This window comes from Pseudophryne corroboree, chromosome 8, assembly GCF_028390025.1.
Source record: "Pseudophryne corroboree isolate aPseCor3 chromosome 8, aPseCor3.hap2, whole genome shotgun sequence".
In the NCBI taxonomy this organism is placed as follows: Eukaryota; Metazoa; Chordata; class Amphibia; order Anura; family Myobatrachidae; genus Pseudophryne; species Pseudophryne corroboree.
In genome coordinates, this window is record NC_086451.1 from 293,829,556 (window position 1) to 294,117,913 (window position 288,358).

The window sequence follows — 288,358 nt, forward strand, 5'->3', positions numbered from 1 at the left end:
TGTGGGAGCAATGGCGCACAGCGCTACCGCTGTGCGTTACCTCAGTGAAGATCTGAAGTCTTCTGCCGCCTTTGAAGTCTTCTTTCTTCACATACTCACCCGGCTTCTATCTTCCGGCTCTGCAAGGAGGACGGCGGCGCGGCTCTGGGACGAACTGCGGGGTGAGACATGCGTTGCGTTCCCTCTGGAGCTAATGGTGTCCAGTAGCCTAAGAAACAGAGCCTAACATGAAAGTAGGTCTGTTTCTCTCCCCTCAATCCCTCGCTGCAGGGAGTCTGTTGCCAGCAGGCTCCCTGAAAATTAAAAACCTAACAAATACTTTCTTTTTCAGGAAAACTCAGGAGAGCTCCCTGTAATGCACCCAGTCTCCTCTGGGCACAGTAATAAACTGAGGTCTGGAGGAGGGGCATAGAGGAAGGAGCCAGTGCACACCCATACCTAAAGTTCTTTCTTAGTGCCCATGTCTCCTGCGGAGCCCGTCTATCCCCATGGTCCTTACGGAGTACCCAGCATCCTCTAGGACGTAAGAGAAATATATATTAGCTAGTACTAAACTCATAGTTGTATACCTGATATAGCTGCCTAGGTGTCATCCTTGACTCTGAACTGTCCTTTGTTACCCACACTCAATCTATTTCCAACTCCTGTTACATACATCTAAAATACATATCCAGAATACACCCATAATTCACACAGGAGATGTTAATTTTCACTCGTCATATCCCGCATTGATTATTGCAATAGTCTCCTTACTGGTCTTCCCCCAAACCGACTCTCACCTCTACATTCTATTTTGAATGCAGCTCTGAAGATGATCTTCCTCACAAAATTATTATTTTAGGGTTAGGGTTAAGTTTAGTGGTACAGATTAGAGTTACGAATAAGAAGAGATTATTCACTGGAACACAGCTCATCGCGTTTCCACTAGAACTGCTCCTCACATGACCATTGGGATCTGGAAGCTGCCACTGGAGACACTGCAGCCATCTTCACAAGGAAGGGACCACTAGACCTCCAGGGACTGTTTGCTGACATTCTAACATGTTGACTTTACGCAGTGTCCAAATGTTGAATGTTGACATGATGTATATGATGATAATCTAGTAAACCACACCCATATATATATATATATATATATATATATATATTCTGTATATATCACTTTCCCTACAATGGTGAATTTGAAAGCAATTGTTTCAAAAAACTGTGCCTAGCATGGTTTTCCCATAACCGGTTAGGCTTTCCCATTACCAGATAATGTGTACAGGTAGCCAGGAGACTATCCACTTCACCACAAATAAGGATATTATTTTTTTTTATATCTATTTTTACCCATCAGAAGTGAGATTTAAATGACCCAATTCGGTTCTTCGGGAGGAGTACATGGTATAGAAAAACAAGGAGCTATTATAAAGTTGGATTGCCAAGTCTGTTCATATCGTGGGTAGTCTCAATAAAGTCAAGATCCACTTTAACATGAAGACAGATTCATTCATGTAGTTTGGATGTTATTTCACTTGCTTCTATACTCTATTAATTAAATTATGTAGCAGGTCCTTAATTAAAGCACCACCAGCTGAACAGATGTTATGGCCAGAGAATGCTGTGACAGCTCACAGTAATATTTTGGATTTGCTACTGTCAATTAATATTGGTACTACCAGGTGTGCAGAGACTAACAATATGGGTGGATTTCATCAGGGACCCCTGTAATGAGAAATGGACTTCACTACATCTAATATACAGGGTGCAGCACACTGTTTGGTTTCTTAGTGTGACAGGTTGGTGACAGAATTAGGAAATGGTGAAACTAGCCACTGACTGGTACATGGAGCTGATGTGGATCAGCAAGAGGAGAAGGCAGAGTGGACAGTCAACCTGTGGCCTGGGTCAAAACCAATGGGACACAAAGTAAGGTACATACTGTAGTCAGAAGGTCGAAGAGTAGTCTGGACAAGCCAGTTTGATATACAGGATCTGCCAGGTACAGGAAGCTGGCAAGGTACAATGAAGATCGAGAAAAACCTAATTCTCTGCCACTTCCTGAAACCAGAGAGAAGTTTTCATAGTAAGTGCATTTAAATTTGGCACTTGTGATGTAGGCAGTCACAGTACTGTTACTATAAAGGACTGAATATGCCGCTATAGAATAGGCTGATAGGACAGTGATTCAGAAGAAGACAGGGAGTGTGGGAGATCTTGGCATTTGCATGGTGAGGTTAACATACTGTACTCACTGGTGACATGAGTGTTGACCTTCTGATTGTATATCCAGAGATGAACCATGGGAGGATGCCTAAGGAGAAGCAGGTATATAGTACCGGATCCAATATCAACAAGACCGCAATATGTAACACAGGGAAGGGGTTGCTCTGTTTTGTTAAGTTTTAGATAGCACTGCTATATCCAGGTGGAGATGGCAGAGAGGTGGTTGGAGATGTGGAACAGAAAGGCAGGAGTGAGGTCAGGAGAGGAAAGGAACTGTAGAATTGAGGAAGGAAGGAAGGAAGGAAGGAAGGAAGGAAGGAAGGAAGGAAGGAAGGAAGGAAGGAAGGAAGGAAGGAAGGAAGGAAGGAAGGAAGGAAGGAAGGAAAATAAATGGAATCTGAACAGGTGAATGGCAGTTTCCGTAGTGTGGATAGGATGCACAGATTGTAGAGAGTCATGTAGTGAACGAGAAGAGAAAAAGTTTGTTACATGATTGTGCAACTGAAGCAATCAAGAGGCAAAGAGGAGGTGAGAGAGATGGCAGTAGCTGGAGTCAGAAGTAGTCAATGGAGGGTTATTTTGAGGATTGACATGACGAGAGCATATTTTTGGGAGGATAATGTGCCGGATTAGAGAGACAGTTAAAGAGTAGAAAGAAATGCAAGCAGGCACTGGGGGAGAACGGGAGCGGAGGCATTAAGAGGTGACCAGATCAAGAGGACAGGTAGAGGCAAAGGAGAGCAATGTGAGAATCCCATCTCTAGTAACAGGCGATAAGGAACAGAGGGTTGGGTGATAGGTGAAATAGACGTGGGAAGCGGGATGTGATGAAAGAAAAGATCATGATTGATGGTGTCAATTTTATTTTTAAAGAAGGTGGCAAAGTTGAGTGTAGTGAGGGAAGTGTGGGGAAACGGCAGTGGTGAGCAGAGGCATGAGTTGTTGGTAGTGAAGAAGTAGTGAGGTATATTTTCAGGGCTGATATGAGGAATCTAAAGGAAACTCAACGACCACGCAAGTGCACTATGCGTGTTGGGCCTGAATGTGGAAGCAAAGTGATAGTGGTACTTTGCTTCTAACCATTCAATAGGGCAGAGCATTTTTGGAAGCCCTAAAGAATGGTAAATTCATGCTGTGATTTTCACATCCACATTTTGAGTTGGGGAATAATTCTCACATATTAATTGCATTAAAATGTGTTGGTGATAATTACTGCCCATAGCATATTATTTAATTGACTAACTAGCTTTTGAGGTGTCATTCACTAGGTTCCCCCCCTCAAACCCCAAGACTTCCAAGACCACAGAGACAAGAAATACAATTTCCAAGTATTATATAGATGAGTGTCCCATACAGGTGCATTACATCAAATGTGAATCCTATAGAATACCAAAAACAGTAGCAAAATTGTCACAAAGTGACACAAACTCTGTCCAAAAGTGTGTGTGCGTGTATAGGTCCTACCACATAATTTATTTATTTTTTGGGAGGGACGACTATCGGGGTTAAAATGCAGTGGTTATTAGGCTATCAGAGTGGGCAGTAGACAATAATGACTGTGTGTCTGAAGTAGAGATGTGCACCGGAAATTTTTTTGGTTTTGTGTTTTGGTTTTGGATTCGGTTCCGCGGCCGTGTTTTGGATTCGGACGCGTTTTGGCAAAACCTCCCTGAAAATTTTTTGTCGGATTCGGGTGTGTTTTGGATTCGGGTGTTTTTTTTCAAAAACCCCTCAAAAACAGCTTAAATCATAGAATTTGGGGGTAATTTTGATCCTATAGTATTAACCTCAATAACCATAATTTCCACTCATTTCCAGTCTATTGTGAACACCTCACACCTCACAATATTATTTTTAGTCCTAAAATTTGCACCGAGGTTGCTGGATGACTAAGCTAAGCGACCCAAGAGGGCGGCACAAACACCTGGCCCATCTAGGAGTGGCAGTGCAGTGTCAGACAGGATGGCACTTAAAAAAAATTGGCCCCAAACAGCACATGATGCAAAGAAAAGAGAAAAAGAGGTGCACTGTGGTCGCTGGACGGCTAAGCTAAGCGACACAAACACCTCAAAATCACAGGAATTATTTGTTCTAATCAATGGTATTATTGGTCCAAATCACTGGAAGAAAATGACAAAATCACAGGAATTATTCATTCTAATCAATGGTATTATTGGTCCAAATCACTGGAAGAAAATGACCAAATCACTGGAATCATTTGGCAAGATCACTGTAATTAATAATTAATTATAACTCACTGATATTAATTGATAAAATCTCACTATCGCCTGCCTAGTGAAGTGGAATCTAGATGGAATTTTGTACCGGGGACACAATAACTTCATCAATTGTCTAAATCCCAATGCACTAATGGCGGAAAACGGGTGCACGTCTAACAGCGCACTGATTGTACTGAGAACTGATTATACTGATCAATCACTGATTAAACTGAGCACTGATTTTACTGAGCACTGATTATACTACGGAGAACTGACACTGAGCAGCGAGAACAGCACTGGACTATTGTACTGTAGTATACTGGTCACCACAATGCTGCACTGTACTACTATATATACTGCTCACAACAATGCAGCACAGATATGGATACTTACAGTGATGCGGAGCTGCAAGATACAGCAATGGCCTACTGTACTGTACAACTATATACTGTTGGTCACCAAAATGCTGCACTGTACTACTATATATACTGCTCACAAAAATGCAGCACAGATATGGAATGGATACTTGCAGTGACACGGAGCTGCAAGATACAGCAATGGCCTACTGTACTGTAAAACTATATACTGTTGGTCACCAAAATGCTGCACTGTACTACTATATATACTGCTCACAAAAATGCAGTACAGATATGAAATGGATACTTGCAGTGACACGGAGCTGCAAGATACAGCAATGGCCTACTGTACTGTACAACTATATACTGTTGGTCACAAAAATGCTGCACTGTACTACTATATATACTGCTCACAAAAATTCAGCACAGATATGGAATGGATACTTGCAGTGACATGGAGCTGCAAGATACAGCAATGGCCTACTGTACTGTACAACTATATACTGTTGGTCATCCAAATGCTGCACTGTACTACTATATATACTGCTCACAAAAATGCAGCACAGATGTGGAATGGATACTTGCAGTGACACGGAGCTGCAAGATACAGCAATGGCCTACTGTACTGTACAACTATATACTGTTGGTCACCAAAATGCTGCACTGTACTACTATATATACAGCTCACAAAAATGCAGCACAGATATTGAATGGATACTTGCAGTGACACAGAGCTGCAAGATACAGCAATGACCTACTGTACTGTACAACTATATACTGTTGGTCACCAAAATGCTGCACTGTACTACTATATATACTGCTCACAAAAATGCAGCACAGATATGGAATGGATACTTGCAGTGACACGGAGCTGCAAGATACAGCAATGGCCTACTGTACTGTACAACTATATACTGTTGGTCACCAAAATGCAGCACACTGAGCACAGATATTTGCAGCACACTGAGCACAGATATGGAGCTTTTCAGGCAGAGAACGTAGCCACGTCCTCTCCGTTCAATCTCCAATGCACAAGTGAAAATGGCGGCGATGCGCGGCTCTTTATATAGAATACGAATCTTGCGAGAATCCGACAGCGGGATGATGACGTTCGGCCGCGTTCGGGTTAACCGAGCAAGGCGGGAAGATCCGAGGCTGCCTCGAACTCGTGTAAAATAGGTGAAGTTCGGGGGGGTTCGGATCTTGACGAACCGAACCCGCTCATCTCTAATCTGAAGCCTTCAGTAGATGTGCAAATAAAATAATCACAGCCATAACTTTAATCAAGTTTTATTTATTTTTTTGTAAATGAGTTTACACACATTCCAAGTTTACATTGCAATGCGAAAAAGACAAATACTTATATATATAAAAAAAAACTATAAAAGGAGAACATTTGTTGCTGAATAGCACTGTTTGATAAGAAGTATTTAATAAGGTAGCAGCCAGGGCAGAAACCTTACAAGGGTGCATCGGTTAGGGGCTGAACAGTGTTTTCTGTAAGAAATCTATACAAAGGTTAAGACAGAGATGATGGTGTTTTAATATATGAGATTTAGGATGGCAAAACTGTACAGTATTTTCCATGAGAAATATACCACTTATTTCATATACAGTATAAAGATGTATTTATTAGCATGGCGCAAATAGACAAAGGGGTACATTTATGAAGTGTTGTATTTAGCAAAACCTGCCCCTTCTCCATAAGTTTGAGCTTAAAATTTAAAGCAGTATTAATATTAAGTGTAAAACATTCCAGGTGTTGCACGTAATAATAATACCACTTCAAATTTTGAGCTCTAACCCACCGGTTCATAAATATATCCTAAATGTGTTGCATCCCACCAGATATGTGCTTTGATCTGGACTATGTGCTTTCAGCTCTGCTCCTCTGAGCATGGGCAGTTGCTATCACATGTGCAGTATAGCATCCACATAATTCACCAAAAGCCCAAACCGGACTCCACTGCTCATGCTCCCATACCGGCAGAGTAGCAATGAAAGACAAGATGGGCTCTACTGCAAATGCTATAGGCTCCGCTCATGCTAAGAAGAGCAAAGAGGGGGCTGAGCAGAGCAGACAGACATACATTGCCTGGCCCCTCTCACAGCCAATCACCAAAGCAGTCAACAGTGGGAGTCATGCTGGTGAAAGTTAATGTCTATTTGCATCATGAGTTGTGGTTATACCAACACTGAGTATCTCACTATTTGGCAGTAGATCTGGTTTATTGGTCCTGACAATTATTAAAGGCAATGAGTTACCATATATGATATAAATGCTTTGTTGGTGATCAAGGAAAATGTGGCGTCTCTTGTATCCCTCATTTAAAATCACACACCTCCATCTCTGACCTCTTTGTAAATTCCTCCTTTATTGATAAACTAATCAAACACTGTATTTTGATGACAAACAGCTGATGCAAAGAATATGATTCAGAACAATATTTAGCCCCAGGCCCTTTATTGGGTCTGTCCCTGTAGCCTATAATGATCTTACCAATGTAATGGTCTGGCTGGAACAATGACCATACCCTTTTAATGAGATTCCTGTGTTTTGTGACTCTGTGTCTTCCTTATTTCATTGTTTACGATATAATTATCAAATTGTAACTGTCGGTTTAAAAGACCCAGAATGCTGCAACATTAACTTGGAACTGTGGCTGTGTACCATTGAGCATTGTACTACAATAGGAGGGACTTGATCTACAACCATCATGAACTAATCTTTTCATCATACACTTATTAATGATGAGAACAACAACTCAACTCCTGCCCTCAACTTAAGTCAAGGATGGGGCGGAGTCACGGTTTTAAACCACTTGCCTAAGGTTACTTGCCAAGAAACTCTGTTACCATATCCCAGCTCCTTTGAAAGAAAAGCATGAAATAGTCAAGCGAGAGAACCCTACTGGTCAGTAATGAAATGTGAAGAAATGCATTGCACATTTCCATGCATGCACCCCAAAAGTCTTGTTAACAAACTAGCTAAAACTTCTAAAAAGTTACACCCACTAATCCACTAAGTACTTGAATCCTAACTACAACTATGCCTAACATCTTTCTTTTTAAACATCAATAAAAAGCTTTGCTGTACATTTTAGATGGCAAAACAAATGTTAGTTGAGCCCAATGCTTCCAAATAGAACCCCCCTTGCTCATCGCACTGCAGTGCACTAAGGATTCCATCTAGCAGCTTAAGGGTTAATAAATGCTAATTTAAAAAAAAAAACACACACACCACGAGTGAGGCATAATTATCAAAGATCATACATGTGCTGTATACATTAAGCAAGAAATCATTGGCTTCAAGCTGCGCTATATTACAACATGATACAGTGAAAACAATTTGGCTCAACCCATCTGGAATTCACCAGCTTTCCAAACATTTGAATCAGTGCCCATTAGTTGTAAAAAAAAAAAAAAAAAAAAGGATGTTGTGATTAGTAATAAATATAGCAATGGGCAAAGAACAGGAGAGAAAAGTTTTAAGGTTGCAGACATTATTCAGATCCTTAATAAAGGAGCGTCAAATTCAAAATATCATTATCTAAATACATCCAGGATTAATTTGGTCACTTTATTGGAGTTCATATACAAAATATGGCACAAATATATATACATAAGAAATGTATTATACTTATAAATTGCTGTTTTTTAGAATGGCGTGTTTTGGTAGCAATATTATATTTGTAAAAACATCTTGGTAACCAACAAAACTGGGAACAATGACTCCTTATTGACTTCTTTGCAATTAAGACATTAGTTTGCTGTACTTTAAGCAAAGAAAAACTTTATTTACAGACTACTTTATTAAGAAAGGAACTGTAAGGAAAGGCTTTGAAATGTAATAATAATGTAATATTATCTTCCCTAAATATCATTAGTATTTTTCACCCCTTCTTTTACAGCTAATAAGGGTCATTTATGCGCCACAAAATTGCAGGTGTTCTTTTGTGAAGACGCTCTTTGCAGATGCCTGGTTTGTGGGGAAGCCAAGATAGGAGACCCACAATGTTCTTGTAGGCACTCTCAGGCTTCCATGTTTTCTTTTAGTGGGACTAAATTATTATTGAATTTCTATGAGTGTTGCATGCTTTGTGAGAGTGGGCACTACATATCGCTCCTCCCGTAGACGGCAATTTCCTCTAGAAGTTTAAAGGGACAAACTTGGAACCTTCCATTTGCACTTCTTCTGTAAACAGTATTTCTAGACGCATCAATGTAATAAAAATATTCAAATACACAAAAGTGATACATCACAAAGGCAGTGCTGATGTCTCCTTACTAAATAATTTTATCCAGGAATAAGACTAAATTGAGCAGTAACTTAGACTAAAAACTAAAAAGGTGAATAAATAAACAGAGTTGCCCTAAAGTAGAAGGGGCTTGGACACTGATGTGACATGTTTACTTTTTCTACCCTGCGTCTGTGCAGATTTCTTTACTGTCCATGTACTAGGCGACGGAGATCTTCCCAAAGACTATGAAGCAGCTTGGTTTGGATCTGGCGGACATATACACACGTTGTGCACATGCAGTACTGCACTTGATCAAATTTTGCGGTTCATAAATGACCCTTTGAGTTAAATGTAATAGGGTCCGAGTTGCCTGAGGTTCGGGATTTTGTCCGAGAACAGACGTATTTTTGAAGTGGCAATCATTTACAAGGCAAAACCAGGTTGGTTTTGTCTTGTAAATGATTGCCGTTTAATAAAAGTCTTGGACGAAATCTTGGTAATTCGTCAACTCGGACCCTATTACATTTACCTTAGTGTTCATTGAAAGCCTAGTTGTCATATACTGACCTCACTCCCGAATGTCTCTCTAATTTCATCCCTGATTGGTATAAAGAGCCAAATGCAGGTTGAGAATCATTTTATCAAAATTAAAAATCAAAACTGCAGAATAAAAAGGTCTCTGCTAAAAACAGTCTTTATACATAATGTTAAAACACATAGAGACACAACCTACTTCAGTGCCCAGGATTAAGAGCAACACTTAACCATTTCATGCCCGGCTTTTCTCTCAGGAAAACAGCTTGTGTTCAAGTTTACATTTACATTGTGTGTTGAGGCCTAATTAGCAGCACAAAGACTGAAGTGCTGTAGTTTACATTTGCAATAACTATTGATTTTTAAAATGTTTTAATGATATAAACTGCCTTCAGCATAGAGTAACATCAGCACAGAATAATATCCTTAGGCATCTACACAATGACCCAGTTACCAATGAAGGGAGTTATGGCAAACAACTTTAATATGTGGGCAATACACTCAGGGAACAGTAGTCTTGTTTCATTCCCTCAGCACTCTAAGGCATTGGTAGGCAACCCTCAGCTTACTAACAGGGTATGCTGGGAGCTTTAGTTCATCATGCAGGTTGTCTTGAGTCTGCCTTACTGATTCAAATATGCACTTCTTAATGAGCCTCTCCCTCCAGCTGCCATTATGTGCAGGCTTCCTACGGTTACATTCAGTCTCCTGTGTCATCTATCTGATGACACTAAATAACTAACAGTGCAATATATCCCCTAAACATTCTTGTAGAGAAGACACGCAGGACATAACATAATGTACAATAATTCTGGCACAGTGCAATAGTGAGAATGATCTGAGGCTACACGGGGGTGACCCTTGACTGACGGCTCACTGAGCTTCACAAGACATTAGTCAAATGTGGTTCATTAATATTTTATATTCAAATGATTTCTGCAGGTGATTTGCAATGAAAAGCACACATTTATTTCATCGTTGTATGCGGGACATCATTTATTTTCAAAACTAATTAGGACATACCTCCATCATACCATAATAAATAATAAAACCCACTAAGCTGATAGTAAAGCTAGCACCTATGCTACAGCTGGAACACTCTCACAGTAGATACATATGACTGAGACTATCATTCACATCATTGGAGGCATGTTAAAGTGGTTCTGTGCTTCTCAGAAAACGACAACCCTCGCATAATTAATATAAATTCAGGATGAGAAATGGCTAGGACCTTGTGCAGAAAATAAGCTTTGGTGCCAACATTCAGCATGATCAATGTGCCAGTAAAATTCAATATCTTGAACTGTTCCAGATATCAATGCATAGACTGTAGGGTGGAATCATCCAACATCCAGCCTTGCTAAAATCTGTAAAGGCAAAATCTAACTGCGCAGGTAGAAATCCTCTGATACATGAACACTATCATATTAATCAAATATCAGTTTGTATAATGCTAATGTGATGGATAAACAACATACAGGCTGTGGTTTAAGCAAGCCACCGGATAACTACAGTTGATCAGTATGTCATAGCATTCACTAATCATTCAGCCTAGAGACAAGCAACCTAATTATCCTATAACCTCTCGCATGCTGGAGAGGATCACTGAATAGCTACGTACAGTAGGAGCCGGGTGGGGAGAAGCGACAAGCAGCAGAATCACTTTTTGCATTAGCTTCTAGAACACATATGTTGATCAAATGGTGGTCGCTCAACCTTACTAAGCAACAACCTCATGATAACACAATGTGAACAAGAGCCCCAAAAACAAGCACGTAGGTATAATATACCTTTGTGACTTTATAGTATTCTCAGGATTGTTAGGAAATGCTGCAGCTGCATGATGTTGAGAATGAGATGCACTTTCATTTTATACTGATAAGAAATGAGAATATTGTGCTACAGACACCTTTCAAAAAAAAATTCTTTACTATTTCCTATACAATATGTGCAAATGTTGGTTACTGCAAGAATATGTACATATGTTAAATTTAAAGAATTAATATACATTTAATCGTAAGAATTAAATGACTTCTTCAAGTTTAATCTTTCTGGAGATATTAGTTTGGATTATTGCACTAGGGGCAGAATGCTGGCTAGCAGGAAAGCTGTGATCAAATGCCAATCACATACAGTTGAGTATCCCTTCACCAAAATTAAAAATCCCAAATTTTTGGGTCCCCTACTGAGATAATGACATATATATTATATCTATCAATATATATCAATATATATTTCTCATTATCTCAGTAGGGAGGAAGTAGTTAAAATGACGGGATCACGGTGGCCAAAATGCCAACACTGGAGTCCCGAATGGCAGCATAATGCTGGCATCAAAATCCCGAAGGAGCTTTTAGCGGAACGCTATCACGTGCTGCCACGAGATGGGGGGGGGGGGGGGGTGATGGTGTAAGGTTAGGTTTAGGCATTAGAAGAGGGGTTAGGGTGCAGGGACAAGGGGGGGGCATGGTTAGGTACCACGGAGGGGGGGTTAGGTTTAGGCAGCGGGTGAGGGAGGGTTAGGGTACTCAACGTGTACTATATACCACACTGACACTTACCAAGGAAAAAATGCAGTAGCTCTTGATGGGGCAGGGCTGGGTAAATTGAGCAATTATGCCATGTCCCCTCATGGCAGAATGCTGTGATTCTCGGATGTATGGGAGGGGGTAGAGCCAAAATTATTAAAATAATCCAATTACAGTCCATCAGGGGAAGTTTCCAGGTACTCACAAACCCACCCTGCATGTTCCACTGTTAGTATGTGTTCTTGCTATAATGGCACATGGCACCTGCCCCAGCTGGTAAAACATAGTAGTGGTGGTTGTAGCAATTTAGAGGGACACAATGGTTTTTGCCCACCCAATTTTTTACTACCAGCCTAGGCTTCATGGGGAAGAACCTACGCCTTTAAAAGAATAAAAAAAAAAAGTGCTGCGGTTTTTGGAGCAAGTCTGCCTTTTGGAAACCATCAGGAATAGACAGTGGTGCCAAAATTACCTTTAGTAAATCAATTGATTTGTAGATGAAACCACATTAATCAGATGTGGATCGAATCAAGTTAAATGTGACTGCAAAGCCACCTCTTAGTAAACTTGGCCCCACTTTTTTTTTTTTGCTTGGGGGAAGGATATCGTTAACTAGTTTTTTTGTTTAAAAGTTTTGAATAAAAACTTTTTGAAAAAAAAATGTTATTGCCATAATTTAGGACTATAATCTTGCTGAAGCAGCTAAGCAATACTCCGCTGTCTCAGCAGTGCTGGCCCAGAGCGCTAAAGGTCATATCAGCGTCGACCTGCAGATCTGCGAATGATTGGACATGCTAGTTCATGCATGTGCAATGGAATAGAAAGCCCACATTTGGGGTTTTAGCTCTGCTAATTAATCAAAAATTTGTTAAAAAAATAAAAAGGCTTTGCCACTTTTTCAGGATTTTTTTTTTTTTTTGCCCACCATAAGTCGGTATGCCCCATGATAAATACGCTATTAAGTCCTGCATTTTTAATGTACATAGTCTCATAGTAAGCAACATGAGCCTTTATATAAGCATGCATTGTATAAGGGCATATTCCTAATACAACACAAAAAAGCTCACGGACAGTAAACGATGTCTAATATGGCAATAACCATGTTCAATAATTTAAATGGTAAGTTACATTTGTTACAAATAAGTTATTCTTACGCTTAAAACAAAAACAATATTGTTTTTTTACAAAAAATATCAAAACACTTAAAAATGACAGATACCTAATGAGTATTTGTATGAACATATTGTTTGCAAATAAATTGTTCAGAAAATCGGTTTCTCACTAAATATTTTGAAATCATTTTAAACAACTGGTTTATAAAAGTAGGTTCCTGATAAATTACTGTGAAAAATAAATTATTATAAAAAATGTAACCAGGTTTCATAATACAAAACATTTTGAAGGCTGAAAACAAAGAATCACAGTGTTTTCAGGAGTGACAGTGACAAGGCAAGTGTGATTTACCAGGGACAGACACCACTGATGTGCAAAAAATTTTTGTCTTAACATTTGCCTTACCTCCCATATCGCAGGGGTGAAGGCGAGATACTGAATGTGACATTATCGGGGACAGAGATTCACAGCTGGTGTGTCAGAAGATAGAATATATTTGTGTGTCACAATGCCAGACTGGATGAGCCACAATTCAGGGTAATAAATATATATGAAACAGAACAGTACCCTTATCTTGCGCCCAAACAAAAGCTGCACTATGGGAGAGATCCCTGTTGAAGGACCTCAATTAAATTCACAAAAAAACACAATTCCCAAGCGCGCTAAATGAGACGTATTTACGGAGATTCTTCCAAGGAAACCCACATGGGTATGTAGTATTCTGGAGAATAATAATAACTGGGGACCTTTTTCAAGGTGTGAACTCAAAAAGGGAGTATCCTCACAATCACAAACTGGATTGATAGCTTTTGACTGACAGGCCAACACGTTTTGTCTACACGACTTCATCAGGGGTAGCAATACGTAAGTGAAACCTACTTGAAGCTAATAAACTTTGTATATGAGGAACCAAAGAACCTTAGGAATAAAAGTTCATCGCTTGTAAAGCTCTTAATGAGAATTTAAAATTGTAGCTCTTCTAGAGATTATTGGCAACCATGGGCCAGTGTTAAATTACGACCACCTGAGTATAGTACTCAACTCCTATAACCATAGAAATTTCGATTCAAGCTTTAATACGGAAATAAATGTGTCAAGTTAGTATAGCTGGTTTAACAGACATAAGCACTGAAACTTCCTCTATACAGTTCACAAAAAGATCCCTAGTAAGTACAGCAGCAACCTTATGTGTGGAAGTAACAGATTTCTGTTACTTCCACACATAAGGTTGCTGCTGTACTTACTAGGGATCTTTTTGTGAACTGTATAGAGGAAGTTTCAGTGCTTATGTCTGTTAAACCAGCTATACTAACTTGACACATTTATTTCCGTATTAAAGCTTGAATCGAAATTTCTATGGTTATAGGAGTTGAGTACTATACTCAGCTGGTCGTAATTTAACACTGGCCCATGGTTGCCAATAATCTCTAGAAGAGCTACAATTTTAAATTCTCATTAAGAACTTTACAAGCGATGAACTTTTATTCCTAAGGTTCTTTGGTTCCTCATATACAAAGTTTATTAGCTTCAAATAGGTTTCACTTACGTATTGCTACCCCCGATGAAGTCGTGTAGACTAAACGCGTTGGTCTGTCAGTCAAAAGCTATCAATCCAGTTTGTGAGGATACTCCCTTCTTGAGCTCACACCTTGAAAAAGGTCCCAAGTTATTACTATTCTCCAGAATACTACATACCCATGTGGGTTTCCTTGGAAGAATCTCCGTATATACGTCTCATTTAGCGCGCTTGGGAATTGTGTCTTATACTATATATATATATATATATATATATATATATAGAGAGAGAGAGAGAGAGAGAGAGAGAGAGAGACCGAGACAGAGATCCAATAGATATTATATACTGTATGAGCTGTTTTTTAATTGTAAATGACACACATTAGCTGACTGTTTCCAGACACAGATTTTTATTTATTATTAAATATAGAACAATTAGCTATTAATGGCATTATTATGGTAAGCCTATAATTGAGTTTTAAAATGTTAACATTGTAAGATTTTAGAGCACCGCATGTTCTATTTAACTTGGGCTAAACTAGAAAATAGGTTAAAAAAATGCACAAGAAACACATTTCTAAGCTTTCTGTCAGTGCATGTGTGCGTGTGCAGGAGGCTTGTTAGCATAAGTACATACTCCAATTGTGAATTCTCAATTTTAGTCCATAAGTAATTCCAATGGAGTTAAAATTGAATGTACAGTTTGCACATCAGTGGTCCGTCCCTTTAAAAAATTCATCTGAGCCATTGTGGACACATACCCTGCTTAAAAAGAATTGTTTAATATGGCAATAAGGCACTTGCAGCAGCATCCACTAAACAACAATGTAGCTTAGCACACACTACTGCTAACCAAATGGCAGGTCTGTTGAAAAGCACAAGATGCTCAGTATATATGGAGGCAGTGTTTGTCTCCTGTAAAACAGATACTATTAATATTTCATGGTAACCCAGCATTGTACATTCAATATAAAATGCCTAACTCGCAAGCAGTATATGACTGGGAACACCAAACAAGCTTACATATATTGTGTTGCCAATGTCTGCCTTTCAGCTACGCCATTCCTTGACAATCCTCATCATGCCGCTACTGTCACTATCCTGCGTTGTGTTGGCTGCCTCGAATGGTTGCCTGCAGAGGTGGCCAGTTAGGAGGTGTGTATAGCTAACAAATGCACTACTAAACATTTGTCAATGGCTAGTTCAGCTAGAAATCACTAACATGAATAGACAGGATCATAGTCTCACTTCCCATCATTTCCTTAATCAACATCTATTATGACGCTGATCCAAAAATCAGAAGTTTAAAAGAAAAATAAATGTCTACTATCTAAAATTTATAATCCACTGGGCAGTAGATGCCTTCTATAAATCAATTTTATGCTGCACCAGCCCATATCATATGCATGACATAGTAATATGTGGAAGAATTAATTTACTGGCCAATTTATTATACATCTTGCATCCGATTTCTCATCCAGTCATTCATACTGTATTACAAGGTGGCAAGATCCCCTCAACTTGTAAAACAAGCTGCTACTTACTGATGGACATCAGCCATCAATGATTACAAAACATTGATGGTTTGAATTCAAAGCTTTATGTTTTGTCAGCGATGGCAGGGGTCAGACATACAGTATCTCTACATAAGAAAATTTGTACAAACAAAAGGACTTGTTACGGACTTATCACTTGCTAAGTATTTATTTATCTGTCTTACTGAAACGGGATTTAGCGCCCATTCTGTAATTCATCTTTGTATTATCTGTTAGCAGGATTTTGTGGTCCGTTTTTACAGAGGGCAGCACAGCTCCCCAGATTGTGCCTTGGGACATTTACCTTTATATTTGTATGTCAGACATACTGTATCACTGCCATCTAGTTCCTGTAGTGATGTGGCAACCGTTCTTTCTTTCCCTGAAACATGTTACTTGACCCTGCCCGCCCATCATTTGTACCTTAGCCCACCATCCCAATGCTGCCATGTCCCCACTTGACACCCACTGATGGTTGAAACCTACAATTATTTCCATTGATGGTTTCCTACCATCAATGGAAAGTACCTATGGCACATTGATTGACATCGGAAGTGTTGATGACCATCCATACTGCTGCATTAATGCTTTCATTTTAGACAATGATTTCTTTTAAATGAACCGTTAACATCAGGGTGCCAATTCTACGGGAATGGGAATGGCCAAGCAGATGGGGGCACTTTCTTTACACCAAAGCCTTCTTTACTTTCTATGCTGCCCGGTGAAGGGGGCATCTTCAGGACATCTTGGGGGCCTTGCCGTGCCTTGTTGGCAGCCTGAGCCCCCAAGTAACCACCACCCCAATCTCCATCTCCCACAACCCCTATTAAGCATTACAGATCAACAACGTAAATGTTGTAGAATCTTATTTAAATCCTGACAGAAAACTTAGATTACCATGAAATATTATTGCATATCATTTGATTAAATTGTTTGTTAGTCTACATGTATTGAGTTAACTGATCAATCATAGGTGAAGTCCCTAAAATAATTCTATGTCTGCAGTGCTGTCAGATCAAGGAACTGCTCAGAAAATACAAAGCATGAATCACTTAATTGTCTGTAGATACATAAAATTGATTAATAATGCTCATATTTGTTTCTCATTACGCTGATATTTCTTCCATCTGCTGCTGAAGTGTGGTCATTTTTACCCCTCTCCTGGCATTGGTGCTAGACACAAATCTGGTATATAATAGAATTTGATGTAAGCAAAACCACAGAACCAATGAAAGGAGGGTTAATGAAATTGTACAGTATGAGGCAGTGAGTGTGCCAACTGGCACCCAAATCATCTAACAGAAGCCGACACTCAGGGAACTGTGTGAATAAATCTTTCCACTCATTCATGTTACTTCTCAGTTCTGTCAAATTAAGTTTATAGTAGTATATGTTGAAGTTGTCGGTAAACAGTAAAGATGGATATGTAGTATTGTTTATCCCTTTCACTGCAAATGGTAGAATGAATTATGCTTCCCAACCCCTATCTAGTTACCAGGCATACAAGAGTAAACTTTGAAAAGCTCTTGAAAATTAGAGTAACCCTTTAACTTTAAAAGGTGATGGGCTGATACTGTGTCAGTAGAAACCCTCAATGATTTGATTTAATCTAGCATTCCTAGTTCCACGCATCCAGGGGGACTTGGATATTAATATAAAACAGACATGGAAAGTAATCACTAATACACTCTAAACATTCCCTAGTACAACTACACGTGTCTTGATTGTTACAACACTGTATAACAATACAATTCACATGGTGTCATCCTCAGTCAGTAGAAGCACCATGTTTGGTACTTGGGACAACTCATGAATGGCACACTTGCATACAGTACATCATTTTGAAGCCTGCTTCATCACTATAAAACAGTTGGTTATCCCCGTCAGGTTGGGTCACATGACATTTATGACAAAAACTATAAAACAGAAAAACAAAAAGTGTGAAAGCTGTAATTGGATCCTTTAAAAAGCACCACTGTGCTGACCAGCTCTTTTCTGCTGTGTGATCCTACTCACTGGGGACACTGGTATATTTTACATGGAGTCCCCAAGAGAGTCAGAGTCATCCAGGGACAGGGGTAGATACAGATCCTGTAAAAAAATAGCAAAAGAGGGATGTGTTAATATCATAAAACTGAGCTAGCTACAATTAAATAAGACGAGAGCTGAATAGGCTTAAGGCTATATAAAAGTCCTTCGTTTTTTTGTAATTGTTTTAGAATTTGTCGACTGTTGCTGGGTCGATTAGGCTTGGGGAATTTTTGTGAGTGATCAGGATTGGCCTATCAGGGAGCTTTTAGGAATGTCTTGCTTCATAAGGCTGGGGTGAGCCTGGCATCCATCTTATGGATTGGTGTTTGTCCCTCCCTCCCCATTTTTTCATTCTTTGTTCTGTTCTTACTAGCTCCTTGTTTATTAGGTGCTGTTGGGTGAGAAAGTGCTACAAACCAGCGGCCGCGTAAGGTGTTAGAATCCGTTGTGGAGCACATACCCTGTAAAAGGTGGCTAGTATGGCCTAAAACTGCTGGAGCACTTTGGGCATCTGTCTCTGTGGATACGCTTGTACTATCTGATAGAAGGTGTTGTGGGCCTTCACAGCTTAGCATACATTTTGTCACAGGGGGCGTATCAGTCGCCTCCCAATATTACTTCAGAATCATTTGGTTGAAGCTGTGTGTTTGTAGCATCCTTCTTAGATCTCAAAAAAATAAGTAAAAGTTTAAGCTCAGGGTCATACCTTATTAAATCCAAGTTATGACCTTCAACCAAACCAGTCTGTGTCCGTGTAGTTATTTTTAGTGATAAGATAGTTAAATAAGTTGTAGATATTGTTGGTTAATTGCAATAAAATTATGGATGCCTTATAGTTGTTTTGATTGATCAATCAATCAATCAATCATGATTCAGTAATGAAATCTCCTGGTACAAATATTCCTTCATCCACAATATATATTATTGATATACGGAAGAACTATGCTTGGAATAAAAATTAGTTTGAAATCCATTGTGATTCTTATACTACTTGCAAGTTCTAGAGTTCTTTTGAAACAATATAAATATATTCAATTGTCAAAATGGAAATTTAGAAGTGGAAAATGTAAGTAAATAACCGAGACCCCATGAGCTTTAGTGAATTTGATTGCTTGACAAATGTTAGATGATTTTTATAATTCTAGTAAAGTACAACGGCATATTAAATGATAATAGTCAACTGTTATTAAAGTTATTCAGATGGTATGAATATGGGCAGTTCATTTGTTTTAGTTAGAATTTATCATCTGCACCTGAAACATTGTCTCAGAAAATCCCCTAATACCGCCTAACAAACTAATAATAAAAGTTAAACATAGACTTATTGCGTTATATTACACTTGACTATCACAAAGAGTGTTTGCCATGGTAACTACTGTATAGTAGTTACAGCCAAAGAAAGAAAGAAAGTTATCACTACCACTCTAAGGGGAAAACTGTGAGGGGAAATCTTAAAATAATAATCTTTATTACTACAAATATACATAAAACATTACTACCAAAATATTTATGTTAATATTCATTAAGAAGTCAAGTTTAATGTAGTGAAGTTACAAATTTGAGAAAAGGCATCTACAATATAATTTACCTAATCAAGGGGCCAGAACTTTATGGGCCCCATAGTAACATTTTGAAGTGGCCCCGGCCTCAATGCAATTAGATAGTACATATTACCATTAGACAGTACATATTATGCTACACTGTAGTGTACCAGTACATATTGGTAGACACTAACCATTATAGCTATGCCGATGGACCTAGTTAATAATTGGTTGAAAAATGACCGCCATGCATTATTTTTATTTAATTAATTATTATTTAGTTCTCCCTGTGTATAGACGTGGTGTTCCAGACAAACACTGACGGGATCTCTAAAGCATTATACTATGGCTTTCTACAAAGTGCTTTGGTTATTACCATGGTACTTTACATCATTTCACTGCTTTTTAATTATATGGTGGATATCAATTTAGAAAAATTACATTAGCATAATTTCATGATTCATATGTAACATGATTCCATAATAAATATATACATATTTACTCTACTGGGGCAATTTCACTTGTCATCTATCTAGAAAATATAAGATAATTTAGCCAGATAGAGTTGTGAGTAACAAGGTTTTGGGGGGTTGGGATACCAATCATGAAGGAGAAGAAACATAATACCTTGTGCTTGCGAAGACTTCCAGGACTGGTTGGGGTGGAGATTGGGGACTGCTTGGATTTGGGCGTGGATAGCTGACTGCTTGATGTTCCATTAGCTGTTAATAAAAAACAAGTAAGATTCATTAATGATTTATTGCAAATTGTAGAGAATATACAGGCATACTGTATTACTACAATCATCCTTCATCCACCGAACAGTATGGAGTCTATCTCTCAGCCTACCACCTTAGAGAATGCTATCTGCTAAGTAAGTGCCTGATGCCATATTTCTGTTCTTGTCTTCTGAGGAGTCTCATAACAACTGTATAAGACAGTGTGGTAATTATGGCCCAGCACCTTATTTAACTGTAAAACAGCACTAAGACCAGTGGTGATCCCAGGCAATCTTGGTCTCGCTGAGGATATCCATAGTACCCCACTCAACAAGTCTGCTTCTCTAACCCCCCCCTTCTGAACACAGAGCAGAGCTTATATTGTTCCTGTACTCAGAAATTATACAGCATTTACCACTGAAACATGATAACTTTCATGCCTATAATCTTTTATACACAGTAAATGTTAGGGTTACCATAAGCCTGGTAAACCTTTTATCTGTTCTCTTTTCGAATGGTAAATTCTCTGACGTACAGATGTGCTCCAGACAATTTTTGAGGGGTGCACTCTGTGCCGTCCCCTCGTAGGTCCTGCATCCCTATAGTAACAGAGGTGCGCTGCTGCACATGTGCAACCTCTAACCCAATGCGCCTTCTGCTCATGTGCGTGTCACCACGTATTCTTCTTCCTCCATCCTCTGGACAGAGAAGACATGCTCCAGATTATCTCTCCATCTACTCTGAGACAGTGCTTCAGATATACCGGTGTATAGCTCTTGAATTTATACTGTTGTTCTGCTACCCCCCTACTCTGTCATACACATGTATCAAGCTATAGCCTTCATATCAATCTGCCATTGCCTTGAGGGTATAACATGACAAAATAAGCTTGCATAGTTAAAAAGGGTGATCTAAAGAATGAAAGCCTGCACCCTGCACATCACAATGTATCATCTTTTAAGAATATGTTATTCCTAATGGAAGTTCCTTATAAACATAAGTTCTGAGTATACACTGAGGTCTAACTTATTTGCTACCATGAGAACCCCATATGAGTATGAGGAGACTTCCCACCCACTGGCATTTGTCACAATAAATATTTCAGATGTTGATGTTCTGCACTTATAAATTCGCCAATGCTTAGCTTTCACAGTAAGTCAAATCTTATGCCTAACTATATTACATACCTTGGTATTTACAGAATGAACGATCTGTGCTCAGGCCTGCTGGAGGCCAGACCTTAGCAACATCACCATACCATTGACATGTACAGAATAAGACAGGGTGAAAGATATCTAGAGGACAGAGGGAATATGCTATTTCTACCTTTCTGTTAAATCCAGCATGCCTGCATGATTATATGGACAGCTGCTGACATTTAAGCAAAAGGGAAAAGATCACCAATGTGAAAATAAGACTGAAATAAATCTAAAATAAATTATTTCCACTGTGAAATTCTTATAAGAAGCTGTGACATACAGTATTATCATACACCAAATTAATATAGTTGTAAACTTGCCTGCTGCCATGGTCTTAATTTGTGGTACATAATTTTAGCCACACAGAAAACTAAAGTTACTTAGAAAAAAGTAATCTGGGTCTTGGAAACTAGTTGTTCTCACTTTAGTTATCTCTAGCCAATCGAGTTCAGTACAGGAATACCGACTTAAATCGAAATCCAAATAAGTATATATATATATATTTCTGTATATACATACAAAACAGTTCCAGAGTGCACTGTTCTATAATTAAATTAGATTATATTTGATTTTCAATATTCGTATATATATATATATATATATATATATATATATATATATATATATATATATATATATATATATATACAGGTTGAGTATCCCATATCCAAATATTCCAAAATACGGACTTTTTTGAGTGAGAGTGAGATAGTGAAACCTTTGTTTTTTGATGGCTCAATGTACACAAACTTTGTTTAATACACAAAGTTATTAAAAATTTTGTATTAAATGACCTTCAGGCTGTGTGTATAAGGTGAATATGAAACATAAATGAATTGTGTGAATGTAGACACACCTAGTTCAGTGCACAAAGTTGCAAAAAATATTGGCTAAAATTACCTTCCAGCTGTGTGTATAATGTGTATATGTAACATAAATGCATTCTGTGCTTAGACTTGGGACCCATCGCCATGATATCTCATTATGGTATGCAATTATTCCAAAATACAGAAAAATCCGATATCCAAAATACCTCTGGTCCCAAGCATTTTGGATAAGGGATACTCAACCTGTATATATATATATATATATATATTCACAGTTCAAAAGGCCAGCATTCCTTTGTTACATAAATACTTGCGTCCCGGTGCCATCTAATCCCACAAGGGATACATTGTATATAGTTTGCAGTAGTGGCACTCAGTGACGACTTCTCCACAGAATTAAACACCATCACTCTGGATTATGTCAATGTTTCAGGATCATTTATTTAGACCCTTTCGTTAGGATACAATCCTGAGGAAAGGGTCTAAATAAATGATCCTGAAACGTTGACATAATCCAGAGTGATGGTGTTTTAATTATTTGGAGACGTCGTCACTGAGTGCCGTTACTGCGGACTATATATATATATATATACAGATGTAGCCATGCTAATCGTGGCTCTGTCTGTGCCTGGGCACGCCTGGTAAGGCCGACCGCCGGGAGTGAACGGGGCGCGTGTGCATCGTACACACGTACACGCCCCATTCAAAGTGAACGGGAGTGTCTGTGTACACACGGCAGGTGCGCATAGGCACGATGCTTGCCCCCACCTGTGATGTAGCCACGCTCAATAAGCATGGCTCCAGCTGTATGTAGTATTTTTAGACTAAATGCACCTGTTATATGTATTTTCTTTTTTCATGTTGCTACAGTACATTTAAATGCAATTAAATGTGAGGATGCCAATTCCAAAACAAGTCATGGGAATCCTGAATGTTTTTTGCACTGCTTATACTAGAAATAACTGATTGGGTCTTGACTGATCACAGAGTAAATATTAGGGAGACTAATGCACAGAATGGGATGTGGAACTGTAAAAAGGGAGTAATACAGTAACATGTGTCAGGGAGAGTTTGTACGTAAAGGACCAAACAACCATCTCCAGAAAACATCATATACAGATGTGTCCTCATACATCTAGCCTCTATAAGCCATGCAGTGTGAGATGGGCAGGGCTTGACTGGCCCACAGGGAAAACCACTGGTGGGCCCCAGAAGTTTGAGCGCCCCCAGCTCCAGGCAGTGTTTGGCTATCACGGGTGTGTGTGTGTGTGTGTGTGTGTGTGTGTGTGTGTGTGTAGGGGCAGTGATGGGAACGGGATGGGACTGAGCTCGTAGCTGGCTCACCTCTGATCTCTGCAGACAGAGAGGGGTGGTGGGGGGTGCTTTCCCCCCCCCCCAGGCATCCCCCCAGCACACTTAAAAAATTACCTGTAGCCATACCTGAACCTATCTGGTAATAGAATTTCAGAGAATTGGTCACACGTGTTTGCAAAGACATGTTTAGCTGCTGAGCCGCGCCAAGGCCTCTCTGATATCAGCAGTCCTAACACTACATAATAGCAGTGCCTACATAGGGCCATGTGATTTGTCTACAGTAAGGCCTCATAATAAAGGCTCACCTCTGTTCTCTCCCTGACAGTCCTTTTATTTCCATTTGAGCACCTTATATTTGGTGATTTTGACTATAAATATGATTAGAAAAATACAAAGATTATATTTATAAGTTATAAATATTTTCCTTGTATTATTTTGATCATATTTAGAGTAAAAACTCAGGAGTATACTGGAGTATGAATGACAGGAGAGGATCCCCTGCCTACACGTCACTGCTTCCAATTAAATTCTAGCCTCATTCCACAAGGATGTGTGGAAACAATCATGCATTTGCACCCACAGTGAAAGTGATAAGGCATTAATGAACCCCTCCTGAGTCTCAAATAGCCGTTCTGCATGTTGTTCTTTTTAGAGCAAGGATTCCAGCTACGCCATTCAAAAAACTAAGAACAAGTTGATTAAAAAGAAAAGAGATGGGGTGGGGGGAGGCAGACAGACTAGGGTAAATCCAATATTAAAGTAATCTTTTGGCCACTGCTGAAATTATGGTAAGAATCTTTTAATTACCCTTAGTAAACCAAACTGATGGGTAAAAAACTCCCAGAATTACCCACTCCGAAGACGGAGGAGCATACATTTGTACTTGCCGCCAAAACTGTTTCATTGGGGGACAGTCCCATAAGTACTGATAAAGAGATCCCTCCCACTGACCACATTTAGGACATGAGCGAGAATCTGACAAACCCATTGTAAATCTCCTCTGAGGAGCAGTGACGTGCGGTGAGGTCATAGGCTGAGGAGTGTTTGTGTGTGTGTGTGTGTGTGTGTGTGTGTGTGTGTGTGTGTGTGTGACAGGCACCCAGAGTCATCGTGACGGCCCGAGTAAGTCAGCTCCAGCATGCTCCTGCTCCTCTCCAGTCTGCGCAGCTCACCTCCAGCCAGCAGCCACAGCAGACAGGCGAGGACAGGGCCCAGCCCCAGCCACCGCCAGTCACCGCCGACCCCCGCCGCTTCTTCCGCCCGCCGCATATGGTTGATTGGACAGAGGATCCAGCACTGGATCCGCTGTCCAATCACAGCTGCCTTGCTGGCATGGGCGTGGTGTCCCTGTTATTGGGCTTTTACAGCCCAAGTGCTTGGTCCCGACCCTGTTTAATCCCGTTCCAATTGCCAACGGTAGGCACTGCTATCAGTGCCTCCCAAACCAATTTAAGGTATTTAAATGATTAGCATAACATAAAGATGATACTTATAACACAAAATATGTGTCATAAGTATCTTCTTTCTATTATGTTAATCATTAATGACAGGGGAGGCACTGCCTCCCCTGACTGCACCTCCCTGCTGAGGAGACAAATATACCCATGGTATACTTTTAGAAGCATTGCTCTATAGGAGACAGCCTGCATGGTAGTGCAAGAGTTTGTACATTTACAGAAAGATCAGGAACATGTCATGCCAGCAGGACAATACTACCATCACTTTAGAAAGAAAAAAATCAATACTCAACCTACGTAAATTAAAATGCATAGATATTGCGTGATTATCTGTCAGGTCGACTCAAGACCTTATCAAATCATTAGACCAATCAGATGGCGGTAAATGAGTTGACACATGTTGAACAAAATACACAACTTATGCAAATATAATTTAATGCAAAAAGATACAGTAAGTAGAGGGTAAATCAAATTTCAATATAATATCAGTGATCGTCTAGGGCTTATGAGTTGTCATACTGTATCTACAAGTTGTTATAAATGGTTAAGCCCATGAGCAATGCATCTGCTGTAGTAAGTGGGTAACTAGCCTCTCCACCTTGGAATGCAGAGTTACGAAGGAATGGAAGAAATAGACTATGTCAACTATTAGAAGTGTCATTTTCGTATATATTTCCATGCAGCCCGGGAAGACATCAATAAAATATTGTTCTGAACTTCCTCAGGTAGAGAAGACTGCAAAGGATGGAGAAAAGAAACTAAAGACATAGTAGGGAGGACAGACTGCTCAAGCGGAGTATTTGCATAATTCTCTGAACATGTAACCAGTCCCTGATATACTGTATCTCATAATGCTAGCAAAATGATACAGCTAAAAGTTAGAGAAACCTATGCCACCCTATGGAGTCCACTGTTGGAGTTTAAATACGCAGACATTTATTCTGCAAGATACATTTCCTAAATTCTGTATCAGGGAATGAGTAGAAATGGGAGAACCTGGAGGGGATACAATAATCTAGGAAACAGTATCATCTTAATTAAATGAACCCAATTATGGTGTTCTGCTATAGCGGATGTAATCAGTAGGCAAATGTTAATAGGACAGAGTCTGTGGAGCTTTTTCGGGATTTGGACACCAAAGTACTTTAAAGAGGTAGATGCCTAGCTAGGTCGGTGAAACACACCTGTGCCAATGGGGCTTGGTATCCGCATGGAGCTGTACCACAGTGGATTTATCCCAGTTAACTATAAATTCAGAGCTAGTGTTATAAATATACGAAAGAGAGTGATGGGTTGTAGAAGCAAAAAGGAAAAAAGTTATTTGGTACAGGTTGAGTATCCCTTATCCAAAATGCTTGGGACCAGAAGTATTTTGGATATCGGATTTTTCCGTATTTTGGAATAATTGCATATCCTAATGAGATATCATGGCGATGGGACCTAGGTCTAAACACAGAATGCATTTATGTTTCATATACACCTTATACACACAGCCTGAAGGTCATTTTAGCCAATATTTTTAATAACTTTGTGCATTAAACAAAGTGTGTGTACATTCACACAATTCATTTATGTTTCATATACACCTTATACACACAGCCTGAAGGTCATTTAATACAATATTTTTAATAACTTTGTGTATTAAACAAAGTTTGTGTACATTGAGCCATCAGAAAACAAAGGTTTCACTATCTCACTCTCACTCAAAAAAGTCTGTATTTCGGAATTTTCCGTATTTTGGAATAGTTGGATATGGGATACTCAACCTGTAATGCTGTTAGTTTAACTTCATGCAAACCAATGGTGATGCCCTTAAAATAAGAGTTAGAGAGAAAACTGTGCTGTTTGTACTGCTTTCACTGCATACGAGTAGTGGGGGGATTAACAGGGAAGGCAGAACATGGCGCAATTTATTAGCCAAAACCTTTGCTAAGATTTGAAAATCTTGATTAAGTAACGTTATTGGGTTGTAAGAAGAGACAAGATCCACAGACTTATCTGGTTTTGGAATAAGTATAGTGTGTGCATGATTAAATTGAGGATAGGGAGCGCATTCTCTGTGCAATCTATGAAAAAGTGTGATGAGGAAGCATACAGTACATACTTGCCTACCTGACCCTCTCCATGAGGGAGAAAATGCTCTGTTCCTGGACTTTCCTGGTAATGTATGATTGCCATCACCTGTGGTGAAACACCTTTCTTATCAATTAACTAGCTCACCACAGGTGATGGCAATCATACATTACCAGGAAAGTCCAGGAACAGAGCATTTTCACCCTCATGGAGAGGGTCAGGTAGGCAAGTATGATACAGTAAAAGCTTATAAAACTCTGTGCTCTAACTGGCTGGGTCAGGGTACTTATTGGGTAAGGGCATTAGAGATGTGATAACAATACTATAACCGTCCCTGTGAATAAGTGTAGCCTCCGAGTCCGCTCATTCACCTCAGCACTGTAAAACTGCCCCTTGGACTTTTTACATGTTAGATAGGGAAAGCATTTGCTCCCTCCCCCACCTACTCCACTGTGTAAGTTACCTTCTAAGAAAGTCATTTATATAGAAATGTGTTAACTCATTGTGGGAACAAAAAACAAGTGCCATTCAGAAACCTACTCATTCTAATGTATAGTAGAGGCTTTTGATCTATATATAAAGAAATTACTGATCAGAATTTCAAAAGGCTAAGGCATACCTCCCAACATGACCCTCTCCAGGAGGGACAGAATGCTCTGCTCCTGGACTTCCCTCAATTTATTATTGCCATCACCTGTGCTGAAACACCTTTCTTATCCATTAACCTGTTCAACACAGGTGCCGGGAATCATACATTAAGAGAAAAGTCCAGAAGCAGAGCATTGTGTCCATCCTGGAGAGGGTCATGTTGGGAGGTATGGCTAAGGAGACCCAAATTCCTCTCTCATTTTTTTCAGCAAATACTGTATGTAACTGAACTGCAGGGACCATTGTAGAGAAATCATTGCAGTTGCATTAAGGGCTTGCTTGCTATAACTGACTAATATTCATATTCATACTTCGGTTTGTACAGTTTTGGTTCCATAGTATTTCTACATCTTGATTATAATCACCTATGCAGCTGACTTTTCCCTTATAGAAATCAGTATAATACAGAAGCCCAAACAGCTCTGCTAGACTCAGAGCAACTTATGCCCAAATGTATTATGCCTTGGAGAGTGACAAATTGCACAGTGACTAAGTACCAACCAAACAGCACCTAGCTGTCATATTTCAAACACAGCATGTAACATGGCAGTTAGGAGCTGATTGGTTGGTACTTTATCACCGTGCAATTTATCACTCTCCAAAGCTTGATAAATCTGGGCCTTAGTTTGCTCAACCTATATGATTGTATACTGTAAGAAGTTGTTCATACACATTTTTTACAATTAATGAATAAGCCATCTGTCTTCCTCTATGTAACACCCTCTAGAATATGTTAACACCACTTTCAGTGTTTAATGCAGATGACTATCACAGATGAGCATGCCTAAGGGTGTGTACATACGGTGAGATAAATCTGTAAGATTTTGACTATATAGTCAAAATCTTATGAAAAGTTAGTGCATATCTCATGGTGCTAGGCAGCTTGCGATACAGATTCGATCCGATGCGCGCTCCCGTGGGGTCGGTATCGTAAGGCTAGATAGACTGTGCAGGCAAGTCAACCTTGACTATCTAGTGTACTATCTAGTATAAAGTATAGTCAAAATTGGCACTTAGTCAAAATTGTACATAGACAAAATCTCAAGCACAGATAGTCAAAATGTGTCCTATCTGTACTATCTGGGCTCTGGGGGAGTTCAAGGGAAATCGCATAGTCAAAATCGAACATAGCAGGGATCTCACCGTGTGTACACACCCTAAGACCCTGGAAGGTTTTGCAGGGATAAGGGGTGTTGCCAAATCATGCAACCTGCAAAAGTGGTGTGGCCAAGTGGGAAACAGCATTAAAGGAGGAGTGGAACCTCAGTCTATAAAAGAGAGGGGATCCCCCTCCTTTGAAAGAAGACATCTTGAAGCTGGGGGGAGGGAGGTAGCTCCTGAACTCCCCCAGCTGCCATGATGCCCATCTAACGCACAAGGAGAAAGAGAGAGAGAGAGAGAGAGAGAGAGAGAGAGAGAGACCAAGAGAGAGGTTTGGAGAGGGACCTGGAGAAAGGGTAGATGTTATGGGGGTCATTCCGACCTGATCGCACGCTAGGATTTTTTGTTGCACTGCGATCAGGTCACTACTGCGCATGCGTATGCACCGCGATGCGGATCGTTGCTGAGCGATGGATTTAACGAAGAATCCATTCGCACAGCTGATCACAAGGAGATTGACAGGAAGAGGGCTTTTGTGGGTGTCAACTGACCATTTTCTAGGAGTATTTGGGAAAATGCAGGCGTGTCCAAGCGTTTGCAGGGCGGGTGTCTGACGTCAATTCCGGACAAGTACAGGCTGAAGTGATCGCAGCGGCTGAGTAAGTTCTGAGCTACTCAGAACTGCACAAAACTTTTTTGTAGTGCTCGGCTGCACATGCGATCGCACACTTGCAAAGCAAACATACACTCCCCTATAGGCCGGGACTATATGTTTGCAGCGCTGCAAAAAATAGCTAGTGAGCGATCAACTCGGAATGACCGACCCCCGTTATATCCAAATGGCCTAAAGGACCTCTGACATCACAGGGAGCTGCAAGGTCGGTGGGCTGCACTATCTGGTGGTGAGCTTCGAGCCCAAAGCTTGGCGAGCAAAGCAAACCTATTAAGGTACTTTTCAGGTCCCATGTTCCAACCTTTCTCCTCCCCATCCTGTCGTGGGTCATGTGGTGTTTGTGATGTCAGAGGTCCTTTTGCCTGGTAGAATTTAGCCTCAACCCTGGAGTAAGAGCTGTACAAGGAGAGAATCTGCAGCCAGAAGCTTGCAGTGTGAGCAGCCCAGGAAGATCTCCACCATATAGCAATCAGGAGAGGGTAAGAGCTGCAGAGGTATTGCAGAGAGAGGGAAGATGTGTCCCAAATTATAGAAAATGTAGTATTAAGTAAGAATAGGAGTCCCATATATATGAAAGCCTCCAGCAGCCTTTAGGAAGGGAGGAGTTCACTGTTCAGGCAATGTGGCTGTAGAGGAGCCATTCCTGTAGGACAGTGGTCTCCAACCTTAATTGGGGTGTGAGCTACTTTCGGAAAATAAATCCTCTGGAAGAGCTACCCCCTCCCCCTAATGTGCGTGCATTCCTGTGAAAGTGGGTGTGGCCTCGGGAAGTGGATGTGGCCTCAGAAAAATGGGTGTCCTCGCAACAGTAATACCCTTCTGCATAGTGCCAGATACACAAATAATCCCCCCCCAGCAGTGCCAGATACACAAATAATGCCCCCCAGCAGTGCCAGATACACAAATAATGCCCCCCTGCAGTACCAGATGCACAAATAATGCCCCCCAGCAGTGCCAGATACACAAATAATGCCCCTCAGCAGTGCCAGATACACATATAGTGCACCCCCAGCAGATACACAAATAATGTCCCCAAAAAATCAGCACAATGCAGGTGCATACTGATGGAGCATAATGAGGTTGTGGCACAGCCACATTATGCTCCATCAGAATACAATGCATTGTGCTGACTGCAGCTGTCACACACAGAAGCCTTTAATAATATTACTGCTGGCACTAACCCTGGGCGGTCCGGATGGCGTGGTGTGCGGGCTCCGTCACACTCCATGCGGCAACGGCTGCTCAGGGGAAAACATGGAGGGGGTATCGGTGCCATCAGCTCTCCCGAGTATACGTTGCTTCCGGCTGCGCACAGCCGCTCCCGGCCGCGCACAGCCACATAGAGTCCAGCGGTGCGCTACCCGTCGCTCGCAAGCAACGGGTTGGCGACCGCTGCTGTAGGAGAGTGGGCTGCAGCAAAGAGTACACTGCTGATAGTGCCAGAGCTGCATTGGAAGAGTCTGTATATTGCTGTCCCATGCATAGGTACTGAAACAGTGAGGGGCAGCTCCAGCCCCTACAATGTGTGACTAATTACTATGGGCTGGACCCTCCTCTGAGATCAGCCCTGTGCCCTTCTCACCTCCCACTGCATATGTTTCTCACCTCTTCCCCCTTCTTCCACCTTTATCCTCCACTTTGTCAGCTCCACTTTGTCCTCCCAACATTTCCAACTGGGTTCAGCTGAAAATGTACCCTATAAAGTCTGCACCGTGTATGCACTCATGATCCATAAAAGTGCATGGTTGTGTATGCTCCCATTAAGGCAGGAATGGGGAACCTTCGGCCCTCCAGCTGTTGTTGAACTACACATCCCAGCATGCCCTGCAACAGTTTTTGCATAGCCAAATAGCAACACTGTAGCAAGGCATGCTGGTATGTGTAGTTCAACAACAGCTGGAGGGCCGAAGGTTCCCCATCCCTGCATTAAGGGGTTGCATGTGGGAGCAGCTAGTTGCAATTGGGATGCAGCTGCATGTGCAGCCCATTCAAAGGTTAGCTGATGGTGGCTGACTCTGTGAGTAGATAGATAGAGATCTCTGTCATCAGGTAGGTGGTGTGGAGGGTAAGTCCAAATACCCCTGAGGAGGGGACATTTAGTGATTTAGGGGGGACAAAATTAAATTATATCTTGCCACCCCCAATCAAACAAGGTTCCGGCTCCCCTGGTCCAATGTGAAGCTGAGGGGGTGCAAAGAGGTAGATATGTGTGTGTGACCATCTGTATAATGCTGGCCTTTATAGAGTCGAGAGAGGCATACTGGGTTTGAGGCATTCTTTATATTTCTGCAGATAGGCAGAATGTAGTTTTACACCAGTGACCAATAATACACTTGTGTAGGGTGTTTCCTCCATAAAAGCTGAGATGAAAGCTGCTGGAGAGCAGTGAGAAATATAGTATGCTGGAGAACTACAGGCAATGCAGATTCTTGCAGAGGACAAGCCATGCGATCGCACTGGGCACCCGCGTTGCACTTTGTATCTGCTCCCCCTCTTCCCTACTCCTCCGCTTGGGAGGCGAAGTTTCATGGAATGACACTGTTGCGTAGTGACATCACAACGAAACCCCCCCAGCAGAGTAGTACCGGCGAAGCGGGAGCAGGAGATCTGTGCTGGCGCAGCGAATATACATACAGCATTCCCCTTGGCAACAAGCATTCCCCATGGCAACAAGCATTCCCCTTGGCAAAGAGCATTACACTTGGCAACGAGCATGGATCTCAGAGCATGAAACCCCTGGAAACGAGCATGACATCCAGCACATGAAACCCCTGGCAACAAACAGGTAATTTAAAAGTATTTAGACGCTTTACTGTAGGGCATAATGTATCACAGGCATTGCGGTGTATGGCATAATATGGTGCAAGTGGCATTTCTGTGTAGGGCTTAATATGGTAATATTTTAGTGAGGCCACGCCCCTTTGCATAAAATTGTTTTTTTATGCTTGCACTGGGAGCCAAATTGTCTAGAAACAGCCCTGATTACAGGCATCAGCCAATGAAAAGGACAGGTGGATCTGCATGTGTAAATTGCAAGTTATGCTTTTGTACTGTACATGTGCTTTAAAGCGACGATATGTCGCCCAATCCCATGGTTTGGAGCAACATTTAGGGCACATTGTCTAGTGTGTACCCATGATAAGCGTGCACCGATGGGTCACTAGCAACATCCCCCTGTCGGCCCTGCAGCAGGGCTGACGGGGGATGTCGCTAGCAATTATATGCTGCAGAATTGGGGGCGTGCCCTCGCGGTAAGTGGTGTGGTCTTGTGGTAAGGTGGCATGGCGTCGTAGCAAGCGCCACGATCGCAAGACCCCCCCATTTTTTGTCACTATGGGGGCATGGACAGCGCTCTCAGTAAGCTGCTGGTCATGCCCCCTGTCCCTCTCTGTGCGCACAGCATCTATCCACCGCTGCTCTACTCAGAACAGCGAGTGACAGGGAAAATCTCGAATCTGCCCAACCACCCGCAGTACACTGCGACCTGCAGGTGGGACAGCGGGACAGACCGTGAAAAACAGGACAGTCCCGCCAATATCGGGACAGTTGGGAGGTATGCAAATGTGTATGCACTTGCTGCATACCAGGTCCTGATGACGGCGATGTCTGGCTGGGTATACATCACTCTAAGGGGGTCATTCTGACCCGATCGCTCACTGCAGTTTATCGCAGCACAGCGATCAGGTCGGAACTGCTCATGCCAGCCGTTGTTGCCTAGTGATCGCCTCTGAGGCAGAGGCGGTCGCTGGGCGGGAGGGGGATGGACGGAGGCGCGGTTAGGCCAATGCAGGCGTGGCCAGACCATTGGGGGTCAGGCCGCGGCGGCTACGTGACGTCACACGCAGCCGCTGCGACCCGGGGCAGCGAAGAGGTTCTCCCGGTCAGCTGCAGGAGCTGCGCTGGATGGGAGTAACTCCTGAGATGCAAAAGCATCGCCGCTGTGCGATGCTTTGGCATTTCTGCGGGGTGGGTTGGCGGCACTGACATGCGGGGCGCACTAGCCCTGTGCTGGGCGTCCCCCTGCATGTCTGAGTGCCTGATCGTAGCTGTGCTAAATTTAGCACAGCTACGATCATCTCGGAATGACCCCCTATGTGTATCCAGCTTATGACTGTGCTGGTGAAGATGATGGAGTGTAATGTAACCATATTCATAAGACTGTCTATGCCATCTGACATGCCATGTATTTGAGCTGGAGGGAGAGGAGAAACTTGATGTAACTATAAACATGTCTTTTAAAGTCTTGTGTAGGAGGAGAGAAATAAAGGCGTATATTTTAATAGGAGAAGCTCTGGCCCCCAAATCATTTCAACATGAACTACTTCTGCATAATCTATACCGGTGTGTTACTGTTATAAAGTCTGCATGTGCAGGAACCCCCTTCTCAGGTATTGCCCACACCCTAGAGCAGAGCCGGCCCCAGGCATAGGCAAACTAGGCAAATGCCTAGGGCATTTGGTATGCCTAGGGGCACCAGCAGCTTCTGCTGATTAAAATGATATGTGGCATGCCTATATTCTGTGTGTAGCATTTCGTATGTAGATACAGCCACAGTCGTACACAATATATAGACATGCTGCACATGCTGCATATAATTTTAATCAGCAGAAGCTGCTTGTGCATCCTAGCCATATAGCAATGCAAATAAGTTGCATTTTCACCAAAAAAGGTGCCCAACGTTAGCTCAGGTGCCAGCTGACTCATGCCAGGCATCTGCTGCATGGCGCATTGAGACAAAATGTATCCAAGCAGAGGCAGAGGTCACAGTGTTAGCAGCCGTGTGACTGCTGTGTACAGGTGGGTTGGTTGTGCAATAGTGTTCGGCATATGTGTAAGGGGCATTATGCGTGCCATGTGTAAAATGCATTAATAATGTGTGGCATTATGTTTATAAGGACATTAATAATGTTTGTCATGTGTAAGGGGCATTACTGTGTGGTATTATGTGTATAAAGGCATTACTAATGTGTGGCATTATGTGTATAAGGTGCTCTACTGTGTGGTGTTACGTATAGAAAGGGCACTGTGGTGTAATATGAATAAAGAGCAATATGGTGTGGTGTATTGTGAATAAGGATCAATTCAGTGTGGTGTAATGTGAATAAGGGGCACTACTGTGAGGAGTAACATTTATAAGGTAAAGTGGTACTACTGTGTGATGTAACGTGAATAAGGGACACTATCGCATGATAAAATATGAGTAAATTTGCACTACTGTGTGGCGTAATTTGAATTGGGGGTATTATTGTGTGGCCATGCCCCTTGCCAGCAAAAAGAAGTCCCTGTTTAGGCTGTGCGCTGAATGTGCGCACTGTTCCTATTTAAAATATAGGGGGTAGGAACACCAAAATAAGGACTGCTATGGGTGATGGTGCTGGGAAAGTGGTGCAGGGTCAGAGGTGGACTGGCGGTGGTGCTAGGGGGCACCAGCCAAAATCTTGCCTAGGGCATCATATTGGTTAGGGCCGGCTCTGCCCTGGAGAACTAGCCAGGGGCAATTGGAGGTGTATCACTGCTAAATGCACCTTGCATCACACTGCACACTGAAGGGGTGTTACATCTGCATACAAATAGTTTGCAATAATGTAAAAGGTAAGGTCATGCATGATGAAGAAATACATTAGTTATAATATGTTTTAATGACACTCCCAGGGTCATATTACCAATAGACTGCATAAATCCATATTACCTTCTGTTAGAGAGTTGCAGGGAATGGCCTGAGGTCCTCAGGAGGTAATACATGACTATTGTGGTGTGCCCCTCTGCAATGAATAAGTTGTGTAGAATCATTTATGTGCATGCACGGACCTACAGATGTGTCCTCTTTCATATTTTGTCCGTGCGCTACAAGTCGCGTTACACATAACATGTGAGTGTCATATGACTGGGTAGCGCAAGCGTCTTTTTTGCTTTTTTTCACGTCTTAGACACAAAGTAGTGTGCATCCTATTACATTACTTTGTGTCTAACACACATTTTCACAGAAAAAAATGCAAAAAACATGATCGACGCTACCGAGTCCCGCCACAGCATGGCGCGACTTCAAGGGCTGTTTAGCGTGACTGCAGCAAGTATGTAAGAGGACACATCTGTATGGCGGCTGTTTGGCGATAGGAAATGGAAGGACCATGGCAGATGTATACCTGGTAAATCCTGGGCATCCTTAATACTGTATTTGTGGGTATTCCCTATCCTCCACCCCAAAAACACCCATTTTGGGACATGCTGCAACTTTTCTTTAACTACTTAACTGGCATGGTCAGATCACATGTGACTGCACCGGCCCACTGTATCCCCCAGTTTTTGACGAAGCGATACAGTATGTTTGGCAGATGTGTATAATATAATATTTAAAAAATATATTTTAAACTATATTAAATAAAAAATAAAAAGTATGTGAACAGGTTTAAAGGGAAAAATCACCAGTTTTAATTAATATGCGTCTTTCTTCACCAATAGCATCCATTTCAACATGCCAAGTCCCCTTCCTATCGGAGGGCTGGACAGTTGGGAAGACTAAAAACTTATGACACTAAGGAGAGGGTGAATTTAACTAGCTGTGGCAAATTACTCTGGCTAATTGATCCCCGGGTTAAGGGGGGGGGGGGGTTTCAGTTGTACCCGATAGCCGTCATTATCTGGGATTTTGTTTCACATGTCCGGTAGCATGAGTAACAAAATCCCTGATAAGTGCCATTTTTTTCATACAAAATTGCGGAAACACATGAATCTGGGAACTTATGCCAGAGCCATGTATTTTGTCATGTAAAAGGATTTATTTTGTCCAAAAAAAATGGTCTGGAACTGAATTGCCTGATAACAGCATTGGGCAAAAAATCACGATAAACAGCCCTTTTCTTTTTGGATGAACTTTTAACGAAACAATTAAATTCCTCCTTACCATAACATGTCTATCCTGATAGTGTTTCCCATTATGGGGTATCTGCTGTAAATATATATATATATATATATATATATATATATAATGTATTTAGAAGATCACAACATAGTTTCCAACATTTCGGGGTTGTTGTCAAGGTGTGGCAAAGGGGTTAACAACTCTGAATCGTTGGAAACTATGTTGTGATCTTCTAAATACACTCAACTTTTTTGAAAGTCTCTGAGTGCTGCAGCCATTCTTTGTTAATCTGCATCTACCTCACTGAGGGTACCGCAGCTGATTGCCACACAGTGGAGTGCCAGGCTGTCTTTACAAAATAAATTATAATTAAAAAGCTCAGTTTTAAATGTATTAACTTGAACCCTCAAAACAATGGATGAGAACAAACATAGCAAATATGTTCACAGGGCTGTAATGCTGCAAATATATATATACAGTATATCTAAATATCTATCTATCTATCTATCTATCTATCTATCTATCTATCTATCTATCTATATATATATCTTAGAGATGTGCGGCGGATACTTTTCGGGCTTCGTGTTTTTGTTTTGGATCTTCGGTCGTGTTTTGGATTGGCAAAACTACACTTTCGGGTTTTGGATTTGGTTTTGGATCTGGGTGTTTTTTGAAAAAACAACAACTCATAAAAACAGCTAAAATCTTAGAATTTGGGGGTAATTTTGATCCTACAGTATTATACATTAATTTCCACTCATTTCCAGTCTATTCTGAACACCTCACAATGTTGTTTTTAGGCCAAAAGGTTGCACCGAGGTAGCTGGATGACTAAGCTAAGCCACACAAGCGACACAAGTTGGCGGCACAAACACCTGGCCCATCTAGGAGTGGCACTACAGTGGCAGGCAGGATGGCAGTTTTAAAAACTAGGCCCCAAAGGGCACATAATGCAAAGTAAAAAAAGAGGTGCAAGATGGAATTGTCCTTGGGCCTTCCCACCCACCCTTATGTTGTATAAACAGGACATGCACACTTTAACAAACCAATCATTTCAGCAACAGGGTCTGCCACACGACTGTGGTTGAAATGACTGGTTTGTTTGGGCCCCCACCAAAAAAGAAACAATTAATCTATCCTTGCCCAAACTGGCTCTACAGAGGCAAGATGCTGTCCTCATCCTTATCCTCCGAGTTCTCACCCCCTTCAGTGTTTACATACTCATCCTCATCCTCACAGAGAAATAATTCAACACCGAAGAGATGGATTTTTTGGTATTTTGCCCAGGCATGACAATGGGCTTTTTTTAATCCCATGGCCAACAACTGTCTCCACTTTTTTTTTTTTTATTCAGGAGGGAGGAGTACTTCCATCTTCACGAAAAGCTGAACCACCAGTCATGAACATAGGCCAAGGCTTTAGCCTTTCCTTGCCACTTTGTGTCGTGAGTGGCATATTGTCAATTTTACGTTTCTTATCAGATAATTTCTTTTTTTTTGGGGGGTACTTAATTTTTGGTTCTTGGATTTTATATGCCCTCTATGACATTGGGCATCGGCCTTAGCAGACGACGTTGATGAAATTGCATCATCAATGTCATGCCTGGTGGCAGCAGCAGCTTCAGCACTAATACTAGAAGTGGTTCCTAATATTCCACTATTTTTTCAGCCACATTTTTGTTCTCCATTTCACAGGACAGCACCCCTTTACTATTACAGCACACAGAACAGTGCCCCTTTATTTTCACAGCACCCCTGTAATTTTAGAGCATACAAGACAGGGCCAGTGTACTTTTATTTTAACAACAGCACCCCTGTATTTTTACAGCATACAGGACCAGTGTAATTTTATTTTAACAACAGCACCCCTGTATTTTTACAGCATACAGGAACAGTGTACTTTAATTTTATGTTTACAGCATACAAGACAGGGCCAGTGTACATTGATTGTCACTGCACCCCTGAATTATTACAGCATACAAGACAGGGCCTGTGTACATTTATTTTACTGCACCCTAGAATTATTACAGCATACAAGACAGGGCCAGTGTACATTTATTTACTGCACCCCAGAATTTTTGCAGCATACAAGACAGTGCCAGTGTACATTTATTTTACTGCACCCCAGAATTTTTGCAGCATACACAAGAGGGCCAGTGTACATTTATTTTACTGCACCCCAGAATTATTACAGCATACAAGACAGGGGTGTGTGGCATGGACGGTAGATAGTAACTAGGTCGACAGTGTCTAGGTCAACCACTATTGGTCGACAGGGTCTCTAGGTCGACATGGTCTAGGTCGACAGGTCAAAAGGTCGACATGAGTTGTTTATGTTTTTTTGGTGTCGTTTTCTTCGTAGAGTGACTGGAAACCCCAATTAGTGCACCGTGTCCACTTGCAAGGCTCGCTTCGCTTGCCATGCTTCGGGCAAGGTGCCTCGCTTCGCTCGACACAGATAAACCCACTCATCTGTAATATATATATTAGAGGTTGTCTCCATTCCATTCCACTCTTTTTATATCCCTTTCCTGTTTTATACAGTTTAATTACCTTTTCCCGCAGAACCTTTGACAATTCTTTTGCTTTCCCCATGACTCAGAATCCAGACACGTCAGTGCAGCACTGGATGAAAGATGCAAGGGTCTTTCAGGAGTCCAAAAACTCACTGACCTTTTATACACACACACTGATTACAAGCAAACAGATCACAGGTGAGGATGGTTACCTTTAGTAGCCATTCAAACCCGTTTGTGTCAACTTGTGTGCATGTTATCAGGCCAAAATCTCCAGGGTATGTAAACTTTCGATCAGGGTCATTTTTGTATTTTCTGTTGTCATTATGATTTAAAAAGAGTAAACACAGTTGTTTGACAATAAATGGCTTCACCCAACCACTAACCACGAGTGAAAGAAAAGTTTGTGAGTTATCATTCATATTCTCTGACAAATGGCCAGAAAATCACAAATTCTGCTAGGGTATGTAAACTTATGAGCACATCTGTATATACATTAGAGATGAGCGGGTTCGGTTTCTCTGAAACCGAACCCGCACGAACTTCATGTTTTTTTTACGGGTCCGAGCAGACTCGGATCCTCCCGCCTTGCTCGGTTAACCCGAGCGCGCCCGAACGTCATCATGACGCTGTCGGATTCTCGCGAGACTCGGATTCTATATAAGGAGCCGCGCGTCGCCGCCATTTTCACACGTGCATTGAGATTGATAGGGAGAGGACGTGGCTGGCGTCCTCTCCATTAGAAATTAGATTAGAAGAGAGAGAGAGATTGTGCAGAGTCAGACAGAGTTTACCACAGTGACCAGTGCAGTTGTTGTTAGTTAACTTTTATTTATTTTAATATAATATATCCGTTCTCTGCTATATCCGTTCTCTGCCTGAAAAAAAACGATACACAGCAGCAGCCAGTCACACAGTGTGACTCAGTCTGTGTGCACTCAGCTCAGCCCAGTGTGCTGCACATCAATGTATAAAAGGCAAAGCTTATAATAATTGTGGGGGAGACTGGGGAGCACTGCAGGTTGTTATAGCAGGAGCCCCCAGGAGTACATAATATTATATTAATTTAAAATTAAACAGTGCACACTTTTGCTGCAGGAGTGCCACTGCCAGTGTGACTAGTGGTGACCAGTGCCTGACCACCAGTATAGTAGTATATTGTTGTATGTATTGTATACTATCTCTTTATCAACCAGTCTATATTAGCAGCAGACACAGTACAGTGCGGTAGTTCACGGCTGTGGCTACCTCTGTGTCGGCAGTCGGAACTCGGCAGGCAGTCCGTCCATCCATAATTGTATTACAATATATACCACCTAACCGTGGTATTTTTTTTTCTTTCTTTATACCGTCGTCATAGTGTCATACTAGTTGTTACGAGTATACTACTATCTCTTTATCAACCAGTGTACAGTGCGGTAGTTCACGGCTGTGGCTACCTCTGTGTCGGCAGTCGGCAGGCAGTCCGTCCATCCATAATTGTATTATTATTATAATATATACCACCTAACCGTGGTTTTTTTTTCATTCTTTATACCGTCATAGTGTCATACTAGTTGTTACGAGTATACTACTATCTCTTTATCAACCAGTGTACAGTGCGGTAGTTCACGGCTGTGGCTACCTCTGTGTCGGCAGTCGGCAGGCAGTCCGTCCATCCATAATTGTATTATTATTATAATATATACCACCTAACCGTGGTTTTTTTTCCATTCTTTATACCGTCGTCATAGTGTCATACTAGTTGTTACGAGTATACTACTATCTCTTTATCAACCAGTGTACAGTGCGGTAGTTCACGGCTGTGGCTACCTCTGTGTCGGCAGTCGGCAGGCAGTCCGTCCATCCATAATTGTATTATTATTATAATATATACCACCTAACCGTGGTTTTTTTTTCATTCTTTATACCGTCGTCATAGTGTCATACTAGTTGTTACGAGTATACTACTATCTCTTTATCAACCAGTGTACAGTGCGGTAGTTCACGGCTGTGGCTACCTCTGTGTCGGCAGTCGGCAGGCAGTCCGTCCATCCATAATTGTATTATTATTATAATATATACCACCTAACTGTGGTATTTTTTTTTCTTTCTTTATACCGTCGTCATAGTGTCATACTAGTTGTTACGAGTATACTACTATCTCTTTATCAACCAGTGTACAGTGCGGTAGTTCACGGCTGTGGCTACCTCTGTGTCGGCAGTCGGCAGGCAGTCCGTCCATCCATAATTGTATTATTATTATAATATATACCACCTAACTGTGGTATTTTTTTTTCTTTCTTTATACCGTCGTCATAGTGTCATACTAGTTGTTACGAGTATACTACTATCTCTTTATCAACCAGTGTACAGTGCGGTAGTTCACGGCTGTGGCTACCTCTGTGTCGGCAGTCGGCAGGCAGTCCGTCCATCCATAATTGTATTATTATTATAATATATACCACCTAACTGTGGTATTTTTTTTTCTTTCTTTATACCGTCGTCATAGTGTCATACTAGTTGTTACGAGTATACTACTATCTCTTTATCAACCAGTGTACAGTGCGGTAGTTCACGGCTGTGGCTACCTCTGTGTCGGCAGTCGGCAGGCAGTCCGTCCATCCATAATTGTATTATTATTATAATATATACCACCTAACCGTGGTTTTTTTTTCATTCTTTATACCGTCGTCATAGTGTCATACTAGTTGTTACGAGTATACTACTATCTCTTTATCAACCAGTGTACAGTGCGGTAGTTCACGGCTGTGGCTACCTCTGTGTCGGCAGTCGGCAGGCAGTCCGTCCATCCATAATTGTATTATTATTATAATATATACCACCTAACCGTGGTTTTTTTATACCACCTAACCGTGGCAGTCCGTCCATAATTGTATACTAGTATCCAATCCATCCATCTCCATTGTTTACCTGAGGTGCCTTTTAGTTCTGCCTATAAAATATGGAGAACAAAAAAGTTGAGGTTCCAAAATTAGGGAAAGATCAAGATCCACTTCCACCTCGTGCTGAAGCTGCTGCCACTAGTCATGGCCGAGACGATGAAATGCCAGCAACGTCGTCTGCCAAGGCCGATGCCCAATGTCATAGTACAGAGCATGTCAAATCCAAAACACCAAATATCAGAAAAAAAAGGACTCCAAAACCTAAAATAAAATTGTCGGAGGAGAAGCGTAAACTTGCCAATATGCCATTTACCACACGGAGTGGCAAGGAACGGCTGAGGCCCTGGCCTATGTTCATGGCTAGTGGTTCAGCTTCACATGAGGATGGAAGCACTCAGCCTCTCGCTAGAAAACTGAAAAGACTCAAGCTGGCAAAAGCACCGCAAAGAACTGTGCGTTCTTTGAAATCCCAAATCCACAAGGAGAGTCCAATTGTGTCGTTTGCGATGCCTGACCTTCCCAACACTGGACGTGAAGAGCATGCGCCTTCCACTATTTGCATGCCCCCTGCAAGTGCTGGAAGGAGCACCCGCAGTCCAGTTCCTGATAGTCAGATTGAAGATGTCAGTGTTGAAGTACACCAGGATGAGGAGGATATGGGTGTTGCTGGCGCTGGGGAGGAAATTGACCAGGAGGATTCTGATGGTGAGGTGGTTTGTTTAAGTCAGGCACCCGGGGAGACACCTGTTGTCCGTGGGAGGAATATGGCCGTTGACATGCCAGGTGAAAATACCAAAAAAATCAGCTCTTCGGTGTGGAGGTATTTCACCAGAAATGCGGACAACAGGTGTCAAGCCGTGTGTTCCCTTTGTCAAGCTGTAATAAGTAGGGGTAAGGACGTTAACCACCTCGGAACATCCTCCCTTATACGTCACCTGCAGCGCATTCATAATAAGTCAGTGACAAGTTCAAAAACTTTGGGTGACAGCGGAAGCAGTCCACTGACCAGTAAATCCCTTCCTCTTGTAACCAAGCTCACGCAAACCACCCCACCAACTCCCTCAGTGTCAATTTCCTCCTTCCCCAGGAATGCCAATAGTCCTGCAGGCCATGTCACTGGCAAGTCTGACGAGTCCTCTCCTGCCTGTGATTCCTCCGATGCATCCTTGCGTGTAACGCCTACTGCTGCTGGCGCTGCTGTTGTTGCCGCTGGGAGTCGATGGTCATCCCAGAGGGGAAGTCGTAAGCCCACTTGTACTACTTCCAGTAAGCAATTGACTGTTCAACAGTCCTTTGCGAGGAAGATGAAATATCACAGCAGTCATCCTACTGCAAAGCGGATAACTGAGTCCTTGACAACTATGTTGGTGTTAGACGTGCGTCCGGTATCCGCCGTTAGTTCACAGGGAACTAGACAATTTATTGAGGCAGTGTGCCCCCGTTACCAAATACCATCTAGGTTCCACTTCTCTAGGCAGGCGATACCGAGAATGTACACGGACGTCAGAAAAAGACTCACCAGTGTCCTAAAAAATGCAGTTGTACCCAATGTCCACTTAACCACGGACATGTGGACAAGTGGAGCAGGGCAGGGTCAGGACTATATGACTGTGACAGCCCACTGGGTAGATGTATGGACTCCCGCCGCAAGAACAGCAGCGGCGGCACCAGTAGCAGCATCTCGCAAACGCCAACTCTTTCCTAGGCAGGCTACGCTTTGTATCACCGCTTTCCAGAATACGCACACAGCTGAAAACCTCTTACGGCAACTGAGGAAGATCATCGCGGAATGGCTTACCCCAATTGGACTCTCCTGTGGATTTGTGGCATCGGACAACGCCAGCAATATTGTGTGTGCATTAAATATGGGCAAATTCCAGCACGTCCCATGTTTTGCACATACCTTGAATTTGGTGGTGCAGAATTTTTTAAAAAACGACAGGGGCGTGCAAGAGATGCTGTCGGTGGCCAGAAAAATTGCGGGACACTTTCGGCGTACAGGCACCACGTACAGAAGACTGGAGCACCACCAAAAACTACTGAACCTGCCCTGCCATCATCTGAAGCAAGAAGTGGTAACGAGGTGGAATTCAACCCTCTATATGCTTCAGAGGTTGGAGGAGCAGCAAAAGGCCATTCAAGCCTATACAATTGAGCACGATATAGGAGATGGAATGCACCTGTCTCAAGTGCAGTGGAGAATGATTTCAACGTTGTGCAAGGTTCTGATGCCCTTTGAACTTGCCACACGTGAAGTCAGTTCAGACACTGCCAGCCTGAGTCAGGTCATTCCCCTCATCAGGCTTTTGCAGAAGAAGCTGGAGGCATTGAAGAAGGAGCTAACACGGAGCGATTCCGCTAGGCATGTGGGACTTGTGGATGCAGCCCTTAATTCGCTTAACAAGGATTCACGGGTGGTCAATCTGTTGAAATCAGAGCACTACATTTTGGCCACCGTGCTCGATCCTAGATTTAAAGCCTACCTTGGATCTCTCTTTCCGGCAGACACAGGTCTGCTGGGGTTGAAAGACCTGCTGGTGACAAAATTGTCAAGTCAAGCGGAACGCGACCTGTCAACATCTCCTCCTTCACATTCTCCCGCAACTGGGGGTGCGAGGAAAAGGCTCAGAATTCCGAGCCCACCCGCTGGCGGTGATGCAGGGCAGTCTGGAGCGACTGCTGATGCTGACATCTGGTCCGGACTGAAGGACCTGACAACGATTACGGACATGTCGTCTACTGTCACTGCATATGATTCTCTCAACATTGATAGAATGGTGGAGGATTATATGAGTGACCGCATCCAAGTAGGCACGTCACACAGTCCGTACTTATACTGGCAGGAAAAAGAGGCAATTTGGAGGCCCTTGCACAAACTGGCTTTATTCTACCTAAGTTGCCCTCCCACAAGTGTGTACTCCGAAAGAGTGTTTAGTGCCGCCGCTCACCTTGTCAGCAATCGGCGTACGAGGTTACATCCAGAAAATGTGGAGAAGATGATGTTCATTAAAATGAATTATAATCAATTCCTCCGCGGAGACATTGACCAGCAGCAATTGCCTCCACAAAGTACACAGGGAGCTGAGATGGTGGATTCCAGTGGGGACGAATTGATAATCTGTGAGGAGGGGGATGTACACGGTGATATATCGGAGGGTGAAGATGAGGTGGACATCTTGCCTCTGTAGAGCCAGTTTGTGCAAGGAGAGATTAATTGCTTCTTTTTTGGGGGGGGTCCAAACCAACCCGTCATATCAGTCACAGTCGTGTGGCAGACCCTGTCACTGAAATGATGGGTTGGTTAAAGTGTGCATGTCCTGTTTTGTTTATACAACATAAGGGTGGGTGGGAGGGCCCAAGGATAATTCCATCTTGCACCTCTTTTTTCTTTTCTTTTTCTTTGCATCATGTGCTGATTGGGGAGGGTTTTTTGGAAGGGACATCCTGCGTGACACTGCAGTGCCACTCCTAGATGGGCCCGGTGTTTGTGTCGGCCACTAGGGTCGCTTATCTTTCTCACACAGTCAGCTACCTCATTGCGCCTCTTTTTTTCTTTGCGTCATGTGCTGTTTGGGGAGGGTTTTTTGGAAGGGACATCCTGCGTGACACTGCAGTGCCACTCCTAGATGGGCCCGGTGTTTGTGTCGGCCACTAGGGTCGCTTATCTTACTCACACAGCGACCTCGGTGCAAATTTTAGGACTAAAAATAATATTGTGAGGTGTGATGTGTTCAGAATAGGCTGAAAATGAGTGTAAATTATGTTTTTTGAGGTTAATAATACTTTGGGATCAAAATTACCCCCAAATTCTATGATTTAAGCTGTTTTTTAGGGTTTTTTGAAAAAAACACCCGAATCCAAAACACACCCGAATCCGACAAAAAAAATTCGGTGAGGTTTTGCCAAAACGCGGTCGAACCCAAAACACGGCCGCGGAACCGAACCCAAAACCAAAACACAAAACCCGAAAAATTTCAGGCGCTCATCTCTAATATACATACAGATGTATGTATATATATGTTCCAGCATAAGTCTAGAATGCCTGGAGCAATTTACACCAAACTTGGTACACATATGCTTTACAACCTGGAAAGAAATACTGTGGGGGTAAATACTGTGGGGGTAAATACTGTGTCTAGAGGTGGGGGTAAGAAGGGGGTGACATGTAAAAATGCTTAGTTTTCGGGCATAACTCTGGAATGCCTGGAGCAATTTACACCAAACTTGGTACACATATGACTTACAATCTGCAAAAAAATACTGTGGGGGTAAGACACCCCTAGCTCCCCTAGGGATAGGGGTGGGAAGGAGATGACATGTAAAAATCCATCGTTTTCGGCATAACTTTGGAATGGCTGGAGCAACTGACACAGAGGCACACATAGGTAGGGGCAGAGGCATCCACGCTGAAGGGCAGAGGCACCCACGGGTAGGGGCAGAGGCACACACGGGTAAGGGCACAGGCACCCACGTGTAAGGGCACAGGCACCCACATGTAAGAGCAGAGGCACCCATGGGAAAGGATAGAGGCACAAATGGGTAGGTGCAGAGGCACACGCGGGTAGGGGCAGAGGGTATGGGCAGAGGTACCCACGGGTAGGGGCAGAGGCACACATGGGTAGGGGCAGAGGCACACACAGGTAGGGGCATAGGCATACGGATAGGAGTAGAAAGGGAAAGGGTGTAGAGAAGGGAAGGAAAGGGCAGTTCTGCTGGGGGGGAAAAAAATCGCAACTCACTAGTGGCTAGTTTGCGGGCATGGACCATCATCAAAGCCATGCCGATAATTCCCAGCATACCTGAGAAATAGTCTCAGGCAGGCAACCAATTATGGCAAATCCCGGCAGGCTACTGGGTGATCTGACCCTGAGGCATTGTGAAGTTTATTTAAGAAATATCACAGCAATATGTATTGCCACAATCCTTTTATATTTATCGCCGGGTTGGTATGTTATGCCGGCTGCTGGGATCCCTGCGGTCAGTATACCAACACTGGGATCCCGGCAGCAGAATGCCGGTGGGGGCGAGCGCACCAAAGCCCCTTGCAGGCTCACTACGCTTGCCACGCAGTGGGCTCGGTGGCTTGCTGTGGTCACCACACATCTGTTCCCACTCTATGGGTGTCGTAGACACCCACGAGTGGGAATAGACCCTCTGGATCGGCATTCCGACTGCTGGTATTTTTAGCATTCGAGATCCCGGCGTCGGCATGCTGATCCCGAGTGCCAGTAACATAACCGCATCCCCATATGGCCATCTCAGGAGAGCAGTAGAAGGGGCATCTAACTGAACAAAATATTTGTATTTAAGCCTTTTTAAAAAAATATTACACCATGATAAATATGTTTCACATTTTATACTTTTTTATATCTACATTTTTTGTTTCCTTTTTTTTTTTAAATAAACTGAAAGCTATAAGTCTGGACATACAGCTCACCCCACATGTGTGAAAAAGCCAAGACAGTTCATATAGTATGTATCCAGACTGGCCAGAAAGGCGCTCAGTTCAGCCTTACCACTTTCAGCCAGTATCGCCTGGGAACCGAGAATCACTCAGCTGCTTGACAACATTTTATTAATAAAATGCTGCGATCACTGAATTTTCATTAGTGTTATAAGTGGCAATATAAAATCCCTGCATCTTCACAAATAGGCTCATATGTAGTACAGCACAAAACTAAATAATGCTGCCAGGTCCCTGTAAGTGTAGATGTGGGCAAAACAAATTTGCACAAAACACCTTAAGGCCCAAAGTATTTATAATGGTTACAGTAATTAGGATGGAATGTCTATTGCAACATATACCTCATATACGTTTACATTTATATAAGGGTATTATTGACCATTATGGAAGTTTACCTAGCCATTTTCCCTAATGTTGCTAATCAAGCATATTTTATTGGGTCTATGGAAGCACTTCAAAGAAGAACAATGGGGGTCATTCCGAGTTGTTTGCTCGCTATTTTTTTGTCGCAACGGAGCGAATAGTCGCTAATGCACATGCGCAATGTCCGCAGTGCGACTGCGCCAAGTAAATTTGCTATGCAGTTAGGAATTTTACTCACGGGATTACGAGGTTTTTTCTTCGTTCTGGTGATCGTAATGTGATTGACAGGAAGTGGGTGTTTCTGGGCGGAAACTGGCCGTTTTATGGGTGTGTGTGAAAAAACGCTACCGTTTCTGGGAAAAACGCGGGAGTGTCTGAAGAAACGGGGGAGTGTCTGGGCGAACGCTGGGAGTGTTTGTGACGTCAAACCAGGAACGACAAGCACTGAACTGATCGCAGATGCCGAGTAAGTTTGGAGCTACTCAGAAACTGCTAAGAAGTGTCTATTCGCAATTCTGCTAATCTTTCGTTCGCAATTTTGATAAGCTAAGATTCACTCCCAGTAGGCGGCGGCTTAGCGTGTGCAAAGCTGCTAAAAGCAGCTTGCGAGCGAACAACTCAGAATGACCCCCAATGAGCAGGAAAACCAACTTCCCTCAAGGATATATTTGCAGCAGAGGCTCAGCTAGTAAAATGAATGGGGGCTAAGGTGGTGACCCTAAAGCAGGCATGTCCAAACTGCGGCCCTCCAGCTGTTGTGAAACTACATATCCCAGCATGCCCTGACACAGTTTTGCTGTCAGAGAATGCTAAAGCTGTGTCAGGGCATGATGTGAAGTGTAGTTTCTCAACAGCTGGAGGGCCGCAGTTTGGACATGCCTGCCCTAAAGTGTTTATATATATATATATATATACATACACATACATACACACACCTATATCACACTTCATATTAATAAAGGGATCACTGAGCCTATTGTAGCAGCTGTCATTCTGAATAGCTCTTGCATTTCTATTATCTCTATATGTTTACATCAGGTGTTGTAAACTAAAAATCAGAATTATTTATTAGGTTTGGAACATGAGGCATTGTTTCCCCTGCACAAAGGCATCTGCTGCATCCCCAGAGCAGTCAGGGAGAGAGCCCCTGGGAGGGAATGTAAACTCAGGACCTGACTGGCAGTACACTGTATCTGCATGCTATAATTGCAGCAGCCTGGTGGAAATGCTTTTGTCTCCCTTCTCCAACCCCTCCATTAAGTAAGCATGAAATTAAAGCCCAGAAAACATCCCTTGCTGATTAGATTGTCTTGTTTCTGAGATTAATTTGTAACTATTACAATACTAGGCATTTTGAATTGCTTGCTAAGGCATTGTAATGTTCTTACTGTACTTGATTAAGAATTAATCACAGAACAACTTCACTTAAATACATATTGATAAATACATTTAAAGCTATAGGCATCTGTGTGTCTAGATTATGAAGTCACAGTCATTGTGTCTGGGAGTAATGTCTACATACAGATGGGTGAAGTTAGGACAACGCTACCATTACACATCAGTATTCTCACAGCAGAGTTTTACTCCATGGGACATTAATACAGCATATAAGAATAAAATAATTAGTACTCAATTTCATATGCAGTCACATTTCATCTCAGGACAACATGCTTGGCGTAATGGTTAGCATTATTGACCCAAAGTACTGAGGTCTTCGTTTCGATTTCCACCCACTTTGAACGTTCCCACCATGTTTTGATGGGTTTCTTCAGGCTACTATGGTTTCCCGCAAAATCTAAAAACATACTGCTAGGTTAATTGAAAACTTAAAGTAACCCTATTGTGTAAATGTGTGAATGTATGTGTGTTTAGGGCAGACTAGAGGGGTCAAGTGGTTGTTATCTGCCATCAAATTGTATGTTCCTATGTTACATGTGGTATGTACTGTATACTGTATATACTGTATACTGTATATACTGTACAGTACATGTGGTAGGGAATATAGGGCCTGATTCAGAGACGGATGTAAATTCAAAGCCGCTTGTAAGCAGCTTTGAATTTCCATCCAATTTGAAGGAGGAACATTTAGGAGACGTCTCAGTAGAAGAGACGCCTCCTCCATGTAGCTGCGATCCCAGCACTGTGACTGACCATCGGTCGAGATGTTCATGCAGACGGGCAGATATTTAAGCCTCAGTTTACACAGCTGACAAACGGAAGGGTGGCCAGGAAGTCTGCGTGGTGACACGCAGACCCCTCTCCCCTCCCAGAAAATGGGGGAAGCATGCCCCCGTTTTCAGGAACGCAGGCCTCCCCCCGCTTCCTCCTCACACCCCTCAACGGGGAACTATGAGCAACATTGCAAGGCCCGTTCTGTGCATGCCGATAATCTGCCGATAATCTATGGGACTGACCTCTGAATCAGTCCCATAGATTGTAATCTCAACTAGGGTTGGGACTGATGTGAAATGCCAAATATTATCTGTAAAGTGCTGCGGAATATGTGTGCGCTATATACAGTAAATATCTGTTATATAAATACATTTTTCATGAAATAGCCCTAAACCATGATACTGCCACCACCATGTTTCACTGATTAGATGAGGTTCTTATGCTGGACTGCAGTGTTTGCTTTTCCTCAACGTAACATTTCTCATTAAAGCCGAGAAGCTGCCCGAATACCGGAGGTAAGAAATTCTATTTATAGGGCGGTATCCTATTAGGTGCGGTGATTTACCGCACGGTAATAACGGCTTTTTCTAAATCACCCATTATTGTCTGATAATACATGGGATCCATGATAACATCGCAGATCCATGTGTTACGTCCGATAACAGGTCTCCTGGGTCTGGTCATCAGAGATTCTGCTTCACGTGCCAGCTTACAAGGCTAATTGGATAGCTCTGGGGGAGTCTAAGCCTCAATAAACAGTAAATTAGGGGCCTACTGTACGTTGCATTTTCTTCCAATACACTAGTATCTGCCCAGTAGATAGATAGATAGATAGATAGATAGATAGATAGATAGATATCTCCGCCATCAGGTAGGTGGCGTGGTAGGTAAGTCCAGCTGCTTTTAGGGGGAAGACATTAAGTGACTTAGGGGCGCCAAAATGTAATGATATCTTAACCCCCAACCACAAAGGTTGTGGAACCCCTGGGTGTGGGTATACATGAACTGATGCTAGTTGACCTGTGTAGAGGACAGTGCCATACTCTGCTCTGTAATGGTCTTAAAAAACAACTTTTATATCTACAGTATGATTCTATCTATACCACGCTGTATTTAAGAAACCTTCATTAATACTGCTACCTACCTGAATCCGCAGGAGACTTGCTGCGACGTGTTGGTGCTGGGCTTTTTGCTGAACTTTTAAGAGGACCGGGCACTGTTTTTACAGGCTGTGCTGGGGTTCCTTTCATGACGCGACATTCTATAGGTGCAAAACAAAAAGCAACACAACGTTCATATAGTTTACTACAGGATACAATAGGAATAGAAATACCTAATAACAATGATGAAAAACGTTCTTGAGAAGTATACAAAAATCCTGCTACCTCAATGAAGAAATTAAAGGAGAAACAAACTGGGTAGTAAGTGTAGACAGATTTGGCCAACCAAAAATAAACCGGTTTGGCACAATGTCTGATATTTTTTATTAGGAAACATAAAATTACTTTTCTTTTGTATCTGCCCTCTGGCACTAAATGTGTCAGACAGCAAAGTCTATTTGCTCCTAGATTTACAGTCGTGGAGTTTGTTGTGAGGTCAGGCAGAATTTATATTCACACAATGCCAAGTTTTCACACCGAACCCCAGGAAAGAGATAATACAGCAAGAAAGAAATCAGCCACATGTCAGCATGCTCCCCAAAGTTGTTATATGCTTTGCTGCACATTTCCAGAGAGACGCGCGGAAAAGTAACACAGTTTCTGTAAGATACGCTTGCAGGAGAGAAAAATGTCAATTTACATTTGCTACAAAATAACTGCTGAATAAATAGGTCTGGTTGCCCAATCCACTCTCTGTCCAGCTCTCTTTGGCACACAATTTGTAAAGAGTTATGTAAAAGAAAAACATATCATCACTTAAAATGTTCTGAGTGGATACATACAACAGAATATGAAAGACATTTGTACAATATTTTCAACTAACATTAGACTGCAAGCATAGCTGTTGTCGTATTTGAAGTATGATATTATGGAACCAACAGTAACATTATTTTTAATATAATGGGGTATATTCAATTAAAGTCGGATCCGTTCCGACATTCATTTGCCAGAATGGATTCGACAAGGACTATTCAATGACCATCTCAATCCGACTTTAAAAAAAGTCGACTTGAGATGAGGGAGCTGAGAGGGGGAAGACCAGCGGGGAGACGGGGGGGGGGGGGGGCCGCAGGGAGACGGGGAAGAGCATCGCTACAATAGCATAGTAGGAAGATGTGGCAACGCCGCCAGACCTCACGGCAGCGTCCACCCGGCTCCAGCAAGCAAACCCTCGCCAAATTCTCCTGCTATGCTTCTGTAGCCGGTGCTCTCCCTTGTCTCCCCATGGCTCTCCCCCCATCTCCCCACTGGTCTCCCCTCTCTCCTCCTCTCAACTCCCTCATCTCAATACCAATTTTCTGAAAGTCAGATTGAGATGGTCGGAAACAGGGCCAAAACCTGTCGGATTTGGCCCCGTTTCCGACAGAAACACGCGGATCGGCGGCAATTCCGCCAATCCACATGCTTTCCGATAAGTCGGAATTCCCGACTTGTCGGATAATTCTGGGGTGTATTGAATAGGTCGTAACCCCTTACGACCTAAAAAAGTCGAAAACTGCCATCTTTCCGACAGACGCCAGCTTTCGACTGCAATTGAATATACCCCAATGTATGTTACCAATGTCTGTGAAGCCAAAACATGCTTTTAAAAAAGACAGTATTGTGCTATACCCCCTCTTCCTTAGTTACACTAGATTGCTGTTCTTTTTTGTCTCAATATTTTTTATCTTTGTTTCCTACTTTCATTATTGCTTACCTTCACATCCCTTTTTTTTTTTTTGCAAACATTCCAGGATTCCACCATTATATTTTCATTGATCAAAAGACTTCTATGGCCATTGAAAGTGCATAGAGCAGTCAACTAGACAATCTAGTGCAGACAACACCTGATTGGACAGGTGCTGCTACAACCCAATTAAGTGCCTGGACGTAGCTGACAATATTTAAACATCGCTATGCATTTTCCTTCATCCAATAGTATTTATCAGAAAATGTGTATTGTCATTGAAGTCTCTAATTGAAACATTTGTATATCTCTAAATTAAATACATTTGTAACCAATGAATCCAGCTATCCAAGATATTGCCTTTTCTTTGCCTAATATCAAGGTACAAGAAAAAGGTATACTGTACTGATTGAATTAAATCAGTTGATATGATAATTATAAAACCTATAAACACAGATGTGGGCAACAAGTTGTGACTAGCCATTATTCTGGAATTGTGGAGCAATTTTCTGCAGATGAATAATTTTTTTATAGAATTATAAAGTGCTTATAATTTTATATCAGTGATCGCACATAAGTGTTATAGCGTGTATTTTATGTGCTACAGGCTGTGAGGAACTTGAAAAGAAGCATGTCCTGCAGGAAGCACTGTGACTCACTGATCTGGGGCTGCAGGTCAAGCTAGAGGCAGCCGCGGGTTCCCAGCAGGAGGAAGGAGGTAACCACTGTCCCAACTGCTATCTACCCTTACCTCCATTTCTGCCTGCCCCATAAACCCCTCCTTGCCCCCCAGTACTGCACCAGCTGCTATCTACCCCAACCCCCAGTACTGCCCCAGTAGCTACCTACACTTCCCCCCTCCCTACCCCCAGTACTGCCTACCCCATAACTCCCTCTTTGCCACAGAACATCCACAGCTGCTATCTAGTCCTATCCCCAGTACTGCCCCAGTAGCTACTTACACGTATTCCCTTCCTACCCCCCAGAACTGCAAGGTTCTGCCTTCCACTAACCCACTCCTTGCCCGCAGTACTGCCCCAGCTGCTATCTACACTTACACCCAATACTGCTCCAGCTGCTATCTACACTTACACCCAGTACTGCCCCAGTAGCTGCCTACATTTACCTCCTCTCTACCTCCAGTATTGCCCAAGTACTGTCCGCCCCTAACCCCCTTTCTTGCCCCTGTACTGCCCCATCTGCTATGTTCCCTTACACCCTACCTACCCCAACCGCTACATGTCCTTATCCTCCTCTACCCCAACTTTAACCTGGTCATAGCACTGCCCCAACTGTTGCCTGCCCCAGCAGTATCCAAACTGCTGCCTGTCCTTACCCCCTCCCTATTCCCAGCACTGCCTGCCTTTTACCCCCTCTACCCCCTTCCTGCCCGAAGTGCTCCTGGCCTTAGCCCCCAGCTCTACCCCAATTGCTGACTGCTTCAATGCCCAGTTCTACCCCAATTGCTGCCTGCCCCCAACACTGTCTATAAAGCATAAGTTGTGAACAGCAGAGTAAGACCCCAATACTTTAAAGTAAGGGGTCCCTGGGACTCACATACTCTTTCCCTCAGCACGATCATTGTATATACTGTAGTGTATTGTGGTGAAAGATATTTATAGTGTTGAAATCACTCATACAGTATGTAAAATGTGCGTGCATGTGCACCTTTTCTACTACCAGAAAAACAAACTTTCCCACCAACTGTATCAAACACTTACCAAACATATCAATTCAAAAAATTAGCTCAAAATATGCCAGCTCCTGATCCAATATGTTCCCATTAAATTGAGAAAGTTATTTTCTACTTGTAGCAGAAGGTTTAGGTCTCCTGTTCACAAGGACCAAACTGGGTGAATAATATAGGTATACTCAGAAAAGTCTCTTGCATTTATATAAGCTCGTGTCCTTTTGCAACCCTTAATAACGCCTCTGAAGATATAAGATGTGTGTATATTTCCTTATAAAGCTCTGTAATTAGTGGTATGCTTTCATAAAATGCTGACTGCAGTACCAGTGTTCTACTGTAGTAGTATTATATACTATGTGTTATACTGCACTTGGAAAAAAGCTCAGCAAGATAGAAAACATGTCATGCTTCAATGGCTCTTTCCTAATCCTACTTACATCTCTATGCATGATATAATCTTTTATAACACCAATGTGATAATAACATCCTAGATGGTCACTGCCGAGAGAGCTCCACCTTATTCTTACGTGTTACATACATTTTGAACTTGAAATTGAGTATTTTTTGACAGTAAAATACATATTACTGTAGTTCTGAAATACAGGAACATCCACATTGTATAGTTTTTAAGTTTTCCAATGTTACTGACAGTATTAAATGTACGCACCACCTATTATCATATACTGTATACATCTGGAGCTTACCATTTTCATCCAGGGAAAAGTCATCTTGAGCATATCGGAATTTCTCAGGTCCACATGCGATAAATACATCATCCTCACCAAAGAAATCATGAAGACAGGTCACCTGGAAAAAGAAGGGAAGCAGATTACCAGAAAATATATTGCCTTCCCTGGCCGTAACTGTGCAAAACCTTTAACAGTGTTATACAAACACCTGAGGAGGACTTGGTCCTATTATCAAACCTGCCGACACTTCTCAGAGCTATGCGAACCATATCAGAGAGAGTGTACGGTTTCCTATTGGTCTGTGTGGTCACACTACAATAGAATGTGCTTGTACTCTCCCACAATTGGACACAACCAGTGGGGCCATGGCTGCATGTAAGTAAATATATTTGGTAAATTGTCTTAAGAACAGATCATAACACCACTCAACCCCTGATATGTATTATAGTTACACTATAGCAACAACATACAGACATTAACAAGCTTTTGTCCGGGTATAGTTCATTAGGTCGACCCTACTGTAGTTGACATTCACTTGGTCGACCGTATATGGTTGACTTGAAAAGGTCGACCTGGAAAATGGTTGACAACTTTTTGTTGTTGTCGTTTTCGCCGTCAAAGCACAGGGAACCCCAATTAGTGTACCCCCATGTCCCTTCACTGGTGCTGCACTCAGCACAGGTTACTATTCCCAATCGTAGTCCACGTGGATGGTAAAGTATGAAAAAGTAAAAAAATGGCAAAAAAAATTGTGTTAGTCGACCATTGTCATGTCACCTTTTTGTACCCCTGAAAATGTCGACCATAAGCAGTCGATCTTTCACATGTCAAACTAATGACAATGTTGATCTATTGGCTGTTAACTGTTTTTCTATCGATCTATGGACCGGATACCCTTTTGTCCTGCAATCAACCAATGCCGGCTGACAATTAGGCTACTTTTTGCTGATCTGTATAAATGTCACATATTGTTAAGTAAAGTGATATAGACAAAAGCTCTTGGGGCTGGAGACTCCATAAGCTTGGACAAAACGACCGTGTCAGTAGGAACTGGGGGTGACTGGCACCAGAGTGATACATACAAACCTGCTTCGGAGATAGATCTGATAGTGTTCTGGTGTATACAAATCTTGTTGAGGTGCAGTAATAATTACAATCATTTAATAAATAGAAATTTATACTTCACTTTATAAGTATATTCCAAAAAGAGAACAATCATGCACACTGCCTGGACACAGAGGATTATGCAAAATACACTCACATGTGATTAATAACCTTTTCACACCGCACAAATAACCCGGTATCTACCCGGCATATTGCCGGGTCGACACGGGTCAGCGTGCAGTGTGAAAGCGCCATAGCTGAAATCCCGGGTCGCCTGACCCAGCAATCCAACCCGGGAATAAAGCAGTGTTATACCCGGGTTGGATACTGGGTCAATGGCAGCGTAAACTGGCTCCCAGGTCTTCACTACAACAGGGAGAGACGGCGTCGAGATGAGCTCATCTCCCAGTGCCACCTCCGCTGCCGGCTTTGCCCCCCGCTGCTATGGCAATCCGCCCAGCATATTGCCGGGTCGGGGAAGCCAGCAGCAGTGTCCAATGCCGGGTCCCACCCGGGAAGGACCCATTTCCAATTCCCAGGTGGGATCCGGCATTGGCGGTGTGAAAGGGGTTTTAAGTCTCAACTTCCCTTGGAACAATCTTACATTCAGTGGTATCCACCAGTGGAAGCGGAATATACAGCCACAGAGGAGTTTAAAGGAATATTCCACATTAGGTGGTCACATTTGGTGATGGTGTAATCCCAAAAAAGAAACAGAAGACAACAATAGTATACAACGTGTGATGGGTGAGAGAAAAGTTGATTGCGTGGTGGGACTCACCTGCAATACAATAGGTGTCAAATTTGCTTTGGATAATCTTACAGTGATGTTCAATGGTGGAACTCCTCTGTGCCTATAAAGTCAGGTTCCACCAGCAGAAATCGGTGTTGAAACTTTCCACAGGTGAGTGCATTTCTTGCAATCCACTATACCCATTTTGCATCACACAATCTACACTATTGCTTTCACTTTTTGGAAAGCACTAAGAAAATTAAAGTGTATGTCTTCATTCATTGTGATTATGCACCAGAACACTCTTTGTATCCACAAAAAGACTGGTTGCCTTCAAATCAGGGAGCAGTCCTGTAAATTATCTTTTTCACCCATGTATCGTATTTATATAATCTTGTCCAGCAACCTGACACACTTATTCCAGCAAACTCCTCTGGTGCAAACTTTTGTACACCTGCAGACATTGCTATTGTATCTTGGCTCATAAGGCCATGTGCATCCAATTTGTGCAAAAACTGACGTATAGAATTGAGGAAGAGCAATTACGCTGTTTGTTTCCCACCACTCTGGTTGGCAAGTGAGCCTTTTTGTCTTGTATTCCCTGCTGGTTAGGATATAAATGCTTCAACAATGATCAGTTTTCTTCCTGTCCATTGCTTATCCATACCTCCCAACATTTCTGCGCTCCCAAAAAGGGGCGTGGTCTATGAAAAAGGGGCATGGCTTCGCGGAGGACCCGCGATCGCGAGCCACGCCCCCGCTTTCGTCACTGAGGGGGCATGCCCAGCGCTCTGTGAGCCGCTGGCATGCCCCCTCTCCCTCTGACTTCAGTGAATAGACAGGGCAGCGACAGACAGAGCCTGCCCGCGGGTGGGACAGCGGGACAGTCCCCAAAAAACGGGACTGTTGGGAGGTATGGCTTATCACTGAACACCACAGAGTATTACTGTGCATTTGTATAATACATCTCTGGGGGCAGATGTATTATGCCTGGAGAAGTGATAAAGTGGAAGGTGATAACGCACCAGCCAATCAGATCCTAACTGTAAAGCTACAGGCTGGGTTTGAAAAATTACAGTTAGGAGCTGATTGGCTAGTGCGCTATCACCTTCCACTTTATCACTTTTCCAGACTTAATACATCTGCCCCATAGTTTCAAATTCTCCTGGGTTAAATCTGCACTGGTGCTCATGTAGTATAACCATCTTGTTAATACACAACTAAGTATATGGCTTTGATAACCTCTAAAAATCAATGACATGTGATCAGGGTAGGCATAGCCTCACTTTTCATACTCCAGTATACTCCAGAGTTTGTTTTGACTATAAAAATAATAGAAAAATGTAAAGAATATATTTACAACTTATAAATATCCTCATTGTATTGTTCATATCAGTTTTGTATTATTCTAATCACCCCACACCACTACTAAAATAGATTTGGTCTATTTATTTCTAAAATACAAAACTTAAGTTATGAAGGCCGTGGACTGGTGGAGGTTGAATTCACTTTTGACAATGGGCCTAATTCAGACCTGAACGTAGATGTGCTAAATTTAGCACATCTAAGATCATTTTCTCAGACATGTGTGGGGCGCCCAGCACAGGGCTAGTCCGCCCCGCATGTCTGGCTCTGCCCCCCCTCCCCTCCCGCATGGGAGAAAAAGCATTGCATGGCGAGTAGCTCCCTATCTGTGCATCTAGTTCACATTCTAGCTGCACTGGCAGGCGGCTACCTGCCGCGTCCCGGGTTGCAGCAGCTGCGTGTGATGTCACGCAGCCACCGTGGCCCACCCACGCAACGGTCCAGACATACCTGCATTGTCTGGCCCACGCCCCGCCAATGGCGTTCTAACAGTGGCGTGCGGTTAAGTCAGTGGTTGGTGAGGCATGCCCATTACCGCCACCACCAGTGCCCGCTACTGTACTGCCACCCCATCCAGCTGCCAATGCCTGCTAAAGTCGCCGCCAGCTACCTCCCCCACCACTAATTCCCAGTCTGATGCCGCCGCCAATGCCCGCGTAGTCTGGGGAGCAGCGGCAGCCAGGGTCTGGGCAGCAGAGGTGCCCAGGTTTAAGGAGAGCAGCATATAGTCTGTCTGGAGGCATGGAAGCAGAATGAGCTGCAGGCCTGTTGATGGAGACAGCGTCAGTAATTGCCCCCTCCCCTTATACCCCGGCACACATGCAGTAATCTCCCCCCCCCCCTCTTATTCCCAGCACACACGCAGTAATTACCCCCTCTCCTTATACTCTGGCACACACACAGTAATAACCCCCCTCCCCTCCTCTTATACCCAACACACACGCAGTAATTACCCACCCTCCCCTTATACTCTGGCACACACACAGTAATAACCCCCCTCCCCTCCTCTTATACCCAACACACACGCAGTAATTACCCACCCTCCCCTTATACTCTGGCACACACACACAGTAATAACCCCCCCCCCCCTCCTACCCTTATACTCTGGCACATACGCAGAAACACCCCCCCCCCCCAATACCCTGGCACACACACAGTAACCCCCCCCCCCCCCATACCCTGGCACACACACACAGTAATAACCCCCCCACACACACCCTTATACTCTGGCACACACGCAGGAAACCCCCTCCCCCCATACCCTGGCTCACTCGCAGTAATAACCCCCCGCTTATACTCCAGCACACATGCAGTAATTTCCCCCTCCCCTTACATCCTGCTGGCAGAGATGAAATACAGGGAGCGGGGCAGCCCTTGGACAGTACACATACACACCAGTCCAGTGCTCAGCACGGGAGATGGCGGGATATACACACCGCATACACACCGGCCGGCTCTTTGTGCTGCTGACTAGAGCAGTGGGGACACAAACCTGGAGAGGAGGGTCACAGGAGACACTGACAGTGCCGAGGCAGCTGGCGGACCAAGTGATGCCTTACCTGAATGAATGGTAGAGCCGGCCGAGATGCAGTGCAGGAGAACATGTGCAGGGCAGGGCCTCTCTCGGGGTGGGCAAGGAGCGAGTCAGTCCTAGTGAAGCGCCCAATCATATCTGACTCAGTGACAGGGGCGTGCTTTCATAAGGGCTGAAAGCATGCCCCTGTCACTGAGGCACTCATACTAGTGCCGCTTACTGTTTTTTGAATGGTCTTTTTACTGCATATTACATGGCTCTGCCCCCCCCCCCCCCCCGCTCCTGCCCTTTATTATTGGCCGCTCTCGGTGCCTCTGAAACTAATTTAAACCATTTCTACAATGTAAAAATGATTACAATAATATAAAGCATATACTTATGTCACAGAATATGTGTCATAAGTATCTTCTTTGTATTATCATAATCATTAATGACAGGGGAGGCACTGCCTCCGCTGACTGCACGTCCCTACGTTCTAACGCCATTGGCACGCCCCCTCCCACCACGCGACCGCCTCTGCTGGTCAATTAGGCAGAGGCGTTCGCAGACCTGAGATGCTTTTAGCATCTCACCGGGCTCCCGGGGTGCGCGGGCGCACTCCGCATAGTGCTTCAGACTGCGATCGCGTCTGCTGCAGCGATCCAGTCTGAATTAGGCCTCACATGTATTAGAGAAAGAAACACACAAAATCACAAAATGGACCAAATCAATGGACCAAATCAAACCATACATTTTTGAGAGATATATATATATATATATATATATATACACACAAACAGAAAATTCAGCACTCACCATAGCAAGCTCACTTATCCTCACAACAGTTATATTATGTGTGTTACAGTTGCCAGGTTTTAATTTTTGAGACTCTGTGATAGTGTAGGACCTGCATGAAGATGGGGTACCTTGGCGATCGGTTTGCAGGCTTCCGTGCATTGGCCAATTCACTAACTAAACCCCCAACATTTATTTATTGATGGTGTGAAGATAAGCGAGCTTGCTATGGTGAGTGCTGAACTTTCTGTTTGTATATTTTTAAGTAGGTGGCCATGGGCTACATGCACCCCACCCTATTGGTGGTGAGTGCAGACACTGCACCCCGCTTCTGGGGTGGTGAGTCCTGTGGTTTTATATTTGTTTTTATATATATATATATATATATATATATATATAGTGATTGTGTATGTATGGTAGTGCATCATGCTGTCTAACCAGACTAGATATAAAATATTAAGACTGGATTATTTATTTTTCTGCAGAATTTCTATGTTGTTTAGATAATTTTCCATCATTTCCATCATTTTAAGTTTTAAAGCATACGTATTATGTATTTTCTCTCATATCATGTTATCGTATATATCTCATGACCTTCATTGGATAATCAGACATTGAGTTCACCACTCAGTAAAACCTTCCAGTATTCAAGGAGTTAAACCATCTTAAATGCTTCCTTGAGCTGGCAGCTAGAAATGTCTTATGGCATTGGGAAGTGAGCTGATAGCAGATTATTGCTGGAGGAAGCAAGCTACTAATTTGATTCAAATTTCTTCAGCTCATTATACTGTGTATTTATAGCAACGTTTTCCAGAAGCCTGTAGGCAAAGAAGATCTGAAATTGCACATTTTGTCTGAGTTAGGAAAACAAAGAGAGGCTGGATGAGGGATCTCCCTTCACAGCAGAGCTGTCAGAACCAATGGCAGCCCAGTCATTAAAGCAGTGCCCCGCCTCTTGCATTGTAGTGCTCCCCTCCTTCTGCTGACTTCAGTCAGGAGGAGGCTGCCAGTGACCACCCTTATGCTTAGAAGATCACAAGCTGTCAAAAGCCACTAAACCATTTAGCAAAGAATTATGGGATAAAAGGGCATTGAACACAATCTAGCACATGTAAAAATATCTAATGTATTTATTCATTTTACTACCTACACGTAGCCATGCAGACGCCCAATTGTTTGTTTTAGATCAGACTGGTCACAAATTCATTGGGATCAAAGAGGTGCTGATCAGAAATAGTGGAAAATGTTGTTGAACAGTGACAACAGTCAGCGCATGGTTTTAGTCATTGTCTGAACACACAAAGCCCCATAAGATCTGGCCATTGCCCATTTGTGTGACCAAATATATATATCCAGATGTTTCGGTAGAGTATTGTACCTGCTCATGTATACATAGTGCAGGGACGTGCAGTTATTGTAGGCAGAGCTCTTGATATTTTGCCGCCACTTGATCAATTGCAAACGATATATGTTATGTGCAATCAGTGTCGGACTGGGGCATGTAGGGCCCACCGGGGGAATGCAGTGGTAGGGGCCCATGTTTAGGGGTGTGGCCAGTCTCTAGAGGGGGAGTGCCCAGCCACCACATTGGTTTGCCTAACCAATTTTCAAGTGTTGGTCCCCTAGATAAATATATACAGTAAATACTGTAGTGCATGAAAGATAATGTACTAGATTAGTAACAGCACAGTCTGGAACCTGATCCCTAGAGGAGGGGGAGGGCCCCCAGGCAGTAGGGCCCACCGGTGGTTTCCCCTGTACCCCTGTGGGCCAGTCCGACCCTGTGTGCAATAGCACATCAAGTACCAAATCGGAGACCTGGGCTCCCGGAAATCTGCTGGTTAAGTTCAAGGGAATCCTATGAGACTTATCCTGTAGAGTAAGTCGCAGTAGTTTATGGGGACCTTTAGAGCAGCACACTGTACATCCATGCAGGGCCAGCAGAAGTCAGTCAGATGAACTTCTGTGCATGTGTTATTCAGCCCAGACAATGGGAGGGAGCAGGGGCGGAGTAACTGGACGGACAGCTGAATGGAAATATAGGAGGGGGTGGGGCCGCAGTAGCAGATTTTGCTTAGTAGTATAATCTGCTACTGATACTGAATGAGGGCCTTAGAGGCCTATTTAATAACATTATTTTTACTAAAAAAAAATGTGAAAAGGGTGTTTTCACACCCTTTTCACATTATTTTAGTATCATTGCAATGTATTAAAGGGCATTTGCAGCAGTTTTCGTGAAAAACTGCTCCAAAGGCCTTTAATTGTCATTTTTTTTTAGTAACCCATATTGCATTTCCCATACTTATAATGGGAAATGCAATATAGCTGAATTTACTTAAAAAAAAATGTAAAAAAACACTGCAGTGTGCCCTGTGATAATAACGCCAGCTCAGGCTGGCACTGCGAGATCCTGCTTCTGCTGAGCTTTCTCTGCGCCCCTGGCAGAGAAAGCTGTGCGGGGACCGGCCAGTGTGATTATCTCTGTGTGTCCGATGTACACACAAGCTGATCACTGGTTATAACAACAACAACAAAAATAAGATTTTAAACCTACCGGTAAATCTATTTCTCCTAGTCCGCAGAGGATGCTGGGGAGTCCGTAAGGACCATGGGGTATAGACGGGCTCCGCAGAAGACATGGGCAACTATAAAGAACTTTATGGGTGTGCACTAGCTCCTCCCTCTATGCCCCTCCTCCAGACCTCAGCTAGAGAACTGTGCCCAGAGGAGATGGACAATACGAGGAAAGGATTTTGTAAATCTAAGGGCAAGATTCATACCAGCCCACACCAATCATACCATGTAACCTGGAATACACATAACTAGTTAACAGTATGAACAAACAACAGCAACGGTCCAAGACCGATTCCAACTGTAACATAACCCTTATGTAAGCAATAACTGTATACAAGTCTTGCAGATATTCCGCACTGGGACGGGCGCCCAGCATCCTCTACAGACTAGGAGAAATAGATTTACCGGTAGGTTTAAAATCTTATTTTCTCTTATGTCCTATAGGATGCTGGGGACTCCGTTAGGACCATGGGGTTCATACCAAAGCTCCCAATCGGGCGGGAGAGTGCGGATGACTCTGCAACACCGACTGAGCAAATGCTAGGTCCTCATCAGCCAGGGTATCAAACTTGTAGAATTTAGCAAAAGTGTTTGACCCTGACCAAGTCGCTGCTCGGCAAAGCTGTAATGCCGAGACGCCCCGGGCAGCCGCCCAAGAAGAGCCCACCTTCCTAGTGGAATGGGCCTTTACTGAATGTGGTAACGGCAATTCAGCCGTAACATACGCCTGCTGAATCGTGTTACAGATCCAGCGAGCAATAGTCTGCTTTGAAGCAGGCACGCCAATCTTGTTGGCTGCATACAAAACAAACAGAGCCTCTGTTTTCCTAATTCTAGCCGTCCTGGCTACATAAATCTTTAAGGCCCTGACTACATCCAGGGACCTGGAATCCTCCAAGTCACTTGTAGCCACAGGCACCACAATAGGTTGGTTTATATGGAATGAAGAAACCACCTTAGGTAAAAATTGAGGACGAGTCCTCAATTCCGCTCTATCAACATGAAAAATCAAGTAGGGGCTCTTGTGAGACAAGGCCGCTAATTCTGACACCCGCCTTGCAGATGCCAAGGCCAATAACATGACCACCTTCCAGGTGAGAAATTTCAACTCAACCGTGTTAAGGGGTTCAAACCAGTGTGATTTTAGGAACTGCAACACCACGTTCAGGTTCCATGGTGCCACTGGGGGCACAAAAGGAGGCTGGATGTGTAGCACTCCCTTTACAAAAGTCTGGACTTCTGGAAGAGAAGCCAATTCCTTCTGAAAGAATATCGACAGAGCCGAAATCTGCACCTTAACAGAGCCTAATTTTAGGCCCATATCCACTCCTGTCTGTAGGAAGTGGAGAAAACGACCCAAATGGAAATCTTCCGTAGTAGCATTCCTGGTTTCACATCAAGAGACATATTCCCGCCAGATACGGTGATAATGTTTTGCCGTCACCTCCTTCCTAGCCTTTATTAGAGTAGGTATGACCTCTTCCGGAATACCCTTCTCAGCTAGGATCCGGCGTTCAACCGCCATGCCGTCAAACGTAACCGCGGTAAGTCTTGGAACATGCAGGGCCCCTGCTGCAACAGGTCCTCCCTTAGAGGAAGAGTCCAAGGATCTTCTGTGAGCATCTCCTGAAGATCTGAGTACCAGGCCCTTCGAGGCCAGTCTGGAACTATGAGTATTGTCTGTACTCTTTTTCGCCTTATGATCCTCAACACCTTTGTGATGAGAGGAAGAGGAGGAAACACGTAGACCGATTGGAACACCCATGGCATTACCAGAGCATCTACTGCTATTGCCTGAGGGTTCCGGGACCTGGCACAATACCTCCGAAGCTTCTTGTTGAGGCGTGACGCCATCATGTCTATTTGAGGAACTCCCCAAAGACCCGTTATCTCTGCAAAGACTTCTTGATGAAGTCCCCACTCTCCTGGATGGAGATCGTGTCTGCTGAGGAAGTCTGCCTCCCAGTTGTTCACACTCGGAACGAAGACAGCTGACAGAGCGCTTACGTGATTTTCCGCCCAGCGAAGAATCCTGGTGGCTTCTGCCATCGCGACTCTGCTCCTTGTCCCGCCTTGGCGGTTCACATGAGCCACTGCTGTGACATTGTCCGATTGAATCAGCACCGGTAGGTTGCGAAGAAGACTCTCCGCTTGTCGAAGGCCGTTGTATATGGCCCTTAATTCCAACACGTTGATGTGCAGGCAGGACTCCTGGCTTGTCCATAGTCCTTGAAAATTTCTTCCTTGGGTGACTGCTCCCCATCCTCGAAGGCTCGCGTCCGTGGTTACCAGAACCCAGTCCTGAATGCCGAATCTGTGACCCTCTAGGAGGTGAGCACTTTGCAGCCACCATAGAAGAGACACCCTGGCCCTGGGGGACAGTGTTATCTTTTGATGTAATTGTAGATGGGACCCGGACCATTTGTCCAGATGGTCCCATTGAAACGTCCTCGCATGGAACCTGCCGAAGGGGATGGCCTCGTAGGCTGCCACCATTTTCCCCAGAACACGAGTGCATTGATGAACTGACGCTCTTTTTGGCTTTAGCCCAAACGGCTACGTCTGAAACTGGTAATGACAATCCTGTACAGCGAATCTCAGGTACTCCTGATGAGAGGGATATATGGGGACATGAAGGTAAGCATCCTTTATGTCCAGTGACGCCATAAAATCCCCCCCCCCTCCAGGCTGGCTATTACCGCTCGGAGCGATTCCATCTTGAATTTGAATCTTTTCAAGTACAGGTTTAGGGATTTTAGATTTAAAGGGGGTCTGACCGAACCATCCAGCTTCGGGACCACAAAAAGGGTCGAATAGTACCCTTTTTCCCTGTTGGTTCAGGGGAACCCTGATAATTACTTGCTGTTGACACAGCGTTTGAATCGCAGCTAACACTACATCCCGCTCTGGGGTAGAAGCTGGTAAGGCCGACTTGAAAAATCGGCGTGGGGGCACCTCTTCGAATTCCAGTTTGTAGCCTTGGGAAACTATTTCCAACGCCCAAGGATTCACGTCTGACCTGACCCAGACCTGGCTGAAGAGTCGAAGGCGTGCCCCCACTGGTGCGGACTCCCGCAGGGGAGCCCCAGCGTCATGCAGTGGGTTTTGTAGAAGCCGGGGAGGACTTCTGTTCCTGGGCACCAGCCGAAGCAGGTGTTCTCTTTTCTCTACCCTTACCTCTGGCAAGGAAGGAGGATCCCCGACCTCTTCTGGACTTTTGCGACCGAAAGGACTGCATGTGATATTGTGGAGTTTTCTTTTGCTGTTGGGGAATAAAAGGTAAAAAGGTAGATTTACCCGCGGTAGCTGTGGAAACCAGGTCCGCGAGCCCATCCCCAAACAAAACGTCACCCTTATAGGGTAAAACCCCCATATGCTTTTTCGAATCCGCATCACCCGTCCATTGGCGGGTCCATAAGGATCGTCACGCTGAAATAGCCATGGCATTGGCTCTGGAACCCAGCAACCCAATGTCCTTTTGAGCGTCTCTCATATACAAGACTGCGTCTTTAATATGGGTTAGAGTTAACAAAATAGCATCCCTATCCAGGGTATCAAGGTCAGCCGACAGGGTATCTGTCCAAGCTGCAACTGCGCTACATACCCATGCCGACGCAATTGCCGGTCTGAGCAAAGCACCAGTATGTGAATAAATAGACTTTAATGTAGTCTCCTGCCTGCGGTCCGCAGGGTCCTTGAGGGCCGCTGTGTCTGGAGACGGCAGCGCCACTTTCTTGGACAGGCGTGTTAAAGCCTTGTCCACAGTTGGAGAGGATTCCCAACGTACCCTGTCCTGTGTAGGGAAAGGGTATGCCATATTAATTCTTTTGGGAATCTGCAGCCTCTTATCTGGAGTCTCCCAAGCTTTTTCAAATAACTCGTTAAGTTCATGAGATGGGGGAAAGTTTATTATCTGTTTCTTTCCCTTAAACATGTGTACCCTCGTGTCTGGAACAGAGGGTTCATCAGCAATATGCAACACATCTCTTATTGCAATAATCATGCACTGAATACTCTTTGTCACCTTAGGGTGAAATCTAGCTTCATCATAGTCGACACTGGAATCAGAGTCCGTGTCAGTATCAGTGTCCACAATTAGTGACAAGGGACGCTTTTGATACCCCGACGGGCCCTGTGAGTCGGTCCAATCCGAGGATTGACCCCCTGATGCCTCCCTGGATTCAGCTTTATCTAGCCTCTTATGTAAAGATGCCACACTTGCATTCAACATATGCCACATGTCCATCCATTCCTGAGTCGGCACTACCGACGGGGACACACCACTCATCTGTTCCACCTCCTCCTTGGAGAAGCCTTCCGCTTCAGACATGCCGACACCCACGTACCGACACCCCACACACACAGGGATATACCTATAAGGGGACAAATCCCCAACCAGGCCCTTAAAGAGACAGAGAGAGAGAGTATGCCAGCACACACCCAGCGCCAAACTGACACCGGAAAATCCAGGCAGCGCTTTTATATTATTATATAATGCCAATCTTCCCACTCACTGCGCTCCAATGTGCCCCCCTCCTCTTTTTCAGCCCTCTGAAGTGTTCAGCAGGGGAGAGTCCGCGGAGCCAGCGTTCTCTGCCGCCTCTGTGGAGAAAATGGCGCTGGTTAGTGCTGAGGGATCAAGCTCCGCCCCCTCCAGCGGAGGGCTTTAATAAAATGGCGGGGGATCATCTATTTGCTGCCTCCGCAGCCTAATGTGACCTTATTTGCCCAAAAACGAGGTTTATTGCTGCCCAGGGCGCCCCCCCTGTGCCCTGCACCCATCAGTGCTTTCTGTGTGTCTGTGTGTGGGAGCAATGGCGCGCAGCTTACCGCTGCGCGCTTTACCTCATGAAGATCTGAAGTCTTCTGCCGCCTTTGACGTCTTCTTGCTTCTCATACTCACCCGGCTTCTATCTTCCGGCTCTGTGAGGAGGACGGCGGCGCGGCTCCGGGACGAACCCCAGGGTGAGACCTGTGTTCCGACTCCCTCTGGAGCTAATGGTGTCCAGTAGCCTAAGAAGCAGAGCCTATCATTTAAGTAGGTCTGCTCCTCTCCCCTCAGTCCCACGATGCAGGGAGCCTGTTGCCAGCAGTGCTCCCTGAAAATAAAAAACCTAACAAAATTATTTTTTACCACAGAAAACTCAGGAGAGCTCTCTGCAGTGCACCCTTCTCCTCTGGGCACAGGATCTAACTGAGGTCTGGAGGAGGGGCATAGAGGGAGGAGCCAGTGCACACCCATACTAAAAGTTCTTTATAGGTGCCCATGTCTCCTGCGGAGCCCGTCTATACCCCATGGTCCTTACGGAGTCCCCAGCATCCTCTAGGACGTAAGAGAAAGTAAAATAAACAAACAAAAATACTTACCAGTCAAGGGAGACGGTGATCGGAGCCGGGTGCCGGGTCCTCCATGTGCTGCGCTGTGACCCCCGGCACAGTAAAGTGACGCTACAAAACGGCAGCTCACTTTACAGAACCGGTGGTCATAGCAGGGCACTGGAGCAGAGATCACCGGCTCCCTGGTCTGGTAAGTATATTAATCTGCGAGGGAGGGGGGTCTACAGTGCATGGGGGGGTCAACCCGATGGCGGCTGTAGCGGCGATGTCGGCAGTGGCAGCGCATGCGCAGCAGGACATCGGGGTATTTTTCCCGAAAAATACCCTGCAAACTCTGTCCCTGCATCATACTTACTTACATTTATTTTCTCCTCTCCGGGAGATACTTGGAGAGGAGAAGCAGGTGGGCGGCGATGGGGGCGGGGCCGAGCCAATAAAGTCATTAGGCCCCGTCCACTACACAAGCAAATACCGTGATTGGATGGTATTTGCATATGGGCGGAGCTTCGATGGTGCGATTATAATATAATTGTGTCGTTAAGCCCCGCCCCCTCCTTCGGGTCTGCGATTTGGCACTATTTAGCTCCCCATTCTGCCCACTTACCTAGGAAGTGGCCAGAATGCGGGAGGGGTGCCCACTTTTCCGGGGCTGCGGGGGACTACCCGAGAAACCGGGTGTCTCCCGCAGAATCCGGGAGAGTAGGCAAGTATGCCCTGCATGCAATAATTTATATATCCGTGCAATGTAATCAATTATCGCAGTGCAGATGGTGATAAATAGGCCCCTTAGTCATTAGATCTCATTCACCTGAATATCTTTTTTATATAAAAACTCATAAAATATGCATTCTATAGAAAACGTATTATCATGAATAAAACATTTCATAAGATATATCATATCATAGCTACTGTATCATGATTTTTTTTTACACATTTGAATCTACTGTATATTTATAGACTAGAAAACTGTTAATGAGAACCCCATGTATACAGAGCTGATTGCTCTTAAATAGTATAGCACAAAAGATTAAATAAGCAGCTGTTGTTACAGAGTGGGGGAGTCGTGTCCCACAACAAAGGTCAGTGCCCTAAGCACCACCATGCTGCTGTAGCCTGTAGGAGTTCTTCACCACCAGCCACACAGCCTTATCTGCTGCAGAATTAATAATTATAGCCATTGCTGTCTGCCCTGCTGTCAGTAATTACCTGCTGCCAGAAGAAATGGCTGGGGAAACTGATGTCACTGTTGGCGCTGTGGAAACCTGGTTTTAACCCATTCCTTTAGTTTGATACAACTTTTACAATGACCTCAGTAGAAATAAATGCATTATAATAAAAATACATACTAGTAGTACATTAACCCACATCATAAATTGCATATAGTGATATGGCTGCACAATAGAACATTGGGAAATATGTGATACATGGGAATTTTTGGCTTATTTGTAGCATCATTCATCATACAACAAATAGATATAGGGGCTGATTGCGAGGTGGAAGCAAAGTAAAACAGAACAGTAACTTTGAACCTTGGTAAAACCCCATTGCACTGCAGGTGGGGCAGATGTGGGGGGGTTATTCAGATATAAACGCAGATTGCTGCATATGCAGCCAGAGCAGCATTCATCTCTGTACATGCTGAGGACCATCCCAGCACAGAGCAAGGCATGTGTAGGGCCGCCCAGCATGTGCGGGGCCGCCTTCCGAAGCGTCCGCAATCTAATTGCAACCCCCTCCCAACATGCCTCTGTTCGGTACGCCCCTCCCCCCAATGCTGCGACGGCGCCCGGCCAACAGCCGCTGTTGTCAATCAAACTGCGGCCACATCCTTCCTGGGGGTTCAGTATGATATACCGACGGACACAATACCGACGGTCATAATCCTGACTGCCATTAGTCTACAGTCAAAGAACCAACACGGTCAAAATACCGACATTCATTATGCCGATATGTTTAAAATGCCGACCTGCACTCTGGTCAGGCGGTATCAGAAATGATGTACTCCTGGGTGGTGAGTGGGAGGTGCTAGTAGTGCAGTTTAAAATGGTCCGTTCAGCAGGTGTATTATGGGAGTGTCAAGAGCGTGTCAGTGACAGCAGCTGCATTCGCAGATGTACAGCTGTAGGCATAGGAGGCCATGGTAAGGGTGAGAAGCTGCACATGCCATAGGGCTGGTGCAAAGTTTGATGGTGACGTATAAGGACGCACCAATCGGTATTACAGTGCACACAGGCTCTAAAAGTCCTTGTACATTGGGCCGCATGGATGTACACATGGGAAGGTGTCTGTAGATTCATCTGCAAGAACTCACAGATGGGTGACTACCAATAGACCATGCTGCTTGTGCTCTTGCGTGTGACTCAGAATCAGGCCCAGTGTGTGGCAGTGGAATCATACGCCATCAGCTTTGGGATTCAGATGCAAGTTACTTCATGTTTTACAGAGGAACAGTAATATGATCTATGTCTTAGCCTCAATAATGACTTTAAGCAGCTTCACTCTTGTTAGCATCTCCTTCATTGTTTTAAGACTACAAGCAGGATACTATTATAGTAGTAATATGACATACAAGCTGACCTTATCTCTCTCTACACTCCCACTCGTCCTCTTCGCTCTGCTAGTGCTCGCCACCTCTCCTGCGTACTGATTACTTCCTCCCACTCCTACATACAAGATTTTGCACATGCTGCTCCCTATCTCTGGAATTCTCTACATCTACGGGCTCTCAAGGTGTACTTCTTCACCAAACCCAGCCAGCTGTCCTCATAACCCTCTTGTCCACGCTCACGGTCTACCCCATCTGTGTCACCCTTGCTTGTTAGCCCTTCACCTTTTAGATTGTAAGCTCGCAAGAGCAGGGCCTTCTCCCTTCATGTGCCTTTCCTTCTCTTACTTACAGTACACTGTCTTATATTCAATACTCCCTTTGATGGCACCTAAAACCTGGAGTTCTATTTAAGATGGGATGTTGCCCATAGCAACCAATCAGATTCCAGGTATTATCTTCTAGAAGGTGCTACATAAATGAGAAGTAGAATCTGATTGGTTGCTATGGGCAACATCCCATCTTAAATAGAACTCCCATCTTGGTAAATTTACCCCCTGGTTTTCTGTATATACCTTGTACTTGTCCTATATTGTCTCAAACTGTAAGTGCTTCTTTCTTGTTTTGCTCAATTGTTTATGTACTTGGTAATGGGTGCTGCGGGTCCAGGGTGCCTGGATTTGCTGGTTCAGGAGCAATTTAAATTATTTAAATAAGCAAAACTAGTTCTTGTGGCTGCAAATAATAACATATGTGGACAAATAGAAGCAAAACTTGTCTGTCACCACATAACTGAACCTTAAAACGACGTAAAAACAATTACTTAATTTAATATTTTTTTCTTCATTTCTTATACACTTTTGGCCTATGGGTGCTGTTAAAAAAATTCTAATACTCTAGGGCGCTGTGATTTAAAAAAGTTTGGGAAGCGAACCTGAGGTATGTATCATCTCAATGTGACATCAGGGAGAGGAGCAATAAAGGAAAAACTAGGTGCTTGACATTTGGTGCGTGCAGTGTGCAGGCTCCTCAAGTATAAAATGACTAAATGTACAGTATATATATATATATATATATATATATATATATACACACACACACACACACACACACACACACACACACACACACACACACACGTATATACAGTACCGTTCAAACGTTTGGGGTCACCCAGGCAATTTCCTTATTTTTGAAAGACAAGCACTGTTTTTTTCAATCAAGATAACATTAAATGAATCAGAAATACACTCTATACATTGTTAATGTGGAAAATGACTATACTAGCTGTAAACGTCTGTTTTTTAAAGGAATATCTACATACTGTAGGTGTATAGAGGCCCATTTCCAGCAACCACCACTCCAGTGTTCTAATGGTACATTGTGTTTGTTAATCGCGTTAGAAGACTAATGGATGATTAGAAAACCATTGAACAATTATGTTAGCACAGCTGAAAACGGGTTTACTTGTTAGAGAAGCTATAAAACTGGCCTTCATTTGAGCTAGTTGAGTATCTGGAGCATCATATTTGTGGGTTCAATTATACTCTCAAAATGGGCAGAAAAAGAAAAAACTTTAATGTGAAACTCGACAGTCTATTCTTGTTCTTCGAAATGAAGGTTAGTCCATGCGAGAAATTGCCAAGAAACTGAACATTTCCTACAACGGTGTGTACTACTCCCTTCAGAGAACAGAACAAACAGGCTCTAACCAGAGTATAAAGAGAAGTGGGAGGCCCCGGTACACAACTGAGCAAGAAGACAAGTACATTAGACCTCTAGTTTGAGAAATAGACGCCTCACTGGTCCTCAACTGGCAGCTTCATTAAATGGAACCGCAAAACGCCAGTGTCAACGTCTACAGTGAAGAGGCGACTCTGGGATGCTGGCCTTCTAGGCAGAGTGGCAAAGAAAAAGCCATATCTGAGACTGGCCAATAAAAGGAAAAGATTAATATGGGCAAAAGAAACAGACATTGGACAGAGGAAGATTGGAAAAAAGTGTTATGGACAGACAAATTGAAGTTAGAGGTGTTTGGATCACACAGACGCAGAACAAGTAAAAAGATGCTGGAAGAGTGCCTCACGCCATCTGTCAAGCATGGTGGAGGTAATGTGATGATCTGGGGCTGCTTTGGTGCTGGTAAAGTTGAAGAGTTGTACAAGGTAAAAGGGATTTTGAATAAGGAAGGCTATCACTCCATTTTACAACGCCATGCCATACCCTGTGGACAGCGCTTGATTGGAGCCAATTTCCTCCTCCAACAGGACAATGACCCAAAGCACACCTCCAAGTTATGCAAGAACTATTTAGGGAAGAAGCAGGCAGCTGGTATTCTGTCTGTAATGGAGTGGCCAGCACAGTCACCAGATCTCAACCCCATTGAGCTGTTGTGGCAGCAGCTTGACCATATGGTACACAAGATCAAGAAGTGCCCATCAAGCCAATCCAAATTGTGGGAGGTGCTTCAAGAAGCGTGGTGTGAAATTTCTTCAGATTACCTCAACAAATTAACAGCTAGAATGCCAAAGGTCTGCAATGCTGCAATAGGAGCATTCTTTGACGAAAGTTTGAAGGACAAAATTATTATTTCAAATAAAAATCATTATTTCTAACCTTGCCAATGTCTTGACTATATGTTCTATTCCTTTTGCAAATCATTTGATAAATAAAAGAAAGTTTTCATGTAAAACACGAAATTGTCTGGGTGACCCCAATCGTTTGAACGGTAGTGTATATATACACATGTATATGTGTATATGTATGTATATATATATATACATACAGTGCATCCGGAAAGTATTCACAGCGCTTCACTTTTTCCACATTTTGTTATGTTACAGCCTTATTCCAAAATGGAATAAATTCATATTTTCCCACAAAATTCTACACACAATACCCCATAATGACAACGTGAAAAAGTTTTTTTGCGAGATTTTTGCAAATTAGTAAAAATAAAAAAGTAAGAAATCAATGTACGTAAGTATTCACAGCCTTTGCCATGAAACTCAAAATTGAGCTCAGGTGCATCCTGTTTCCACTGATCATCCTTGAGATGTTCCTACAGCTTAATTGGAGTCCACCAGTGGTAAATTCAGTTGATTGGACATGATTTGGAAAGGCACACACCTGTCTATATAAAGTACTACACTTGACAGCGCATGTCTGAGCACAAACTAAGCATGCAGTCAAAGGAATTGTCTGTGAACCTCCGAGACAGGATTGTCTTGAGGCACAAACCTGGGGAAGGGTACAGAAAAATATCTGCTGCTTTGAAGGTTCCAATGAGCACAGTGGCCTCCATCATCCATAAATGGAAGAAGTTTGGAACCACCAGGACTCTTCCTATAGCTGGCCAGCCATCTAAACTGAGCGATCGGGGGAGAAAGGCTCTAGTCAGGGAGGTGACCAAGAACCCGATGGTCACTCTGTCAGAGCTACAGCATTCCTCTGTGGAGAGAGAAGAACCTTCCAGAAGGACAACCATTTCTGCAGCAATTCACCAATCAGGCCTGTATGGTAGAGTGGTCAGACGGAAGCCACTCCTTAGTAAAAAGCACATGGCAGCCCACCTGGAGTTTGCCAAAATGCACCTGAAGGACTCTCAGACTATGAGAAACAAAATTCTCTGGTCTGATGAGACAAAGATTGAACTCGTTGGCATGAATGCCAGGTGTCATGTTTGGAGGAAACCAGGCACTGCTCATCACCAGGCCAATATCATCCCTACAGTGAAGCATGGTGGAGGGCGGCAGCATCATGCTGTGGAGATGTTTTTCAGTGGCACGAACTGGGAGACTAGTCAGGATAGAGGAAAAGATGAATGGAGCAATGTACAGAGACATCCTGGATGAAAACCTGCTCCAGAGCGCTCTTGACCTCAGACTGGGGCGACGGTTCATCTTTCAGCAGGACAACAACCCTAAGCACACAGGCAAGATATCAAAGGAGTGGCTTCAGGACAACTCTGTGAATGTCCTTGAGTGGCCCAGCCAGAGCCCAGACTTGAATCCGATTGAACATCTCTAGAGAGATCTGAAAATGGCTGTGCACCGACGCTTCTCATTCAACCTGATGGAGTTTGAGAGGTGCTGCAAAGAGGAATGGGAGAACTGCCCCAAGATAGGTGTGCCAAGCTTGTGGCATCATTTTCAAAAAGACTTGAGGCTGTTATTGCTGCCAAAGGTGCATCAACAAAGTATTGAGCAAAGGCTGTGAATACTTATGTACATGTGATTTCTTAGTTTTTTCTTTTTCATAAATTTGCAAAAATTTTCAAAATACTTTTTTCACATTGTCATTATGGAGTATTGTGTGTAGAATTTTGAGGGAAAAAATTAATTTATTCCAGTTTGGAACAAGGCTGTAATATAACAAAATATGGAAAAAATGAAGCGCTGTGAATAATTTCCGAAGGAAGCAGCACGGCAACACAGGAGCCCCTGGCAGGCATGCAACAGTGGTGATACGCACAACACCCAACAGTCCGGGCAGCCGCCAACCAAAGAGCCCGCAACAGACATACGGTGCCTGACCACCAGCAGTGGGAGGACAGGCAATGGAGCAAATAAACGGCGGGAGGCACAGGAGCCCCTTGGTCAATTTAACACTTAGCAAGACGCTGGTCGTTGATCAGTCCCGGGTATTCCAGCATCCCAACAACCTGCAGCAAGAGCACGGTGCATATTCCCCAGTGTTGGGCAAACAAATGCAATATCACATCCAGGACTATCCGGACAGCCGAAGGAGCGCCAAGCTCCTGGTAAGTGGACAGCCTCTATAAAAGAGATATCAGTTTGACCATTAACTGTTTTAGACTTACAGTATAGCCGGTTTGGCAGGATAAACAGATCCCTGGACATTTATTGAGCTGGTCAGGCTGATATCTTAATCTTCTATTACGCATTAATTGTGGTTTTTGTTTTTTGGGGTGTTTTTTTTTTTTTAAGCAACTGACTAACATCAACTGGCTTAATATAAGCCCAGGAAAAGGAATGCAAAATTGGGGGTAATTCAGAGTTGATCGCAGCAGCAAATTTGTTAGCAGTTGGGCAAAACCATGTGCACTGCAGGAGTGGCAGATATGGGTGGTCTTCTGTATGCTGCCGGCCGGGCTCCCGACGTCCAGCATCCCGGCGCCGGAAACCCGACCGCCAGCATACCAACATCTTTTCTCCCGCTTGGGGGCCCACGACCCCCCTGGAGGGAGAATAGATAGCGTGACGTGCGTAGAGCGCCACCGTGCCCGCAAGGGGCTCATTTGCGCTCGCCCACCTGTTGGTATGCCGTGGTCGGGATTCTGGCGCCGGTATGCTGGTCGCCGGAGCCTGGCCGCCGGCATACACTACTACACCCGCAGATATAACATTTGCAGAGAGTTGGATTTGGGTGGGATATTTTGTTTCTGTGCAGGGAAACACTGGCTGCTTTATTTTTACACTGCAATTTAGATTTCAGTTTGAACACACCCCACCCAAATCTAACTCTCTCTGCACATGTTATATCTGCCCCCCTGCAGTGCACATGGTTTTGCCCAACTGCTAACAAATTTGCTGCTGCGATGAACTCTGAATTAGGCCCATTGTGTTTAGGTTGTATATCCTGTATAGCTATTGGATACATTTACACTAAACAGCATTGACACTTTTACTCTGACTGCACTTTCAATATAGGCTGATTAATCTGAATAAATAGAAGTTTTAACCATTATTGGTGAATCTCTACTCCATTTTCCTTCCCCACTCCTTTCCACATTCCACCTCTCTCTTCCCCTTTTTTCCCCACTAAGTGGTTCTAAGCGTCGGCAGTACTTAAATATATATATATATATATATATATATATATGTATGTATGTATGTATGTATGTATGTATGTATGTATGTGTGTGTATATATATATATATATATATATATACATACATATATATATATATATATATATATATATTTTGCACAGCTCAAATGCAAAGAGTTATATATGTATGCCTATATAAATACATAGATTTATATAGATATAGATCTATTTCGCATTAAAAGCAGACTACATATCAGCTGCTAATCAGGCAGGTTATTTTAGCTAATGAGGCTTCAGTTTACATGTCAATCCAGTAGATGGAGAACCAAGACAAATACTACACACTGGTTACGCATGATGCAAGTTGATATATATATCGCAGAGTCACTGGTGCAGTGTTACATGGCCTGCTCACGAGTTAGTAGCCCCAAGCATCTTTTTGTGTTAATCCCTGAAGGAAACACTGCAAATATTGGGGGTAATTCAGACCTTGTGCAGCACTGCGATCAGGTCAGAACTGCGCATGCGTATGCACCGCAATGTGCAGGCGCGTCGCACGGGTACAAAGCGGATTGTTGCTCTGCGATGGGTTTTACGAAGAATCCATTCGCACAGCTGGTCGCAAGGAGATTGACAGGAAGAAGGCGTTTGTGGATGGCAACTTACCGTTTTCAGGGAGTGGTTGGAAAAATGCAGGCGTGTTTTGCAGGGTGGGTGTCTGACGTCAAATCCAGCCCCAGACAGGCTGAAGTGATTGCAGCGGTTGAGTAAGTTCTGGGCAACTCAGAACAGCACAAAGTTTTTTTGTACCACTTGGCTGCACACGCGATCGCCCACTTGCACAGCTGAAATACACTCCCCGGTGGGCGGCGACTATGTGAACGCAGGACTGCAAAAAAACACTAGCGAGCGATGAGGTCTGAAATACCCCCATTGTTTACAGTGAAATTTTGTGATCAATGTGTACAATATAAATTATACATCACAATATTAAATGGCACTACTGTATTTGTAAAATTAGTTCCGCTGACCAATATCACACATCTACGCGAGCGAAACCGCAGGCAAACACTAGTTAAAATAATAAATTAATAGGGTACCCTTTAATAAATATTATTGTTCCTACATTTCAAAAGTCATTGTTGCCTCCCTAATGAATACCTTTTTTGTCTGTTCAGACAGGGCAGAGAGCTTACGTAGGCCGCAGTTTAAGCTATTTGGACAGAACTTCATCTAAAATGTCTGCCTGTTCCTGAAAAAGACAGTTTTACAACCTGCAGCTTGATACATTGCACAGTTTGTGTTCTTTCCATGTCAGCATTGCAATTTCAGAACTGCTGCTTTGCAATAATGCGGTTTGCTGTGCGGGTTTACCTTTAGTAAATGACATGGTTTACAAACCGTACATAAAACCATCACTAAACTTGTGGTTTAGCAAAGACATATGTTACTGAATCTCTCCAATGTTTTTTACAGCCTTTTCTTCTGTGGCCATTTATAGCCTGTATAATAGAACCATATGGATGATACCAACAAAGAATTCAAGGGCAACTTAACATATTTAACAGATGAGTAGTTCCTGTACATCCTGCGGTATATCAGGCTTAGCAAAGATGCTGTTTATTGGGAGTCGATAATACCATGGCCGTCTGCTCTGTCTGAAGGAATTACCGTATCTGCACATTCCAACCTATCGACATGACATGACAATGCATTATTTAAGCTCCCATTCACTGACTGTGTGAACAATTACTTCATGCACAATAATGTGCTATATTTTACTAGTAATACATTACAAAAATGGTTGCAGAGATCAGAACTTTGTCCTTTGTTCTGTATGTGAAATATCTCCTTTTATTCTCAAATCCTAGCACTATGAAAGGCAAGCCTGAGCCATTTGTATTCCCTATCGGTACGCAGTGCCTCTAGTTGAGAGCGGTAAGAGTGCAATGTGTAATGTTTAAAACAGCGAACTGCATAATTGACTGCAGTGAATTAAAGCTCTCATGCTGTAAAAAAATATCCCTGTTTGACAGTCCCCTCACGTCTGCTTCCTGTTGTGCAGCAGGCAGATTTCAGTTGGACAGCATCCCATTAAACTCCGGGTTTTCAGAGAGCAGCAGTTTCATCCACCTTATAATAGACGAGGAACAGCAAATGGTAGAGTACAGTCCAGCAGTTACTTAAAGACATACAGGATAGCACACACAGGTATATACTACCATGAATTGCAACGTTATTATTGTATCCATATGTATAGTGCCAATCATATTTCACAGTGCTGTACAGAGAACATGTCAGTATTCACCACCCTACCACTGCAGAGTTTTCACACACATACTAGGATTATATTATGATAGAAGGCAATTAACCTGCCAGCACAGTATGTCTTTGGGGTTTGTGAGGAAACCGAACTACACAGAAGAACTGAAACATGTAGAAAACACTAAGACAAAGGTATGGTTTTACCCATGATCCCAGCGCTGTGTGGCAGTAATGCTAATTTGTGTGCCACCATACTGCCCTAATATGTCTTGCATAGCAAACTTTTAGGGAACTATTTATCATTGGCACCAGAGTCCCAAAAATGATTGTACTTATTAATGTCTATCGTGATAATAAGAAATTACTGTTTGGGGTTATTTACCACAGAAAATATAGGTTGGCAGTATCATTTTACTGCCAGTTAGAATACCATGAACGTGCATACACAAGATGCAAAAGCTGGGATGGGAGGAGCCCAGAGGCTGCAGTAGATGGTTCCATTACAAAGCAGCTAACGCAATCTGAAGATGGCATTAGCAAATGGGGCCAGCTCTGGAAAGCCAAGCTGTTCTGAACTGGGAAATTGGCCCTGACTGCAGTCCACCTTTAGACTAATGGGGACATAATTTGCAGAGCTGGTTTGCCCACTGACATTTCCAGTGACGTGCAGTCAGGGTAGGCAGGGGAGGCAAAGCCTAAGCTGTCATACTCCAGTATGCTCCAGGGTTTTGTCAATAAAAAATTATTGACACAGAAGATATTTATAACTTAGAAATACTTAATTAAGGTGTGCAAATTAGGGCCCCCTTCCCTTTGTAACTGATGTATTTATACATATTTCTGAAGGTAGGAGATGCCTTCATCCTAATTTAGCTCCCTGCCCCACCTACCCTCACTGATTTTAAATAGTCTAGCACTTTGCCTGCATATGTAGAATGAGCACACTGAGGTAAGACTCCTACATTTTGGTTAACTATGGCAGTCAATATTGGGGGGACTCTCTGGGGTGCGGGGCTCCCTGTGCCTGCCGTGGCTGGACGTCCCTGGGGCATCGCAATTTAACACTATTTCATTACACTATGGCACTTATAGTTTGTCTTATATACTGTATATGTAACACTTTCACATTATTTTCTTTTACTCCTCACATTACTCACACATGCAGCAGCAGCTGCTCCTACCTCTTTAACTCTTTATTTGTATCACTCTTGCGATGCCCTGGGGTTGTCTGGCTTGTTGGCTCTGGGGTGTCCTGCCCCCCGGACCTGAACCCCTATAGTTAGTGTTAGGGACTTACCCAATGAGAGGCTACCTTGATGCGGTGGGTAAGCTCATAGCCCTGGCCAGGAATATGCTAAGTGCCTCTGGTTATTACAGGTTGAGCTAGTGTGAGATAGTGCACCTGCTACTTTTTCCCTCTGTACACTGTATTAAGTCTCAAGCAGAGTAGCACCTCATTACTTAATTAAGGTGTGCAAATTAGGGCCCCCTTCCCTTTGTAACTTAGAAATAGACTTTCTACATAGTATAAAATAAAGTCCCCAGTAGGTGTCTGTCTGTTTGTTCGGGTTAATGTCAAGAATACTGGACAGATTTTGATGCGTTTTTCACATTTTTATAAAGCATTTGTCGAGGAAGGTTTAGGTGTATGAAACACTAATCTCTGACAAAAGGAAGCCGAGCAGTAATGTATTTAGTGAATCAAGTCAGTAAGAGAAGAATGGTAGGGCCCTACAGTTCCACACAATGGCCAAGAGTGTAGTAGCTGTGTTTTTGCATTAGAGCCTTATGCAGTCCAGATATCTGTTTCCAAGGGAATAGCTATCGCGGGTGCAGGGAGTGTGGTTGCTGTGGGGCCCGCATCACCAGGCCCGGCTACAGGGGGGTTAAAAGGGTACCCCCGTACCGGGACCCAAGGATTGAGGGGCCCCAAGGTGTGGGGGGCACCAGCAGCATAATTCTATATACACATACACTAAAAATATATTATGAGGGCTAGCACCGCACCTGCCCGGCCCGCACATGGAAAATATGTTTAATAGTCCGGCGGCGGTAACGTAACCCCCAGGTCCCGGGAAATTCCCTGTGTCACTCTGACCTGTAACGTCATGCATCATGTGACGTATGACGCTACGCACCGCCCACCCACCCTTCCCTGTTTCTCTCTGCCTGCTGTGGCGTCGCATCCTCCTTTGAGGAACAGGCAGGCTGCGGGTCGAGCACCAGACCAGGAGAAAGGGAGCAGCACAGCAGCGGCCTGTCAGACTGCAGTGCTGGGGGACAGGATTGCTTTGGTGACCACTCTGGTGAGTCAGCGTCAGTGTCATGTTTTTTTTCTAGTCTGATTAATCTAAATTTGATTAGAACTCAACCCTATACCTACCAGTTATTATTACCAGCTAAATCTGTTAAACAAGAATCTCACATTGAGGTCAGACATATGGATAATTTGTGATTAACAATTGGTGGCCGGATCAAGCTTTCTGCTCATAGTGGGAGTTTACTATTGCACTTGCAGTGCATCTTGCACTGAATGCTACACAATTTCTGTGAAAAACACTAGAGATTTATTGGACTATGCTGCAATAGACTTGGGGGTTCATTCTGACTCGATCGCACGCTGCAGTTTATCGCAGCGGCGCGATCGGGTCAGAACTGCGCATGTGCCAGCACCGCAGTGCGCTGGCGCATGCGATCAACTCGGAATAACTCCCATAGTTACTAAACTGAGACTTCTTAACAGGGCTGTTTCTAGACGATTCTAGACAATTCAAGGCATTAAAAAAAAAAATGCCCCCCCCCTCCAGACATTCAAAATTGCATTCTGCAAAACTCCGCCCCCGAGGAGTAGTATGCTAGAGGGAGGAGGGGGAGCAGAAGGAGCCACAAAGTGGCACGACGGCTCTCCGCCGCAAGAAACGGCACTGCTTCTTCAAGCAGATACTTCTCTGTGAGTTTGACTCTTAAATTTTCAGTTAAATAAAAAAACAGTCATGTTTCAGTAAAACTAACTCCAGGTCTACATGGAGTTTTAAGGTTATGCTATAAATTTCTTGTTTCAGTTAGGCCAGTGACAGGCAACTTGATACACTTCAGGGGCCGCATGAGGTGGTGGCCCTACAACCTTGGCAAGGGACTCCCATTAGCCTTAATCGTTTAGTTGTATGTTGAGTAAATAATACATTTAATCAGAAAAAGGTATACCCATCTGTAATAACATGTCAAATATAGAATTCGATGGCAGATCAGAACCACTAGGCCTACAGTATCCACATGTAAATACACACACACACACACACACACACACACACACACACACACACACACACACACACACACACGTTATTTATTTATTTATTTATTTATTATGTTGGGAGCCAATTAACCTACCAGTATATTTTTGGCTTGTTTATGCAAACCCATGCAAATTCAGGGAAAACATACAAACTCCACACATTTATGGCCATGAAGGGAAATCGGACCCGTAACCTCAGTGCTGTGAGGCAGTAATGCTAACCATTACACCATCTGTACTGCCTGCCAGTAGGCATACAGTATATGTTACAAGCTATAACAAACAATTCTGGCAATAAAACATGAAGGAGCTAAGGGTGATTGGTCAGTGAGCTGAATACGACCCTAGCACCACCTATTGTCGTCACCGCTCTAGGCTCTATCACATTCACTTTGGTGGAAATTTAGGCATTACATAATCATTCTTCAGTAAATTAATAAAAAAATTATTCATTTAGATTAGGCTGAAGAAAGTGAACACAATTTGGTTCTGATACTGAGCTGACCGCACTTCTGTTTGTAGAGTGTATCTTGCATGTCTTTGCACTGCGCATGCTCCAGAACTGATTTGCACGCAAATACAATGCATATTTTGATCAAATCTACACTTATGAAAGAAGAGCCGATTAATGGGGGCGTTTTCACGTGGGCAAAACACAGTTTTGGCGCAAAACACATATACGGTTTACTCTCAATTCTGTATCAGGTCCTTTATGTATTAAAAAATGTAGTTGAAATAATATTATTTTCACTCTGCAAATATATGCCCTTATTTATCAATGAGTGATAAATTTAATTGTGAGTGATAAATTGCACCAGCCAATCCGCTCCTAACCAGGGGTTAAAGTGAGCCGGAACGGGGCGGAACTGCGTTCCATCAGTTCCACTTGGAGACAGAACGCAGTTCTGCCTCCTCCGGCTCACCTCACCCGATGTTAGCCCGGCGCAGCAAGGAGATGCCGGGCGCCCGCTGGTAAAACAATCTCAGCGGGCGCCCGGCATCTCCCTGTAGCACCGGGCTAACATCGGTGATGGAACGCAGTTCTGGCTCACTTTAACTTAATAAATTGCACCAGCCAATCCTGGTTAGGAGCGGATTGGCTGGTGCAATTTATCACTCACAGTGAAATTTATCACTCATACTGAGCTCCGGCATCCGGCTCTATCAGTGCGCGCTATGGGAGAGACGTCATGACGTCTCTCCCATAGTGCCGAGGAGCGGACACCAACAGGACTGCATCGGCCGGACGCTGTAGCGAGGCACGGTTAGTATGATGTGTTTTTTTGTTTGTTTTTTCATATGTGTAGCGGCGCGTCTACTGGGGGGTATTACTACTGGGGGGTATTACTACTGGGGGGGGCAACCTACAAGGGGGCATAACTACAGGAGCATTACTACTTGGGGGCATTACTACTTGGGGGCTAAACTACAGGGGGGCAAACTACAAGGGGGCAAGCTACTAGGGACAAACTACAAGGGGGCAAGCTACTGGGGTCATTACTACTGGGGGCATAACTACAGGGACATTACTACAAGGGGGCTAAACTACAGGGGGGCTAAACTACTGGTGGCATAACTACTGGCAGCATTACTACTGGGGTTAAACTACAAGGGGGCAAAACTACAGGGGATAAGCTACAAGGGGGCAAACTACTGGGGGCATTACTAACGGGGGCTAACTACTGGGGGAAAACTACATGGGGGCTAAACTACAGGGGCTACACTACTGGGGGCATAAATGCAGGGGGCATTACCACTGGAGGCTAAACTAGATGGGGCAAACTACATGAGGGCCAAGCTACTGGGGGCATTACTACTGGGAGGCTAAACTAAGGGGGGGTAAACTACTGGGGTTATAACTGCAGGGGCATTACCACTGGGGGATAATAAAGTCAGCCTGGTCCCAGATCCGCTGCAGCCGCCCTCAGCCTCCTTTGCCGCCCTAAGACCTCTGCACACCCACAGCCTACTTCTCCGCAGTATCTCCAAGGCCCACAGCCTCCTCCACCCCACGCCTACCACAGCCTCCTCATCCACCGCACCGCAGACCACCGCCGCTGCTAAACAGGTAATCTTACCCTGCTGCCTTTCTCTCTCCCAAGTCCCTACTGCATGCCCTTGCTGTCCCTCTCTGTCACTTTCCATGTCCCTGCTGTCACTCTCCCTGTCCCTCTGTCACTCTACAGTATAATGTGAATTTCGGCTCATACCGTGTGCTATAATGTGAATTTCGGCTCATACCGTGTGCTATAATGTGAATTTTGGCTCATACCGTGTGCTATAATGTGAATTTTGGCTCATACTGTTTGCTATAATGTAAATTTTGCCTCATACCGTGTGCTATAATGTGAATTTCGGCTCATTCTGTGTGCTATAATGTGAATTTCGGCTCATACTGTTTGCTTTAATGTGAATTTAGGCTCACACTGTGTGCTAAAATGTGAATTTTGGCTCATACCGTGTGCTATAATGTGAATTTCGGCTCATACCGTGTGCTATAATGTGAATTTTGGCTCATACTGTGTGGTATAATGTGAATTTCAGCTCACACTGTGTGGTATAATGTGAAAGGGGCACCAGTAAGGGGTCCTACTATTGTGGTGCATAATGTGTATAAGGCGTACATGGTGTGGCAAACTACACTGAAGGACACACCGCCTTCTGAGTGGCCATGCCCCTTTTTCCAGAGTGTGTGCGCCTTCGGCGCGCACATAATTACAGCCTTCACTTGTCCATACTCCCACTTCGACCACTGGGTGCTACTACTGTGGGCACTATTACTATTGTGTGACCACGCCCCTGTCTTTTCAAGACCACACCCCTTTTTTGACGCGCGCACCCATGGCGCGCACAATACCTTTATTACGGGTGTAGTATGTGATGCCAGTGGTCGGGCTCCCGGCGGAAAGCATACCGGCGCCGGAATCCTGGGCGCTGGCATACCGACAGCTGGGCGAGTGTAAATGATCCCCTACGCGCGCCACGCTATCTATTCTCCCTCCAGGGGGGTCATGGACCCCCAAGAGGGAGAAAAGCTGTCGGTATGCCGGCGGTTGTGATTCCGGCTTCTGTATGGTGGTCGTCGGGAGCCCGGCCGCCGGCAACCTGAAGACCACCCCTTTATTACATGGGCGCCGTGGGGAGGGGGGGGGGGTGAGTTCCACCACCTCTCTAGGAGCACTTTAAGCACTGCTCCTAACAATCATTTTTCAAACACAGTCTGTAACATGGCAGGTAGGAAATGATTGGCTGGTGCAATTTATCACTCACGTTGAATAAGGGCAATAAAATGTTACGCTTTGCGTATAGTTGTAGTAAATAAAGTTTACTGCACCTCCCAACATTCCTGATTGTTGTGGGATTGTCCAGAGTCAGGGCTTACCAGAAAATGTTTAGCAGTTTGGTTGTTTGAGCACATTGAGAGCAAGGATTGGGCAAGCCAATCAATTTGGGCAGCATGGTGCCATAGTGGTTAGCGCTACTGCCTTACAGCATTGAAGTCATGAGTTCAAATGCTGATAAAGGCACTGTGGGTCATTCTGACCCTTTTGCACGCAGCGGTTCTTCGCTGAGGTGCGAATGGGTAGGAAATGCGCATGCGCGGCGGACGCATTGCACACGCGCGTCGTCGCCGGGTAACGACGCCACCAGCGAGAAATGTGATCGCAGCGGCGATTGCAAGAAGACGGACAAGCGGGAGGCGTTCCAGGGCAGATACTCACCGTTTTCCAGGCGTGGTGAGTCCAGCGCAGGTGTCAAGGCGTTTGGAAGGCGGAAGTCTGATGTCAGGACCGGGACCTACATCGCTGGATCCGTCGTACAGGGGTGAGTAACTGCAGCCCTGGTCTTGTTTTACTTGAAACTTTTTTAGCATAGCAGGGCTGCACAAGCGTTCGCAGCCCTGCTATGCTAAAATACCCTCCCCCATAGGCGGCGTCAGATTGATCGCACGAGCAGCAAAAAGTTGCTATGTGCGATCAACTCGGAATGACCCCCACTGTCTGTGTGTAGTATGTATGTTGCCCCTTGTATTTGCATGAATTTTTCTCTGGTTTCCTTTCACAGGCCAAAAACTTTCTGGCAGGTTAATAAGTTTCTGACAAATTTAATTCTAGTGTACATGCGATTGGGAACACAGAGTGCTATTCAGAGTTGATAGAAATTTAGCAATAATCGCAAATGTCCGTGTTTCGACCGTCTGCGCATGCGCAGACTTTCAATATGCGATTGCATCCTGGAAAGATGCGATCGCATAGTGATTGACATGCGGCAGACGGTTGGGGGCGGCATTGGTGGGGAGTGGTGCAGGAAGCGCAGGTGTATCAAAGCCGTTACCTGCATTTGCTGCGATAGGAAATGTGACGGCAGTGCGCCTGTATATGCAGCCTGGCTGCGTATACAGGGGTTGACCTCTATTTGCCACTTTCTGCAATGCAATCGCAATTGAATTGCAGTTGCATCGCTGGGCAGCGCTACACATGCTGGGCGGTCTTGCTCTGTGCGGCCCCCAGCATGCGATTTTATCAGTAGCAGTTTTAGCGTTTTTTGCAAATTGCTACTGACTCTGAATAACCCCCATAGACTATACTGGGGTAGTGACTGATGTGAACGGTTACATATTCTCTGTGAAGCACTGCATAATGGGGTGTCATTCCGAGTTGTTCGCTCGGTAAAAATCTTCGCATCGCAGCGATTTTCCGCTTAATGCGCATGCGCAATGTCCGCACTGCGCCAAGTAAATTTGCTATGCAGTTAGGACTTTTACTCATGGCTTTTTCATCGTTCTGGCGATCGTAATGTGATTGACAGGAAGTGGGTGTTACTGGGCGGAAACAGGCCGTTTTATGGGCGTGTGGGAAAAAACGCTACCGTTTCCGGAAAAAACGCAGGAGTGGCCGGAGAAACGGGGGAGTGTCTGGGCGAACGCTGGGTGTGTTTGTGACGTCAAACCAGGAACGACAAGCAGTGAAATGTTCGCAGATGCCGAGTAAGTCTGGAGCTACTCAGAAACTGCTACGAGGTGTATAATCGCAATATTGCGAATACATCATTCGCAATTTTAAGATGCTAAGATTCACTCCCAGTAGGCGGCGGCTTAGCATGAGCAAATCTGCTAAAATCCGCTTGCGAGCGAACAACTCGGAATGACCCCCAATATGTGTGCTCCATATACTAACTAAATAAAGGAAAAAGGTTTAATTCTCGTCCTGATTTTGCACTATTAAATGTTCAGTGATCTGATGTAATTATACTACTACTTACAGTCATAATAATAATAATAAAATGTAAATAGTGTAACCAGGGCGATTTATGTTTAGAGGATATTTATTAGCAGTCTGTAAGAACTCTGACATTGTAAATCGATAATCACTGTGACAAACACATAAATGTAGGCTGAGTTAAAGAGATGCGGGTCTGTTTCAGTACTGAGATATATTGCCAGACTCTGCTCCGACGTACATGTCAGCCAATGGTAATTATAGTCATCTATCAAATGCAGAAGGCGCCCCCTTTTTCTGCATATTATCTTCGTTTCCACAGAAATGGGAGAGGGAAGAGGAAGGCAAAGAGCTTGGTCTCAAAACAGACTCTTTAGTAGGCAGTTTGAAACCAGAGCACAGCTGGTGAGACAACAGCCCCAAACACTGTGGCTGTGTCACTCCTCATCACTCTAATGCCCCGATCTCATCTTTATTGCATGTCTTACGTGACAGATGTTTTGACAAGTAAAGCAGTGACTGCAACATTTCGCATTTCAAAGCGGTTTGACTGAATTAATATTTTACATCCTTAGAAACAAACAGGAGACTTAAAATTTGATTCTTAGAATGCCTGTACTGCAACACTCATTACCTATGCAGGAATGTATCAAAAAGAACAACTTGTAAGTAACACAAAAATATTGGTTCAAAAAGATAAAACGACAGCAAGAAAAATGCATGGGGGGTCATTCCGACCAGTTCGCACGCATCGGTTCTTCGCTGTGGTGCGAACGGGTCAGGACTGCGGCTGTGCGGCGCCCGCAATGTGCACACGCGTCGTTGCCCGGCGACAGTGGTCACCGGGCACAGACGCCGCCAGCGCAGAAAGTGATCGCAGCGGCGATCGCATGAAGACGGACAGGCGGGAGGCGCTCCGGGGCGTATACTCACCATTTTCAAGGCATGGTGTGGCGAACTCAGGCATGTCCAGGTGTTTGGAGGGCGGATGTCTGACGTCAATCCCGGGACCTTCGTTGCTGGATCCGTTGCACAGGGCAAGTAACTCTTACCCTGGTCTTATTTTGCAGGAAACTTTTTTAGCTAAAATACACTCCCCCATAGATGGTGTCAAGTTGATCGCACGAGCAGTAAAAAGTTGCTACGTGCGATCAACTCGGAATGAGGGCCATAGAGTGGTGACTCAGTTTTGTGATTTATAAATTGCTGGTTCTAGCGCAGAGCAATTAACTTTACAAACATGAACTTACCAGTATTATTCATTTGCTTTACTATTTTTTTTTCCATTTATAAACCTAAGGCAGAACACTGTAACCACGGTGACAGTGTATATGTGTTTAAATCACTCTTAAGAACACATGTGGCATGTCCTATTTATACACTACTTAATAGATATTTATACAGTATGTATAGAAAATACTCGTCTCTGCTTGTGGTTGTAACATACTAAATAAAGCAATGTATACTGGCATGTGTGCAACATGTATTTTTATACCTGTACAAGTAAACGTTTCTTGAGCATTCTATAATGAGAATTTAATACTGGGTCAATAACTCTAGCTTACTGCATGTTGCCACAAGATGACTTTAATTTTAATCAAATCTAGATGGAAGCACAATTGACGGCTTTTGCAAAACCTCATCCGGGTGAATCCTGGATGGAGCAATTATGTCAGAGGTGCAGGGGGTGGGCACCACCATCAAAATCGGTCTCCCCTGCACTGTTCAAAGCCGTTATTACTGGCATTTTACAGGGGGAAAGGGGCCAATTTAATGCAAACTGGGTCATCAAACATAAAGGCAGACCACTTCACAAAGGACATTGCCGGAGAATTGGTAAGTATGCATGAAAGTAAACCAATGACTTGAAGTGTCTGGTAGCTGTCGTATAGCTAACATACTGTATATGGATTAACCATTATGAAATACGTTGTTACAGTGGAATAAGCAAGTAGCTCTTACACTTGTTGGCATGGAAACAACATTATCTATGAAAGTCAGATTTGTGATTTTTTTTAGATATATTGTCAGTAGAGAAGTAGTTGCTTTCAATAGGGTATATTTATTATTGATGGGAATGGAAAGAGTGGAAAAGTGAGCCAATGGAGAAGTTGCTCATATCAACCAATCAGCTTCTATAGGGTGATTCAAAATTCTCAGTACACCCTTTTGTTTAAAAAACTGTGCAGGAAATGGGAAAACTGAATACTCCAGTAAGGTATGGGTGAGGTGGGCTATCTTTTAGGGTATGTACCGAACATGGGCGCCATCTTGAATTTAAGTCAGTTTTCCCATTTCCTACACCGTTTTTTAAACGAAAGGGTGTACTGCGACTTTTGAATCACCCTGTACATATCATTTTTTTTCTTATTATTTCTACCAGCAGAATAACATTGCAGGTCATACAATCCGTCACATGTACACAAAGAATGTAAGAGGGAAGAGTATGTACTGAAGGACATACAAAGAATGAACAGAGGTAAATATCCCAAGAGGTCTATCAACTGGCAAAACAGTAGGGCGTAACAACTTTAAGACCGCGTAGCTTTGCATATAAGCTATAGATGAACTCATGAGTTTTTTTAATGTTTTTAATGGAGTGGGCAGGGGGTGGTGGAAATGAGTGGACAACAAAATGAGGGAAGAACAACTTCAAAGGACAGTGTTAATTGAAAAGAAGGTATCAGGAAAGGGGGGGCATTCGCTTTCTATCATTTTATAGAATTTATTTTGGCAGCGTGGATGGTGTAATGGTTAGCATTACTGCCTTACAGCATTGAGGTCATGGGTTTGATTCCCATCATGGCCCCAACTGTGTGGAGTTTGTATATTTTCCCCATGCTTGCGTGGGCTTCCTCCGGTACTCCAGTTTCCTCCCACAATCCAAAAATATACTGGTAGGTTAGTTGGCTCACAACAAAATTAACCCTAGCGTGAATTTGTCTGTGTATATACGTGATAGGGAATATTGGGCCTGACTGACTGGCAGAAACGGTCGTTGGGCGGGAGGGGGAGTGCCAACGGCGTTAGAATGCAGGCGCGTCCGACCATTGCAGACGCGACAGGTGCAAATCCAGGATGCGACAAGTACAAAAGCATCACCGCCGTGCGATGCACACCGGTGCGGGGGGAAAGGGTGACGGGGGCAGGGCCTGACATGCAGGGTGGACTAGCCCTGTGCTGGGCGTCCCCCTCGCATGTCAGAGAAACTCTGAACCACCCCCATAGATTGTAAACTTCACTGGGGCAGGGACTGATGTGAATAGCCCAATATTTTCCTGAACCTCAAAAGTGACAACTAAGATATAGTAGCAGGACCATATAGAAGACTGTTAAAGACCATAAAGAAGATACAAGAGATTCTCAAAAGGCGTTGAATGGTTTATTTGTATATTTTATATGAATGGTGGAAAAATGATAGCCTGGGAATACTGGGAAAATGCAATGTGAATTTGGGGTTGTATTGTGGGAAACAGTTTCTCTTATGAGAAGTTCTAAAGGTTTTTCTAGTATTATTGTTACGTGTATATCATTACACTTAGCAATGAAGGGATGTAGTTACTGTAGCTGTGCGGCAATCATAATGCCGACAAGCGATATACTGTATAGACTCTGGAAGGAAGACACCAATATGGCAACCACTGTAAATTGTTGCTTAATGCATTTTGCCAGCAGCAGCAGCAGCAGTACAAATATAAACGTGATCATTTACAATCATGTCAACAATTATAACCGACGCTACCTTTGATGCAAGTTGTGTTTGAAGATATCATACGCTTGTTGGTCTTTACTACCTGCAGTCTTCAATGGCGGGTACAGTAGTAGGAAGGCACAGGTCAGTCTTACGTATGGCTGCGATCGCTCTCACATTTTGCACGTGCGCGGGCTGCCATGATGCGACCACATCTCGGATGGATGCGTTCGCATTATGATTGACAGGTGACGGGTGTCCGGGGGTGGTAATGAGGCGTTGGAGGGGATGAGAGTAGGAAGCGCAGGCGTATCATGGCCATTTTCAGGGCCGACCAGTAACGTCGCCTGTGTTTCCTGCAATAGGAAATATGGCAGCGGTGCCCTTGCCTATGCAGCCATGTGATCACAGTTCAATTAGTTAGTGCAGCACATTCACTTACTCACTGAGCTCTTTTACCTTCAATAAGCACGGTGTTCACAAGAGAAACATCTGCCTCGTGTGGCACCAAGCATGCCCCTACCCCCCCCCCCCCCCCCCCCTTCAAATATTTATCAGTCACTTATCATATTAACATTGCACCTCGGTGCAATTGCCATATTAAAACAGAGAAACATGACAAGATGGAGAAGATGTATTGCATTAACACCCAGGTGCACTTTTTGTATCAAACAAACTGCACTGTCATCTGTACTTTATTGCTCTGTCAATACAGGAACCTGCTGAGAATGTACTGTAAGTGAAATGTTACACCACTAATAAAAGACATGCATGGGCATAGCCAGTACTTTGTGGGCCCCATAGCAACATATTAAAGCCGGGGGCCCCTGTCATAATGTTTCTTGAGAGACACTTCTCTGCAGCAGTTGTTTATTTTATGCCCTATTATATTGCCCTAGTTCATTTTCTGAACCATAGTAGAGCCTTATTTAATGTTATGCCCCATAGGAGTGCTCTGGTTTCTTGTATGAATCGCAGTAATGCTTAAGTTCACCCTATGTCACATTTCAGAGCTGACAGTACACGTTATGCCGCACAGTACCCCCAATTCACATTATGATATATAGTGCCCCCTGTTCATATTGTGCCTCATTACAGTGCCCCGGTTCATATTATATAACATTAAAATGCCCTCCAGTTCATTTTATACCACACTACAATGAGCAGGTCCAGGAGCATACCTAGATATATTGCAGGCCAAAAAGGAAAAAGTTTGAAAGGATCCCTACGTACCACCCAATGGCGAAAAATGTATATAACACATGTAACATTAACAGGGAAGGTGGGTCCCTTTCAGATCTGGGGCCCATAGCAGCTGTACTGCCTGCATCTATGGTAGCTACGCCCTTGAACACATGTGATATTTGTATAGATTTCACCTTCTACTTCATGCATGAAAAGTCTAAGAAATAGCGAAAGCATTAACAAAACACCAAAGTCAAGTCAGGCTACAGTATGTCATAAAGATTATTATATTTATTATCACTTCAGAGCATTATTTCAGTGCTGTACGTATCTTCTATCCCAGATCTCCAGAACAATATACAGTAAATGAGACGTTATTGTAAATTCTCTTCTGCCTTAGTACTCACATTGAATACTGCTTGTCATAGGTGCCAGAAGACAGCAAGGCATCGCGGCATCAGTAGATTAAATGAGCAGTGACAATGTGAGAATGTGTGCCGCAATATAAAATAGGACTCGCTCACATCTGCGTTTGTGGTGTTTTGAAATCAACAAACAAACAAGCGAAAAATAAATAAATCACAACATGTTTCTTGGGGCCCTATTTATCAAATTAAGTATTTCTTTAAAACAGGTGGAATTAGTACCAACACATTATAGTGAAATAAAAAATACAATTTGATCATTCACATTGGTCTCTGTCGTTTTGTGCTCTGAATAATCTATCACACAAACAATAAATCAACAAAACCATAATCTGGGTATTTTTTGTTTTTGCTTACAGTGGGAGGAAACACATATAAACATGGGGGCAGCATACAAACTCCACACAGATAATACACTTGTCAGAATGGAACACATGGCCACAGTCCATGCCAGGCAACAATGCTAGCCAGTGTGACACTATGGGGTATATTCAATTAGGGTCGGATCCATTCCGAATTTCCGACATGCATTTGTCGGAATGGATCCGGCAACCCCTATTAAAAAAAGTCAAATTGAGATGAGACCTGTGAGCGGAGGAGAGGGGGGAGACCAGCGGGGAGAGCCGCGGGCAGACGGAGGAGAGCAGTGCTGCAGAAGGATGTCTCACAGCCGCCATACCTCACGGCAGTGTCCACCAGACTCCAGCAAGCGTGACCGGGTGGAGCTGCCGTGAGCGGTGCGGCTGTGACACATCCTTCTGCAGCGCTGTGCTGTAGCGCTGCTCTCCCCTGTATGCCCGCGGCTCTCCCCGCGGCTCTTCCCCCTCTCCTCCTGTAAGGTCCCTCATCTCAGTCTGAATTTTTTTTATGTCGGACTGAGATGGTCGGAAACTGGGCCAAATCCTGTCGAATTTGGCCCCGTTTCCCTCAAAAGTACGTGAATCGGCAGCTATACCGCCGATTTATGTACTATTCGACAAGTCGAATTCCCCGACTTGTCGAATAAAAACAGCGGGGACTGAATAGGTCGAATCACGCTTCGACCTTAAAATGTCAAACTGACGTCTTTTTGACAGACGGCAGCTTTCGACACTAATTGAATATACCCTCTATGCCTGCCATCTAAACAAGTTCCTATATGGTTCAAAGATGCATACATTGTGAATATTCCAATTGTATGGACTGTACGTTATTGCTTTCTTTCAAGTATATCACCATCTCCAACTGAAATGTATTTTAACATTTTTATAATATGGGACTAATAGGGGGTAATTCCAAGATGATCGCAGCAGGAAATTTTTTAGCAGTTGGGCAAAACCATGTGCACTGCAGGGGGGGGGCAGATATAACATTTGCAGAGAGAGTTAGATTTGGGTGTGGTGAGTTCAATCTGCAATCTAAACTGCAGTGTAAAAATAAAGCAGCCAGTATTTACCCTGCACAGAAACCAAATAACTAGTGATGAGCGGGTTCGGTTTCTCGGAATCCGAACCCCCCCGAACTTCAGCCTTTTTACACGGATCCGAGGCAGACTCGGATCTTCCCGCCTTGCTCGGCTAACACGAGCGCGCCCGAACGTCATCATCCCGCTGTCGGATTCTCGCGAGGCTCGGATTCTATCGCGAGACTCGGATTCTATATAAGGAGCCGCGCGTCGCCGCCATTTTCACACGTGCATTGAGATTGATAGGGAGAGGACGTGGCTGGCGTCCTCTCCGTTTATAGAGAAGAGAGTAGAGAGTTAGAGACACTATTTACTAATTTTGGGGAGCATATTAGGACTGGAGTACTACTACTTGCTGATAGTGTGACCAGTGACCATTGACCACCAGTTTAATTAATCCGTTCTCTGCCTGAAAAAAAACGATACACAGTGTGACACAGTCACATACCATATCTGTGCTCAGCCTCAGTGTGCTGTATCATCATATGTAATACTGTATATCTGACTGTGCTGAGTGCTCACTGCTCACACAGCTTAATTGTGGGGGAGACTGGGGAGCAGTTAGAGCAGGAGTACATAAATAATATATTTTAAGTACAGTGCACACTTTTGCTGCCAGAGTGCCACACTGCCAGTGTGACTGACCAGTGACCACACTGACCACCAGTATATTGTGATTGTCTGCTTAGGACGGAGTACTACTTGCTGATAGTGTGACCAGTGACCAGTGACCACCACCAGTTTAATTAATCCGTTCTCTGCCTGAAAAAAAACGATACACAGTGTGACACAGTCACATACCATATCTGTGCTCAGCCCAGTGTGCTGCATCATATGTAATACTGTATATCATTATCTGACTGTGCTGAGTGCTCACTGCTCACACAGCTTAATTGTGGGGGAGACTGGGGAGCAGTTATAGCAGGAGTACATATTTTAAGTACAGTGCACACTTTTGCTGCCAGAGTGCCACTGCCAGTGTGACTGACCAGTGACCACTGACCACCAGTATATTGTGATTGTCTGCTGACCACCAGTATATTGTGATTGTCTGCCTGAAAAAGTTAAACACTCGTCGTGTGGTGTTTTTATAAACGCATTCTGCAGACAGTGTCCAGCAGGTCCGTCATTACATAATATATACCTGTCCGGCTGCAGTACTAGTGTGATATATATATATATATATATATATTTTAATTTTATCTCATTATCATCCAGTCTATATTAGCAGCAGACACAGTACGGTAGTCCACGGCCGTAGCTACCTCTGTGTCGGCAGTCGCTCGTCCATCCATAATTGTATACCACCTACCCGTGGTTTTTTTTTTTTTCTATCTTCTTGATACTAGTAGCTTACTTTAGGAGTCTGCAGTGCTGACAGACAGTGTCCAGCAGGTCCGTCATTACATAATATATACCTGTCCGGCTGCAGTACTAGTGTGATATATATATATTTTAATTTTTATCTCATTATCATCCAGTCTATATTAGCAGCAGACACAGTACGGTAGTCCACGGCTGTAGCTACCTCTGTGTCGGCAGTCGCTCGTCCATCCATAATTGTATACCACCTACCCGTGGTTTTTTTTTTTTCTATCTTCTTGATACTACTAGTAGCTTACTTTAGGAGTCTGCAGTGCTGACAGACAGTGTCCAGCAGGTCCGTCATTACATAATATATACCTGTCCGGCTGCAGTACTAGTGTGATATATATATATATAAATATATATTTTAATTTTATCTCATTATCATCCAGTCTATATTAGCAGCAGACACAGTACGGTAGTCCACGGCTGTAGCTACCTCTGTGTCGGCAGTCGCTCGTCCATCCATAATTGTATACCACCTACCCGTGTTTTTTTTTTTTTTTTCTATCTTCTTGATACTAGTAGCTTACTTTAGGAGTCTGCAGTGCTGACAGACAGTGTCCAGCAGGTCCGTCATTACATAATATATACCTGTCCGGCTGCAGTACTAGTGTGATATATATATATATATATATATATATATTTTAATTTTATCTCATTATCATCCAGTCTATATTAGCAGCAGACACAGTACGGTAGTCCACGGCTGTAGCTACCTCTGTGTCGGCAGTCGCTCGTCATCCATAAGTATACTAGTATCCATCCATCTCCATTGTTTACCTGAGGTGCCTTTTAGTTGTGCCTATTAAAATATGGAGAACAAAAATGTTGAGGTTCCAAAAATAGGGAAAGATCAAGATCCACTTCCACCTCGTGCTGAAGCTGCTGCCACTAGTCATGGCCGAGACGATGAAATTCCATCAACGTCGTCTGCCAAGGCCGATGCCCAATGTCATAGTACAGAGCATGTAAAATCCAAAACACCAAATATCAGTAAAAAAAGGACTCAAAAATCTAAAATAAAATTGTCGGAGGAGAAGCGTAAACTTGCCAATATGCCATTTACCACACGGAGTGGCAAGGAACGGCTGAGGCCCTGGCCTATGTTCATGGCTAGTGGTTCAGCTTCACATGAGGATGGAAGCACTCAGCCTCTCGCTAGAAAAATGAAAAGACTCAAGCTGGCAAAAGCACAGCAAAGAACTGTGCGTTCTTCGAAATCACAAATCCACAAGGAGAGTCCAATTGTGTCGTTTGCGATGCCTGACCTTCCCAACACTGGACGTGAAGAGCATGCGCCTTCCACCATGTGCACGCCCCCTGCAAGTGCTGGAAGGAGCACCCGCAGTCCAGTTCCTGATAGTCAGATTGAAGATGTCAGTGTTGAAGTACACCAGGATGAGGAGGATATGGGTGTTGCTGGCGCTGGGGAGGAAATTGACCAGGAGGATTCTAATGGTGAGGTGGTTTGTTTAAGTCAGGCACCCGGGGAGACACCTGTTGTCCGTGGGAGGAATAGGGCCATTGACATGCCTGGTGAAAATACCAAAAAAATCAGCTCTTCGGTGTGGAAGTATTTCAACAGAAATGCGGACAACATTTGTCAAGCCGTGTGTTGCCTTTGTCAAGCTGTAATAAGTAGGGGTAAGGACGTTAACCACCTCGGAACATCCTCCCTTATACGTCACCTGCAGCGCATTCATCATAAGTCAGTGACAAGTTCAAAAACTTTGGGCGACAGCGGAAGCAGTCCACTGACCAGTAAATCCCTTCCTCTTGTAACCAAGCTCACGCAAACCACCCCACCAACTCCCTCAGTGTCAATTTCCTCCTTCCCCAGGAATGCCAATAGTCCTGCAGGCCATGTCACTGGCAATTCTGACGAGTCCTCTCCTGCCTGGGATTCCTCCGATGCATCCTTGCGTGTAACGCCTACTGCTGCTGGCGCTGCTGTTGTTGCTGCTGGGAGTCGATGGTCATCCCAGAGGGGAAGTCGTACTCGTAAGACCACTTTTACTACTTCCACCAAGCAATTGACTGTCCAACAGTCCTTTGCGAGGAAGATGAAATATCACAGCAGTCATCCTGCTGCAAAGCGGATAACTGAGGCCTTGGCATCCTGGGCGGTGAGAAACGTGGTTCCGGTATCCATCATTACTGCAGAGGCAACTAGAGACTTGTTGGAGGTACTGTGTCCCCGGTACCAAATACCATCTAGGTTCCATTTCTCTAGGCAGGCGATACCGAAAATGTACACAGATCTCAGAAAAAGACTCACCAGTGTCCTAAAAAATGCAGTTGTACCCAATGTCCACTTAACCACGGACATGTGGACAAGTGGAGCAGGGAAGGCTCAGGACTATATGACTGTGACAGCCCACTGGGTAGATGTATGTACTCCCGCCGCAAGAACAGCAGCGGCGGCACCAGTAGCAGCATCTCGCAAACGCCAACTCTTTCCTAGGCAGGCTACGCTTTGTAACACCGCTTTCCAGAATACGCACACAGCTAAAAACCTCTTACGGCAACTGAGGTAGATCATCGCAGAATGGCTTACCCCAATTGGACTCTCCTGTGGATTTGTGGCATCGGACAACGCCAGCAATATTGTGTGTGCATTAAATATGGGCAAATTCCAGCACATCCCATGTTTTGCACATACCTTGAATTTGGTGGTGCAGAATTATTTAAAAAACGAGAGGGGCGTGCAAGAGATGCTGTCGGTGGCCAGAATAATTGCGGGACACTTTCGGCGTACAGGCACCACGTACAGAAGACTGGAGCACCACCAAAAACGCCTGAACCTGCCCTGCCATCATCTGAAGCAAGAAGTGGTAACGAGGTGGAATTCAACCCTCTATATGCTTCAGAGGTTGGAGGAGCAGCAAAAGGCCATTCAAGCCTATACAACTGAGCACGATATAGGAGGTGGAATGCACCTGTCTCAAGCGCAGTGGAGAATGATTTCAACGTTGTGCAAGGTTCTGCAACCTTTTGAACTTGCCACACGTGAAGTCAGTTCAGACACTGCCAGCCTGAGTCAGGTCATTCCCCTCATCAGGCTTTTGCAGAAGAAGCTGGAGACATTGAAGGAGGAGCTAACACAGAGCGATTCCGCTAGGCATGTGGGACTTGTGGATGGAGCCCTTAATTCGCTTAACAAGGATTCACGGGTGGTCAATCTGTTGAAATCAGAGCACTACATTTTGGCCACCGTGCTCGATCCTAGATTTAAAACCTACCTTGGATCTCTCTTTCCGGCAGACACAAGTCTGCTGGGGTTCAAAGAACTGCTGGTGACAAAATTGTCAAGTCAAGCGGAACGCGACCTGTCAACATCTCCTCCTTCACATTCTCCCGCAACTGGGGGTGCGAGGAAAAGGCTCAGAATTCCGAGCCCACCCGCTGGCGGTGATGCAGGGCAGTCTGGAGCGACTGCTGATGCTGACATCTGGTCCAGACTGAAGGACCTGACAACGATTACGGACATGTCGTCTACTGTCACTGCATATGATTCTCTCCCCATTGAAAGAATGGTGGAGGATTATATGAGTGACCGCATCCAAGTAGGCACGTCAGACAGTCCGTACTTATACTGGCAGGAAAAAGAGGCAATTTGGAGGCCCTTGCACAAACTGGCTTTATTCTACCTAAGTTGCCCTCCCACAAGTGTGTACTCCGAAAGAGTGTTTAGTGCCGCCGCTCACCTTGTCAGCAATCGGCGTACGAGGTTACATCCAGAAAATGTGGAGAAGATGATGTTCATTAAAATGAATTATAATCAATTCCTCCGTGGAGACATTGACCAGCAGCAATTGCCTCCACAAAGTAGTACACAGGGAGCTGAGATGGTGGATTCCAGTGGGGACGAATTGATAATCTGTGAGGAGGAGGATGTACACGGTGATATATCGGAGGATGATGATGAGGTGGACATCTTGCCTCTGTAGAGCCAGTTTGTGCAAGGAGAGATTAATTGCTTCTTTTTTGGTGGGGGTCCAAACCAACCCGTCATTTCAGTCACAGTCGTGTGGCAGACCCTGTCACTGAAATGATGGGTTGGTTAAAGTGTGCATGTCCTGTTTATACAACATAAGGGTGGGTGGGAGGGCCCAAGGACAATTCCATCTTGCACCTCTTTTTTCTTTCATTTTTCTTTGCGTCATGTGCTGTTTGGGGAGTATTTTTTTGAAGGGCCATCCTGCGTGACACTGCAGTGCCACTCCTAGATGGGCCAGGTGTTTGTGTCGGCCATTTGGGTCGTTGAGCTTAGTCACACAGCTACCTCATTGCGCCTCTTTTTTTCTTTGCGTCATGTGCTGTTTGGGGAGTGTTTTTTGGAAGGGCCATCCTGCGTGAAACTGCAGTGCCACTCCTAGATGGGCCAGGTGTTTGTGTCGGCCACTTGGGTCGTTTAGCTTAGTCACACAGCTACCTCATTGCGCCTCTTTTTTTCTTTGCGTCATGTGCTGTTTGGGGAGTGTTTTTTGGAAGGGCCATCCTGCGTGACACTGCAGTGCCACTCCTAGATGGGCCAGGTGTTTGTGTCGGCCACTTGGGTCGCTTAGCTTAGTCATCCAGCGACCTCGGTGCAAATTTTAGGACTAAAAATAATATTGTGAGGTGTTCAGAATAGACTGAAAATGAGTGGAAATTATGGTTTTTGAGGTTAATAATACTTTGGGATCAAAATGACCCCCAAATTCTATGATTTAAGCTGTTTTTTAGGGTTTTTTGAAAAAAACACCCGAATCCAAAACACACCCGAATCCGACAAAAAAAATTCGGTGAGGTTTTGCCAAAACGCGTTCGAACCCAAAACACGGCCGCGGAACCGAACCCAAAACCAAAACACAAAACCCGAAAAATTTCAAGTGCACATCTCTACAAATAACCCACCCAAATCTAACTCTCTCTGCACATGTTATATCTGCCCCCCCTGCAGTGCACATGGTTTTCCTGGTGCGATCAACTTGGAATTACCCCCTATAAGTATAAAGTATATTCTAAGGATCTACAATTAATTACACAAACTGCAATATACAGCATAGGCTATAGCTGTGGCTCTATGTAATAGTCTGTGAGATGCAGGTTGTTTGGGAATTCCTGCGAGTCTGCCCATATTTTTAAAGTGACAATCATTTACAAAGCAAAACCAGGTCAGAGTTGCCTTGTAAATGATTGCCGCTTTATGGGCAGACTTCCAAGAATTCCCGAACAGCCTGCATCTCGCAGGCTATTACATTTTGCCCCTGGAATTTAACATATACCGTATTTTTCGGACCATAAGACGCACTTTTTCTCCCTAAAAATGTGGGGGGAAAAGTATGTGCGTCTTATGGAGCGAATAAGACGTGTTTGCGGGTAGCGCCGGCGGCCGGCGGGTCCTGGATGCTGCTGCTGCGCCGTCATCAGCAGAGCGCCCGCATCTCAGAGCCCATCTCAGCAGCAGAGCCGGCATCATGTGACTCCCCCGCTCCCCCCCCACCTCCTCCCTCCTCAGGAGTGCACCGCGGGCAGCGTTAGCTGAGGGCCTGGACGCGGGGAACCACTGGTACTGTCAGTGTGTGTGTGTGTGTGTGTGTGTGTGTGTGTGTGTGTGTGTGTGTGACGACATGGACTTTATTTTCTGAGTGCACGGTACCGGGTTCCCTACTCAACCTCCAGAGGAAAAAAGCTTTTTGCGGTGGTGCTTCTACCAAATCCATCAGGACCGGAAAGCTTTTATGCTAAAAAGCTCTCGGCCCACCGCAAATCCAAAAGAGGGTGAGAATTTTCATTGGGACAGTGCAATAATATACACTTTGTTTTATATGGTAACTTTGTTTTATATGGTATTTTTATGGTACTTCTATGTTATAACTGTGAGTAATAAAGATATATGTTTTCATTCATAAACATATTATTCATCTTTGTTATTTAGGCGCCTTTTTGCACATATCCATTTTTTCTTCTGGCAGCTATAAACACTTAGGGATAAGGTGTTCCCTTTGAGATATGTGACGACCGCCTTTCTAACATTTATAGCGCACTCTAAACAAATACATCCTTTTTTGTGTGTGTGTGTGTGTGTGTGTGTGTGTGTGTCTATGTGTATGCTGGCTCTGATGTGTGTGTGTGTGTCTCTGAGTCTGTATGCTGGCTCTGACAGAAGGCTGCACTGTACAGAATCCTTGTAGGAGTCTGAGAAATCACACAGAAATATCTCTTAGAGGTTGGTGAAACTGAAAACTAGGGAGGCAGCGCAAGGATGATAAAGCAGAAATGGTTCAGAATATTTTTTTTCCAGTTTTCCTACTGTAAAAACTAGGTGCGTCTTACGGTCAGGTGCGTCTTATGGTCCGAAAAACACGGTAGTTAATTTTCCAACTCGACAATGATAATGTACATTGCAATAATCTATAGCTCAGGTTCTCAAACTCGGTCCTCAGGACCCCACACAGTGCATGTTTTCCAGGTCTCCTCACAGAATCGCAAGTGAAATAATTTGCTCCACCTGTGGACCTTTTAAAATGTGTCAGTGAGTAATTAATACACCTGTGCACCTGCTGGGTTACCTGCAAAACATGCACTGTGTGGGGTCCTGAGGACCGAGTTTGAGAACCACTGATCTATAGCAATAGCAAAAGTCACTTATGCCAAAAGCAGACATTTACAGCACTTGAAATATATAGCAGTTCTAGAAGGATACAGAACAAGAAAACAATCTGTGACCAAACTTACTGCAGCATTTATTCCAATAAAAAACCCCTATCATTTGGGATATACAGTAGCTGCTGAGCCCTATTATGTGTATTATTCAGTGACTTGTCTACTGCCATGCCTGCCATTTGATATTCTTACTGTAACGCAGATCTCATGTTACTGTAACGCAGATCTCATCTTACTGTAACGCAGATCTCATCTTACTGTAACGCAGATCTCATCTTACTGTAAAGTGAAAATATTTTGACATGTACATAGATATTTTCATTTCAGTTATGTTAGGATTTGAGTTGGCAGCAGGTATAGTAATAGAGGGAACCTATTCCAACCACTCCACACACAGTCCCACACATATGCACACATAGGGGGTAATTCCAAGTTGATTGCAGCAGGACATTTTTTAGCAGTTGGGCAAAACCATGTGCACTGCAGGGGAGGCAGATATAACATGTGCAGAGAGAGTTAGATTTGGGTTGGGTGTGTTCAATCTGCAATCTAAATTGCAGTGTAAAAATAAAGCAGCCAGTATTTACCCTGCACAGAAATAAATTAACCCACCCAAAACTAACTCTTTCTGCACGTTATATCTGCCTCCCCTGCAGTGCACATGGTTTTGCCCAACTGCTAAAAAATTTCCTGCTGCGATCAACTTGGAATTACCCCCATAATACAGTATATTTCCCCCATCTCCAATTTATTAATAGAGCCCACCCTGACCACCCCGCACACAGTCCCCCATACAAGGGAGGATTGGGATGGAAAACCAGCCCGGGAAATTGTTGGTAACAGCCCTAATGGGGTTGAGGTCTGTTGAGGCGGTGGGGTCTGTCAAGGGGGGCGGGATCTAACCTTATAGGGCCTGATTCTGAGTTGGACAGAGTTGTGGCCTTCCTTACGTCTTTTGCTGCAGTTGCGTCTGTGACTTTATGCTAATACCATTAAAATACAATTCTCTGGTGTACATCCGTGCATCCGAATAGCAAGGACTGAGACTCCCACTGATAGTGTCTATAGATGCTGCAATCATGCTCTGTGCGTCTTCAGACACTACCATAGGTCGCACCATTGATACTTTCACCAGCCCTGTGCTAGGTGCAGATCATCCGAGTATGGTCTCCTATGTGAGTGATTCAGTGTTTCTGTACATACAGTAACCACTATCAGCAGCTGGGTTACCATATATGAATCAGCCCAGTGCACACAAGGAAGGGGGGCACTAAGGAGATGACAGGGCCCGGCCCATTAGCAAAGCAATCTGCCTCTGGTATGGAGCAGGGGGCAGAATGGGTTCTTAGCTGAATAAATCATGGTGTACATATAAACCTCCCTGTAGGGTACTTTTTTACCTTTTACCCCAAAATATATTTAGATACGCCGATGTTACCCCCTTGATTTGAAAGGAAGGAAATCATATATTATTATCATATATTATTGTGCATATATTATATACTGGTTATCACTGTATATAATTATTTTTTATTATATTTTTTTATTTTCGCCAATTATTTTTTGTCAATAAATGGGTTAATTAACACTTTCTCCCCAAAACACCAGAATGACTGTAAGAAAGATGGATGAGGGGGAAGGGGGGGACATGACTTTTAGGAGACAGATGGTCACATCCTCACCTCAGCAGTGTCAATGGGAATTTCCCACTGTTATGTGGACCACTGTCTGATCCTGCGGAACTCCGTCAGCGGTCAGCCACAGAACACTTCAAGTTCTGTGTGTGGGTTGGCAGGCCGCAGGCGGGAGGACAGGACAGCGCAGGACGGGCGGGCATGAGGGAGCGCGGTGTGATGTCAGTATATCACACCGCGGCCGGGAACACAGCGCAGGGCAGGCAGGAGGGAGCGCGGTGTGACGTCGGCACGACACATCGTGAGCCGGCTGGTGCTGGAAGGGGCTGTGTCTCGGCAGCGCGGCCATCCATTACCCCCAGGAATTTCATTTTTACCCCATTTGGGGTAATTTACCCCTGTTCCCTGGCCACTGCTGTATGGGAATCCTACAGCACATGCAGTAGCAGGCAGTATTTTACCTGCATGTAAAATAGAACCCCTGCATAGCAAATTTTCACTTTTTCACGTGGTTTTGAACATTATATGAAAGGGAGCACAGATTAATTTTATTTCTCAATAGCAAGCTTGCTCTAGATATTTGTGACCTTAATTTAAATATTCTCAACAATATCCAATTTCTGTTTTATTCTAAGCCTGTCTATGTGCATGTTTTTTGCTGATATTAATACGTTTATCATTCTAGATTTTACTTCACTGCTCATCAGACCTTTATTTCTCAAGTTTGGAGAGTACAGATTTATGAGCAAATGTTCTTTGATTTGTGTGGTTAGAGTTCTTGCCTGATAGTTATAATATATTCTGAGTGGAAGTGACAGGACAGGCAGCCAAGATGTCTTTAGTTAAATAATGCAAATGCCAAGTTTCCGTGCAGCTAAAATGCTATGGGATTATAATAATACATTTTATTAGCTTAAAGCCGCATGTCTAGGGCAGATGATTCCTGCCCCCTCCTGTCTTATCCTTCCAAGAGATATCCTTTAAAGGGAAGGGCATTTCATTATATACGTTTTTTTACATTGTATTTGTCCAGCCATATTCAGGTAGCTATTTTAAAAGGGATCCGATCTGAAGATCGACAGTGTCTAGGTCGACAATGTTTAGGTCGACCACTATAGGTCGACAATCACTAGGTCGACATGGATGGAAGGTCGACGGGGTTTCAAGGTCGACATGTGCTAGGTCGACAGGTCTAAAGGTCGACATGAGTTTTTCACATTTTTTGGGGGGGATTTTTTCATACTTAACGATCCACGTGGACTACGATTGGAACGGTAAAGTGTGCCGAGCGAAGCGAAGGCACCATGCCCGAAGCATGGCGAGCGAAGCGAGCCATGCGAGGGGACGCGGTGCACTAATTTGGGATCCCGGTCACTCTACGAAGAAAGCGACACCCAAAAAAAAAAAATCCTCATGTCGACCTTTAGACCTGTCGACCTAGCACATGTCGACCTAGAAACCCTGTCGACCTTCCATCCATGTCGACCTAGTGACTGTCGACCTATAGTGGTCGACCTAAGCATTGTCGACCTAGACACTGTCGATTTGATGAACCACACCCATTTGAAAATGTAATGTAAGCCACAATACAAGAGACATTGCAGTATTTTATTGCAATTACTGTACTGTGTCAGATATGAACTAGCTGTGGTTCAGGAGGTGGGTGGAGTGAAATTATTCATGGTATCGGAAATTGTGCAAGGTCAGATCTTCTGGAGTATGATCTCAGCTCAATAAGATGAGTTTTGTGGTTTTCCAAAACTAAATAAATGTGTTCTATGTAATACTAGGAAAAGTATCTACTTGTGTGTCCTTAAAAAATCTTGTCAGTCAGCAGTAATATAGATTGAAATGTTCTGCATTTGTTTTTATAATTAAATTTTTACTTGCAGCATAAACTTGGGACACGATTTTTCAAAATGGTTAAATGTTTTATTGGTCAACCAAAATGGCACATGCATGCTTATGTAATATGGGAGTGGAAAAGCTAAGAGAAAACGCTGTTCATGGTTGCTTGTACAATTCAAAAATGGGTAGTGCGCCGGACCATTTTTGCTGGATATGGATTTGGCTCTGATTTGTCATCTGGATTTGGATTTGCTAAATCACTTTAATGGGTTTTGGATTTGGATTTGCATTTTTTTTAACCAATTGACAGAAAAAGCAAAAATCACATAATTTGGCCTGTTTTGTTCCTAGAGAGTATTAATAACCTCAATAAGTTTCATTTCCACTCATTTCCAGATAAGTTTGACCACCTCACTGCTCACAATATTGTTTTCACCAATATTGGCTAAAGGCTGCAGCAAGCTGGCTGGTTACTGATGCTGCATTCAGATCGCAAATGCCGGATCCTACCCGGTAAGAGAAACGTGTACTTACCGGGTGGGATCCGGCATTTGCGCTCTGTTGCTGGCTTTCCGACCCGGCAATATACCGGGTTGGTTGCCATAGCAGCGGAGGGCGCAGCAGCAGCAGGGGCGGGGGTGGAGGCGGCGCTGGGAGATGAGCTCATCTCCTGCGCCGCCTCTCCCTATGCTGTGAATGGGAGCCGTGTCGCATCGGAACGGCTCCCATTCACACTGCGCCTGACCCGGTAATCAACCCGGTAATAACCCTTCTTTTTTACCGGGTTGAATTACCGGGTCAGGCGACCCGCTAATTCTGCAAAGGACCTTTCACATCGCACACTGACCCGTTTCGACACGGCAATATGCCGTGTCGATACCGGGTTTTTAGTGCGATGTGAAAGGGGTATAAGTGACAGAGCAGTGGCACAAACACACAGCAGTTTATAGCACATCTATGAAACATTGCCACAACGTACTGGGGTACAGTGCCCAGTACAAACAAAAACAACAATTTTAATTTTTTTAAATTGGCAACTTGGCTGACACTGTGTGGAGTCAGACAGCTTTTATGCACATGCACTTGGTTACTACAGCGTATTAGGGTGCAGTGCACAGAATAGTACAAATACAACCATTTTTATTGTTTAATTTTTTAAACTTTTTTTACTGACAAATATGGAGTGACACTGTGAACACAGTGGGTGGGGCCTGCAGAGTCAGTGCAGCACCACTGTGATGGAATTAGACTAACTAGACTAAGCGGACTAGACACATCTCGTGGGTGGACACAGCACAGCCACTTTGATAGACAGAGTGACAACACAGCTCCTTAGAGATGGACACAGTGACAGCTCCATAGCATCTTAGAGATGGGCACATCCCCTTAGAGATGGACAAACCGCCAGCAGCACACGCTCTTAGAGATGGACACCTTCCCAGCAGCACAGCCCCTTAGAGATGGACACAGCCCCAGCAGCACAGCCCCTTAGACATGGACACAGCCTCAGCAGCACAGCCCCTTAGAGATGGACACAGCCCCAGCAGCACAGCCCATTAGACATGGACACAGCCTCAGCAGCACAGCCCCTTAGAGATGGACACAGCCCCAGCAGCAAAACCCCCTAGACATGGACTCACCCTCAGCAGCACAGCCCCTTAGAGATGGACACTGCCCCAGCTGCACAGCCCCTTAGAGACGACACAGCCCCAGCAGCACAGCCCCTTAGACATGGACACAGCCTCAGCAGCACAGCCCCTTAGAGATGGACACAGCCTCAGCAGCACAGCCCCTTAGAGTACAGGACATTTCACAAATCATGAATAGAAATAAAGTACAAACCAGCTGCTTACTGTCATTTCTCAAACACATCCTGTAAGTTAGAAGCTATTTCTAACTTACAGGAAAAGCGAAAGAGAAAGGGCAGGATGTACAGGATGTACATCCGGGTACATACCGCCATGTAACGCGCTGAAACTAATCGCATATGTACTAACATATGTGATTAGTCTCCCGATAAGAGCTGCCCTTTGCGATGGCCATCCGTCTCTGAACTCTGGGTTTTTGACCCTGGAGTCCGACTCCGTATGTGCAGAGTGAGGCAGCGGGGAATGCTGGGAGGGATTCAATCAGATCCCTCTGGCAGCACCGATGCAGAAGAAAGCCCATAGGCTTCTATAGGGTAACCCCAGCTTTTGCTGGCATTACCCTCAACCTCAGAAACTAAGCGTCCGGGACTTGGTACATACGGGAAATGTGGTAAAACCCCAAAAAACGGGGGGTTTACCATTTTCCCGTTGGTACAAACCACCCATAAAGTGAATGGAGATAAAGAACCAACCAATCTGTTCCTAACTAGTAACTATTACTTATTTTAACGTTTTGTTTTTGCTAATCTGCCTGCAGCATTTTTAATTTTCATTTATGCACAATGTTAATCACATGACTTTTTGTGACTTTCTATCAAAATGCAAATGAGCAATCAACCACAAATTAGCGATGATCGATTTAGTGAAACCTAGAAAACAGATGTGAGTGTATGAAGAATTACCCCAGGTTGCATATTTTCATTTGTAGTTAGTAAAAAAAACAAAATAGTCTTTTTTTACAGAACAGTATTTCAGTTTCCCACTTTAGAACATACACTTGAGTTTATGTAACTATATGGTGCATTGTGCAGAAACGTGCTTTAATCCAAGACAACCCGATTATGTAATTTGTCAGTGTAATTAAGAAAATAAAAACATACTTCTGATTGGCTGTTACATAATATTAAAGACTTTTATTTTTTAATGTAAATAGAGCATACCGCAAGACTGACATGCTTATTATGGAAATGCACCTGAAGCAAATAACACATTCCAACAATTCACTGTATTGTCCCCAAGTACTGGTATGCTTAGCAGTATGCATCGTGCCTTGGTTGGTTTAGCTAAATGCTAAGTCATATTAATGTAAATATCACAGAACACTGTAAGTACCATAGGCATCTTGAAGGAATGTAGCAGCTGCAGTAACTGACTTTGTGCTGTTGCTGCGTGAGGCAGTCAGGACGAAGCACTGTGCTGTGTGCTGCCCTGCGGTGTTCCGGTACTGGCAGAGCTTTCCCCTTAACGGGGGGTGCATTGGCTGTGGCAGAGCCGCAACTAGGGGGGTGCTAAGGGGTCACGTGCCCCGGGCGCGGGAGTCGAGGGGGTGCAGCCGGGGAACTCTGCCTGGCTCCCTGACAGCTGCTCCCTCACCCCCCCACGATTGTCACCCGCAGCCGCGAATGGCGCCGTCATGGACCCACCGCGGCTGCGTCTCCAGTGTCCCTCTGCCCGACCACTGAGTGCGCCTCCTGCAAGCCCCCCCCCCCCCCCGCCCGCATCTTTACCACCTGGCGGCTGCTGTTTCCGGTGGACGGAGACGCGGCTGTGCGCGCACCGTCACTTGCCGCCCCTCTGACCTCCGGCACCTGCTGCAAGCCCCAGATACTGGCCTCACTCACTGCACCGCGGCTAATGATTGATCTACAGCGGTGAGTGGAGAGAGATTTTATATATAATATATATCAATATGTCTATGTGTGTGTGTGTATGTATATATTAGTGATGAGCGGGTTCGGTTCCTCGGAAACCGAACCCCCCTGAACTTCACCCATTTTACACGGGTCCGAGGCATACTCGTATTCTCCCGTATGGCTCGGTTAACCTGAGCGCGCTCGAAAGTCATCATCCCGCTGTCGGATTCTCGCGAGATTTGGATTCTATATAAGCAGCCGCGTTTCGCCGCCATTTTCACTCGTGCATTGGAAATGTTAGGGAGAGGACGTGGCTGGCGTCCTCTCCGTTTATTAATCTTGAATTCTTGATGCAAAAATATGTGTGCTTATTGCTTAATTGTGGGGACTGGGGAGCAGCTGTATTATATAGGAGGAGTACAGTGCAGAGTTTTGCTGACAGTGACCACCAGTATACGTTGTCTGCCTGAAAAACACTCCATATCTGTGCTCAGTGTGCTGCATATATCTGTGCTCACACTGCTTTATTGTGGGGACTGGGAACCACCAGTATATTATATAGGAGGAGTACAGTGCAGAGTTTTGCTGACCAGTGACCACCAGTATACGTTGTCTGCCTGAAAAACACTCCATATCTGTGCTCAGTGTGCTGCATATATCTGTGCTCACACTGCTTTATTGTGGGGATTGGGGACCAGCAGTATTATATAGGAGGAGTACAGTGCAGAGTTTTGCAGACAGTGACCACCAGTATATATAGCAGTACGGTACGGAAGGCCACTGCTCTACCTACCTCTGTGTCGTCAAGTATACTATCCATCTAGATTCTATACCTGTGGTGCATTTTAGTTTTGCAGTTTGCTGACAGTGACCACCAGTATATATAGCAGTACGGTACGGAAGGCCACTGCTCTACCTACCTCTGTGTCGTCAAGTATACTATCCATCTAGATTCTATACCTGTGGTGCATTTTAGTTTTGCAGTTTGCTGACAGTGACCACCAGTATATATAGCAGTACGGTACGGAAGGCCACTGCTCTACCTACCTCTGTGTCGTCAAGTATACTATCCATCTAGATTCTATACCTGTGGTGCATTTTAGTTTTGCAGTTTGCTGACAGTGACCACCAGTATATATAGCAGTACGGTACGGAAGGCCACTGCTCTACCTACCTCTGTGTCGTCAAGTATACTATCCACCCATACCTGTGGTGCATTTCAGTTGTGCGCAGTATATATAGTAGTAGGCCATTGCTATTGATACTAGCATATAATTCCACACATTAAAAAATGGAGAACAAAAATGTGGAGGTTAAAATAGGGAAAGATCAAGATCCACTTCCACCTCGTGCTGAAGCTGCTGCCACTAGTCATGGCCGAGACGATGAAATGCCATCAACGTCGTCTGCCAAGGCCGTTGCCCACAGTCATAGTAGAGAGCATGTAAAATCCAAAAAACAAAAGTTCAGTAAAATGACCCAAAAATCAAAATTGAAAGCGTCTGATGAGAAGCGTAAACTTGCCAATATGCCATTTACGACACGGAGTGGCAAGGAACGGCTGAGGCCCTGGCCTATGTTCATGGCTAGTGGTTCAGATTCACATGAGGATGGAAGCACTCATCCTCTCGCTAGAAAAATGAAAAGACTTAAGCTGGCAAAAGCACAGCAAAGAACTGTGCGTTCTTCTAAATCACAAATCCCCAAGGAGAGTCCAATTGTGTCGGTTGCGATGCCTGACCTTCCCAACACTGGACGGGAAGAGCTTGCGCCTTCCACCATTTGCACGCCCCCTGTAAGTGCTGGAAGGAGCACCCGCAGTCCAGTTCCTGATAGTCAAATTGAAGATGTCACTGTTGAAGTACACCAGGATGAGGATATGGGTGTTGCTGGCGCTGGGGAGGAAATTGACAGGGAGGATTCTGATGGTGAGGTGGTTTGCTTAAGTCAGGCACCCGGGGAGACACCTGTTGTCCGTGGGACGAATATGGCCATTGACATGCCTGGTCAAAATACAAAAAAAATCACCTCTTCGGTGTGGAATTATTTCAATACAAATGCGGACAACAGGTGTCAAGCCGTGTGTTGCCTTTGTCAAGCTGTAATAAGTAGGGGTAAGGACGTTAACCACCTAGGAACATCCTCCCTTATACGTCACCTGGTCCGCATTCATCAGAAGTCAGTGACAAGTTAAAAAACTTTGGATGACAGCGGAAGCAGTCCACTGACTACTAAATCCCTTCCTCTTGTAACCAAGCTCCTGCAAACCACACCACCAACTCCCTCAGTGTCAATTTCCACCTTACACAGGAAAGCCAATAGTCCTGCAGGCCATGTCACTGGCAAGTCTGACGAGTCCTCTCCTGCCTGGGATTCCTCCGATGCATCCTTGAGTGTAACGCCTACTGCTGCTGGCGCTGCTGTTGCTGCTGCTGGGAGTCGATCAGCATCCCAGAGGGGAAGTCGGAAGACCACTTGTACTACTTCCAGTAAGCAATTGACTGTCCAACAGTCCTTTGCGAGGAAGATGAAATATCAAAGCAGTCATCCTGCTGCAAAGCGGATAACTCAGGTCTTGTCAGCCTGGGTGGTGAGAAACGTGGTTCCGGTATCCACCGTTAATTCACAGGCAAATAGAGACTTGTTTGAGGTACTGTGTACCCGGTACCAAATACCATCTAGGTTCCATTTCTCTAGGCAGGCGATACCGAAAATGTACACAGACGTCAGAAAAAGAGTCACCAGTGTCCTAAAAAATGCAGTTGTACCCAATGTCCACTTAACCACTGACATGTGGACAAGTGGAGCAGGGCAGACTCAGGACTATATGACTGTGACAGCCCACTGGGTAGATGTATTGCCTCCCGCAGCAAGAACAGCAGCGGCGGCACCAGTAGCAGCATCTCGCAAACGCCAACTCGTTCCTAGGCAGGCTACGCTTTGTATCACCGCTTTCCATAAGAGGCACACAGCTGACAACCTCTTACGGAAACTGAGGAACATCATCGCAGAATGGCATTTGGACTCTCCTGGGGATTTGTGACATCGGACAACGCCACCAATATTGTGCGTGCATTACATCTGGGCAAATTCCAGCACGTCCCATGTTTTGCACATACATTGAATTTGGTGGTGCAGAATTATTTAAAAAACGACAGGGGCGTGCAAGAGATGCTGTCGGTGGCCCGAAGAATTGCGGGCCACTTTCGGTATTCAGCCACCGCGTGCCGAAGACTGGAGCACCAGCAAACAGTCCTGAACCTGCCCTGCCATCATCTGAAGCAAGAGGTGGTAACGAGATGGAATTCAACCCTCTATATGCTTCAGAGGATGGAGGAGCAGCAAAAGGCCATTCAAGCCTATACATCTGCCCACGATATAGGCAAAGGAGGGGGAATGCACCTGACTCAAGCGCAGTGGAGAATGATTTCAACGTTGTGCAAGGTTCTGCAACCCTTTGAACTTGCCACACGTGAAGTCAGTTCAGACACTGCCAGCTTGAGTCAGGTCATTCCCCTCATCAGGCTTTTGCAGAAGAAGCTGGAGACATTGAAGGAGGAGCTAAAACAGAGCGATTCCGCTAGGCATGTGGGACTTGTGGATGGAGCCCTTAATTCGCTTAACCAGGATTCATGGGTGGTCAATCTGTTGAAATCAGAGCACTACATTTTGGCCACCGTGCTCGATCCTAGATTTAAAACCTACGTTGTATCTCTCTTTCCGGCAGACACAAGTCTGCAGAGGTTCAAAGACCTGCTGGTGAGAAAATTGTCAAGTCAAGCGGAACGTGACCCGTCAACAGCTCCTCCTTCACATTCTCCCGCAACTGGGGGTGCGAGGAAAAGGCTAAGAATCCCGAGCCCACCCGCTGGCGGTGATGCAGGGCAGTCTGGAGCGAGTGCTGACATCTGGTCCGGACTGAAGGACCTGCCAACGATTACTGATATGTCGTCTACTGTCACTGCATATGATTCTGTCACCATTGAAAGAATGGTGGAGGATTATATGAGTGACCGCATCCAAGTAGGCACGTCAGACAGTCCGTACGTATACTGGCAGGAAAAAGAGGCAATTTGGAGGCCCTTGCACAAACTGGCTTTATTCTACCTAAGTTGCCCTCCCTCCAGTGTGTACTCCGAAAGAGTGTTTCGTGCAGCCGCTCACCTTGTCAGCAATCGGCGTACAAGGTTACTTCCAGAAAATGTGGAGAAGATGATGTTCATCAAAATAAATTATAATCAATTCCTCCCTGGAGACATTCACCAGCAATTGCCTCCAGAAAGTACACAGGGACCTGAAATAGTGGATTCCAGTGGGGACGAATTAATAATCTGCGAGGAGGGGGATGTACACAGTGAAAGGGGTGAGGAATCGGAGGATGATGATGAGGTGGACATCTTGCCTCTGTAGAGCCAGTTTGTGCAAGGAGAGATTGATTGCTTCTTTTTTGGTGGGGGCCCAAACCAACCAGTCATTTCAGTCACAGTCGTGTGGCAGACCCTGTCGCTGAAATGATGGGTTCGTTAAAGTGTGCATGTCCTGTTTATACAACATAAGGGTGGGTGGGAGGGCCCAAGTACAATTCCATCTTGCACCTCTTTTTTCTTTCATTTTTCTTTGCATCATGTGCTGTTTGGGGACAATTTTTTTGAAGTGCCATCCTGTCTGACACTGCAGTGCCACTCCTAGATGGGCCAGGTGTTTGTGTCGGCCACTTGTGTTGCTTAGCTTAGTCACACAGCGACCTTGGTGCGCCTATTTTTTTCTTTGCATCATGTGCTGTTTGGGGACTATTTTTTTGAAGTGCCATCCTGTCTGACACTGCAGTGCCACTCCTAGATGGGCCAGGTGTTTGTGTCGGCCACTTGTGTTGCTTAGCTTAGTCACTCAGCGACCTTGGTGCGCCTCTTTTATTCTTTGCATCATGTGCTGTTTGGGGACTATTTTTTTGAAGTGCCATCCTGCCTGACACTGCAGTGCCACTCCTAGATGGGCCAGGTGTTTGTGTAGGCCACTTGTGTCGCTTAGCTTAGCCATCCAGCGACCTCGGTGCAAATTTTAGGACTAAAAATAATATTGTGAGGTGTGAGGTGTTCAGAATAGACTGAAAATGAGTGGAAATTATGGTTATTGAGATATGCTTCCTGAAGACTGGGTGGGCAATCCTAAAAATAAGAATTTACTTACCGATAATTCTGTTTCTCGGAGTCCGTAGTGGATGCTGGGGTTCCTGAAAGGACCAAGGGGGATTAGCGGCTCCGCAGGAGACAGGGCACAAAAAGTAAAGCTTTAGGATCAGGTGGTGTGCACTGGCTCCTCCCCCTATGACCCTCCTCCAAGCCAGTTAGGTACTGTGCCCGGACGAGCGTACACAATAAGGGAGGAATTTTGAATCCCGGGTAAGACTCATACCAGCCACACCAATCACACCGTACAACTTGTGATCTAAACCCAGTTAACAGTATGATAACAGCGGAGCCTCTGAAAAGATGGCTCACAACAATAATAACCCGATTTTTGTAACTATGTACAAGTATTGCAGATAATCCGCACTTGGGATGGGCGCCCAGCATCCACTACGGACTCCGAGAAATAGAATTATCGGTAAGTAAATTCTTATTTTCTCTATCGTCCTAGTGGATGCTGGGGTTCCTGAAAGGACCATGGGGATTATACCAAAGCTCCCAAACGGGCGGGAGAGTGCGGATGACTCTGCAGCACCGAATGAGAGAACTCCAGGTCCTCTTTTGCCAGGATATCAAATTTGTAGAATTTTACAAACGTGTTCTCCCCTGACCACGTAGCTGCTCGGCAGAGTTGTAATGCCGAGACCTCTCGGGCAGCCGCCCAAGATGAGCCCACCTTCCTTGTGGAATGGGCCTTAACCGATTTAGACTGTGGCAGGCCTGCCTCAGAATGTGCAAGTTGAATTGTGTTACAAATCCAACGAGCAATCGACTGCTTAGAAGCAGGCGCACCCAACTTGTTGGGTGCATACAGTATAAACAGCGAGTCAGATTTTCTGACTCCAGCTGTCCTGGAATATATTTTCAGGGCCCTGACAACTTCTAGCAACTTGGAGTCCTCCAAGTCCCTAGTAGGTGCAAGGCACCACAATAAGCTGGTTCAGGTGAAACACTGACACCACCTTAGGGAGAGAACTGGGGACGAGTCCGCAGCTCTGCCCTGTCCGAATGGACAAACAGATATGGGCTTTTTTGAGAAAAAACCACCAATTTGACACTCGCCTGGTCCAGGCCAGGGCCAAGAGCATGGTCACTTTTTATGTGAGATGCTGCAAATCCACATATTTGACTGGTTTTAAACCAATGTGATTTGAGAAATCCCAGAACTACGTTGAGATCCCACAGTGCCACTGGAGGCACAAAAAAGGGGTTTGTATATGCAATACTCCCTTGACAAACTTCTGGACTTCAGGAACTGAAGCCAATTCTTTCTGGAAGAAAATTTACAGGGCCGAATTTGAACCTTAATGGACCCCAATTTGAGGCCCATAGACACTCCTGTTTGCAGGAAATGCAGGAAACGACCGAGTTGAAATTTCTTTGTGGGGCCTTCCTGGCCTCACACCACGCAACAAATTTTCGCCACACGTGGTGATAATGTTGTGCGGTCACCTCCTTTCTGGCTTTGACCAGGGTAGGAATGACCTCTTCCGGAATGCCTTTTTTCCCTTAGGATCCGGCTTTCCATCGCCATGCCGACAAACGCAGCTGCGGTAAGTCTTGGAACAGACATGGTACTTGCTGAAGCAAGTCCCTTCTTAGCGGCAGAGGCCATAAGACCTCTGTAAGCATCTCTTGAAGTTCCGGGTACCAAGTCCTTCTTGGCCAATCCGGAGCCATGAGTATAGTTCTTACTCCTCTACGTCTTATAATTCTCAGCACCTTAGGTATGAGAAGCAGAGGAGGGAACACATACACCGACTGGTACACCCACGGTGTTACCAGAACGTCCACATCTATTGCCTGAGGGTCCCTTGACCTGGCGCAATACCTGTCCCGTTTTTTGTTCAGACGGGACGCCATCATGTCCACCTTTGGTATTTCCCAACGGTTTACAATCATGTGGAAAAAACTTCTCAATGAAGTTTCCACTCTCCCGGGTGGAGGTCGTGCTGAGGAAGTCTGCTTCCCGGTTTCCATTCCCGGGATGAAAAACTGCTGACAGTGTTATCACATGATTTTCCGCCCAGCGAAAAGTCCTTGCAGTTTCTGCCATTGCCCTCCTGCTTCTTGTGTCGCCCTGTCTGTTTACGTGGGCGACTGCCGTGATGTTTTTCCCACTGGATCAATACCGGCTGACCTTGAAGCAGAGGTCTTGCTAAGCTTAGAGCATTATAAATTTACCCTTAGCTCCAGTATATTTATGTGGAGAAAAGTCTCCATACTTGATCACACTCCCTGGAAATTTTTCCCTTGTGTGACTGCTCCCCAGCCTCTCAGGCTGGGCTCCGTGGTTACCAGCATCCAATCCTGAATGCCGAATCTGCGGCCCTCTAGAAGATGAGCACTCTATAACCACCACAGGAGAGACACCCTTGTCCTTGGATATTGGGTTATCCGCTGATGCATCTGAAGATGCGATCCGGACCATTTGTCCAGCAGATCCCACTGAAAAGTTCTTACGTGAAATCTGCCGAATGGAATTGCTTCGTAGGAAGCCACCATTTTTACCAGGACCCTTGTGCAATGATGCACTGTTTTTAGGAGGTTCCTGACTTGCTCGGATAACTCCCTGGCTTTCTCTTCCGGGAGAAACACCTTTTTCTGGACTGTGTCCAGAATCATCCCTAGGCACAGCAGACGTGTCGTCGGGATCAGCTGCGATTTTGGAATATTTAGAATCCACCCGTGCTGATTGTAGCAGTATCCGAGATAGTGCTACTCCGACCTCCAACTGTTCCCTGGACTATGCCCCTATCAGGAGATCGTCCAAGTAAGGGATAATTAAGACGCCTTTTCTTCGAAGAAGAATCATCAATTCGGCCATTACCTTGGTAAAGACCCCGGGGTGCCGTGGACAATCCAAACGGCAGCGTCTGAAACTGATAGTGACAGTTCTGCACCACGAACCTGAGGTACCCTTAGTGAGAAGGGCAAATTTGGGACATAGAGGTAAGCATCCCTGATGTCCCGGGACACTATATAGTCCCCTTCTTCCTGGTTCGTTATCACTGCTCTGAGTGACTTCATCTTAATTTGAACCTTTGTAAGTGTTCAAAAAAAATTTTTTTAGAATAAGTCTCACCTAGCCTTCTGGCTTCAGTACCACAATATAGTGTGGAATAATACCCCTTTTCTGTAGTAGGAGGGGTAATTTAATTGTCACCTGCTGGGAACACAGCTTGTGAATTTTTTCCCATACTACCTCCTTGTCGGAGGGAGACTTGGTAAAGCAGACTTCAGGAGCCTGCGAAGGGGAAACGTCTCGACATTCCCATCTGTACCCCCGGGATACTACATGTAGGATCCAGGGGTCCTGTACGGTCTCAGCGCCATGCTGAGAACTTGTCAGACGCGGTGGAACGCTTCTGTTCCTGGGAATAGGCTGCCTGTTGCAGTCTTCTTCCCTTTCCTCTATCCCTGGGCAGATATGATCTTATAGGGACGAGAGGACTGAGGCTGAAAAGACGGTGTCTTTTTCTGCAGAGATGTGACTTAGGGTAAAAAACGGTGGATTTTCCAGCAGTTGCCGTGACCACCAGGTCCGATGGACCGACCCCAAACAAGTCCTCTTCCTTTATACGGCCATACTGTGCCGTTTGGAATCTGCATCACCTGACCACTGTCGTGTCCATAACATCTTCTGGCAGTTATGGACATCACGTTTATTCATGATGCCAGAGTGCAAATATCCCTCTGTGCATCTCGCATATATAGAAATGCTCTATAGTCAATAAAATACTGTCCCTGTCAAGGGTATCAATATTTTTAGTCAGGGAATCCGACCAAGCCACCCTAGCTCTGCACATCCAGGCTGAGGCGATCGCTGGCCGCAGTATAACACCAGTATGTGTGTATATACTTTTTATTATATTTTCCAGCCTTGTCAGCTGGTCCTTGAGGACGGCCCTATCTATAGACGGTACCGCCACTTGTTTTGATAAGCGTGTGAGCGCCTTATCCACCTTAAGGGGTGTTTCCCAACGCGCCCTAACTTCTGGCGGGAAAGGGTATACCGCCCATAATTTTCTATCGGGGGGAACCCACGCATCATCACGCACTTTATTTAATTTATCTGATTCAGGAAAAACTATGGTAGTTTTTTCACATCCCACATAATACCCTCTTTTGTGGTACTTGTAGTATCAGAAATACGTAACACCTCCTTCATTGCCTTTAACGTGTGGCCCTAATAAGGAATACGTTTGTTTATTCACCGTCGACACTGGATTCAGTGTCCCTGTCTGTGTCTGTGTCGACCGACTAAAGTAAACGGGCGTTTTAAAAAAACCCTTTACGGTGTTTTTGAGACGTCTGGACCGTACTAATTGTTTGTCGGCCGTCTCATGTCGTCAACCGACCTTGCAGCGTGTTGACATTATCACGTAATTTCCTAAATAAGCCATCCATTCCGGTGTCGACTCCCTAGAGAGTGACATCACCATTACAGGCAATTGCTCCGCCTCCTCACCAACATCGTCCTCCTACCTGTCGACACACACGTACCGACACACAGCACACACACAGGGAATGCTCTGATAGAGGACAGGACCCACTAGCCCTTTGGAGAGACAGAGGGAGAGTTTGCCAGCACACACCAAAAACGCTATAATTATATAGGGACAACCTTATATAAGTGTTTTCCCTTATAGCATCTTAATATATATATAAGCATATCGCCAAATTAGTGCCCCCCCTCTCTGTTTTAACCCTGTTTCTGTAGTGCAGTGCAGGGGAGAGCCTGGGAGCCTTCCCTCCAGCCTTTCTGTGAGGGAAAATGGCGCTGTGTGCTGAGGAGATAGGCCCCGCCCCTTTTTCGGGCGGCCTCGTCTCCCGCTCTTAACGGATTCTGGCAGGGGTTAAATATCTCCATATAGCCTCCGGAGGCTATATGTGAGGTATTTTTAGCCAAAATAGGTATTCATTTGCCTCCCAGGGCGCCCCCCTCCCAGCGCCCTGCACCCTCAGTGACTGCCGTGTGAAGTGTGCTGAGAGGAAAATGGCGCACAGCTGCAGTGCTGTGCGCTACCTTTAGAAGACTGAGGAGTCTTCTGCCGCCGATTCTGGACCTCTTCTTACTTCAGCATCTGCAAGGGGGCCGGCGGCAAGGCTCCGGTGACCATCCAGGCTGTACCTGTGATCGTCCCTCTGGAGCTGATGTCCAGTAGCCAAGAAGCCAATCCATCCTGCACGCAGGTGAGTTCACTTCTTCTCCCCTAAGTCCCTCGTTGCAGTGATCCTGTTGCCAGCAGGACTCACTGTAAAATAAAAAACCTAAGCTAAACTTTCCTAAGCAGCTCTTTAGGAGAGCCACCTAGATTGCACCCTTCTCGGCCGGGCACAAAATCTAACTGGCTTGGAGGAGGGTCATAGGGGGAGGAGCCAGTGCACACCACCTGATCCTAAAGCTTTACTTTTTGTGCCCTGTCTCCTGCGGAGCCGCTAATCCCCCTTGGTCCTTTCAGGAACCCCAGCATCCACTAGGACGATAGAGAAACTTCGTAATTATCGTGAAGTAAAATATTCATTTCTAAACAACTCTGCAGTGCATGTTTTCTATCATTGAGAACCTCCATATATAATGTGAATGGAGAGCCAGCACTCACTTTTGTTAAGCTTGAAGTGTGCCCGGTTGCCATCAAGTGTAGTGCATATAGTCCATCATACAAGGTGCGGCACTCACGGGTTCTAATGCAAGCAGAATACAGCAGGATTTCCTGGCTTATCAACATTTAATTTACTCACATAAATTTAGTCAGGATACAATGACATTTATATGAATAAATGAAACGTTGACAAGCCAGGAAAACCTGCTGCATTCTACTTAAAACCCGTGAGTGCCGCACCTCGTATGATGGACCAGATAGCTAGATAGATAGCTAGATAGATATGTTAATGTGGGATACTATTGTGCAGTGTAAAGTGATTAAGGGTCCACTACCGTTTGGCATAGTCTGTATTTTTAGTTATTTATTTTATTATAATTTTTATAAATGTTATTTATTTTTATCTTTTTTTTTTTTTGAGAGGGGGATGAAGGGGGGGGGGGGGGGGGGGGGGGCTAAACTACTGCCTTGCCCCGGGTGCTGAAAATCCTAGTTTCGGCCCTGGCTGTGGAAAGGGAAGTGGGGGGTCAGGCTAATGTGGTCTAATTCCGACCCAACTTTTTTCTACTGAGCATGTATGGGCTCCATGTACATGTACAGTACAATCAAACTGTTTGTTCTTTCAATTCCAGAACTGAAAGCAAAATGGAGTATCACTGACAAGTTCCTGCTACCATGCACATTGTCGGACTGGGGCATGAAGGGCCCACCAGGTGGGAGGCACTGGTGTGTCAGCCCCAGAGGTAGTGTGGCCAGACACCACAGATGGTTGGCTAACCATTAGAGAGTGCACATTCTGGGCACCTTGATAAATATATATAGTAAAAGGAGATTTATGGTAGACTTACCATTGTTAAATCTCTTTCTGCGAAGTACATTGGGTTCCACAGGGAAACATTGGGTGTAGAGTGGGCACCAACAGGCTAAAACTTTAGGCTGTCCCAGGATGCATTATGGGGCCTCCTCTGTAACCCCGCCTCCAGGCACTGTGAGCTCAGTTTTGTTAACCAGTCTAATGTAGGAGCAGGCAAAAGAGAAGGCAGATGTTAGTCACATAGAACCACATTCTCACGACAGGAGAAGGGACCAGCGGCTAATGCCATACAAACCCATAGAAGCTAGGTGCGTCAGGGTGGGCGCCCTGTGGAACCCGAAGTACTATGCAGAAAGAGATTTAACAATGGTAAGTCTACCATAAATATCCTTTTCTGCTGCAGGGTACATTGGTTTCCACAGGGAAACATCGGGTGATGTCCTAAAGCAGTTCCTCAAGGGAGGGGACGCGCCTTAGCGGGTATGAGAACCCGGCGTCCAAAGGAAGCATCCTGGGAGGTGGAAGTATCAAAGGCATAGAACCTAATGAACGTGTTCACTGAGGACCACGTAGCCGCCTTGCACAATTGTTCAGCGGACGTGCCACAGTGGGCCGCTCGAGAAGGTCCAACAGACCGAGTAGAATGGGCAATAATACTAGCATGGACTGGGAGTCCAGCCTGTGCTTAAGCTTGTGCAATCACCATTCTAATCCATCTGGCCAGGGATTGCTTATTCGCAGGCCAGCCACAGTTGTGAAACCAAACCGTACAAAAAGGGAATCTGACCTCCAGATAGAGGCAGTCCTCTCCACGTATATATACGGAGAGCCCGTATCACATCCAAAGACCACTCTTTGGAGGACAAACCAGAAGAGATGAAGGTCGGAACACAATCTCTTGGGTTAGGTGAAAAGATGACACCACCTTATGTAAATAACCAGGGCGAGTTCTAAGAACTGCCCCGTCATGGTGAAATATTAGGAATGGTGGACGACAGGACAAAGCGCCTAGGTCTGACACCCTCCTAGCAGAGGCAATAGCCAGTTGGAATTGAACCATGACCGTGAGCATTTAAGGTCCACTGACTCAAGAGGTTCAAATGGAGACTCTTGCAGGGCATTCAGGACAACATACAGATCCCATGGAGCCACAGGAAGGACATAGGGAGGCTGAATCCGTAAAACACCCTGAGTGAAAGTATGAACCTCAGGAATAGATGCAATTTTTCTCTGAAACCACACCGACAAGGCAGATATATGAACCTTGAGAGAGTCCAGACGAAAGCCGAAGTCCAGGCCTTGTTGCAGAAAAGCCAGAAGTCTGGAAGTTCCGAATTTGTATGCATTGTAATTCTTAGCAGCACACCAGGTGAAGTACAGTAAGAATTCCAGACCCTGTAATATATCCGTGCAAATGCCGTTTTTTCGGGCCTTTAACATAGTTTGGATAACTTCCTCGGAGAATCCTTTGGCACTCTGAAGTGAAGCTTCAAGAGCCACGCCGTCAAAGCCAGTCTTGCCAGGTCCGGGTAGACACAAGGGCCCTGAACGAGGAGGTCTGGGCGTTGAGGAAGTTGAGAATGCTCGATAGGCACTGCAGGTCTGAGAACCAATGCCATCTGGGCCACGCTGGAGCGACTAGAAGTAGTATTCCTCCTTGTTTGAACTTCCGTAGTGCTTCCATAGTACCCTGGGCAAGAGTGACACTGGAGGGAACACATAGGGCAGCCGAAAGTTCCATGGAATTGCCAGTGCTTCCACAAACGCTGCTTGAGGATCCCTTGTCCTTGATCCAAATACTGGAACTTTGTGATTGTGTCGAGGCGCCATCAGGTCTACATCTGGTAGGCCCCATTTGTCCTCTAGGAGTTGAAAGACTTCCTGATGAAGACTCCACTCTCCGGCATGCACGCCCTGACGACTGAGGAAATCCGCTTCCCAGTTGAGGACTCTGGGAATGAACACTGCCGATATTGCTGGTAGATGGCGTTCCGCCCATTGAAGAATCCTTGATATTTTCCTCATTTCCATAGTACTTGCATCGCCGAGTGTATCGACACTCTTGGGCGAGAGAGGAAGTATCTTATCCTGTCCTTAAGCTTCAGGACCTTCTCTGGAGACAGCAACAGCCATTGACTGTGTGTGTCCAGCAGTGCCCCCAGGTGCACCATGCTCCGAGCAGGGACCAGCGAGGACTTCTTCCAGTTGATGAGCCATCTGTGGGCTTGTAGGAAGTTTACCATCAGTTGCACATGACTGAGGAGTACATCGTGGGAGTTTGCCAGGATCAGCAAGTCGTCCAGATACAGCAGGATCCTTACTCCCTGGCGGCGGAGATCAGCCGTCATCACGGCCATAACCTTGGTGAAGATCCGAGGGGCCATGGCCAATCCCAACGGCAGAGCCTGGAAATTATAGTGAAGGTTGCCAATAGCAAACCGCAGATATTGCTGATGCTATATGGCAATAGGTATATGCAGTAAGCATCTTGTATATCCAGGTATACCATATAATCTCCGGGTTCCATGGCCAGTACAATTGAGCGCAGTGTTTCCATACGGAACTTGGATACTCTCACAAACTTATTCAGTGATTTGAGGTTGAGTATAGGCCGGAAAAGACCCATTGGGTTTCGGTACTAGACACAGGGTCGAGTAGTATACTCTGCCTCTCTGGGATAGAGGTACCGGCACCACCACTCCTGTATCCAGGAGGGAACTCACAACCATTTGTAGAGCTTGCGCCTGTAATGGATCCGAAGGGATAAACGTTGTGCAGAACTGGCGAGGGGGATGCATCTTGAAAGAGACTGCGTTCCCGTGAGAGACAACTTCTCGCACCCATGCGTCTGAAGTGGTCTTTAACCAGACTTGGGTGAATCGCAGAAGTCGGCCTCCCACCCTGGGATCCCCAAGGAGGAGGCTTGTCCCGTCATGCAGCAGGCTTGTCGTGTTTAGCCTTGGGCTTTGTGGTTTTAGAAGCACGAGATTGTCTCGGGTATGCCTGACCTTTTGCTTTCCCTTGAGGCTGAAAGGAGTGAAAAGTGGTACTTTTTGCCTTCTGTGCAGAAGGAGTAGTGCTAGGGATAAAGGCAGTCTTAGCAGCCGCCAAGTCAGCCACAATTTTATTGAGCAATGAACTATGTAGCGCTTATCGGCCACATATGAGAAGAGCAGATCATAGCAATCAACATGTTTAATAGCATAACATAATTCATATACTGCATAGATAAATTAAAACAAAAACAAAACAATAGTTAAAATGCTAGAAATGTATTTTAAAATTCCATAAAAGAATTGCTGCATGTGATATTACTCCCAATTGGAAAGAATATGAGGACCAGAATTGAAGCAAATGACCTGTTCCTTATGTGCAGTCCCCGTAAAGAGTCTCGTGTGGACCTGTATAGTTGACAGCCGTGAATAATAGTTACCATTGATGTATTCATTTCCATCTCAAGGGACTGCTACTTGCGGAAAGCCGGTCCGCTTAAACGCCTTGAATACGGCGATGGTAACTATTATTCACGGCTGTCAACTATACAGGTCCACATGAGACTCTTTACTCTTAAACATGTTGATTGCTATGATCTGCTCTTCTCATATGTGACTGATAAGCGCTACATAGTTCATTGCTTGTGTATCTTTTTGGGGTCTGACCAACCCCTGCTTTTTGTTTAGCTGCTGTGTAGAACCTCCCGATCAAGCGCCAGGAGCTGATTACCTTAGGGTAATTTTCTCTTTTTATCTACAATTTTATTGAGGTCTTTCCTAAACAGGATGTCTCCCTTAAAAGGGAGTACCTCCAAGGTCTTTTTGGAGTCCAGGTCCTCCTTCCATGACCTCAACCACAGAATACGGCGAGCCAGGATAGATGAAGTCGATGCCTAGGCCGCCAACACACCTGCCTCAGGGGACGCCTCCTGAATTTAATATCCAGCGGTGGTCATGTGAGATAGATACTGTCTGGCAATGTCAGATATATCCTGAGGCAGCTCTTCCTCTAATGCCTGAACCCATGCTTCAATTCCTTTTTGCAGCCCAAGAGGCTGCTATAGTGGGTCTATGTACAACACCTGTAAGGGAGTAAATAGACTTCAGGCATCCTTACACATTCTTATCTGTCGGTTCCTTCAGTGAGGTGACAGTGGTGACAGGCAGAGTAGACGACACCACTAGATGGGTGACATGGGAATCCACCGGTGGTGAATTTTCCCACTTGAAACACAACTCTGTAGGGAGATGATAGCGAGCTACCACCCTTTTAGACAGGAAGAGTTTTATTCCTGGAAAAGACCAGGGTTCTTGTCGATGTCCACTAGATGGTCAGAAGTAATAAAGTTTTAGTTACCTTCTGACGTTCAAACCTATCAGGTTTCTTAGACACCGTAGTGGAATCCTCGTCATCATCAGTGATTTGTAGGATCTGTTTAATAGCAACCACTAAGTCAGGGACATCAACCTGAGTAGTAGATTCCTCGTCAGAAGCAGCTGTGTCAGTGTCTGATGGGACAGTATACTCCCCATCCTCATCAGAAGAATCTTCTGAGAGATTAGTGGATTGTGAGGAGGAAGTATCCGCTTAGATGACCCCGTGACTTGAGAGTAACTTGGGGCAGTTTTATGTCTAACCAAGGAGTGACTCCATTGCTGCAACTGTGTAGACAAATTATCCGACTAAGGCAGATTTACCATAGGGACAATATGAGGCTGTAATTGCACAGAAGGTCCCATAGGGGGCATAAGGCGTGTCACAAGTGTATTCAGCATAGTTGAGAACGCTGCCCAAGGTGGCTCCTGATTGGTTACAGGAGCCGCGGACTGACCGGGAGATGTATGGCACATAGTACGCAGACCGCCATACAAAACTTCCCCCTCAGGCAAATCCTTGGTGCATGCGCTGCAGGACGTCCTCTGATTTCCCGCCCTTTGTGTTAGACATTATTAGTGAATGCAAGCACAGACCGTATTAGTACGATACAGCCAGAGTACAATACATGCGAATAAATTCCCTAGTATGCGACCGCGTACACAGTACACAAACACCAGCGAATAAGTACGGTATTATGTGACTGACCCCGTAGTACACAACACCAGTGAATAAATCTGGTATTAGGTGACTGAGTACACAGTAGAGTACACTTAAATACTGTGAAGCACTATATATGGACCCTGACGCACCTATTCCTTTAGGGTACAGAATACAGTGATAGATATAGCCGGGATACACTGAAAGTGAAATCCACACAGCAGAAACAGGCACACACAGTCACAGTGACAATGCAGATAATTATTTTAGTAATACAATAAAAGTGCACTGGACAGCAGCAGTGCTAGGAGAAGGCCAGCAGCGGTGTTAAAAGTGGAGCCCAGCAGCGGAGGAGCCCGGTGGCGGTGTTAGAAGTGGAGCCCAGCAGCGGAGGAGCCGGCAGCGGTGAGTGGCACTATGGAGCATATCTGGATCTGGCACTGGAGGCATATCTGGATCTGGCACTGGGGGCATATCTGGATCTGGCACTGGGGGCATATCTATCTGGCACTGGGGGCATATCTCAATCTAGCACTGGGGGCGTATCTGGATCTGGCACTGGGGGCATATCTGGATCTGGCACTGTGGGGCATATCTGGATCTGGCACTGGGGAGCATATCTGGATCTGGCACTGGGGAGCATATCTGGATCTGGCACTGTGGGGCATATCTGGATCTGGCACTGTGGGGCATATCTGGATCTGGCACTGGGGGCATATCTGGATCTGGCACTGGGGGCATATCTGGATCTGGCACTGGGGGCATATCTATCTGGCACTGGGGGCGTATCTCGATCTAGCACTGGGGGCGTATCTGGATCTGGCACTGGGGGAATATCTGGATCTGGCACTGTGGGGCATATCTGGATCTGGCACTGTGGGGCATATCTGGATCTGGCACTGTGGGGCATATCTGGATCTGGCACTGTGGGGCATATCTGGATCTGGCACTGTGGGGCATATCTGGATCTGGCACTGTGGGGCATATCTGGATCTGGCACTGTGGGGCATATCTGGATCTGGCACTGTGGGGCATATCTGGATCTGGCACTGGGGGCATATCTATCTGGCACTGGGGGCATATCTATCTGGCACTGGATGTATAGCTATCTGGCACTGGGGGCATATCTATCTGGCACTGGGTGCATATCTATCTGGCACTGGGTGCATATCTATCTGGCACTGGGTGCATATCTATCTGGCACTGGATGCATATCTATCTGGCACTGGGGGCATATCTATTTGGCACTGGGGGCATATCTATCTGGCACTGGATGCATATTTGGATCTGGCACTGGGGGCATATCTGGATCTGGCACTGGGGGCATATCTGGATCTGGCACTGGAGGCATATATTTTTCTGGCACTGGAGATATATATTTATCTGGCACTGAGGATATATATTTATCTGGCACTGTGGGTCATACCTGTATCTGGCACTGTGGGGAATATCTGTATCTGGCACTGCTGGGGGGCATATCATGTCTATCTGGCACTGCTGCGGGGCATATCATGTCTATCTGGCACTGCTGGGGGTCATATCATGTCTATCTGGCACTGCTGGGAGGCATATCATGTGTACCTGGCACTGCTGGGGGTCATATCATGTCTATCTGGCACTGCTGGGGGGCATATCATGTGTCTCTAGCACTGCTGCGGGGCATATCATGTGTATCTGGTGCTATATTGGAGACATTATGTGTAAGGAACACTACTGTGGCTGCTATGTGTAAGGCTGCTAATTGTGTGTGTAGAGGGGGTGTGAAAATTTATTTATTCATAGTTTGATAATATGAAGTTGCGAGGCCACGGCTATTTTTCCAGGAGAGCGCGTGCCTTTGACGAGTGCATGGAGGGGGGGGGCACTTCAAAATGTTCTCGCTCGGGGTGCTAGTAGGCCTGGAGCCGGGCCTGATCTCGACAGTGGGATCCCGGCCACTGGTGTGCAGGCAGTGGGGCGAGCGATAGCAAGCTCCTTGCGGACTTGCTGCGCTCACTACGCTGCGGGCAAGGTGGCTTGATGCAGTCGCCACGTTATATTCTCCCTCTATGCGTGTTGCGATTCCTGTGGTGGCATTTTTCCCGTAGTCGGGATTCCGGCATCAGCATTGTGACGTCCGGGATCCAGACTAGCGGTATTGTAACCGCTTCCCTTATAGACGTTAGTCAACTCTCAGAGATTTGTCTCTTAAGAGGGGTACACACGGAGAGATCCGTGTTTAAAATCTAAGCAATCTGACTAGATTGCTTACATTTTAAGCACAAATCTGTCGCGTGTATGCCCCCCCCCCCCCCCCCCCCTGCGATAGCAATGCACGGCCCGCGCGTCGCTATCGCTTGTGCTAGATTGGCCTGCATGCAGGCTCAATCTAGCGGGTCGCTCACTTCAGCGCTATGTGAAGTGAGCAGCCCCCCGTTGTCCCCCCCTCACTCAGCACACATCTCGCTGTGCTGAGCGGGGGGAGAGAAGTGTGCTGAGCAGGCTGTGTTAAGATCGCTCAGCACACATCTCTTCCGTCAGTACTGGCCTTTACTGAGCTACATCTTCTCCTAGCTGCAGCCATTGTTATTTCTGACAAGGAATGTGATTTATCGCTCAGCTCCAACTAGGCCTTAGCCTGTGTCTGTCTCACATTAGCGTGTCCATGGACATTAGCAGTCTCACATTAGCTTGTCCAGGGATCCAGTACGTTGTCAGCAGCCAAATAGTTACTGGCAAATTTTTATAGACAGGCAGAAATTTTTTCAACAACGGCATAGAAATCAGATTAGTGATGGAGCATAACCGGCCATAAAAGAGAGAACACCGTCCACATGGTAGCCAGAGGCTGTATTAATTGTAATTAAATGAGTTTAATTCCATTTAATCTTCATTAAGAATACCATTTTAGCATAGATGACTCAATGGGATTTTCACGCTTCCTATTCAACAACATTTTCGCCAAAGATGTGAGCATTGTTCCCCAGCATACTGTAATGATTTAGTAACATGTCATGTCTGCATAATTATGAAAAGTACACAATCACCGTGCTAGAAACAGCACATAATGACTCCTCAATGGGCACAAACAGGACAAAAAGAACACATAAGACTAACAATCCATTATTTATAACTGGTCCTTAGCGGTGCCGTCTCAGGTTATAAAGGGTAAAATTTCTTTACTTTCATTAAGATTTTCTTAATATTTGCAAACAGTATATTTGTCAAAGCTGTGTGGGGAATTCCATGCCCCTTAGTGTAGATTACTGAGCTGTTTGGAACAATCACATAAAATGAAACATTTAAAATGTGCCCAGGGTAACAAGTAAGCTTTGCAAATGCTGTGTCATGGAAAATGGGATTGGAAAAAACGTGAACACATAGAACTTCAGGGGGTAATTCCAAGTTGATCGCAGCAGGAAATTTTTTAGCAGTTGGCCAAAACCATGTGCACTGCAGGGGAGGCAGATTTAACATGTGCAGAGAGAGTTAGATTTGGGTGGGGTGTGTTCAATCTGCAATCTAAATTGCAGTGTAAAAATAAAACAGCCAGTATTTACCCTGTACAGAAACAATATAACCCACCCAAATCTAACTCTCTCTTAGTGATGAGCGGGTTCGGTTCCTCGGAATCCGAACCCCCCCGAACTTCAGCCTTTTTACACGGATCCGAGGCAGACTCGGATCTTCCCGCCTTGCTCGGCTAACCCGAGCGCGCCCGAACATCATCATCCCGCTGTCGGATTCTCGCGAGGCTCGGATTCTATATAAGGAGCCGCGCGTCGCCGCCATTTTCACACGTGCATTGAGATTCATAGGGAGAGGACGTGGCTGGCGTCCTCTCCATTTAGATTAGAAGAGTGAGAGTGAGACACTTGATTTACTGGAGCTTAGGAGTACTCAGAGAGTGCAGAGTTTACTAGTGACTGACCAGTGACCACCAGTGCAGTTTTTTTATTATATTATTATTTAATATAATCCGTTCTCTGCCTGAAAAAAAACAATACACAGTGACACAGTAACAGTATACCATATCTGTGCTCAGCCTCAGTGTGCTGCATCATCTATGTATATCTGATTGTGCTGAGTGCTCAGTGCTCACACAGCTTAATTGTGGGGGAGACTGGGGAGCAGTAGCAGGAGTACATATTATTTAACAGTGCACACTTTTGCTGCCAGAGTGCCACTGCCAGTGTGACTGACCAGTGACCACTGTCTGACCACCAGTATATTGTGATTGTCTGCCTGAAAAAGTTAAACACTCGTCGTGTGGTGTTTTTATTCTATAAACGCATTCTGCTGACAGTGTCCAGCAGGTCCGTCATTATATAATATATACCTGTCCGGCTGCAGTAGTGATATATATATATATTTTTTATATCATTATCATCCAGTCTATATTAGCAGCAGACGCAGTACGGTAGTCCACGGCTGTAGCTACCTCTGTGTCGGCAGTCGCTCGTCCATCCATAATTGTATACCACCTACCTGTGGTGTTTTTTTTTTTTCTATCTTCTTGATACTACTAGTAGCTTACTTTAGGAGTCTGCAGTGCTGCTGACAGTGTCCAGCAGGTCCGTCATTATATAATATATACCTGTCCGGCTGCAGTAGTGATATATATATATTTTTTATATCAGTATCATCCAGTCTATATTAGCAGCAGACGCAGTACGGTAGTCCACGGCTGTAGCTACCTCTGTGTCGGCAGTCGCTCGTCCATCCATAATTGTATACCACCTACCTGTGGTGTTTTTTTTTTTTCTATCTTCTTGATACTAGTAGCTTACTTTAGGAGTCTGCAGTGCTGACAGTGTCCAGCAGGTCCGTCATTATAATATATACCTGTCCAGCTGCAGTAGTGATATATATATATTTTTTATATCATTATCATCCAGTCTATATTAGCAGCAGACGCAGTACGGTAGTCCACGGCTGTAGCTACCTCTGTGTCGGCAGTCGCTCGTCCATCCATAATTGTATACCACCTACCTGTGGTGTTTTTTTTTTTTTCTATCTTCTTGATACTACTAGTAGCTTACTTTAGGAGTCTGCAGTGCTGCTGACAGTGTCCAGCAGGTCCGTCATTATATAATATATACCTGTCCGGCTGCAGTAGTGATATATATATATATTTTTTATATCATTATCATCCAGTCTATATTAGCAGCAGACGCAGTACGGTAGTCCACGGCTGTAGCTACCTCTGTGTCGGCAGTCGCTCGTCCATCCATAATTGTATACCACCTACCTGTGGTGTTTTTTTTTTTTTCTATCTTCTTGATACTACTAGTAGCTTACTTTAGGAGTCTGCAGTGCTGCTGACAGTGTCCAGCAGGTCCGTCATTATATAATATATACCTGTCCGGCTGCAGTAGTGATATATATATATTTTTTATATCATTATCATCCAGTCTATATTAGCAGCAGACGCAGTACGGTAGTCCACGGCTGTAGCTACCTCTGTGTCGGCAGTCGCTCGTCCATCCATAAGTATACTAGTATCCATCCATCTCCATTGTTTACCTGAGGTGCCTTTTAGTTGTGCCTATTAAAATATGGAGAACAAAAATGTTAAGGTTCCAAAAATAGGGAAAGATCAAGATCGACTTCCACCTCGTGCTGAAGCTGCTGCCACTAGTCATGGCCAAGACGATGAAATGCCAGCAACGTCGTCTGCCAAGGCCGATGCCCAATGTCATAATACAGAGCATGTAAAATCCAAAACACCAAATATCAGTAAAAAAAGGACTCAAAAACCTAAAATAAAATTGTCAGAGGAGAAGCGTAAACTTGCCAATATGCCATTTACCACACGGAGTGGCAAGGAATGGCTGAGGCTCTGGCCTATGTTCATGGCTAGTGGTTCAGCTTCACATGAGGATGGAAGCACTCAGCCTCTCACTAGAAAAATGAAAAGACTCAAGCTGGCAAAAGCACAGCAAAGAACTGTGCGTTCTTCGAAATCACAAATCCACAAGGAGAGTCCAATTGTGTCGTTTGCGATGCCTGACCTTCCCAACACTGGACGTGAAGAGCATGCGCCTTCCACCATTTGCACGCCCCCTGCAAGTGCTGGAAGGAGCACCCGCAGTCCAGTTCCTGATAGTCAGATTGAAGATGTCAGTGTTGAAGTACACCAGGATGAGGAGGATATGGGTGTTGCTGGCGCTGGGGAGGAAATTGACCAGGAGGATTCTGATGGTGAGGTGGTTTGTTTAAGTCAGGCACCCGGGGAGACACCTGTTGTCCGGGGGAGGAATAGGGCCATTGACATGCCTGGTGAAAATACCAAAAAAATCAGCTCTTCGGTGTGGAAGTATTTCAACAGAAATGCGGACAACATTTGTCAAGCCGTGTGTTGCCTTTGTCAAGCTGTAATAAGTAGGGGTAAGGACGTTAACCACCTCGGAACATCCTCCCTTATATGTCACCTGCAGCGCATTCATCATAAGTCAGTGACAAGTTCAAAAACTTTGGGCGACAGCGGAAGCAGTCCACTGACCAGTAAATCCCTTCCTCTTGTAACCAAGCTCACGCAAACCACCCCACCATCTCCCTCAGTGTCAATTTCCTCCTTCCCCAGGAATGCCAATAGTCCTGCAGGCCATGTCACTGGCAATTCTGACGAGTCCTCTCCTGCCTGGGATTCCTCCGATGCATCCTTGCGTGTAACGCCTACTGCTGCTGGCGCTGCTGTTGTTGCTGCTGGGAGTCGATGGTCATCCCAGAGGGGAAGTCGTACTCGTAAGACCACTTTTACTACTTCCACCAAGCAATTGACTGTCCAACAGTCCTTTGCGAGGAAGATGAAATATCACAGCAGTCATCCTGCTGCAAAGCGGATAACTGAGGCCTTGGCATCCTGGGCGGTGAGAAACGTGGTTCCGGTATCCATCATTACTGCAGAGGCAACTAGAGACTTGTTGGAGGTACTGTGTCCCCGGTACCAAATACCATCTAGGTTCCATTTCTCTAGGCAGGCGATACCGAAAATGTACACAGACCTCAGAAAAAGACTCACCAGTGTCCTAAAAAATGCAGTTGTACCCAATGTCCACTTAACCACGGACATGTGGACAAGTGGAGCAGGGCAGGCTCAGGACTATATGACTGTGACAGCCCACTGGGTAGATGTATGGACTCCCGCCGCAAGAACAGCAGCGGCGGCACCAGTAGCAGCATCTCGCAAACGCCAACTCTTTCCTAGGCAGGCTACGCTTTGTATCACCGCTTTCCAGAATACGCACACAGCTAAAAACCTCTTACGGCAACTGAGGAAGATCATCGCAGAATGGCTTACCCCAATTGGACTCTCCTGTGGATTTGTGGAATCGGACAACGCCAGCAATATTGTGTGTGCATTAAATATGGGCAAATTCCAGCACGTCCCATGTTTTGCACATACCTTGAATTTGGTGGTGCAGAATTATTTAAAAAACGAGAGGGGCGTGCAAGAGATGCTGTCGGTGGCCAGAAGAATTGCGGGACACTTTCGGCGTACAGGCACCACGTACAGAAGACTGGAGCACCACCAAAAACGCCTGAACCTGCCCTGCCATCATCTGAAGCAAGAAGTGGTAACGAGGTGGAATTCAACCCTCTATATGCTTCAGAGGTTGGAGGAGCAGCAAAAGGCCATTCAAGCCTATACAACTGAGCACGATATAGGAGGTGGAATGCACCTGTCTCAAGCGCAGTGGAGAATGATTTCAACGTTGTGCAAGGTTCTGCAACCTTTTGAACTTGCCACACGTGAAGTCAGTTCAGACACTGCCAGCCTGAGTCAGGTCATTCCCCTCATCAGGCTTTTGCAGAAGAAGCTGGAGACATTGAAGGAGGAGCTAACACAAAGCGATTCCGCTAGGCATGTGGGACTTGTGGATGGAGCCCTTAATTTGCTTAACAAGGATTCACGGGTGGTCAATCTGTTGAAATCAGAGCACTACATTTTGGCCACCGTGCTCGATCCTAGATTTAAAACCTACCTTGGATCTCTCTTTCCGGCAGACACAAGTCTGCTGGGGTTCAAAGAACTGCTGGTGACAAACTTGTCAAGTCAAGCGGAACGCGACCTGTCAACATCTCCTCCTTCACTTTCTCCCGCAACTGGGGGTGCGAGGAAAAGGCTCAGAATTCCGAGCCCACCCGCTGGCGGTGATGCAGGGCAGTCTGGAGCGACTGCTGATGCTGACATCTGGTCCGGACTGAAGGACCTGACAACGATTACGGACATGTCGTCTACTGTCACTGCATATGATTCTCTCCCCATTGAAAGAATGGTGGAGGATTATATGAGTGACCGCATCCAAGTAGGCACGTCAGACAGTCCGTACTTATACTGGCAGGAAAAAGAGGCAATTTGGAGGCCCTTGCACAAACTGGCTTTATTCTACCTAAGTTGCCCTCCCACAAGTGTGTACTCCGAAAGAGTGTTTAGTGCCGCCGCTCACCTTGTCAGCAATCGGCGTACGAGGTTACATCCAGAAAATGTGGAGAAGATGATGTTCATTAAAATGAATTATAATCAATTCCTCCGTGGAGACATTGACCAGCAGCAATTGCCTCCACAAAGTACACAGGGAGCTGAGATGGTGGATTCCAGTGGGGACGAATTGATAATCTGTGAGGAGGGGGATGTACACGGTGATATGTCGGAGGATGATGATGAGGTGGACATCTTGCCTCTGTAGAGCCAGTTTGTGCAAGGAGAGATTAATTGCTTCTTTTTTGGTGGGGGTCCAAACCAACCCGTCATTTCAGTCACAGTCGTGTGGCAGACCCTGTCACTGAAATGATGGGTTGGTTAAAGTGTGCATGTCCTGTTTATACAACATAAGGGTGGGTGGGAGGGCCCAAGGACAATTCCATCTTGCACCTCTTTTTTCTTTCATTTTTCTTTGCGTCATGTGCTGTTTGGGGGGTGTTTTTTGGAAGGGCCATCCTGCGTGACACTGCAGTGCCACTCCTAGATGGGCCAGGTGTTTGTGTCGGCCACTAGGGTCGCTTAGCTTACTCACACAGCTACCTCATTGCGCCTCTTTTTTTCTTTGCATCATGTGCTGTTTGGGGAGTGTTTTTTGGAAGGGCCATCCTGCGTGACACTGCAGTGCCACTCCTAGATGGGCCAGGTGTTTGTGTCGGCCACTAGGGTCGCTTAGCTTACTCACACAGCTACCTCATTGCGCCTCTTTTTTTCTTTGCGTCATGTGCTGTTTGGGGGGTGTTTTTTGGAAGGGCCATCCTGCGTGACACTGCAGTGCCACTCCTAGATGGGCCAGGTGTTTGTGTCGGCCACTAGGGTCGCTTATCTTAGTCACACAGCTACCTCATTGCGCCTCTTTTTTTTCTTCTTTGCGTCATGTGCTGCCGTTTGGGGAGTGTTTTTTGGAAGGGCCATCCTGCGTGACACTGCAGTGACACTCCTAGATGGGCCAGGTGTTTGTGTCGGCCACTAGGGTCGCTTAGCTTACTCACACAGCTACCTCATTGCGCCTCTTTTTTTCTTTGCGTCATGTGCTGTTTGGGGAATGTTTTTTGGAAGGGCCATCCTGCGTGACACTGCAGTGCCACTCCTAGATGGGCCAGGTGTTTGTGTCGGCCACTAGGGTCGCTTAGCTTACTCACACAGCTACCTCATTGCGCCTCTTTTTTTCTTTGCGTCATGTGCTGTTTGGGGAGTGTTTTTTGGAAGGGCCATCCTGCGTGACACTGCAGTGCCACTCCTAGATGGGCCAGGTGTTTGTGTCGGCCACTAGGGTCGCTTATCTTAGTCACACAGCTACCTCATTGCGCCTCTTTTTTTTCTTCTTTGCGTCATGTGCTGCTGTTTGGGGAGTGTTTTTTGGAAGGGCCATCCTGCGTGACACTGCAGTGCCACTCCTAGATGGGCCAGGTGTTTGTGTCGGCCACTAGGGTCGCTTAGCTTACTCACACAGCTACCTCATTGCGCCTCTTTTTTTCTTTGCGTCATGTGCTGTTTGGGGAGTGTTTTTTGGAAGGGCCATCCTGCGTGACACTGCAGTGCCAGTCCTAGATGGGCCAGGTGTTTGTGTCGGCCACTAGGGTCGCTTAGCTTACTCACACAGCTACCTCATTGCGCCTCTTTTTTTCTTTGCGTCATGTGCTGTTTGGGGAGTGTTTTTTGGAAGGGCCATCCTGCGTGACACTGCAGTGCCACTCCTAGATGGGCCAGGTGTTTGTGTCGGCCACTAGGGTCGCTTAGCTTACTCACACAGCTACCTCATTGCGCCTCTTTTTTTCTTTGCGTCATGTGCAGTTTGGGGAGTGTTTTTTGGAAGGGCCATCCTGCGTGACACTGCAGTGCCACTCCTAGATGGGCCAGGTGTTTGTGTCGGCCACTAGGGTCGCTTAGCTTACTCACACAGCTACCTCATTGCGCCTCTTTTTTTCTTTGCGTCATGTGCTGTTTGGGGAGTGTTTTTTGGAAGGGCCATCCTGCGTGACACTGCAGTGCCACTCCTAGATGGGCCAGGTGTTTGTGTCGGCCACTTGGGTCGCTTAGCTTAGCCATCCAGCGACCTCGGTGCAAATTTTAGGACTAAAAATAATATTGTGAGGTGTGAGGTGTTCAGAATAGACTGAAAATGAGTGGAAATTATGGTTATTGAGGTTAATAATACTTTGGGATCAAAATGACCCCCAAATTCTATGATTTAAGCTGTTTTTTAGGGTTTTTTGAAAAAAACACCCGAATCCAAAACACACCCGAATCCGACAAAAAAAATTCGGTGAGGTTTTGCCAAAACGCGTTCGAACCCAAAACACGGCTGCGGAACCGAACCCAAAACCAAAACACAAAACCCGAAAAATTTCCGGTGCTCATCACTACTCTCTCTGCACATGTTTAATCTGCCTCCCCTGCAGTGCACATGGTTTTGCCCAACTGCTAAAAAATTTCCTGCTGCGATCAACTTGGAATTACCCCCTGGGTGTACAGCATTAGGTTTCTGAGGCAGAAATATTTTCTGTACCTTGTAGTATTGTACATCAAAATACAGCAATCAGATAAGCATAATAGGGGTATTTTACAAAACACATACATTTGACAAGATATTTCTGTTTTGGCAGATGGGATAGGGGCACTTGAGGGTTCAACTAGTGCAGAACTAATACAGCCTAGATGCATACCTGACAAATATTGCCATAACACCAATCCACCCCAATAACGTGTTGCTCTGCCCTAAAAATGCCCATTTCATGTAGCCATCCTCATTTTCTCAATAGTCAGTAGTAGTTGCATTTGCAGTTGATAAAAGATCTTCAGGATCAGAAACGCATTGTGCGGATGCCATGCCAGCATTGACCTGTGGACCCATTTGGACTCAATCATCATCAGGCAAAAGCTTGGTGGTGTGTTGCTGAACCTTGTCACTTATCTGGACATTTGGCTGCTACCATCTGTTTGCACACACCAGCCCTAAATGGTATGAGCAAGGGGGGAACCACTCTGGATATTATATGCACTTTATTTATAGACACTGAATGCACTTTATGTTTTATATCTGTCTAACAAAATCTGTTGTTTACCCTTTTAAAAAAAAGCATGTTTCCCCAGTGTATCATTTGGGCAATATATGTTCCCAACATGACCCTCTCCAGGAAGGACAAAATGCTCTATTCCTGGACTTTTATTTATTAAACATTGTCCAGAATTGGTCTGAGATGCTTTAGGATAGTTCCTATGAATGGTGTGACCACCATGTTCACCTGACATGAACTCAATAGAGCATTTATGGGACATGATGGAGAGGTTCATTCACACCCAAGATCCTACACATACAAATATCAGGGAGCTGTGGGAAGCTATCCAGACGGTTTGGGTCAACACCTCTTCAGAGGTCTTCCATTCACTTATAGAATTGATGCCACGATGAGTTGCTGCATTTCGTCGGGCTAGAGGGGGCCCTACACAATACTAGGCACCTATCCCATGATTTTTGGCACTTCATTGTATACTGTATTTCAGTCCATCTGGCGCTGTTCACTTGACTGCAGCCTCTGGCAGCAAACACAATGTCTTTGCAGCTTGCAGCTTCCTCACTCTGCTGCTTTATACTCCTCACTCTGCACTGCAGTGTCCTCCTCCAGACACCCTTTCCGCACAGCTCAGAGGTCACTCAGACAAATCCACACTCAGCCTGACTCCCACATGTCACTCATCTCCCTATCCCTCTATTAAAATGGATCCATCATATACACACTGTGGAAGCTGACATTTTGTGGTCTGAACATAATTAATTGTGATGTCACTAGGCTGGGGCTTCCAGACAGGCCCAGGTACTTGCCCCAACCCGCACCCTTGGTCTCAGCTATGTGTTTATTATACTTGTATTTAATTTTTTATATTTTATTTTGCTGTTTGGTCTTTGTCAAACACCTATGTTGTCTCAGTAAATATCAGCACAGGTATTGGGGTATACTGAATAGAGCATAAGTAATTGACAGTGCATAGAACATACCCTGGGTAATTGTGTTCTATTTTACAAAAAATAAGAATTTACTCACCGGTAATTCTATTTCTCGTAGTCCGTAGTGGATGCTGGGAACTCCGTAAGGACCATGGGGAATAGCGGCTCCGCAGGAGACTGGGCACAACTAAGAAAGATTTAGGACTACCTGGTGTGCACTGGCTCCTCCCTCTATGCCCCTCCTCCAGTCCTCAGGATACTGTGCCCGGAAGAGCTGACACAATAAGGAAAGGATTTTGGAATCCCGGGTAAGACTCAAACCAGCCACACCAATCACACCGTATAACTCGTGATACTATACCCAGTTAACAGTATGAAAAATAACTGAGCCTCTCAACAGATGGCTCTAAACAATAACCCTTTAGTTAGGCAATAACTACATACAAGTATTGCAGACAATCCGCACTTGGGATGGGCGCCCAGCATCCACTACGGACTACGAGAAATAGAATTACCGGTGAGTACATTCTTATTTTCTCTGACGTCCTAGTGGATGCTGGGAACTCCGTAAGGACCATGGGGATTATACCAAAGCTCCCAAACGGGCGGGAGAGTGCGGATGACTCTGCAGCACCGAGTGAGCAAAAGCAAGGTCCTCCTCAGCCAGGGTATCAAACTTGTAAAACTTAGCAAACGTGTTTGAACCCGACCAAGTAGCAGCTCGGCAAAGTTGTAAAGCCGAGACCCCTCGGGCAGCCGCCCAAGAAGAGCCCACCTTCCTCATGGAATGGGCTTTTACAGATTTAGGATGCGGCAGTCCAGCCGCAGAATGTGCAAGTTGAATCGTACTACAGATCCAGCGAGCAATAGACTGCTTTGAAGCAGGAGCACCCAGCTTGTTGGGCGCATACAGGATAAATAGCGAGTCAGTTTTCCTGACTCCCGCCGTCCTGGAAACATAGATTTTCAGGGCCCTGACTACGTCCAGCAACTTGGTATCCTCCAAGTCCTTAGTAGCCGCAGGCACCACAATAGGTTGGTTCAAATGAAAAGCTGATACCACCTTAGGAAGAAATTGGGGACGAGTCCTCAATTCCGCCCTATCCATATGGAAAATCAGATAAGGGCTTTTACATGACAAAGCCACCAATTCTGACACACGCCTGGCCGAAGCCAAGGCCAACAGCATGACCACTTTCCACGTGAGATATTTCAGTTCCACGGTTTTAAGTGGCTCAAACCAATGTGACTTAAGGAAATCCAACACCACGTTGAGATCCCAAGGTGCCACTGGAGGCACAAAAGGGGGCTGAATATGCAGCACTCCTTTAACAAACGTCTGAACTTCAGGCAGTGAAGCCAGTTCTTTTTGGAAGAAAATCGACAGAGCCGAAATCTGGACCTTAATGGAACCTAATTTGAGGCCCATAGTCACCCCTGACTGTAGGAAGTGCAGAAACCGACCCAGCTGAAATTCCTCCGTTGGGGCCCTTCTGGCCTCACACCACGCAACATATTTTCGCCATATGCGGTGATAATGGTTTGCGGTCACCTCCTTCCTAGCTTTAATCAGCGTAGGGATGACTTCCTCCGGAATGCCCTTTTCCTTCAGGATCCGGCGTTCAACCGCCATGCCGTCAAACGCAGTTGCGGTAAGTCTTGGAACAGACAGGGTCCCTGCTGCAGCAGGTCCTGTCTGAGCGTCAGAGGCCATGGGTCCTCTGAGATCATTTCTTGAAGTTCTGGGTACCAAGCTCTTCTTGGCCAATCTGGAACCACAAGTATAGTTCTTACTCCTCTCCTTCTTATTATTCTCAGTACCTTGGGTATGAGAGGCAGAGGAGGGAACACATAAACCGACTGGTACACCCACGGTGTCACTAGAGCGTCCACAGCTATCGCCTGAGGGTCCCTTGACTTGGCGCAATATCTTTTTAGCTTTTTGTTGAGGCGGGACGCCATCATGTCCACCTGTGGCCTTTCCCAACGGTGTACCATCATTTGGAAGACTTCTGGATGAAGTCCCCACTCTCCCGGGTGGAGGTCGTGCCTGCTGAGGAAGTCTGCTTCCCAGTTGTCCACTCCCGGAATGAACACTGCTGACAGTACTAACACATGATTTTCCGCCCATCGGAGAATCCTTGTGGCTTCTGCCATCGCCATCCTGCTTCTTGTGCCGCCCTGACGGTTTACATGGGCGACCGCCGTGATGTTGTCTGACTGGATCAGCACCGGCTGGTGTTGAAGCAGGGGTCTTGCCTGACTTAGGGCATTGTAAATGGCCCTTAGTTCCAGAATATTTATGTGTAGGGAAGTCTCCTGACTTGTCCATAGTCCTTGGAAGTTTCTTCCCTGTGTGACTGCCCCCCAACCTCGAAGGCTGGCATCCGTGGTCACCAGGATCCAGTCCTGTATGCCGAATCTGCGGCCCTCTAGAAGATGAGCACTCTGCAGCCACCACAGTAGCGACACCCTGGCCCTTGGAAACAGGGTTATCAGCCGATGCATCTGAAGATGCGACCTGGACCACTTGTCCAACAGATCCCACTGAAAGATCCTTGCATGGAACCTTCCGAATGGAATTGCTTCGTAAGAAGCCACCATCTTTCCCAGGACTCGCGTGCAGTGGTGCACCGACACCTGTTTTGGTTTTAGGAGGTCTCTGACTAGAGACGATAACTCCTTGGCCTTCTCCTCCGGGAGAAACACTTTTTTCTGTTCTGTGTCCAGAACCATCCCCGGGAACAGTAGACGGGTTGTAGGAACCAGCTGCGACTTTGGAATATTCAGGATCCAGCCGTGCTGTTGTAGCACTTCCCAAGCTAGTGCTACTCCGATCAACAACTGTTCCCTGGACCTCGCCTTTATAAGGAGATCGTCCAAGTACGGGATAATTAAAACTCCCTTTTTCCGTAGGAGTATCATCATTTCGGCCATTACCTTGGTAAATACCCTCGGTGCCGTGGACAGACCAAACGGCAACGTCTGGAATTGGTAATGACAGTCCTGTACCACAAATCTGAGGTACTCCTGGTGAGGAGGGTAAATGGGGACATGCAGGTAAGCATCCTTGATGTCCAGTGACACCATGTAATCCCCCTCGTCCAGGCTTGCAATCACCGCTCTGAGCGATTCCATCTTGAACTTAAACCTTCTTATATAAGTGTTCAAAGATTTTAAATTTAAAATGGGTCTCACCGAACCGCCCGGTTTCGGTACCACAAACATTGTGGAATAGTAACCCCGTCCTTGTTGAAGGAGGGGTACCTTGATTATCACCCGCTGAGAATACAGCTTGTGAATCGCCTCCAGCACTGCCTCCCTGTCCGGGGGAGCTGTCGGCAAGGCAGATTTGAGGAAACGGCGAGGGGGAGACATCTCGAATTCCAGCTTGTACCCCTGAGATACTACCTGTAGAAACCAGGGATCCACCCGTGAACGAGCCCACTGGTTGCTGAAGTTCTTGAGACAGGCCCCCACCGTACCTGGCTCCGCCTGTGCAGCCCCAGCGTCATGCGGTGGACTTAGAGGAAGCGGGGGAGGACTTCTGTTCCTGGGAACTGGCTGTATGTTGCAGCTTTTTTCCTCTACCTCTGCCTCTGGGCAGAAAGGACGCGCCTCTAACCCGCTTGCCTTTCTGGGGCCGAAAGGACTGTACCTGATAATACGGTGCTTTCTTTGGCTGTGAGGGAACATGGGGTAAAAATGTTGACTTCCCAGCTGTTGCTGTGGAAAAGAGGTCCGAGAGACCATCCCCAAACAACTCCTCACCCTTGTAAGGCAAAACTTCCATGTGCCTTTTAGAATCTGCATCTCCTGTCCATTGCCGAGTCCACAATCCTCTCCTGGCAGAAATGGACATTGCGTTTATTTTAGATGCCAGCCGGCAAATATCCCTCTGTGCATCTCTCATGTATAAGACAGCGTCTTTAATATGCTCTACGGTTAGCAATATAGTGTCCCTGTCTAGGGTATCAATGTTTTCCGACAGGGAATCTGACCACGCAGCTGCAGCACTGCACATCCATGCTGAAGCAATAGCCGGTCTCAGTATAATTCCTGAGTGTGTATATACAGACTTCAGGATAGCCTCCTGCTTCCTATCAGCAGGTTCCTTTAGGGCGGCCGTGTCCGGAGACGGTAGTGCCACCTTCTTTGACAGGCGTGTGAGCGCTTTATCCACCCTAGGGGATGTCTCCCAACGTGACCTATCCTCTGGCGGGAAAGGGTACGCCATTAGTAACTTTTTAGAAATTACCAGTTTCTTATCGGGGGAAGCCCACGCTTCTTCACATACTTCATTTAATTCATCCGAAGGGGGAAAAACCACTGGTAGTTTTTTCTCCCCAAACATAATACCCTTTTTTGTGGTACCTGGGGTAATATCAGAAATGTGCAACACATTTTTCATTGCCGTAATCATGTAACGGGTGGCTCTATTGGAATGTACACTAGTCTCATCATCGTCGACACTGGAGTCAGTATCCGTGTCGACATCTGTGTCTGCCATCTGAGGTAGCGGGCGTTTTAGAGCCCCTGATGGCTTTTGAGACGCCTGGGCAGGCACGAGCTGAGAAGTCGGCTGTCCCACATCTGTTATGTCGCCAAACCTTTTATGTAAGGAGTTGACACTGTCACGTAATTCCTTCCACATGTCCATCCATTCAGGTGTCGACCCCGCAGGGGGTGACATCACATTTATCGGCACCTGCTCCGCCTCCACATAAGCCTCCTCATCAAACATGTCGACACAGCCGTACCGACACACCGCACACACACAGGGAATGCTCTGACTGAGGACAGGACCCCACAAAGTCCTTTGGGGAGACAGAGAGAGAGTATGCCAGCACACACCAGAGCACTATATAATGCAGGGATTCACACTACACACAGTGATTTTTCCCCTATAGCTGCCAATATTACACAGATTGCGCCTAAATTTAGTGCCCCCCCTCTCTTTTTTACCCTATGGAGTCTGGAAACTGCAGGGGAGAGCCTGGGGAGCGTCCTTCCAGCGGAGCTGTGAGGGAAAATGGCGCCAGTGTGCTGAGGGAGATAGCTCCGCCCCTTTTTCGGCGGACTTCTCCCGCTTTTTTATGGAAGTTATGGCAGGGGATTTTACACATATATAGTCTTAATGACTATATTATGTGGTAATTTGCCAAGTAAGGTACTCTTATTGCAGCTCAGGGTGCCCCCCCCCCAGCGCCCTGCACCCATCAGTGACCGGAGTGTGTGGTGTGCACGGGGAGCAATGGCGCACAGCTGCAGTGCTGTGCGCTACCTTAATGAAGACCGAAGTCTTCTGCTGCCGATTTCCAGGAACGTCTTCTTGCTTCTGGCTCTGCAAGGGGGACGGCGGCGCGGCTCCGGGACCGGACGACTGAGGCTGGGCCTGTGTTCGATCCCTCTGGAGCTAATGGTGTCCAGTAGCCTAAGAAGCCCAAGCTAGCTGCAAGTAGGTAGGTTCGCTTCTTCTCCCCTCAGTCCCTCGTAGCAGTGAGTCTGTTGCCAGCAGATCTCACTGAAAATAAAAAACCTAATTATACTTTCTTTTCTAGAAGCTCAGGAGAGCCCCTAGTGTGCATCCAGCTCGGCCGGGCACAGAATTCTAACTGAGGTCTGGAAGAGGGGCATAGAGGGAGGAGCCAGTGCACACCAGGTAGTCCTAAATCTTTCTTAGTTGTGCCCAGTCTCCTGCGGAGCCGCTATTCCCCATGGTCCTTACGGAGTTCCCAGCATCCACTAGGACGTCAGAGAAATAAGAAAACAATTTTTGTGTTTATTGATAGAAAACATTACAAAAAAGTACACGAAACAACATGAACAATGAAAAGATGCAACAAAAAAGCATGACAGTACAATACAGATGTATTGGTAATACAGATTCAGGTTGTAGCAGTCATAAAAATCAAGTACTCAACTTGCCAATAGGGGAGATACAATGTGTCTGCTACTGAAATGACAAATAGAACTGGGACATGAATAGACTGAAAAAAATAGAAAAAAGGAAAACAGCAGCCAAACAAGACCATCATATACAAGTAGGTTCGGTATGGATTACCGGCAGATGGGATGCCGGTTGTCAAAATCCCGACAGCGGCATCCCACTTGCCAGAATGCCAGCAGTGGGGTGAGTGCAGAGTCCCGTTGCGGGCTTGCTGTGCTCACCGCGCTGTGGGCTCGTGGGTTCGCTGTGCTCGCCACAGGATCTGCTCCCACTCTGTGAGTGTCATGGACACCCATGAGTGGGAATTGCCCTGTTGCGCCGGGATTCCGGGTGGCGACATTACCGGCTGTCGGGATTCCGGCCTTGGTATCCTAACCGCCAGGATCCCGAAAGCTGGTAAATGAAATGCATCCCACAAGTAGTATGTAAGCAATAAAGAAAATAATAAGTACAATAAAAGAAAATAAAAGAAAACAACAAAAGACAGAAATGATAACAATATTAGCAGTGATATTGGCAAACTCTCACTCATTATAGGTACAAGATATAAACACGATACGATCAGGATCCCAGCAGTTGGGATCTTCACAGTCTATTAGGGAACTTCAGTACTATGTGTGTGAGACCCCTAGAGCCGGTGAGAGGGTCTTCTGCCAATAACAGCCCCCCGCTGTTCCCTTAGTGCACAACATGCACACTGTTACTTAAGGAGCCACCTGGGCTTAAACCTCTAGCAGTGGGGGCTCATACAATAGGCTGGAGACCACAAGTTAATAAACCTGGAGTGTAGCAGCTGGCAAGGCAAGAGTTATTTGCAGGCAGACTGGATACTGGAATGGTAACTGCAGACAGGCTTGACAAGATACAGTGACTGAAGACTGCAGGACTGGATATGCACTGGTAACTGAACAATGATAACTGAAATAACAAAGTGATTGTTGTAGGTGAACACAGCCAGGCGATGGTTAACTGCTGAGAAGCAAGCAGGTGCTGGGTGTGTGCTGGGATTGAAAGCAGAGTGCTGGCAGCATGAACCTAGTTGCACAGAGACTTGTTGGATGAATAGTGACTAGGCCGCAGTCTGTAATAACACACAGTGCCTAAGCTGTGACTTGGGTTCAGGTGTAGTGGAAATCCTGCACGGCTGGAGTGAATGTATTTTGCTGCAATAGGTAACTACGGACAAACAGACTGGATGTACACAGAACTAGAGCTGGCAGGACATATACACAGAACCTTGACAAGAGCCTGGACATGGATTAGGACAGACATGAGAGTAACTGGAGGGCCACAGCTAGACAAGGGCACAGAGCAAGAATGGACACTGGATAGCAGGTACAGTGCAGAATACAGGGCATGGGTGCAGGAATGGCAGGGACAGCACACTGAGTAGGGCAAGATACAAGGATGCAGGAACACAATGGCAGGGTACCAGGATGCAGGAACAGACAAGCAGGCTGGATCTGTACAGGGTACAGCAACCGTGTGACCATCTCACTAGGTGCAGAAACTAGGAAATATTGCTAGCAGCAGGAACTGACAAGAATCCCTAATGAAAGGGAGAGAGACCAATCACAGGAGTCATCAAGCTGGAGTCAGGTAACAAGGCATTCCAAACAGGTGTACTGCTGCATGTAGCAGCCAGCATCCTAGTTGCTAGGAGACAGTCAGAATACATACAGGGATGAGCCGCATTGGTGACTCATAACACAGTCAGAATACTGATGGTTCTCAAAAGGAAAGTACTTTGGTTAGGGTTAGGCACTAGAGGGCGGGTTAGGGTTAGGCTTCGGGGGAGGCTAGGGTTAGGGTGCGGGAGGGGGTGGTTATGGGTAGGCTGCTCGAGGTGTGGGCTAGGGTTAGGATTTGGGGTAGGGTTAAAATACAGGATTCTGGCAGGATGCCAACTACTGGGATTTCATACAAAAGGGGATGGCATATGAGAGTCGACACTCATGTGAGTTGTCTATAGAGATACCACGTAAACAGTTTGTGATCCTGAGTTGAGGTATCTACTGTAGCTTTTCATTATACAGACCCCACTTTAGTTTTAATAGACGCAAACAATTCCCTTTTCAATATCTGGCAATGTGGCTTTGCTATCAAAATATAAGATCTGGAGTAAAATAGATGTTACAAAGTAGAGGGGGGGGGGGGGAGCTACCATTCAGGTTTTCAGTTGGATGCTTGCACTTCAGACGCGCGCCAGACATATAGGCCGGAATGTAATGGGAGACAAATTTACAGTAGCTTCTGGGAAAAGATGCACAAACTTGGAAATTATAGTGTGCAACTTTTTTCTGGAACTCGGTCAATGTAATGGCGCGAGCTCCGATTGCAAATCGGATCTGACTTCTCGCAGGATTTTTAGACCAAGAAGCATCCAACATTTTCATACCAACCGGAATGCATCTTTTAGTATAACAGTTGCACAGTTTAGGAGAAAGTCACATTGGCACCCAAAAGTCCCATGATTGAAGCATCTCACACCCTATATAAACCCCAGTCCTGATTTAAATGACATGCGACATAGTTATATTCTGTGCGTAATTGTGACTGTATCGGCATACCAAATAATGTTATAGTTTTTGGCAGGAAAACACTGTAGCATAACATTTTCATATGCAGATACAGCTGTAATTATACACAGAATGTAGGCATGCTTCATATTATTTTAATTACAGATGGAGCCACGCTAATCGTGGCTCCATCTGTGCCTGTGCACGCCCGGCGAGGTGGACCGCCGGGAACGAACGGGGTGCGCGTGCATCGTAGACGCGCACATGCCCCATTCAAAGTGAATGGGAGTGTCTCTGTGCACTCGGCGGTGTGCCGAGGCGTAGGCGCGCCAAGGCCCGCCGCCCGCCTTTGCCTGCGATGCAGCCATGCTCAATGGGCCAAGGGGCCAATTCAGTAAGGTAGGCAAATTCTGCTAATCAGCAGAATTTGCTAACCACTAGCACGCATGCTGGGGGCCGCCCAGTGCTGGGCAAGGCCGCCCAGCATGCTGACCGGCGCCTCGTCCCCTGCTTCAAGCAGAAATTGCGAACAGCACGCAATTTCTGCTTGTTAGCAGAAATTAAGGATGACTCCTGCCGGCGCAGCTTAGCAGATATATAACATTTGCAGAGAGAGTTAGATTTGGATGGGTTATATTGTTTCTGTGCAGGGTAAATACTGTCTGCTTTATTTTTACACTGCAATTTAGATTTCAGTTTGAACACACCCCACCCAAATAACTCTCTCTGCACATGTTATATCTGCCCCCCCCCCACTCCCTGCAGTGCACATGGTTTTGCCCATTAGCTAACAAATTTGCTGCTGCGATCAGATCTGAATTAGGCCCCGTCTCTGTGTTACGCTTACTTTGTTTCACCCTTAACAGGGGTTGCAGGGTATAGAGGTTGGGGTGTAATAATGTGAGGCATATGTGTAAGGTGCATTACTGTGTGGCATTATGTGTTTAAGGGCATTACTAATGTGCAATATAATGTGTAAGGTCTAATGTAAGGTGTAATGTGAATAAGGGGCAATGCTCTGTGGTGTAATGTGAATAAGGGACACTTCTGTGAGGGTGCAGTTCACCCCCCATAGTGACTCCTATGTATCTTTCTCAGAGGAAGGGAGGATCACAACAGAGAAAGACTGAATGTAATGCTTGGCTTTTAAGTGCCTATAAAAATGAAAGTGCGGGAGAAAGTACTTTGCGCATTATATTGAAGAGGACAACAGAACTCCCGCAGGGCCAATTACATCTGGAATGGCTGATACTGTGTATCTGGAATGCTGTTACATGGCCAGCGCACGTGATCCCGGCGGTTAGCATACCGACGCCAGGATCCCGAACACTGACAATGCCGCCAGCCTCAATACCGGCTAACAGGGACTATTCACACTTGTGGGTGTCCACGACACCCATACAGTGGGAAGAGAACCTGTGGCGAATGCAGCTAGCCACCGAGCCTGCTGCATGGCGAGCGTACTAATCGCGCAAGGGGCTTTATTGTACTCACCCCCTTGGTGGCGTTCTGATGCCGGGATCCTGGGAGCAGGGTCGCGTACCGGGGACTTAGTCCTGAGTCACTTGCATTCAGACCTACCTAAATCCTGGGTTGATGTGCATCAACGGGAAAACCCCAGGAGTAGGTCTGAAAGGGGTATAAGAGTGTTCAAATAATATGAATTGGAAATTGATTGCAGCCCTGTAATGAGCATGGCTCATAACAGCCTACACAGTCACCGATTTAAGAGATCACATCATGATTCATTCGGGATGCAGTTAGCCTTCTGGCAGTTGGGATGCTGGCGGTCATGTATCCAATGCCAGAATCCCAACACCACTTGGAATCCCAGTGCCAGAACACCGACCGCTGACATCCCGAAGGTATGTATCGGGGAGCCTGTTAGGTATAGGCCCAGAGGGGAGGGGTTAGGGCTGGGCAATACAGGACGGGGTTAGCCATAGCTGCCACCCCCTGTATCTTAGCTCTAGCGTCACACCCTGTATCTTAGCCCTAGCCGCCTCCCCCGGTGTCTTAGCCCTAGCCCCACCCCCACTATTTTAGCCCTAGCCACCACCCCAGGTGGTTTAGCGTAGGGGGCAGGGGTAAAATAATTACCCTGTCACCTGTCAGCATTATAAAGGTTGGAATGCCGGCGTTGGTCATGTGACCGCCAGAATCACGACCGCCGGGCACATGTATCACACCCATTCATTTAAACTTGTTATGTATAAATTAATTAAAAGAGGCACATACATTCTTTAAAGAATCTGGGGAGAGTAACTGCATCAATATATGTACAGCATAAAATGTATTTGTTAAAGACACATAGCTCTTTATATTGGCAATGGGAGTGCACACTGGCAGTTATCTTTGTTCTACAATTGCTACAAAATAATCCCAGAGCTGTGAGCACAATACCCAGAGGTTGGTGTGATAAGATTTACTCAGTACTGCTAGAAACGCAAATCTACCATTAGAAAAATCTCTAGAAGTTGAAAACCCTCTTTTGTCATTACATGTCAGACTCCATCACACATCAGAATCTCTCCTGAGCCTTTCTCTTCTGAATAGATATTTATAATAGAAATGTGCGTAGCCTTCTTTCAGAATCCTGCCTTATTCTTTATGCGAGAGTCAAGAAAGTGCTTAACTAAAAGTATCATAAAGCATTAATTCCAATCAGCCAAATGCTTAAATCACTAGTACTGTAGTGTATTGTAATGGACAGTTTCCGAGCGGTATCATGCCGTTCCATAGTCCTCAGTAGTGGACAGATCTGGGTAAGTATATTTATATAAGTGACACTTGAATGTGTGAGCAGTTATATTTTAGTTATTAAAGCCAGGGGAAACATATTATCCAGTAAATGGTATTTTAATAATATTCTAAAATTACAACACAGCAAAAAAACACAATGGTACTGTGATTACTATGTGACTAATGGAAGCTAATAACAAACTTTGTAATACCCAATGTTTTGTCTTTTATGTATGACCTTAAAACACCTGGCTTTAACAATGTATTCTACAATGTCTTTTATATACTCTACACTTTTTATTATTATTAAACATTAAAATGAATGTATCCCATATCATAAATACTTTGGTGGATCAGACAGTGAGCATTATCACTTCCTGACTTTTGCAGACAATAAAAATAAGAACAGACTGGGAGATTTGTTCTTCATGTGTTTGTATGTTAAGATATTAAAAAAATTGGGCCACACTTTTCCCACCCATTTCATCACTAGTATCAAGTAAACCTATTAGGGTCTATACGCCTTCAAATCACTGCAGCTGCTCAGGCAGCGGTTAGAGATGAATTAATTTGTGGTGCCCCTTGGAACCCCCTGTTGCCCTGTCGCCTGACTGATAAAATAGAACAAAAGCTCCCATTCAACTGCATAGATTACACGTCAAATATTTATATTGTGTCAAGATATGTAATGTTTTACATATGAGTTTGCATATATTGCGTATCTATGCCTTTTAAGGTAATGGAGAGTTCCACTCATGGTAAGTCCCACTCAGAACATTTATGAAACAGGACATTAATGAGCACGGTAGGGACTGGCATAGTTGTGGCAAATTTATACATGAAACAGTACCGTTATCAAACTCTTGGCATCCACACTTTCTTTGTACAGTAGGTCTGAATTTCATAGAATGAATATATGTGACTAGAGCAGAGACAAATGAGGGCAATTCACTCTAATTTACTAAACATTTAAAGCCAAACTCATTTCTACAATATTTACTGTAGCGACCAAATGCAGAATGAGTCAAAACTTTTGTGGAACTGTTGTGAAAATTCTTCTCTTGTGCACGGTAAAATTGTCCTGTAACCCATAGCAACCAGTGAGTAAATTGCGATGCTTTTCTAAAATGTAAGAAGCACCTCAAAATCTGTTACAACAGCACCAGTGTGAATAGATGTCCATCCCCTATATCTTATCTGCCAAGCTGTTTTTGCATGTGTGCCAGTTTACATATGTCTGACACATTTTCCTATCTGCTAAGATATGCGCACAAGTATTGTATGTGTAGCTCACAAAATAGTGATCTTTATATAAATACGTTGTCCTTAACCTATGAGTTTGAAGCCAACTGAAAGCTCACAATTCATTGTATATCATTTTCTTTCCAAGTCTTTCTTTATAACTATGAAATATATCTAATTAATATACAGTAATAATGTTATAATTGAGCCAACAACACAACTGTGGCTTCATAAAAATGCAGTCTGCTTTCAAACAACAATGGGAGACGCATAGTTAAGCAGTTTTGATTTATTTTGATTTGTTGATTTTCTCTTAGATGTCTTCAAAGACGCTTTGGTCAGCTGACACCGGAAGATTCAGGACCAGGGCCAGTTCCAAAGACAGAGCAGTACTGTATATTCATTAGACTGGGAAGATGTGCTTCTGGTTCATGTCTTTTGAAGCATGAGAACAAAAGCTCCACAGTAGGAAGGAGCTTAAGAACAATTACTGAGATGAATGAAGCCTTCCATAAACATTTTGAATAAAAAACTAAACTGATTTGAAGAGTTGACATTTACCTTATGATTAAACATTATACTTAAGTTGTTATGGTTGAGTTGTATTTTTGAGTTGCAGTATGCTGATCCTCGCATATCATGGAGACTTTGGGGGTATCCAATTAGCCGTGATAATGCGGTTTCACGATAAATTATCGCAAATGCGATAATTCAGTATCCTGTTAGCAGCGATAAGTTAACGGCGATAAGTATTCATAATGTCTATAGCCGATTTCTCTTCACCGTCTCTGGGGATAAGTAGTGTAAAATACCTATTTTAAGGTAAAAATATCGGGATTTGGTTCAGAACCCCTGGGAAACCCCCTTGAATGACTAATTAGGCACTTAGAAGTTTTTAATTATTTTTGACGTCATTTTTGGGGACAAAAATGCAAAGTGATTTAAAATGGGGTAGAAGGTATGGAGCAGGTATATTGGGGTGCTTTATGAATGGGGAAAGTGTTTTTAGGCTTGCAGATGGGAGTAATCGGTCCGTTTCTATTTTTTTTAAAAGCCCCCTAAAATGGCCCAAATATATACTTATACCCATTTTTACGTGGCCAAATTTAATGAGAGCACTTATTTTGCAGGAACAAAAATGCTTTCTAACATTTTTCCACATTTAAAAAAAATGCATATAACAGCCATTTGAACTGATTTAGGGCCCGATTCAGACCTAATCGCTGTTGTACGAAATTGCACAGCATCCGATTATCGAATGACTGTGAATGCGTATGCACCGCAATGCGCAGGCGCGACGCCAAACAGTGACAGAATGGTACGAAAATTTTGAATGCAAGGCGTTCGCAAGGTGATTGACAGGAAGCGGACGATTTGGGGTGGTAACTGGCCGTTTTCTTGGAGTGTCAAGAAAAACGCAGGCGTTCCTAAGCGTTTTCTGGGAGGACGTGTGACGTCAGCTCCGGCCCGGATCAGCCTGTTTGTATTGCACTGTAGGAGTAAGTCCTGGGCTACGCACAGACTGCACAGTATGGAAAAATCATTGCTGGTGAGTGAGTTGCGAACGGACTTGCAGATGTCCGCTGTGTGGTGAAGTTTTCGCACGGTGTACACATGCATTCACACACTTGCACGGGGCAGGTTTTCACTCTCCCTGGGCGGCGACTATCTGGTCGCAGACCTTGGCAAATTTGCAGCACATCGATCAGGACTGAATTAGAACCTTAATTACACCAAATAGTTTTATTATGGCCACTAATAGACTTCTATAATGTTTTCCTATATCTGTATTTTTGGGGGGTACATGCAGATTTCCACATTTTCTCCTGTACTTATCTCTGCTTTTGCCAGCTAGAATTATCACGCAAATCCCGTTATCGCCATTTTGGAATAGGGTAGGTGTGATAAAGGGGAGCGCTCTGGCTGTGATAAGCAGATTTTTCAGGAGATAGGTGCGATAACATTATTTGAGATCGCGGATCGCATTATAGTGCCTAATTGGATACCCCTTTGAAACTTGAGACCTTGGTATTTCACAAACAAATCTTATAAAATGTAGTGAAAAGAGGCGTATCTAGAGAGGAGGGAACCCGTGTGGGCCTCCTCCTCTCCCGTAGCCAGCAGTGCCGCTATTAGCGCTCTGAGCACTAAGACTCTGGCACAGTGCCAGAGTCTACAGCGCATGTGCAGAGCTCCAAAAAATGTCGGCCGCACCATTTTTTAGGAGTCCTGCGCATGCACTGTAGACTCTGGCACTGTACCAGAGTCTCTAGTGCTCAGTGCAGTAGCAGCGGCGGTGCCAGCTACGGGAGAGGAGAGGGCCCACACACAGTCACCGATGGACACCGGAAGGGTAAGTATAGAAGAAATGGGTACAGTGTGTGTGGTGTGGGCCCCCTCTTCACCGCACACACTGCACCCATTATAGATACGCCACTGGTAGTGAAGTATTATCAACAAACAGTGTTTTGGAACAGCATGTAATCTTGTATTAAAATTGCCTGTCCTATCACTTCTCTGTCCCTTATCGTGATCTTTATTTACAAATTCCCTAAACTAGCATAATCATATTTAGCCATTATATTATTATAGGTTTATCTACTTGAAATTTGTGGCCTATTTGGTATCTTAAAGTAAATAATGTATTTTTAACAAGGTTTTCCACTTCAGACATCTTTAATGTATAGGTTAGCATATGCCCCATGCAACTCTTACTAAATTCATTAACTGATCTTTGTGACTTCCTTATGTGTTTTTCACCAGAGCCTTTATATCATTGAGGTAGAGCATTTTATTTGACTTTCCTTCAGACATGACACAATTTAGCTCTGCACATTGGCTACAGGTGTATTCTGAGTCATATCCAAGTCCAATACAAATGATAGAATAATACAATGACAGTATGGTAGATTATTAAAGAATAGTAATGAAAGGGGTTGGGGGGAAAATAGCCAGATACATACAGCTGGAGTAATTTCTATATACAGAAATATACTGTATATGAAAGCACAGCACAAATGTTAGTTACAGTATTTCATGTGATGTCACATACCAATGAATTGCTCCTGTTTTATTGAACATGCGCATTGAAAAATATGGTAAGAAATTATCAAATGCAGACAACTACTGTAAATTGTTCTCTTGATGACAGAATGACGTTGGGATAAGCCATATATGATATTCAGTTTAGGCACTAACAAATGCAAAAATAAGATTTCATTGGCATGCCCATAGCACCTCCCACAATCACACTAGCTTGAAGGTGGCAGTAGCTGGTCCTCTGCCAATTATCCTAATGGCACACATTTTGCTTTGTCTATGCATGAATATGCACTAATCAACCAGTGTTATAGAGAAATGGAAATCTAAATTGGAGACACTTGAAAAGAGGCAACACCGGCATTTGCTCAATGTCAGGAAAAAAAGGTTACACAAGTATTTTAGAGGGGAAAATATGAAGTGTTGCAATTAAAAAGGGTTGGTCCTAATTAAGATAGTAGACAGTAGTCTTCAGTTCATAGACTTTCAAATTGTTATGCAAAGCATCTGCTCAGTCTATGAAAAACCACAATGTAGATATGCTCTAAAGAATGCAATTAGTAGATAACTGTGCACAATCGCTCATAACAATGTGCTGCAATGCGTTATTTTTCCACTTCATCAATTATCCTGTGCAAGCCCGAAAGGTGCTTCTTGCCTGTAACAAAACACACCTAACATGAGTCAGCTGGTCTCCTCCAATGGAGAGCTGGAGAGAGGGGAGGGCAATGCTGCCCAGCTGTTTTGAGGAGGACAGATCCCACCAAACCAGCTGAGAGCCCATTGTGTTGCTGAGGCTGTTTCCTAGCAACCAAAATTTGCAGCTGCCAGACTACAAGTGAAAGCTCCATTATAGCAATACATGGACTAGTGATGAGTGAAAGGTGGGAATGCAGATCCTAGTTCTGTGTCGCAGATATACATCACAGTTATGTCCTCAGCAGCATCTAGAATAAATGCTAAGAACTAGCCATGCAGTGTCACTAGAAGGCTATTTGCATGGGAACTTCTGCTTTAGTCTATGCAAATATAAGTAGCTTATTACAATGGAAGCAGTCTAAAGGAAAGCAAGAGAAAAACATTAGAGTATCCTAAAATACATGGGTATTAATATATTATTATAATGTTACATATTAGTGAAAAAGGTGGTATAGGTTTGGGGAATAAAATAGAATTATGTAATGTAATGACGTAATAAAATGATGTCAAAATAGAATTATGTAATGTAATGTAATGCTGTAATAAAATGATGTCAATAAAGGTTCTGTTTTTGTTTTCTTCTTATCTTAGTCTGACTAATGACATTAGCATTAATGTTGCCTGGCTGGCCGGGTTGCCTGTTGGGTCTTGACAAGTGATGTATACTTAAGGTCTTATCCAGATGGGTTTTCTCATTGCATATAGAACACAATCCGATCACACCCAGGGACAGTAGGAGAGTTATTGATCATTCTGTGCTGCCTGTGCTCTCCAAGTGGACAGCAATGATGTATGTAGTATAAAGGTTACTATCAGAAAATTATGTCTGAACCATTTAACGCTCCAGTACCACCTATGAAAAAGCAGCCTGGGGCTCTGCTAGATTTGTAATACAGATTCAGTAGAATAATTCGCTTATCAACCTTAAAGTGGTGCAGACTGCACAGGAGGGTGTTGTAAGTGGGAGGAGCAATTATTGGATTGCGATTTGTTATTGGTGCTCCCATGCACACTGAAACGGAGGAGGGGCACAGATGGCTTTGGCTAGGAGGAAGGGGCACCTTATAGTATCATTTTCTTAGTAGTGCAGCTTCACGTTTGCAAAAAATATATTTTTGACATATTACTTTAAGATAGAAAATATGTCCATCTGCATAATGTAGGACAAGACTCAAGGGGGAAAGAAGAGTGTATTATCTGAAGATAAGCTAAAGTACTAGTTGCCTCCACTGGTGTAATCACCAAAGAGAGGACTTTGCTGTATACAGTATATCAATAGCAGTGCCTTCGCAATAAGCCCCATTAGATGTAGGATTCGATGTTTCTTGCGGGTGAAAGACTAAGGGGGACATTTACTAAGCAGTGATAAGAGCGGAAAAGTGAGCCAGTGGAGAAGTGGCCCCATCAACCAATCAGCAGCTCTGTATAATTTTATAGTATGCAAATTATAGATGTTACTTCAGTGCTGATTGGTTGCCAAGAGCACTTCTCCACTGGCTCACTTCTCCGCTCTTCTCACTGCTTAGTAAATGCCCCCCTAAGTCTATTTAACAAGGATCATGGCAGTACAAGCAGAGCTGCATCTTCAGAGAATAAAGCTTTTTGCAATGATCCCTATTTCTGTCATTTGATGTTTCTTTTACATGTTTTATTTTGACTGAGTGATTTACCTTGAACTGGCAGTAGGAGATAACTTTACCAGCGATTTTGACTAAGTGTGGAAGCGATTTTGGCTATGGGCGATTTTGACTAACTCATTTAAATAGGGGGATGTTTTCACTTTTCCAGCGACATAGTCGAAATTGACTTGCCTGCACATGTCACTCACTGCTCTGCCTGACACTGTGGATTCTATTAGTGGGATTACTTTAGCGGGTTGAAATATATCTATCCCACCATGCCCCAGTTGGATATTGCCCCTAAGGTGCCATGGATACACGCTACACCTCTGCTAATAAGAGTCTTTCCTAGTGGAGACCCTTTCGCAGTGAAAACATAGCTATCACTATCACTTTAATGCATGTTCTGACACAACATCATTTTGTGATCACCGGATGAGGATGAGTATGGAGATTGCTGGGGAGGGATCGTTTGATCACTCTCCGGCAATGCTTTCTCCATAGGGCTAAAGCAATTCATTCTAAATATGGCATTAGTTCTCAGGCCATGCTCCGAAAAGCATAGCTTCCCTGGGTTTGGTAAACTGCCCAGACCAAAGTCACCATTGATAATAATGGGAACTGTGGTCTGCAAGGCTAATTTGCTGAAAGCAAGAGATACCTCTGACATTTGATCCTTTAGGCATTTGTTATACAGGTAGAATACTTACATTTTTGTATCATTTTAGCTTTATCAAATAAAACCCTTAGTGTGGTCACCTAAGTCAATTAAGAAATATTATTACCACGATCCGCCCAGGTCACTTCATATGATTTTTCAGGCATCATTTACAACATTGGCGGTTATTCAGGTTTGTTAACAAACCAAAAAAGCACACAAATGGGTAAAACCATGGGGGTCATTCCGAGTTGTTCGCTCGCAAGCTGCTTTTAGCAGCATTGCACACGCTAAGCCGCCGCCTACTGGGAGTGAATCTTAGCTTCTTAAAATTGCGAACGAAAGATTCGCAATATTGCGAAAAGACATCTCTGTGCAGATTCTGAGTAACTCGAAACTTACTCTGCCAGTGCGATCAGTTCAGTGCTTGTCGTTCCTGGTTTGACGTCACAAACACACCCAGCGTTCGCTCAGACACTCCTCCGTTTCTCCAGCCACTCCCGCGTTTTTCCCAGAAACGGTAGCGTTATTTCACACACACCCATAAAACGGCCAGTTTCCGCCCAGAAACACCCACTTCCTGTCAATCACACTCCGATCACCAGAACGAAGAAAAAACCGTGAGTAAAATACCTAACTGCATAGCAAATTTACTTGGCGCAGTCGCAGTGCGAACATTGCGCATGCGCACTAAGCGAAAAAACGCTGCGATGCGAAGAAATTTACAGAGCGAACAACTCGGAATGACCCCCCATGTGCACTGCAGGTGGGACATATGTAACATGTGCAGAGAGAGTTAGATTTGGGTGGGTTATATTGTTTCTGCGCAGGGTAAATACTGGCTGCTTTATTTTTACACTGCAATTTAGATTTCAGTTTAAACACACCCACCCAAATCTAACTCTCTGCACATGTTACATCTGCCCCACCTGCAATGCAAATGATTTTACCCATTAGTGTACTTTTTTGGTTTGTTAACAAACCTGAATAAAGCCCATAGAGTTTACTTAGCTTGTTAATTGTTAAAGGAATTATTTTACTCTACTAATTTTCTTCATTTAATTAGTGCCTTGATGGGAACAATATGGCATTTCCCAATTCTCCCATAAAAGAGAAGGGGATAGGGAGAGGAAAGGAATGTCATATTGAGTATATAAAAGTAAAAAGCTATGTTTTCATGTAACTATTAACAATATAGATACATTTACTACTCAGATAAGGATGAGCAGAAATGCAATTTCAGTACAGGGTTTGAAATTGCTACCGAGATATTATTTAAAGAACTATTTTTTGCTGAGGAACGAATTAAAGACTTTCTGTGTCTAATTTACATGTAATCCTTGAGTCTGCAGCAATTGATAAGGTTCAAGATATGGCAAGTGGACTTAATATAAAGATTACCCTTGGTTTTGTCAGCTCAGCTTTTTTTTAATATGCTTGTTGTATTAATCTTTTTAAATGATTTCACGGATTTTAGTGCACAGGATTTTAGTGTCAGCTGTCTTATTTTACACAGTTGTCACATAGACCTTCACTTATAAGTGTCCTACTATAGTAAATTCTTACTTGGATTTGCATAAAAAACTGTAATACAAAATTATTTCTATCTACAATACATGAAATCTAAATTCAGTTTTGTGGCATCTTAAAAGGGTGTTTGCTTTAAATGTTTACTTATTGGCTGATGTATCTTACCAATAGGGGGCCTGATTCAGAGATGAACGCAATGATGATGTCAGACACAATGTACTGATTCTGTGCCACTACGCATGTGCCAAAGCCACACTGCGCATGTGCTGCGATTGAGTAGTGATAGTACATGCAGGGAGGATTTATTCACAAAGTGAGTGACAAGTAGTCAGGGTTCTTCAGGAAGTGGCTAGAAAAATGCAGGTGTGCTGGGATCATTTCCTGGGCGTCCCTAGTCAGCCACTGCAAATTCATTCACAGATAGAGAGGCTCCGTTGTCTTAGGTGAGCCGCTAAGCCTAAAATAGCATAGGGTTGCATAGAGGCTAGATGGTGTATCCGATGTATGAGCATATGTTCGTGAGCGGTGGATGTGAGACACTGGCAGTGGGTATCTCTGCCAGCGCTGTAGATAACAGGGTATGGCCCGGTCACTGTAGGGGGCGTGACCTAATTGTGACGTTGTGGCCACACCCCATTAAAACAAATATGAAAAAGTAGTTTGTGCCTCTTGCTGCAGCTAAAGACGATCAGTGTGCATATAATGTAGGGAGGAGAGACTACTGCTGACAGGTAAGACGCGGGGCACCCCCTGCTCTCCTCTCAATGCACCTGATCTCTGCACACAAGACAGCGTTTTTCGAAAGTACCTTCAAGCAAAATCACAGCTGCGCAGCATGTACCTCTGAATCCGGCCCAGGGTTAAGGATATACATTGCTGCATTTTTACACCAGTATTGCATATAGTCATAGAAGTCGCAGTGTTACTATATGCAATACTGTATGTATGATTTAAATTCACTTTTTAAATCGTACATACAGTGGCAAATAGTAACGTATTTGTGTAATCTGACCAGGAAGCTAACAAACAGATTTGAGTTTAGTGGCACGATGTAATAGCAGATGAGGAGGCCTGTGTCCATCAGCGCAATAGTGTCCGAGGGGCACAGACTCTATTGCACATGCGCAATTCTCCCGGGAAACGGCATGGTGGCCATTTTTCCAGAGATTTCCTTACTGCGCATGCGCAAATCTCTTTAAAAATGGCTGCCGCGCCATTTACCGGAGATTTGTAGAGAGATGCTGCCGCCGGCAGGGGACTCTGGAAAGGGGAGTATTTAAAAAATGCAGGCATTTAGTTTACTACAGACATGCCACATAGCATAGAAGATAGAAGAGCTCATCGAAGAAATACAGTAACAATAAATTCTATGACATGATTTATGCTGGGTACAGACTTAAATGATCTTGGCATGATATGATATTTTCGGCCAAATCAGAACGGCATATCTGCTGGATAATACAGTATGTACTATCCTGCGGGTCGTACACGATATCATCAGGTTGGCCATGCTGCATGGTCAATTAGAAGATATTGTGTATGATGCCATGCCTCCGAATGGCATCATACATATGTCGGTCCGTTGGTCAGCATATCGGCCAGGAACACATCACTCTGATGTATACCCAGCCTTTTATAAAGACCCATACACACTAGAAGATTTTTTCTATCGATTTGAGCGTTAGGACGGTTTGAGCGATCTATCGTTCAAATGGTCTAGTGCACAGGTTCTCAAACTCGGTCCTCAAGACCCCACACAGTGCATGTTTTGCAGATCTCCTCACAGAATCACCAGTGAAATAATTTGCTCCACCTGTGGACCTTTTAAAATGTGTCAGTGAATAATTAATACACCTGTGCACTTGCTGGGTTACCTGCAAAACATGCACTGTGTCGGGTCCTGAGGACCGAGTTTGAGAACCACTGGTCTAGTGTATACACAGTGAACGACGAATGATGAGCGCACCTGCGCTCGTTTGAAGCAGGTCGACATTCGTCCATGCATGTAGCTAAATCCCCTCAATTCCAGCAGAGCAGATCGTTCATCGTTCAAATTGTTTGTAATATCGCTCAGTGTGTACACTCAATATCGTTTGTCAGGGAGTTCAAGGGAAATCGCTCATCTTCCAGATTGTTCATCTTTCAAGTCTTCTAGTGGGTATGGGCCTTAAGGGACCTACACACTCAGCGAGCTGCCTGGCGGCGGATATGGGTGACCCGGCGGCGGGGGGGAGGTGACGGGGGGAGTGAAGTTTCTTCACTCCCCCCGTCACTCGGCTTCATAGCAGTGCATGCTAATATGGACGAGATTGTCCATATTGGCCTGCATGTATAAGCGACCCGGCACCAACGATTAACGAGCACGGGGCAGCGCATCATTAATCGTTGGTGCCTACACACTGCACGATATGAACGAGTTACGTTCATATCGTGCAGTGAGATCTGTAAGTGTGTAGGGCCCATTAACATACACTAAACAAAAAAGAAACTCATTGCTCTCCATGTGTTCCTTCAGACAGATATCCCAGAGGGAAGATTATACCCTACAGATACTGTTATCTGCCTAGCAACACGTTATTAGTTTTTGACATACAAGCAGTAGAGTTTTCAGTAGCAAAAGTTAGACATAGATGGGAAACTGGGAATTCAATTAGCCCCGTAATTTCTCTGACCACAAAAAATGCTCTAAGTCCCAACACGTAAAATTGTAAATATAATGACGAATGTAAAACGTAAGGGTGGTACACATGGGGAGATGTGTGCTGAGTGATCTATCACAGAACGCTCAGCACACATCTCTCCCCCGGCTCAGAACTCAGCATGATGTGTGCTGAGCAAGGGGGGCGCTCACTTTACCCAGCGGTGAGGTGAGTGATGTAACTAGATTGTGCCTGCATGCAGGCCAACCTAGAACCGGCGATAGCGATGCGCGGCTATCGCTGTGGGGCATACACCCAGAGAGATCTGTGCTTAATTTCTAAGCAATCTAGTCAGATTGCATAGAAATTAAGCACGGATCTCTCCATGTGTACTCGCCTTTAACTTTAGGTCCTTTTCATGGCAACCTTTATACCTGTAAGGAGGATGGGGCTTAGAAGTTTGTGTAGGCAGGGTGCGGGGCTGTTATGGGCGGAGTTGCTGATCATCTTCCACTTTCCTTGGGGAAAGCAGACACTAATGATCCTAGCAGCAAACTGCTTCTGATTCACAAACATGAGTAGTTTGTAGCTGGAATAATTTGAGCCAGTGCCCCGCACAGTCAATCCGGGGTGCCTACAACTGTTTCCCCCATCAACCTGTTAGTGTGCTTGGGGTTACATTACCCTCCAAATTATTCCCTGTTAAGTTAATTTTTCAAATATAAAGTGTATATACAGTATATGATCCATTTTTAGTATTCTTATTTATTAGTTACTGTACATCCTATTAAGGAAAGCACCTTGAAATTGGTAGACGGCATTTCCGATTTAGATGTAAGTATCAGGATTTTATTAAAATAGCACAAGGGATAATAAGAGATTATCAGAGAGCGCATATAACTGTATAGCTCAAATTTATTGCATATATATTAAAAAAATATATATAGAGTAAACACATGTACATATAAGAATAAAATAAAATAAACACTCAATTAAAAGTTCCCCCCACTGCAGCAGATTAGATATTAATAGACACTAGTGCTATGTCCAAATTTGTATAGCTTGGTATGACTTTATTCTCAATTAGAGAGTCCCGAACAGTATACAGTCCGATTAAAGAACAATTATAGTGCCTGCTGTTTTAATTCAGCTGTAAGCATTCTCAACATGCTAATAGAGATCTCTTTAAATATCAGATAGCCGCCGGCTGTCCACTGCCGTTAATTGTTGTCGCTGAACGGCCAGGTGCTGACGAAACCGCACATTGACATTTGCGGAGAAACGCGTAAGGACTGGGGCTTATTCTACGTTGATGTCCCTCCCACTACCAGCGGTCTACGGTCAAGCAGTAATTCTTGGTGCTATCGTCCGTTTGGAAGCTGACCGGCTGTAGATGCACTCTGCAATAAAGAAAGGTGCTCCCTCTCGACTGTGACTGAGGCCGACAACGGGGGCCGTCCACGGATAACAAACGGATATACTCCTGGCTGTGAGTATAAAGTGGACATTTTTGCAAATATGGCCTATTAGCACAGTGAGAGTGGACGAGGAGAAACAAAGTCATTTTGATACAGATACCGGAGCATAAATATTCAAAGCACCTGGCCGTTCAGCGACAACAATTAACGGCAGTGGACAGCCGGCGGCTATCTGATATTTAAAGAGATCTCTATTAGCATGTTGAGAATGCTTACAGCTGAATTAAAACAGCAGGCACTATAATTGTTCTTTAATCGGACTGTATACTGTTCGGGACTCTCTAATTGAGAATAAAGTCATACCAAGCTATACAAATTTGGACATAGCACTAGTGTCTATTAATATCTAATCCGCTGCAGTGGGGGGAACTTTTAATTGAGTGTTTATTTTATTTTATTCTTATATGTACATGTGTTTACTCTATATATATTTTTTTAATATATATGCAATAAATTTGAGCTATACAGTTATATGCGCTCTCTGATAATCTCTTATTATCCCTTGTGCTGTTCCGTATGTGGACAGGCCAGTACTGTCCAGTTGAGAGCTGCTTATTTTAGCACATACGACCCAAATTGTATGAGTTAGGTGGTGGTGACGCGCTGGAATTATTTGTTTCTTATTTTATTAAAATGCATTCCTTCTTATTAGGTGGCAACTGAGATGCAGAGGAATTGTGTTCCTGATTGTGGTTGCTGCTGTACAGTATCTTTTGTTCTATTTTTACAGGTTAAATTCAAGTTATACTTTCAGGGGCATATTCAATTAGCTGCAGCGTTTACCATGGGAGAAAAGCTATTCAAATTTAAGCCCATTTCCTCCCATAGCAAACCCATAGCTAATGCACGTTAAGCCATAGGTTCCTGGTTAAGTGCCCGGAGCAATGGGTTAACACACTAGCAGGTGCGGTAAGGGCAAAAAGTCCCACTTACTGTATCATCAATTGTAAAGCGCAACGGAATTTGCAGCGCTATATAAGAAACTGTTAATGCCTTTCACAATCATCCTCACAACCACTGCACATATATATATATATATATATATATATATATATATACAGAAGTTCCCATCTATGGATGGATGTAAACGAGGCCTTACTAAATATTTCTATAGATTCTGAAGAGATTCTCCTAAAACCAAGGAGCCTCCACTGTAAGGTATTCCATTTGTGATCGGAGACTGGTACAGTACGTGGTGGACAGTGCCGTTTCTTGGGGAGGGTGAGCTGTGCGACTGCACAAGGCGCCGTGGTTACGGCAATAGCATGTTAGAGTCTGGAATACTATTCAAAATGTCCCTCCCAAAATGGCCATTTTGAGAAGGTAATTTTCAATACTTTGAATTGGGAGCAGGCGAGAACAGCGCCTGGGGACTGCAGAGAGCGGCGACAGCCGGGGGATCTGTGACAACGAGCAAAACCCCTTGACAATGAGCAGGTACTGTGGTATTACAGTAGAGTGCATAATATGGTGACGGGCATGTGGGGGCATAATATGGTGTCAGGGGCATTACAGTGGGGGCATAATATGGTGTCAGGGGCATGGGCATGTGGGGGCATAATATGGTGTCAGGAGCATTTCATAGGGCGCATAATACGGTGTCATGGGCATTACAGTGGGGGCATAATATGGTGTAAAGAACACTATGTCGGTCAAAAGTAGCCTCTTCCTGCAAGGCCACACCCATTGCAGCAAAGCCACACCCATTATAGTGAGGCCATGCCCCCTTTTGACTGGCACGCGTAAACATTAATTTTTTTTTATATGTATTAGTGTTCGCACTGGTAGCCAAATTGTCTAGAAATGGCCCTGGTGGTTGATACAGTAACTATACAGACTTGTATGCTTTACTAATTCCTGGCTGTTAGCCGATCAATGTTTGTGTGTAAATTAAACTGAGAAAAAACACAGCAAAAAAGTAGGATGCTTAAAACTCTCAAAAATATAATGTTGGTGTATAAAGCAGGTATACAGCAGCTATGTTTAAAAATGATATAGACAAAAATACCATCCAACTTCCACACAAGCCATCAATTCCAAATATTCTTTAGATTTAACACACCTGAAGCTATCCTACTTGCTAAGTATATTTTTAGGGACAGAACTCTAATATGTATCCTGCTGTACTTTTCCCCTCTAATACCTCCAGTAGAGATGGTTGGTGGAAAAAGCCGTGGATGGTTTGAATTTTCCTGTCTTTAAAATCTGCCAAGGCATGACTAAATAATGGCAGTACAGTTTCATGATTTGTTAAAGAGAATGACAGTGATTCACAAGTTCAATTATCATTTGAACCGTAAACATGGAAAAGCCAGATAATAATTTCATTTGTATCTACAGAATCGCCACCTTTCGATGGCTACTTTTCTTTCCATTACACACATCCTTATTTTCCATAAAGTAACTGACAGCCAATACAACAAACTTCATATTGGGGATTCCAAATACAATAAAGGCTTCCATTAGAGGGGATGGACAGTAAAGGTGCATACACACTAGGAGGTGATATTGTAAACAATAGCGCTTATTTTTATACTCTCCTGAGCGATATTGTTTACAATATCGCCCAGTGTGTACGCCATGAGCGATGCCCGATGCGCGCTCGCTGTTGGTTGTACATGCAGCTCAATCTGACAATAAGGGTCATTCCGACCCGTTCGCACGCAGCGGTTCTTTGATGCAGTGCGAACGGGTCGGGACTGTGACTGCGCTGCGCCCACAATGCGCACACGTGTTGTTGCCGTCGCAGGGCAGCGAAGCCGCCAGCGCAGAAAGTGATCGCAGTGGCGTGGTGAGGCGAACACAGGCGGATCCAGGCGTTTGGAGGGCGGATGTCTGACATCAATCCCGGGACCTTCGTTGCTGGATCCGTCGCACAGGGTAAGTAGGTCTGACCCTGGTCTTGTTTTGCAGGAAACTTTTTTAGCATAGCAGAGCTGCACAAGCGTTCGCAGCCCTGCTATGCTAAAATACACTCCCCCATAGGCGGCGTCTAGTTGATCGCACGAGCAGCAAAAAGTTGCTACGTGCAATCAACTCGGAATGAGGGCCAATATCGTCAGAAGCCGTGGCATGACGTCACTGTGTAATATCGCACAGTGTGTATGCACTATTTCAGCGGCCCGGAGGGGAAGAGGAAACACTATGCGATATCGCTCATGCAGCGTATCACCTAGTGTGTACCCACCTCATGGGGTGCAGCAATTTCATGTTACAATCCTGGATTTAAGCTCCATTTATAAGGCTGTAGACAGAGATGTGACATTTGTTCCTTGTTGACTGGCTTATTTCATGAGGCATAAATTAGTCAGCAAGTTTCTGTAAATATGACCATTTCACAAACTGAGTTGCCCAACTCAATCCAGAATATCGTAATATAAAAGATTATGGGGTTATTCGGAGTTGGTTGCAGATTTTGCTATCGCAGCAAAATCTGTGACCATACTACTCACATGCTGGGGGCCGCCCAGCATGTATGGCTTCGCAACGCGATGCGACTGCATCAAATACAGGTAGACCCCTGTCTACGCAGCATGGCTGCATATGCAGGTGGTCCGGCGCCATGTTTCCACCCACAGGAAATGCATGACACGCCTGTGCTTTCTGCTCTCCTCCACCTCAATGCCGCATCACCGCCCCTGGACAGCCATCGCCTGTCAATCACCTTGTGATCGCATGGGGGTAGGGGTAAGTTTTTGGTGTGGCAGTTGCCATTTATAACAACCTTTCATGTTCAAAATTGACTACATTTTCTATCCTTTTGTTTGATTTCCACTTATGGTTACAGTAATCTAACGCTGCTCCTCGCCTCTGTGGTGCTGCTGGCAGCCACTGGAGGGACAAGGACACACACACACACACACACCCTATGCACACTGCACCCCCCACCATATACTGCCCCTATATACACACTGCACCCTCATACCCCTCCATATAGTGCCTGTTAGGGTCTCCTGCCCTGTGCTGCCACGTCGTCATGGCAACCGGGAGACAAGTGCTAGTGGAGTAACCTGAGCGCAGCTGATACTCCGGTTCGGGTCTTTTGCTGTGCAGTGGTTATAGGCTCTGTGCACGGCAGGGGATCCGGTGCTGGTTTTTGTGCTCACAGTCTGTGAGGTCTGAGTGGGGCGTGGACAGCACCTGCTTTATAAGGCCTCTTTTCAGGGTAGGCAGATGCTGCTGAATCTTTGTTGGTTAGTCAGTTCATGAAAGTTAGCCAGTACTGTGTAGCTTTGTATTTGTTTGTTGCTTACTGCAAATAGGCCTGGGGATTTGGTATTACACTCTGCCAATCCAGACCTAGCAGTAAGACTGGAGTCAGTCGTTTAGCTTGCTGGGGTTCTGTTACTACTCTGTGAACTTAGCAAGTTTGCGGCTGTATTCTAAGACTTGCCTGTCTAATCCTGTCTCACTGTGCTAGGTGTCAGGGGTCAGTTTAGTGGCAGTAAGCTAAAACCTGTGCACTGCAAGTGAGAATTAGGATTGTGGAGATTCTCCTTGTGTCTATCATTCCATCTCTGACCAAGGAGTTTACTGCCACACCCGTTGGTAACCCTTTAGGGTTTTGCTGTTGCCCTTAGCAACAGCATTTCGGGTTCTCTACGTATTAAAACACAACATCTTGCTTTTTCCATCTGGGCAGTTCTAATACAAGGGAGATACCCAGTTCCTTAGCCTCTGGGCTTCTCTGTTCACTTTCTGTGTATTTTGTTACCCTATCACCTTCTGTGTACGTTATGTCATATCCCCCAGTTTGTCTGTGAGTCCATCTGTTTTGCATAACAGTTCAAACACCAGTACATTCCTGCAGACACTGGAGTGCATAACAGTTCTGACACCAGTACTTTACTGCAGGCACTGGTGTGCATAACATATTTAGCAGCCTAATACTCCTGTTGAAATTTTGTGGGAATATGGAGCATACCCCTCAAAATACGTTGCAACAGGTGGTCGATCAGGTGCAGGTCCTGACTCGACAATTTAATGATTTGTCCATTAAAATGCACACCTCCCAGGCTGCTGGCGGAGCTCCCGCAGCAGCAGCACCTGCAGGGGTTAAGGAGCCGAAAGTAAATCTCCCGGATCGTTTTTCTGGAGATCGCTCGCAGTTCTTTTGTTTCAAGGAGAGCTGCAAGCTATATTTCCGGCTTAGGCCTCAGTCTTCTGGGTCGGAGATTCAGCGGGTGGGCATAGTGATTTCCTTGCTACAAGGAGACCCACAGGTCTGGGCATATGGGTTGCAGCCTGACTGTCCGTCGCTTAAAAGTGTTGATGCTTTTTTTACGGCACTGGGCATGTTGTATGATGACCCTAACAAGACGGCCTCAGCCGAGGCTCAGATTTCGATCCTTAAGCAAGGGCGAAGGCCAGTTGAGGTTTACTGTACGGAGTTTCGGAGGTTGGCCCATGATACCCAGTGGAATGACCCAGCCCTGAGACACCAGTACCGAAGAGGTCTTTCTAACCAGATAAAGGACCAACTGGTACAATATCCCTTGCCTGATAGCTTGGATCAGCTCATGCAGTTATCCATCCGGGTGGATAGACGGCTGAGAGAGCGTAGGCTTGAAAGGGAGACTGAGATTTCCTTCCTTCCCAAGGGAACCTCAGACTCTGAGGAATTTTCTGAGGAGCCTATGCAGATTGGGGCTACCCGCCTCTCCTCGCGTGAGAAGACGCGGAGGAGACAGCAGGGGTTGTGTTTGTACTGTGGGAATAAAGGTCATGTGGTAGTATCATGCCCAGAAAAGCCGGAAAACTTCAGGGCCTGAGGGTGATGGGAAATATCCTGTCAGGCCAGAAGTCAGAATTTCCCAAGAAGACTTTTATCATTCCGGTGACCTTGAAGATCCTCGGTCAAACTGTCAAGACTGAGGCCTTTGTGGACAGTGGGGCCGACGGGGTTTTTATGAACCGCCAATTCGCCCTGAAACACTCTGTTCCCTTAGTACCCTTGGCATCGGAAATTGAGATTTGTGGGTTAAACGGGGAACCATTATCCCAAGGTAAAATTACCTCTTGCACTAGCCAGATTTCTTTGTTTATTGGAGCCACACACTCTGAAAAATTGTCCTTTTATGTGACTGTCTGTACTTTTGCCCCATTGGTGTTGGGGTTACCCTGGTTAAGGGCCCACAATCCTCAATTTGACTGGGTCTCTGGGGAGATTCTTAGTTGGGGTACTGATTGTTTCAGGAGTTGCTTGAGCCTTCCAGTCAGGCTCTCGCAGCTAAGTTTGCCAGGATTGCCAGGGTGTTATGCAGATTTTGCGGACGTGTTCTCCAAAAAAGTTGCAGAGGTACTACCTCCCCATCGCCCCTATGACTGTGCCATTGATTTGTTGCCAAATGCTAAGCTTCCCAAGAGCAGGTTGTACTCCCTGTCACGTCCTGAGACTCAGGCTATGGCAGAGTACATTCAGGAGAACTTGGCTAAGGGATTTATCAGACCTTCACAGTCTCCAGTTGGGTCGGGGTTCTTCTTCGTGGGTAAAAAGGACGGTTCGTTGCGACCCTGCATCGACTTCAGGGAATTGAACCGTATCACGATTAAAAACTCATACCCACTGCCTCTCATTTCGGTCTTGTTTGACCAGCTTCGTACTGCCACCATTTTTTCTAAGATTGACCTACGCGGTGCGTACAATCTAATCCGAATAAGAGAGGGGGATGAATGGAAGACTGCCTTTAATACCCACTCAGGGCATTATGAATATTTGGTGATGCCTTTTGGGCTCTGTAATGCCCCGGCAGTCTTCCAGGATTTCATGAATGATGTGCTCAGGGAATATTTGGATAGATTCTTAGTTGTATACTTAGATGACATCCTAATCTTCTCCCATTCCCTGGAGGAACATCGGAAGCATGTACGCTTAGTCCTCCAGAAACTCAGAGACCACCGGCTTGGGGCGAAGCTGGAGAAGTGCGAATTTGAAGTTCAGCAAATCGCATTTCTAGGATATATTATCTCCCCAGAAGGTTTCCAAATGGAGGGTTCCAAGGTACAGGCAGTCCTGGATTGGGTGCAGCCCACTAGTTTGAAGGCGCTTCAGCGTTTCCTGGGCTTTGCGAATTTTTATAGACGATTTATCGCTGGATTTTCGTCTATAGTGGCGCCCTTGGTGGCACTCACTAAGAAAGGGGCGGATGTTGCTCACTGGTCTTGTGAGGCTAAAGCGGCTTTTGCCCGTCTCAAAAGGGCATTTGTTTCGGCCAAGGTGCTGCGACACCCAGATCCAGAGCGTCCTTTTGTGGTGGAGGTGGATGCCTCTGAGATGGGTATTGGGGCAGTGCTTTCTCAGATGGGAGTGTCTGATAATCGCCTTCATCCCTGTGCTTACTTTTCCCGTAAATTTTCGCCTGCCGAGATGAATTATGACGTGGGTAACCGGGAATTGTTGGCTATTAAGGATGCACTCGAGGAGTGGAGACACTGGCTTGAGGGGGCTAAGTTTGTGGTCTCAATTCTCACTGACCATAAGAATCTGGCATATTTAGAGTCAGCGAAGCGTCTCAATGCCAGGCAGGCACGATGGGCTTTGTTTTTTGCTCGCTTTAATTTTTTGATAACATATCGCCCTGGGTCAAAAAACATCAAGGCTGATGCGCTCTCGCGGAGCTTTGCTCCAATCCAGGAGACCACCGAGGAGCCGTTGCCCATTGTTTCCCCATCATGTATTAAAGTGGGCATTACCCAGGACCTCTTATCATTAGTCCTTAGAGCACAGGAGCAGGCTCCTCCAGACCTTCCGGTAGGTCTTTTGTTTGTGCCTCCTAGGTTAAGACAGTGAGTGTTCCTGGAATTCCATGCCAAGAAGTCGGCAGGTCACCCGGGTATTGCCAGAACTCGGGAGTTGCTATCTAGGGCGGTGTGGTGGCCCTCGGTGGCTAAGGATGTGGATCAGTGGGTTCGGGCATGTGACATCTGTGCCCGAAATAAGACTCCTAGAGGGGTTCCTGTTGGCCCATTACATCCACTCTCTATCCCATCTAAGCCATGGACCCACATTTCAATGGATTTTGTGGTGGACTTGCCCAAATCCTCGGGGATGACAGCCATCTGGGTTGTCGTTGACAGGTTTTCGAAGATGGCGCACTTCGTTCCACTGGTTGGGCTGCCATCAGCCAGACGCCTGTCTGAATTATTTATGCTGCATGTTGTGCGTCTCCACGGGTTGCCACTTGATGTGGTCTCTGACCGCGGATCCGAGTTTGTGGCCAAATTCTGGAGGGCATTTTGTTCCGATCTCCAGATTTCTGTCAGCTTGTCGTCAGGCTACCATCCGCAGTCTAATGGGCAGACTGAAAGGGTGAACCAGTCCTTGGAGCAGTTCCTCAGGTGTTATGTCTCCAAGTGTCAGACTGACTGGGTTGCTCATCTGTCCATGGCGGAGTTTGCCTATAACAACGCGGCTCACTCTGCTACAGGGATCTCTCCCTTCCTTTGTGTGTATGGGCATCATCCTAAGGCCAATTCTTTTGACCCCCTGGACTCCACGCCTGGTGGTTCCTCTGTGGTTTCGGTTCTTAGAGGTATTTGGCGGAAAGTGAAGAAAGCCCTTGTGTCTGTGTCATTAGTGACCAAAAGGGTTTTTGATAAGCGGAAAAGACCCTGCAGCTTCAAATTAGGAGACTTCGTCTGGTTGTCTACCAAGAATTTGAAGTTGAGACAGCCATCTCATAAGTTAGGGCCCCGGTTCATCGGCCCTTATAAGATCACCAGGGTTATCAATCCGGTGGCATTTCAGTTAGATCTGCCCCGTTCTTTGGGTATCAATAAAACATTTCATTGTTCCCTTTTAAAACGGGCGATTAGTAATCCTTCTTCCAGTGGAAGACCTTCCCCTCTTCTGATACGTGGCCAGAGGGAGTTTGTTGTTGAAAGGATTCTTGACTCCAAGGTGGTTCGGGGTCGGCTGTCATTTTTGGTGCACTGGAAGGGGTATGGCCCGGAGGAGCGGTCGTGGGTGCGCAGTTGTGATCTTCATGCCCCCAGACTGATACGCTCTTTCTTCTCGCAGTTCCCCGATAAACCCGGTGGTAGGGGTTCTTTGACCCCTCGTCAGAGTGGGGGTACTGTTAGGGTCTCCTGCCCTGTGCTGCCACGTCGTCATGGCAACCGGGAGACAAGTGCTAGTGGAGTAACCTGAGCGCAGCTGATACTCCGGTTCGGGTCTTTTGCTGTGCAGTGGTTATAGGCTCTGTGCACGGCAGGGGATCCGGTGCTGGTTTTTGTGCTCACAGTCTGTGAGGTCTGAGTGGGGCGTGGACAGCACCTGCTTTATAAGGCCTCTTTTCAGGGTAGGCAGATGCTGCTGAATCTTTGTTGGTTAGTCAGTTCATGAAAGTTAGCCAGTACTGTGTAGCTTTGTATTTGTTTGTTGCTTACTGCAAATAGGCCTGGGGATTTGGTATTACACTCTGCCAATCCAGACCTAGCAGTAAGACTGGAGTCAGTCGTTTAGCTTGCTGGGGTTCTGTTACTACTCTGTGAACTTAGCAAGTTTGCGGCTGTATTCTAAGACTTGCCTGTCTAATCCTGTCTCACTGTGCTAGGTGTCAGGGGTCAGTTTAGTGGCAGTAAGCTAAAACCTGTGCACTGCAAGTGAGAATTAGGATTGTGGAGATTCTCCTTGTGTCTATCATTCCATCTCTGACCAAGGAGTTTACCGCCACACCCGTTGGTAACCCTTTAGGGTTTTGCTGTTGCCCTTAGCAACAGCATTTCGGGTTCTCTACGTATTAAAACACAACATCTTGCTTTTTCCATCTGGGCAGTTCTAATACAAGGGAGATACCCAGTTCCTTAGCCTCTGGGCTTCTCTGTTCACTTTCTGTGTATTTTGTTACCCTATCACCTTCTGTGTACGTTATGTCATATCCCCCAGTTTGTCTGTGAGTCCATCTGTTTTGCATAACAGTTCAAACACCAGTACATTCCTGCAGACACTGGAGTGCATAACAGTTCTGACACCAGTACTTTACTGCAGGCACTGGTGTGCATAACAGTGCCACCTATATATAGGACACATCCCTCCTCCATATACTGTTTCCACCATATACCGCATACTCTGCACCCCCTCCTCCATATACTATGCTGCCACCCCAGGTTACTTACCATTCTGGGACTCGGCAACAATTAGCAGCAGCAACCAGGAAACGGATGTAGGAACCACCAGACGGTCCCGCAGCACTCAGAGTGGAGGCACTGGGGACACATGTAGCCACTTACCGGTGGGGGGAGAATATGAATCAGTCCAGCAGAAAGGCGTAAGACTGTGTGGGGTGAGCAGTGCGGTGACCGGGAGGAGAAGGGTTTAGTGCTAGGACTGCAGATGATGCGGGTGAGGAGGCAGATAATTGGCTCAACTGCCTTATATATACTGCACACCGGTGGAGGAGTGGGGTGCTGTGCTTGCCCCTCCCAAACCCCACACAGGCCTTGCCGAGACCCCTCTGGCCAGCTTCTGGTGGCTACTGGTGTCCTCTACCCCCAGACTGGCCAAGAGCTATGCAGGGACTGGTGAGCTTATACATGCCAGTACTGGTGTATATAGTGCAACATCATTATAGCCTGCCCACTACATATATACAGCATCTACAGTATATATGTGTGTGTATATATATATATATATATATATATAAATGGATGTAGTGTAGACCTAATTCCGCGCTAATGAGTGAGCTTCAACCTTAAGATGTACCCTCTGTTAGCTGGGGTACTGAGGTAGGATACAAGAAACAAAAAAATGTCTAAGGGAGCTGTGTAATTGTAACTTTAGATGTAGGTTCTTTTCCAAGATTATTTGACCACAGAATCATTAAAATAAATTTATTCACATATTGTCCTTGAACAGTACATTTGCAGTGAGTAATGTGTACCTGACAAAGTTTAAAATACAGACTTTGATACACAACCTGACATAAAAATTCTAAATGAATTCATCCAATAATGTCTTTCAATGAATGTCTGATGTTCTCACATCTGAACCTCAACCCAACGCGTTTCGTCCCAAAGGACTTCATCAGGGGTTCATATCAATAGATGTTGAAAGGGCTCTATGGGATCAATAACCGATTTATCAGTAATGCTGTTTCCACAGGGATATCAGTATGGAAATAACACAACAAGAACGTTGAATTCGTCAGTATTGGACAACGAATCAGGCCAATATAAAAATGTCATAAAAGGATCTCAATGCTGTATTCTCTACCAGTTATAACCACAACTATGTTGGTCAGGCTTTGTGGTCTGACAGGCTCTCCAGAACAGCAACGCCACACCCTTAGCATGAAAGAGCCCCAGCAGCAGGACTTCCAGAAACCCAGCAGCTCCTGTCTGAGTAGCGACCTTCCTCCCCTATAATATGGCCCTGGTGTCCAGCATTTTGACTGGCTTTTAAGCAATTATAATTTATTTATTTTTTAAAGTACAGTTTTTATACAAACTGTTAGCTGCTGTGATAGAAAGTACTGATACGGATGTATTCACTAACCTGAAGTGCATCAAGTGGCATCAACATGGACCTGCCCTGGCCACTACAGAAGTTGCAGGATCCAGACCTGCTCTGCAGGAAGATGGTGGGCTGTGGGAATGTCTTGTGCTCTCCGAGCAGCTTACACTAGATCTTCATTGTAATGGCTGACTACACACTTTATTAAGACTCGCTGGTGCATGAGCATATAAAAGGGAAATGAGCACAGGTTTATTCTGATTTATGAGGCCTTGCTGTGACCTCTCTAAAACACTGCATATAACCTCCTTGTCTGCTAGTCTGTTACTGTATAACTGCCAGCAAAGGGAAAACTAATGTCACAATTATTGAATCGCACTGTTGTTAACGATTATTCAGCCAATATGACAACATTTTGTTTTACTAGTCATCCTGTCATTGTAAAATGGACCACTGCGCTATGAATCACTTCGATTCTATGTTCTTTTTTTATATAAATTATTTCAATTTTTGACATTTGACATTCGTATTTCTGACATCATAAAAGCATCTCAAAAGACTATGTTTTGCCTCAACCAGAAAACTTTTGTTGAGTTTGATACAAACAAAATTAATTGAATTTTTTCGATGGGGAAGAAAGGATATCCACCGTGAAAAAAAACAAAAAAAGATCACATAAATATACCCACTCTTATTTGAATAATTTTGCCTTGCAAACAGAAGTCTCATTTTTGCACAGCAAGGGAAACGTACGTCTGCAAGTGAGCCTCCTCTTAGCTGGTGGAAATATCTGCACTTTGTAAACACCACCAGCTTATCCCCCAACTTAATATGCATGTGTTTAATGTGGTCCAGCATCAAGATGAAAGTCAACACATGGTAGCAAAATCAGCTGCACCAGCCTTGCATAAAGCAACGTCACATCCTATATTTCCGGAAAAGAATAACTGTCCTGAAAACAGTACTTTACAGTAAATAGATGACAATAAAGTTACTATTTACTATTGTAAAATATGCAGTCAAACATTTTTCCGAATCTGATCCTACCTGTTTTCCATCCAAAGTGTACAGCTTCTTGACCACTCCAGTCTCCAGTTTAATGGCATCAGTGATGTCAGTGAGAACTTGCTCAAAGGAATGAGCTGTCTTTTTATTTAAGAGGACACGGACAGCCTTGCGCGGCTTTACTCCACTTCGAATGATAGTCACCAACTTAGGACGGACAAAGTCCTTGCTCTCCTTGAACAGACTGTTGTTGCAGGTACCCAGGGACTGTGGTGACTTAAGAGTGGCGGAAGTCTTCACGTTGACTGACCAGTTTGGGTTGACATTCTTAGTGTATTCCAGTTTCTTGAAAAAGTTGTCGGATGAACAAACATAGCTTTCACCTTAAAGAGATAACAGACAGACAGAAAGTCTGTAACATGTATAGACAGATAATCTTTACTTGCTTTTAACAGAGTAATCCTCAGTGTCACCAATAAAATTAAGCTTTTCAAATGCACAAATACGTCTTTTTTGAACTAACAAGTGATAAAAAGCACAGAATGTGTTCCTAAATGTTTATTGTGCACTCTCTTTGTAAATATAAGTTCCTTAGAGGTCGCATGAGCAAACAAAAAGACAAAATCATAAGACACAGAACTCTTTGGTGTCTTTAAAATTATTGGAATCTAGAGTGAAATGATAGCATTATTACACATATAATAAGTGCTATTAATACTGGAGAGATAATAACATTAAGCTCCAAATACATATGAGATGATATACCAAATACTTTATATCATCTGGATATAAGATGTCATAAAGCATTTCCATGATCATATAGAGATCTCTGAGGTGACATCTAATATTCTATGGGGGGAAATCAATTAGCTGCAAAATTCACTACCTCTGAGCTGGTGATAAGCTTGGGAATAATTCCTAATTTAAGATAAAAATGTCGGGATTTGGTTCAGAACTTTGCGACACCCCCCTGAATGACTAATTAGGCACTCAGAAGCTTTTAATGATTTTTAATTGGGCAATAATGACATGTCATTTTGGGGGTCAAAAAAATTAAAAATGATGGAAATTGGGGTACAAGGTATGGAACAGGTATATTGGTGTGGTTCATGAGTGAAACATGTTTTTTTAAGTTTTGTTTTTAAAGGGGCTTAACAATTACCCAAATATATACTTACTTATACCCATTTTTATGTATACCTATTTTAATTTGAGCACTTATTTAATTTTTTACTTTTTTTTTTTTTTTAAATGCATATAAGAGCCATTTTACCCAATTTAAATAACCCAAATGTTTTTATTATAACCACTATCAGACTTTTAGACTTTATGCTTATGTTAGTTTGGCTTTTTTGAGAGTAGACGCAGATTGGTCCCTGGCCGTGCCAGTTGCATTATGTATGCACGATATATCTGGCAGGCACTGAAGGGAACAGGAACCAGACTGCTGCTCGGACTGCAGCAGGACAACCCCCCTCATATAAAAAGGGAGGAGCCAACACTGCTCTTTAGTATCACCTCTACTGTATGAGGATGTATCTATCATCTTTTCATGAGAGTGTTTCTGAATTTAACCACATTTACTCTTGAATGTCCTCTTTCCATTCAAACTCAATCTTTCAGAAACTAAAATAATACCTGTACAACTACCAGCCAAGTTACAGATATGTCCTCATACTTCTACCCTTAATTCGCCACTCAGCGTGAGATGTCTGGTGTGAGTGAGCTACCAGCTTATGTGTATCCATGCTACTATCGGGCTTCTATGCCAAAATGTGATGCGACTAGGACGCACCAGGAGACTGTGCTGATTAATTTGATATGCCACACTTGTATATCTGAGTCTGTATATGAAGCACAACGTAACTTGGCATTGAAAAAAGCCACGGCCGCTGCATCCTAGTATTTAATATACAGATTCAGAGACTCAGGGGTAAATGTATGAAGCAGTGATAAGAATGGAGAAGTGAGCCAGTGGAGAAGTTGCCCATGGCAACCAATCAGCATTGAAGTAACATTTATAATTTGTATACTTTAAAATTTTACAGAGAAGCTGATTGGTTGCCATGGGCAACTTCTCCACTGGCTCACTTCTCCATTCTTTTCACTGCTTTATACATTTACCCCCCAGTCACACAAAGACATACAAGCGTCACATCTCAAATTAATCAGCACAGTCTCCTAGTCACATTGCAGCAAAAAAGACTCCTGGCCCTGACAGAGACTCACTGGACTAGGCATGCTGAGAGGAGCTGTTGGCAGTGACTGCAGCAATGATGTATGAGGACACATCTATAACTAACAGAGTGGCTGCTGACAGCATGACAATAAACCCTGCCCATCAAGTACACTACTTGGGTAGCCAAACTTGCATTAGGATTGTCTTTTGTTCCCCACATGTAATCTGTCTCCAAACCGCGTTACATAGACAGAAAAAATAAATTCAGAATATGCATGTGTCTCCCATAAGACACTGCAAAAACGTTAATTAATGCACTCATAATCTCCAGCATTGATTATTGCAGTTCCTTTCTCACCAGCCATCCCCTATGCAGACTTTAACCCCCTACAGTCTATTTTGAGCTGCAGGTCTAGTTGTACTCCTCAAATGTTCTTCTACTGCAGCTCTGATCTGCCAGTCCCTACAATTCTCTATCCTTTACATAATACTAATACACAAAGTCTTTGGCAAATCTACACCATCATACTGTACATACAGTATATCTTTATACTCGCTTCAAAATATCTTTCAATTCGACCTTAAAGGCCCATACACAAGGTGAGATTCGGGCTATGCCCGATTCTCACAATGCGACAGGGGCTAGGTCAGCATCGCAAGCACATAATGAGTGTGCTTGCGATACTGACTATGTGCGATTTTGGCTAAGTGTCACTTTTCTACGAGATAATCAAAATTGACTTGCCTGCACAGTCTATCTATGCTTGCGATGCCGACCGCGCGGGACCGTGCATTGGCATCAAATCGGGATCGCAAGGTGACTTTCACCTTGCGATCTGCACTAACTTTTCTTACGATTTTGACTATATAGTCAAAATTGTAAAAAAAAATCTCCCCATGTGTACACGCCATATCACTCTGCTCAAGATCTGGACGTATCACCCTCACTCATAGCTTGCTACCAGTAGCGGATCTTGGTACGGGCACACGGGCAAGATCCGCAACTGTTGGTGCCCCCCGGTGCTGTGCTGTCACAGCTGTGCAGTGAGCGATGCACCGCACGGCATTGTGGGAGCGGCACATAGACACTAGGGGTCATAATTGACCTCTAGTGTCTATGCTATGCTATGGGAGAGGCGTCATGATGTCTCTCCCATAGATCAGAGGAGCGGCGCCGGCGGCCTGAGATGGAGACGGAGGTAAGCAGCGGTCGGGAATCAGGAGGGGGATGGTGAGAATTAATTAATTTTTTTGTTTTTTGTAAGCGGCACAAACGGGGGCACAACTCTACAGTGGGCACAAACGGGGGCACAACTCTACAGGGGGCACAAACGGGGGCACAACTCTACAGGGGGCACAAACGGGGGCACAACTCTACAGGGGCACAAACGGGAGCACAAGTCTACAGGGGGCACAAACGGGGGTACAACTCTACAGGGGGCATACCGGACCACGCCCCTTAATGAAGCCACGCCCCTATTTTCGCCAGGGGCGCCACAAGGGCTAGAACTGGCCCTGCTTGCTACATTCTATTATTTGGGATGCAACCACTCTATGGAGATTCCTCCCTCCTACTTTACCACAAAACTTTCTCCCTAGCCTCCAAACTTTCAACAATTTCCTGGACACACATATCTTATCCACTTAACTGGCTAATAATTTTTCTAAAAGAGCCACCAAAATTTTCACATTTTTTTCATTATCAAATTCTGTAAATAGTAACTATTTCAAGTAGCCCCATTCAGTATAACATTATTAAGAAACATGTAGGTTTATTAATGAAATGATACTGAATCAGGGTTACATACAGATGTAGCCGCGCTCATCCAAGCTGCGACTATTTACAACCGCGATTGTTTTTTCACGGTGTGCACGCATGCTCATGGCTGCGTGCATATATTGGCACCCACAATCCATTCACTTTACAATGTATGATTGCAGGTGCGGATAGTTGCAGCCCGGTGCACTGAATCGCACCCGTGATGCATGTGCAGGTGTGTACACATCGCAGGTAAGCTGACGAGGTTATACATGTACTGTAGCTATTATCATTTACAAAATACAGAATTTGGAAGACAATTTTGGAAAAACATTTTTATACAGTTAAAGAAAAAACTTTATAGTCAAATAATAGAAAGAAAGTAGAGAGAAGAACTGCAGTGCAGTCAGCAGACCAGAATGGGAGCGTCTGTGTACGCTCGGCGGTAGGCCGAGGCGCAGGCACGCCTAGGCACGTCGCTCGCCCCCACCTGCGATGTAGCCACGCTCCATCTGTAAGTCGCAGCTTCCCTTAACCACTGAACTCGGGCAGCAGGAAGACTGTTTTCCTGTAGCCGCAGGTGAGCAATCCAAAAAGGATTATCCCCCTGTAGCTCATCTGGGCTGCCAATTAAAACATATATGGACAAGCAGAAGCACAACCCTGTCCACCAATTGAACCTACTGTAAGGATGACAGGTAGGCACAATTTCATTAAATCAAATAATGTTTGCTGAATTTCTCACTTATACACCTTTTACACTGCCGCAATAACCTGGATTATTGCTGGGTCTACCCAGGTCACAGCTTGGTGTAAAAGGGTCCTTGAAAAATAACCCAGGTCGAGTGACCTGGGAATCTGGCCCTGGTAGCTACTAGGGTTGGAGCCACGTAATGGTGCAGTGTATACAGTTCTACCCAGGTTATGCTCAAAAGCTCTGACTGGCTGTGTATACAGAGCAGTGATGTGCTGTGAAGTCTTTGTCTGGGGAGGCACATGGAGATATATATATACATACAGTATATACACACACATCTGCCCCCCCCTCTCACCTGAGATGTGCCCCAGAGTGTAGGCGCCGCTGCTGCTGGCTGGGTAACGGAGGAGGAACGAGAGGAGAGAGTGCTGGCCACTGCCGCCGCATGCACTCCTGGTCTGGCCCTCCTGGGGCTGCCGCTGCTGCAACAATAACTGCCGGGTTCCGCTGCTGCTTATTCCCGCAGCGTATGTGTGATTGGGCTAGCGGATCCAGCACTAGATCCGCTGTCCAATCACATGTGCCTCCCTGGTGTGCTTTCCCTGCCAGCGAGGCACTTGTATAAGTGCCGCATTCCCCTCTTTTTCTAATGGGCTTTTACAGCCCAGCGCTTGGGCCCGCCCCCCACTTTGTCCCCATTTCCACTGTCTATGGGAGGCACTAGCTTTCAGTGCCTCCTAAACTAATTAAATGTTCCAAAATGATTAGAATAATATAAAAAAAGATACATATGACACATAATATGTGTCTTATGTATCTTATTTGTTTTATTTTAATCATTAATGACAGGGGAGGCACTGCCTCCCTGATGCAGAGGTCTACCTCAAGGGAGTATCTTTGAGTGACATGCAGGGCCGACCCAGGTTCAGTATAAATGGGTCTGACCTGGGAATAACCCGGATCCAAGTGTAGTGTAAACAGGGTCAGACCTGGGTCTGACCCGGGTTGGAACTGTGTCCTGAAACCTGGGTCAGACCTGGGTTTTTGGTGCAAAAGTAGTATCAGAAACTTCTTTCCTAGGGTGCTGAGAAAAAAATGCTGATACTCTAGGGCGCCGTGATTAAAGATAGTACACCCAGACATGGCCGTCAGGCATCTCCGTCTACAGACACCCTGAGCTTATTTTAATGACCAAGAGATTGCTAGGGGCACTATGTGGAAAACAATGGTAATATATATATATATATATATATATATATATATATATGGGAGGCAATCACTAGACCGCCTGTTGATAGCCTTACGGGTACAATGCTGCCACCGGAATCCCGACAGGCAGTGAAATGCCTCCGCCGGAATACGGGCGTCACAGGCTTTTCTCCCTCTAACCTGTGGCGAGAGCAGCAAGCCACTGTGCCCACAGTGCAGCGAGCGCAGCGAGCCCACAAGTGGCTTTCTAGTGCTCGCCCCGCCGCTGGCATACTGGTGACCGGGATCCCGCAGTCAGGATTCTGACAGCCGGGATCCTGGCCGCTGGTAAAATGTATGCATTATATATATATATATATATATATATATATATATATATATTTATTTACCTTAGAATATTTGTAATTATTGTGCTCCAAATGTCTGAAAACCCTTCTCTGGAAAACACTAGCTGTAGCAGAGGTGGAACTACCGCCAGTGCAACCAGTGGCACTGGGGCTCGCCTGTGTCCAAACTGACTCATTACATGCCGCTGTGTGCTGTGGGCAACCGCTGCCCGCAGCACACAGCCGCCCGGAGAGGGGAGGGGAGGAGAGGAGCGCAGCGGACACGAGGGGAAGGAGGAGGAGGGAGGTGGAGGAGGGAGCCGCAGCAGCGCTGTTTCATTGGTTGAGGCGCTGCTGCTGCTCTCCCTCTGCTTCGCTATAGGCTGTCTTCCGCCACTGTGAAGCGTCCCAGCATTCACAGTGGCGGAGAACAGCCTATGGTGAAGGACTGGGACAGCAGCAGCAGCGCCTCCACCAATAACACAGCGCTGCTGCGGCTCCCTCCTCCACCTTCCTCCTCCTCTCCTGCCCGGGAATCGTGATCTCTGCCAGAAGCTGCACCGAGGAGCCTGAGCCAGCGGAAAGAGTAAGTATAATTCTTTCTTTCTTTCTTTCTCTTCTTTCTTTCTTTCTTTCTTTCTTTCTTTCTTTCTTTCTTTCTTTCTTTCTTTCTTTCTTTCTTTCTTTCTTTCTTTCTTTCGTTCTTTCGTTCTTTCGTTCTTTCTTTCTTTCGTTCTTTCTTTCTGTGCAAAAAGGGGGACTGTCTGCCGTAATGTGTAAAAAGGGGGAATCTGCCTGCCGTAATGTGTAAAAAGGGCACGCTGTCTGCCGTAATGTGTAAAAAGGGTACGCTGTCTGCCGTAATGTGTAAAAAGGGCACGCTGTCTGCCGTTATGTGTAAAAAGGGGACGCTGTCTGCCGTAATGTGTAAAAAGGGGACGCTGCCTGCCGTAATGTCTAAAAACGGGAATCTGTCCGCCGTAAGGTGTAAAAGGGTTTCTACCTGGTGTAGTGGTGCTACTGTGCGGCGTAATTTGAATAATGGAGACTACTGTGCACCGTTTTATGAATTGGTATTATTTTGTGGCCACACCCCTTCCCCACAAAGCCACACCCCTATGTATTTTTACGCGCGCCTACGGCACGCACTGCCCCTGTTTAGCATGCAGGGGTGGGGCTCCGATGCCGTTTCTTGCACACAGTGCTAAAATGTCTTGTTACGGCACTGTTGCTAGGTATCCATTTCTCTGGCCCTGAGCAGGTCCCTCTCACCAGATCCTCTCCAGGGGTGAGGGGGTGGACTTGTATGGGATGAAAGGGGGGGGGGGGAACCATTTTGTCGCACCTGGGCCCACCACTCGCTTGTTCCGCCACTGAGCTGTAGGTATAATAGATTCTATAGTTGTATATATGTGGGATTGCTGCCACCGTATTCCAGACTGTTTGTAAGCACTGCATGTACTGCTAGGGTGTATGAATCTCCTAATGAGGATTAAGGCTTATTCATTTCAAAGGGAAAAAAAATATCTCTGACAGAAACTCGTTTGTTGAACTGTGACCTTAGAATATTATACAAGTAATGTAACATATTGGTACAACAGATTCATCTAACTCACGTTAGGAAAACAAGAGATCCATCCAGCAACCATTGTATTGTAAGTCAGTAAGGTAAACCTAAACTGGTTGCCATAGAAACAATGCAATCTCTAAACGACAGTCCACATTAGATTGCCTTCAAAATGCCTGCAGCTGCAAGGCAGAGGTAAAGGCCTTGCAATTCTATTAATGGTACATTTTATTTTGTTTTTAGACACTCAAACATTGATACTGTAGTTAATAAATAAGTACAAATGACAATTTTGGGATTCAAGCTACACTAAAATATGCCTACAGTATTTTGTAAAAAAAAAAAAAAACATTTCTGGAGGCAAGGAAGGAATTGCAACTGCTTATAGGATTAGTATTGCTTGCCAGTCCCTCTAAACACATCTCATACCCATCCATTTTAATTTCTTTCAGCTTCTAGGCCTCAATGGGATTTGCAAATTAATTGAAGCGGTTTTTGCTTTGCAGAAAAAGAGCACATGCTTATCTGAACATCCCCTTCATTCCAGCAGCAGCCGCATCCTATTCAGGGAATCTGCACTGTGAGGCAGTCATGAAATTCTGCCATATCCCTCTTGCTCTCATTTATAAATATATATGCTAAACAATTCTGTTTTATACCCTCCCTGTCAGTAGGACCCGCAGCATGCTCCTCTTTAATGTATTCATTTTTTAAGATCAATAACTAAGCTGTACAGAATGAGTTACTGTTTATTTGTAATTATAAATGAGAACGATTAATAGACAACACTACTAATTACTCTAAAGAGATGCAATGTACTGCCTTATTATTTTTAAGGGCTGTTATGAAATGTATACTACAGAATTTGATAATTTTTTTAATCAAGGTGTGCTAGGGGGTGTAGTATGTCTGACCGGCGGTCAGGAGACCGCGGTCAGCATACCGACGCTGCAATCCCGGCAGCATACCGACGCCGGGATCCCGGCGGGGAGGGGCGAGTGCAGCAAGCCCCTTGAGGGCTCGGTGGCGACCTGCGGTCGCCACGGGTTCTATTCCCACTCTATGGGTGTCGTGGACACCCACGAGTGGAAATAGTCCCTGTTGGCATGCCGACCATCGGGATAGTGAGGGGGCGGGATGACGGTGGAGGTCATGTGACCGTCGGTCACATGAATACCACCCGTCCTAGGAGTATGTGTATGTATAGTGTAATTACTGATGATGTCTGGGGTAGTATACTCTGGCTCTGGGACTGGTTCAGCACTGGAAGTAAATGGGGTGTGCATTGCTGAAAAGATTGGTACATGGAATAATGCGTATTTTCACCCATATTCAGGACTATACGCATGTCACCTCCCATGCTCTTTGCCAGCCTAATTGCCACACACCTAATTTACCAAGTCTGAATCAATAGCCATAGGATAATACACTGGGTATACTGCACTCCAGATCCTTAAGTTAATACTTGCATGCAGCATGGTCACGCCCCCTTGATTTGGCCACACCTCTGGCCTATAACCACTCCTCCAACCCCGTCCTTTATTTTGCCAGAACAAAGATGGCAACGTTATTGCCTACTCTTCCGAAACGTCCTGGAGACTACCAAATCTTGGGTATCTTTTCCAGATACCCAGGCAAGTAGGCAAGACTCCTGGAGGTCCACTCAATGCTGATGCCACCCACATCTTGAATTAAGTGGGTGGTCTGGGTGGCTTGATGATGCTTGTAAGTGCTGAATTGGGGAGGCGGGAAAATAACGCAATTGCAGAATTATGCCCCTAGCACCGCTTACTTAGCTGAGCACCACCCATATAGCTATGCACCGCCCCCTCCAGCACCACTTATCTGGGCTGAGATGTTAGCAAGCATGCATTGCACACACCCACAGCACCACCACATATTTCTCTGATGTCCTAAGTGGATGCTGGGACTCCGTAAGGACCATGGGGAATAGCGGCTCCGCAGGAGACTGGGCACAACTATAAAGAAAGCTTTAGGTCTAACTGGTGTGCACTGGCTCCTCCCACTATGACCCTCCTCCAGACTTCAGTTAGAATCTTGTGCCCGGCTGAGCTGGATGCACACTAGGGGCTCTCCTGAGCTCCTAGAAAGAAAGTATATTTTAGGTTTTTTATTTTACAGTGAGATCTGCTGGCAACAGACTCACTGCAGCGAGGGACTAAGGGGAGAAGAAGCGAACCTACCTAACTGGTGGTAGCTTGGGCTTCTTAGGCTACTGGACACCATTAGCTCCAGAGGGATCGACCGCAGGACCCGACCTTGGTGTTCGGTCCCGGAGCCGCGCCGCCGGCCCCCTTACAGAGCCAGAAGCAAGAAGTGTTCCGGAAAATCGGCGGCAGAAGACTTCTGTCTTCAACAAGGTAGCGCACAGCACTGCAGCTGTGCGCCATTGCTCCTCATGCACACCTCACACTCCGGTCACTGATGGGTGCAGGGCGCTGGGGGGGGGGCGCCCTGAGGGCAATATAATACACCTTGGCTGGCAAATCATCACAATATATAGTCCCAGGGCTATATATGTGATAAATTACCCCTGCCAGAATCCATGTAAAAAGCGGGAGAAAAGTCAGCCGAAAAAGGGGCGGGGCTATCTCCCTCAGCACACTGGCGCCATTTTTTCTTCACAGTGCAGCTGGAAGATAGCTCCCCAGGCTCTCCCCTGTAGTTTTCAGGCTCAAATGGTTAAAAAGAGAGGGGGGGCACTAAATTTAGGCGCAATATGTGTATACAAGCAGCTATTGGGGGAAAAATCACTCAGTTATAGTGTTAATCCCTGCATTATATAGCACTCTGGTGTGTGCTGGCATACTCTCTCTCTCTGTCTCCCCAAAGGACTTTGTGGGGTCCTGTCCTCAGTCAGAGCATTCCTGTGTGTTTGCAGTGTGTCGGTACGGCTGTGTCGACATGTTGGATGAGGAAGGTTACGTGGAGGCGGAGCAGAGGCCGATAAATGGGATGTCGCCCCCTGTGGGGCCGACACCAGAGTGGATGGATAGGTGGAAGGTATTAGCCGACAATGTCAACTCCTTACATAAAAGGCTGGATGACGTAACAGCTGTGGGACAGCCGGCTTCTCAGCCCGCGCCTGCCCTGGCGTCTCAGAGGCCATCAGGGGCTCAAAAAACGCCCGTTACCTCAGATGGTAGACACTGGAGTCAGACTCCGTGCCGACATCTGTGTCGACGAGGTTGAGACATATACACAATCCACTAGGAACATCCGTTGCATGATCTCGGCAATAAAAAATGTGTTACACATTTCTGACATGAACCCAAGTACCACATAAAAGGGGTTTTATGTTTGGGGAGAAAAAGCAGCCAGTGTTTTGTTCCCCCATCAGATGAGTGAATGAAGTGTGTAAAGAGCGTGGGTTCCCCCGATAAGAAAATGGTAATTTCTAAAAAGTTACTGCTAGCGTACCCTTTCCCGCCAGAGGATAGGTCACGTTGGGAGATATCCCCTAGGGTGGATAAGGCGCTCACACGTTTGTCAAAAAGGTGGCACTGCCGTCTTGGGATACGACCACTTTGAAGGAGCCTGCTGATAAAAAGCAGGAGGCTATCCTGAAGTCTGTATATACACACTCAGGTACTATACTGAGACCTGCATTTGCCTCAGCATAAATAGTGCTGCTGCAGCGTGGTCTGATACCCTGTCAGATAATATTAATACCCTAGACAGGGATAATATTTTGCTAACATAGAGTATATTAAAGACGTCGTTTTATATATGAAGGATGCACAGAGGGATATTTGCCAGCTGGCATCCAGAATTAATGCAATGTCCATTCTGCCAGGAGGGTATTAGAGACCCGGCAGTGGACAGGTGATGCGGCCTTTAAAAGGCACATGGAGATTCTGCCTTATAAGGGTGAGGAATTGTTTGGGGATGGTCTCTGGGACCTCGTATCCACAGCAACAGCTGGGAAGAAATTTTTTTTTACCTCAGGTTTCCTCACAGCCTAAGAAAGCACCGTATTTTCAGGTACAGTCCTTTCGGATTCAGAAAAGCAAGCGGGTCAAAGGCGCTTCCTTTCTGCACAGAGACAAGGGAAGAAGGAAAAAGCTGCACCAGACAGCCGGTTCCCAGGATCAAAAATCTTCCCCCGATTCCTCTGAGTCCACCGCATGACGCTGGGGCTCCACAGGTGGAGACAGGTGCGGTGGGGGCGCGTCTCGGGAACTTCAGGGACCAGTGGGCTTGCCCACAGGTGGATCCCTAGGTTCTGCAAGTAGTATCACAGGGATACAGGCTGGAGTTCGAGGCGACTCCCCCTCGCCGTTACCTCACATCAGCCTTGCCTGCTGCCCTCGGAGAAAGGGAGGTAGTACTGGCGGCAATTCACAAGCTGTACTTCCAGCAGGTGAACTCAAGGTACCCCTCCTTCAACAAGGCCGGGGTTACTATTCCAAAATGTTGTGGTACCGAAACCAGACGGTTCGGTGAGACCCATTCTAAAATTGAAATCCTTGAACACTTATATACGAAGGTTCAAGTTCAAAATGGAATCGCTCAGGGCGATTATTGCAAGCCTGGAGAATTTCATGGTATCACTGGACATCAAGGATGCTTACCTGCATGTCCCTATTTACCCTCTTCACCAGGAGTACCTCAAAATTGTGGTACAGGATTGTCATTACCAATTCCAGACGTTGCCGTTGGTCTGTCCCCGGCACCGAGGGTATTTACCAAGGTAATGGCCGAAATAATTATCCCGTACTTGGACGATCTCCTTATAAAGGCGAGGTCCAGGGAGCAGTTGTTCGTCGGAGTAGCACTATCTCGGGAAGTGCTACAACAGCACGGCTGGATTCTGAATATTCCAAAGTCGCAGCTGGTTCCTACGACGCGTCTACTGTTCCTGGGTATGGTTCTGGACACAGAACAGGATAAAAAGGGTTTCTCCCGGAGGAGAAGTCCAAGGAGTTGTCGTCTCTAGACAGAGACCTCCTAATACAAATACAGGTGTCGGTGCATTAATGCACGCGAGCCCTGGGAAAGATAGTAGCTTCTTACGAAGAAATTCCATTCGCCAGGTCCCATGCAAGGATCTTCCAGTGGGATCTGTTGGACAAGTGGTCCGGGTCGCATCTTCAGATGCATCGGCGGATAACCCGGTCTCCAAGGGCCAGGGTGTCGCTGTTGTGGTGGCTGCAGCATACAGGACTGGGTCCTGGTGACCACGGATGCCAGCCTTCGAGGCTGGGGGGCAGTCACACAGGGAAGAAACTTCCAAGGACTATGGAAAAGTCAGGAGACTTCCCTACACATAAATATTCTGGACCTAAGGGCCATTTACAATGCCCTAAGTCAGGCAAGACCCCTGCTTCAACACCGGCCGGTGCTGATCCAGTCAGACAACATCACGGCGGTCGCTCATGTAAACCGACAGGGCGGCACAAGAAGCAGGATGGCGATGGCAGAAGCCACAAGGATTCTCCGATGGGCGGAAAATCACGTGTTAGCACTGTCAGCAGTGTTCATTCCCGGAGTGGACAACTGGGAAGCAGACTTTCTCAGCAGACACGACCTCCACCCGGGAGAGTGGGGACTTCATCCAGAAGTCTTCCAAATGATTGTACACCGTTGGGAAAGGCCACAGGTGGACATGATGGCGTCCCGGCTCAACAAAAAGCTACAAAGATATTGCGCCAGGTCAAGGGACCCTCAGGCGATAGCTGTGGACGCTCTGGTAACACCGTGGGTGTACCAGTCGGTGTGTGGGTTCCCTTCTCTGCCTCTCTTACCCAGGGTAATGAGAATAATAAGAAGGAGAGGAGTAAGAACTATACTCATTGTTCCGGATTGGCCAAGAAGAGCTTGGTACCCAGAACTCCAAGAAATGATCTCAGAGGACCCATGGCCTCTGCCGCTCAGTCAGGACCTGCTGCAGCAGGGGGCCTGTCTGTTCCAAGTCGTACCGCGGCTGCGTTTGATGGCATGGCGGTTGAACGCCGGATCCTGAAGGAAAAGGGCATTCCGGAGGAAGTTATCCCTACGCTAATTAAAGCTAGGAAAGAAGTGAACGCAAACCATTATCACCGCATATGGCGGAAATATGTTGCGTGCTGTGAGGCCAGGAAGGCCCCAAAGGAGGAATTTCAGCTAGGTCGATCTCTGCACTTCCTACAGTCAGGGGTGACTATGGGCCTAAAATTGGGTTCCATTAAGGTCCAGATTTCGGCTCTATCGATTTTCTTCCAAAATAGAACTGGCTTCACTGCCTGAAGTTCAGACTTTTGTTAAGGGAGTGCTGCATAGTCAGCCCCCGTTTGTGCCTCCAGTGGCACCGTGGGATCTCAACGTGGTGTTGGATTTCCTGAAGTCGCATTGGGTTGAGCCCCTTAAATCCGTGGAGCTACAATACCTCACGTGGAAAGTGGTCATGCTGTTGGCCTTGGCGTCGGCCAGGCGTGTATCAGAATTGGCGGCTTTGTCATGCAAAAGCCCTTATCTGATTTTTTTATATGGATAAGGCGGAATTGAGGACTTGTTCCCAATTCCTTCCTAAGGTGGTATCAGTTTTTCATGTGAACCAACCTATTGTGGTGCCTGCGGCTACTTGGGACTTGGAGGATTCCAAGTTACTGGACGTAGTCAGGGCCCTGGAAAGTATATGTTTCCAGGACGGCTGGAGTCAGGAAAACTGACTCGCTATTTATCCTGTATGCACCCAACAAGCTGGGTGCTCCTGCTTCTAAGCAGACTATTGCTCGCTGGATCTGTAGCACGATTCAACTTGCACATTCTGCGGCTGGACTGCCGCACCCTAAATCTGTAAAAGCCCATTCCACGAGGAAAGGGGCTCTTCTTGGGCGGCTGCCCGAGGGGTCTCGGCTTTACAAATTTGCCGAGCTGTTACTTGGTCGGGTTCAAACATTTTTGCAAGAGTCTACAAGTTTGATACCCTGGCTGAGGAGGACCTAGAGTTTGCTCATTCGGTGCTGCAGTCATCCGCACTCTCCCGCCCGTTTGGGAGCTTTGGTATAATCCCCATGGTCCTTACGGAGTCCCAGCATCCACTTAGGACGTCAGTGAAAATAAGATTTTACTCACCGGTAAATCTATTTCTCGTAGTCCGTAGTGGATGCTGGGCGCCCATCCCAAGTGCGGATTGTCTGCAATACTTGTATATAGTTATTGTTTAACTAAAGGGTTATTGTTGAGCCATCTGTTGAGAGGCTCAGTTGTTGTCATACTGTTAACTGGGTATTGTATCACGAGTTATACGGTGTGATTGGTGTGGCTGGTATGAGTCTTACCCGGGATTCAAAATCCTTTCCTTATTGTGTCAGCTCTTCCGGGCACAGTATCCTAACTGAAGTCTGGAGGAGGGTCATAGTGGGAGGAGCCAGTGCACACCAGTTAGACCTAAAGCTTTCTTTATAGTTGTGCCCAGTCTCCTGCGGAGCCGCTATTCCCCATGGTCCTTACGGAGTCCCAGCATCCACTACGGACTACGAGAAATAGATTTACCGGTGAGTAAAATCTTATTTACTATCAGCTATATTAATAATATAGTCATTACAGTATACAACTTCTAAACACAATAAAACCACCACATACTGTACTACTTCTGCACAATACAAACAATTACATATTATTACTAAATACACTTCCAACAACATGCTGCAAGCCACATACATTATCAATTCAATCACATTCCAGATGCGTCACTAGGGGGGTGCCTTTGCTTATGCAGCCTATCTGAGGGCTGCGACTATTGCGACCAGTGATCTGATGCTGCATCTTCGGACGCAGCACTCGGATCATGCAGCTACCTGCAGGAGGTGTCTATTTCCTATTGATATCTCCTGCTGTATTTGCGTTTTAGCTGTACAGTATTTCACAGCCAAGTCCCTGCTTCTCTGTGGCTGTGCAATACCGTACAAATCTGAATCAGTTCCTGTATCAGGGAAGGATCCTACTGATCCCTCTCCTAGAAAATGTTTTATGGTGTATAGACCATAGGATACTGTATAATGGCTACCTCTATCTGAAGATGGTAGTCGCTGTCAGGGCCAAGTTCTGGAATGCTTTGCATTCAGGAGCCTGGGAAATTTGGCATTGTAGAAACCCACATAAGAACCTAGGGGGACTGGTTTTATGAAAAAAATGTGGGGTCGCAGCGGATTTCTCCAATATCACGGGATATACACAAGATGCTTAATACTTGTGGATATCCCTCAAATTTTGTTTGATAAATAATGTTCCTTTTTTCCGCTGTCATGATTATGATACTACATTATTCCGATCTGCCTGACAGCTGGTCAGTATGTCCAATGGGGAGGCATTACATTTTCCAGTTGTCGGGATGCCGGCTGTCAGAATACTGACGCCGGAATCCCGAAACCCGATGAAATACCGGCAGTCGGAATCCCGACCGCCAGCTGGAATCCCCACTTGGGTGGTGGTCCATGCCACCACCCATGGCGGAATATAACCCTGTGGCAAAGGTCGGCCCCAGACCCGAAGCGTGGCAAGCACAGCGAAGGAACACGGTGTGCTCGCCTCCGTTTTCCCGGCTGTCGGGATCCTGGCATCGGCCTCCTGGCGGCCGGGATTCCAACAGCCGGGATATCATACTGATCCCGTCCAATGCGCTGGCTGATGCTCTGTGGCAATGAATCAACGACTACACGGGACATGAGGGCATAAAAGCCAGTCTACCGGGGTGCGCCCCCATGTGGAGTGGTTTGATGGAATGCAATGGTCATGTGGGTAGATGTGATAGCATCTAATTGCCATTTGGGGGGACTGGTGGACTTGTAAGGGTCATGTGTGGTTGTACTATGTCATGTGAGGTTGTCTGATAGACTATTTGGATGCTGGACATAGCAGTGAGGTAAGAATTGTACCAATTTGATGATGGTTTATTATTATTACTATTATTAATAATATTATTTATTATTATTTTATTATTGTGTCATTTTAGTATTTTGGGAGATGTTATGGGCATGTAAGGGACACGCGAGGAGGTCTAGATGTACAGTATGTGTGGAGGTGCAAGGAAAGTTTTACTACAGCCCCTTCAAATCAGTGCTATCTCCTAAAGCAGCCCCGGACTACAAAGTTTGGCGTTACTTAGAGCATTAGTGGCTAGGACCTAACCTCTAGGGCTATTCCATTAAAGGAATTCTTCACCCTCTGTCATACATGCCTATTCTCCCTGTATGTCTGGGAGACTCCTGTAATTTGAAGTTTTCCCGAACTGTCATGTGCCTTCTACCCCCGCTGCACCATGTTGCGAATTGTGGTATTTTGTAGCAGTGCCATGATGCCACCAAACTCATCACCAACTTTGTCACAAATGTCCTTGGAACTTCCCCTATGCACACAGTCATAAGAAAGCGTGATGTCCACCTTTATAATACTTGTGCAAGTTAAACTATACTGAGATTATGTTAGATGCATTTATGTGATTTACAACCAGGTTCATTAATGTCTTACAAGTGCATTAATTTATTTTCAGCACCCCAGGACACTTAGTATTGAGTATAAATAGAGCAATTAGAGAATGGGTCACGTCTCTTTCTCATGTCATATCTGTTGTCATGATTAGAGAACACAGAACAGTGTATTTATGTGCGGTGTGTGTATTTTTTTCTGTGTAAAATACTAAGCGTGCAGTACTTAATAGTTAAACAGATTGATCATTTCCGGGTTGCTAATATGAATTATGATCCTTGAAGCGATATAAGAACACATTGTGGTGCAAAAGCTGTACCACCTGCCATTACAATGCAAAATCTGTCTCTTTCGAGTAGACAGGGCAGCCTTCCAGGGACAGCAATGCTGAACTGCCAAGTCAGCACAGATAGGGACAGATGGCCCTGTGGTAATGTCACTGAAGACATCGGACAGTGAAACTAATGAGTGATTTCATGCTTTAGCTTATATGGCTATCAGAGTAACTTGGTTCTAAGGGCGAATCAATAAAGATGCATTGCAAGAACGCCCTTCTGTGCATACCCTGATTGGACGCTAAGTTATTTCTCTATTAAAGCTTTTGCAGAACAATTATTCATTTTTTTCTGTAATTATCACAAATCATCCCAGAAACCCATATACACTGTATGCAGATATTAAAAGTAATGTCTAATAATATTGCTGTTTTTCTGGGCACACAATTTCATGTAGAAACTCATGGAAAAATATCCAACCTGCATAATCTGTTTTTCTGCCAATTTGCGACCCAGACTGGAACTTTCCAATGAATGGGTGACGTAGATAAGCAACAATGCTAGGTGTATTTATAAAATGGAAAGTATCACTTCCTCTGTTCCCTTTTTACGTTTGTTTAATAATTGACTCAGTTCAACCCACAGAAAAAAAGTCACACTAAAACTTATCCTACAAATATATAGTTGCTCATCCATTTACACTGATTCTGCATAATAAATTCTATACTTCTATGACATCTAGGGCCTTATTTAGAGGTGTTTGCACTGCTGATGTCAGACACAGCGGAGGGACATTTTTGCTACTGCATCGTGTATGTGCCCTTATTGTGTTCGTGCAGAGTTGCAGGCGCGATTTTAGATGCACGCACAGAGTACTGAGAATGTAGTGGGAGTTCGTTGCGGTGACAAGGAAGTGGTTTAGCACAGGCACGGAGATGGTCCGTCTTATGAGCATGCTTTGGGAGTGCCGCGGATGTGTCGATGAAAGGGGTTGTGTACACAAACGCACAATCACTCAAATAGAAGGCCATACTCAGATGTAGAAACTGGCCTGCACCTTTGCACTTGTATGGCAATTTGCACTAAACACATTTTTCAGGTGACACCATGGGCAGGATGTAATGACGCCCGATATCACCGTATCACCGGAAGTGCGAGACTATAGACAATGAGGATTGGGTTGACATTTGGGATAATGCCACTTCAAGTTCAATTTGTGTCAAAATCAAAGAAAATATTTATAAATTGCGCTACCGTTGGTACTATGTTCCTTCTCATTTACAGACCATGTTTCCTGATGCCTCGGGTAGTTGCTGGAGGGGGTGTGCAGATATGGGGTCCTTTTTGAACATCTAGTGGTCATGCCCAAAAATGTATAACATTTGGCTAGAGCTTACTTCCCTTCTCTCGCACCTATTCGAGAACTCTATTTCTCCTGACCCCCAGTATTTTTACTTCCCTTGACTCTCCCTACCCTCAATCGACACCAAAATAAACTGTTTTGGCATATAGTGTCCACTATTATGTGCCAGATAGCAATGGACTGGAAAAGCCTGACTCCCTCCCCTATGCAGGTGATAATCTGCTGTTATTCATAATTCCTCTAAACTATTTGATAAAGTTTGGTCTCCCTGGCTAACCTCCCGACAGGTTCCCTCCCCATTTATACCCCACAAACTAATTAAGATGCTGCTCAACTTCTTGAGTCTGGAGGTCACCCCTCTGCTTCTATTTCCCTCTCCTGCCCCTTCATCTTGACTTGTTGCTTTTCCTTCATCTCCTTGCTTTTCTTCTTCCTCTCTCCGACTATTACTCTTTCTTCTGTTCTCTGTTTCTAGCTCTCTTTGACGGATTGCCACACCGTCGCCACAAGACACCCTTCTTGCTACTTTCAATTCTCAAAAATTGGATCCAACTTGTTGACGTTATAATTTACTGCAATTACTGTATGTTTGTAACCAACTGATTTTGTGCAGTCTCTGCGCAGCCCAGGACTTACTCAGCCGCTGCGATCACTTCAGCCTGTCCGGGACCGAATTTGACGTCAGACACCCTCTCTTCCAACGCTTGGACACGCCTGCGTTTTCCCGGACACTCCTTGAAAACGGTCAGTTGCCACCCACAAACGCTCTCTTCCTGTCAATCTCTTTGCGATTGCCGGTGCATTAGGAATTTTCGCACCATCCAGTCGTTGACCGGCGATCCCCATTGCTGCGGTCTGTCTCGCCTGCACATTGTGGTGCATACGCAATTCACATCTGATCGCAGGCTGTGAGAAAACGCAGACTATCGATCAGGTCTGAATCGGCCCCTATGTTCTTCTACAATTCCCATTGATACTAATCAAATATGTACTAACATACAGTATGCAATTAGTATCGCAAAGAAAAGCTCTTAAGAAAAGGGCTGCCCTTTGCTAAGCTGAAACTTCCGGGTTTCAGAAGAGGGTCGCAGCGGCCGTGGGGGTAATGGGAGGGATCCGATTGGATACCTCTCAGGAAGAAGCCCATAAGCTGCTATCGGGTATGCTGGGAGGAATTCATATCGGATCGCTTTCAGGAAGATTGCGAAAAGAAGCCCATAGGCTTCTATAAGGTAACACCAGCAGAAGCTGGCATTAGCCTCTGCATCGGAGACCCGGAGTCCCAAGGTTAGTACATATCAAAATGCAGTAAAAACCCAGAAAATCGGTTTGTACATTATTATTATTATTAATTTGTGTTTCACATTATTACTGGGGTTTTAGGTGTAGATCCTTATTGGTTGACCTGTCCCCAAGTCATCTGAAGCTCTCTGCTTCTGGGGAGAACTGAAGACCCCTAAGGGGCAAGGGGGTCAGGGATGACAAGGGCTGCCCCTGAACTTTGGTGAAGGGGAACCTGAAGATTCCTTTTTCCTCTCAATTAGGCCTTTTGGCTCCGAGTGCATTGGAAGAAATAGGGCACTTTTCAAAAAACAAACCCAGAATGACCATACAGTATTGCCTATATTCGGGATGGCCTTATACTTTAAGACCCTTCAATAAAAGAATGAAATCTATTACTTTCTGTTCTGCATACCATAGTTACTTTTCTTACTTTGAAATCTTAATTAGAATGTGCAGTTTCTTTGATATTTGGAAGATAAAAGTACTTCATTTCGCAAAGTGACTGATCTTACACAAAGACATGATCAGAAAGTCATGAAATTAAATTAAGTAAAGTTTCTATTACAAAGTAATTAAATATGATTGAAAGAAAACATCATTAGACTATGTATCATACTTATGTGTACAAGACCAAATAATAAGGGGTATATTAATCATTGGTGGCAGTTGTGCCCTCTGAGTGAAAAGCAATAATTCACTTAGAGGGGAATTTATCAAAATATGTTGCCGGTTTGATTATGTACTTAAATATTTCTATTTATCCTGGTTGGTATTCCACTTAAGGTGTGTACACAGAGCGTGATGCACCGTAAGCCCGACATTGACTATTCGATGGGCCCAGAGTCCACGCCAGTCAATATTATCAATGTTGGGCTACCTGCACAGTCTATTTTTCTTTGTGATGCTGATCCTGCGGGACCGGCATCGCAAGGACTAAACACACTGGAGGTCATTCCGAGTTGTTCGCTCGTTGCCGATTTTCACAACGGAGCGATTAAGGAAAAAATGGCTTGCGCATGGTACGCAGCGCGCATGCGCAAAGTATTTTAGCACAAAACTTAGTAGATTTACTCACGTCCAAACGAAGAATTTTCATCGTTGAAGTGATCGGAGTGTGATTGACAGGAAGTGGGTGTTTCTGGGCGGAAACTGACCATTTTCTGGGAGTGTGCGGAAAAACGCAGGCGTGCCAGGATAAAACGCGGGAGTGTCTGGAGAAACGGGGGAGTTGCTGGCCGAACGCAGGGCGTGTTTGTGACATCAAACCAGGAACGAACGGGCTGAGCTGATCGCAGTGTAGGAGTAAGTCTCGAGCTACTCAGAAACTGCTAAGAATTACTTTATCGCAATTCTGCTAATCTTTCGTTCGCTATTCTGCTAAGCTAAGATACACTCCCAGAGGGCGGCGGCCTAGCGTGTGCAATGCTGCTAAAAGCAGCTAGCGAGCGAACAACTCGGAATGAGGGCCACGGTGCGATATGCACTATATTTTCTTACAATTTTGACTACATAGTCAAAATCGTCAGAAAAATCGCACCGTGTGTACACACCTTTATGATGGAGTTTTGTTTGATTTTTGCTGTTTGTTTAAAAACTTAATATACATATATTGCAAAAAATATATATTTATGTTGCCGAACCAGAGGAGCCTGTCCCGGTAAAAAGGTTGGCAGTAAAGTGATATCTAACACTTTACTACGCCTATGACAGTCTGCATGTGCATCCATAAGACTGCGCTGGCATCACGGCCGGACTGGCCACCTGGCACTTCTCCCTGGAAGGTACCCTGGAAAATGTGAAAAAGGTAGGAGCATGGAGGCTGCTGTGTAGAGCACAGAAGATCCTTCTCTGATGATGCTCTGCCCCAAGGGATAGAGTGGCTGCACTACAGTATGTAAAGATTGTGTTAGCTAATGCGGCTAAGCTTTTCAAAGATTGATAAACTGGACCAGGCCACACATCCCTTTGAGAATAATGGGGACTGGAGAAGCGTGTTACTTAGCTGAATGCAGGAGGTACTGTATGTCCGATATCCAGCCTTTAGTAAACTGCAGAGAAACGTATACCATTTTAACTGGCTTTTCCCATAATAAAATGACCGCTTTAACATACATGGATTTGGGTGTTTTTGGCTGGGTGCTACATACTGTATGGCTAGAATCATGCAGGTAAAAGTACTGGCATAGGGGTAGTGATTTAGGGTACTTGTGTTCAGGTGCTTGATGGTGTTTCAGTGAACAATCACAGGGCAGAGATTGGCAGACTGTGACCATGGCTCAGTGAGGATATACTGCCCCTGGATGCACTTGGCATCTGCTCCACGGTAAAGGCACTAAGCCTTGGTTATCAGGACAGGCAACCACCCAATAACCAGATGGCGGCACTTTCTTACTGTGCCTTTTCTTTATTCTGCAGTCACTGAGGCTCAACAAGCGCTCACTTAAGGGGAGCTGCATCAAATCTTGAAGAGAGATAAGTGGACAGGTTGCCCAAAGCAACCAATCAGCTTATACAGTACTGATTGGTTGTGTTGGGCAACTGCTCCATTTTATCTCTCTCCAAAGCTTGATACTGTACATCTCCCCCTTAGTATTGAATAACTCCAGAAAATTGAAAGAGCATGTTCAGTGACTGGGATACAGCAAGGCCAACTGCAGGGGTCCCGGTGCAACAAGTGACTTGCAGTTGGAGTGATCGCTGTGCGACAAGTGATTGTCATTTGGGGGTCTCTGTGCATCAGGTGGCTTTAAGTATGGGTAGTCTGTGCAACATACGGGCAAATGAGGGGTTATACAGTATGTGCAAAACGTGCCTGGCAGTTGGGACTTTGCCTGCGATGTGTACTCTGTAATGGGTAATGGGAGTAGTATTCCTCTACACTATCTACTTTGAAGTGGGAGGTATGACCCTGCAATATACAGTATGGCTGGCAATAATTATTTAGCTCTGGGCACTATATGTATGGCAATGAAGACTTCTTTGTGTTGGTGGGGATGTGAATTTCTTTGTTTGGGGGCCTAGGCTGTACAATACGTAGAACCAATGTCACAAATATCTGGGCACCCTTATTTTAGGCTATATACAACAACTGCATCAGCTGTACAACTGGTCTTATATGGATGTTATACATACATACAGTCAGTGCATTTTTCTCTCTCAACTTTTAGCAGTTCTGAATTTGGCTTTATTGAAATGTGCTTCAGCTTGTAACAATATAATATATGTAAATGTTGGTACTTTAAACTGATTCTGTGTAAATGGTTTTATTCGCCCAATATCCCAAATTGCTGTCTGCTGAGATCATACTTTTATGGCATGTATATCAGGGCACTCATAATGTTGCTGTATGCTAATGTTGTGCCATTGCCCCCAGTGGTTTTTTAACCAACAGTGAATATCCAAAATGAGCCAGGAATGCATGTACCCATATAAAGTGATGTGGACACTTCATCAATTACAGCAGTGAGAGGTCAGCAGAGGCCAGAATTATATGCCCAACCCCTAAATTGTTTTAAAGCATTGATGTAATGCTGGCTAAAGTAACGTTATTTAACAAAATGGGTTAGCCTGGGGTGTTTATCGATTAGAACATTAAAAGCCTAATGTTCTCTCAAAAGGAAAGTATCATATGATAACTGCCAAAGCTAAATACAGATCCCAGATGACGCTCCAAGTTCATAGACCTTGGGAAAAAAAGTTCTAGACATTTTTGTAATGAATAAGGCTCCCCTGTCTGCAGGACATTCCTTCATCTGTTATTGCTGGTAATATCAGGAATGCACGTCCCATTGCCTGTGATACATTAGGCACTGAGAGGTCTGGGTTTTTTTTTTTTGCTAATCTTGCTAATCGTGGATAATATATAATTTTACCTTAACATAATAAGCAATATTACACTATCCAATAATTGCTAACACATTAATAAATGTAAATATACAGAGAAATAATATTTATGTGCAGAATAGTGAATATTTATTAAAACAAGCCTTATCAAACAAAAATTACATACATTAATACAAAAATTACATAAATGGCCTAATTCAGCATGGATCGTTAATCTGAGAAATTGCCTGTGAGTAGAAAGGCGGCGCCCTGACAGAACGAAAAACCGCCCCCTCCAAATTTGTGAATGCACCGCAGATCGCTATATACTCGCAGATGCATACGCAAATCCCGGAACATTGAAGAATTTTTGCCGTCTGAGAAAATGTGAGTAGGTCTGAGGCTGCCACTAATCTGCAACTGAGACGGGCTGGAAGTGGTCTGCGCTGAAGCCAGAGACCAGCAGGTTTCTGCCCAGAAACGCTAGATTCTTGTCAGTCAAACAACGGCTACATTGCGTTTACGATCTGTACGCATTTTATGTCACTATTACCCCACACGTGCTCAAGGCGAACGCTGTGCATGCACAGTCATCCGATAATAACTTGATTTGCGAATTTTCTAATTAGCGATCCATGGTGAATTAGGCCCTATGTTTATAAAAACTGGGGCAAAAGAACTGTGCAGTTTGCAGAATTAAACAAACATACTGGTTGCGATGAGCAGCGATGAACAATTTATATATTTACTCTAGTTTCAGATTTGTATGGAGATGTTACAATGCAGATAATGTCCTTTCTGGCGCAGTATATGATATTTATGAATTTCTTTAAAAAAAAAAAAAGTATTTATTAAGGATTCATCATAGACCACAGGGTCTCAAACTCGGTCCTCAGGATCCCACACAGTCAGGGCCGGATTAAGGCTTCAGGGGGCCCGGGGTACTTTAGACAAGGGGGGCCCCAGAGGACTAAATATAGTGTATATAGGAAGGGGATGTACCTTACATGTGTGTGCGTGTATATATATATATATATATATATATACAGGTTGAGTATCCCATAACCAAATATTCCGAAATACGGAATATTCCGAAATACAGAATTTTTTGAGTGAGAGTGAGATAGTGAAACCTTTGTTTTCTGATGGCTCAATGTACACAAACTTTGTTTAATACACTAAGGCACAGGTTCTCAAACTCGGTCCTCAGGACCCCACACGGTGCATGTTTTGCAGGTCTCCTCACAAAATCACAAGTTAACTAATTTGCTCCACCTGTGGACCTTTTAAAATGTGTCAGTGAGTAATTAATACACCTGTGCACATGCTGGGTTACCTGCAAAACATGCACTGTGTGGGGTCCTGAGGACCGAGTTTGAGAACCACTGCACTAAGGTATTAAAAATATTGTATTAAATGACCTTTAAGCAGTGTGTATAAGGCGTATATGAAACATAAATGATTTGTGTGAATGTACACACACTTTGTTTAATGCACAAAGTTATTAAAAATATTGGCTAGAATGACCTTCAGGCTGTGTGTATAAGGTGTATATGTAACATAAATGCATTCTGTGCTTAGACTTGGGTCCTATCGCCATGGTATCTCATTATGTTATGCAATTATTCCAAAATACGGAAAAATCCGATATCCAAAATACTTCTGGTCCCAAGCATTTTGGATAAGGGATACTCAACCTGTATATATATATATATATATATATATAGGATAGATAAAAGTATAAGCAGAAAGCTGTTAGAGGCAGTAACAACATATAGCACATATTATTCAATAGAAAATTAGCGTATGTATACACTGTAGAAAAACAATATCACACTGTAGTGCTCAGCTAGACTCAGAGGATTGGACGTTGTGGCTAGTGTGCGAGGCACAGGGTCACCGCAAACCTGTCACACAGTAGGTGGTGATAGTATGATGTGGGGGCATGATCTGCTTGCATCTAGGAATAGGCAAGCTGATGGTTACAACAGTACAGGATTGTATAATCTGCCTGTCACAAAATGAATTATATCATATATCATATACACACGGCATACCTACATCCACACAGCATACATCCACACAAAACATCCACACACATACAGTACACACACACACACACACACACACACACACACACACACACACACACACCTACATAAACTGCCAGTGCTTCACGGCAAGCACGGGGGGCCCTTAAATTTGGGGGTACCCTGGGTAATGTGTCCCCTGGGCTCCCCCCTTAATCCGACTCTGCACACAGTGCATGTTTTGTAAGTTACCCAGCAGGTGCACAGGTGTATTCATTACTCACTGGCACATTTTAAAAGATCCACAGGTGGAGCTTATAATTTTACTTTGATTCTGTGAGGAGACCTGCAAAACATGCACTGTGTGGGGTCCTGACGACCGAGTTTGAGAACCTGTGTCATAGACCATAAATTCAATCACATCTGTGTCTTAAAAGGTGCCAATCCGGCACAGCATACATCAGTCTTGTATAAACTTTTGTTACGCGTTTCTCGGGGCTGCTGACTGCTGCTTCAGACAGTTTATGCTTTTAATTATTCTGAAGAAGTGGCCAGTGGCCCCGTGAAATGGGTTACAAAAGGTTATTCGGAACTGACATATGCTGCACCGGATTGCCACCTTTTAAGACACAGATGTCATTACATTTATAATATATGTTGTATCCTTAAAAAATACTGCTTTGTCAAATAAATATCATAGAATCTTCAATTGGGGGAACCTGCTCTAGAAAGAACTATGATGGGATCTATTTATGAAGCAGTGAAAAGAGTGGAGAAGTGAGCCTGTGGAGAAGTTGCCCATGGCAACCAATCACCTGCTCTGTACAATTGTATAGTATGCAAATTATAAATGTTACTTCAATGCTGATTGGCTGCCATGGGCAACTTCTCCACTGGCTCACTTCTCCACACTTTTCACTGCTTCATGAATAGACCCCGATATCTACACTGGATCGTGTTGAAGAGGATCAGGATTTCTCCTTTAAAGCAGCAAACACCACCAATCCAATTGGACTGATTTAATTTCCCATATGGTTACGGCACTGGTCCTTAACCCTGGACAGAAGATGTAAAAAAACATATTAAGAGTACAAGTGGAGAAGTTGTCCATAGCAACCAATCAGATTCTGCCTATAATATTATAAAATGCACTAGATAAATGAAAGCTAGAAGCTGACTAGTAGTTGCAAAAGGGCATTCCTCATGAAGGTTTGATAAATCTCTCCCTGAGTAAATTGTAACTTGCACAGTGATAAATGAATCTGTATGAAGTTAAAATTTTTCAAGTTCTGTAATTTCCATCCCTCCAAATAACTGATATTACAGCATGCGACGCTGCACCCTGGGGAGATAGAGAGCCATCAGCTGTGTCACCAGCACTCCTGCTAATGTGTGGGATATGCACCTGCGACCACTGGCCAGTGACAGATTAAGGCTGCAGGAATCCCTTTCCTACATGAATCTCCATTAGAGTTTGTGATGGAAGGGCCATTTGCGCAAGACACATTCATTACTATGAGTGAGAATTCTGAATGTGTTTGGTGTTGGTGGTTATCATAAAAATATAATAAATATCATCTCATATTACCTAGGTCTGTACAGAGATATGAAAAGTATAAGGAAAAGCCAAAGGGATCAAGTAACATCAAATAGAATTTTTAGAAAGGACAATACGCGTTTGAACCCAAATCCTTCATGTCCCACATACTGTAGATTGCAAATTGTCTCTCTTTGAGGGCAGATTTATCAAACCTTCTAAGATGACAAGTGGAGGTGTTGCCTATAGCCACCAATCAGATTCTAGCTATCATTTTATAGAATGCACTAGACAAAAGAAAGCCAGAGTCTGAATGGTTGCAATCGGCACAACCGTGCCCTAATTGTCATCTCCTGTATTAGTCACATAATAGCATGCAGAACATTCCCTAGCTCTGACAGTCCTGTCACAGAGCAGTATATACTGTCACCTCACAATCCTATAGTAATCTCGTCTCCTCACCAACCCCGGTGAGCTACTGTATAGTTTTGGGGTGTTTTTTTCAAAATGTTTTTTATTGAAGTAAAAAAAATGTGCAAATGCCACAAAGGTATAATAAGCTTACAATGCAAAGATAACACTAGGATAAACTGAGACTGAGCTACAGCACAAAGTCCAGAGATACAAAATAATTCCGAGATACACTGAAGGGTGATTTAGCAAAGTGGAGGAGCCATATCTACAGTCCCCATTGATGCTATCAACTAAACAGGCATGTGCATCTAGCTAAAGGCATGAGGATAAACACTTTGCCACACTTTTCACCTTTTCCAGTCAACACGGAACAAAACATTTCTATAACATCTTCAATGAAAACATAAGAAATAGAGAGAAGGGCAGGGAAAAACAAGGGTGGAAGAAGAAGAAGAAACGTGGAACGGTTGGAAGATGGGGAGAAGAGTCATAAACACCAGTTCCCAGCTCCAAAACTGTCCAACAATGCAAACAATTGGGGGGGGGTATGTAATAGCAAGCTAGTTTCATGCCACTGTGTTGCTTTAAATTAGATGTATTTGTCTTTTAATATCAATATTCAAAGTGTCAATAAAGGTTTCTCAAACCAGAAAAGGTGTTCCGTTTTCTTTATAGAGGGAAGATTCCGCCGAATCCATTTTTAAAACATTAAATCTTTTCTCTTTAAATATAACTAAAGAAAGGGGAGTATGATGAATCCATTGTTGGAAAATAAACTTTTTTAGCTACAACTGAAAGGATCAACAATAGTTTTTTTCAAACCTTAGAAACATAAGTAGTCCCCGGGAGTTACCCCAATACTGCCCATTCCGGTGTCAGTGGGAGGTATTTAACTAAGTCGCGCTATAGTATACTATAGTAAAAGGTAGAGATATGTGCAGACCCCTGTGTTTTGGTTCTAATTCATCGTTGTGTTTTGTTTTTGGCAAAAGCAACCTCACCCTTTTGGCTCGAATTGATAACCATTGAAAACCATTGATAAAAAAAAATGATAAAAACAGCTACAATCATGCAATTTTTCCAATTACAAATTTAAAAACAGAAATTCAGAACCGCGGGAAGATTCAAACTGGGACTTTGTTCGGATCTGATCTTCTCAGGAGATCCAGACCGGGTTTTGGTTCAGTTTGGATCCACAAAATTCGGGTGCATTTGGAATTTCCGGAGAACAGCACGTCTCTATATAAAGGTACAGGGCCGGAATAAGTCTGGTGAAGGTCCAGGGCAATTAAGGTTGTGGGGGCTCCCACCACTAAAATAGCTGGCTGAGCCCCCCCCCTCGCGTGTCCCCGTGCCACACCACACAGAAACACCCGCGCCACACACACACATCACTTTCGGAAAGCAGCACCAGGGACAGCGCATCTCAGCAACCGGCGGCTCAAAGTCACTGTCTCGCAGGATTTCCCTATCCGGAGCTCCTCGGCGGCCACTATCACTAAACAGTGTGTGAGAGCTGTTCCCGGGACGGCCATTCCTGTTGCCCCTCCATTAATCCGGCAGTGTAAAGGTGACACATATTTTAATATCTAGGAACAGGTGACAACTTTTGGAACATTTTACTGCCAGAGCGATGAGTCAAAATTTGCTTAGACAACTGGACATTTGCATAGGTATAGTGGGTGCAGGAGGTGCGGTTGCTTTGGGACCCAGTGGTTTAGTGGGCCCTGATCCCAGCTCACATAGTTGTCCACCAAGTTCTTGAAATTACCTGCTAAATACTGTAATTGGGTCCAGCCCGGCCTGAAAAAAGGGACTGGTGCATATATGAGCACATTGCGGATAGGCCACAAAAGCGCTGTTAGTTTTTGAAGAACTTTATTATGGAACAGAAAGACATGTGGCGGTAATAAGTATCCGGAGTTTAAAGAAACCTTATGTGCATGTTTATTCCCTATGGTATTTTAGGCAGGAGCGAATCATCACAGCAGTGGCGCACTTTATGGCGGCCTGAACTCAAAAGTGGACGATGCCCCATAGGGCAATCCATAGGATTGCATGGTGCATACGCTCCTGCGGATGGGTCAGGCGCGGGCTTGGCTAATCACACTGCGTGCGCCAGTGTGACCCGTTTATGGATAAGATGAGGGCAGACATATCTGTATCCTAGCAATGGAGAAGCTTATCTATGATCCTAGTTCATAGGAGTGCATCTAACTGCATTTTTTTGGCCTATCCACTTTATTCTTTGTAAATGAGTGTTAATGAGCCTCTGTTAGGACTAAACAGCTGTTTTTTAAAAAGCGAGTTTCAAACAATATAATAATCTAGTGCATATATACAGATATACGCTCACCCCTATCATTGCCGCGATGTGTGCACGTGCCATTACACACACCCGGGTGCGAATAGTCACGCCTGCGATGGCATAATGCATTTCCTATGGCTCATGTGTGTGGCCATACACATGTGCCTGCTGACGTGCACGCTAATCGCTGCAAACTAGCTGCACCCGCGAATAGATGAGCTCATCTGTAGGTGGCAGTCTCTGTCTCTCCCTGCCAGTACAGATCCACATTGATATGATCCATTTCCTACACCCCTGTTTCACCCTCACAGGCTCAGCTCAGCTGGACAGTAGGCCTGGCACAGTCGGAGAATAGACTTCTTGATCGCAGCCTTTATAAAGTGAGAAAGGGACAGTGTGCTGAAAATAAGAAGATCTCTACTCAAAGTGGAATCTCCTGCATTGAAGAGTCCTCATTGGCAAATAAGGTGAGAAAGAGTTCAGTGGGATATAGGGGGATACATACTGAGCCTTGGAGAGAGATAACTTGGAGCGAGATAAAATACCAGCAATCTTAACTGTCATGTTATACCCATTTCACTCAGAACTGAGAACCCGGATTATTGCCGGGGCAAGCCGGTGTTACCTTGGTCAGGGTTTGGTGTAAAAGGGTCGACCAAGGTTTTTTATCTCGGGCTGGTCCGGGTAGCAGAAGGTTACTCCTGGGTCCTATACTGGTCAGCTGCAGTATGAAAGGCATGACCTAGGTCATTGATGACCCGGGTCATGCCTTAAAGGCTGCTCAGGAGCGCTTGGAGATGACATCATCTCCAAGCATCTTGTATGAGCCAAGGCTTAGGCGTGAAAGGGTTATTACAGGAGGTTGGGGTCAGGTGACCGGCGGTTGGGATCATGGCATTCAGCATACCAACGCTGGGATCCCGGCCTCCAGAATGCCGGCTGCCAGAATGCTGCAGGGGGGCGAGTGCAACGAAGTCCCTTGCAGGTTCGGTGGCTCACTATGCTCGCTACAGGTTCTATTCCCACTCTATGGGTGTCGTGGACACCCACGAGTGGGAGTAGTCCTGGGCCCCCTGCCGGCATTCTGGCGGCCGAGATTCCGGCGTCGGTATGCTGATCGCCGGGATCATAACTACATCCCATTACAGGATGTTTTAGAAAAATAACAGCTAGGAGATGTTTTATGGGTACTTTATCTTTCTTCTCTTTATCTCTCTCCAAGGCTTGGTACATCTGCCTCATAATCTCTTACCAGACTTCTATGTAAGAGAAGGCTGCCTAATGGCAAAACATTGGTGTGTGGATATTATACTAGTAAGGGGAGTATGTTAAGTGGATGTTATATTAGTAATGGTGATTATGTGTAGTGGATGTTATATTAGTAAGGGGGGTTATGTGTAGTGGATGTTATATTAGTAAGGGGGTATGTGTAGTGGATGTCATATTAGTAAGGGGGTATGTGTAGTGGATGTTATATTAGTAAGGGGTTATGTGTAGTGGATGTTATATTAGTAAGGGGGTATGTGTAGTGGATGTTATATTAGTAAGGGGGTATGTGTAGTGGATGTTATATTAGTAATGGTGGTTATGTGTAATGAATGTTATATTAGTGAGGTGGGGGGTTAGTGTAGTGGATGTTATATTAGTAATGGTGATTATGTGTAGTGGATGTTATATTAGTAATGGTGATTATGTGTAGTGGATGTTATACTAGTAAGGGGAGTATGTTAAGTGGATGTTATATTAGTAATGGTGGTTATGTGTAGTGGATGTTATATTAGTAATGGTGATTATGTGTAGTGGATGTTATATTAGTAATGGTGATTATGTGTAGTGGATGTTATATTAGTAATGGTGATTATGTGTAGTGGATGTTATATTAGTAAGGGGGGTTATGTGTAGTGGATGTTATATTAGTAATGGTGGTTATGTGTTGTGGATGTTATATTAGTAAGGGGGTATGTGTAGTGGATGTTATATTAGTAATGGTGGTTATGTGTAGTGAATGTTATATTAGTAAAGGGGGGGTTAGTGTAGTGGATGTTATATTAGTAAGGTGGTATGTGTAGTGGATGTTATATTAGTAAGGGGGTATGTGTAGTGGATGTTATATTAGTAATGGTTATGTGTAGTGAATGTTATATTAGTGAGGTGGGGGGGTTAGTGTAGTGGATGTTATATTAGTAAGGTGGTATGTGTAGTGGATGTTATATTAGTAAGGGGGGGTTATGTGTAGTGGATGTTATATTAGTAATGATTATGTGTAGTGGATGTTATATTAGTAAAGGGGGGGTTAGTGTAGTGGATGTTATATTAGTAAGGGGGTATGTGTAGTGGATGTTATATTAGTAAGGGGGTATGTTTAGTGGATGTAATACTAGTAAGGGGGGTATGTTTAGTGGATGTTATACTAGTAAGGGGGTATGTGTAGTGGATGTTATATTAAAAAGGGGGTATGTTTAGTGGATGTTATATTAAAAAGGGGGTATGTTTAGTGGATGTTATATTAAAATGGGGGTATGTTTAGTGGATGTTATACTAGTAAGGAGGTATTCGTAGTGGATGTTATAATGTACTGGGGGGTACTATAATGTGGCATAATGTGAACTGAGGGCACTGCAGTATGGCATAATAGGAACTGGAGGGCACTGAAATTATATATAATATGAACTAGAGCACTGTAATGTGCACAATATGAACAGGGGGTACTGTAATGTGGCATAATATAAACCGGGGGTACTGTAATGTGGCATAATATGAACAGGGGCACTGTAATGTGGCATAATATAAACAGGGGGTACTGTAATGTGGCATAATATGAACAGGGGCACTGTAATGTGGCATAATATGAACCAGGGGCACTGTAATGTGGCATAATATGAAGTGGTGTCCTAATGTTGAACAATATGAACTGGAGGCGCTACAGTGTGGTATAATATGAACTGGAGCACTACTGTACAATGTAGCAAAATATGAACTGGGGGCACTTAAATCAAATGTTGCATAATATGAACACAGTAACGTGGCTTATTTTGACCTGAGGGAATACAATGTGCCCCATTATGTACTGAGGGCAATATATGCTATAATGTAAACAAGGGCACTACTATGGGACATAAACTGAACAAAGGCAGTACTTTGGTGTATAGCATTAAGTAGGGCACTATTAAAGTTCATAAAATGAACTAGAGCTCTATTACTATGGAGCATAAAATGAACAACCTATGTGGAGAGAGGTGTATCTCGAGAAGCGTTGGGGAGGAAGACTCTTAAAAATGTTGCTATGGGTCCCACACACTTCTTGTTACATCCCTGCAGCTGGATATCACATTTAGGTACTGTTTACAGTATGTAATTAATTACTTAAAATGGTTTATGAATAATATTAGTGCAGCTATTATCAGGGAGGCTTAAAGGTCTGATTGTACACATTTTATATTTAATTTACTGATATACACATATCTTCTAATAAATAATATACATTTTGTTATCTGCAGATCACTGTTACATATCCAGATCTGTTTTGTGATACATATTAGTACAGAATAGATAAAGCTTGGAAATATTTTGGCAACAAATTTTGTCCGGATACAGTATATTATTGCAGCACAAATCTCAGAAAGTTTAGAAAATATTAACCTACCTTCCTCAAGTTCATCCATGCTGCCGATTTTGTTCATTCCATCAATGGTGTAGATGTAGCGAACACCTTGGGGCAAATTAATGTTATCAGATAGGGACCGGGTCAAATCAGCCAGCAGAGCATCGAAACTTCTGAAGCGATCGGGTGACACAGCATACACTATACCCTTGAAGTATCGATCTCCATTACGGTAGAACCGAACTTTTTTGGCTTTCTTTTCATTACTGAGGGCCTGCAAAGTGCGGGTTCTGTAAAAACTGCAGTGGGCGCTATGTGTAGGGCTTGGCAATCCATTCATTCGAGATGTTCGTGAATTCCTGGAAGTCTTATCCCTCTCGTCAAAATGACCAAATTCAAGCTCCATATCTTAGTTCCTCTGGAGACCTAGAAGAGGCAATGATGCAGAGATGAGGATATTTCTCCCATGTCTCGCCAAGACAGCAGCAAACAGGGCAATCCCTTTGTAACATTAATAATTCCTTTTACTTGCTACAAGCACATTCTCATGTTACTCAAAGTTTGTAAATAATTAATACCAAAAAGTGAGTGAATTGAGGCATGGTTAATTACAGGGATAGCTAATTGAGACAAACAGCAGATTTTACACCTGAGCCCATGTAAATCCATGATGATGTCTGGACCTTGGAGATTTATGAGGTTAGATTTGTTTTAAAGGTTATTTTATATCTAAGACATTTGCCATTACATGTAATGTCTTATACAGAAAATCTGCCTTATTATCCACCAATGGCTCCCAAAGTGACAGACCAGGAGAACATACAGAAGAGCCTGATGGCAGCAGCAGTCCATGGCCTAGAATGGAGTTGATGGCCAATGTCAGTGGGGGCTTAGATTGCTGCAGATGGGGGTTATACAGTAAGTGCCATGGGGGAGTGAAGGAGGGAGATAGATCTGAATATAGGGGAAACAAAACCTACGCACACACACGGTCAGACTGGCCCACAGGGGTACAGGGGAAACTGACGCTGGGCCCCTCTACCTGAGGGCCCAACCAATCCTCTGGGGATCAGGCTCTAGACTGTGCACTTGAATTATACATTATACAGGACCATGGTGTATTTTCTTTAGTGCGTTGTTGTTATCAATCTGGTCATTATCATGAATGCACTGGTAGTATTTACTATATATATATATATATATATATATATATATATATACACACACATAGCACAGGCCTGTAAGGTTATATTATCTGCAGAGAGTGCAACAGAGTAGTATCATATCCCATGGAGCTGAATATAAAAATAATGAACCTTACCTGATTATATAATTATGTGGCTAAAACTGTACAGTAGGTATAAAGGAATAAGCAATAGATTTGGTAAAGGTTGTAAGAAAACATGTCAATGATCAATTAAACATATACAAAGGCGTGGAAGCCTTTTAAATAATTTAAGTATTCCAGGCCTCATTCAAGCTGAATCTGTGCAAAACACACCTCCTTTTTCACCATCACTCAGACAGCTGCCACCATGTGTTAACTGCTAAGAATTCTATGTGCATGCCAAATGTATGTGTCACCGAAGGAGATTCAAGTCTTAATAAAATGACAAAACACAAGATATAAAGATAAAACCCCTATATGTACATCCTTAAAATAGTAATAGATGCAATTAAAACATTTGCTGTATATAAACTTCATGAAATGTAGTCGAAGCAACATTGTATGATAGATATGACAGATATTATGAGTATGATCCAAAAGGCCGGATTCCATGCTGCTTACACACCAGCTAGTCTAAAAGCGGATAAGCAGCTGATAAGAACATCAACCACTCCTATTCCAGCGTCCTGAGGTATGGCGAGGTGTGACTACGACCACATTCTCCCATATTCTGCTTTACTTTTATTCCCAATTCCTGGATTCTGTTGTACAGTGTTTTAACGTTTCCTATAAAAATGCTTTTAGCAAACACAATTTACAGCATTTCCCATGACTCATCTTTGTGGATCTATTTTATTCTCTCATCAGCCACATTCCCTAAATATAAAAGACGGTCCTAGTACATGTGGCATGATGTCATCTATTTGATTCTGCGGCAGCCCTAGTCGGCACAAAAGAATCAGTTGCTATGGTTGAGGGATGCAACGAGAAAGGCAATTATCACAAGGCATGTCCTGCAAGCAGTATGACCAAAGGCAAAGCTGCCAGTAAAAGCATCGTGTGAGGCAGGATATTCAAATAGGATTAAAGCACGAGTCTAAAGCGAACATGACAAGGTAAAAATGAAGATTACCTATCTGCATGGCAGAATTCAGAGAAAAAAGCACGGAGGATTTTTCATTGCAAAGTGCATCTGCATGTTACAGATTGTTTCCAATGAGAAAAACACTCATGGCACTGTATGTATTTTTATTGCACCACTGCACATATTTTAATATTCCGGTGACCACATGGTCCGTCTGAGCTGATACATTGTACAATTGCTGTAGGTATTTTCTGCTGTGGCTCCTCAAGCTCATATGGTTTGCCAAAAATAAAAGCGTCAACTGACATTTCTGGCTGATACCAACCCACAGTCCCCACTGAATTCAACTTTTCTTTATTTTCCAAATGTTCGATTCATGTGCATACCTCCAACTACCTATATTAGCTTCAGTTCTGGGATACTGTCTGTCCCACTTTCCTGTCATTTGTCCTGATTGCTGGAACTCATATTTTCCACTTGCCAATGATCAGCAGGGCAGCTGTGGCTGGGAACCACATGCACGTGTCATTGACGGATTAACCAAGGAAAATATTGGAACCTAGTACTGTGGTGGGGGTGGTTCAAAGGTGTGGAGGTGAGCTGCCCCCTCTTTAATATGGAGTACCTAAGCCACCATTATGTCGTTCATGGGGTTGTAACACTTTGGTGGGGTGGCTGCTGCACCCCCCTGGCAGGACACCATTATAATCCCACCCCAATATGGCAATACTACCATCTTGATTCCAAAAACTGAAATGTTTGGAGGTATGCTTTTGTCATTTAAATATAGAGGGTGTGGTCCTTATTTTATTTCAAGTACCGTTGCTCGGTATTAGATAAATTAAATGACAAAAAAAGGCATTAGATGAAGAGTAAAGATACCTCTGATGTGGTCTCAAAAGCCATGTTTTCTTTCTACAGTATCTCCACTCTTTGAAGCTCCTCTTGATTACTTGTCCACAAAATTAAATTGTGTTCTGTAATCCTTTGCTTAGACATATACATATTCCGGAATCTGACTATGGGAATGTTCCATTCTGCCCAGATCTTGCCATCATGTGGCACATAATTGAGTCTCTTACAAAGGACCCCATCTTGCCACACAAATCAAGGCAGCGTTGGTAAAACAGGCACAATAAGTACATATACTACTATGGCTTTCAGGATACAGATACACTATGACATCTTTTCATATTTAAACCCATATCTGCATATGTGCATTATAAATGTAAATCTTAATAATTGCTTGAATAACTGCACTGGTAAAGTAAAATATATTAACTGCTTTTGCCAGATGAAATACTACAATGGGCAATATTTTTACAATGCAGGTCAATGGAAATAAAAACAGTAGCAATTTGGTATATATTTCCATACTGATCAACATGTGCTAAAAGGCTTAATTTATAGCAAATATAGGATAATCACAATAACCTACACGTACTTGCATTAAAAGAAGGTGGATGGGTGCTTTGACTTACTGAATGATGAAGACCAAAAGCCATGTCCAAAACAAATATGCAAATGTACACACACACACACACACACACACACACACACACACACACACACACACACACGCATACAGATAGGTAATCATTAAAATGGGTATATGCTACTATATATACTATTAAATGAATGGGCATAACAGTACTGCAGCATTGTTTATTAAATTTATGCCTAATATATATATATATATATATATATATATATATATATATATATATATATAGCCTCAGTGTACCATGTCTCCTAATAACAAAGGATTATTGATCAATAGCTGTAAGCACTAACCCTCGCCCACATGTGCTCTCTCACGCCTACACCAACCAAAAATACTCCTGGGGATTAGCAATACAAAATGTAAAGAAATGATATATTTGTAGCAGATAATATTGCGCAGCAGTACTTAGAAGTCAGTATTTACATGTATGTTCTACAATTAGCACCAATATGTGATGGTAAGGAGGATAACAGGTTCTAAATCAGCTCTGTGTATTGTTCCAGGCATATCTGGGTTTAACTAGACATGTCTATCACATCCACCACCTTAAACACCATGCTGCAGAGAATGGGTGGAACATGGGAGCTGTTAACACATTTTTACAGCACATCTGCAGCACTGAATCCAGGGATGGCCACTGATGGGTTAATTTCATATGACAATTGGCCTCTCCCATTTCTCTGTACTTTGCATGTTTTACAGTATTTCGCCATCCTTCCCCAAAGCTGTGCTGCGCTCAGGGATATATTATTACAATACTATATAGAAGCATTAACAATAGAAGTCCACACCTCTTTTAAGGCATTGAACTGGAGTTCATTGTCCTAATACACTTCAGTCTCTAGGAAAAACCATCTTTCATTGCAATTCTTCTCTCCTTAATGTGTTCTCTGGGCACAAAAGCATTTATTTCTCAGATGGATCCTCATTGTGGTGTAAAACATGCATCAGGAAATACTTTATATAGGTCTTTTTTTTTTTTTGGGGGGGGGGGGGGGGGGATGATTTTTTTAAATTTAATTTGTTAATTGTTAATGAATGTTCCAGTAATCGACTTTACATGTGTATTTCATGTGTTAAATGGCTAGAACGTATCCTGTAAAAAGTAGGCACTGGACGCATTCCAGGTATTCCAGGTGCCTATCTAGCCTCATGTGACTGTACCAAGCACTTTGTGTGAGATTACCAGCACATTTATCTGCTCACTGTCACCTATATGAGACAAGGGAGGAGAATCCACTGTAACTCCTGTTCTCTATTACAATGTCATAGTCCCATTCATTCTGCTAAATACAGTATTACCATCCATTCCATGCATAGCCCTAACTAACTCCCTGCATAGATTACTAATAGTAGTAGATGATGCACAGCCTCCGATTAATACAGAATCATTAATATTGTCTCCCAAAATTAAGCTGCTGGTGCAAGTGTGTTATAAAATGTTTCACCAGGCACATGGAATACTCCATACATTTATCTGCATTGTCCTGTGCCCCCTCTGCCAGTGAGTGGGTATAAAATGAAAATGCATGGATGTTACTGGAAAGCAGCTACTCACCGTGCTGCCACTGGTACAAGCTGAGGATGCTGTTGGAATGACGGCTATTTTCAATCTGCCTTTGTTATCTGAGCTTCTAGCCAAGGGATTCCAGCCAGGGTGGGTGAGACTGCTTCCAGGTCCTAGTGCCTAAAATGCAGACTCCTCCTGCCTTAAGTTAACCCTTTCTTTGTTTCATTCTGACAGTGAATGGTCCATAATGAGTCATATGTTTTGTGTGTATAAAATATTTGCTGTAGTAACATAAAGGAAGCCTTTCTTAATCATTTCACAGCTCAGCAAATAATTATTAGGTGCTTTAAGCATTGAAAGAGAAATGTCATCTCCTTTATTACTTGTGATGCACACTAATTGACAGGCAGAAAGCGTGTATTTTATACATGTGTTCCATACACTTACCTGCGTGTATTTTATACATGTGTTCCATACACTTACCTGCGTGATCACTGCCACCTCCAAGGACAAGCAGAAAGGGGAAATAGATGGATGAAACTCACTAAATTTGGGAGGTACTCCACATCCGTCAAATGCCTAATTCAGATATGGCTGGAGGAGGCATCGCTGCTTGCATTAGTGATGTGTGCTGCATCCTAGAATGCAACATTGGAACACCTGCGACACTATTGGCTGGTTGCGTGACCCATGGGCTACATAGAGGCCAGGTAATCTCCACCTTCTGACGGAGACCCTGGCTTCAGCATTCACCAAAAACGTCAGCGAAATGCCTCTGTATTGGGAAACGGATGCCATTGCCATCCCCGAACGGCTGCAGACTGTCAATCTCATGCACCTAACGATGCAAGACCATCCTGCACATGCTCTGTATGGGTCCAGTGCAAGTGCAAAGTAACTAACATCTGTGCTTTGCTCTAGGGCCCTAATTCAGACCTGGTCGCAAGCAGGGGGAGGGGGTAATCGCTGTGCAGGGGTGCAGTCTCTGCACAGCCCAGGACTTACTCTTTCAGTGCGATGATTGGGACCGGAGCTGACGTCAGAATCCCTCCCTCCAAACGGCTGGACACGCCTGCGTTTCTCCGGACACTCCCTGGAAATGGTCAGTTGCCACCCACAAACGGCCTCTTCCTGACAATCTTTTTGCGATCGCTAGTGCGATCGCTTTCTTTGTCCATCCCGTCGCTGTCCGGCGCTCCCCGTGCGGTGCATACGCATACGTAGTTCAGACCCGACCGCTGCTGAGCGAGCAACGATCGGGTCTGAATGACCCCCTATGTGCCTCAGTTATGATGGGATCTGAATTAGGCCCTATATCCACTCCTTGACGGTCAATAGAAAGGAACAAATAACAAATAATACTATAGAGGATTCAAGGGTTTTCACCCCTTAAAGGCTAAACCAAAATAATTTTTTAAGGAGACACTTGTTTTAAATGGAAATTATGTTTTATTTTCTTAGGGCCTAACTCAGCATGGATCGCTGCTGTTAGAGCGTTCTCATGCTGAAGCCCTGTAAACTGTGCACACGCAGCAGCCACACTGCGCATGTGCACACAGTGAGATGCGACAGCATCTCACTTGTGTGCAGGGCTGGACTGGGACTAAAAATTGGCCCTGGCATTTTTGAAGCACACAGGCCCACCGTGTGTCAGCATCTGACTCCTCCCCTTACTATTCCTGACTCCTCCCACTTCTTAGTCTATGCTCTTACAAATATAATTAATATTATAACAACATACAAGTGTACATCATTCTCTATTAAAATACACACAACCAGTGGTTGAAGTGGAAATGTTGAAGTCTGGGTATGTGAAAGTAAAGGTTGTAACTAAGCGCGCGCCTTTCGCGCTCCGGAAAAGGGGCATGGTCTCTCAAAAGGAGGGGTGTCCTTCAGTGTAGTTTACCACACCATATACCCCTTATACACATTATGGCCCCTTATACTATTTAGTACCGGTGCCCCTTTCACATTATGCCACACAGTATGAGCTGAAATTCACATTATACCACATGGTATGAGCTGAAATTCACCTTATAGCACACGGAATGAGCCAAAATTCATATAATAGCACACGGAAAGAGCCAAAATTCACATTATAGCACACGGTATGAGCCAAAATTCACATTATAGCACACGGAATGAGCCAAAATTCATATAATAGCACACGGAAAGAGCCAAAATTCACATTATAGCACACGGTATGAGCCAAAATTCACATTATAGCACACGGTATGAGCCGAAATTCACATTATAGCACATGGAATGAGCCAAAATTCACATTATAGCACACGGTATGAGCCGAAATTCACATTAAAGCACACGGAATGAGCCGAAATTCACATTATAGCACACGGACTGAACTGCAATTCACATTATAGCACACAGAATGAGCCGCAATTCACATTATAGCACACAGAATAAGCCAAAATTCACATTATGCCACATGGAATGAGAGTGACAGCAGGGACATAGGGACAGGGAGAGTGACAGAGGGACAGGGAAATGAAAGCAGGGACATAGGGACAGGGAGAGTGACAGGGACAGCAAGGGCATACAGTAGGGACTAGAGAGTGAGAAAGGCAGAAGGGTAAGATTACCTTTTAAGCAGCGGCCATTCTGAGGATGCTGTGGTCTGCGGTGTGGTGGATGAGGAGGCTGTGGTCGGCGCAGGGCAGAGGAGGCTGTGGACCTCGAACACAGTGCGGAGGGGGAGGCTGTGGGAGCTGGCGGAGGTGCAGAGAAGGACTGAGGGCACAGGTCTATACAGTTTAGCTCCTCGCTGTACGCCCATCGAGAGCAAGGCAATCTATATTTAAAGCCAAACAGAGAACCTCACCCATACCGATGTCGGCAGAGGAGGCTGAGGGCAGCGCAGGTGCAGCAGAGGAGGACGCAGAGGGTGGCGGCAGTGCAATGGAGGAGGAGGCGGCTGTGGTCGTCGGCCTTTGGTGCGGCACTGCAGTGCGGCTCCTATGACCACGGCGCTACTATTTCAAATTTACCGCAGATCGGCAGCCAATCAGGAGCGGCCACGCGGACAAGAGAGAGAGGTGAGGACAAGAGAGAGAGAGGTGAGGACAAGAGAGAGAGGGGTGAGTCAAGAGAGAGAGGCGAGGACAAGAGAGAGGTGAGGACGAGAAGAGAGGTGAGGATGAGGAGAGAGGTGAGGACAAGGGAGAGTAAGATACAAGATTGAGAAAGAGAGGTGAGGATGAGAGAGAGTAAGGAACAAGATTGAGAAAGAGAGGTGGGGATGAGAGAGAGCAAGAAGTGTGGGCAGAGAGAGACAGAGAGAGAGAGTTCAGGACCTGAGAGAGAGAGGTGAGGGCAAGAAAGAGAGAGAGGTGGACAAGAGAGGTGGGGATGAGAGAAAGAGAGAGAGAGAGGTGAGGACAAGAGAAAGAGAGAAAGAGAGAGGCGAGGACGAGAGAGAGAGAGAGAGAGAGGTGAGGACAAGAGAGAGAGAGAGGGAGAGGTTAGGATGAGAGGGAAAGAGGTGAGGATGAGAGAGAGGTGAGGACGAGAGGGAAAGAGGTGAGGACAAGAGGGAAACAGAGGTGAGGACAGAGAGAGAGAGGTGAGGACGAGAGAGAGAGGTGAGGACAAGAGAGAGAGAGAGAGAGAGAGGTGAGGACGAGAGAGAGAGAGAGATGTCGAGACCTGAGAGAGAAAGAGGGGTGAGGGCATGAGAGAGAGGATGAGGGGAGTGCAGACGAGAGAGAGAGAGAGGTGAGAACAGGAGCGACAGATAGACGTAGGGACGAGAGAGAGCGAGTGAGTGAGGTGTGGACAAGAAAGAGAGAGAAAGGCAAGGACAAGAAAGAATGAGAGGGAGGTGAGGACAAGAGAGAGAGAGAGAGAGAGGTGAGGACGAGAGAGAGAGAGGTGATGACAAAAGAGTGTGAGAAAGGTGCAGACAGAGAGAGAGGGAGAGAGAGGGACTTGAGAGAGGTGAATGTGAGAGGGAGGTGAGGGCAAGAGAAAGACAGGTGAGGGTGAGTGAGAGAGGTGAGGACAAGAGACAGAGAGAGGGTGAAGACAAAAAATAGATAGAGAGAGGTGAGGACTAGAGAGAGGGGGTGATGACAAAAAAGAGAGAGGCGAGGACAAAAGAAATAGAGAGGGGGTGAGAACAAAAGAGAGAGAGGTGAGGACAAAAGAAAGAGGGGATGAGGACAAAAGAAAGAGAGAGGGGTGAGGACAAAAGAAAGAGAGAGGGGGGGAGGACAAAAAAGAGAGAGGTGAGGACAAAAGAAAGAGAGGGGTGAGGACAAAAGAAAGTAAGGGGGTGAGGACGAAAGAAAGAGAGAGGGGGTGAGGACAAAAGAAAGAGAGAGGGGGGGGGGACAAAAAAGAGAGAGGTGAGGACAAAAGAAAGAGAGGGGTGAGGACAAAAGAAAGAAAGGGGGTGAGGACGAAAGAAAGAGAGAGGGGGTGAGGACAAAAGAAAGAGAGAGGGGGGGGGACAAAAAGAGAGAGGTGAGGACAAAAGAAAGAGAGGGGTGAGGACAAAAGAAAGAAAGGGGGTGAGGACAAAAGAAAGAGAGAGGGGGTGAGGACAAAAGAGAGAGAAAGAGAGGGATGTGAATGAGAGAGAGGGGGAGGGCAAGAGAGAGATGAGGACAAGAGACAGAGAGTGGGTGAGGACAAGAGAGAGGTGATGTCAAGAGACAGAGAGAGGGTGAGGACAAGAGGGAGGTGATGACAAGAGATAGAGAGAGGGTGAGGATAAAAGAGAGATAGCGAGAGGTGAAGACAAAAGAGAGAGAGGTGAGTAAGGGGGGGGGATGAGAAAAACTAAAGAAAGAGAGAGAGCGGGGTGAGGACAGAGAGAGGGGGTGAGAACAGAGACAGAGAGGAGAGAGTCAGCCAGAGCATGTACACTCGCACTCACCTTGGCCAGGGGGCAGAACTCTCCCTGTAGTGCTGCAGCTGGCCATGTGTGTGCTACTGCTGGGGCTGGGATCCAGTACTGCATGGTAGCGGGACTCCTCAGTGGCTCAGGCAGGCAGCAGACATGGTGCTCGCGTATAGTACACGCTGTCCTGGGGCTGCTGCTGCTCCTCCTTCCCAGTCTTCTCCCACCACCGCGGCCACTCCCAGAATGCTGTGCGCGATGATGTCACACCGCATCAGCATTCTGGGAAGGTGGGGAGGGAGAGTAGAGCACTTTTCCGCGGAGCACAGTGGCCGGAGCGAAGAGGTGGGAGTGTAGAGAGGGAGGGGTGCTGCAGCTTGGGCAGGCAAGCGGACAGCCAGACCGGCCCGCCTGGCCATCGGCTCCTCTGGCATTTGCCAAAAGTGCCAGATGGCCAGTCCGGCCCTGCTTGTGGGATGGGAGAGAGCGTCGATTCTGCATTTAAGGGGTGTCACAGTGACGTTGGGTGGCGTAGTCCGGACTAGTTGCGGGACGGGTCACGGCGGCTGCGTGACGTCACACGCAGCCGCTGCAACCCAAAACATGGTGGGTAGTCGTCTGCTTTCGCAGCTAGGCTGCATAGCCAGAGGGCTTTCCTAAACATGCGGAAGCATCGCCGCCATGCAATGCTTTCACATGTGTGCGAAAGGGAGTACTTGCCTTGTGCTGGGCGTCCCCCCCTGGCATGTCAGAGTAATGGATCGTAGATGTGCGATTTTTTTTGCACATATATGATCTATGCTGAGTTAGGCCCTTAGTCTGACCAAAATACACTTGTATATCTCTGGATGGCATAATTGTTTATTATGTATCTGGCTCACCAGGAGTTGCAGCGGCAGATACAATACTACCAGAGCAGTTGTGTATTGCTCAGGCGCGGGATGAGCTGCTCGGGAAAGCATTACCATTACTGATTCCGCTGCTAATTACTAGCTGTGGAATTTACCCTGCCAGGTCTGACCTGTCAGTCTCGGGGCCTAATCCATGTTTGTACGCACTGCTGATGTTTTCGCAAAAAAACGATTATCAGCAGACCGAGCATGTCCCACGCGCCAAGTACCTTAGCGATCGCACTCGCACTGACACTTTATACGCAGAGTAACTGACAGGAAGTGACCATTTGGGGGAGTTAACGTCGGACTGGCATCAAAAATGCAGGTGTGTCATGGCTGTTTTGGAGGCATGCGTTTACCTTTAGCTGCAATCATGTACTTAGTGAAACATGGTGCCGGCGTCACTACTTCTGTGGCCAGTCTGCACAGATGTTCCTCGTTATTGCGCCTTGCTGCATATGTGTATGCAATTGCGGAGGACCCTAGTGTGCATAATGCACACTGCCAGAGGGGGCGCAGCATCCCCCTTAGCAACCCAGACCTCTTTCCCATACATTTATGGTGTTTGATAAATGAAGATCATAGGGGACAGCAAAAAGCGTTGAAACTGCAAGGTAAGGAATAGATATCCGTGATATCTCCCACATTTAACTATGTCAATTAATATATGTCCAATACCTCATTCCTACAAAAAGGTGAAAAATAATGAGGAATGAGCCTCTGAGAGAGACAGAGCTTTTTTTCTTAACTAATTTGAAAAAAATATATATTTGTAAAATATTAGACAAAGGGGATTATTCAGCAGCAGTCGTATCTGCTGCGCACACGCAGTTTGGCCGACACGCATGCGTGTGGGGTCAATATGCGATCATATCCTGAGAGGATGCAATCTCATTTTGATTGATAATGGCAGGCAACAATGGCAGGCAGCAGGGGGAGGGGGGGGCGGCGTTGCGGGGGCATGATCATGAAAACGGAGACGGGTTTACGGGGTGGCCACGTGATGTCACACATGCCTGCTGCGACCCAAAAAAGTGGCAGCAGACTGACTGCTTACGCAGCTTGGCTGCATATGCAGGGGCCAGGCTTAAATTCTGCGATGCGATTGCAGGGCGGACATTAGCATGTTGGGTGGCCCCCAGCATGTGATCTCCATGTGATCTCTAGCAGTTGCAGATTCTGCTTTTTATCAGAATCTGCAAATGAACCTAAATCAGGTCCAAAATAACAATTAATGTTCTTCTATAAACTTTTAATTTCCTGTTCCTCTAATTACTAGTTAATATTAGCAGATGTAATTGATGCATGAGCTAAACATCACCCCAGTATTTGATGAGTTAGTTTTCCTGAGTGTAGTGATGCCATACTGTATAGGTGTCCTTTTTAAGGTATGACTTACTACAAGACCCAAAATGAGAAGTACAGTAGTCATTCTTGCTTCTAACTTTCCCATTGTTTATAAAAGTTGCAGAACAGAAGATACTATAGAACAAGGGCGTAGCTACCATAGGTGCAGGGAGTGCAGCTGCTATGGAGCCCAGAGCTGAGAGGGGCCCACCTTCCCTGTCAAAGGTACATGTGTTATATACTGTATATACATTTTTCACCATTGGATGGCATGGGATGCGGTTAAGATCCCGGCAGTCCGGATCCCAACAGTTACAATACTGACAGTGGGATCCCGATGGCCAGTAAGTGCTGGTGTTAGAGCTAGGCACTATTGGGAGGGTTAGGGTTAGGCTGCAGGGAGGTTAGGGTTAGGCTGTGACTGGGAGGTTAGGGTTAGGCTGTGGTAGGAAATGGTTAGGCTGCAAGAGGGGTGGGTTAGGGTTTAAATACTTACCAGGATTTTCCTTGGGCCTGCAATATATCTAGGTATGTGGCAGCACTTGGACATGGTCATTGTAATGTATAAAATTACTGGAAGGCATTATAATTAGAGATGAGCGGGTTCGGTTCCTCGGAATCCGAACCCGCCCGAACTTCATTTTTTTTTACACGGGGCCGAGCGACTCGGATCTTCCCGCCTTGCTCGGTTAACCCGAGCGCGCCCGAACGTCATCATCCCGCTGTCGGATTCTCGCGAGGCTCGGATTCTATCGCGAGACTCGGATTCTATATAAGGAGCCGCGCGTCGCCGCCATTTTCACACGTGCATTGAGATTCATAGGGAGAGGACGTGGCTGGCGTCCTCTCCGTTTATAGAGAAGAGAGTGAGACTAGAGTAGAGAGAGACACAGTAGTAATTTTGGGGAGCATTAGGAGGAGTACTACTACTTGCTGAAGTGATAGATAGATAGTGTGACTGTATAATGTATATCTGACTTGTGGGGGAGACACTGACAGTGGGGAGCAGTTAGAGTCTGAGAGCAGGACTCAGGAGTACATATAACGTACAGTGCACACTTTTGCTGCCAGAGTGCCACACTGCCATTGTGACCACACTGACCACCAGTATAATATATATTGTGATTGTCTGCTTAGGAGTACTACTTGCAAGTTGCTGATAGTGTGACCAGTGACCTGACCACCAGTTTAATAATCACCACCAGTTTAATATATATATATATAATTGTATATAATATATATATAATATTGTATACCACCTACCCGTTTTTTTTTTCTTTCTTCTTCTTTATACATACTACTATAGTAGCTTACTGTAGCAGTCTGCGGTGCTGCTGAGCTGACAGTGTCCAGCAGGTCCGTCATCAGTCATTACATAATAAATATATATACCTGTCCGGCTGCAGTACTAGTGATATTATATATATATATATATATATATATTGATTTCATCTCATTATCATCCAGTCTATATTAGCAGCAGACACAGTACGGTAGTCCACGGCTGTAGCTACCTCTGTGTCGGCAGTCGCTCGTCCATCCATAATTGTATACCACCTACCCGTGGTTTTTTTTTTCTTTCTTCTTTATACATACTACTATAGTAGCTTACTGTAGCAGTCTGCGGTGCTGCTGAGCTGACAGTGTCCAGCAGGTCCGTCATCAGTCATTACATAATAAATATATCTACCTGTCCGGCTGCAGTACTAGTGTGATATTATATATATATATATATTGATTTCATCTCATTATCATCCAGTCTATATTAGCAGCAGACACAGTACGGTAGTCCACGGCTGTAGCTACCTCTGTGTCGGCAGTCGCTCGTCCATCCATAATTGTATACCACCTACCCGTGGTTTTTTTTTTTCTTTCTTCTTTATACATACTACTATAGTAGCTTACTGTAGCAGTCTGCGGTGCTGCTGAGCTGACAGTGTCCAGCAGGTCCGTCATCAGTCATTACATAATAAATATATCTACCTGTCCGGCTGCAGTACTAGTGTGATATTATATATATATATATTGATTTCATCTCATTATCATCCAGTCTATATTAGCAGCAGACACAGTACGGTAGTCCACGGCTGTAGCTACCTCTGTGTCGGCAGTCGCTCGTCCATCCATAATTGTATACCACCTACCCGTGGTTTTTTTTTTCTTTCTTCTTTATACATACTACTATAGTAGCTTACTGTAGCAGTCTGCGGTGCTGCTGAGCTGACAGTGTCCAGCAGGTCCGTCATCAGTCATTACATAATAAATATATCTACCTGTCCGGCTGCAGTACTAGTGTGATATTATATATATATATATATTGATTTCATCTCATTATCATCCAGTCTATATTAGCAGCAGACACAGTACGGTAGTCCACGGCTGTAGCTACCTCTGTGTCGGCAGTCGCTCGTCCATCCATAATTGTATACCACCTACCCGTGGTTTTTTTTTTTCTTTCTTCTTTATACATACTACTATAGTAGCTTACTGTAGCAGTCTGCGGTGCTGCTGAGCTGACAGTGTCCAGCAGGTCCGTCATCAGTCATTACATAATAAATATATCTACCTGTCCGGCTGCAGTACTAGTGTGATATTATATATATATATATTGATTTCATCTCATTATCATCCAGTCTATATTAGCAGCAGACACAGTACGGTAGTCCACGGCTGTAGCTACCTCTGTGTCGGCAGTCGCTCGTCCATCCATAATTGTATACCACCTACCCGTGTTTTTTTCTTTTCTTTCTTCTTTATACATACTACTATAGTAGCTTACTGTAGCAGTCTGCGGTGCTGCTGAGCTGACAGTGTCCAGCAGGTCCGTCATCAGTCATTACATAATAAATATATCTACCTGTCCGGCTGCAGTACTAGTGTGATATTATATATATATATATATTGATTTCATCTCATTATCATCCAGTCTATATTAGCAGCAGACACAGTACGGTAGTCCACGGCTGTAGCTACCTCTGTGTCGGCAGTCGCTCGTCCATCCATAATTGTATACCACCTACCCGTGGTTTTTTTTTCTTTCTTTCTTTCTTCTTTATACATACTACTATAGTAGCTTACTGTAGCAGTCTGCGGTGCTGCTGAGCTGACAGTGTCCAGCAGGTCCGTCATCAGTCATTACATAATAAATATATATACCTGTCCGGCTGCAGTACTAGTGATATTATATATATATATATATATATATATTGATTTCATCTCATTATCATCCAGTCTATATTAGCAGCAGACACAGTACGGTAGTCCACGGCTGTAGCTACCTCTGTGTCGGCAGTCGCTCGTCCATCCATAAGTATACTAGTATCCATCCATCTCCATTGTTTACCTGAGGTGCCTTTTAGTTGTGCCTATTAAAATATGGAGAACAAAAATGTTGAGGTTCCAAAATTAGGGAAAGATCAAGATCCACTTCCACCTCGTGCTGAAGCTGCTGCCACTAGTCATGGCCGAGACGATGAAATGCCAGCAACGTCGTCTGCCAAGGCCGATGCCCAATGTCATAGTACAGAGCATGTAAAATCCAAAACACCAAATATCAGTAAAAAAAGGACTCCAAAATCTAAAATAAAATTGTCGGAGGAGAAGCGTAAACTTGCCAATATGCCATTTACCACACGGAGTGGCAAGGAACGGCTGAGGCCCTGGCCTATGTTCATGGCTAGTGGTTCAGCTTCACATGAGGATGGAAGCACTCAGCCTCTCGCTAGAAAAATGAAAAGACTCAAGCTGGCAAAAGCACCGCAAAGAACTGTGCGTTCTTCGAAATCCCAAATCCACAAGGAGAGTCCAATTGTGTCGGTTGCGATGCCTGACCTTCCCAACACTGGACGTGAAGAGCATGCGCCCTCCACCATTTGCATGCCCCCTGCAAGTGCTGGAAGGAGCACCCGCAGTCCAGTTCCTGATAGTCAGATTGAAGATGTCAGTGTTGAAGTACACCAGGATGAGGAGGATATGGGTGTTGCTGGCGCTGGGGAGGAAATTGACAAGGAGGATTCTGATGGTGAGGTGGTTTGTTTAAGTCAGGCACCCGGGGAGACACCTGTTGTCCGTGGGAGGAATATGGCCGTTGACATGCCTGGTGAAAATACCAAAAAAATCAGCTCTTCGGTGTGGAAGTATTTCAACAGAAATGCGGACAACATTTGTCAAGCCGTGTGTTGCCTTTGTCAAGCTGTAATAAGTAGGGGTAAGGACGTTAACCACCTCGGAACATCCTCCCTTATACGTCACCTGCAGCGCATTCATAATAAGTCAGTGACAAGTTCAAAAACTTTGGGCGACAGCGGAAGCAGTCCACTGACCAGTAAATCCCTTCCTCTTGTAACCAAGCTCACGCAAACCACCCCACCAACTCCCTCAGTGTCAATTTCCTCCTTCCCCAGGAATGCCAATAGTCCTGCAGGCCATGTCACTGGCAATTCTGACGATTCCTCTCCTGCCTGGGATTCCTCCGATGCATCCTTGCGTGTAACGCCTACTGCTGCTGGCGCTGCTGTTGTTGCTGCTGGGAGTCGATGGTCATCCCAGAGGGGAAATCGTAAGACCACTTTTACTACTTCCACCAAGCAATTGACTGTCCAACAGTCCTTTGCGAGGACGATGAAATATCACAGCAGTCATCCTGCTGCAAAGCGGATAACTGAGGCCTTGGCATCCTGGGTGGTGAGAAACGTGGTTCCGGTATCCATCATTACTGCAGAGCCAACTAGAGACTTGTTGGAGGTACTGTGTCCCCGGTACCAAATACCATCTAGGTTCCATTTCTCTAGGCAGGCGATACCGAAAATGTACACAGACCTCAGAAAAAGAGTCACCAGTGTCCTAAAAAATGCAGCTGTACCCAATGTCCACTTAACCACGGACATGTGGACAAGTGGAGCAGGGCAGGGTCAGGACTATATGACTGTGACAGCCCACTGGGTAGATGTATGGACTCCCGCCGCAAGAACAGCAGCGGCGGCACCAGTAGCAGCATCTCGCAAACGCCAACTCTTTCCTAGGCAGGCTACGCTTTGTATCACCGGTTTACAGAATACGCACACAGCTGAAAACCTCTTACGGCAACTGAGGAAGATCATCGCGGAATGGCTTACCCCAATTGGACTCTCCTGTGGATTTGTGGCATCGGACAACGCCAGCAATATTGTGTGTGCATTAAATATGGGCAAATTCCAGCACGTCCCATGTTTTGCACATACCTTGAATTTGGTGGTGCAGAATTTTTTTAAAAACGACAGGGGCGTGCAAGAGATGCTGTCGGTGGCCAGAAGAATTGCGGGACACTTTCGGCGTACAGGCACCACGTACAGAAGACTGGAGCAACACCAAAAACGCCTGAACCTGCCCTGCCATCATCTGAAGCAAGAAGTGGTAACGAGGTGGAATTCAACCCTATATATGCTTCAGAGGTTGGAGGAGCAGCAAAAGGCCATTCAAGCCTATACAATTCAGCACGATATAGGAGGTGGAATGCACCTGTCTCAAGCGCAGTGGAGAATGATTTCAACGTTGTGCAAGGTTCTGCTGCCCTTTGAACTTGCCACACGTGAAGTCAGTTCAGACACTGCCAGCCTGAGTCAGGTCATTCCCCTCATCAGGCTTTTGCAGAAGAAGCTGGAGACATTGAAGGAGGAGCTAACACGGAGCGATTCCGCTAGGCATGTGGGACTTGTGGATGGAGCCCTTAATTCGCTTAACAAGGATTCACGGGTGGTCAATCTGTTGAAATCAGAGCACTACATTTTGGCCACCGTGCTCGATCCTAGATTATAACCTACCTTGGATCTCTCTTTCCGGCAGACACAAGTCTGCTGGGGTTCAAAGACCTGCTGGTGAGAAAATTGTCAAGTCAAGCGGAACGCGACCTGTCAACATCTCCTCCTTCACATTCTCCCGCAACTGGGGGTGCGAGGAAAAGGCTCAGAATTCCGAGCCCACCCGCTGGCGGTGATGCAGGGCAGTCTGGAGCGACTGCTGATGCTGACATCTGGTCCGGACTGAAGGACCTGTCAACGATTACGGACATGTCGTCTACTGTCACTGCATATGATTCTCTCCCCATTGAAAGAATGGTGGAGGATTATATGAGTGACCGCATCCAAGTAGGCACGTCACACAGTCCGTACTTATACTGGCAGGAAAAAGAGGCAATTTGGAGGCCCTTGCACAAACTGGCTTTATTCTACCTAAGTTGCCCTCCCACAAGTGTGTACTCCGAAAGAGTGTTTAGTGCCGCCGCTCACCTTGTCAGCAATCGGCGTACGAGGTTACTTCCAGAAAATGTGGAGAAGATGATGTTCATTAAAATGAATTAGAATCAATTCCTCCGTGGAGACATTGACCAGCAGCAATTGCCTCCACAAAGTACACAGGGAGCTGAGATGGTGGATTCCAGTGGGGACGAATTGATAATCTGTGAGGAGGGGGATGTACACGGTGATATATCGGAGGATGATGATGAGGTGGACATCTTGCCTCTGTAGAGCCAGTTTGTGCAAGGAGAGATTAATTGCTTCTTTTTTGGTGGGGGTCCAAACCAACCCGTCATTTCAGTCACAGTCGTGTGGCAGACCCTGTCACTGAAATGATGGGTTGGTTAAAGTGTGCATGTCCTGTTTATACAACATAAGGGTGGGTGGGAGGGCCCAAGGACAATTCCATCTTGCACCTCTTTTTTCTTTAATTTTTCTTTGCGTCATGTGCTGTTTGGGGAGTGTTTTTTGGAAGGGCCATCCTGCGTGACACTGCAGTGCCACTCCTAGATGGGCCAGGTGTTTGTGTCGGCCACTAGGGTCGCTTATCTTACTCACACAGCTACCTCATTGCGCCTCTTTTTTTCTTTGCATCATGTGCTGTTTGGGGAGTGTTTTTTGGAAGGGCCATCCTGCGTGACACTGCAGTGCCACTCCTAGATGGGCCCGGTGTTTGTGTCGGCCACTAGGGTCGCTTATCTTACTCACACAGCTACCTCATTGCGCCTCTTTTTTTCTTTGCGTCATGTGCTGTTTGGGGAGTGTTTTTTGGAAGGGCCATCCTGCGTGACACTGCAGTGCCACTCCTAGATGGGCCCGGTGTTTGTGTCGGCCACTAGGGTCGCTTATCTTACTCACACAGCTACCTCATTGCGCCTCTTTTTTTCTTTGCGTCATGTGCTGTTTGGGGAGTGTTTTTTGGAAGGGCCATCCTGCGTGACACTGCAGTGCCACTCCTAGATGGGCCAGGTGTTTGTGTCGGCCACTAGGGTCGCTTATCTTACTCACACAGCTACCTCATTGCGCCTCTTTTTTTCTTTGCGTCATGTGCTGTTTGGGGAGTGTTTTTTGGAAGGGCCATCCTGCGTGACACTGCAGTGCCACTCCGAGATGGGCCCGGTGTTTGTGTCGGCCACTAGGGTCGCTTATCTTACTCACACAGCTACCTCATTGCGCCTCTTTTTTTCTTTGCGTCATGTGCTGTTTGGGGAGTGTTTTTTGGAAGGGCCATCCTGCGTGACACTGCAGTGCCACTCCTAGATGGGCCCGGTGTTTGTGTCGGCCACTAGGGTCGCTTATCTTACTCACACAGCTACCTCATTGCGCCTCTTTTTTTCTTTGCGTCATGTGCTGTTTGGGGAGTGTTTTTTGGAAGGGCCATCCTGCGTGACACTGCAGTGCCACTCCTAGATGGGCCAGGTGTTTGTGTCGGCCACTAGGGTCGCTTATCTTACTCACACAGCTACCTCATTGCGCCTCTTTTTTTCTTTGCGTCATGTGCTGTTTGGGGAGTGTTTTTTGGAAGGGCCATCCTGCGTGACACTGCAGTGCCACTCCTAGATGGGCCCGGTGTTTGTGTCGGCCACTAGGGTCGCTTATCTTACTCACACAGCTACCTCATTGCGCCTCTTTTTTTCTTTGCGTCATGTGCTGTTTGAGGAGTGTTTTTTGGAAGGGCCATCCTGCGTGACACTGCAGTGCCACTCCTAGATGGGCCCGGTGTTTGTGTCGGCCACTAGGGTCGCTTATCTTACTCACACAGCTACCTCATTGCGCCTCTTTTTTTCTTTGCGTCATGTGCTGTTTGGCGAGTGTTTTTTGGAAGGGCCATTCTGCGTGACACTGCAGTGCCACTCCTAGATGGGCCAGGTGTTTGTGTCGGCCACTAGGGTCGCTTAGCTTACTCACACAGCTACCTCATTGCGCCTCTTTTTTTCTTTGCGTCATGTGCTGTTTGGGGAGTGTTTTTTGGAAGGGCCATCCTGCGTGACACTGCAGTGCCACTCCTAGATGGGCCCGGTGTTTGTGTCGGCCACTAGGGTCGCTTATCTTACTCACACAGCTACCTCATTGCGCCTCTTTTTTTCTTTGCGTCATGTGCTGTTTGGGGAGTGTTTTTTGGAAGGGCCATCCTGCGTGACACTGCAGTGCCACTACTAGATGAGCCCGGTGTTTGTGTCGGCCACTAGGGTCGCTTAGCTTAGTCATCCAGCGACCTCGGTGCAAATTTTAGGACTAAAAATAATATTGTGAGGTGTGAGGTATTCAGAATAGACTGAAAATGAGTGGAAATTATGGTTTTTGAGGTTAATAATACTTTGGGATCAAAATGACCCCCAAATTCTATGATTTAAGCTGTTTTTTAGTGTTTTTTGAAAAAAACACCCGAATCCAAAACACACCCGAATCCGACAAAAAAAATTCGGTGAGGTTTTGCCAAAACGCGGTCGAACCCAAAACACGGCCGCGGAACCGAACCCAAAACCAAAACACAAAACCCGAAAAATTTCAAGTGCACATCTCTAATTATAATATTATATAATATGAACTGGGGCACTGTAGTGTGGCACAATATGAAGTGGAGGCACTATAGGGTGGCATAACATGAACTGAGGCACTGTAAGTCATAATGTGTGGCGTAATGTGTACTGCCAGTGTAACATAACTAGATGTACGCCGGACCATTTTTGTTTGATTCGACGTCCGGCTTTAGATTTGGATATGCCAAACCGCCATGACTGGTTTTGGATTTGCATTTTTATTTTAAAAAATTGACACAAAAAGCTAAAATCACATAATTTGGGCCTTTTTATTAACTTCAATTACATAAATTTCCAGTTATTTCCAGTCAGTTTTGACCACCTAACAGGTCATAATATTGATTTCACTAATATTGGCCAAAGGCTGCAGTGATTTGGCTGGTTACAAAGTGACAGAGCAGTGGAACAAGCACGCAGCAGTTTATAGCACATCTATGAAACATTGCCACAGCGTACTGGCATACAGTGCACAGAACAGTGCAACGTTCAAACAATAGATCTATATTTTTTTTTTCTCTTTTAAACTCACAGCTTGGTTCAAACTGTGTGGAGTCAAAGGCTTTAAACAAAGGGCACTAGGGTAAACCGCACCATAGAAACAACATATATGTGGGCAGTACAGATAGTGTAATGGTTAACATTACTGCCTCATAGCACTGAGGACATGGGTTTGATTCCTACCCTGGCCCAACTGTGTGGAGTTTGTATATTCTCCCCATACTTGCGTGGGTTTTCTCCTGGTGCTCCAGTTTCCTCCCACAATCCAAAAAATACTGGTAGGTTAATTAGCTCCCAACAAGAAAAAAAAGTTAACCTAGTGTGTACATGTGATAGGGATGATAGAGTGTAAGCTCCATTGGGCAGGGACTTATGTGAATGGCCAAATAGTAAAGTGCTACGGAATATGTGTGCACTAAATAAATAACTGGTAAAACTGTGTCAAATCACAGGGCTTAAAGATGCACGTGAACAAAGTGCACTAGGGTAATGTACACCAAACAGTACAAACAACAGAAATATATATTTATTTTTTATTTTACTGTTTTTTTAACTTTCAGCTTTGTACAAACTGCGTGGATGACAGGGCTTATAGATGCATGTAAATAAATCGCGGCAATACAGTACAAACAATAGAAATATATTTTTTATTTTTCTGTTTTTTAGCTTGCAGCTCAGTTTGAACTGCGTGGATCACAGGGCTTATAGATGCACATGAACAAAGCACACTAGAATAAAGTACACCATACAGTAGAATTTACAGCAGAGTATAGCGCAGCATACAGCAGCGTGCCCCCTACAGTCACGATACAGAACACAGCTTGTGAGTCTGGACACAGCACAGCCAATACAGCAGAGTATAGCACAGCATTCAGCAGCGTGCACCCTATACACAGTCACTATACAGCACAGCCTCTTGTGAGACTCTGGACACAGCACAGCCAGTATAGCAGAGTATAGCGCAGCTTGCATCAGCATGCAGTGTGACCCCATACACAGTCACCTTATACAGCACAGCCCCTTGTGAGATTCTGGACCATAGGTGTTTCTATAATGGGTGCAGTGTGTGCGGTGCACACGGGCCCCTTGGTACAGTGGGCCCCATACCACACACCCTGCACCCACATATTATACTTACCCTTCGGAGTCCCGTGGTGGCGGCCCTGCAGTGTGGACCCAAATCACTTGGAAAATGTCTGCTGCAGCCATTTCTGAGTGATTTGCACATGCGCAGTGGAGATGTCCCCGGGAACAAGGCAAGGACGCCATGTTCCCTGAGACCTGCGCATGCTCGCTGCCGGAGAGGAGGGGACCTGCAATGGAAGCAGCATGCAGGTCTCCTCCTCTCTTAAATACCTCCGCTCTGGACACAGCACAACCAGTATAGCAGAGTACAGCAGTGCAGTAAATGGAAGCGTGTGTTAGACTGAAATGGCGCAGAGTCCCGGCTTCAGCGCCTTATATAGAATCCCAGTCCTGCGAGAATCCGACACTGTGGGGGGATGACATTCGGCCTCAACGTAGAATTCGAGTCTGGCAGGAACACCCGAGGGACTCAGATCCCCAATGTTCGGAGAGGTCCGGATTCCAAGGAATCCAGAACGCTCATTTCTAGACATAACATTAACTAAGGCAACGCTATGATACATACCATACTTAAGGCATTACTGTAGTTCACAAGATGAACTAGGGCACTATTATGGGGAATAAAATGAACAACTGTTGGGTAGAGGTCTCTCTCTAAAAGCATTGGGACAAGAGTCCTTTCAAAATGCTGCTATAAGGCCCAAAGTTCTTGTTACGCCCCTGCTACAGAATCTGTACAAACTTTCTTTGTTCTAGAGTGGTGGAACTCAAACTGGTCCTCAAGGTACTGTACCCTAACAGTCCAGGTTTTAAAGATGTCCATGCTTGTACACAGATGGTATAATAAAATTGACTGAGGTACTAATTAAGTGTGTATATCTTTAAAACCTGGACTCTAGATGCATGAACTGTAGCACGTCATGTATTTAAATCTTTGATCATGGCCAAATATCTAGTTCTTGTGCATGGTCTAGCAAAGCATTGATGAGGGCTATGGCAAAAGAGGAAATCTTGAAACTGTTAGTGGCCCAGCAGTACCGTTATCCACATGTCTTGTGGTTAGTAGTTCAGGAGATCTGGAATTCAGTGGAAGAAGTCTTTGGAATTTTGGGTCCTTGGCGCAACTGGTTCATTATTGGGAACCATACCCTGTATGAGTTAGTGCCTGGCAGTGGGCACTGAGCAGTGACGTGCGGTAAGATAAATGGCTGAGGAGACACTGGCTGGTACCAGAGCCAGATTTACACACACTTTATGAGCCAAAGTCTTCATGTGGGCATTATACACGGTATATACTGTTGGGAATTTGTTGAGTTTTGATAAGAGATGTGTGGAAAAAGTAGGTAGGGGTGGCACTGCCTCATCTGCCATATACTTTTTTCTCCAGAGTTTTGACTATAAAAATCATTAGAATAACACAAAGAAGATATTATAATATATTCTTTGTATTTCTCATATACTTTATATAGTCAAAACTCTGGTTTAAACGTTAGTATGACAGGAAAGGCTCTGCCTCACCTTCCTCACCCCACCGCATGTCACTGGCACTGAGGTGGTGGACACTCACCGGTCACCGTCATCAGATTGTCCAGTGGGGTCGCCTTCTTCCTCCCTGAAGGGTCGACGCTGATGTGGACAAGCCTGAATCTGCACTTTGGTGGTGTATACTGCTATACATGTGACCTGAAGATATGTACTGACACTGACAGCTTCTAATAGTTACTGAGCTGCTGAATGCATTGTTAGAAATCATATTTGTGGTTGAGAGGAGTAAAGCAGAAACACTCTGCAGAACGTGCTGTCCCTTGAATTTACTCGAATAAAATGTAGCAATGTCCCAAAAGCATTGAGCATGTCTTGTACTGTGTAACCAGTCCTCAAGTTACTGCCAAGCTAGAATTGGAGAATTTATTACAGCAATTAGATGAATATGGCAACCATTCCCAATGGCATATCAAGGGATCCATGGGCCATAGTGCAAACACTGAGCTGAAGCGGCATCATCCATCATCACTCCCTTCTCCTCTTCTATTTCTACTAAACCTACAAGTGCACATCCATTATTATTATTATAGTTGATTTGTAAGGCTCACAGTGCTCCACAGGATCGGACAATGGGGAAAACAGGACATACCTAAAACAGGGACATACAAATACACATGTGTACAGGAATGCACCCAGATATGGATTCACAGCAAGTAGCACAATAGAATGAAGGCATATAGGGCCTAATTCAGACCTGATCGTAGCAGCAAATTTGTTATCAGTTTGGCAAAACCATGGGGGTCATTCCGATCCGATCGCACACTGCACTACTTCGCAGCCATGCATTGCGCACGCGTGTCGTTGCCCGGCGACGGCTGTCGCTGGGCAACGACGCCAGGAACGAGGATAGCGGTCGCAGCGGCGACCGCAAGAAGCATGACAGGAGGAAGGTGTGTCGGGGCGTCAACTGACCGTTTTCCGGGAGTGGTCCAGCGAACGCAGGCGTGTCCAGGCGTTTTGAGGGCGGATGTCTGACGTCAAATCCGGGACCTGCATCGCTGGATCCGTCACAAATGGTAAGTAGGTCTAGGGCTGGTCTTGTTTCATGTGAAACTTTTTAGCATAGCAGGGCTGCACAAGCGTTCGCAGCGCTGCTATGCTAAAATACCCTCCCTTATAGGCAGCGTCAGGTTGATTGCATGAGCAGCAAAAAGTTGCTACCTGCGATCAACTCAGAATGACCCCCCCCCCCATGTGCACTGCAGGTGTGGCAGATATAACATGTGCAGAGAGAGTTAGATTTGGGTGGGTTATATTGTTTCTGTGCAGAGTAAATACTGGCTGCTTCACTTTTACACTACAATTTAGATTTCAGTTTGAACACCCCCAACCCAAATCTAACTCTCTCTGCCCACCCTGCAGTGCACATGGTTTTGCCCAACTGCTAACAAATTTGCTGCTACGATCAGGTCTGAATTACCCCCCATGTGCACTGCAGGTGTGACAGATATAAAATTTGCAGAGAGCGTTAGATTTGGGTGGGTTATATTGTTTCTATGCAGGGTAAATACTGGCTGCTTTATTTTTAGACTGCAATTTAGATTTCAGTTTGAACACACCCCACCCAAATCTAACTCTCTCTGCACATGTTATATCTGCCCCCCCTGCAATGCACATGGGGGTCATTCTGAGTTGATTGCATGTAGCAACTTTTTGCTGCTCGTGCGATCATCTAGACGCCGCCTATGGGGGAGTGTATTTTAGCATAGCAGGGCTGCGATCGCTTGTGCAGCTCTCCACGTGTGCATTGCGGGCGTGGCGCATGCGCATGTCCGACCCGTTCGCACCGCAGTGATGAACCACAGTGTGCAAACAGGTTGGAATGACCCCCATGGTTTTGCCCAACTGCTAACAAATTTGCTGCTGCGATCAACTCTGAATTAGGCACCATGGGGGTCATTCCAAACCGTTCGCACGCATCGGTTTGTCGCTGCAGTGTGAACGGGTCCGGAATGAGCATGCGCGGCGGCCGTACCGTGTGTGCGTGACCTTGCCCGTCGACAGGGGTTGCCGGGTTACGTCCAGGAGAACGAAGAAAGCAGTCGCAGAGCTGACCGTTAGAAGATTGACAGAAAGAAGGAGTTCCTGGGCGTCACCGGACCGTTGGAGACCGTTTTTGGGGAGTGGAGAAGAAAACGCAGGCATGTCCAGGAGAACGGAGGGCGGATGTCTGACGTCAAAGCCGAGGCAGATATAACATGTGCAGAAAGAGTTAGATTTGGGTGGGTTATTTTATTTCTGTGCAGGGTAAATACTGGCTGCTTTATTTTTACACTGCAAATTAGATTGCAGATTGAACACACCACACCCAAATCTAACTCTCTCTGCACATGTTAAATCTGCCTCCCCTGCAGTGTACATGGGGGGTAATTCCAAGTTGATCGCAGCAGGAAATTTTTTAGTAGTTGGGCAAAACCATGTGCACTGAAGGGGGGCAGATATAACATGTGCAGAGAGAGTTAGATTTGAGTGGGTTATTTTGTTTCTGTGCAGGGTAAATACTGGCTGCTTTATTTTTACACTGCAAATTAGATTGCAGATTGAACTCACCACACCCAAATCTAACTCTCTCTGCAAATGTTATATCTGCCCCCCCTGCAGTGCACATGGTTTTGCCCAACTGCTAAAAAATTTCCTGCTGCGATCAACTTGGAATTACCCCCCATGTTACATGTATAACCCCTATGGAGATTGCTGTGCAGCTCTGGCATGCTATATAAGTAAGCTGCCTACTGGCTCCCAGCCCTCAGACACATCCCCTCTTACCCCCTGATAACATACACACAGGTACAGCACAGGGGGCAGTAAGGGTTATACTCACCCTCCTAACGGCTGAGGATTGCCCTGTGTATGCATCAATGATAACCAACATAAACCTTACATAAAATAACGACACAGAGAAATGAATTTGGCAGAAACTGTTATCTATTTATTTAAATGAGCTTTAAAGGCATAAACTTAAAGCCATAAACCTAGGTGAGCAGAAGACATGAGCGGCCAGCTATGCAATCCTTGCGCCTATCGCCCAGCAAACCTATAGGGGACGAAAAGAACCAGAAAAAAAGCTCAGATTGACACGTAAAATAGAAACAGTTCTGTTGGAAACATAATGAAATGAGGATATGCCAAAAAGAAAAAAAAATTGCATGGAAATTCCATGTAAACGAGCTTCAGGCCAATCGAAGCAACAAATAGATACAATGGGATAGGAGGTAAAACAAATAAATGGGGGGGGGGGTGTCACACAAGTAAACTCGGTCAGAGGTAAAACTTAAAACCTGCTGAGGGACATATAATTAAAATCCAATTAGCCAAATCAAGTATAATTAAGCCGAATTAAGTCCGTCAGTCCAGGTAAAAAATTGTCAAATCCCTCTAAACTCCCACTGCCAACAGTGGCGAGTAGCTAATCCCCGAGTAGGGAGGACAGGGGGAGACGTACAAGACCAACAAACAGCTCAACAAGTCCTGCATGCGCCTAAACGCTGCTAAGCTCTGCGCAAACTATCTAAATCCGCCAGAGCTTAGCCAATCACTCCTACCCGCCTCTTGGCTAGCATATTTAGCGGAATGCTTCTATGCCCTGACCGCGCTAGCAGCAGAAGGTGACAGCGAAGAGGAGGAGGAAGATCTATCATCATCGTCTGACTCCGCTGGTGCCTCATCTCAGAGCCAGGTTAAGGCTACGAGGGTCTGGGGAAGTCAAGGGGGTGCCCTGAGGTATATGGGCCTGATTCAGGTTGGATCGATATACGCGATCCAACTGCAAGAATGCAGAAAATGTGAACACTGCTGCCTGTCAATCAGAGGTTCGTTGGGTGGCAACGCTATGTTTCCTAGGTAGAGATTGAGCGTTGCAGGGATGCAGCGGCGCAAATAGGGTGTGTGACGGGGGCGTGATCAGGGCGGCTGCGTCATGTTACTCACAGCTGCTGCAATCAGAAAAATGTCGGCGGGCCTCCTGCCAGCGGGAGGCTAGCCCATTTTTTGCAATCAAGCAGAAATTGCTGTGAGACACACAGCATACATACACACAACACACACAGCATACATACATACATACACACAACATACATACATACATACATACATACATGCACAGCATACCTACAAACACACATATCATGAATACACACACATCTGGCATACATACACACAGCATACCTACACACACACACACACACACACACACACACACACACACACACACACACAGCATGCATCCAAACACACACAGCATACATACATACATACATACATACACAGCATTCATACATACATACATACATACATACACAGCATACATACATACACACACACACACAGCATACATACATACATACATACAACACACACAGCATACATACTCATACAGCATACAAACACGTTTCATGTATACATACATACATACACACAACATACATACATACATACATACATACATAGAGAGCATACCTACAAACACAGATAGCATGCACACACACATACACACAGCATACCTAAACACACACACAGCATACCTACACATAGCATACACACACACACGCAGCATACATACATACATACATACATATATACATACATACATACGTACGTACATACACCGCATACCTAAAAACACACACACACGCATACACAAAATACAAAATTAACCAAAAGAGGAGAAGGAGGGGAGTCACTGCTGGAGTCCATGTGAGCTGAGCCGCTGCTGCACATGCTCAGTAGCTCCCGGCCTCAGCTGTATGGGTGTAATGTATCCAATGCATAGAGCTCTGTCGATCAGATCTCTCTGTAAGGAGCAGCCAGGCAGGTGCTCTGATTGTGCCTGGTGGTGGCCCCGGCGGCTGCAGAGATGGAGACAACCAGGTTGTCTACATCTCTGAAAAACAAAATTGGTCCAGCACGGGAGGCCCCTGAGAGGCGAGGGGGCCCGGGGTAACGTATCCCCTGGGCCCTCCCTTAGTCTGGCTCTGCCTGACCTACAGTCTCAGGCTGACCAGCCACCGACGCCTCCGCCGAGAAAACCGTTTCATCCTCTCAGCTCTTCATTAAACTCTGATAAAGAAGTTAAAGCCACCCCCAAAGCTGAATCCAAAGAGGTGGACAAAAAGGGAGGAGAAACCACAGCAGGCGCCCTAGTATACTCTGCTGTAGCCAATCAGCGCTCTTTGCTTCATAGGCATCGCCCCCGTCTGACGTCCGAGACCGGTCAGGAGCCAAAGAATACAATGAACAATACCTCCTAAAGCACTGCACAATGAAGCAGCACGAGACAGTACAAAATAGGTCATCAACCTATAACAACATATGGAAAAAAAAAAACAAGTGTACAACCTCACTTGCGCTTTAAAATGTCCCAAACTTGTTAATCCTCAATGTGGTCATTTCACAATAGAATCAAAAGATGTAATGTCCGATTGTAATCACATAGAAACAAGAAAATCACACAATAGTGTAATACTGCAAATAAACACAGCTCCACCAGTCGGTGATACAAGGAAGGGAAGTATGTGTGGATAGTCCCAATCCAATTATAACTCTCTCATTCCTTTACGTTGACACCCAAAGTGGTGATAGTTGCAAACTTGAGCAGATTTTTACATGTATGCTTACTTGTAACAAATAGATGCAAAGCACATAAAGGTTTCTTTGGACTTCTATAGTCCCTATCGCTGGATAATGATAGGGACTGATGTCTCTCATAACATATATATGGAATCAGAAAGAACCGTATTAAAATCTAAAAGTATTTATTAGAAGTGATAAATACATACAATTGGACAAGACAACCGTACCATAATGAAGTTATATACAATCCACTGGAAGATGTAACCTGGGTATCAAAAAGCAGTGGGTCCAGAAATATGGATTTTGTTTGTCAGGCCAATATAAAACCCTGTTTCTACGCGTTTCGACCTTGTGTGGCATCTTTATCAAGATGACAACAGTGTTATAAGCACTTATGTCTGATAGCCGCTTCTATGAAGAAACCCCCTGTAGGATTGGCAGAAGCTTGGGTAGGGGCAACACTCTGGGGGTGTGCCCAGCATTTCTGGAGATACTGGGCTGCCCCTGCTGGGAGCCAAAGAAGATGAACGTCATAGAAGAAAGAAGAAGGGATCACGGCGGCCGGAGAGCAAAGAGGATTCCGCGGGAGCAGTTCCTGAGGCCACAGAAGAGGCCTGAATATGCTGCCATCAAGAAAGAAGATCTCAAGTTCAGGCTGATCGCAGAGATTGGGCAGCAGTCAAAGACAGAAGTTGAGGACGCACTTCTCCAACAGGGTAGGTAGGTCCTCGGTGAAGCATGCAAGTCACCCTCTTCCCCACTAGACCACCAGATTTCAAACATTGGGCCCATGGGGTCAAATCAGACACTAGGCCTGTGGCGCACTAGGCAGGCCCTTTGGCCCAGGGCACAGAGATCGAGCACTAGGCCTGTGGCTCAGTTCAGGCACTAGGCCCTATCAGTTAAGTGTGGCCCCCGTAAGTGTATAAGGCAACTCTGGGCATTAGACCCAGGTCACCCAACCTGCCCCATGGTAGGCAGGCACTAGGCCCATAGTTAAAAGTCAGGCCATAGGCCTGTGGCCAGTTAGGGGATACTAGGCCCTATTAGTTTGAGTGCCCACAAGTAGACAGGTCCATAGGCCTGAGCCGCATATAAGGAGGGACGCTGGGCGCTTGGCCCAGGTCACCGTAAAAGACACTGTAAAGGGGAGGAGATGGCAGTTCCTGAGGCTGCAAAAGAGGTCTGGATATGCTGCCATCAAGAAAGAAGATCTCCAGCTCCGGCTGAACACGGAGAAGGGGCGGCGGCCAAAGACAGAAGTTGAAGACCGGGAAGTGCTTCTCCAACAGTGTAGGTAGTCCCTCAGTGAGTCAAGCAAGTCAACCCCTTCCCCACTAGACCTCCAGATTTCTGGCATTTAGCCTGTGGGGTCAAATCAGACACTAGGCCTGTGGTGCACTATGCGGGCCATTTGGCCCAGGGCACAGAGATTGAGCACTAGGCTTGTGGCTTAGTTCAGGCTTAGGCCTGTGGGCATGTCAGAGAGCACTAGGCCCTATCAGTTAAGTGTGGCCCCCGTAGGAGTATCAGGCGACTCTGGGCATTAGGCCCAAGTCACCCAACCTGCCCCATGGTAGGCAGGAACTAGACCCATGGCTAAAAGTCAGGCCTTAGGCCTGTGGCCAGTTAGGGGGTGCTAGGCCCTATAGGTTTTAGCACCCACAAGTGGGCAGACCCATAGGCCTGAGCCGCATATAAGGAGTGACGCTGGGCGCTTGTCCCAGGTCATCGTAAAAGACACCGTAAAGGGGAGAAGTTGGCACGAGAAAGGGAAGGACTCAGGATAAAAAATGTATCCTCCCCCCTCCTAAAAGTAAAGTCTAGATCCGCCCCTGCATCGCAGCCAAGATGATTGGGTGGAGGCCAGCCCTGCCACTGCATGTAGAGACAGCCCAGCCCATCTCACAGCCAAGCGACGCTGATCTGATCTGGACCTGGACACATAAGTAATGTAAGCAAACTTGTGTATGACAATGCCTGCAGCCATCTCATTGCTTTTCTCTATTGCCTCCCCAAGCACCCACTATCTCCATGCCACCCTCTCCCTACCACTCAGTATCACCCTGTCACCCATGTTCATCCTGTCATCCTCTCCCTGTTACTGTCACCCTCTCCCTGTCACCCACTGTCTCCATGCCTCTCTCTCCCTGTCACTATCACCCTGTCACCCACTCCCTTATACTATCACCCTGTCACCCACTGTCTCCATGCCATTCTCTCCCTGTCACTATCACTCTGTCACCCTCTCCCTGATATTATCACCCTGTCACCCTCTCCCTGCCACTCACTATCACCCTGTCACTGTCATCTTGTCACCCTCTCCCTGTCACCAATTATCTCTATGCCACTCTCTCCCTGTCACCAATTATCTCCATGTCACCCTTTCCCTGTCACTATCATCCTGTCACCCTCTCCTTGATACTATCACCCTTCCACTCACTATCTTAATGCCACCCTCTCCCTGCCACTCACTATCACCCTGTCACTGTGACCCTCTCTCTGTCACCAATTATCTCCATGCCACCCTCTCCCTGTCAGCAATTATGTCCATGCCTCCTTTTCCCTGTCACTGTCACCCTCTACTTGCTACTCACTATCACCCTGTCACCCTCTCCCTGTCACTATCACACTTTTACCCTCTCCCTGTCTTTCACTATCTTCCTGTCAGCAACTGTCTTCTCCTCACCCACTATCTCCCTGTCAACCTCTGCTATAGCCAACCCACGGCCTCTCTGTCACCATCTACCTCTCCTTGTCTCCCTCTGCCTTCCTCTGTCACCCTATGCTCCCCATCACGCTCTGCCTTCCCCTGTCACCCTTTGATTTCCAATGTCTCCCTCTACATCTTCCCATGGAAGTCAGCCACCTCATCTACTATGAAGGGGCCAGGAAATCTCCAACCTCAGACGGAGATCCTAACCCCATCCCTCCCCAACAACGGGGGCGACACAAATCCATTTAGAGAAACTGGGCTGTTACCACCTGTTCCCCGTCCTCAAGCGGCATCAGAACGTCAATCACTGATAATCCAATACCGTAGTATGACCAACGCCGTAGACCTGTACTGCACATGCATGGGTCCGGCACATGTGCAAGGTTCCGAAACACCAGTACTTGACTGCATGCTCTGCTACAGCGTCGGGAGCTAAATCAGGCCCAGTGTGGTGATGGAGTCTGTGGATATGTCCAGCCTAGGCCGCAGGAGGGTGGTAGGAGTACAGGAGATATAGCAGTTGGCTGATGGAACTGGACAGTGGAGGAGATGGTATGGAATGGAGAGAAGATGGTGATTTAGATCTTCCTCTTCCTGCCATACTCAGGAGATCCAAAACACGATCGGCCTCGGGATGCACTCTCTGCGGCACACAGGACAGCTGAGATTTGTTTCAAACCACTGGGATATGCAGCTTGGATGATACCTGTGGCTGCAGGGCAGGACAATCACTCGCTCCCCTTCTTCGTACTCCATCAGACAGATAACACACGATTGTGTTGCTTCCTCTGCAGTAATGGTCATTGGGAATCCGTAGAGCTCTTCCAAGATGGCCAGGAGATTCTGCTCGTCAATCTCTATCATCATGGCCGGGAGATTCTGCCCGTTGATCTCAATCACCATGGCTGGAAGACTCTGCTCATTCTCAGCTGGTTGCTGGGAGCTTGGACCAGGGCGAGGATCTGAGCTTGGTCTGTCTGTTGCTATCTCAGGAGTAGGAAGAGGAGAGCGGCTTCGGTGTCTGTGCTCCCTCTGAGGTCTCTGTAGCCGAGGAGATGTTTCTCCGCTTGATGGATGTTCCTGGGTGTTCTGACGAGATCTTCTTACACCTCTGCGTCGCTCAGATCGCAGCCTCTCCTCAAACACTGTCTGGGATGACTCATCTGAAAAGATATACCTTTATATAGTAGCCATAATAATTACCTATAGATAACATGGACCAATCAATTGTTGATCAATAACTTGAGTTACAACAATAATAATACAAATATAATAATATTTTGGTATATCATTGCTAGTGTTACACTGTAAGAGGCTGATAGAATAAGAGTTGTTTAATTTATTGTAGTTAGAAGAGAGTGTTGGTAATGGTACAGGTGGGAAGGGAGAAGGAAGGGGGGGTGCTGGCATGACAAGTCATAAAGAAAATGATAAAATATCAGACCCAAGCAGGGGATATAGTGGAGGCGGCCTCTTTGTGACAAACCCAAGGTGCCCAGATATATGGAAACTGGATTGGGTGCTCAGGCAGGACGCTAGAAAGTAGAAATGTATTCCAGGTGTAGATTTTCCAAATAGGGTTGAGTAGAGCAGAGAAGGGAGGCAGCGCTGGATGTTTCTAATGAGGAGCAGCAGTACAATTAGCTGCATTTAGCTGCATGAGTGAGTACTGTTGTGTGTGTCTGCAGCGGAGTAGGGAAGGGAATGCTAATACCAGTGAGTGTAACATTCAGACGATCAGTCACTGACCAGAACCCTGTGATTCTGAGACAGAACCACCATAAGTATCCCAAGGAGCCCCTATAATATCTATGAGTGGCCAGAGGGAAAATAAATGAGAAGGCACCAGAGGAACGTGTGCGGCTCAGAGTGGAGATTGGGCTAGATGTGAGGGTGCATTAGTGGGGGTAGAATAGGTGGGAGTAGGGTAGTAAAGAGATGGGAATAATGGTGTGAGGGCTGTGGGAGAATCTGGTCTACCTCCTGCTTGCTTGCACCTTATGTCATCTGTCTGTCGCCCCTTCCTACTAGATTGTTAGCTCCTCAGAGCAGGGCCCTCTTTCCTCATATTGTCAAAACCCTCCTACTCAACGACCATCTTTACCCCTATTTTCTCCTGCTGGTAAAGGCTCATCTCTATCTATGGCCACCAGCTCCTAGTAGTACGCTGATCACTCACTCACTACTTACATCTAAGCTATATTATGTTTTGAGAATTGTGGTGTTCTTTGTTACCTGTACTCTATTTTTGTTATTTATTTATTTACTGTAATGTTAAATTTTGTTTCCCTGTACTGTCCTTTGTACGGCGCTGCAAAACACTTGTGGTGCCTTATAAATAAAATGTAATAATAATAATAATAATAATAATAGCCTGTAAGGAGCTATATAAGTGGGTAGCGGAACAGGAAAGACACTTTTAAAAAAACTGAACTAGTCTTTAAATTAAACCATGCTGAGGACTGAGCTTTAATGGTTCAGGTCTGTGTTTCTTATACTTGGTCCTCAGCACCCCTAACAGGTCATGTTTTCATGACCTCCTGTGTCTCCCTAGACTGTGTCAGTTAGGAATGAATGCGCTGCAACTTTTGAAATGTGACAGATACAGCGAGTGATGAGCCCATCTGTGCCCCAGCTAGAGGGTCTGCAACACGTTACCTGTCAGCGGTCCTGAGGGCTGAGTATGAGAAACCCCTTAGCTCATACAATGACTTGGTGATTTTGTGAACTCTGAGACTTTATATTACTTTGGGCCAAGCTGGCTGTGACCATCTCTGTTCAGCTGCTGGACCCAGAACTCAGCTGTCAGCTCCTATTTCTCCCTCTGCATTAGTTCCCCATCACTGCGTCCCTCCTCGCTAGTCTGTACCCATGACCTGCTTTGTTCCCTGCGCAGGCGCACTCTCAGGCCTGCATAAGCAGCAGCACCTCACACCCACAATTCATCTGGGCATGTCTATCTCACCCTGCACCTTCTCATGGCTGCTGGGGACATCTCACCCAACCCTGGACCCCATACACTCCCCACTATCTGCTCACACTCCTCTTTCCACCCCAAAATGTTCCATCCAGCTCATGCATGTCATCCCTCCAACCTGACCCACATATTTCCCATACTCTGTAAAGTACATAAACCATAAGGGCCTTACACATTGAGCGATCCGCTGCTGAGCTGCCCGACGGTGGATACGGCCAACGGGTGACCCGGCGGCAGGGGGGGGGGGGGGGGGGGGGCAGTGACGGGGGGAGTGAAATTTCTTCACTCCCCCTGTCACCCGTCTCCATAGAAGTGCAGGCAAATATGGACAAGAAGCAAGGCCACGCATCGTTGATCGGTGGTGCCTCCACACTCAAAGATATGAACGGTATCTCGTTCATTAATTATCGAGATCATTTATATCTTTGAGTATTATCGCCCAGTGTGTAGGGCCTAATAGACCTTAGAGTCACATTACAGTTTCCAGATCGTAGACTGTTGGATGGTAAAATTAAAAATTTGTTGAGATAATTTTTGAGGGGGGGGGGGGGGGGGCTCAGAGATTTTAGCTGCCTACGGGCCTCCATAGGATTTAATCCTGCACCACTCACACCCGTCTATTTAATCCCTCACACCCCATTGCCAGTTCATTTTGACACTCAGAGCACATTGCATTGTCATCAGACTGCGTCACCTCCCCCTATTGGTCCAGCAACTGAAGAGAGATGGCAGCTCAATAGCTCCTACATTAGCCTTGTTTTATGTGTGATCCCAGATCCTCAGCACCAGTGTGTTATTATGAGCAGTACCTATAAGTGCCGGATGGTTTGTATATATATATATGTGAGAATAAAAGAGTGTGAGGCAGGGCATAGAGGTAATGTGCAGCTAAGGCCCCATACAGGGTATCCGTTTGGATGGTCGACCATGTTATGGTCGACAGTCATTAGGTTGACCACTATTTGGTCGACATTGACATGGTCGACATGGACACATGGTCGACACATGAAAAGGTCGACATGAGGTTTTTTTTTTTTTTTATTATTTTGTGGAACCTTTCCATACTTTACGATCCACGTGGACTACGATTGGGAACGGTAATCTGTGCCAAGCGCAGCGGTAGCATAGCGAGGCACCTTGCCCGAAGCATGGCGAGCGAAGCGAGCCATGCGAGGGGACACGGTGCACTAATTGCGGTTCCCCGTCACTTTACGCCAAAAAACGACACCAAAATAAGTAAAAAAAATCTCATGTCGACCTTTTGTCCATGTCGACCATGCCAATGTCGACCAATAGTGGTCGACCGAATGACTGTCGACCATAACATGGTCGACCATTCATACCAGAACCCCCATACAGTACATCAGCAATTACAAAACAAAAAACATAATTCACAGATTCAATGATCCCCCATTTAACCACTTAACTGGCATGGTCAGATTACATGCGACCTCATCACCCCACTGTGTCCCCCAGTTTGTGACAAGGAGATCCGTTCTGGAGATGAGCATAATATCATATTTCAAAAATACTTTTTAAACCATATTAATAAAAAAAAGTAAGAAAAACAATGTTATGAATGGTTTTAAAGTGAAAAATCATTAGTTAAGTGGTTAAAGACTCCACAATCCACCAATCTGCCCCCATACATTACAGATATTGTTTAGTGATTGCAGATCATTTTCAGCAAATACAGATCTGCTGAATCTGGAAGGGCTCATGATGTTACTAGTAACGGTCTGCAAATCTGCTGATTGTTACCATACACTAGTGATCTACAGCTTTAATTGATCTGTGAAACTCAACATGTATAAAATCCTGATTTACCAATCACTGGTCAGAATCTGCGATCTGTTATCCCTATATATTGTAGATTTTATTTACACAATGATCTGCAAAATCCCAAATTGCCCTAATTTATTGCTGATGCATGGAGGCCACATCTCCAATTGCCATCCGCATGGTACACAGGGTAACATAGCATGGGGGGATATTTATCAGTGCTTGGAGAGAAATAAAGTAGCAGCCAATCAGCGCCTGTCATCATTCAAATCCAGCCTGTAACATGGCTGATTGGCTGGTACTTTATCTCTCTCCACTATATCAATTGAAGTCTAAGTCTTGGTATATCTCCCCCTCTGACTGTAAAATGACAGTTGGTAGCTGATTGGTTGGTACATTGGGGTCTATGTATAAAGCCTGAGATAAAGTGGATGGCGATAAAGTACCAGTGAATCAGCTCCTAACTGCCATGTTATAAACTGTGTTTTAGAAATGACAGCTGGCTGGTTGGTAGTTTATCTCCATTCACTTTATCTCTCTCCAAGTTTTAGTACATAGACCTTTTAATCTCTCCCCAAGCTTACATGAATCTCCAACAAAGTATAAAAAGCAAGATATATAACTAATGTGCAGCTAATACCAACTACCGCCCCACACAGGGTGAGAGGGCATAGCGGAGATTTCACAGCTTGTAGTAAAGGAATGTGGGGAGAGATAAAGTACCAGCCAGTCAGCTCCTAACTGTCATTTTAATGACAGTTGGAAGCTGATCGCTTGGTACTTCATCTCTCTCCAATCTTTGATAAATCTGCCCCTTAGATTGGAATCACTGCCACAAATATCTCACTTACCATGATCTCCTTGACGGCTCCAGGTCCGCTGGTCCTCCTGGAGTCGTCGCAATTCTCTCCGGCTCATCTCCAGATGTCCAATAAATCCACCAAATAGAAAAAATTAAATAAAAAAATGTTCAGGAAAGCACAGATTTTATTGTGCTTTGAACAACAAGATAATCGCTGGAAGTATAACACTAGCTGCCAAAGCACACTAGCTCACTCTTCCAAGGCAAGACTATAGTATCAGCCACCAGAGCTTCAACTGTCAACTGCCACTGATGCTGCTGTGCACTGGGCTCCTATACCTGTCCATAGACAAAAATGGCCGACCTGCCCGCATCACTCACTGCAGTCAGGTGGCCATATTTCTTACTGGCATGGAGAAAACCAGCTATGGAGAATCTGTATTATCATGAATTTTACTGCTGACTAGCTTACACAATATTTCTACAAACTTTCCAATGAAGCCCCACCCACTACCCCATAAGCACAACCCCCTGTGCGGTCACAGATTGGGACTTTTGGATGTAATAGTGACAGTGGGCTGGTATGTCTCATGGTAAATTCTTCTCAATTCCAAATCATTACTCTTCAGTCTGCAGCATACTAATCCATAGGCCCCAATTGATAATGTAATAATTTCCATATTATTTCTTATCTGCAGCATTGCTTATCAATCCTGTGGCCATGGTCAGGAGACTGATTACAGCCACTAGAACTATCCTCAGCAGGAGCTGCGGAACTGCACTTCTTCCAGATTCTAACAAAATGTGTCTGGGTGACAGGACATAGTGTGTTCAAACTGAAATCTAAATTGCAGTGTAAAAATAAAGCAGCTAGTATTTACTCTGCACAGAAACAATTTAACCCACCCAAATCCAATAGGCCCTACACACTGGTCGATATTACTAAAAGATATGAACAATCTCGTTCATTAATGAACGAGATACCATTCATATCTTTTAGTGTGGAGGCAGCAACGATGAACGATGCGCGGCCCTGCGCTCATTAATCGTTGGTGCCCCGTCGCTTGTGCATGCAGGCTAATATGGACGATCTCGTCCATATTTGCATTAGTGATGAGCAGGTTCGGTTTCTCGGAAACCGAACCCCCCCGAACTTCACCCTTTTTACACGGGTCCGAGCCATACTCGGATTCTCCCGTATGGCTCGGGTAACCCGAGTGCGCCCGAACGTCATCATCCCGCTGTCGGATTCTCGCGAGATTCGGATTCTATATAAGCAGCCGCGCGTCGCCGCCATTTTCACTCGTGCATTGGAAATGTTAGGGAGAGGACGTGGCTGGCGTCCTCTCCGTTATTGTTGAACTTGATTGTGCACTATTGCTTAATTGTGGGGAGGGCTGGGGAGCAGCTGTATAATATAGGAGGAGTACAGTGCAGAGTTTTGCTGATCAGTGACCACCAGTTATCCGTTCTCTGCCTGAAAAAAACGCTCCATATCTGTGCTCAGTGTGCTGCATATATCTGTGCTCACACTGCTTAATTGTGGGGACTGGGGAGCAGCTGTATTATATAGCAGGAGTACAGTGCAGAGTTTTGCTGACAGTGACCACCAGTATACGTTGTCTGTCTGAAAAAACACTCCATATCTGTGCTCAGTGTGCTGCTTTATTGTGGGGACTGGGGACCACCAGTATAATATTATATAGGAGGAGTACAGTGCAGAGTTTTGCTGACCAGTGACCACCAGTATATAATATATAGCATTACGTTACAGTATGCCACTGCTGTACCTACCTCTGTGTCATCATTAAGTATACTATCCATCTAGATTCTATACCTGTGGTGCATTTTAGTTTTGCAGTTTGCTGACACAGTGACCACCAGTATACTATATATAGCAGTATGGTATGGAAGGCCACTGTTTTACCTACCTCTGTGTCGTCATTAAGTATACTATCCATCTACATTCTATACCTGTGGTGCATTTCAGTTGTGCAGTTTGCTGACACAGTGACCACCAGTATACTATATATAGCAGTACGGTACGGAAGGCCACTGCTGTACCTACCTCTGTGTCGTCATTAAGTATACTATCCATCTACATTCTATACCTGTGGTGCATTTTAGTTTTGCAGTTTGCTGACACAGTGACCACCAGTATACTATATATAGCAGTACGGTACGGAAGACCACTGCTGTACCTACCTCTGTGTCGTCATTAAGTATACTATCCATCTACATTCTATACCTGTGGTGCATTTTAGTTTTGCAGTTTGCTGACACAGTGACCACCAGTATACTGTATATAGCAGTACGGTACGGAAGGCCACTGCTGTACCTACCTCTGTGTCGTCATTAAGTATACTATCCATCTACATTCTATACCTGTGGTGCATTTTAGTTTTGCAGTTTGCTGACACAGTGACCACCAGTATACTATATATAGCAGTACGGTACGGAAGGCCACTGCTGTACCTACCTCTGTGTCGTCATTAAGTATACTATCCATCTACATTCTATACCTGTGGTGCATTTTAGTTTTGCAGTTTGCTGACACAGTGACCACCAGTATACTATATATAGCAGTACGGTACGGAAGGCCACTGCTGTACCTACCTCTGTGTCGTCAAGTATACTATCCATCTACATTCTATACCTGTGGTGCGACCTTGGTGCGCCTCTTTTTTTCTTTGCATCATGTGCTGTTTGGGGACAATTTTTTTTGAAGTGCCATCCTGCCTGACACTGCAGTGCCACTCCTAGATGGGCCAGGTGTTTGTGTCGGCCACTTGTGTCGCTTAGCTTAGTCACACAGTGACCTTGGTGCGCCTCTTTTTTTCTTTGCATCATGTGCTGTTTGGGGACAATTTTTTTGAAGTGCCATCCTGTCTGACACTGCAGTGCCACTCCTAGATGGGCCAGGTGTTTGTGTCGGCCACTTGTGTCGCTTAGCTTAGTCACACAGCGACCTTGGTGCGCCTCTTTTTTTCTTTGCATCATGTGCTGTTTGGGGACAATTTTTTTGAAGTGCCATCCTGTCTGACACTGCAGTGCCACTCCTAGATGGGCCAGGTGTTTGTGTCGGCCACTTGTGTCGCTTAGCTTAGTCACACAGCGACCTTGGTGCGCCTCTTTTTTTCTTTGCATCATGTGCTGTTTGGGGACAATTTTTTTGAAGTGCCATCCTGTCTGACACTGCAGTGCCACTCCTAGATGGGCCAGGTGTTTGTGTCGGCCACTTGTGTCGCTTAGCTTAGTCACACAGCGACCTTGGTGCGCCTCTTTTTTTCTTTGCATCATGTGCTGTTTGGGGACAATTTTTTTGAAGTGCCATCCTGTCTGACTCTGCAGTGCCACTCCTAGATGGGCCAGGTGTTTGTGTCGGCCACTTGTGTCGCTTAGCTTAGTCACACAGCGACCTTGGTGCGCCTCTTTTTTTCTTTGCATCATGTGCTGTTTGGGGACAATTTTTTTGAAGTGCCATCCTGTCTGACACTGCAGTGCCACTCCTAGATGGGCCAGGTGTTTGTGTCGGCCACTTGTGTCGCTTAGCTTAGCCATCCAGCGACCTCGGTGCAAATTTTAGGACTAAAAATAATATTGTGAGGTGTGAGGTGTTCAGAATAGACTGGAAATGAGTGGAAATTATGGTAATTGAGGTTAATAATACTATGGGATGAAAATGACCCCCAAATTCTATGATTTAAGCTGTTTTTTAGGGTTTTTTGAAAAAAACACCCGAATCCAAAACACACCCGAATCCGACAAAACATTTTCGGTGAGGTATTGCCAAAACGCGTCCGAATCCAAAACACGGCCGCGGAACCGAATCCAAAACCAAAACACAAAACCCGAAAAATGTCCGGTGCACATCACTAATTTGCATGCACTGCTATGGAGCCGGGTGACGGGGGTGTGAAGAAACTTCACTCCCCCCGTCACCTCCCCCCCGCCACCAGGTCGCCCGTCTGCCGTATCGGCGGTCGGGCAGCTCAGTGGCGGGTTGTGCAGTGTGTAGGGCCCATTACTCTCTCTGCAAATGATACATCTGCTACACCTGCAGTCAGTGCCAGATTAATGTGCACATGGGCCTGGAGCTGAAATATAGGAAAGGCCTATTGTGTACCGCTGCAGCAGATTTGATTAAGGAGAGGGGAGCAGGGGATATGCCTCAGCGCCCGTTAGTTACATTACACCGCACAGTAGTGTCCGAGACACGTTACACTGCACAACAGTGTCCGATAGTTAGATTACACCGCACAGTAGTGTCCGAGTTACATTACACCGCACGGTAGTGTCCGAGACACGTTACACTGCACAGCAGTGTCCGATAGTTAGATTACACCGCACAGTAGTGTCCGAGTTACATTACACCGCACGGTAGTGTCCGAGACACGTTACACCGCACAGCAACGTCCAATAGTTACATTACACTGCACAGTAGTGTCCGAATCACATTACACGGCATAGTAGTGTCCGAGTTACAATACACCGCACAGCACCGTCCGATAGTTACATTACACCGCACAGCACCGTCCGATAGTTACAATACACCGCACGGCAGCGTCCGATAGTTACAATACACCGCACAGTAGTGTCCGAGTCACATTACACCGCACGGCAGCGTTACATTACACCAAACTGCAGCGTCCGACAGTTACTGTTCATTACACTGCTCAGTAGTGACCTAGTCACATTACACCTCATGGCAGCGTCCGATATTTACATTACACCGTACACTAGTGTCCGAGTCACATTACACTGCACGGCAGCGTCTGATAGTCACATTACACTGCACAGTAGTGTCCGAGTCACATTACACCGCAAGTCAGCGTCCAATAGTTACATTACACCGCACAGCAGCGTCCGATAGTTACAATAAACCACACGGCAGCGTCCGATAGTTACATTACACCACACGGCAGCGTCCTATAGTCACATTACACCGCACAGGAGCGTCCGATAGTCACATTACACCACACGGCAGCGTCCGATAGTTACATTACACCGCACGGGAGTGTCCGATAGTTACATTACACCGCACGGCAGCGTCCGATAGTTACATTACACCGAGCGGCAGCGTCCGATAGTCACATTACACCGCAAGGTAGTGTCCGAGTCACATTACACTACAAGGCAGTGTCCGATAGTTACATTACACCGAGCGGCAGCGTCCGATAGTCACATTACACCGCAAGGTAGTGTCCGAGTCACATTACACTACAAGGCAGTGTCCTATAGTTACATTACACCGAGCGGCAGCGTCCGATAGTCACATTACACCGCAAGGTAGTGTCCGAGTCACATTACACTACAAGGCAGTGTCCGATAGTTACATTACACCGAGCGGCAGCGTCCGATAGTCACATTACACCGCAAGGTAGTGTCCGAGTCACATTACACTAGAAAGCAGTGTCCGATAGTTACATTACACCGCACGGCAACGTCCAATAGTTACATTAGACCGCACGGCAGCATCTGATAGTCACATTACACCACAAGGTAGTGTCCGTATACACACTGGCCGGAATTCAATTGATTATCATGCATGATAAATTAAAACAGTATGCCATTAAGGTCACAGAACATGCACACATAACTTTAAGTGTGAGAAAGTCCTGGGCATAGGGCTACACACCATATACTCCTCTGTACCTCAAACCGCAGCTGCAGATCACACAGGCGGGGAGCACTGCACTGCAGTGTACTGTACTGTCCAGTGGGCGGGGCTTAGAACGGCCCAGGGGTGTGGCTTCAGGCAACAGGGGCCAGGGCTCAACCGTGGAAGAACCAGGGGGCAGAGTATGTTTATAAAGGTCCCACAGAGACACAGCTTGGGATGGCAAGTGAGAGGAACTTTGAACAATCGTGGGCACAGCTGTAGATGCACCAGGAGGCGGAGCTTATCGCGATCTGGGGGAGGAGCTTATTTCAATCATGGGTATGTGCTTCATTGGGCAGTGACAGCTGCTGGCAGCCTCAGAGGGGAGAGGCAGAGTTCTGTCTCTCTGTGACAGGAGTCAAGTGAGTTAATGCTATTGGTGATGACAGGAGAAAAGTTTTTTTTTCTTCCTGTCAACACTATCTGAACTGCAGGGGATCTGTGGGCCTATTTCCAGTGGGGGGCCTGGAGCTGCAGCTCCATCCGCCCCATTGTTAATCCGGCCCTGCCTGCAGTGCACATGGTTTGGCCCATTAGCTATCAACTTTGCTGCCGCTATCAGATCTGAATTACCCCTATAGGGCCTAATTCATGTTAATACTCAAATTAAATTGCAATTGTGAATCTCTAATGAGCTGCTAATGTGAGCAAGTGAAGGTGCCCCCAGGAATGAAAAAAGACGCCCACCGGGCTCATCACAAGCTCCTTCCCAATTGTGTACACATTAGTGGACATTGGTGGTTTTCCAGAGATGCATTCTGCATACCTCCCAAAATTTGCTCCAAGCAGAGCGGGGCATCTGCGCCGATTGCCGAAGGCGATTTAAAAAGGGGGCGTGGCCTGTGAAAAGGGGGCATGGCTTTGTGGGAGTGCCGCGATCGCGAGCCGCGCCCCCCGATTCCATCACTGAGGGGGCATGCTCAGCGCTCTGTGAGCTACTGGCATGCCCCCTCTCCCTCTGTCTCCAGTGAATGGACGCTGTGCGCATGCGCACAGCGTCTACTCACCGCTGCTCTGCTAAGCTGAGCAGCGAGTGCAGGAGCCTCCAACTGCCACCACCCCACCGCGGGACACTGCGGCCCGCGGGTGGGACATCGGGACAGTCCCAAAAAAACGGGACTGTCCCGCGAAAATTCGTACAGTTGGGAGGTATGCATTCTGCGTTCATCTCTGCACATGCTGAGGGATGCCCAGCACAGGGCAAGGCCGCCCAGCATGTGTGAGGGCGCCTCCCGATGTGCCCGCAATTAGATTGCGGATGCTTTGGAACTAAGAAGGCTGCCCTGTCAGTCGGTCAGCGGGCATTTTTTTTCCGGAACAGCTGCATGTGACTTCACGCAGCCTCCCGAAAAGACTCCCGACACGACCCGTTCAGTATGCCCCACTCTCCAATGCTGCGACGCCGCCCCCCCTTACGGCCGCCGCAGTCAATCACACTGCTGCCGCAAAGTGTAAGGTTGCGCATGCGCACAACAGCTAGTGCACGTGTGCAGACCACCTGGATACGTCCACTGAGCGTGACCGCGCAGCTCCATCCAGGTCTTAATCGGGCCCTATACGCAATTAATGAGAACATCACAGTTAAGTATTGGTCTGTGGCTACGCAGACGGACCACAGCAGTTGCGACTCAAATGCCATGTATTTGCACGTATGACATGCAGCCATCAGAAGAGATACGCCCTGAAAACGGCCATGACATGCCTGCATTTTCCCAACCACTCCCCATAAACACCTATAAACGGTCACTTCCTGTCAATCACACTTCAACAAAGTTCTCGGTGCGATTGGGATCGCAGTGGCACCCTCGCACATGGGCATTGCGATCGCAGCACATGCACAGTTTGCTGATAATCACTCTGTTGCGTGAACATTGGCCATTGCGTACAAACGAGAGATGTATGCTGGACCATTTTTTCTGGATTTGGATGTGGCTTTGGTTCGTCATCCGGATTTGGATGTGCATTTGCTTTTTTTAATTTTTTTTTAATTGACAAAAAAAGCTAGAATCACATAATTTGGGCCTTTTTTTTGTTCCTAGATTATTTTTAAGATCAATAACATTAATTTCCAGTAATTTTCAGTAAATTGTGACCACCTCACAGCTCACAATATTGTTTTTACTAATATTGGGCAAAAGCTGCAGCGAGCTGGCTGGTTACTACTCAACAGAGCACCGGCAGAAGTACACAGCATTTTTTCCAGTGATAATGCGTCTTAGGGGTATATTCAATAGGAGTCGGATCAATTCCGACTTTCAGTTGTCGGAATGGATCCGACAACCCCTATTCAATGGACGGCCAAATCCGACTGTCGGATTTGGCCATCCTGTCAGTCCGCTGCTGTCAGCGTCTGCGGATACGCTGACAGCAGCGGCCAGGGGAGCAGAGGGCGACGGCCGTGAGCGGGAGGGGCTGGCTGCGGGGGACATGTGTGGAGCCGCAGGCAACAGGAAGAAAGGTGCTGCGGCAGCGGGGGGAGCATTGATCGGCGGCCGGCGGCAGGAGCTGGCTGCGGGGGGACATGTCTGCGGCAGCGAGGGGAGGCACTGCAGGGAGAGAGGTGCCTGGCTGGGGAATGGCCAGGCACTTCTCTCCCTGCAACGCCTTACCCCGCCGCCGCAGACATGTCCCCCAGCAGCCTGCACCTCCCGTCGGTCGCCGATCTCTGCTCCCCCCCGCCGCCCGCAGCACCACTAGTCTCATCTCAATCCAATTTTTTTTTAAAGTCGGATTGAGATTGTCGGAAACGGGACTAAAACCTGTCGGGTTTGGCCCCTCTTCCGACAATACACGCTGATCGGCGGCTGAAGCTTTGAATAAAGGGCACTTTAGTAAAGCGCACCAAACAGTATAAACAATATAAACTGTGGTGAGAGGGCTTGTGAGTCCTGTCCTCCGTGCGCTGCAGGCACACACCATAGCGGTTTCTCTCCTCTCGATTCCTAATCATCTGGCAATCAGGCAAATCAGCAGTAATGGGTTGAGGGTCCAAACGCTACTGACGCGTTTTGCTCCTATTATAGGGGCTTTATCAACAACAAGTCCCTTACAGTGTTGCTGTGTTGTGCTGCATCAGACCAGTGGTAGTGTCCTGGCCATCAGACATTCCAGTGATCCTAGATGAAGGGCTTATGCCTGAAACGCGTTGGTTTAAACGGTGTTTATAAGGATTGGACACAGATAGGGAACCAGCCACCAACCGCTAGACGCCGGCCGCCAGTTATACATCATAGCGGAGACCCTTCATCGCACCGCTCACAAATAACAGGTGCTCAAACTACTGGTCTGCACGGACACAAGAGCAAGGAAATCAGCCGCACACTGCTGTGGTAGCTCCGTGATCATCAAACAAACCAACAGGTATTTTAGACAGGGATAGATAGGAATTAACAAGCAACATTATCCTTTGGCAAAATCGGAACCCGGTCCTTAATTAGTCCTAAAAGGGCTGTAAACATCCTATTAATAACTTTTTCCTTCTTACAGGTTTTGCGCATATATCTTATATATATATATATATATATATATATATATCTATCTATCTATATCAAGCGCTCATTGCATTTATTTTAGACATTCCAGTGACCAGGAAGTCACAGTGGTATACTCTGCTGCTATATGTCCACTGTTACAGTATTATAATAATGATAACAAGAAGTCCCTCACAGTGTTGCTGTGTTGTGGCAATTTTTCCGGACACCAACAGCATCTCTTGCACGCCCCTGTCATTTTTCAGAAAATTCTGCACCACCAAATTAATTGTATGTGCAAAACATGGGACGTGCTGGAATTTGGCCAGATGTAATGCACGCACAATATTGGTGGTGTCCGATATCACAAATCCCCAGGTGAGTCTAAGTGGGGTAAGCCATTGTGTGATGATGTCCCTCAGTTTCCGAAAGAGGTTGTCAGCAGTGTGCCTCTTGCGGAAACCGGTGATACACAGCGTAGCCTGGCTAGTAATGAGCTGGCATTTGCGAGATACTGCTACTGGTGCCGCTGCTGCTGTTGTTGCTGCGAGAGGCAATACATCTACCCAGTGGGCTGTCACAGTCATGTAGTCCTTAGTTTGCCCTGCTCCACTTGTCCACATGTCTGTGGTTAAGTGGACACTGGGTTCAACCGCATTTTTCAGGACACTGAGGAAACTTTTCTTAATGTCCCTGTACAGTCCGGGAATCGTTTTCCTAGTGAAGTGGAATTTAGATGAGATTTGGTACCGGGGGACACACTACCTCTATCAATTGTCTAAATCTCACTGCACTAATGGCAGATACCGGACACATGTCTAACAACAAACAGCTGTCAAGGCCTCAGTTATCCACTTTGCAACAGGATTACTGCTGTCATATTTCATCTTCCTCGCAAAGGACTGTTGGACAGTCAATTGCTTAGTTGAAGTAGTACAAGTGGTCTTCCGCTTTTGCCTCTGGGATGACGATCGACTCTGAGCAGCAACAACAGCAGCGGCAGCAACAGCAGGCGTACCACTCAAGGATCCTCCAGAGGATCCCGGTTAGGAGAGGACTTGTCAGTCATGCCAGTGACATGGCCTGCAGGACTACTGAAGTTCCTTACTAAAAAGGAAATTGACGTTGAGGGAGTTAGTGGTGTGGTTTGCAGGAGCTTGGGTACAAGAGGAAGAAGGGATTCAGGTGTCAGTGGACGCTCTTACCCAAAGTTTCTGAACTTGACAATGACTTCTGATGAATGCGCAGCAGGTGATGTATAAGGAAGGACGTTCCTAGGTGGTTTACGTCCTTACCCCTACTTATTACGGATTGACAAAGGTAACACACGGCTTGACACCTGTTGCTCGGATTTGTGGAGAAATAATTCCACACCAAAGAGGTGGCTTTTTTTATATTTTGCCCAGGCATGACAATGGGCTTCATCCCATGGACAACAACTGTCTCTCCCGGTGCCTGATTTAAACAAACCACATCACCATCAGAATCTTCCACGTTAATTTCCTCCTCAGCGCCAGCAACACCCATATCCTCATCCTGGTGTACTTCAACAGTGACATCTTCAATTTGAATATCAGAAATTGGACTGTGGGTGCTCCTTCCAGCACTTGCAGAGGGCTTGCAAATGGTGGAAGGAGCCACCTCTTCTTGTCCAGTGTTGGGAAGGCCAGGCCTAGACATCGCAACCACGGACACACTTGGACTCTCCTTGGGGATTTGTTATACCATCTTAGAACGCACAGTTCTTTGCCAGCTTAACTCTTTTCATTTTTTGAGTGGGAGGATGAGGGCTTCCATCGTCATGTGAAGCTTCACCACTAGTCATGAACATAGGCCAGGGCCTTAGCCGTTCCTTGCCACTCCGTGTCGTAAATGGTATATTGGCAAGATTACGTTGCTCCTCAGATTTTAATTAATTTTTTGGGGTAATTTTACTGAACTTTGGCTTTTTGGATTTTACATGCCCTCTACTATGACATTGGGCATCGGCCTTGGAAGACGATGTTGATGGCATTTCATCATCTATGTCATGACTAGTGGCAGCATCTTCAGCACTAGGAAGAAATGGTTCTTGATCTTTTCCTATTTTGAGGGTCATTCCTACCCGATCGCTCGCTGCAGTTTATCGCAGCGCAGCGATCAGGTTGGAACTGCACATGCGCCGGCGCTGCAGTGCGCTGGCTCATGCCCGATGGCCGGAGGCCGTCATTGCATAGTGATCGCCTCTGCCTGATTGACAGGCAGAGGCGGTCGCTGGGCAGAAGGGGGCTGGACGGCGATGTTAAGCCGCCGTTTAGGGGGCACGGTCCGGCCAACGCAGGCGTGGCCGGACCGTTGGGGGGCGGGCCGTGGCGGCTGCGTGACGTCACACACAGCCGCTGTGACCCGGCACAGCTACGATCAACTCGGAATGACCCCCTTAATCCTCCAAATTTTTGTTTTCCATTATTTTTCTGGAGTTAAATAACAATATGCAGCATAGGAGAGCGTACCCCTACACCACACAGGGCAAACCCTGTAAAAATGATTTGGATTAAATATTAATAACCCCTTTATTTGGAGTAAATAATATACAGCACAGGACAGCACCACTGGACTTATACGGCAGTACCGCTGGACTTATATGGCAGTACCCCTGAACTGGACTTATACGAAAGCATCACTGGATTGGACTTATATGGCAGTACCCCTGGACTTATACGGCAGTACCCCTGGACTTATACGTTAGCACCACTGGACTGGACTTATATGGCAGTACACCTAGACTTATATGGCAGTAACCCTGGACTTATACGGCAGCACCATTGGACTGGACTTATACGGCAGCACCCCTGGACTTATACGGCGGCACCACTGGACTTGTACGGCAGCAGCACTGCACTGGACTTATACGGCAGCACCACTGGACTGGACTTATACGGCAGTACCGCTTGACTTATATGGCAGTACCGCTGGACTTATACGGCAGTACTCCTGGACTGGACTTTTACGGCAGCACCCCTGGACTTATACGGCGGCACCACTGGACTTGTACGGCAGCAGCACTGCACTGGACTTATACGGCAGCACCACTGGACTGGACTTATACGGCAGTACCGCTTGACTTATATGGCAGTACCGCTGGACTTATACGGCAGTACTCCTGGACTTATATGGCAGCAGCACTGGACTGGACTTATACGACAGCACCACTGGACTAGACTTATACAGCAGTACCCCTGGGCTTATACAGCAGCACCACTGGACTTATGCGGCAGCACCATTGGACTGGACTTATACGGCAGTACCCCTGGATGTATACGGCAGTATCCCTGGACTTATACGGCAGTACCCCATGACTTATACGGCAGCACCACTGGACTAGACTTATACAACAGCACCACTGGTTGGACTTATACAGCACCACTGGACTTATACAGCAGTAAAATAAAGTATCTCCCAGCGCTTATGTTTCTCAAGTGTATCAATATATTTCCTACTATAGTAATCAAAGTATTCAAATTTATAAATAAATACAATAAAAATGTTTTTATAAAAATAATTATATTTTCTTTATTCAAAATATGGTGTTTACAACACATAAAAGGGAATCTGATCTAACACTACTGTCCAATTAAAATCAATGTAATTGTGACCCTAATACCGGTATACTTTAGACAAAAAACAAACCAACATAGAACATATACTATTGGTGATACGCTTATTTCAGCGGCTTACTTAAAAAAGTCCACAGTTACAATTCCCAAGTATGTTTTCATTCCTAGCTGGAGAATTGAATTTTTACTAGGGAAATAAAATCTGTGTTTCCAGAAAAAAGGCTGTGCCCAACTGGATCAAATGGCTCTGCTCACCGCAGTAGTTAGTCCTTAACTCACATCAGTATCTTTCTATGGTTAAATCAGCATTCTTAGCCGGGAGTGTGTCATGTGTAGACTTACTTAAATGCCACAGGTCCAGAAAGGTATTGAATGCCACAGGTCCAGAAAGGTGCGGGTGTCTGCCGGCAGACAGTTGTTGGTGCCTCTGCGATCAACTAGTTTCGACTGTCTAAGCAGGCTTCCTCAGGATGGCCGAGTGCACCTCCTACCCCGCACTTTAAACTCTCCCTGGCATTTGTTGCTATGGCGACCGGGATCTCTCCGCCCATCGTCAAGTTCCGCTGCACACAGCTCAGCATTGTGTTGCTGTGGTAACCGGGATCCACTCATCGCGTCGCGTCACTTCCGCTTCCTTTCTTCGGCGTTTGTTGTCATGGTAGCCTGGATTCTCTTTGTATGTTATTGTTTCCCTGCGTCGCGTCACTTTCGGTTTGGTAGCTCCGCCCATAGGAAACTCCACTACCTTTCGCCCAGCATTCAGTTGCCATGGTAACTAGGATCTCCTTATCGCATCACCTCCTGGTTTTCTTGGATGCTTTAGTTCTTTCTACTCCCAGCATTTTTAATTTAATTTTTTTTAAAGGATATATAAGAGACATCTCTTACTGGCCACTTTTATTTAGTGGATTGTCAGTGTCCTTTGATTATGTTGTGGCAATGACTTCTGTTATTACATTTAGATGGTCTCATAATAGATGGAAAACGTTCTAATATATATATACACAGTTTCTTCTTTGATCTGTAGTTCCCAACCTTTATTTTATATTCTATAATTATTCTTTTGTTTTCCTCCTCAAAATTGTCGTGTTTTAAACAAACACATCCATCATTTTCACATACAATTAACGTACATAAAACAGTGCCTACGGGTAGAGTTAAGCATACATAACTACCACCCCATCCCCATTATTTCTAATCTTATACTATTATATCCTATTCTTTTAGAAACGGATAGAGTTCCCAATCTATGTTTAATCCCTTAGGTATAAGAGTCCCCAGTTCAAAAATAGTTCTTGCCTCTTCCTTAAGGAGTGCACTATCCCAATCCCCCCCTCTCCATGATTTCTGTATTAGTTTAATACCAATAAATTCCAGGGCTGCAGGATTGCTGTCATGGACTTTAAGGAAGTATTCTGGAATACTATGATTGCCCTTCTTAGTCCTGATATTATTTAGATGCTCATTAATTCGAATTTGAAGGCACCGATAGGTCTTCCCTACATATTGAAGCCCGCAGGGGCAGGTCATCAAATAAATCACCCCCTTCGAATTGCACATGATTTTATCCTTTATTTTATATTCTTTTCCTGTACTGTTAGATTTGTATTTCACTATTGGTTTCGTTGATACATTTTTCATTTTTCTGCAAACCACGCAAATGTTACACCTGTAGAATCCCGGCTCCATGTCTTTTAGCCATGTTGTTTTTCTCCTGTCATTCTTACAGTAGCTCCTCACTAGACTATTTTTTAGGGTAGGTGCCCTCCTATAAATAATTTTAGGTTTCTCCGGTAAAATTTCTTTTAGCTCTTCATCTGCAGTAAGGATGTGCCAATGCTTGTATAGACTTTCTTCTAGAAGTCTCCGCTGACTCGAGAATCCCGTCAGGATCATCACATCATCTTTTTTCCTCTCATCCTTACTTTTATACCGGAGGAGATCAGTCCTGTTCATCTTATCCACTTCATCCTTATTTATCTCCAGATCATTCTTTCTGAAGTTCTTCTCTCCAAATTTGTCCATAAGATCCAATGCTTGTATCTCGTAATCTACTCTCTTAGAGCAATTCCTCCGTATTCGTCTTATCTGGCCTTTGGGGACATTGGCCAACCACTTCGGATGATGGTTGCTCTTGAAGTCTAGATAACTATTGCAGTCCACTTCCTTACTATACGTTCTTGTTTCAATCTGATTATTCTCAATGAAGATAGTTAAATCTAGAAAGTTTATGCTGGTATCACTAATCTCACTTGTAAATTCCAGGTTATATCCATTTTTATTTATCTTTATGATGAATTGTTCCAGATCTTCTTTCGTCCCATTCCAGATGATGAACACATCATCTATAAATCTTGCCCACAAAATCAAATTGGGAAGGTATTCATTGTTTGTCCAGATAAATTCATTTTCCCACTGGGCAAGGAAGAGATTGGCATAAGAAGGCGCAAAGTTTGTACCCATAGCTGTTCCCTGGGTTTGCCTATAGTATTTGCCCCATACCAGAAAAAATTATGCTCTAGTGTAAATCTTATCCCTTCCAGTATGAACTCAATTTGATCTCCCTTCATTTTTGACTCCTTTATGAGAATCTTCTGAACATTTTCTATTCCTTGGTCATGTCGAATTGAGGTATAGAGTGATTTCACATCACATGTTGCCAATAAATAGCTTTCTTTCCATTCTATCCTACTCAATATATCCAGAATCTGTATCGTGTGTTTGATATAACTCCGTTGTGTATTCACTAGTTTCTTCAAAAAGACATAAATGTAACATGATAGATGTGACGTTAGTGACTGGATCCCTGCCACTATTGGCCTTCCTGGGGGGGTATTCAGGTCCTTATGGATTTTTGGTAGTTGGTAGTATAATGCCACTTTTGGATGTTCCGGGTAAACATACTTAAATTCATCTTTTGTGAGTATTCCCTTTCTTAATGCATCCTTTAGGATCCTTTCCAGGTCCTTCTTATATTCTTCCATGGGATTTTCTTGTAGTTGCTGGTATGTGCTGTTATCTTGCAATAATCTTAAACATTCCTTATCATAGTTCCCTTTATCCATAATTGTAATACCCCCCCCCCCCCCTTTATCTGCTTGTTTGATCACAATCTCTCCATTTTGTTTGAGGCTCTTCAGTGCTCTTTTCTCCCTCACACTTAGATTCCATTTCCTCATTCCTTCACCTTCTCAGGGATCCTTTTTATATCTTCTTCCACTAATTTCTGAAAGGTGCTTAGTAGATGGCCTTTTAATTGTGCAGGGTAAAAGGTGGATTTCCTTTTTAGACCTGAATGTTCGTATGATTCTGACTCAATTTCTTTCTCCATATTTGTTCCTTCTTTATTTCTTTTAAATAATGTTTTCAATGTAATTTTCCTAATAAATTTTTGGAGATCTATCATTGTATCAAATTTATTAAGAATATTTGTTGGAGCAAATTTGAGTCCTTTCTCCAGGACTTTCACTTCAGAGGGGGTCAATTCATAATTGCTTATGTTGAATATCCCCTTCGTGCAACTTTTTTGTTGTTGTTTTTCTTTTGTTTTTTCTTTTGCCCTGTTTTTTGCTCCTCCACGCTTTCCCCGTTTGTTGATGATGAGCTTCTTTTTCGCCTTCTTCTTCTTTTTGTTGTTGAATCTGGAGATTTTTTCGGGATGGCTCCAAGATTCTGTGAGGGATTGTTTCTCTGCGCCAATTCTAAAAAAGCATCCAAATATGCTTCTGTATCTTCTAACTCCACCTCCTCTTCTTCTTTTTTCTGGAAACACAGATTTTATTTCCCCAGTAAAAATTCAATTCTCCAGCTAGGAATGAAAACGTGCTTGGGAATTGTAACTGTGGACTTTTTTAAGTAAGCCGCTGAAATAAGCGTATCACCAATAGTATATGTTCTATGTTGGTTTGTTTTTTGTCTAAAGTATACCGGTATTAGGGTCACAATTACATTGATTTTAATTGGACAGTAGTGTTAGATCAAATTCCCTTTTATGTGTTGTAAACACCATATTTTGAATAAAGAAAATATAATTATTTTTATAAAAACATTTTTATTGTATTTATTTATAAATTTGAATACTTTGATTACTATAGTAGGAAATATATTGATACACTTGAGCAACATAAGCGCTGGGAGATACCTTATTTTACTTTTTTGTGTAGATTTTAAGAGGCTAGTGGAAAGCCTCTTCTCCATAGCAGCTTTTACTGATCAAGTGAGACGAACAAGCGCAGTCCTCAAATCCCTCCCTTTTTTTTTTTTTTTATACAGCAGTACCCTTGGACTTATACGGCAGTACCCCATGACTTATACGGCAGTACCCAAGGACTTATTCGGCAGTACCGCTGGACTTAAACGATAGCACCACTGTTTTTTTTATTTATTTGCAGCTCAGTTTGAACTGACTGGATCAGGGCTTATAGAAGCAACTGAACAAAGCATACTGGGATAAAACGCACCAAACAGTACAATTTACAGCAGAGTATAGCGCAACATACAGCAGCGTGCCACTATACAGTCACTATACAAAGCACAACAACTTGTGAGTCTAGATACAGCACAGCCAATACAGCAAAGTATAGCGCAGCATTCAGCAGCATGCAGTGTGCCCCCATACACAGTCACTATACAGCACAGCCACTTGTGAGACTCTAGAGACATAGCACAGGCAGTATAGCAGAGTTTAGCACAGCACACAGCAGCACATAGCAATGTGGAGCTTGCCCCCTATGTACAGTTACTATAAAACAAAAACAGCCACTTGTGAGACTCTGGACACAGCACAGCCAGTATAGCAAAGTATAGCACAATACAAAGCAATGTGCAGCTTGCCCTCTATGCACAGTCATTATACAGCACAGCCACTTGTGAGATTTTGGACACAGCACAGTCAGTAAAGCAGAGTATAATGCAGCAAAATGCAGTGTGAAGTGTGCCCCCTATACACAGTCCTTCCGGCACAGTCACTTGTGAGACCATGGACACAGCATCCAAACCAAAAACCGAATCCCAACTAAAACACTTGAGGGTGGTTCAGCCAAAATTAAAATACAATAATGAATTAGAACCAAAGCAAAATAGGGGGATCCACGCACATCTCTACAAATCACATAATCAAGCTGACCAGACTTCCTACTTCATGCTGGAGGAGGGCAGGAGTGGACAGCAGGGTGGCGATTGATTGAGACTTGTTTACTTTTCACAGGGTCCAGGTGAGCCATCAGAGATTCGGTAGTATCACAAAAATTCCTGGATAGTAGCTGAGTATGATTCAGCTCTTTTTCTCTTACGTCCTAGAGGATGCTGGTGTCCACATTAGTACCATGGGGTATAGACGGGTCCACTAGGAGCCACTGGCACTTTAAGAGTTTAATAGTGTGGGCTGGCTCCTCCCTCTATGCCCTTCCTACCAGACTCAGTTTAGAAAATGTGCCCGGAGGAGCCGGTCACAGCTAGGGGAGCTCCATAGGAGTTTTTCTAGTTTTGTTGTTTTTTATTAGAGTTAGGCACAGGGAGGCTGCTGGCTGCTGGGGGGGGGGGGGGGGGAGTAGTGGCCAACCCTGAGAGGTTAATGGCCACTATCTCCGCTGACTGGACACAGTTCCTGAGGGTGATGATTGTTAGCCACCCCAGGCGACCGCTCACTCCCGCAGCATGCCGCCACCCCCTAACAGAGCCAGAAGATTTCAGTGGCAAGTGAGTCACCGGCCCCCACAGCAATGGGGGAGCTGGTGTGAAGATGGCGGCAACAGGGTGGGAGCGCAGTACTAACTGCACTCCGGAGGCTCAGCGGTACACAGTGCGGCGCTATGAGGGGCGCCCTGAGCCAGCACCTATACCCCACACTGGTCACCAAGGCTGTCTGGGACCTCGGTAACGCTGCCAGCACATTTCCTCAGGCCAGTATAAAGAAGTGAAGAGCGGGAAGCAGCACCATGTTCAGGGGGCGGAGCTTCTCCTCAGAGCGGACCCAGCAGCGTTCAGCGCCATTTTCCTGCCTGCAGATCGAGTACAGAGACGCTGACAGGGAACGCTGTCCCTCCAAGCAACTCCAGCTATCCTGTGCGGTACCAGGGGGTTGTAGGAGGGGGGGGGGGGGCTGTAAAATTACTGTGTAGTCTATTAAGGTACACAGTCAGCACCAGGTAGTTGTATATATCTACCTTCGGAAGCGCTGTGTGTGTGCTGGCTCCAAGCTCTGTGTTTCTCTGTGGCATACTTGGGGGGAAACTGTGTCTGACATTTTCCTGTGTGTGTGTGGGTATTTATTTCTCACATAGCCATGTCTAGGGACTCTGTGTCTTATGCTACAGAGGACATTTCCTCTCAGGAGGAATCCATTCCATGTACACAGGAATGTAATGTTTTGTCTCAGATCCCTATTACTGAGCCTGAGTGGTTGACCTCTATTAAGGGAATGATCTCTCAGATCTCTACTAGGGTAGCTCATACTGAGACTGAAACTCAGGTATTAAAGAAGTCTATGGCAGTTTGGTCAGGTTCTGTCCCTATTCCTTCAAAATCCCCTAGCATATACCCACAAAAACGTGCACTTGCCCAGATTATGTAAAATGACACGGCTACCGACTCTGACACGGCTAACGGTGATGGGGATGTGCTGAGGGGGGTAGCATCCCTGGCTAAGGGGGTGCAGCTCATGATTGAGGCTATTAGAGATGTGTTGAACATTTCTGACACAACTCCTGAGCAGGATGAGGAGGCTTACTTCACAGATAATAAGAAAGCCTTGCTAACCTTCCCGGGATCTAAAGAATTAAACGCTTTATTTGAAAAATCCTGGGAGATCCCGGAGAAAAAATTCCAGATCCCAAAAGGGTTTTGGTTGCCTTTCCTTTCCCTGAGGAGGATAGAAAAAAAATGGGAAAACCCACCCATAGTTGACACATCTGTTTCCAAACTGTCAAAGAAGGTGGTTTTACCTGTCCCTGGGTCTACTGCGTTAAAAGAACTGGCTGATCGTAAGATTGACACTACGCTCAAATCCATATACACTGCTTCAGGGGTGGCGTTGCTGTCCACTATTGCCTGTGCATGGATTTCTAATGCTATAGTAAAGTGGTCAGGCACGTTACTTGAGGATTTGGATTCAATGGATAGAAGTGACATTGAATTATTTGTACGTAACATACAGGATTCTGCGGGGTTCATGGTGGAATCCATGAAGGACCTGGGTACGCTGACTGCAAGGGTATCTTCCATGTCTGTCTCAGCTCGCAGGGGTCTCTGGCTACGCCAATGGTCTGCAGACGCGGAATCCAGGAGAAGTGTGGAGAACCTACCCTACACAGGTCTGGCTCTATTTGGGGAAGCATTGGATGCGTGGATTTCCACGGCAACCTGAACCTACCATACACAGGTCAGGCTCTATTTGGGGAAACATTGGATGCGTGGATTTCCACGGCAACCGTGGGTAAGTCACCTTTCCTTCCCTCAGCTACACCTTCTATGAAGAAACCCTTTTCTTCATCTGCATTGCAGTCCTTTCGGACCGCTAAGACAAAAAAGTCCACTATCCTACAGGAAGCCATCCAAAAATTGGAAAAGTCACAGGTCATTGTCCCTGTTCCACCTCATATGCAAACCAAGAGGTATTATTCAAACCTTTTAGTGGTACCGAATCCGGATGGTTTGGTCAGACCAATTTTGAACTTGAAATCGTTAAACCCTTATTTGAGGGAGTTCACATCTCAGGTCTGGAGGAGAGAGAGTTTCTGGTATCCCTGGATATCAAGGATGCGTACCTCCACATTCCGATTTGGCAGCCACACCAGGCTTAACTCAGGTTTGTACACATCTAAAACAGGATTAGAGTCAATAGCTTCTTTTGGCACATGGGAAAAACCTCAGAGATAATGAGGTAATTGTACTTTCCTAATTACAATAGTATGGTGTTGTTATTCAGCGTACCCCCACTCACGCTGATATGGAGTAGGTTACACACATCAAGGTATCTTTTATTCTCCCGTATCACACTCAAGGTATAAAGGTAATCCTGGGTATCGTACCCCAACTCACACAGCAATGAATGTCAGGACTCCTATCAAGGTTTCTTTAGATCGTTCTTCTCAGAATGGTTCATGGAAGAGTATCCTCAATGTGTAATAGCCTCATAAGCATGAAATCAAAAGAAATATCCAATGTGTAGTAAATTCTATTAGCTTATATTACATATATGATTTATAATGATAAGTCACTCCCGTGCCTAAATTGCACCCTTGCTCATTCCACCGAATAAAATGCCCTTATGGTTCCATGTGCAATATCGACATGTGAGCCCTTCACCGAGGTATGTATAAGGTGTGCGTAGCCCTCACTCACAGAATGAATATGGGGAAGACTCATATAACGGTATCTTTATGTGAAGAAATGTGCCTAGCGGGCATACCCCAACTCACACATGGGTATGAAAGCTGAATCTCATCAAGGTATCTTTATCCAGTCCTTTCTCCCAACTGGTATCGAGTCACAAACACCTCTATAGCACTTTAAAGGGGGGAACACTTGACCTCCAAATTACAAATCATTGAGGGGGTGTTCAAAAGAGTCTTTTCTTCCTCCAAAGTCAAGCAAATCCCAAACGTGAAAACGAAATGTTCCACAAAATTTTATTTAAAACAAGCCAATAAAACAATTCATCTAGAAAGCATGCAGATAGTTAAAAGTAATTCCGTTGGAAGAATGGCTACTCACACAATGATCAGTCGACGCGTTTCGGTCTCTTGGACCTTTTTCAAGACAGATGTCTTGAAAAAGGTCCAAGAGACCGAAACGCGTCGACTGATCATTGCACTGTTCACGGCTTTGTCCATTTTCTTCCAGAAACAATTGGCTGCCCTCCCTTAGGTTCAGACCTTTTTGAAAGGGGTTCTGCACATCCAGCCTCCCTTTGTGGCGCCAACGGCACCCTGGGATCTTAGCGTGTGTTGCAGTTCCTGCAATCAGATTGGTTTGAGCCCTTACAGGAGGCTGAGGTCAAGTTTCTCATGTGGAAGGCTGTCACTTTGTTGGCCTTAGCTTCTGCTCGACGGGTGTCACAGTTGGGGGCTTTGTCCTTTAAAAGTCCCTACTTAATCTTCCATGAAGATAGAGCTGAGCTCAGGACACGTCAGCAGTTTCTTCCAAAGGTTGTGTCGGCTTTTCATATCAACCAACCTATTGTGGTGTCAGTGGCTACTGACTCCTCAATTGCATAAAAGTCCTTTGATGTTGTGAGGGCTTTAAAGATCTTTGTGAAGAGGACTGTTCGTCACAGAAAATCGGACTCTCTGTTTGTCCCTTGTGATTCCAAGAAAATTGGGTATCCTGCTTCTAAGCAGACGATCTCTCGCTGGATCAGGTTCACTATCCAGCATGCAAAGGAAGGTAATAAATAATACCCAAGGATATTCGGGCGCTATGAGTCGCGGGTCCTGGTGCCGGCAGCTACAAGGGTATATGAAGCCTAAACCCAGAAATTACAGTACACCTTTGAAAAAGCTGCAAGGTCTATGCAGTGAAACGCGTCAGGCATTCACCCTTTGGAGCAGGACAATCTTTAATTGGATCCGAACCAGCCCTCATCATCTTCCAGCTATCCAGAGGAGTCCTAGAGAGGCACCATCCAATCACCGCACTGCATGAGGTACTCACCATTTATGGGACACTCCTTTCAAATCCTCTAGCGGCATATGGAATCTTTATTGGACTCTCTAAATACCATCTAAAAGGGACTCTCCATAGTGGATTATAACTGGACATTTACATTACTCAAGGGCAATATCTGGAACGGATCCTACAGAATTCACACAATACATGTCCTGAACCAACACTCTGGGTAAACTCTCTCCTTTTATGTATGCACATGGCATAATATTACCGCACAGAATATTGTCATTTTTAATGAGCTATTGTTTTTTAATAAATTGTCTTAAAATTTTACACATTTAGTGAATGATATTGTTCTTTTCTCCCGGAGCGCAGCCTTCCTCTCTCTCTTTTCACTATCCAGCATGCATATTCTACGGCAGGATTGCCAGGTCCAACATCTGTTAAGGCCCACTCTACTTGTAAAGTGGGGTCTCCCTGGGCGGCTGCCCGGGGTGTCTTGGCTTTGCAGCTTTGCCGAGCGGCTACTTGGTTTGGGTCGAACACGTTTGCTAAGTTCTACAAGTTTGATACTTTGGCCTCTGAGAAACTAAAGTTTGGTCAATCAGTTCTGCAGGAGCCTCCGCGCTCTCCCTCCCGTTCTAGGAGCTTTGGTACATCCCCATGGTACTAATGTGGACCCCAGCATCCTCTTGGACATAAGAGAAAATAGGATTTTAATTACCTACCGGTAAATCCTTTTCTCGTAGTCTGTAGAGGATGCTGGGCGCCCGCCCAGCACTTAATTTTCTTGCAGTGGTTCTTTGGTTCAGTACTGCTTTGTTCTTAGTTAAGTACTGCGTGTCTTTACTGGGTTCAGTAATGTTTCAGCTGTTGCTGAGTTTTCAGGCTAATTAGCCTGGTTTGCCTTGTTTGTGTGAGCTGGTATGAATCTCGCTACTATCTGTGTATTTCCTTCTCAAAGTATGTCCGTCTCCTCGGGCACAGTTTCTAGACGGAGTCTGGTAGGAGGGGCATAGAGGGAGGAGCCAGCCCACACTATTAAACTCTTAAAGTGCCAGTGGCTCCTAGTGGACCCGTCTATACCCCATGGTACTAATGTGGACCCCAGCATCCTCTACGGACTACGAGAAAAGGATTTACTGGTAGGTAATTAAAATCCTATTATTGCCCTTTGTAATAATGCTTGTAGAACACCACATACACTACTAGTGCCAAGATGTAATCATGGTAATCGATGAAGATACCGCCGCATAGGATCACAGTGATCACAATGCTGACCCCAGGATCCCACACAGCGGTACAATGCCGGCGCCGGAAAACCGGCGCCATAAGCTTTTCTCCCTCTGTGGGTGTCCACGACACCCATAGAGTGAGAATATAACCTGTGGCGAGCGCATTGAGCCCGCAAGGGACTTACCCTGCTGCCGGCATCCTGGTGGCCTGGATATTGCTGTCGGTATACTGACAGCCGTCATCCCGGTCATCGGTGTTACATACTGATTCTGTAATCAGCTAGAATGTGCAGATCTGCCAGGAAGTCTATTGACTAAGTGGTTTGCGATTTATTATTATTAGTATTATTATCCTTTAAATATAGGGCACAGAGTGCATGTACAGAAAAAATGCAAACATAACATAACAGGATATAAGGGGGGTCATTCTGACCTGATCGCACGGTGCAGTTTATCGCAGCGGTGCAATCAGTTCAGAACTGCGCATGCGCCAGTGCCGCGCATGCCGGACGGCCGAAGGCCATCGGGCCGCTACGATCGCCTTTGCCTGATTAACAGATGGAGGCGGGAGCTGGGTGAGGAGGGTGGAACAGCGGCGTTTGTCCGCTGTTTTGTGGGCGCGGTCCGGCCAACGCAGGCGTGGCCAGACCGAACGGGGGGCGGGCCGCAGCGGCTGCGTGATGTCTCTGCGGGCTGGGGAGCGATGAATAGCTCCCGGCCAGCACACTAAAGCTACACTGGTCGGGAGCTACTCTTGAAGTGCAAAGGCATCGCCGCTGTGCGAAGCCTTTGCACTTCTGCAGGGGGAAGGGCGACACTGACATGCGGGGCGGGATAGCCCTGTGCTGGGCGTCCCCCCGCATGTCAGTGTGAATGATCGTAGCTGTACTAAATTTAGCACAGCTACGATCATCTTTGAATGACCCCCAAAGTGTATAACATTACCATAAAAACAAAACAAAATGAACACGTTAGAAAATTTACAGTTTAGGAACAATCATAACAGCAAGATCAGTGCTAGTTGAGACATATCTTGCAGTGGGCAGTGGGGTAAAAAAAAATAGTAAAATAGTAATTGAGGTTGAAAAGAGGTAAAATGCCCATCGCGTTCAACCTGTATTTTGTATTACGTTGAGTTGATTTTAATGTACCTGCTGAAGAATGCTTTATGACTAGTTGACAACTACAGATCATGTTACACCCGGATTAACAACATCGATATTTTAAATGTTGTAACCTTGGATATCCTTTACAATCAGGAATTCATCCAATCCCCTCTTAAATGCATTTACAGAGTCCACCATTACCACCTTCCCTGGCAAGGAATTCCAAATCCTTATTGCCCTAACAGTGAAAAACCCTTTCCTCCTTTGCGTAGGGAATTTTCTCTCCTGCAGCCTCAGAGAGTGCCCACGTGTCCTAAACAGAGTTATTTTATTAAATAATTCCTCTGCTAACTCTTTGTAGTGACCCTTTACATATTTGAAGACATTAATAATGTCTCCTCTTAGACGCCTCTTTTCCAGTGTATACTGTACATGTTCAACCTAGTAAGCCTTTCCTCGTAATCCAGTCCTTCTAGCCCTTTAATCAATTTATTAGCTCGCCTTTGAACCCTTTCGAGTTCACCGATATCTTTTTAATACAGTGGTGCCCAAAACTGAACACAATATTCCAGGTGCGGACGTACCAATGATTTATACAGCGGCATGATTACATCCTCGTCCCTTGTCTCAATTCCCCGTTTTATGCACGCTAACACCTTACTTGCCTTCTTTACTGCGCTTTGACATTGTATACGGTTATTAAGCTTATTATCAATGAGTACCCCCAAATCTTTTTCCAAAACTGTTACCCCTAGACTTTCCCCGTTTAATATGTAGCATGCAAGTTTGTTTTTAGTCCCGAAATGCATAACTTTGCATTTTTATATATTGAACCTCATTCTCCATTTAGACGCCCAGATTTCAAGTTTAGATAAGTCATTCTGCAGAGACTCCACATCTATTTCTGAATTAATTACCCTACACAGTTTAGTATCATCTGCAACGATTGACACTGTGCTTTCCATGCCTATTTCTAAATAATTGATAAATGTGTTGAACAGTAGTGGCCCGAGTACGGACTTCTGTGGTATTCCGCTGACTACTGATGTCCAGCTTGAGGACTTCCTGTTGACCACTACACGCTGTACCCTGTTGTCCAGCCAGTTACTTATCCATGTACAAACAGTTTTTCCTAGGCCAAGCTCTTTTAATTTGATGATTAGTCTCCTGTGAGACACTGTATCGAAGGCTTTTGCAAAATCTAAGTAGACCACATTCACTGCTTTTCCTTACATCAAAAGGGTCCTGCTTGTGAGAACGCACAATCTATAGTGGAGGTGGCACCGTGGGTGACACAGAGAGGAGAGTTATGTGACAGCCAAGGGTGTATCTAGGGGTCTAAGCTCCCCTGGCAAAGTAAGGGACAGTTGCGCCCCCCCCCCCCCCCCCCCATATTTGAAAGAGAGAAGGCTTCCACACAAAAAAAAGGTGTGGTCCAGTAGAGAAAGGGCATGATTACACAATGGTACTCTAAATTTTTATTATGCCCATTAAACATTATACCCATACTAGTAGTGCCCTTTACACGTTATGCCGCACACTAGTAGTTTCCATTACACGTTATGACAGAGTAGTAGTACCCCTTACACATTATTCCACACAGTAGTAGTACCCCTTACACATTATGCCACACAACAGTTGTGTCCCTTACATATTATGCAACACGGGTTGGGGCTGGGAGACCGGCATTTGGGATCCCGGAAGTCAGCATACCGACCCCAGGATCCTGACATCAGAATGCCGGTGGGGGGGGGGGAGCGAGCGTACTGAAGCCCCATGCGGGCTTGCTGAGCTCGCCACGCAGCAGGTTTGGTGGCTCGCTGTGCTCGCCACAGGTTCTATTCCCATTCTATGGGTGTCGTGGAGTGGGAATAGATCCTGTGGGTCAGCATTTCGACTGTCTGCATTTTGAGCTTTCGGGATCTTGGCGTCAGCATGGTGACCGCTGGGATCCCGAGTGCCGGTCACATGACCGCATCACATGCAACACAGTAGTAGGGCCACTTACACATTATGTGACTCAGTAGTAGTGCTCCTTACACATTATGCCACACAGTAGCAATGCAGCTTACACATAATGCCCACATAGTAATTAATATGCCCACAAAATAATAATTAAACGTAACCTGTTCCTGACTCCCCGCTCCAGGGCACTTTACCCTAAAGATCTGTTCTGTCTCCAGCGCTGCTGCTTTCTGGCTACCCAGTCTTGGCTCCGACTCTTGTAAGCACCGATGCAGAACATGCATTGTTACTGGCACTGGTGTCTGGCACCTCAATGCACTATAGTAATTAACTCCCGGCAGCAAGGGCTGCTGAGAACTGTAGTGTGTTTTGAGTTTCTTCTTCACTATAATGCAGTGCAGTGCCGGACACCGGCACCAGTAACAGTGGCTACTGTGTGAGTCTCTGGAACAGGTACTGCCCAGTGGAGTACACCAGGTGCCTCCACTATAATTCTACCCCTTGGCCATGAGTGGCACTGCCGGGTGGCGCTCCCTCCTTGGCTGGTGCCGCTGGCAAGTGCCATCCTGACCAATGGGTAGATACGCCCCTGGTGACAGCATGCAATCTATAGGGAAGGGGATACCATAGGTGACACAGAGAGGAGAATTACAGGGGTGTAGTATGTTATGCCGGTGCTTAGTATACCGGCGCCCAGCATACCGGCGCCAGGATCCAGACCGCTAGCATGCAGGCAGCGGAGTGCACCCTCCAGGGGTGTTGTGAACACCCCAAGTGGGAGCATAGTTGTTGGTATGCCAACTGTCGGATATCGGCGTCGGTATGTTAAGAGCTGGGATCCCGACAGCCGGCATATCAAATGCCTCCCGAATTACAGATATGTCCACATACAGTACACCTTTCCCCAATTCAGCTGTATGGCCAAATTAGCCTTGAAATTTCATCTGTGACTTAGCCACAACTTGTGATTTTTCTTCAAATAGGCTACTTTAATCTGCTACTTTATAGGAATTATTTTGCGGCAAAGAAAAATTGGGAATTTAACCAACACTATTCATGGTGGAGTGTCTTAGCCAGTGGCGGAAGTACCGGAGACAATGGAGTCGATTGCCGCTGGGCTCCTGCTCTGAAGGAGCACCTTCTCCATTGCCTCTGGTCTGTCACGTTCTTGCCTCGGCAGGTGCGGGAGGGCCGGACTTACCAGTCCAAGTGCTCAGGCGGGATCCCTCCGGCGGTGGTGCGTGCTGCTGCCGCTGGGCGAGGTGCACAGGCAGGCATGCTGAGGCCTGTGTGAGGAAGCAGGAGAGAGGCAGGCTGGGTGTAGTGTCATCAGTGCCGGCTACTGGCGCCACCATCTTGGATTCTGGCAAAGGTGTGTTTTGCCCTTCCTTCTCTCAGGAAGAGATTCTATCTGCAGCAACCGATGGGATCTGTGCCACAGATATAAATCTGGGAGACCAGGAAGCAGAATTTGCCAATGCAACGTCCTCCACAGCCTAGGCTGTGGCAACAGTTCTCTGTGCTCCACAGCAGCACTGTTCATTGCTCCGTTTTCCATTAATAAATAACATCCATGCGAAAGTCCTTCATTCGTCCCGCACATCTTTTGTTTAAAGATCTTGGGACTCCAGAGTCTCCTGAGCTGAATCCAGATCCACAAATTTCCCAGAACGTGATATGGTCACTTCAGTTATACCACTGTGCAGCAGGGAGCAATGAACAGCTGTCAGTCCGTGTAAGGGGGGCGGGGCTAGCCGGCAGTGTTGAGCAGAGTGTCCGCCCCCTGACAGCCTGGTTCCTGCATGCAGAGCTCCCGCACATGAGCTCTGGGAGCCGCAGTGGTCCTCTGCTGTAGCCAGTAGCACAGTGACACGGCTAGCAGCAATGGGGGGCAGTGGCTGACAGCAGATTGGCGGAATCAGCTTCCCATACTCTCATTACTGGCAAAATGCTGCAGCCCGTAGCCATGGGGTGCCTCACTGTATGTGCTGTTTGGGCATACGTAAGAGGCATTGGGGTGTGTGCGGGTCTCTAGGGGCATCTAAGTGGACGGTATCCCATGCAGGGAACTCGCTACTTGTGTAGCACATGATTGTTGTTATTATTATTATTCTGATGTATGTATATGTGGTTATGTGTGTGCTAATGTGCTGTGATGCATATGTGCTGTGAGTGTGTATATGTGGCTGTGAGTGTGCATATGTGGCTGTGAGTGTGTATATATGGCTGTGAGGCGTGCATATGTGGTTATGTGTGTGAACAGAGGCAGAACTTTGGGAGGCAACGGAGTCATCTGCCACCGGGCACCTGCTCTGAAGGGGTCACCTCTCCTCCCATTCTGTGACACCATTGAATTAAGTTAATTGATAGCTGCCGCTGTCTTTTTAGTGGATGACATCCTCACTGGTCCCTGCACCTTACAAATCACACCCACTTTATTATACTGAATATACACATTTTACAAGTGTCATACCCAGGATTAGGAACCGCAACCTATTACACTGGAAGCAGACACCTTACTGATGAATCTATTTGCTCCTGTATAGGAAATATGAGAATTTTAACTATATGAAGTTACTTCTCTGACAATTACACGTAACTTCATATAGTTAGAATTCTCATGCTTTCTCTACAGGAGCAAATAACTTTATCAGTAAAGTGTCTGCTGTTAGTGTAACAGGTCATGGGTTCTAATCTTGGGTATGACTGCTAAACAATGTGTGATTTACAATAAAAGACAATAAAATGTATAAATACAGTATATACATTTTTTTCAGTACACTCCATACACACACACACACACACACACACACACACACACACACACACACACACACACACACACACACATATAGATATTTATCTTAATATAGGAAATAGTGGGGCACCAATATTTACCTTGCCTTCAGGCAACTGGGATGAACTTACGCCACTGTGTGTGAATATGTGGCTGTGAGTGTGTATATGTGGGTATGTTTGTGCATATGTGGCTGTGAGTGTGTATATGTTGCTGTGAGTGTGCATATGTGGTTATGTGTGTGCACTGCATATGTGATTATGTATGTGCATATGTGATCATGTGTGTGCATATGTGATCATGTGTGTGCATATGTGGCTGTGAGTGTGCATATGTGGTTATGTGTGCATATGTGGCTGTTAGTGTGTATATGTGGTTATGTGTGTGTGCATATGTGGCTGTGAGTGTGTATATGTGGCTGTGAGTGTGCATATGTGGTTATGTGTGTGCATATGTAGCTGTGTGTATGTATATGTGATCATGTGTGTGCATATGTGGCTGTGAGTGTGCATATGTGGCTGTGAGTGTGCACATGTGGCTGTGAGTGTGTATATGTGGTTATGTGTGCATATGTGGCTGTGAGTGTGCATTTGTGGCTGTGAGTATGTGCATATATGGCTGTGAGTGTGTATGTGTGTGTATGTATGTACAGTATGTATATATGTATGTATGTATGTATGTATGTATGTATGTATGTGGCTGTTTGTTTATATGTGGCTGTGTGTGTGCATATATGTCTTTGTGTGTGCAAATGTGGCTGTATGTGGTGGTGGTGGTGGTGGTGGTGGCGGTGAAAGAGAGGAGGGGGGCACCATTAGTCTGCTTTGCCTCTGAACTTACGCCCCTGGTTTTAGTCATGCTAAACATTATGTGGCAAGTGAAGCAAAAAGGGAAAAGTGTATGAGGTCACATATGTATGTGAGAGTGTGCAACATATAGTCGAGGAAACACCATGGATGACACAGAGAGGAGAATTATGTGAGAGTATACAATCTATAGGGGATTGGACACCGTGGGTGACACAGAGAGGAGAGTTATGTGAGAGCATGCAATCTTTAGGGGAGGGTACACCATGGGTGACACAGAGAGTAGAATTATGTGAGAGTGTACAATCTATAGGGGAGGGGACAGTGTCGGACTGGGGCATGTAGGGCCCACCGGGGGAATGCAGTGGTAGTGGCCCATGTTTAGGGGTGTGGCCAGTTTGCAGAGGGGGTGTGGCCTGCCACCACATTGGTCTGACTAACCATTAGAGCAGAGGTTCTCAAACTCGGTCCTCGGGGGCCCACACAGTGCATGTTTTTCAGGTCTCCTCACAGAATCGCAAGTGAAATAATTAGCTCCACCTGTGGACCTTTTAAAATGTGTCAGTGAGTAATTAATACACCTGTGCACCTGCTGGGTTACCTGCAAAACATGCACTGTGTGGGCTCCCGAGGACCGAGTTTGAGAACCTCTGCATTAAAGAGTGCAACGTCTAGGCCCCTTCATAAATATATACAGTAAATTCTGCTGCTGCATGCATGATAATGTACCAGATTATAATAACAGCAATGCACTGTAGAAAATACACCATAGTCCAGTATAAGGTAACATATGTATAATGTATAATTCAAGTGCACAGTCTGGAACCTGATCCTTAGAGCAGGAGGTGGGCCCCCAGGCAGTGGAGCCCACCGGTGGTCTCCCCTGTACCCCTGTGGGCCAGTCCAAGCCTGGGAGGGGACACCATGGGTGACATGTGCAGAGTGACACAGTATAGGGCCTAACTCAGCATAAATTGTAGTTTTGTGAAAATTTGCAAAACTACAATTCTTTCCTCTGTCCTGCCCCCCTTCACCCCCCAGCTAAAATGCGATCACTTTGCTAAACAGTGAAGCCCTCACATGTTTAAGGTGGCCCCTGCCTCCACAGCCTAGCTGTGAATGGCAGTCACCAGGCAGCCATGTTTTGGATCACAGCAGCTGCGTGTGATGTCATGCAGCCGCGGCGGCCCCGTCCCACAAACAGTCCCGACACACCTCCATTGTTGGACCGGGTCCCCCAATACTGCATTGACGCCCACAAAACGCTGCATTGACGCTCCCACCCTCCCTGTGAATGCCTCTGCCTGTCAATCAGGCAGAGGCGTTTGCATAAGTGAGATGCCATCGCTGATGCGTTCCATACTGAACTGGGCCCATATTTAGGTGTATAGAAGAGGTGTCATTAGAATTTTTTTTATATATATTTGAGTCTGCTTGGGTACTTATTAGCTATAGTATTTGCCCATTAACTGTAATGTGCTCACGGTGTGTACTGAAATGTTTAGCAAACCCTACAGTGAAACTGCAATTTTAGTCATACTTCAGTTACATTAAACCCAGGCACGTCAGTGTCAGGGGCAACAGACATGGGCCCTCATTCCGAGTTGTTCGCTCGGTATTTTTCATCGCATCGCAATGAAAATCCGCTTAGTACGCATGCGCAATGTTCGCACTGCGACTGCGCCAAGTAACTTTGCTATGTAGAAAGTAATTTTACTCACGGCTTTTTCATCGCTCCGGCGATCGTAATGTGATTGACAGGAAATGGGTGTTACTGGGCGGAAACACGGCGTTTCAGGGGCGTGTGGCTGAAAACGCTACCGTTTCCGGAAAAAACGCAGGAGTGGCTGGAGAAACGGTGGGAGTGCCTGGGCGAACGCTGGGTGTGTTTGTGACGTCAAACAGGAACGACAAGCACTGAACTGATCGCACAGGCAGAGTAAGTCTGAAGCTACTCTGAAACTGCTAAGTAGTTAGTAATCGCAATATTGCGAATACATCGGTCGCAATTTTAAGAAGCTAAGATTCACTCCCAGTAGGCGGCGGCTTAGCGTGTGTAACTCTGCTAAATTCGCCTTGCGACCGATCAACTAGGAATGAGGGCCATGGAGAGGGCGCCACAGTTCTGAAAAAATCAAAAAGATTCTGAATGCATCTCACAGGATCCAATCAGGATTCTGGCAGTCGGGATATTGACAGTCAGAATACTGACAGCATAATCCCTACGTTCTTAATCCTGACAGATCTCGATGGTAAGTACTGGAGTTAAGGTTAGGCACTAGTGGGAGGGTTAGGGTAAAGCTATGTCGTCTGATCTGGAAGATCGGACCAACTTATCGCTGAATTCAGCGCATATCGGGCAGTGTGTATGCCCGATATGTGGGTGCCCTCGGTTGCTAGTGACATAGTCAGGCTTGATGTGCTGCACATGAAACATGATGAAATCGCTGGCGATACCATGTATGCTAATAAAGGACAGAACAGTGATCTTTCCATCCTTCATTAACATTGCTCAATATGTATCCAGGTTCCGAAATGTCAGCCCGTCGCTCCAATGTATACCTAGCTATATGCTGCGGGAGCCACTGGAGGGGACAGTTAGGTTTAGGCTTGCGGTAGGAGATGGTTATGTTTAGGCTAAAGGAGAGGTGGGTTAGGGTTAGGGGTGTGCAGGGCCGGCACTACCTGCTCAGCAAGGTCTGCATAGCTGTTAGGTGCCAGGCTTGAGAGGTGTTCCTTCTGCTTTGCAGACCTTGCTGATGTGCACTGTTGCTGCCCTTTGCCGCTGCATCTGTCACACTGTGTGAAAGGCAGCAGCGCCGGGTGCATGGAGAGCGGCTCCCTCTCCCTGCCCCCTTAATGACTGTGCCCACTGCCCTGCTGGAAGTTACTGCAACTGGCTCTGAACTCAGCCGACAGCAGTTAGCAGGGGTATGACCAGCACCTGCTCCCAGGAAGGCACCCTGATACAGAAACAGCTAAAATCACAGAATTTTGTGGCAATTTTGATCCTACGGCATTATTAAACTCAGTAACATTCATGTCCACTCATTTCCAGTGTATTCTGAACACCTCACACCTCACAATATTGTTTTTAGGCCAAAAGGTTGCACCAAGGTGGCTGTATGACTAAGCTAAGCCACACAAGCATGCGGCACAAACACCTGGCACAGCTAGGAGTGGCACTGCAGTGGCAGACAGGATGGCTCTTAAAAAAAATAGTCCCCAAACAGCACATCATGCAAAGAAGTAAAAGAGGTGCAATGGGGTAGCTGTATGACTAAGCTAAGCGACACAAGTGTGCGGTACAAACACCTGGCCCATCTAGGAGTGGCACTGCAGTGGCAGACAGGATGGCACTTTAATAAAATAGTCCCCAAACAGCACATCATGCAAAGAAGTAAAAGAGGTGCAATGAGGTAGCTGTATGGCTAAGCTAAATGACACAAGTGTGCGGCACAAACACCTGACCCATCTAGGAGTGGCACTGCAGTGGCAGACAGGATGGCTCTTCAAAAAAATAGTCCCCAAACAGCACACGATGCAAAGAAAAAAAGAGGCGCAATGAGGTAGCTGTGTGACTAAGCTAAGCGACCCAAGTGTGCGGTACAAACACCTGGCCCATCTAGGAGTGGCACTGCAGTGGCAGACAGGATGGCACTTTAATAAAATAGTCCCCAAACAGCACATCATGCAAAGAAGTAAAAGAAGTGCAATGAGGTAGCTGTATGACTAAGCTAAGTGACACAAGTGTGCGGCACAAACACCTGACCCATCTAGGAGTGGCACTGCAGTGGCAGACAGGATGGCTCTGAAAAAAAATAGTCCCCAAATAGCACATCATGCAAATGTCACGATCCGGGTATCTGGACGCCATTTCTTACCTATCAGATGCCTCCTAAGGCTGGCTCAGCGCTCCAGGACCGGATCCCATCTGTTATCCTGATGTGCACATTCCCGCATCCTCTCCTGTCTCTCTGGACGCAGTCACAGTAACGCCTTATACATCTGGCATGGCGTCTCCCGCGGCCTCCGCCGCCGTCCCTGAGCTTCTGCATTCAGAGTGGCGATTACGTCAGCCGCGGCCTCCGCTGTGTCCGCGTGGTCGGATGTGCATCTGTCAGCCTGGCGTCTCCTGTCTCCGGTGGCCGGCGCCGCCATTACTGTTTTCCAGACCACATGGAATACAATCCAAACTTCCCTCCAAGTGTCTGCATGGGCGCAGCCATCTTGGATTCTGTCAGCTGATCTTTCCTACCAATCCGTTGTCAGTATTATTAATTTGCATAATTGCCTAGCCAATGCCTTCCTTGCTGCAGGTATAAATAGGTTGTGCCTGAGCAAGGAAGGCGTCAGTGCTTTGGTTGTCAAACCTAGTTCCAGTTTGTCTCTCTCCTGTGATTGTCTTCCAGGTTCCAGCTCCTGTCTCCAGACTTCTGCTATAGAGACCCGCACCAGCATTCCATCTGCGGTGTAGCCTGACTCTCCGATCCATTCTGGACTCACCTGTTTCCAACTACAACATCACCTGCTTCCAGCTCAGCTTCCAGCAGTGTACAGCTTCTCTTAAAGGGCCGGTGTCCTTTCTGCAGTTTACCACTCTCCACCGGTATTATTATTTCTCCGCTCTCAAATTCTACATTTCATCTACATTGCATTGCTCTCAAGCTTTATTTATTATTTAACTGGTTCCAGCCAGTATCCACTCCGTGCCAACACCTGTCTGGTTTTAACCAGTACCCACAGCAGCATTTTATCTACAGCAGTCCAGCTTTCCCTGGAACACCAGCTGGTACGACCCTGGGCTTTCCTCATTGCTACAGTTGAGCCTGGTAAGGACTTTCCAACTTGCAGATAATAAGAACTGTCTCATACCACCAGAGCTCTGTGGCCCCTGCCACCCTGTAGTACCCAGGAACTGTATTATTATTTCTCTGCTGATTTTTATGTTACTTTTTACTGCTACTGTGATGCATGGAGTTTGTCATAAATAAATATCATTGACTTTTACTCAAGTTGTCGTGGTCACGCCTTCGGGCGGTTTCTCTTCATGTTACTTACATGTCCAGGGGTCTGATACAACCTCCCAGGTTCCGGTACATCTCAGCCCCTACAACTGAGGCTGCCTTCCGTCAGCTCAGGCCCTCAGTTGTGACAGTAAGCACTGACCAAATGAATCCAGCCGGAGACCAGGATCAAGCGGCCAGGCCGATGCAAGAACTGGCAGCCCGACTTGAACATCAGGAGGCTGCACAGGGCCACATCATCCGCTGTCTCCAGGATCTCTCTACTCGGCTGGATGGGATTCAGACAACTCTCCGTGGATCAGGCGCATCTGGGGCGTCAACCACAGTGACTCCAACTATAACCCCACCCACCTTACCCGTTTCTGCTCCACGTCTTCATCTTCCAACGCCAGCAAAATTTGACGGATCTCCAAGATTCTGCAGGGGATTTCTCAACCAGTGTGAGATTCAGTTTGAGCTACAACCTGGCAATTTTCCCAGTGACCGTACAAAAATTGCCTACATCATCTCTCTTCTCAGTGGCTCAGCCCTCGACTGGGCATCACCGTTATGGGAGAGGTCCGACACCCTGCTATCTTCTTACACTGCATTCGTGTCAACATTCAGGCGCATCTTCGACGAGCCAGGCCGGGTAACTTCAGCTTCGTCTGAGATTCTCCGTTTACGCCAGGGATCACGTACTGTAGGACAATATCTTATACAGTTCCAGATTCTGGCATCTGAACTGGCATGGAACGACGAGGCCCTGTATGCTGCATTCTGGCATGGTTTATCCGAGCGTATTAAAGATGAGTTAGCTACCAGAGACTTACCCTCCAAGTTAGATGAGCTAATCTCACTTTGTACGAAAGTTGACTTACGTTTCAGAGAGAGAGCAACTGAGCGTGGAGGATCATCTGCTCCAAAATCTTCTGCTCCTCCTCCTCGCCAACTGTCACCAACTAAAGATGAACCCATGCAAATTGTCCGTTCCCGTTTAACTCCTGCTGAGCGCCGAAGACGTCTCTCTGAGTCTCTCTGTCTGTATTGTGCAGCTCCATCTCACACTATTAATGCCTGTCCCAAACGTCCGGGAAACTCCAAATCCTAGCTCGCCAAGGAGAGGGCCGGCTAGGAGTAATGATCTCCTCTCCATCTCCTCAAGATTGTAATCTCCCAGTCTCGCTTCAAGTTGCTCAACGTTATCAGAACGTCATTGCCCTCCTGGATTCCGGAGCAGCTGGGAACTTTATTACCGAAGCCTATGTTAAACGGTGGTCCCTACCCACCGAGAGACTTCCTTCCTCCTTTTCCTTAACTGCCGTGGATGGCAGTAAAATTTTTGATACAGTTATTGCTCTAAGGACTCTACCAGTTCGTCTGAGAGTGGGAGTTCTTCATTCCGAACTTATTTCACTTTTAGTGATTCCAAGAGCCACACATCCTGTGGTCCAGGGCCTTCCATGGCTCCGTCTTCACAATCCCACAATTGATTGGACGACTACGCAAATTCTGGCATGGGGTCCCTCCTGTGCTGAGACATGTTTGTTTAAAGTGTTGCCTGTCTGTTCTTCCTCCCCCAGGTCGTCTGATGTTCCACCTCCTCCATATCAAGATTTCACGGATGTGTTCAGTAAAGCTTCTGCTGATATCCTTCCTCCTCATAGAGAATGGGACTGCCCGATTGATCTCGTTCCAGGGAAGGTTCCACCTCGAGGCCGAACTTATCCGTTGTCTCTGCCTGAGACGCATTCTATGGAGGAATACATTAAAGAGAACCTAGCAAAGGGGTTCATTCGACCTTCTTCTTCTCCAGCCGGCGCAGGCTTCTTTTTTGTAAAAAAGAAAGATGGTGGTCTGCGGCCGTGCATCGACTACAGAGGTTTGAACGACATTACCATCAAGAACTGCTATCCTTTACCCCTGATTACTGAGCTCTTTGACAGAGTTAGCGGAGCTACCATCTTTACAAAGCTGGACTTGAGAGGTGCATACAATCTCATCCGGATCCGTGAGGGTGACGAGTGGAAGACCGCATTTAACACCCGTGACGGACATTATGAGTACCTCGTCATGCCCTTCGGATTGAGCAATGCTCCAGCTGTCTTCCAGCATTTCGTCAATGAGATTTTCAGAGACATTCTATACCGTCATGTCGTGGTCTATCTAGATGATATCCTCATTTTTGCCAACAATTTAGAGGAACATCGTTTTTGGGTAAAGGAGGTTCTGTCCCGTCTCCGTGTCAATCATCTCTATTGCAAATTAGAGAAATGCGTCTTTGAAGTCAAGTCCATTCCGTTTCTAGGGTACATTGTGTCCGGTTCCGGACTAGAGATGGATCCTGAGAAACTACAAGCAATCCAGAATTGGCCGGTACCCTTAACCCTCAAAGGGGTCCAGAGGTTCTTAGGGTTCGCCAATTATTACCGAAAGTTTATACGAGACTTTTCCACCATTGTGGCGCCTATTACTGCTTTCACCAAGAAGGGTGCTAACCCGTCCAAGTGGTCTGAAGAAGCCATGCAAACTTTTCATCTTTTAAAACAGAGGTTCATCTCTGCGCCTGTCCTGAAACAGCCTGACATCGACTCTCCTTTCATCTTAGAGGTGGATGCCTCCTCCGTTGGAGTAGGAGCGGTGTTATCTCAGAGGGCTAAAGATGGCCATTTACATCCTTGCAGTTTCTTCTCACGGAAGTTCTCCCCAGCGGAGCGCAACTATGCCATTGGCGACCAGGAGTTGCTAGCCATCAAGCTCGCTCTAGAGGAGTGGAGATATCTGTTGGAGGGAGCTTCTCATTCAATCACCATCCTTACAGACCACAAGAACCTTCTATATCTGAAAGGCGCACAATGTCTCAACCCTCGTCAGGCCAGATGGGCACTTTTCTTTTCCAGGTTCGACTTTAAACTCCAGTTCTGTCCGGGCTCTCAGAATCGCAAGGCCGATGCCCTTTCCCGCTCATGGGAGCAAGAAAATGAGTCAGAGTCTTCAGACAAGCATCCTATTATAAATCCGTTGGCATTCTCCACGGTAGGGATGGACTCTACGCCCCCATCAGGGAAAAGTTTTGTGAAGCCGACACTAAGGAAGAAGCTCATGCATTGGGCCCATGCTTCCCGCTTTGCCGGACATACAGGTATCCAAAAAATCCTGGAGTTTATCTCTAGGTCCTATTGGTGGCCAACTCTGAAAAAGGACGTTTTGGAGTTTATTGCATCTTGCCCAAAGTGTGCTCAACGTAAAGTATCCCGCCAGTCGCCTGCGGGGCAACTGGTTCCACTATCTGTTCCCCGTCGACCATGGACCCATTTGTCGATGGATTTTATTACAGATTTGCCCATGTGCAACAAGTTTAATACCATCTGGGTGGTAGTTGACCGGTTCACCAAGATGGCACACTTCATTCCTCTTACCGGTCTTCCGTCAGCTTCCAAGTTGGCTCAAGTATTCATACAAGAGATCTTTCGACTCCACGGTCTTCCAGAAGAAATTATCTCAGATCGAGGAGTTCAATTCACAGCCAAATTCTGGCGAAGTTTATGTCAAGTCCTCCAAGTCAAGCTAAAGTTTTCCACGGCTTACCATCCTCAGACCAATGGTCAAACTGAGAGGGTGAATCAGGACTTGGAGTCCTTCCTCCGCATCTATGTGTCCTCCTCTCAAGATGACTGGGTTCAATTACTTCCCTGGGCCGAGTTCTGTCATAACAACCAGTATCATTCTTCATCTTCTTCAACACCATTCTTCACCAACTTTGGATTCCACCCTAAAGTCCCTGAGTTCCAACCGCTTCCAGCAACTTCTGTTCCCGCAGTGGATATCACCTTGCATCAGTTTGCCAATATCTGGAAGAGCGTACGATCAGCTCTGCTCAAGGCATCGTTCAGGTACAAGAAGTTTGCGGATAAGAAGCGTCGAGCAGTTCCTGCTCTCAAGGTGGGTGATCGGGTATGGTTATCCACGAAGAATTTGAGGTTAAGAGTTCCCAGTATGAAGTTTGCACCTCGCTACATCGGTCCTTTTAAAATTGATCAAGTCATCAATCCTGTTGCTTACAGACTCCAGTTGCCTCCCTTCTTAAAAATACCCAGGACATTACATGTTTCCCTGTTGAAACCGCTAATCTTGAATCGGTTTCATTCCTCACTTCCTCCAACTCCGAAAGTCCAAACTCAACGAGGCGTTGAGTATGAAGTAGCCAAGATCCTGGACTCACGTCACCGTTACGGTCAACTTCAGTATCTTATTGACTGGAAGGGTTATGGCCCTGAGGAACGTTCATGGACCAATGCTTCTGATGTCCATGCTCCTGCCTTGGTCCGGAGATTCCATTCCAAGTTTCCTCAAAAGCCAAAGAAGTGTCCTGGGGCCACTCCTAAAGGGGGGGGTGCTGTCACGATCCGGGTATCTGGACGCCATTTCTTACCTATCAGATGCCTCCTAAGGCTGGCTCAGCGCTCCAGGACCGGATCCCATCTGTTATCCTGATGTGCACAATCCCGCATCCTCTCCTGTCTCTCTGGACGCAGTCACAGTAACGCCTTATACATCTGGCATGGCGTCTCCCGCGGCCTCCGCCGCCGTCCCTGAGCTTCTGCATTCAGAGTGGCGATTACGTCAGCCGCGGCCTCCGCTGTGTCCGCGTGGTCGGATGTGCATCTGTCAGCCTGGCGTCTCCTGTCTCCGGTGGCCGGCGCAGCCATTACTGTTTTCCAGACCACATGGAATACAATCCAAACTTCCCTCCAAGTGTCTGCATGGGCGCAGCCATCTTGGATTCTGTCAGCTGATCTTTCCTACCAATCCGTTGTCAGTATTATTAATTTGCATAATTGCCTAGCCAATGCCTTCCTTGCTGCAGGTATAAATAGGTTGTGCCTGAGCAAGGAAGGCGTCAGTGCTTTGGTTGTCAAACCTAGTTCCAGTTTGTCTCTCTCCTGTGATTGTCTTCCAGGTTCCAGCTCCTGTCTCCAGACTTCTGCTATAGAGACCCGCACCAGCATTCCATCTGCGGTGTAGCCTGACTCTCCGATCCATTCTGGACTCACCTGTTTCCAGCTACAACATCACCTGCTTCCAGCTCAGCTTCCAGCAGTGTACAGCTTCTCTTAAAGGGCCGGTGTCCTTTCTGCAGTTTACCACTCTCCACCGGTATTATTATTTCTCCGCTCTCAAATTCTACATTTCATCTACATTGCATCGCTCTCAAGCTTTATTTATTATTTAACTGGTTCCAGCCAGTATCCACTCCGTGCCAACACCTGTCTGGTTTTAACCAGTACCCACAGCAGCATTTTATCTACAGCAGTCCAGCTTTCCCTGGAACACCAACTGGTACGACCCTGGGCTTTCCTCATTGCTACAGTTGAGCCTGGTAAGGACTTTCCAACTTGCAGATAATAAGAACTGTCTCATACCACCAGAGCTCTGTGGCCCCTGCCACCCTGTAGTACCCAGGAACTGTATTATTATTTCTCTGCTGATTTTTATGTTACTTTTTACTGCTACTGTGATGCATGGAGTTTGTCATAAATAAATATCATTGACTTTTACTCAAGTTGTCGTGGTCACGCCTTCGGGCGGTTTCTCTTCATGTTACTTACATGTCCAGGGGTCTGATACAACCTCCCAGGTTCCGGTACATCTCAGCCCCTACAACTGAGGCTGCCTTCCGTCAGCTCAGGCCCTCAGTTGTGACAGCAAAGAAGTAAAAGAGATGCAATGCGGTAGCTGTATGACTAAGCTAAGTGACACAAATGTGTAGCACAAACACCTGGCCCATCTAGGAGTGGCACTGCAGTGGCAGACAGGATGGCACTTTAAAAAAATAGTCCCCAAACAGCACATCATGCAAAGAAGTAAAAGAGGTGCAATGAGGTAGCTGTATGACTAAGCTAAATGACACAAGTGTGCGGCACTAACACCTGGCCCTTCTAGGAGTGGCAGTGCAGTC

General features: G+C 45.2%; 2 protein-coding genes across 2 annotated transcripts; both read right to left on the minus strand.

Annotated features, from left to right (window-relative positions):
* Positions 1-14,971: 14,971 nt before the first annotated feature.
* DCX (doublecortin) lies at positions 14,972-214,416 on the minus strand. Its single transcript, XM_063937320.1, has 7 exons — positions 214,312-214,416; positions 209,040-209,423; positions 175,240-175,580; positions 55,311-55,413; positions 51,235-51,351; positions 20,449-20,543; positions 14,972-18,340 (listed from the first exon to the last, which is right to left on the minus strand). The coding sequence occupies exons 2-7, from the start codon at positions 209,401-209,403 to the stop codon at positions 18,284-18,286; spliced, it is 1,077 nt and encodes a 358-aa protein (XP_063793390.1). The 5' UTR covers positions 209,404-209,423; positions 214,312-214,416; the 3' UTR covers positions 14,972-18,283.
* Positions 214,417-239,416: 25,000 nt separating this feature from the next.
* Positions 239,417-247,441, minus strand: LOC134948994 (RING finger protein 11-like). Its single transcript, XM_063937321.1, has 2 exons — positions 247,200-247,441; positions 239,417-242,752 (listed from the first exon to the last, which is right to left on the minus strand). Exons 1-2 carry the CDS (start codon positions 247,264-247,266, stop codon positions 242,193-242,195), a joined length of 627 nt encoding a protein of 208 aa, XP_063793391.1. The 5' UTR covers positions 247,267-247,441; the 3' UTR covers positions 239,417-242,192.
* Between the last annotated feature and the right edge of the window lie 40,917 nt (positions 247,442-288,358).

Excerpts from the sequence above, each read along its gene's own strand:
- DCX (XM_063937320.1), bottom strand. The coding sequence starts at position 209,403 with ATGGAGCTTGAATTTGGTCATTTTGACGAGAGGGATAAGACTTCCAGG. Across the intron at positions 55,414-175,239 it reads ACACTTTGGATGGAAAACAG|GTGACCTGTCTTCATGATTT; the intron begins GTAGGATCAGAT and ends TTCTTTTTCCAG. Across the intron at positions 51,352-55,310 it reads CTTTTCCCTGGATGAAAATG|AATGTCGCGTCATGAAAGGA; the intron begins GTAAGCTCCAGA and ends TTGCACCTATAG.
- LOC134948994 (XM_063937321.1), bottom strand. The coding sequence starts at position 247,266 with ATGAGCCGGAGAGAATTGCGACGACTCCAGGAGGACCAGCGGACCTGG. Across the intron at positions 242,753-247,199 it reads GAGCCGTCAAGGAGATCATG|ATGAGTCATCCCAGACAGTG; the intron begins GTAAGTGAGATA and ends ATATCTTTTCAG.